Source organism: Chlorocebus sabaeus, chromosome 11 (assembly GCF_047675955.1).
Source record: "Chlorocebus sabaeus isolate Y175 chromosome 11, mChlSab1.0.hap1, whole genome shotgun sequence".
NCBI lineage: Eukaryota > Metazoa > Chordata > Mammalia > Primates > Cercopithecidae > Chlorocebus > Chlorocebus sabaeus.
This window is the reverse complement of record NC_132914.1, coordinates 23,009,410-23,261,781: the sequence shown is the minus strand read 5'-3', so window position 1 is coordinate 23,261,781 and position 252,372 is coordinate 23,009,410. Positions and strand designations below refer to the sequence as shown.

The following is a 252,372-nucleotide window of genomic DNA, read 5'->3' as shown; positions in this document are numbered from 1 at the left end:
AACAAAAGTTCTTCCTCTCATAGAGCTTAAAGTCAGTGTTTACACAGGTAAGTAATTTGTAAGATGTGGTAGTGCAGTATTTTAATAATTGCTAATATTTATTGAATGCTTACTATGGGCAGCCAGTCTAATAAAGATGTTTTCGTATTAACTCTTTTAATCCTTATGGAAACCTTATTGTTAAGCACCAGTTTATAGTTGAGGAAGCAGAATTGAGAGTTTATGTGAGTTGCCCCAAAGACACAGTAAATAGTGGAGCCAAGATTCAAGCACAGGCAACTTGGCTCTAAAACCTACACTAGTAAGTGAGAAAATGTGAGTGTAGCTTGAAATAGAGGTACTTCCCAAAGGAGACAGTATTTCAGGAAAAGTAGCTCACTGGAATTTGGTATTCCCAGTTTATTCATCCATCCATCCATTCGTCCAGCCATTTGTCCGTCGAGCAGCTGTTCAGTGATTGCATAGTGTGCTCCAGAGTCTTTTCTAGGCAAAGGAATAATAACACAGCCATTGCTAATTGGCTGTTTTGTGCCATGTCCTGTGTACGATAATTCATAAAACAAGCCAGGTGGGATTATCTCTATTTTAGTATGAACAATTGTATACTCATGGTGAGACCCACACTGATTTCTGTCAAAGCTGGAGTTTCCTTAACAACCCAGACTTGCTGCGTATTTGCTCACATGGGCCTGTTTGCTCCTGTGGGCCACCTTTGAAGCACAATCATCTGGACCAAGATTGGTTCCTTCCAGAAAGGCTAATGTTACCCAACACCCCAAGAGCTACTGCTCTTTCACTATGTGTAGATTATCCCTGAAACATGAGCATCTGTAATGGACATGCTAGGACTTACTCTTTTGGAAATAGGCCAGTTTACAGCATTTACAGCAGGTTTAACATGCCCTTCATCTTTCATCGCTGCTCCAAGGGGAAATGACTCAATTTAAAGGAACTCATTGTCCCACTTCCTCCACCTCCTTCTCTCCCATGATCCATTATCATCTGGCTTTTATCACCTGTTCCGCCCCTGAATTTGAACATGCCAAAGATAGAAGCATTGGATTGCAGTATTATTTGGCAAAAGTTTTTTTTTATGCATACAGCTTTTTCATAAGTGCATAAATGGGATTATATAAACAATGTTTAGTTTTATTTTTTACCTTTTTGCCTGGTTTTCTCCTCTTCCCTATCACATCCCTTCCAATCCATGTTAATAACCGAGTGTGTATCCTTACATATTTTGAAAAATCTGTTAGATATAATTTAAATTCAACAAAATTCATCTATTTTAAGTGTATAGTTTGAGCTTGGCAAATATGCATCATGTAACCAAGTATGGAACGTTTCCATCACCAATAAAGTTCCCTGGTGTCCCTCCGCAGTCAGTCTACTCCCTCTTCCATGTCAATGGGATCTTGTGCTTGGCAACTTTCATTTGGATAATGCTTTTGAGATGCATCTGTGCATGGACAACGGTTTTGGCCAGTGGGAATAATCGAGCTGTTTTGCATTTGAGTTTGCACTTTTTTTGTGAAAATCAAAATTTCTGTCATATGGAGTTGACTTTTTCTTGTTAATACTTAATCTGCTGTGTGCGACAATTTCCCCCCATTTTGTTGTCTATCTTTACAGTAACTTTTTACAATATCTATACTTTTTATTATGGACAGTGTGACCATCTTTCCTTCTTTCAGCTTCTTAGTGAAATTGACCTCTATGGGGGCTGTCCTTAAGCTTCATCAATTTTCATACATCTTGAATTGCTCCTATGTCAGTATGTCTCCATCAGTAAAAATTTACTATGTCTTATTTCCATAAATGTCATTACTACTTAGCCAGTTTAGCTTGAGTCAGAAGTCTGGAAGATCAAAACCTATCCTCTTTCCAATACGCCACCGAATCTCATGGCACCAGGTGCATAAAGACGTGGAAGCAACACATCTATTTACAAACTGTCTTTTTTTCCTTTTTCCTTCAGAGGAGGGTCTTTTTCAGAGTACTTTTGATAATCTGATCTAAGCTCTGGACCTTTTTTGTCCCCCAAAATAAGCATACACATGAACTTTTGCATACTACTTTAGGAGGTTTATTGAAACCACTTCTTTGACCCCAGGCTGAATAAGGAACCACGCTGAAGAAAATGTTAGGAATGGTTGAATAAATATTATCCTAAAAAGTTTGGTTTCTTTCTAATAGAAAAGTCAAGGCGCTATAAAGTCTCAATTGCTCTCTCTCTCTCTCTCTCTCTCTCTCTCTCTATATATATATATATATATATAATTAAATATAAATATATTTATATAATTAATATAAATCAACATTTATATTTATATAATTAATATAAATCAACATTTATATTTATATATAAATATATATTTAGTTAACAGATTGTTAATTATTAATATATAACTAATATATAATATATATTTAATATTTATATATAACATAATTATATATATAAATTATATAGTAACATACCTATATTGATATCTGAATTTATATAAATTGGATATATAATTATATAATTTTTTGAAGTTTTTTAATAGCAAAAGATTGCAGATATTAATCTACAACTGTTGTTTTAAATTATGTATACATTGTGGAATGATTAAATTGAGTTAACTAGCTTTTTTTTAAATTAAATTGAGCTAATTCGCACTTTTTTCTTTTGTGGTGGGACCACTGAGAATCTACTTCTCTTAGCAATTTTCAAGAACGCAATACATTATTAACTGTAGTCACTATGTGTATGATAGATCTCTTGAACTTATTCCTCCTATTTAATTGGAATTTTGTATCCTTTGACCAACATCTCCTAATACCCCACCTCTGGCAACCACCATTCTACTATCTACCTCTATGAGTTCAACTTTTTAAAATTTCACATATACTATGTAAGATCATGTGGTATTTGTCATTCTTTCCTGGCTTATTTTACTTAACATTGTGTTTTCCAGGTTCATTCATGTTGTTGAAAATGGCTGAATTTCCTTATTTTTAAAGACTGAATAGTGTCCCATTGTGTATAGATACTATATTTTCTCTATCTACTTATCTGTTTATGGACACTTAGGTTGATTTCATAACTTGGCTATTGTGAAAAACGCTGTTAATGAACATTGGAGTGCAGATACCTCTTTGACATACTGATTTCATATCCCTTGGAAGCATGCAGAGTAGTGGGATTGCTGGATCATATGGTAGTTCTATTTTCAATTTTTTGGGAAGCCTCCAGACTCTTTTCCATAATGGCTATACTAATTTATATTCTTATCAACAGCGTGCAAGTTTCCCTTTTCTCCATGTACTCTCCAACAAAGACTATATTTTTACATACAAAAAATAAAAATATAAAAGTGGTTCCTCTGCTTTTTGAAAGTAAGACTCTTGTCTGTAAAAATCCTTCTAAACAAACATTTGTTCATTGGAGTTTTTTTTTTAAGACTATATTTTTAAATATTAAAAAAACCTCAAAATAAGGAGAATAATGGACTCCCAAAGATGTCCCCAACTTAATCCCCTGTGAATATATTACCTAACATGTCAAAAACTTTGCAAATATGATCAAGGTTAAGGACCTTGAGATGGAGGCATTATCCTGGTTTATGTGGGAGGGTCCTAGAATCTAATCACATGAATCCTTAAAAGTGGAAACAGGGTATAAGAGGTAAGAGAGATTCTATGTGAGTAGGACTTGACGCAACACTGCAACTTTGAGGCAGAGGAAGAAATGTGGGCTGGGTGCCGTAGCTAACTCCTGTGATCCCAGAACTTTGGGAGGCTGAGGCGGGCGGATCACTTGAGGTCAGGAGTTCTAGACCAGCCTGGCCAACATGGTGAAACCTTGTCTCCACTAAAAATACAAAAATTAGCCGGGCATGGTGGTAGGCGCCTGTAATTTGGGAGGCTGAGGCACGAGAATCGCTGAGGCGGAGATTGCAGTGAACCGAGATTGTGCCACTGCACTCTAGCCTGGGCGATGGAGACTCAGTCTCAAAAATAAAATAAAAAATATAAAAATGTGTGTGACCTCTAGACTCTGGGAATAACTCTCAGCCGACGGCCAGAAACCATCTCAGTTCAACAATACAAGAAACTGAATTATGCCAGAAATTCAAATGAACAAGGAAGTGTGTTCTCCACTAGGGTTTCCAGAAAGGAACAGTCCCGCCAATGATTTTAGCCTGGTGAGACCCATGTCAGCTCTGACGTACCGAACTGTAAGGTAATAAATTTGTGTTGTTGAAACCACTAAGGTTGCGGTAGCAACAGAAAACGAATACAAATCCCATACAAGTTCGACTATAGAGATATATGAAGTGTAAAATTACCGTACAGCTGTGCTATTTGTGATAATAACATCTAATAGAAAATGCTTCACAAATTCAAGGTACACGCACTGTTCTCTCTCTTATTTTTCCTAACAATTTTGTGTATACCCATATGAATAATTAGCAGAAGTCCAGAATCTCCTGCCTGTAAGCTCTTCCCTACTTCTGGAATCGTCCAACAACTTTAAGGCTCAATGCAGTCCCCAAAGGGTTAACGGCTTCCACACCCAAGCGGCCATAGCGCAGGAACCTTCTCGGTTCACTCTTGCGTCTGCTTCTTGCAATCACACGGTGGCGCTGTTGGAATGAGTTCCACACAGAACAGGGCAGTAGCTCTTCAGGTGATGATGCAATACTAACCAAGACTCCCGCACGGGCTTCCCAGGGGTCTTCAGGCCATGCCTAATCTAGCCAAGAAAGTCCGCCCAGGTTCAGCTCCCAGTGCTCAACCCGCTAGTTCTCATTCACAGCTGCCTCTCAATGGACCAGGAAGCCCCAGGGGCTCCTTATCATAATTGGTTCTGGGGTTTGTCACTTCATAGCGATATCCTCAAGTGCTTCCAGGGACCTTTCTCTTATTCCCCAAAGAGAATCATGTCAGGAAATTCCAAAGTATTCGTACACATCCTTCTAAAGGGAGTTTAGCAATGTCAGGATGATTTTCTGGTAATAGAGGACTTGCCGATACTTCTCATTACAGTTAATCTTTTAGACCATAATTCAACTTTTAAAATGATCTTTATATGGTAAAATTGATAATTTTTTCATGTTTATTTATTTGATTTTGGTGCACCCATCACCTGAGCAGTATACACTGCACCATATTTGTTGTCTTTTATCCCTCGCCCCCCTCCCACTCTTCCCCGAGTCTCCAAAGTCCATTGTATCATTTTGATGCCTTTGTGTTCTCATAGCTTAGCTCCCACATATCAGTGAGAACGTATGATGTTTGGGTTTCCAATCCTCAGTTACTTCACTTAGAATAATAGTCTCCAATCTCATCCAGGTCACTGCAAGTGCTGTTAATTCATTTCTTTTTATGGCTGAGTAGTATTCCATCATATATATATATATATATATATATATATATATATATATATATATAACAGTTTCTTTATCCACTCGATTGATGGACATTTGGGTTGGTTCTACGATTTTGCAATTGTGAATTGTGCTGCCACAAGCATGCATGTGCAAGTATATTTTTCAAATAGTGACCTCTTTTCCTCTGGGTAGATACCCAGTAGTGGGACTGCTGGATCAAATGGTAGTTCTACTTTTAGTTCATTAAGGAATCTCCACACTGTTTTTCATAGTGGCTGTACTAGTTTACATTCCCACCAGCAGTGTAGAAGTGTTCCCTGATCCACATCCATGCTAACATCTACTGTTTTTTGATTTTTTGATTATGGCCATTCCCCTGGGAGTAAGGTGATACCATATTGTGATTTTGATTTGTAATTCCCTGATCATGAGTGATGTTGAGCATTTTTTCATATGTTTGTTGGCCATTTGTATATCTTCTTTTGAGAATTGTCTATTCATGTCCTTAGCCCACTTTTTGATGGGATTGTTTGTTTTTTTCTTACTGATTTGTTTGAGTTTGTTGTAGATTCTGGATATTAGTCCTTTGTCAGATGTATAGATTGTGAAGATTTTCTCCCACTCTGTGGATTGTCTGTTTACTCTGCTGACTGTTCCTTTTGCCATGTAAAAGCTCTTTAGTTAGGTACCAGCTATTTATCTTTGTTTTTATTGCATTTGCTTCTGAGTTTTTGGTCATGAAATCCTTGCCTAAGCCAATGTCTAGAAGGGTTTTTCCAATGTTATCTTCTAGAATTTTTACAGTTTCAGGTCTTAGGTTTAAGTCCTTAATCCATCTTAAGTTGATTTTTGTATGAGGTGAGAGATGAGGATCCAGTTTCATTCTCCTACATGTGGCTAGCCAATTACCCTAGCACCATTTGTTGAAAAGGGTGTCCTGTCCCCACTTTATGGTTTTGTTGAAGATCAGTTGGCTATAAGTATTTGGGTTTACTTCTGGGTTCTCTACTCAGTTCTATTGGTCTATGTGCCTATTTTTATACCAGCACCACACTCTTTTAGTGACTGTGGTCTTATAATATAGTTTGAAATCAGGTAGTGTGATGCCTCCAGACTTGTTCTTTTTGCTTAGTCTTGCTTTGGCTATGCAGGCTCTTTTTTGGTTCCATATGAATTTTAGAATTATTTTTTCTAACTCTGTGAAGAATGATGGTGGTATTTCGATGGGGATTGCATTTAATTTGTGGATTGCTTTGGCAGAATGGTCATTTTTACAATATTGATTCTACCCATCCATGAGCATGGGATGCATTTCCATTTGTTTATGTCGGCTGTGATTTCTTTCAGTGATATTTTGTAGTTTTTCTTGTAGAGGTCTTTTGACTCCTTTGTTAAGTATATTCCTAAGTATCTTATTTGTGGCTACTGTAAAAGGGGTTGAGTTCTTGATTTGATTCTCTGCTTGGTTGCTGTTGTTGTGTAGAAGAGCTATTGATTTGCGTACAGTAATCTTGTATCTGGGAACTTTGTTGAATGCCTTTATCAGTTCTAGGAGCTTTCTGGAAGAGTCCTTGGGATTTTCAAGGTAAACGATCATATCATCAGCAAACGGGGACAGTTTGACTTTCCTCTTTACTGATTTGGATGCCCCTTATTTATTTGTCTGATTTCTCTGGCTAGGACTTCCAATACTATGTTGAAGAGGAGTGGTGAGAGTGGGCATCCTTTGTCTCATTCCTGTTCTCAGAGGGAATGCTTTCAATTTTTCCCCATTCAGTATTATGTTGGTTGTGGGTTTGTCATAGATGGATTTTATTACATTAAGGCATGTCCCTTGTATGTTGATTTTGCTGAGAATTTTAATCATAAAGGGATGCTGAATTTTGTCTAATGCTTTTTCTGCATCTATTGAGATGATCATGTGATTTTTGTTTTTACTTCTGTTTAGGTAGTATATCATATTTATTGACTTGTGTATGTTAAACCGTCCCTGCATCCCTGGTATGAAACCCAGTTGATCATGGTGGATTATCTTTTTGATATGTTGTTGGATTTTGTTAGGTAGTATTTTATTAAGGATTTTAGCATCTAACTTAATCAAGGATATCGGTCTGTAGTTTTATTTTGTGGTTGTGTCCTTTCCTGGTTTTGGTATTAGGGTGGTGCTGGCTTCATAGAATGAATTAGGGAGGGTTCCTTCTTTATCTTGTGGAATAGTGTCAAAAGGATTGGTACAAATTCTTCTTTGAATGTCTGGTAGAATTCTGCTGTGAATCCATCTGGTCCTGGATTTTTTTTGTTGGTAATTTTTAAATTACCATTTCAATCTCACTGCTTGTTATTGGTCTGCTCAGGGTATCTAATTCTTCCTGATTTAAGCTAGGAGAGTTGTATTTTTTCAGGAATTTATCCATCTCTTCTAGGTTTTCTAGTTTATGTGCGTAAAGTTGTTCATAGTAGCCTTGAATGATCTTTTGTATTTCAGTGGCGTCAGTGGTGTCAGTTGTAATATCTCCTGTTTTGTTTCTTAGTGAGGTTATTTGAATTTTCTCTCTTCTTTTTTTGGTTAATCTTGCTAATGATCTATCAATTTTATTTATCTTTTCAAAGAACCAGCTTTTTGTTTCATTTATTGTTTGTATTTTTTGTTTGTTTCAGTTTCACTTGGTTCTGCTCTGATCTTGGTTATTTCCTTTATTCTGCTGGGTTTGGGTTTGGTTTGTTCTTGTTTCTCTAGTTCCTTGAGGTGTGACCTTAGATTGTCTGTTTGTGCTCTTTCAGACATTTTGATGTAGGCATTTAGGGCTGGGAACCTCTTATCACTGCCTTAACTGTATCCCAGAGGTTTTGATAGGTTGTGTCATTTTTGTCATTCAGTTTGAATCATTTTTTAATTTCTATCTTGATTTCGTTTTTGACCCAATGCTCATTCAGGAGCAGGTTATTTAATTTCTATGTATTTGTGTGGTTTTGAAGGTTCCTTTTGGACTTGATTTCCAGTTTTATTCCACTGTAGTCTAAGAGAGTACTTGATATAATTCAGTTTTCTGAAATGTATTGAGGCTCATTGTATGGCCTATCATATGGTCTGTCTTGGAGAAAGTTCCAGGTGCTGTTGAATAAAATGTGTGTTCTGAGGTTGTTGGATGGAATGTTCTGTATATACCTGTTAAGTCCATTTGTTCCATGGTATAGTTTAAATCCTTTGTTTCTTTGTGAACTGTCTGTCTTGATGACCTGTCTAGTGCTGTCAGTGAAGTATTGAAGTCCCCCACTATTATTTTATTACTATTTATCTCATTTCTTAGGTCTATTAGTAATTGTTTCATAAATTTGGGATCTCAGGTGTTCGATGCATATATGTTTAGTATTGTGATATTTTCCTGTTGGACAAGGCCTTTTATCCATATATAGTGTTCCTCTTTGTCTCCTTTAACTGCTGTTGCTTTAAAGTTTGTTTTATCTGATATAAGAATAGCTACCCCTGCTCACTTTTGGTGTCTATTTGCATGAACTGCCTTTTCCCACCCTTTTACTTTAAGTTTATGTGAGTCCTTATCTGTTAGGTGAGTTTTCTGAAGGCAGCACATAGTTGGTTGGTGAGTTCTTATCCATTCTGCGGTTCTGTATCTTTTAAGTCGAGCACTTAGGCATTTACATTCAGTGTTAATATTGAAATGTTACTTACCGTTGCATTGATCGTGCTCTTTGTTGCCTATGTACTTTGTTTTGTTTTCTGCTTTTGCTTTTTTAACTTATACTTTTGTTTTATAGGTCCTGTGTGATTTATGCTTTAAAGAGGTTCTGTTTTGATGTTTTTCTAGGATTTGTTTCAGGATTTAGAGCTCCTTTTAGCAGTTCTTACAGTGTTTGCTTGGTAATGGCAAATTCTCTCAGCATTTGTTTATCTGAAAATGACTGTATCTTTCCTTCATATCATGCTTAGTTTCACTGGATTCAAAGTTTTTGGCTGATAATTGTTTCTTTTGAGTAGGCTGAAGATAGGGACTCAATCCCTTCTAGCTTGTAGGGTTTCTGCTGAGAAATCTGCTGTTAATCTCATAAGTTTTCCTCCATAGGTTACCTAGTGCTTCTGTCTCACAGCTCTTAAGATTCTTTCCTTCATTTTAACTTTGTATAACCTGATGACAATGTGCCTAGGTGAAGATCTTTTTGCGGTGAATTTCCCAGGTGTTCTTTGTGCTTCTTATATTTGCATGTCTAGGTCTCTAGCAAGGCTGGGGAAGTTTTCCTTAATTATTCCCCCAAATATTGTTTTCCAAGCTTTTAGAATTGTCTTCTTCCTGAGGAACACTGATCATTCTTAGGTTTTGTCATTTAACACAATCCCAGATTTCTTGGAGGCTTTGTTTGTATTTTCTAATTCTTTTATCTTTGTCTTTGTTGAAGTGGGTTAATTTGAAGACCTTGTCTTCGAGCTCCGAATTCTTTTCCCACGTGTTCAATTCTATTGCCAAGACTTTCCAGAGCATTTTGCATTCCTAAAGTGTGTCCAAAGTTTCCTGAATTTTTGATTTTTTCTTTAAGTTACCTATTTCCTTGAATATTTCTCCCTTCACTTCTTGTGTCATTTTTTGCATTTCATTGCATTGGCCTTCACCTTTCTCTGGCCCCTCCCTGATTACCTCAATAACAAACCTCTTGAATTGTTTTTCAGATAAATAAGGGATTTCTTCTTGGTTTGGATCTATTGCTGGTGAACTATTGTGATTATGGGGGGGGCATTGGTGAGCCTTGTTTTGTCATATTACCAGGATTGGTTTTCTGGCTCCTTCTCATTTAGGTAGGTTCTGTCAGAGTCTAGGGCTGAAAGATGTTGTTTGGATTTTTTGTCCCATGGGGTGTTCTGTTGATGTAGTACTCTCCCACTTTTCCTGTGGTTGTGGCTCCCTGTGAGGTGAACTGCAGTGATTGTTGTCTCTCTTCTGGGTCTAGGCACCCAGAGAGTCTACCCAGCTCTAGGCTGGTACTAGGGGTTGTCTGCACAGAGTCCTGTGATGTGAGGAGGGTCTCCTTTTCCAACTTCCACAGTTGGGGCACTCACAGTATTTAGGGTGTCTCCCGGGTCCTGCAGGAGCAATCTGCTTCCTTCAGAGGGTCTGTGGGTCCTCTCAGGATTGCTGGTTTGTTCTTGCAGCCGATCTGGAGCTAAAATTCACAATGCAAGTCTCTGTATGCTGCTGTCTCCACAGCTGCAATCCAGTCCATCCTCCCATCTGCCATGATCCCTACATGCTAAAATTTATTAATCTTTTAAGTATTTAATTTTGTATGTCTGTTGGCTTCTGTTTTAACAAATTCTTCCTTGCTACAAAGTCAAAATTTATTGGAGTAATTGAGGTCTAGTTATATGAGAAAAATTTTACCTGTTTTGTATGTGGAATTCCACAAATTTTGAAAAGTACTTGTAGTTGTGTAACCATCATTGTAATCAAGATCTAGAACATTTCCATCACCCAAAAAAGTTTCTTCCTGCCCCTAAGTAATGAATCCCCTCTACCAGCACCCAGCCCCTGAAACTGGTGATCTGTTTTTTGTTCCCAAGTTTACCTTTTCAAGAATGTTATATAAATGGAAAAATACAGAATGTTTCCTTTTGAGCCCAGCTTCTCTCACTTAGCATGATATATTTGAGATTTGTCTGTATTGTTGCATGTATTAGCACTTCATTCCTCCCTTTATTTCTGAGTAGTGTTCTATCATATGGATGCAGCACAATATGTTTATCCACTCACCAACTGGTGTACACTGGGTTGTTTCTAGTATTTGGAGATTATTGATAAAACCCTACAAACTTTCATGTACAGGTCTTTTTGTGAGCATAAGTTTCCATTTCTTTTGGATCAATACCTAAGGGAAGGATTGCTTATCGTACGTGTCATATGATAAGTATATGTTTAATGATATGAAATTGCCAAACTGCTTTCCAAAGTAGCTGTACCATTTTACATTCCCACTCACAATGTATGAGGGTTCTTTTTGCTTTGCATCCTCACCAGTGCTTGATATTCTCAGTTTGGTTTTAGCTATTCTAGTAGGTGTATCTCACTGTGGTTTAAATTTGCATTTTCCTAATGACTAATAATATTATGAGTAATTTTTCACATGCTCATTTGCTATCCACATTTCTTCCTTGGTGATATGTCTGTTCAAGTCTTTTGATTATTTTTGTATTTTAAATTGGTTTGAGTTTTGATTGAGTTCCTTGTATATTCTGTATATCAGTGGTTCCTTTTTTAAATAAGATATGTGTTTTGTGGACATTTTCTTTCAATCTGTGACTTGTCTTTGCATTCTTTTAACATTATCTTTTAAGGAACAGAAGTTTTTAATTTTGATGAAGTGATGAAGTCCAATTTATCATTTTTTAATTTTGTGGTTCATACTTTTTGTGTTCCACCTAAGAAATGTTTGCCTAATGCAGATCACAAAGATTATCTGGAAGTTTCAGAGTTTTTAGCTCTACATTTAGGTGTGTGATCATTTCAAATTATATTTGTATATAGTGTCAGGTTTGGTCAAGGTTGATTTGTTTGTTTCTGCATATAATGTTCAGTTGCTCCAGCACTATTTGTTGAAATGACCAGCTTTTCTTCGTTGAACTGATTTGACATCTTTGTTGAAAATTGTTTGGTCACATAGATATGAATTTATTTCTGGAGTCTGTCATGTGTTCTGCTGATCTACATGTCTACCCCTTTTCCAATACTGCACTGTCTTGATTCCTGAAACTTAGAGTTACTCTGCAAATAAAGGAGTGTAAATCCTCCGACTTTGTTCACATTTTTCAAATAAATTTTTTGGCTATTCTAACTTTTTTTGTGTGTTTTTTTTTCCTCCATAAAATTAGAGCAGGCCTTACAATTTTTATTTTAAAAAAGCCCCAAGCTGATATTTTTGATTGAAATTGTGTTGAATCTATAGACCAGTTGAGAGAGCATTGACAACTTAACAATATTGAGTCTTCCAATTCATAATCACTGTGTTACCTTCTGTTTATTTGATTCTGTCATCAATGTTTTAGAGTTTTTAGCACGCAAATCTTATTCATCTTTGGGGGCATTATACCTATTTCAAATTTATTTTGGTCTTCTTGTAAATGGTACTGTTTTAGTTTTAATTTTAATTTCCAGAAATTATTTATTTTTAGTATATACTAATATAATTGATTTTTACATCCATCTTATATCCTGCAGCCATTTATTAATTTTAGTATCTTTTTGTAGAATCATTTCTGAGTTTCTATCAGTGGAATTACCCATTGTCATGATTACAAATAGTAACAGTTTTATTTCTTTCTTTTCAATCTGGATGATTTTTGCTACTTTTTCTTGTTTCTTATTAAATTGGCCATATTAATAATTATTTTAGTAAATTATTAAGTACAATGTATAGTGGTAAGAGTGGACATCCTAGCCTTGTTCCAGCTCTTAGGGGGAAGGCATTTAGTATTTCACCATTAACTGTGATGTTATCTGCGGGGTTTCCAAGAATAAACATTTTGTGAAATGTTTATTCTGCATCTATCAATGTGATTACATGGATTTTCTTCTTTAGTTTTCTTCTTTAGTTTGTTGATATCATGATTACACTTATTGATTTTTAAAAACTAAACAAAATGTTCCCTCTTCTTCTACTTTACAGAGGAGTTTATCTACAATTGACGCTGTTTGATCCATAAATGTGTGATAGTATTTGCCAGTAAAGGCATCCAACACTTGAGTTCTCTTTGTTGGCAAGTCTTTATGAATTAAATCTATTAATACATATAGGGCTATTTAGGTTATTCTTTTGTTTTTGTATAGGCTTTGGCAGTTTGTGTCTTCCAAGAAATTTGTCCCTTTTTCCCTAAATTGTTGAATTTATTGGCATAGAGTTATTCATAATATTATCTTCTTATTTTTTAAAATATCTGTAGAATCTGTAGTGATATGTCTGCTATTATTCCAGATGCTGGTAATTTGTGTCTTCCTTTGTTTTTTTCCTCAATCAGGTCAGTTTGGATAGAAGTTCTTTTCATCTATTGATCTTTTCAAAGTACTGACTTTTGATGTCACTGATTTTTTCCCTATTTTTCTCTGTTTTGGTTTTGTTTCTGCTCTTTCTTTTAAAAATTAAAAATATATTTAGGAGGTACAAGTGCAGACTTCTTACATGTGTCTATTGCATAGTAGTGAAGTCTGGGCTTTTAGTGTACCAGTTACCCAAACAGTGAACATTGTACCCGACAGGTAATTTTTCACCCCTCACTCCTCTTCCTACCTCCCACATTTTGTAGTTCCCAATGTCTATTATTCCACTTTCTATGTCCATGTATACCCATCGTCTAGCTCCTATTTATAAGTGAGAGTATTCAATATTTGACTTTCAGTTTCTGAATTATTTCACTTAGGACAATGGCCTCCAGTTCCATCCATGTTGCTGCAAAAGACATGATTTCATTCTTTTTTATTGCTGAGTAGTATTCCATGGTGTGTGTGTATGTGTATGTGTGTGTGTATATGTGTGTGTGTGTATGTATATATATGTGTATATACATACACACACACACATATACACACACATACACATATATATACACATATATATATACACACATACACATATATATACACACACATACACACACACCCTGGAGATATATACACACACACACACACACACACACACCATGGAATACTACTCAGCAATAAAAAAGATGTATATATATCATATATATCTATATATATCACATTTACTTTATCCAGTCCTCCACTGATGGACACTAAGGTTGATTCCATATCTTTGGTATTGTGAATAACTGCTGTGATAAACATGAGTGCGGTGTCTTTTTGAATAATGGTTTATTTCCCTTTGGGTATATACCCAGTAGTGGGATTGCTGGATTGAATGGTAATTCTATTTTAAATTATTTGAGAAATCTCCATATCACTTTCCATAAAGATTGTACTAATTTACATTACCACCAACAGCGTGCAAGCATTTTTTTTTTCTCCACATCCTCACCAACATCTGTTGTTTTTAGACTTTTTATAGTAGCCATTCTGAGTAGTGTAGGATGATATCTCATTGCCGTTTTAATTTGTATTTCTCTGATGATTAGTGAGGTTGAGCAGTTTCATATGTTTGTTGGCTGAGTAATATCGGCCTTATAGCATGAATTAGGGAGAATTCCCTTCTCAATTTTTTGGAATAGTTTCAGGAAGGTTGGTATTAGTTCTTCTTTGTATGTTTTGTGGAATTTAGCTGTGAATCCCTCTGGTCCTGGGATTTATTTGGTTGGGAGTTTTTTTGTTTTTTTTTTTACTGATTCAATTTTGCTACTCATTATTGGTCTGTTTAGGAGTTTCATTTCTTCATGGTAAAATCTTAGGAGGTTGTGTGTTTTCAGGGATTTACCCATTTCTATTAAGTTTTCTAGAGTATGCCTACTCTTATCTTTATTAATTCAATTTCCTAAATGCCTTTAGTTTAATTTGCTCTTTTTTTAAAGTTTCTTAAAGTGGAAGTTTAGAGCATTTATTTAAGGCTTTTCTTCTTCTCTAATGTAAGCATTTAATGTAATACATTCCCCTTTATATACTACCTTAACTAGAGCCACACATTTTGATACTGTGTTTTCTTTTATAATTAATTCAAATATTTTATATTTTCCCTTTTAACTTTTGCTTTGACACATGGATATTTAAAAGGGTGATGTTTAATTTCCAAATATTTAGGTACTTTTCAGATATATTTCTGTTGTTGATTTTTAGTTTCATTTTTGTTCAAAGGACATATGTTTTATGACTTCAACTCTTTTAAATTTATTAAGACTTATTTTATGGCCTGGAATATAACCTATCTTATTGGATTTTCCATATTTTAGAAAAATGTTTATAGTCCTTTTGTTGGATGGCGTTTTCTGTAAGTGGCAATTAGGTTAAATTAGTTGATAGTGTTGTTTAAGTCTTCCATAGTCTTACTAATTTTTTTTGTTGTTGTTGAGATGGAGTCTTGCTCTGTCACCCAGGCTGGAGTGCAGTGGTATGATCTTGGCTCACTGCAAACTCTGCCTCCTGAGTTCAAGTGATTCTCATGCCTCAGCCTCCCGAGTAGCTGAGACTGCAGGTATGGGCAACCACATTTGGCTAATTCTTGTATTTTTAGTAGAGCAGGGTTTTGCCACATTGCCCGGGTTGGCCTCAAACTCCTGGGCTCAAGCCATCTGCCCGCCTCGGCCTCCCAAAGTGCTGAGATTACAGGAGTGAGCCACCGCGCCTGCCCAGTCTTACTAATTTTGTTTCTACTTGTTCTCTTGACACTGAGAGAGGAGTATAGAAGTCTGGAGAATAGTGGTAGTTTATCCTATTTCACTTTTCTGTTCTATTAATTTTTTGCTTCATTTATTTAGAAGCTCTGTTGTTAGATGCATATACATTTAGAATTATGATATCTTCTTGGGGAATTGAACCTTCTTTTATTATGCTGTGTCCCTCTTTATCCCTGTTAATGTTCATTTTATAGAGGTCTACTTTTTGTGAAATTAGAATAGCCACTTTAGCTTTTTTTTAGAAAAAATAATTTATCTTTTTTTTTTTTTTTAAATCTTTCTTTTTTTTAAGCCAATCTGTATTTTTATATTTAAACTTGGATTTCTTATAGACTGTGTATGGTTGGTTTCTTTTGTTTTTTCTAATCTGACAATCTTTGTTTTATAAATACCCTAAAACAAAGGTTTTAAGTAACCTAAAACAAAGATTTTAAGATTAGAAAAATATTTATTTTAGTGTAATTATTGATAGAATTATATTAAACCTATATTTTAATGTAATTTAAACCATTTATTTTAATGTAGTTATTAATAGGATTATATTAAAACCTACCATCTTGCTAGTTATTTGCTATTTGTTCCATATGTTCTTAGTTTCTTTTTATCCATTCTTTCTGTCTGCTTTCAAATCAATTGCATATTTTTTTTCTGATTTTATTTTATCTCCACTATTGGCTTATAAGTTATGTCTCTTCTTAAGTAAGTTTTAACGGTTGTTCTAAGCTTTTCAACATATGCTTTTAATTTATCACGGTCTACCTTAAAATAATATTACAGTACTTTGTACTTAAGCTAGCAGAATTAGTTTGTGTTTGTAGAATATTCTCTGAACGATTTCAATCAACTTTATTATTTACTTTTTACATTCTTCTTCCTTTAGATTTTATCAGTGTTTTTTGATTCTAGCTTCATGGGATGAATGCTTAGTGTATTTATTTTCAGTCTTAGTTTCTAATAAGTGTATTTGAAGTTATAAATTCACCTACAATTTCCCTACTAGCATTCCAAAAGTTGTTTTTTAAACTTTTATTTTAAGTTCAGGGGTACAAGTGAAGGTTTGTTACATAGGTAAACTTGTGTCATGGGTGTTGCTGTACAGATTATTTCATCACCGAGGTATTAAGCCTAGTACCCATTCATTGTTTTTCCTGATCTGCTCTCTCCTCCCCTTCTCCATCCACTGAAAGGCCCCAGTGTGTGTTGTTTCCCTCTATGTGTCCATGCTGTTCTCATCATTTAGGTTCTACTTGTAAGTGAGAACTTGCAGTATTTGGTTTTCTGTTCCTGTGTTAGTTTGCTGAGGATAATGACCTACAGTTTCATCCATGTCCCTGCAAAGGACATAATCTTGTTCTTTTTTGTGGCTGCATTGTATTCCATGGTGTATATGTACCACATTTTCTTTATTCAGTCTATTATTGATGGGCATTTAGATTTATTTCATGTCTTTCCTATTGTGAATCATGCTGAAATAAACATATGTGTGCATTTGTCTTTATAACAGAATAATTTATAATCCTTTGGGTATATACCAAGTAATGGGATTGCTGGGTCAAATGATCTTTCTGTCTTTAGGTGACTGGGGAATTACCACACTGTCTTCCACAATGACTGAGCTAATTTACACTCCCACCAACAGTGTATAATTGTTCCTTTTTCTCCACAACCTCATCAGCATCTGTTATTTTTTGACTTTTTAATAGTAGCCATTCTGACTGGTATGAGATGGTATTTCATTGTGGTTTTAATTTCCATTTCTCTAATAACCAGTGATGTTGAGCTTTTTTTCATATGATTGTTGGTCACATGTATAACTTCTTTTGAAAAGCATCTGTTCATGTCCTTTGCTGACTTTTTAATGGGGTTTTTTCTTGTAAATTTGTTTAAATTTCTTATAGATGCTGGATATTAGACCTTTGTTGGATGCATAGTTTGCAAAATTTTTCTCCCATTCTGTAGGCTGTCTTTTGGCTCTGTTGATAGTTTCTTTTGCTGTGCAGAAGCTCTTTAGTTTAATTAGATCCCATTTGTCAATTTTTGCTTTTGTTGAAATTGCTTTTGGCATCTTTGTCATGACATCTTTGCCTATGCCTATGTCCTGAGCGATATTGCCTATGTTGTCTTTCAGGGTTTTTGTAGTTTTGGGTTTTACATTTAAGTCTTTAATCCATCTTGGATTAATTTTTGTATATGGTGTGAAAGGGGTCCAGTTTCAATCTCCTGCATATGGCTAGCCAGTTATTCCACTTATTGAATAGGAAGTCCTTTCCTCATTGCTTGTTTTTGTCAGACTTGCCAAAGATCAGATAGTTGTAGTATGCAGTTTTATTTCTGGGTTCTCCATTCTGTTCCATTGGTCTATGTGTCTGTTCTTGTACCAGTACTATGCTGTTTTGGTTACTGTAGCCCTGTAGTGTAGTTTGAAGTCATGTGGCATGACACTTCTAGCTTTATTCTTCTTGCTTAGGATTGACTTGGCTATTCAGGCTCTTTTTTGGTTCCATATGAATTTTAAAATAGTTTTTTCTATTTCTGTGAAGAATGTCAATGTCAATGGTAGTTTAATGGAAATAGCATTGAATCTATAAATTTCTTTGGGCAGTATGGCCCTTTTTTTTTTTTTTTTTTTTTTTTTTGAGACAGAGTCTCGCTCTGTCACCCAGGCTGGAGTGCAGTGGCCGATCTCAGCTCACTGCAAGCTCCGCCTCCCGGGTTTAGGCCATTCTCCTGCCTCAGCCTCCAGAGTAGCTGGGACTATAGGAGCCTGCCACCACGCCTGGCTAGTTTTTTTTTTTTTTTTTTTTGTATTTTTTAGTAGAGACAGGGGTTTCACCATGTTAGCCAGGATGGTCTCGATCTCCTGACTTCATGATCCGCCCGTCTCAGCTTCCCAAAGTGCTGGGATTACAGGCTTGAGCCACCGCACCCGGCCCAGTATGGCCATTTTAATGATGTTGATTCTTCCTATCCATGAGCATGGAATGATTTTCCATTTGTCTGTGTCCTCTCTGATTTCTTTGAGCAGTGTTTTGTAGTTCTCCTTGTAGAGATCTTTCACCTTCCTAGTTAGCGTATTCTTAGGTATTTCATTTTTTGTGTGTGTGACAATTGTTTATGAGAGTTCATTCGTGATTTTGTTCTCCGCTTGACTGTTGTTGGTGTAGAGGAATAGCATTCCAAAAGTTTTATGCAGTGCTTTTATTTTTTTTACTCTGAATACTTATAATTATCACTATGATTTCTTGATTAACCTATGAGTTGTTTAGAAGTGTATTTTCAGTCTCCAAATGTATAGTTTATTTTTTCCACTTAGTTGTTTTTCTAATTAATTTGCATAATGATAGATATTGTTATCTAAATAACAATTTTTTTTGAAAATTGTTGAAAATTTACTGGTTGTTTGCCTTTTTACTTTGTAATTTCATGTATGCTTGAAAAGAAAAGGCATTATTTGTTGCATGCAAAGTTATATATCTTTATCATCTATCATCTATCATCATGTATCTATATAATCAAGCTTGTTAACTATAATTAAATCTTCTATATTTTATCAATATTTTTGTCAACATGCTCTACTGATTTCTGAGAAATGTCAATGTAGTATATTAATTACATTGATGGTGTGGGGAAGGGGAAAAAACTTTTTCTTTGGGTTCGGTGGCTGGGGCCCTCCAAATTAGACTGGCAAACAGTATAATTTTCTGTTGTTAAATGCGTTAAAAGCAGAAAAAGTTTGTTATTGCATATGCATATAGAGGCCATTATAGAAAATTAAAGACACCAAAGAAGTGATAGGACTGAGGGCTTATATACTTTTTTTAACAAAGAATGATAAATTGTGGAAATGTGACAAGAGAAAGGAAAAGGAAGTTTGTGCTAGGAGAGGTAAACTGTGGGAAAGTGATTTGGAAATACATGGGGAAAGTAGTGGAAGACAAAGGTTATTTTAGTGAGATTTGTTTCAGCCTGATCTTGGTGTTGACTTTCTGCCTTCTTCATGACTGTAAAACTCTCTCAAGAGAGGAGATATATGGTAGTCCTGGGTTTCTCAAAGTTGCTGCTTTAGTCAGATAAGAAAAGCCTTGAAAGGGTTTCTATCTGTATCTGTTGGTTCTCATTTGCCTCCAACCCAAAATATTCCTTATACCGAAGTGGCATATTTTGGGGTGGCATATTCTAATTCTCTTCAGTGGCCCCAATTAAATGCCTCTGTAAAACCACGTGTTTAGCAATGTTACATTGCAGCTCCTGCTGTCAAGATGTGACATCAGTTTCCCCGCGCGTTGAGTTTGGGCTGGCCTTCTATCTTGCATTAAACAATAGAATACAGAGAAGTGATGATGTGCCCACTCTGAGCCTGGATCACAGAGGTATTGTGGGTGCTTTTGCTTTCTCTCTGGAACATCTATTATCTCATGCCAATCAGCCTTATCTAGTCTGCTCGAAGGGAAGAAACTTTGTGGAGCAGAGATAAGACATCTCAGTTGTGCCTATCTTACATTTGAATTAGCTAACTGATGACTAGGTGCTATGAACAAGAATAAATGATAATTATCTTCAGACAGTGAGTTTGGGGGTGATTTTTTTTCAATGAAGCAATAACTAATTGATATATTGCATAAAGATTTTCCGCTCTAGTTATGCAGTTGTCAATTTGTCTTTATAATTCTGGCATGTTTACTTTTTATATTTTGAGACCATGACTTTAGATGCATGTAACTTTATAATTTTGATATCATCTTTGTTGTTTATATCCTTTAGCAATGTAAATGTGTATTTCACTAATGTTAAATGTGTTCCCATTAATGCATTTAAAAGATCACCCTTTTTTTCTTTTCTTTTTTTTTTTTGAGACAGAGTCTCGCTCTGTCTCTCAGGTTGGAGTGCAGTGGCGCAATCTCGGCTCACAGCAAGCTCCGCCTCCCGGGTTCACGCCATTCTCCTGCCTCAGCCTCCTGAGTAGCTGGGACTACAGGCGTCCACCACCACGCCCGGCTAATCTTTTTTGTATTTTTAGTAGAGGCGGGGTTTCACCATGTACGCCAGGATGGTCTTGATCTCCTGACCTCATGATCTGCCCGCCTCGGCCTCCCAAAGTGCTGGGATTACAGGCGTGAGCCACCACGCCTGGCCAAAAAAATCACATTTTTATTTTGAGCAGTTCTATTGTAAGCATTAATATACCAGTTTCCTTTGGAATAATTTTTTGCCTGGTACACTTTTTCTCCAACCAATTATATTTAAATTCTCTGTGGTTTTTTGTTCCAATTATATTTTATATTTGCCTCTTATATTTTGTCCACCATTTCTTTTTGTCTTTTTTTTTCTTTCTCTGTTTTCTGTTGAACTGATCAAGTTCTACCTTTGTTTTTCTCTTTTATCGTTTGACAATTTAGGTTTCAAGAAAAGAATATGTAATATCATGCTTTTCCACCTGCGTGTTCTGAAGCAACTGAGAGATGAATAAGAGGGTAAGGCAGATAAAAATATCAAATGCCACCTTTATTATTAACAAAGACTTGGAGAATATGACTTTAAGTCTATTATCCCTGAGTTTGGCAGACTTACCTAGTCACTAGCAGTGGTGAGAAATTGCAGGACTCCTTAGGGAGGAGCAGAGCAGAGCAGAATCTACATTCTCTGTTGGCAAGCAGATGCCAAGAAGAGAAAGGAGATCAGAAGAGTGTGGGTTCAGTGTTCAGCCACTTCTCCCAAACCGCCATGTAGAGAAGCCATTTTGTCTCCCTCAGGGAAGAGTGAGAAGGGGTGGCCTGAGAGCCCAGAAGTACTACTTTAATAAAAATCCCACCTAGTGGGGGCATAAGTGTTCCATGAAAATATGTCATGTATTCTATATCTATTCTTTCAGTGATTACTCCACATTTTAAATATATTGTATTAGGTTCCTGTGGTTGCTGTAACAAATGACTACAAATTTGGTCCTTTTAATCAAAGCACATTTATGCTTTTATATTCTGGATGCCAGAAATCTGAAAGCAATTCCACTGGACCAAGATTAGATGTCAGCAGGTTTGTGGTCTTTCCAGATGCTCTAGGGGATGTAAATCTATTTCCTTTCCAGTCTCTAGAGCATCATTCCTTGCATGCCTTGGCTCGCTGTCCTTCCCTCCATCTTCAAAACCAGAAGCTTAGCATCTTGCCTCAGATGCGTAATCACATCACCGTCTTTACTGTAATCAAATCTCCTTCTTCCTCCCTCTCATATGGATACTTGTTATTACATTTAGGGTCCACCTAGATAATCTAGAGTAATCCCTCCATCTCAAGATCCTTAATTTAATCACAGCTGCAAAATCCTTTGCCATATAAATGTAAAATTCACAGTTTCTGAAGATTAGAACATAGATATCTCAGGGGGTCATTATTCAATTTATCTCGCATATAAAATTGTACATTTTTAAGGTGTACAGTTTGATACTTCTGTATACATATCTTGATATATACATACATGGTGAAATGATAACTACAGTCAAGCAGACTAACATACCCATCATCTCATATAATCATCTTTTTTCCTCCTGTGGTAAATGTATCTAAACTCCACTCTTTTGGCAAATTACTGGTATACAATACATTATTACTAACTATAGTTCTCATGTTGTGTATTAGATCTCTAGCCTTATTCATCCTACTAACTACAATTTTGCTCCTTTTGACCCACATCTTCCCATTTATTTTTAATATTTTGTTTAACAAGTTTTGTCTCTCTAACAACTTAGACTGTCTCTGTCTTCTCGATAGACAAACCCTTAATATTAAGTAAATACAAAATAACTACTATCAATTAAGAAACATTTCCACAATCCTAATTTAAATCTATATCCACTTCTTGAATTTGATAATGTGTTTGTCAAATGATTCAGAATATTTGATAAGGTTGGCTATGTATTTCTCCTTGCTAAACACTGGAATCATTTTATTATGTTTCATCAACTCTTATCTGGGGAATTTAATTAGAGAAATTAAAAAAAGTGTACTAAAAAAAGTGTACTGTCACAGTAAAAATAGATATTGTATATTTGAAGACTTGCCTGCAGTACCAATACAGTGCTTTTATTGTGATGGCTTTTGAAGTAGATTCAAGTATAAATGGTTAACTGGAAAACTTGAAATTTCCAGTAGTGACATTTTCTTGACAGGAAATTATTTATTTGAGATTGTTCAAGGAAATTGATGAAATCCCTAGAGAAGATGACATGTGAAGTTCAGAATGAATAATGTCCCAGCATCTATAATGATTAGAAAAGTTTTTCTCTTCCTTTTGTATTGCAGTCAGTCACAAGCAATATTTTATTCTCATGGATAAGATTTTCAAAGAAACTGCTAGAAGGCAGGTTGAGGGAACAGGATAAATTCTTTTTGGCATAAGGCTGCAGGTAACTATTCCATATTCTATGAGAAATAAGCACACACACATATGTTTTGACAGCAGAGTAGCCTCATTTAGTTATTCTTGTCTGCCTTAGGTGATCATTTTCTAGGCTTTTTTAGAGAAACTGCCCTATTTACAGATGTTGTTCCTATCTTCTTACCACTGTCTGAAATTGAGGAAAAAAAAATTTCTACTTTTACCTCTTCACACTCAGTTATGCTGGATGGACCTCCTCAGAATTTAAACTGGTCAGTGTCTTAATTCTCCACTTTGAAATAAAGTACTCAGTCATTATTGACTCCCAGCATAGATATTAGAAATATTTAGTGGTCTATGAGATTTTACTCCACACATGGGCACAAATACCTCATTTACAGAAGTGGTTAGAATGAGGGAAATAACAGCTGAAGCTTCAATTTGTAATGGGTGGAAGAAGATGAGGAGGGACTGGGCTCAGTAGATTGATTGCTATTTGTCCCCTTGGACATTTTTCAGAAAAACCTTTCATATTTATCCTTACCATGTTCCAGAGGCACAAATAAAGGATCTCCGCTTAATGGGTTCCAAGTACAGACCAATTTTCCTTCACTAGAGACTCACTGGAATGGACACAGGCACCACTTTACCCTCAGATTTTAGTCAGTCAACAATTAATAACCTGTTCATAGTTGGTTTTATATATTGTCTCAGTTGACCTTGGTGTATTAAGAAGAATTCGACCACTACCAGCACAGAGACTGGTATGTAATAAGGGTGCTGTAAATATTTATAACATGTTATAAATAAAAGTTTTTCTTTTCTAAAAAAATTAAAATTCTTTATTTAGGGTTCAAGATAGACTTTTAAGCATAAAGCCTTTTAAGCTAAAAATCAGTTAATTCTCTTAATGTTTGTTTGTCTCTAATGGCCTGTTACCATTTTAAGATCATCCTATTTGAGTTTGCATTACATTGTTTGTGTGTATGTGTTGGGGAGGGTGTTTTGACATTTTATTATTCTTTGCTCCCAATGTTTTAGAATCGTTTAAAATTATATCATTTCTTTTTTAAATATTATTTCTTCTGGAATCTTGTTTTTTGGAATTACAACCTGATATTTTGAAACTAAGGTCACTGGCCATGAATCTTTTAACTAATCCCTTCACAAACTTTCTAGTTTTAAATACCTGCTATTTAAACAGCAATCAACCAGAAAAAAAATTCCAATGAGGTCAATTATCCCTTGGCCCAAATCCCAAATTGATACATTCTTCAATTCTAATGTAGGCTTTGTCTAATTATTTAATACTTTGGCAAAAGTTTTGAAGAGTAAGAAGGTTGACATTAAGCATTTATGGGTTTTTTTGTTTGCATTTCACAAGAATTTTTGATTCGTTCTCCCTGTCATTTATCAGATCAGAAGTTGGATGTGTTTTGTTGTATAAAATACTACCCACGTACGACAGTTACATTTCCATTTCAGATGACCAGATGAAAGAGTAGTTTCCTTCAAAGCCCACAGTCATTTTGGAATGGGAATTATACCACGAGTGAAATAAGAAACTGTAAATAGGCTTTGGCACAACGATTGTACTCTCAGGCGCCAAGTTTTGTTAGCAAGAATTCTGGTAAGCAGGAGACTCTTGTAGTTCTGGCTCTTCCACTCATCTGGTATTATGACTTCTTCAGTTTAAAGTCACCTTTTCCAGAAAATGAGAACCTTGATAATGCAAGTAGCCACCCAGTCACTCTCTTTCACATCTCCTAATTTTAATTCTCTACATAGCCCTTATTGCTCGTTACTGGGTATTTTTCTTGTTTGTTTCTTTTGATTATCTTCGTAGAATCTAAACTTCAGGGACTTTACAAAGGAATATACTATGTCTCATTGAATCTAAGGTGACATCAATGGTGAGATGCATCATTATGTTGGGGATGTAAGACTGCAGTCACAGCTCATTGCAGCCTTGTTATCCCAAGCTCAAGCAATCCTTCCTCCTTAGCCTCCTGAGTAGCTGGGACTACAGGTGCACACTACAACACCTGCACCCAGCTAAATTTTGTATTTTTGTAGAGATGAGGTTTGGCCATGTTGCCCAGGCTGGTCTTGAACTCTTATGCTCAAGCGATCTGCTCACCTTGGTTTACCAAAGTGCCGGGATTATAGGCATGAAACACTATGCCCAGCCTCTTCAGCATTTTCAATGAAAAGTTGCCAATATATGGTATTTTCGACATGATATCATTGTTTGTGGCATCAAGAGTATTGGTGAAGCTGAATTTCTGAAAATATTACTCCATTATTGTCTTTGACATTTTCTTCCCAGATGGTGACATTCCTTCTTTTAAGTTTTGATGCTTATGGGCCATCAATGTCTGGCAGACAGCAACTGTAAGACTCACCCTAATTTGAGATGTGGAAATGTGAAAAATTGAACATCTCAAAATTGAAAAAATAAGTGTTATAGGTACTGATATGGTTTGGCTCCATGTCCCCACTTAAACCTCATGTCCAATTGTAATCCCCACATATTGAATGAGGGGCCTGTTGGGAGTTATTGAATCATGGAGGCAGACTTTCCCCTTGCTATTCTCGTGATAGTAAGTTCTCAGGAGACCTGGTTGTTTGAAAGTGGGTAGCACCTCCCCCTTCCCTCTCTTGCTCCTGTTCCACCCATGTAGGATGTGCCAGCTTCCCCTTTGCCTTCTGTCATGATTGTAAGTTTCCTGAGGCCTCCCCCAGCCATGCTTTCTGTACAACCTGTGAACCCTGAGGCAATTAAACCTCTTTTCTTTATAAATTACCCAGACTCAGCTAGTTCTTTTTTTTTTTTTTTTTTTTTGAGACGGAGTTTCACCCTGTCGACCAGGCTGGAGTACAATGGCGCGATCTCGGCTCAGTGCAGCCTCTGCCTGGCAGATTCAAGCTATTCTCCTGCCTCAGCCTCCTGAGTAGCTGGGATTACAGGCACCTGCCACCATGCCTGGCTAATTTTGTAATTTTAGTAGATACGGGGTTTCACTATGTTGGCCAGGCTGGTCTCGAACTCCTGACCTCAGGTAATCCACCCTCTTCAGCCTCCCAAAGTGCTGGGATTACTGGTGTGAGCCACTGCACCTGGCCTCAGGTAGTTCTTTACAGCAATGTGAGAATGGACTAATACAGGTACTCAATAAATAAGTAATTTTCAAATACTTGAATATATGACTTTTGTCAAATCTATGTGTCCTTGGGCAAGCCAGTTTATTCCTTAAGCTATATTTTTCCCATTCAGAAAAGTAAGATGTTGGCCTAGAAGTCCTCTAAGAGCCCTTTTGGCTAAAAAAAAAAAAAAAAAAAAAGTACATGCTTTGTAAATGGCTGGAGTTCATACATGTGAGGATGTATAATTTTAGTGAACTATTAAAAGTATTCTGTCCAGTCTGGTCTTCAAGGATTTAAAATTCCCGGTCAAACAAATGAGAATGCCACCCAGCTGTTCTATTAAACAGTTGATGAGGTGACAATTGAAGGGTGAGGATTCTTGCCACACTTAGCTGACCCCTTTCTCTTTCCCTAGCTGCAGCTGGTTAGTATACAGTGCGCAGAGCACTGCCATTAGAGAGAGAGAAAAACAATGAGAGGCTTTACACGTGGGAAGAAAGGTATTCTTAGCCTCAGTATGGCCCAGTTCCCAGGATGTGGGGAAAAGATAACCTCTGGACTCTTTGCCAATGTGAGGCTCCAATTAGAGAGCAGGCCTCTGGTCGCAGCCATGGTGGACTCTCAGGCCAATCGAGGAAGAGCTGGCCTGGCAGCAGGTGACCCAATGGGCAGATGTTGAAAAACCTTGTTTGCCAACTGCCATCTATCTGTGCTCAGCCACAGGGTCCTATATCTCCAAAAGTGACTGAATGGTCACTTTCTAAGTGACTAGTCATAGAATTGCTCCTTTATTTTTATTTCTTTATTTTTTGAGATGGACTCTCGCCCTGTAGCCCAGGCTGGAATGCAGTGGCATGATCTCAGCTCACTGCAACCTCCCCCTACCAGGCTCAAACAAGCCTCCCACCTCTGCCTCCAGAGTAGCTGGGACTACAGACGCTTATCATCATGCTTGGCTAATTTTTGTATTTTTAGTAGAGATGGGGTTTCACCATGTTGGCCAGGTTAGTCTCAAACTGCTGACCTCAAGTGATCTGCCTGCCTTGGCCTCCCAGAAAGCTAGGATTACAGGCATAAGTAACCACCCCTGGCCAGAATTGCTCCTTTATAAAGCCTTGAGTAAATGTCAAAAAACTGGGGGGGGGGGGGGGGGGGGGGCGATTCCATGATTCACCAGATAACTCATATAAATGCATACCATCTAACTAAAAATACGCATTTTTAAGCCAGTTAATCTTCATGGCCTTCAATTTGCTATTCCATGGACCTGCACTGTGTTTTAGGAGGCTCTATCTTGGATACAGTGACCTTCTGCACATCAGTGAAAGGACTGAAACTTGAAGAAGGAAAATTGGGATCCATGTCTACTTTGTTTCCCACATGTTATTCTGTTACCTCAGGTATCTGACTCCATTGTAATTCATTGCTTCTTGTCTGTTTCTTTCCCTAGGTTATGAGATGGTCCACAGAGAACTGAGTAAGAACAATGGTATACCTTATTAACTAAAATGATCACATCTTGCTTTATTATTTATTTGTTTTTTTTAACTATCCTAGAACAGATAATGTATTGTAGTTTGTTGCCTCGGGAAAGATTTCATTCTGCTTACGTGACACAGAGAGAAGCTGGCTTAAACTTCCCTTGGATCCTTCCTATACTTGGCTTTGTGCTAAAGAGTCACACAGTTGTGGGAATCTTGCAAGCATAATTTCAATTTCTACTTTCAGATCAGAATCAAAGAAGGATTAGAAAGGAGTCAATTTCAAAATTTATAGACCACGTCAGAAATACTTATTCTATCCTACCTGTTCTGAATGTATTAAATTTATTAAAAACTGCTAAGTACCCTGCCAAATTTTTTGTTAATATTATAATCAAATGTACTTAGTTATTGGTGTCTCTGCAACCACTGAAAATGCCATGCAATTATAAACAGAATATGTTTTCTCATTTGAAATGGCAAAGCCCTAGAGGTTCTAATAGCCACCCTCTTACAGATACATTACTCATTGTAAACTAGCTTTCTAGAATCCTAGATTATGGAGAACTAAGTATCTTCTATATTTTAAACCACGTGTATGTTAATGTATATAATGAGCATTTCAAACAATCTTTTTGCTCCTGGTCCACTTTTTATTTTTATTTTTTTAATAATAAAGGCGGCCGGGCGTGGAGGGTCACGCCTATTATCCCAGCACTTTGGGAGGCCAAGGAGGGTGGATCAACTGAGGTCAGTAGTTCGAGACCAGCCTGGCCAATATGGCGAAACCCCATCTCTACTAAAAATACAAAAATTAGCTGGATGTGGTGGCACACGCCTGTAATCCCAGCTACTCGGGAGGCAGAGGCATGAGAATCGCTTGAACCTGGGAGGTGGAGGCTGCAGCGAGCCGAGATTGCCCCACTGCACTCCAGTCAGGGTGACAGAGTGAGACTCCATCTCAAAATAATAATAATAACAATAATAATAATAATAATATAGGCACTGAACATTTTGGAAAAAACTTAAGAAATAAGAAAAACAACAAGTTAGGGAAGTTTAACTGACAAAGCATTTAACACAATTCATTATAAGATGAATGACAAACAAGTAAAATGGAAGATGAATAAGAGGTTTATTTAGTGCATCAACTGTTAAAATGCAGGTCTTTATGGCTTATGCTTCTGTATAGATGCTAGGCCCAAAATGGAGGTCTATTTCTCAATTAAAAACATTAAAAACACCACTCATCAACTGCAGGGAATACTTTCGAGATTAGATGCTAGGCATTGCACAAATGGAAGCTTTCCAAAAGACAACATACAGAATGACATGTTGGGAGGGGGTTCAGGAGGTCACCCAGATCAGTCGTCCTTTGTTACAATTTTTAGGGAAGGATATTCCAAAACTGGTCTGATGTTTAAGTGCCCAAAGACCATGAGAAATGTTAAAATTTGGCCGGGCGCGGTGGCTCAAGCCTGTAATTCCAGCACTTTGGGAGGCCGAGTCGGGTGGATCACGAGGTCAGGAGATCGAGACCATCCTGGTTAACACCGTGAAACCCTGTCTCTACCAAAAAATACAAAAAACTAGCCAGGCGAGGTGGCGGGCGATATAGAGAAAAGTTTTTTAAAAGTCCACAACAAAGTAGATACAATTGTATAGAAACATCTAGATCATAGAGCTCCCCAGATCAAGCCCCCTCTGTTAACCCCACCACCCTGTGTTTTCTCATTACGTTTAGACTGAAATTAAAATCCTGCAAGATCCTGTATGAATTAGCCCCTGACTCCTCTGACATCAGCGTCTTCCACTTTCTCCCAGTGTCCCAGTTTCCTCTGTTTCAAACACTGTGTGGTAGCAATAATGTATCTCTTGTTCATCACTGCACATCTACAAAATATCTTCACAGCAACACCTACACTGGTATTTGATTGGATATACCTCATGTTTTAACTGTTTGATAACTATTTCTACAAATTTACAAAAGATTAAAAAGTTATATATATATATTTGAGTGGATATATATGTATATAATTATTGTAATAGTGATGTTTTATGTGCTTCAAAGTTCCTTTATATGTTTTTTTCCCCTTTCAGTTCTATCTTGTTTCCTAGTTTCTTGAAACTCCCACATTCCTTTTTTTTTTTTTTTTTTTTTTTTGAGACGGAGTCTTGCTCTGTCGCCCAGGCTGGAGTGCAGTGGCCGGATCTCAGCTCACTGCAAGCTCCGCCTCCCGGGTTTACGCCATTCTCCTGCCTCAGCCTCCCGAGTAGCTGGGACTACAGGCGCCCGCCATCTCGCCCGGCTAGTTTTTTTTGTATTTTTTAGTAGAGACGGGGTTTCACCGTGTTAACCAGGATGGTCTCGATCTCCTGACCTCGTGATCCGCCCGTCTCGGCCTCCCAAAGTGCTGGGATTACAGGCTTGAGCGACCGCGCCCGGCCTCCCACATTCTTGGTATTAGATTACTAGAACACTAGCAGCAGATAGAAGTCATTGACAAAATAGATGAATCACTCAATGTGGCTTGGTACTGGCACTGAAAAAATAGATTGACACAGCAATAGAAGGGAAGAATGTGTTTATTGCTGTCAGAAAATACCTGGAAATATCAGTTTCTCCAGTCAGAGAAGTCAGACTCCAAGTGAGTATTGCAGCACAGTCTTTCTGAAAGCAAGGTAATACAAGCATACAGATGCAAAATGGAATGACTCAGCTAGCCAAGATTCAATCAGCCTAAGGCACAGAAGCGGCATTTAGGGGAAACTGTGAATGACAGACACTAGCTCCAAATCAGAGCAAAATGATATGTCCTTAGACTGAAAAGTTTCTTGTCTTTTTTTTTTTTTTTTTTTTGAGATGGAGTCTTGCTCTGTCTCTCAGGCTGGAGTGCAATGGCGCGATCTCTGCTCACTGCAAGCTCCGTCGCCTCCCAGGTTCACGCCATTCTCCCGCCTCAGCCTCCCGAGAAGCTGGGACTACAGGCGCCCGCCACCACGCCCTGCTAATTTTTTTGTATTTTTAGTAGAGACAGGGTTCACCGTGTTCGCCAGGATGGTCTCGATCTCCTGACCTCGTGATCTGCCCGCCTCGGCCTCCCAAAGTGCTGGGATTACAGGCGTGAGCCACCGCGCCCGGCCAATTTCTTGTCTTGTTAAGCCTCATTTGAGCCAAGGTAGTGATAGCACTTTCCATCATGGCACCACCTAAGGAGAGCAGAAACTCTGGGCTAATGTGCCATGGACAGGAAGGATAGTCAACATGTGCATTCAAATTCTGTTCACGCTTCTGCTTTGAACCAAAGTCATTTTCTAGGTTGTGTGAAAACGACCTTACCTGATTCGTCCTAGCTCTGATTCCAGCAAATGCCACAAGCTGAGTATTCTCCACCCAGGCTGAGCTCACTCACTCAGCTCTGAGCATTCTCTCCCCAACTTGTGATAGAACAAAACACAGAGAGTGTCTATACGCATTTTACATATCTCTGAGGTTTAGGTGTGAAATGCAACGGTTTGGTTTCAAAGCCCAGATGACTGTTTGCAGAGTGTGACGGAACTGTGAGCAGCTGGAGGGTGATACATCCTTCTCCCCACCAAATTTCTATCAGCAAGCATTTAAAGGAGATATTGGCCTAGCTCACAACGGACTAACCTCCCATGATTTATTGTGCAGCAGACTGTTTTCTCCAAAATTGACAACACGGTATTTTCAGCCCCACATAGTTTTCAAGAACCTCACCTTTGCCTACCAAGAAGTGGCATAGGGCTCTTCCACTTGAAACTGAAAATAGAACGGAAAATAAAGGAAAGAAATGTTGCACAAGTTCTGAGGCTAGGTCCTAGTAGATGATAGAGTCAGTTTCTCTCTCTCTCTCTCTCTCTCTCTCTCTCTCTCCACATTCACCTTGGAAAGCTATCCATCATGTTTTCAAGAAGCTCAAGCTGGCTTATGTGAAGAGAACACACAAAGCAGCCGTCAGCCCCAGCTAGAGTCTCAGCACACAGCAGCCTTGCTGCCAGACATGAGAGAGTGAATTCAGCTGAATCCAGCCCTCAGTCGGCTATGCAGCTATTGGGAACTAATACAGATTTCATGCTTTTTGCTCATTAACTTTCATTCTGGCAGGTTGCCATAGCCAAATTCTACAGAATTTGCTTTGGGCTTTTGCCTGTGTCATGCACTCCGCTGGAGATGCTCTTTTCCTTTTCTTCTAAGCAAATACAAATTCTTCATTTTTACTTCTTAACAGAACTCGCAAATCTCTTCTGTAAGGACTGGTGCTGTTCTCTATATTCTTTATATCCCTACACACAGTGAACTCTTTTATACTGGACTTATTTGCATTCATATGTGTTTTGTTTTTCTTTCTCTTTGCTTTTTCCCACAGGGCCACATCTTAAATTTTTAATTAGACTGCTAATGACTGGAATTTATAGGAGGGGTAGTGTGGAGGTTGTGGGGTAAGTCTTTGGTTCAAGGCCCAGCCTGCTCAGGTCCTTGTACTGGTTCTACCACTTTACTGGCAGCGTGCCTGGAAACAAGCTACTTGGCAGATACTTCATGTCTCTAGGGGTCAGGGTTCTATCAGAGAAACAGAAAGGTAGGATATGTGTGTGTAGTCCAAAATCTGCAGGACAGCCTGACAGGCCTGTAATGCAACGCACAGGCAGAACATCTTCTTCCACAGGAAAATCTCAACTGATTGGATAAGGCCTGCTCACATTATGGAGAATAATTTTTTAACATCAACAGGTTACAGATGTTTAAGCACATCTACAAAATACCTTCTCAGCAACACCTAGACCAGCATTTGATTGAATAGCTGGGTACTATAGCCTAGCTTACCTGACTCGTAAAACTCATAAAAGTCCATCACAGTATCTCTGTGACTAAATTTCCTCACTTGTAAAATGGGACAATTATAGTACAGGGTGACTATCCCTTCCCTGAAATGCTTGGGACCAGATGTGTTTCAGATTTTGGATTATTTTTGGATTTTGAGATATTTACATATACATTATGAAATATTTTGGGTATGGAACCCAAGTCTAAACATGAAATTCATGTATGTTTCATATACACCTTATAGGTACAGGCTGAAGGTAATTTTATGCAATATTTTAAAATAATTTTGTGCACAAAAACAAAGTTTTATTTTTATTTTTTAATTTTTATTCTTTGTTTTTCAGACAGGGTCTCAGTCTGCCACCCAGGCTGGAGTTGCAGTGGTGCGATCATGGCTCACTGCAGCCTCAACTTCCCTAGCTCCAGCAATCCTCTCACCTCAGTCTCCTGAGTTTGGGACTACAGGCATGCACCACCATGCTTCACCGATTTTATTGTGTTTTTGGTAGAGACAGGATTTTGCCATGTTGCCCAGACTGGTCTCAAGCTCCTGAGCTCGAGCAGTCCACCCACCTCAGCCTCCCAAAGTGCTGGGATTACAGGTGTGAACTACCATGCCCGGTCAAAACACAGTTTTGTTTTGACCCATCACATGAAGTCAGGTGTAGAATTTTTCACTTGTAGTGTCATGTCAGTTTTCAGAAAGTTTCAGATTTTAGAGCATTTTAGATTTTGGATTTTCAGATTAGGGATGCTCAACCTGTAACACTTTATAAAGTGTACTGGCCATATATGACAGTGACTGCCACCTATTAAGTGCTATGTAAGTGTTGGTTATTACTATTACTTCTTTGTATGAGTAGTTAGTACCCTAAAATACTTGCAGTTTTCCTAATTCAGTCTGATTAGTACTATTTCTTTAAAGAATGCTACTTCTGTTTTGCTGTGAGAATCTTGACAGACGAGTGCATAGAATTAACCCAACCCTGGTTTCCAAAAGTCATAACACATTTTTCTTTTATGACATATGTTTACAAGAACTTTTTACAGAAAGACTTCTTGAGAGCAGCTGAACCTGTATTGCCATAATAAGGGGATTAGCCATAAAGGATATAAAGAGATGTATGTTTCTAGCCAATCCTCGTTAAGAAGCTGTTGGTAACCCTTGATCAATGAGCGAGGAAACTGGTTCTGCTCTGGTCTAGATTTTTCTTCCTATTTCTAGGTTTCCTCTCAGGGGCCCCACAGAATATTGAGATGGCTCCCTCTTGAATCCAAAGGCCTTATTACCAAGCCCTAATCCTTATTAATGTAAATATTTAAGTACAAATATAAACACTAAGTCTTTGTCAGTTGATTTCTATGGAAGACTTTGCTTCACCCCAACTTGCGCTAATAAATCTAGGCTTCTTGCTTTCCAGAGAAGTCGAGATGGCAGCATGATGTCAATACTGTAGTTTAGTGCTTCTCTCTGGCACTTGGGCAATTTGTCTTATGTTTCTGTTCTTCCCAGCAGCTACTGTCTCCTTAGATGCAAGAATGAGATGAAGGCTTATAGCCCAACTGTCGGCAGAAATAAGAACTTCCTCATTGTGGTACACACTGAAATGAATCCTTTATTGACTTTACCACACCACATTCTCTGTTCTGTACTCACACCACTGTTGACATCTTAAATGGAGCCTCATGGTATATTACTGTTTACTGGATCATCTTCAATGATGAAACCAAAAGCAAAAAATGAGAAAAACACAAGATATGTCTTCAGTGCTTCTGTATTAAATATAATACAGACATGCAACTTTTTCTACCTGTGTTTACGAGTAAAATAAACTCATACTGTTCCTATTAAAAATTTGCCAGTAAGAAAAATAACTTATATGATGGCTAGCTGTTTAATGTCTCATAAATATTAAGCAAGGATAGTTGTCAAAAACAAATAAATTAAATAGATGTAAGTAAACTAAAAGTATATAAATAACATTTTCAACAGTAATTATATCTACTTAAAAATAGTTACCCAAATATTTTCGTAACTTATACCTCTAAAGTTATATTAAGTGAAATGATGGATATTCATTCTTGGGCTAGATCATTTCCAAATAAGATAAAATATAAAAACATTAATTGCTAAACATACTTTATTTGCTTTTCGCTTTGAAGGAGTTCAGAATACACCATCCCCAAAATATGCTAAACTGGCATATTAACCATTTTGAATTAAAGGTACATGAAAAATAGCATATGTAAAATCAAAAACAAAAACACTCTGGTTCACCTTCTATTTCTTTTTTTTTATACTTTAAGTTCTAGGGTACATGTGCACAATGTGCAGGTTTGTTACATATGTACACATGTGCCATGTTGGTGTGCTGCACCCATTAACTTGTCATTTACATTAGGTATATCTCCTAATGCTATCCCTCCCCCTTCCTCCCACCCCATGACAGGCCCCAGTGTGTGATGTTCCCCACCCTGTGTCCAAGTGTTCTCATTGTTCAATTCCCACTTGTGAGTGAGAACATGCAGTGTTTGGTTTTCTGTCCTTGTGATAGTTTGCTGAGAATGATGGTTTCCAGCTTCATGCATGTCCCTACAAAGGACATGAATTCATCCTTTTTTATGGCTGCATAGTATCCCATAGTGTATATGTGCCACATTTTCCTTATCCAGTCTATCATTGATGGGCATTTGGGTTGGTTCCAAGTCTTTGCTGTTGTGACTAGTGCCACAATAAATATACGTGAATATATGTGTGCATGTGTCTTTATAGCAGCATGATTTACAATCCTTTGGGTGTGTACCCAGTAATAGGATGACTGGGTCAAATGGTATTTCTAGTCCTAGATCCTTGATGAATCGCCACACTGTCTTCCACAATGGTTGAAGTAGTTTACAGTCCCATCGAAAGTGTTCCTATTTTTCCACATCCTCTCCAGCACCTGTTGTTTCCTGACTTTTTAATGATAGTCATTCTAACTGGTGTGAGACAGTATCTCATTGTGGTTTTGATTTGCATTTCTCTGATGGCCAGTGATGATGAGCATTTTTTGTCATGTGTCTGTTGGCTGCACAAATGTCTTCTTTTGAGAAGTGTCTGTTCATATCCTTTGCCCACTTTTTGATAGGGTTGTTTGATTTTTTCTTGTAAATTTGTTTAAGTTCTTTGTAGATTCTGGATATTAGCCCTTTATCAGATGTATAGATTGTAAAAATTTTCTCCCATTCTGTAGGTTGCCTGTTCACTCTGATAGTAGTTTCTTTTGCTGTGCAGAAACTCTTTAGTTTAATTAGATCCCATTTGTCAATTTTAGCTTTTGTTGCCATTGCTTTTGGTGTTTTAGACATGAAGTCCTTGCCCATGCCTATGTCCTGAATGGTATTGCCTAGGTTTTCTTCTGGGGTTTGTATGGTTTTAGGTCTAACATTTAAGTCTTTAATCCATCTTGAATTAATTTTTGTATAAAGTGTAAGGAAGGGATCTAGTTTCAGCTTTCTACATATGGCTATCCAGTTTTCCCAGCATCATTTATTAAATAGGGAATCCTTTCCCCATTTCTTGTTTTTCTCAGATTTGTCAAAGATCAGATGGTTGTAGATGTGTGGTATTATTTCTGAGGGCTCTGTTCTGTTCCATTGGGCTATATCTCTGTTTTGGTACTAGTACCATGCTGTTTTGGTTACTGTAGCCTTGTAGTATAGTTTGAAGCCAGGTACCATGATACCTCCAGCTTTGTTCTTTTGGCTTAGGATTGTCTTGGCAATGCGGGCTCTTTTTTGGTTCCATATGAACTTTAAAGTAGTTTTTTCCAATTCTGTGAAGAAAGTCATTGGTAGCTTGATAGGGATGGCATTGAATCTGTAAATTACTTTGGGCAGTATGGCCATTTTCACAATATTGATTCTTCCTATCCATGAGCATGGAATGTTCTTCCATTTGTTTGTGTTCTCTTTTATTTTGTTGAGCAGTGGTTTGTAGTTCTTGAAGAGGTCCTTCACATCTCTTGTAAGTTGGATTCCTAGGTATTTAATTCTCTTTGTAGCAATTGTGAATGGGAATTCATTCATGATTTGGCTCTCTGTTTGTCTGTTATTAGCATATAGGAATGCTTGTGATTTTTGCACATTGATTTTTGTATCCTGAGACTTTGCTGAAGTTGCTTATCAGCTTAAGGAGATTTTGGGCTGAGACGATGGGGTTTTCTAAATATACAATCATGTCATCTGCAAGCAGAGACGATTCGACTTCCTCTTTTCCTAATTGAATCCCCTTTATTTCTTTCTCCTGCCTGATTGCCCTGACCAGAACTTCCAACACTATGTTGAATAGGAGTGGTGAAAGAGGGCATCCCTGTCTTGTGCCAGTTTTCAAAGGGAATGCTTCCATTTTTTGCCCATTCAGTATGATATTGGTTGTGGGTTTGTCATAAATAGCTCTTATTATTTTGAGATATGTCCCATCAATACCTAGTTTATTGAAAATTTTTAGCATGAAGCGCTGTTGAATTTTGTCAAAGGCCTTTTCTGCATCTATTGAGATAATCATGTGGTGGTTTTTGTCTTTGTTTCTGTTTCTAAGATGGATTACATTTATTAATTTGCATATGTTGAACCAGCCTTGCATCCCAGGGATGAAGCCAACTTGATCATGGTGGATAAGCTTTTTGATGTGCTGCTGGATCTGGTTTGCCAGTATTTTATTGAGGATTTTTGCATCAATGTTCATCGGGGATATTGGTCTAAAATTCTCTTTTTTTTGTTGTGTCTCTGCCAGGCTTTGGTATCAGGATGATGTTGGCCTCATAAAATGAGTTAGGGAGGATTCTTTTTCTATTGATTGGAATAGTTTCAGAAAGAATGGTACCAGCTCCTCTTTGTACCTCTGGTAGGATTCAGCTGTCAATTCATTTGGTCCTGGACTTTTTTTGGTTGGTAGGCTATTAATTATTGCCTCAATTTCTGAGCCTGTTATTGATCTATTCAGGGATTCAGCTTCTTCCTGGTTTAGTCTTGGGAGGGTGTATGTGTTCAGGAATTTATCCATTTCTTCTAGATTTTCTAGTTTATTTGCATAGAGGTGTTTATCGTATTCTCTGATGGTAGTTTGTATTTCTGTGGGATCGGGGGTGATATCCCCTTTATCATTTTTTATTGCATCTATTTGATTCTTCTCTCTTTTCTTCTTTATTAGTGTTGCTAGCAGTCTATCAATTTTGTTAATCTTTTCAAAAAACCAGCTCCTAGATTATTGGTTTTTTGAAGGTTTTCTTGTGTCTGTATCTCCTTTAGTTCTGCTCTGATCTTAGTTATTTCTTGCCTTCTGCTAGCTTTTGAATGTGTTTGCTCTTGCTTCTCTAGTTGTTTTAATTGTGATGTTAGGGTATCAATTTTAGATCTTTCCTGCTTTCTCTTGTGGGCATTTAGTGCTATAAATTTCCCTCTACACACTGCTTTAAATATGTCCCAGAGATTCTGGTATGTTGTGTCTTTGTTCTTACTGGTTTCAAAGAACATCTTTATTTCTGCATTCATTTCGTTATGTACCCAGTAGTCATTCAGGAGCACGTTGTTCAGTTTCCATGTAGTTGAGAGGTTCTGAGTGAGTTTCTTTATCCTGAGTTCTAGTTTGATTGCACTGTGGTCTGAGAGACAGTTTGTTATTATTTCTGTTCTTTTACATTTGCAGAGGAGTACTTTACTTCCAACTATGTGGTCAGTTTTGGAATAAATGTGATGTAGTACTGAGAAGAATGTATATTCTGTTGCTTTGGGGTGGAGAGTTCTGTGGATATCTCTTAGGTCTGCTTGGTGCAGAGCTGAGTTCAATTCCTAGATGTCCTTATTAACTTTCTGTGTTGTTAATCTGTCTAATATTTACAGTGGGGTGTTAAAGTCTCCCATTATTATTGTGTGGGAGTCTAAGTCTGTTTCTAGGTCTCTACAGACTTGCTTTATGAATCTGGGTGCTCCTGTATTGGGTGCATATATATTTAGGATAGTTAGCTCTTCTTATGGAATTGATCCCTTTACCATTATGTAATGGCCTTCTTTGTCTCTTTTGATCTTTGTTGGCTTAAAGTCTGTTTTATCAGATACTGGGAGTGAAACTCTTGCTTTTTTTTTGTTTTCCATTTGCTTGGTAGATCTTCTTCCATCCCTTTATTTTGAGCCTATATGTGTCTCTGTATGTGAGATGTGTCTCCTGAATACAGCACACTGATGGGTCTTGACTCTTTATCCAATTTGCCAGTCTGTGTCTTTTAATTGGAGAATTTAGCCCATTTACATTTAAGGTTAATATTGTTATGTGTGAATTTGATCCTGTCATTATGATGTTAGCTGGTTATTTTGTTCATTAGCTGATGCAGCTTCTTCCTAGCATTAATGGTCTGTACAATTTGGCATTTTTTTGCAGTGGCTGGTACTGTTTTTTCTTTTCCATGTTTAGTGCTTCCTTCAGGAGCTCTTCTAAGGCAGGCTTGGTGGTGACAAAATCTCTCAGCATTTGCTTGTCTGTAAAGGATTTTATTTCTCCTTCACTTATGAAGCTTAATTTGGCTTGATATGAAATTCTGGGTTGAAAATTCTTTTCTTTAAGACTATTGAATATTGGCCCCCACTCTCTTCTGACTTGTAGAGTTTCTGCTGAGAGATCCACTGTTAGTCTGATGGGCTTCCTTTGTGGATAACCCGACCTTTCTCTCTGGCTGCCCTTAACATTTTTTCCTTCATTTCAACTTTGGTGAATCTGGCAGTTATGTGTCTTGGAGATGCTCTTCTCGAGGAGTATCTTTGTGGCTTTCTCTGTATTTCCTGAATTTGAATGTTGGCCTGCTTTACTAGGTTGGGGAAGTTCTCCTGGATAATACCCTGAAGTGTGTTTCCCAACTTGGTTCCATTCTCCCCGTCACTTTCAGGTACACCAATCTGATGTAGATTTGGTCTTTTCACATAGTCCCATATTTCCTGGAGGCTTTGTTTGTTTCTTTTTACTCTTTTTTCTCTAAATTTCTCTTCTCACTTCATTTCATTCATTTGATATTCAATCACTGATACCCTTTCTTCCACTTGATCAAATCAGTTACTGAAGCTTGTGCATGTGTCACGTAGTTCTCATGCCATGGTTTTCAGCTCCATCATGTCATTTAAGGTCTTCTCTACACTGTTTATTCTAGTTAGCCATTCATCTAATCATTTTTCAAGGTTTTTAGCTTCTTTGTGATGGATTTGAACATCCTCCTTTAGCATGGAAAAGTTTGTTATTATTGATCATCTGATGCCTTCTTCTCTTAACTCGTCAAAGTCATTCTCCATCCAGCTTTGTTCCATTGCTGGTGAGGAGCTGCATTCATTTGAAGAAGAAGAGGTGCTCTGATTTTTAGAATTTTCAGCTTTTCTGCTCTGGTTTCTCCCCATCTTGTGGTTTTATCTACCTTTGGTCTTTCATGATGGTGACATACAGATGGGGTTTTGGTGTGGATGTCCTTTCTGTTTGTCAGTTTCCTTCTAACAATCAGGACCCTCAGCTGCAGGTCTGTTGGAGTTTGCTGGAGGCCCACTCCAGACGCTGTTTGCCTGGGTATCACCAGCAGAGGCGGCAGAACGGCAAATATTGCAGAACAACAAATGTTGCTGCCTGATTCATCCTCTGGAAACTTTGTCTCAGAGGGGCACCTGGCTGTATGAGGTGTTAGTTGCCCCTACTGGGGGGTGTCTCCCAGTTAGGCTGCTTGGGGGTCAGGGACCCACTTGAGGAGGCAGTCTGTCTGTTTTCAGATCTCAAACTCTGTGCTAGGAGAACCACTACTGTCTTCAAAGCTGTCAGACAGGGATATTTAAGTCTGCAGAAGTTTCCGCTGCCTTTTGTTCAGCTATGCCCTGCCCCCAAAGGTGGAGTCTACAGAGGCAGGCAGGCCTCCTTGAGCTGCAGTGGACTCCACCCTGTTTGAGCTTCCTGGCTACTTTGTTTACCTACTCAAGCCTCAGCAATGGTGGACACCCATCCCCCAGCCTCGCTGCGGCCTTGCAGTTTGATCTCAGACTGCTGTGCTAGCAGTGAATGAGGCTCTGTGGACGTGGGACCCTCTGAGCCAGGCGCAGGATATAATCTCCTGGTGTGCTGTTTGCTAAGACGATTGGAAAAGCGCAGTATTAAGGTGGGAGTGTCCTGATTTTTCAGGTACCGTCTGTCACAGCTTCCTGTGGCTAGGAAAGGGAATTCCCTGACCCCTTGCACTTCCCAGGTGGGGTGATACACTGCCCTGCTTTGGCTCATGCTCTGTGGGCGACACCCACAGTCTGACAAGCCCCAGTGAGATGAACCCAGTACCTCAGTTGGAAATGTAGAAATCACCCTTCTTCTGCATCACTCACACTGAGAGCTGTAGACTGGAGCTGTTCTTATTTGGCCATCTTGGAAACTCCCCCTTCCATTCTTAAAAGCAGAAGATAAAATTCCCACATGAAAGATGTTCTCCCCTTATAAAAAGGGAAGTGACATTCGTGTCAAGGATGCAAAGTTGAGGCAAGGGAAATCTGTACAAACAACAGTTTGATTCTCAGGCTCAGTTGAAAACTCTAAGAGGATAGAAATAAAATTTTGCTTCCTCTGCAGCTTCTTATTACAGAGACACTAAAGATATTTGAATTTGTAAGTAAACATGTGCCACATTTAAAAATTGTACTGTGCTTTCTCATAGTTATGAAATGGCATACTTCCTCATTTTTGCTGAAAATTAAGGTTACTAAGAGCTAAGAATTAATTAATATATGTAATTAAGGCCACTAGAAATAATAAGAAAATCAAATTTATATAAAGGAAAGTAAGCTTTATTTTTGGTAAGATAAGTTATAAAGTACAAGGATGTGTTTTTTGCTGAGAAAAAGAAAATTATTTTGTTCTATTTTAGAGGTTAAAGGTTGTTTCAAATGAAAAAGAGGAAAATGAAGGACAAAAACTAATGGACATAGAAATTGGTGTGGCGGGGAGAGAGAGAAAGAGAGAGAGATAATATGAAGAGAGATAATCTTATGTAGTTAAGCTGGCTAAAATGAAATGAATTTATAATAAGGGTTTAAAAATAGGGCTTAATATCAAAAGTATGTTGAGACAAAGTTAGATTTTGGTCTTATTTTTGTTAAAAGAACAAAGATTTCTTAGGTTATTGGTGTATTCGTGGTAAGTGACTATGAAAGATTTCTCTATACCTCCTAAGTGATTTGCCTAAAAACAAAAGGTTTTTGGTCTTATCAAAATAATTTCCTTTGCTTCATGTTGTCTCGATCATGTCTGATAACTTAAGAAAACAGACTTCTCTGTTAAAAGAGCTGAGGTTTTTGTCAACTCTATAACTTTCTGTTTTTGTCTTTGAAATCATTAATTCTTATTTTGGTTACATGAATAACTAAGTATTGTTTCAAGTGTCTTATGATCCTATTTAATTAAGTGTTTAAAACCTTTTGACATTTTTGACAATTTCACCTTCCCCAACCAAATCTTAAATAAAATCTGCTTGACCTCAACTTAACTTGGAGATTTTCCAGAGGGCTGCTGGAGAAACACAAAGGATTCATATCTAATCTTATCAAAAAGAGATGTTAAAATAATTAGGTTTATTTGGTATGTTAAATTGTGTGGGAAGCATTGTTAAATAAGAAACGATGATAAACATTCTGTAGATTACATTTATGTGGATGTAGATATTCCAGAAATTATATAAAGTTGTTAGAAATTTTTTATTTTTCTTATTATCTGTATAATCAGTTATAATCCTGGTTATCACCTTAAAATGCTATCTGTCACAGAAATAACCATATTTCCTCATCAATTTCATTTACATAAACACTTATCATCTTTAACTGTGGTCACTTTAAGTCTTTTGTCATTCAAAGATAGTTATTTTATTACTCTGATGCTTTTTCTAGAAGTTTTTGCAAGTAGCTATGTTATAAAATTGCAAGGGATTTATAGAAAAAATTCTGACAGGTTTCTGATAGCTTTAAAATCATACTACTAGGGTTGTTCCTACCCTGCAGGTCCACAAGCTGGATCTAGCTGACTTGATATGCATTTGAGAGAAATCACCACAGCAGCTCATATGTGGACAACTTTCCTGCCTGCTGTGTGGGCCATGCAGAAAGTTAACCAGAATACCCAAAAGCATCACCGGAGACATTCAAACTGCAAACCAGGAAAATCTATTATATTGAAACTGCCATATTAGAAAAAAATATGCTGTTTACACATTAATAAGCCAGGAATTGTAGCCCAAAATCTTAGAGATCTGAAAGATCAGATCTAGATATTCACCAGATTGGGGAAGGACAATCAACTGATCTATTTAATTTGTTAAATCTTGGCTATTGGGGGCCTTGGATTTGGGACATTTTTAAAGGCTTGCCATTATCCTCCTATGACTTATAGTCATAATATCCCTCTGTGCTGTAATCTTTCAAGAGTTTTAAATGATTGTCAGTAGCCAGTGACTCAGCAGATGATCTCCATGAAGACTGAACGAAAACACTACAAGAACAAGAATCATCAAAAGAACCTATCAAGATTCTAGTTTGTAACCAACAGATGTCTACCGAAAGAAAACATGTAGAGACTGAGGATAATTGGTCACACTCAACTCAACTGAGAGAATGACCAAAAGGAAGAATTGTTAAAGAAAAGTAAAAATGGAGACCATGGTTTTGATACACTTCAAGGTCAACCATAACCACATAGCCAAAACTTGAACCATTCTGAAATGACCTAAGTTTTCACTGAAATGCCAGCTCTAATCATAAGGAAAACACAAAGTGTACGCTTTTGTCTTTGTCAGCATGATTCAATAAAATTAAGCCAACCAGCTACAGACAAATCAGCTTAAATAGCTCTACTTGCCTGAAAAACAGAATGTTAGTATATAACAGCCAATCATGAAAAAGACCAAAATACTCTCTCATCTGTGCTTCATAAGCTGCACTATAATTGTGTGTGGGAGGGGGCTTCATACCACTTTCAGTTTGATGTGTCCCGATTGCATTCTGTACTTTCTCTTATTGTATGACAATATGCTTTCAACTTTTTCCTAACTTGTCTGGGCATGGTGACTCACACCTAGTGGATTGCCCCAGCACTTTGAGAGGCTGAGGTGGGCAGTTCACTTGAGGCCAGGAGTTCGAGACCAGCCTGGCCAACATGGTGAATCCCCATCTCTACTAAAAATACAAAAATTAGCCAGGTGTGGTGGCATGCGTCTTTAGTCCCAACTATTTGGGAGGCTGAGACAGGAGATTCTCTTGGACCCGAGAGGTGGAAGTTGCAGTGAGCCGAGATTGCACCACTACACTCCATCACAAAACAAAACAAAACAAAATGAAACAAAACACAACACCTTTTTCCTAACTCGATCTGTTTTTAATTTTTTGACACTACTATATATCCCAAAAAACAGTAAGCGCTAGATATTAATGATGGCACTCCAGGGGTATGCAAGACAAGTGGCTGCCTGAGAGCTGAGGGAGGCACATGGATGAGGTTGGAGGGTCCAAGAGCACCTGAAATTCCCTTGAGTCAATAGCATTTAGGACATCTGTAATTCTTTTAAAAGGAAGATGCACATGGGTTTCTACCTTCCTTTACATCATTAGAAACTGCTAAAATAGAAATTACTGTAACTGTTCAGCAGATGTGGGAAAAAATCTTCTGACTGCCTTTTACTGGCCAAATACAAAGTAATGTCTTACTGATACTCCTTGTGGAAGCTGATGTACTTTGATATACACATTTTTGAAGTTATAAAAATGAGGAAGTGAAAAAATATAAGTGAAACAAGGTAACTTCCTGACTATCGAAAATATTTCCATTCTTAAAAGCAACACTTTTTTTTTTTTTTAATGATATGACTTTTCTTCCCAAATTCCAAGGGATTTCTTTTGTCTTTTGCTTTTTTGGGTTGACTTTCCACAGGACAGTAGATCTCAGAAAATGTAAATTAAAAAGGAATCCATTTTCATGTTTCAATAATATGCCTTAACAGCCTCTATGTGAATACTTCCTGTGACAAGAAACTTCGTACTCACAAGGCAGCTTATCCTCTTTTAAAAACTGCAACTCTTAAGTATCAGAATAATGATATTAGGTAATTTCCAGAAAATGTTTTCATACTAATCGTAAAATATTTGTTATGGTTTAAAACATTCATCTGATAGAGGTATAGGCAGGATGTTATTTCAGATCTTTAAGTTGATATTAAACTCTGAGTTTAAAGAAGTCCTCATTTCCTTCCTCTCTCCCTACTCTTATGGCTAGCCCTGGTGGTTGCTGACTCCCTAACTGCTCCTTCTCCATGCCCACCTAAGATTGGACCTGAATTCTAGGGATGTACTTTAATGAGTCATGTACACAGTGAAACTACACTACCAAGTCATTGCATAAAGAAATTCTTCATGTAGAATGTTTAGAATAGCAAACCTCTATAATTGTATGTCATACTTTTCTATTTGACACTGTTAGTATTTCTGATCTTCAGAGCCAGACTTCTAGTACAGAGTAGGCTTCTTCCAGAAATCCCATGGTAAAATTGTACTGCTAAACAAGAAAATGTGTCATTGTTATTGTAATAGTAGAAAAAGCAAGTTAAAATTCTAAGAAGAGAAAAGATTTTTTTTGAAACCATAACATAGCTTCACTGAAGATCTCAGGGTGGCTATAAGACAATGGATACTATTCAACACTTACCTGTGAAAAAAGTGCCAGAGAAGTAATTACTGGAAGTTGATTGCATAATATTGGATTTGAATGTCATCCAAAGTGTTAGCACTTGCCTAGAAGGAAAGTCATTATAGTCTCTCAAAGCACAAGGTAATATTTGACACAAGTAGCATTCAAAGAATGTATGTGAAAAGGAAACTTAATATATTTAGCAGTTTTTCTTCAAGGTGGAATGTGTAAAAAATATGCATGTAAAATAGTAAAGTGATATGTCTTCCCTTTCTTTAAATCATGATGTCTTGGGATTTTCAACCCAATGAACTAAAGAGTTTCAGTGTTCAAAGAAATCTCAGAACAAGCTATGTACTGCACAAATGCATTTAGGACTCTTGTCAAAGTGGACTTTTGAGAGGCAAGGTTTTTTGAGAGGAAAAGATTTGTACATTTTCAAGCTCCTATAAGATTGAAGGTCTGAACTTCAGTTATTCTAGAGATCACAGGAAGAAGGAGAATACGGGCTGTTACATAGGGAGTCTCCTGTTTATTAGGGAAGAAGAACAGATCATGGGGGAATAAAAAGGAAAGAAAAAAGACATGGTCAGGTCTGTGACTTCTTTCCTCTTTATTTCAGGTTGAGCCTTGAGGATAAGCTGTTAAAAACTATTGGAAATGCAAAGGACACAAGCAGCAGAGTGAAAAAGCAACCTACAGAATGGGAAAGAACATTTGCAAATCATATATGTGATAGGGCGTTAATATCAAGAATATGTAAAATTCTGCAACTCAACAAAAACAAAGTTCTGGAGATTGGTTACGCAATATTGTGAATACAGTTTACACTACTGGACTGTAAAATGGTTAAGATGTTAAACTTTATATTGTGCATATTTAATCACAATTTTTTAAAAAGTCAGCACCACAATAATAAGTCAAAATATGATTTAGTTGTATGGGAGAAGTGTAAAAGCAATTGCAAGAAAAGCAAAAATTAACAGGTGGGACCTAATTAAACTAAAGAGATTCTTCACAGCAAAAGAAACTATCAACAGAGCCAAAAGACAATCTACAGAATGGAAGCTATTCACAAACTATACATGTGACAAAGCTCTCACATTCAGACTCTATCAGGAGCTTAAACAATTCAACGAGCAAAAAAACAAGTAACCCTATCAAAAAGCAGGCAAAGGACATGAACAGACACTTCTCAAAAGAAACATACAAGCAGTCGACAAACATATGAAAAAAAGTTCAACATCACTAATCATCAGAGAAACACAAATCAAAACCATAATGAGATACCATCTTATACCAGTCAGAATGCCTATTATTAAAAAGTAAAGGAAAACAGATGTTGGTGAGGCTGCAGAGAAAAGGGAATGCTTGTAACTATTAGTGGTAATGTACGGTAGTTCAGCCACTATGAAAAACAGTTTGGAGATTTGTCAAAAAAATTAAAATAGAACCACCATTTGACCCAGCAATGTCATTACTGGGTATATACCCAAAGTAAAATAAATTGTTTTACCCAAAAGACACATGCACTTGTATGTTCATCACAGTCCTGTTAGCAAAGACATGGAATCAACCTTAGTGCCCATTAATGGTGGACTGGATTACGAAAATGTGGTACATATGCATTACAGAATACTATACAACCATTTAAAAGAAGGAAATCATGTCCTTTGCAGCAACATAGATGCAGCCGGAGGCCATTATCCTAAGAAAATTAATGCAGAAACAGAAAACCAAATACCTTTTATTGTTTTAAATTAAAATAAATCTTGTTTAAGAACAAATTGCATAACGTAGCCTGTATTGAACACACAACTTTGACCTCGTTAGTGGTCCATTAGCACCATTCTTTACTCAAAAGTGAAATGCCGTTACAGATTCTAGGTCCCTGTCACCGTAAGTATGTTCTTAATCAATTTTCTGCTTTCGTGGCTTCTGTAAGGGGTGCATTCTAACTGCATCACACTGAGTTGTATTTCTGTTCAAATAAAAAGGCTTAATTTATTCTCTTTCTCCTAGAATTTAGCATTCCAGGATTCTGTGTTTTCTAAAAATAGGAATTTCCTATTTGGATTTCTGGATAATTTAATTTACAACTATGCAACCAACTTCAAAGACTGATACCTGCTGTGGCAAAACTAATGACTATCCATGATATATGGATAGATGTTATTTCCTAAATTCATTTGTTGGTGTTTTCCAAACAGACTTATTGCCTAATAAGTCTTCCATCACCATCTGGTATAATTAAGAATGACAAAACATGCCTCTTGCAGCACAAAATTCATTTCATGGCAAACAATGAAGATGAGCAATCCATGGTATGAGCCAAGATTCTGAACATAAAGGCTTCTTCAGCTAGCTAAGAGCAGGTAAGTGAAGAGCCCCTGCCATCTGTACTTGATTCTCCTTCCCCACTCACTCATTCCCCCAGAACGTAGGGCAACAGCTGGCATTGGCTACAACTGAAACTGAAGCATCAGTTAGCAACAGTATCGACCCAGCCTATAACTATGTCAACTTCCAGATACTGACTTCAGACTTCATTCTTAATTTGCCAGAATTTTTGTTTCCTTGTTTTTTATTCATGCTTGTTTTTCTCAGTAACTCTGTTCTCCCTTTTATCTCTCCCTGGCATCTGACAAATCACCATTTTCTATTTTTTTTTTTTTTTTTTTTTTACCCAGTTTAATGCAACACACGATTAGGATAAAATACATTTAAACATTTAAAAATTATAAAGTATATAAAGCAAAAGTTTGAAATTATACAACAAAAGTAAAAACTGTTAATAGTTTCTTTTGTTTTCTTGGATATACATGTTCTATGCATATTACAAGTGTAAATAATACATATAAATCTTTGTTTTACACAAATGAAATCATATTCTACGTACTATTTTGGATATTTTTCCTACTTAAAATGTGTTTCAACATATTTCCATAGCAGTATATACAGTCTCCCTCCATTAAAACAATTATTTTAATAGGTTTTTGGGGAACAGGTGGTGTTTGGTTACATGAATTGTTGGAACCTAGTTTTTAGATTCCTTCCTGGGCAGGGGTCACCGCAAGAGACCACTCGACACGGAAGTCACAGCGGAGAGATTTATTGCTAGCGCGCTAGGGTCCTATGTCCGAAGTTGGCCACAGGACCCCGAATGCTTGTTACAGACAGTTTATAAAGGCAAAAACCACAAAAATTCACAAAGCTTGAGGCGCAAGATGATTGGAGCAGGTTATGGCCTGAGCAAGGTGTCTTACTCTGATTGGTTGGTTTGAACCTGGTTTGAACCCGCGCGGGGTATTTCCCGGACTTGTTCTTCTGTTTGAGTTCCAGGAATTTGGGTGGGTGTTTTAGATAGCCACACGGACATCGGGCGGGTGCTTTAGATGGCCACCTGGTCATTGGGTGGGTGCTTTAGATGGCCACCTGGTCATTGGGCGGGGGCTTTTCTAAGCTTCTAAGTTTCTAAGTCTCTAAGTCTAAAAGTCTAAAGGTTTCTAAGTTTCTAAGTCTATAGGTCTCTAAGTCTCTAAAGGTTTCTAAGTTTCTAAGTCTATAGGTCTCTAAGTCTCTAAAGGTTTCTAAGTTTCTAAATCTATTTTCAGAATAAGTTTTTTAGTGGGATTTCTGATATTTTGGTGCACCCATCGCCCAAGCAGTGTACACTATACCCAATGTGTAGTCTTTTATCCCTCCCCCTCCCCCGCACTTTCAAGTCCCCAAAATCCATTGTATCATTCTTATGCCTTTGCGTCCTCATAGCTTAGCTCTCACTTATGTGTGAGAACATATGATGTTTGGTTTTCCATTCCTGAGTCACTTCACTTAGAATAATGGTCCCCAATTCCATCCAAATTGCTGCAAATGCCATTATTTTCTTCCTTTTTATGGTTGTCACTTCATTTTTTTTATACACAACAACGAAGGACCATTTATTATGCTGTGAACAAGAAGTCCAGAGCAGGTTAACTCAAAGGTGCAACAATATCATCAAATATCCCACTCTTTCCCACTGAGTATGGCTGTCATCGACATATTAGCTTTCTCCTTCTGGTTACAAAATGGCTGCAGGGGCTGGGAGCGGTGGCTCAAGCCTGTAATCCCAGCACTTTGGGAGGCCCAGACGGGCGGATCACGAGGTCAGGAGATGGAGACCATCCTGACAAACACGATGAAACCCCGTCTCTACTAAAAAAATACAAAAAACTAGCTGGGCGTGGTGGCGGGCCCCTGTAGTCCCAGCTACTCAGGAGGCTGAGGCAGAAGAATGGCGTGAACCGGGGAGGCGGAGCTTGCAGAAAAAAAAAAAATGGCTGCAGGATAGCAGGGATCATATTCTGACAGGCCAAAGCACAATATTAAAAGAGGGGCTGTCTTTACTCGTCTCTTTAAGAGTTGACGAAACCTTTGCAGAGGGCCTCCAATAGGCTTCCCTTCACACACCATTGGCCAGATCACACACATGCCCATATCTAACCCAACTAAGAGGCAAAGAGATCAGGTCCACAATAATTACCTAAGACCACTTAGGATGTACGCTAGGGAGGACCTGGCGCTAGGGAGGACATTCCTTCAGTTGCATGGGAGGAGAGGAACAAAATAAGACCTCTGCTAATAATAAAGAATGGGAATATGGTGGTTGCATAGGCAGCTACCTGTGTTAGTTATGTTTTTAATCTTCTTTTCCAAGATCATCTCAGTTAGCCTTCATTTATTTTCTTCATCTAAATTTGAGAATATCTTTATCATTCTCTTTTATAGTCCATTGAAATAATGAAGACTCTATAGGCTATTTGTATGTATCTGTGTATGAGGGAAAATATTTTTACAGTCTTACGTTTTTCAACCAGGTACATGGTTAAATCGGCATTATTAAGTTTTATTTAAGTCCTCAATAGAGTTTAAAATAGTTCTTCATAAAAGTCTACATATTCTTTGTTAGGTTAGTTCCTAGAAATTTTATAGTTTTATGGTTGTTGTTAAGGGGATCACTTTTTTTCTCCAGTTTGTCCTCTTTTTTTTTTTTTTTTTTTTTGAGACAGAGTCTCGCTCTGTACCCAGGCTGGAGTGCAGTGGTGTGATCTTGGCTCACTGCAACCTCCACCTCCCAGGTTTCAAGCGATTCTCCTGCCTCAGCCTCCTGAGTAGCTGGGACTACAGGCACAAGCCACCACTCCTGGTTAATTTTTGTATTTTTCGTACAGATGGGTTTTCACAATTTTGGTCAGGCTGGTCTTGAACTCTTGACCTCAAGTGATCCACCCACCTCGGCCTCCCGAAGTGCTGGGATTACAGGCATGAGCCACCGCACCCAGCCTAACTTTCTTCTTAAGAAAATATCTTTTTTCCTTCAATCAAAACCTGTTTTCCTTTATTTTGTTTTTATTTTTCTTCTGTTTCTGTTCTGATAGTAAGTCAGACTGTTTCAAATCTGTGTGTTGTTTTTGTGTGTGTTTTGAATGTCCATGTATTACTATTTTACTGAGTTTTAAAAACCAAGATAGTAAATGTTATACACTCTGCTTTGCTTTCTAAAATTTCTCGGTTCTTATTTTGTGCTTACTTCTGTTGTTTCTAAATATATTCCCAATTTCCCCCTTGTAGCATCTTCTTTTCCTAAGTCTTTTTTATAATTTCAAGTGATCATTTACTGTCCTTCTTCCTCTTTTATTATGTTATCATATACTCCCTCCTCTCCATTTTCAGTAGAGTGTTTTATTTTCTTATAATTTATTTCTATTATGATTTATTTATTGGACCATAATTCAGTTAGAAACATATTTTTTATTTCTAAACATGAAATATCTTCTGTTATATTTTTGTAACTGACTTCTGGGTTAACTGAATTATAGTCACAGTATGTCATCTGTATGACCTTAAATCTCTGAAATTATCTGAGCGTTGTTTTGAGGCCAAGTCATGATCACTTTTTGTGATTGGTTTATGTGTATTTCAAAGAATGTGATTTGAAGTTTGTAGCGTATGCTGCTTAAATATCTTATAGTCTTTTTTTGCTTTATTTTATTAGGTACTGAGGTAGATTTGTTAAAAAATGTTTCATTCTTATTGTGAATATGTTAACTTTCCCTTATAGTTATGTAAAATTTTGCTTTACATATTTTGTGTTAATGTAAATAGGAATAAATACACTTAAAATTGTTATATTTTCTGATAAATTAAACTTTTTATTTTTTTTTACCTTTTTTTTTTTAAGAGTTGGGGGTCTCACAGTGTCACCCAGGCTGAGTGTAGTGGTGTGATCTTAGCTTACTGGAGCCTCTAAGTCCTGGGCTTAAGCGATCCTCCTGACTCAGTCTCCTGAGCGCTGGAACTACAGGGACATTCCACCACACCACGCAAATTTTTTATTTTTTATTTTTATAGAGACATTTGCCCATTTTTTTCTCTAGGTCTTTCAGGAGAAAATTATACAGAAGCGGTGAGAATGGACATTCTTTTCTTGTTCATGATCTTAGGGGGAAGGCATTTAGTCTTTCAATATTAATTATGATATTAACTATGCAATTTTTATACATGGCCTTTATCAGGCTGATAACTTTTTTAATATTCCTGGTTTACTGAGTGTTTTTGTTAGGAAGAGTGTTGGATTTTTTCAAATGATTTTTCTGTGTCTATTGAAATGATTATCTGGTTTTTGTAATAGGATATTATACATTGATTGATTTTCAGATGTTAACCATCTTGCATTATTTCTCAGATAAATGCCACTTGATCATGTTGTGTAATCTTTTTAAAAATCAGCTTTATTGAGGTATAGTTATATATAAAGAACTGCACATATTTAATGTGTACAATTTGATGAGTTTGAACATATGCACACCCATAGTATCCTCACCACAATCAAGGTTATAGACATATTTAACACTTCCCAAAGTTTCTTGTTTTCCTTTGTTTTTTTCTGAGGAGGGGTGCACCATACCATTTTATTAACTATAGGCACTGTGTTATAAGCAGATCTCTAGAATTTATTCATCTAATGTAACTGAAACTATACCCTTTGAATAACAACTCCAAATTTCTCCTGTCTCCAGCCTCTGGCAACCACCATTGTATTCTCTGCTTCTATAAGTTTGACTAGTTTAGGTACTTAATGCAAGTGAAATCATGCAGTATTTGTCCTGTTCTATTTAGCATAGTCTCCTCCAGGTTCATTATGTTGTTGCAAATGGCAGAATTTCCTTACTTTTTAAGGCTGACTAATATTCCATTGTATGTATATGCCACATTTTCTTTATCCATTCATCTGTTGATGGATACTTAGGCTGTTTCCGTGTCTTGGTTATTATGAATTGTGCTGAAGTGAACATGAGAAGTGAAGACATCTCTTTGAGATTCTGATTTCCTTCTTTTGTATATATTCCCAGAAGTGAGATTATTGGATCATATGGTAGTTCTATTTTTAGTTTTTTGAGGAATCTTCATACTGTTTTCCATAGCTGCCACACTCATTTATATTCCAACCAACACTTATATTCCAGTTTCTGCACAACTTTGCCAACACCTTTTTTTTTTTTTCAAGTAATAACCATCCTAACAGGTGTGAAGTGATAACTCATTGTAGTTTTGATTTGCATTTTATATAATGCTTTTTATATGTTGCTCAATTCAATTTGGTAGTATTTTATTGAGGATTTTTGCATCTGTATTCATAATGACTTTTGTTTTTTTGAGACAGGGTCTCATTCTGTTAAGGCTGCAGTGCAATGGCACTATCTTGGCTCACTGCAACCTCCGCCTCCCAGGTTGAAGCAATTCTTGTGCCTCAGCCTCCCAAGTAGCTGGGACTGCAGGCATGTGCCACCACACCCAGCTAATTTTTGTATTTTTAGTAGAGACAGGGTTTCACCATGTTTGCCAACCTGCTCTTGAACTGCTGGCTTCAAGTGATTGGCCTGCCTCAGCCTCCGAAAATGCTAGGATTACAGGCAGGAGCCACTGGGCCTGGCCCATAAAGACATATTGTTCTGTGGTTTTCTTTTCTTGTGATGTATTTGTCTGGTTGTGTTAATATGGTAATCTTGGCCTCATAGAAGGAGTTGGGAAGTGTTCTTTCCTGTTCTATTTTTTTGAATGAGTTTGTGAAGAATTGGTGTTAATTCTTCTTTAGTTGTTTGGTAGAATTCATCACTGAATCTATTTGGTACTTGACTTGTGTGTGTATGTTGGGGGTGGGGAGATTTTTGATCACTAATAAAATCTTTTTACATGTGATATGCTTATCAGGTGGTTTTTGCTCCTTGAATCTGTTTTAGTGGTTTGTGTCTTTCTAGGAATTTGTCTGTTTCATCAAGGCTATCTAATTTGTTGGCATATAATTATTTACAGTATCCTTTTTGGAATCATTTTTATTTCTGTGAGATCGGTAATGATGTCTCTGTTTCCTTTCCTAATTTTATTAAGTTAAATCTTTCTTTCTTTCTTTCTTTCTTTCTTTCTTTCTTTCTTTCTTTCTTTCTTTCTTTCTTTCTTTCTCTCTCTCTCTCTCTCTTTCTTTCTTTCTCTTTCTTTCTTTCTCTCTCTCTTTGTTTCTTTCTTTGTGTCAGTTTACCTAAAGTTGTGTCCATTTTGTTAAGCTTTTAAAAAAAATCCCAACTTTTGGTTTTCTTGATTTTTTTTTCTGTTCTCTATTTCATTTATTTCTGCTTTAATCTTTATTATTTTCTTCCATATGCTTGTTTTCAGTTTAGTTAGCCCTTCTTTTTCTAGTCTGAAGGTCTGCGGTTAAGCTATTGATTTAAGATTTTTCTTTTTTTTTTTTTCTGACTGAGTCTCACTCTGTCGCCCAGGCTGGAGTGCAGTGGTGCGATCTGGGCTCACTGCAAGCTCCGCCTCCTGGGTTTATGCCATTCTCCTGCCTCAGCCTCCCCAGCAGCTGAGACAACAGGCACCCACCACCATGCCTGGCTAATTTTTTGTATTTTTAGTAGAGACAGGGTTTCACCATGTTAGCCAGGGTGGTCTCGATCTCCTGACCTTGTGATCTGCCTGCCCCGGCCTCCCAAAGTGCTGGAATTGCAGGTGTGAGTCACTGGGCCCGGCCAAGATTTTTCTTCATTTTTTAATGTAGGTGTTTATAGCTAGTAATTTCCCTCTGAGCACTGCTTTCATTGCATCCCATAGTTTTTGGAATATTTTTGTTTTTATTTATTTAGCAACATTTTTTAGTTTTCCTTTCAGTTTACATTTATTTTTGGAACCACTGGTTACTTAGTAGTGTGTTTAATATACACTTTCCTGTGTGAATTCTCCAAATTTCTTTCTGTTATTGATTCCTAGTTTCATTTCACTGTGGCCAGAGAATATACTTTGTATGGTTTAAACTTTTTAAAATGTACTGAAGCTTGTTTTATGATCTAACAGATGGTTTAAGGTGGAGAATGTTCCACATACTCTTGAAACAATGTGTGTTCTTCTGTTGTTGAGTAGAATGCTCTATAGATGTTCAGTTAGGGCTAGTTGGTGTATAGTGTTCAAATCTTGTATTTCCTTGTTTGTCTGCTGCCTTGGTCTGTCTAGTATGGAGAATGGCATACTAAAGCTTCTAATTATTGTTATTGAATTGTGTATTTTTTTTCTTCAATTCTGTCACATTTTGTTTCATGTACTTTGGGGATCTGGTGTTAGCTGCATATATATTTCTAAACATTTTCCAAAATGTTGAAATATATGTATTTGTTCATTTCATGAATGAATAATGAATCTTGCTGATGGTTTAGTTCCTTTATCATTATAAAATATCCTTTGTTTCAAGTAATAATTTGCTTAAAGTTTTTTTGTCAGAAATTAGTGCAGCCACTTTAGCTTTCCTTTACTTGCTATTAGCATACTGTATCTTTCTCTATTTTTTTACTCTCAACCTATTGTATCTTGAATCTCAAATGTGTTTGGTAGACAGCTTATGACAAGATTATGCTTTTTAAATTTATTCTGCCAATCTGTCTTTTGATTGGTTGGTTTAATCTATTTACATTTAATGCAATTATTGATGATGTATGATTTACATATGGAATTTTGCCATTTGTTTTCTTTTTTTATTATACTTTTAAGTTCTGGGATACATGTGCAGAACATGCAGGTTTGTTACATAGGTATACACGTGCCATGGTGATTTATTGCACACATCAACCCATCATCTACATTAGGTATTTCTCCTAATGCTTTCCCTCCCGTAGCCCCCCAGACCCCAACAGGCCTCAGTGTGTGATGTTCCCCTCCCTGTGCCCATGTGAGATCTCATTGTTCAACTCCCACTTATGAGTGAGAACATGCGGTGTTTGGTTTTCTGTTCTTTTGTTAGTTTGCTGAGAATGATGGTTTCCAGCTTCATCCATGTCCCTGCAAAAGAATGAACCCATCTTTTTTATGGCTGCATAGTATTCCATGACATATATGTGCCACATTTTCTTTATCCAATCTGTCATTGATGGGCATTTGGGTTGGTTTTGAGTCTTTGCTATTGTGAATAGTACCACAATAAACATATGTGTGCATGTGTTTTTATAGTAGAATTATTTATAATCCTTTGGGTATATACCCAGTAATGGGACTACTGGGTCAAATGGTATTTCTGATTCTAGATCCTTGAGGAATTGCCACACTGTCTTCCACAATGGTTGAACTAATTTACACTCCCACCAACAGTGTAAAAGCATTCCTATTTCTCCATATCCTCTCCAGCATCTGTTTTGTCTTTTTAGTGATCACCGTTCTAACTGATGTTGAGATGGTATTTCATTGTTGTTGTGATTTGCCGTTCTCTAATGACCAGTGATGATGAGCTGTTTTTCGTTTGTTTGTTGGCTGCATAAGTGTCTTCTGTTGAGAAGTGTCTGCTTATATCCTTTGCCCACTTTTTCATGGGGTTGCTTGTTTTTTTTCTTGTAAATTCAAGTTCTATGTACATTCTGGATATTAGCCCTTTGTCAGGTGGAGAGATTTCAAAAATTTTCTCCCATTCTGTGGGTTGCCTGTTCACTCATCAGAGTGAACAGCCATTTGTTTTCTATACATCTTTTGTCTTTGTCTATTTCTCCATTTTCCCTTTATTTTGAGTTAAACTGATATCTTGTAGTATAAAGTTTTAATTCTCCTCTTTCTTTTAATATGTTAAAAACTAAATGATTCAAATATTTATGTTTATACATGTAATACATATTATAGATAAGTATAATTATATATGTATCCATTTAAATTATTTTCTTAGTGGTTTTCCTGGAAAGTACAAGTAACACCTTCATTTAAAACAATCTAGTTTATATTAGTAACAACTTAATTTCAATTGTATATAAAAACTTTCTGGGTCAACTTCCAATGTAGTTCTCTTTCCTCACTGACCTTTTGTGCTATGATTGTCATATAAATTACATCTTGTTCCTTATAAATCCTTCAACACAGTTTTATAACTAGCACCTTATGCAGTTGTCTTTGAAATCAGTGAGAGAAGAAAAGGGTTATGATCAATAATATACTTATGATGTCTTTTATATTATCAAATATAGTTACTTTTACTAATGCTTTTTATTTTTTCACATGGAGTTACTACTATCTAGTGTCCTTTCATTTCAGCTGGAAAGATTCCTTTTTGTATTTCTTTTTTTTTTTTTTAGAGATGGAGTCTAACTCTGTTGCCTAGGCTGGAGTGCAGTGGTGTGATCTCCACTCACTGCAAGTTCTGCCTTCCAGGTGTTCACGCCATTCTCCTGCCTCAGCCTCCCAAGTAGCTGGGACTACAGGGGCCCGACACCACACCTGGCTAATTTTTTGTATTTTTAGTAGAGACGGGGTTTCACCGTGTTAGCCAGGATGGTCTCGGTCTCCCGACTTTGTGATCCGCCTGCCTCGGCCTCCCAAAGTGCTGAGATTACAGGCCTGAACCATGTGCCTGGCCCCTACTTTTTGTATTTCTTGCAGGGTGGGTTTGCCAGTAATGGATTGTCTCCATTTTTGTTTATCTGTGAATATCTTAATTTCTTATTTGTTTTGATAGATAGTTTTGGAAAATATAGAATTCTTAGTCGAAAGTCTATTTCTTCAGCACTTTGAATAAATTGTCTCACTGCGTCCTGGCTTCATGATTTCTGATGAGACATCATCAGATGTGTGAATTTGTAGAACATTATTTAAAAAATTATTTCTTCCCCCTTTTCTTTCGTTCTGATATCTCCATTATGTGTATGTTGCTGTGCCTGATGGTTTCCCACAGTTCTCTGAGGTTTTGTTCATTTTTCTTTATTATTTTTTCTTTTGGTTTCTAAGATTAGAGACTTGCAGTCAACCTAGGTTTAAGTTTTGGTGGCCCTTCTGTCATTTCAAATCAGCTGTTGTGTTCCTCCAGTGAATTGTCATTTCAATTAATTTTTTTAACTCCAAAATTTCCCTGTGATTTTTAAAAAAATAATTTCTGTCTCTTAAATGATATTCTGTACTTGGTGGTACATTTTATCATAATTCTCTTTAATTCTTTAGACATGGTTACTGCGATTTCTTTGATAATATTTATAATAGTTGATTGAAAGTCTTTCTCTAGTTTAATTTCTGGGCATACTGAGGGAATATTTCTATTGCCTTCCCTCCAGCACTCCCCCCGCCGCCATGTATGGGCCTTAATTTTCGGTTTTGTTGCATGCCTCATAGTTTTTTGTATAAAACTGGATATTTAAAATAATACCATGTTACAACCCTGGAAATTGCATCTCCCCTTTGTACCACCCCAGGGTCAGTTGTTGTAGCTGTTTGTTGATACCGTTATTGCTATTGTTTGTTTGGTCATATAGTGACTTTCCTGGATCAGTTTTGTGAACTCTGTATTCTTTGTAGTGTGTAGTCACTAAAATCTCTTTTCTGTTAACTTACCAATCAGGTAATAATTCAACAGTATTTCCTTAAATGCCTTAAACCAGTAAGTACACCAGTCTTTGCTAAGAATCTCTCAGAGTGTGTTGGAACCTGTTTTCAATCCTCGGCAAGTAGTTCACAACTCTGCCTTAACCTTCTCTTCTTGCTTGCACAGAGCCTTAAGATCTGCCAGAGGTTAAGAGATCAGGGCCTTGTCAGGTCTTCCTTGGAACATGCATGTTGTCTTCTAGATTTCTAGAAATTTGTCATAGCTTTTCAGTAGCCCCTATGGACATCTCATTCCCCACTCTTCCTTTTGAATTTCTTGGTCAGCTTCTTGGTATTATCCCCAACTTTTATCACAGATTTATGCAACTGTGGTGTTAAATAACTAGTGTTGATTGTTTTTAAGACAACAGCCTAAGATAGTTACACAGACCAAGCTCTGGGAAAGAAACTTTTTAGGGAGCTTACAGACTGGTCAAATACTGACAATTCTCTGAGTATGAAGTTTTTGGGGTGGCCCAAACCTGTTCTGTCCCCTCCAGCGATGCTAGGTTGTGGTTTTCACAGCTATGACATTTGTGAGTCTGTTGGCTTTTGAGGCTACTGGAGAACTAGAGAAGGCAAATGAGACGAGAGCAAGTTAAAACACCACAGGCCTCACTATAATATTATTACTAAAATTCAGCTGTTTTTCTTGAATAAATGCTCATGGGTTGTTGCAAGTCATCAATTTCCAGCATTCTTGAAAAGTCGACTTTGACAATATTTGTTCTTATGGAGGAGCTAGTTTTTATAGATCTTTATTCCATAATTTTGGAAGTGCTTTCTCCTCCATGTTTCAAAAATTTTTAAAAACACATTTTTCATTTATTTTTCTCATTGTGCATCTTTCTGGATGGTTCCCTCTGACTCATTTTACATCTCACCAATTGTCCCTTTAACTTTGTCTCATGTGCTATTAAAACTTTCCAATGACTTTTTATTTCGATGACCATGTTTCTTTGAATCACTATTGCCATAGATTGTAAGCCTTTCAACTGAAAGGAAGTAATAGTCAGGAAATAAATGCATCTTATATTTATGAAATTTGGTATTACATTCTTTAATAAGATATGTTTTATTTGCACCCTTTTCAAATCTGCTGGTCATTCTTTATAGTTTTCTGATTCCTATAGATACTTCCAAATTAGTCTTTTATTTTTTAGGCATAGCAAGTATAGAATTATATTTCTGTCAATTCCAATATATCATCTCTTTTCATGTCTGTTCCTGCTGCCTGCTATTTCTCCTGTTTTTGCTCATGCTGCTTTGTTTCCTGCTGTATTCAGTGGTTTGGGGTTGTGATCCATGCATTTTTCCTTTAAAATTATTTGTGAAAGTTCTTTGATGGCTGGGTTAAAGATGAATCCCTACAAAAACGATTTGTGTTTGCATTTGCTGGACTCTAGGCTATACTATAATCAGAAACAATTTTAAACTGAATTCTCAACTTGAATTTTTTTTTACACATTCCAGCAAATGTGATCATGATTTAGTCATCCATGTGTTCACTTACTTCTGTTTATGGTTTTTCAAGTGTCTCTCCGCTTCTTCCCTTTTCTGTTCAACTAAGATAACATTCATTGTGGTCTGTGGTTGGGTCTCTCGAGTGGGTTGCTATTATTTTTTACATTTGTGAGGCTGAGGGCCTCTTTGCAGTCTCCTGAACTTGTCAGCATAATCCTCACCAGCTGAGCCAAAATCTTGGTGGCTGAAAAGAATAAAAATGTATTATTTCATTCATGTCATAATCAGACATAAGTCAGTTGGCTCTCTTAGGTTTGTCCCCTCCAAGGCATCTGTCAAGAAGTTGTTAATATTTGGCAAAGGAAACTGCGCTCTTGAGGATGACTTTAAGGGCTGGGTGTGGAAGTGACATTCATAAGTTCTGTACTTATTCTACTGACTAAGCTAGACATGTGTCCCCAACAGAACTATAAGAAGCAATAGGAAATACAATCTTCCTGTGGGCCTAGAATAAAGAAACAGTATCTGCACGCACAGAGCCAGTCTCTGTCTTACCTGTCTGTGGTGGTCCCACAGCCCTTGAGCAGTGAAAACAAAATCACAAGTCCTTAGGGTTCAGCAAACACTCTCAGAGCAAAATTAGCTTCAGAGTTTTGTTTTCCCCTCTGGGTTTCTGCCTTCTCCTAGATTTATGCCCGGCAATTGCTTGTCATCTCTTCTCTTCAAGGCTTTAAAATGATACAACAACATTTAAATGTGTTCAGCATTTATGGTTGTTCTCAGCTGGAGTGATGGTCCAGAAATGCAGCCAGACTGAGTTCCAGAAATGAAAATCCAAAAAACTTTTCCAGCTGGGCATGGTGACTCACCCCTGTAATCCCAGCGCTTTGGGAGGCTGAGTCAGGTGGATCATGAGGTCAAGAGATCGAGACTATCCTGGCCAACATGGTGAAACCCCGTCTCTACTAAAAATACAAAAATTAGCTGGGTGTTGGTGGGTGCCTGTAGTCCTAGCTACTTGGGAGACTGAGGCAGGAGAATCACTTGAATCCGGGAAGGCGAGGTTGTAGTGAGCCGGGATCATGCCACTGCACTCCAGTCTGGTGACAGAGTGATACTCTGTCTAAAAAAAAAAAAAAAAAAAAAAAATTTATGTTACCTGGGCTTTGTAGGGCTATCGCTATGCATATGATTCCCTAGAGCTTAACTCCCCTAAATAGCTTAACTATTTGTTTGGAGCTGGTAGGTAATAGATTCTTATTTTGCAAGTCTAAACAGCACATATATGCACTATATAATACTACATAAGATAATACTACATAAGGTTTAAGTGATCTCACATCTAGGTTTCATACCATCAGTTTCCAGAAGGGCCACTTTATCTTTCTAGGTGAGAGGGTAATGTCTGTGGCTTTACCCTTTATCTATATGGGGCAGAGATTATCTACTTTTCCATGAAGCTAATCACGATTACTCATTCAAGCCTGTTCCTGCCTCTCCCACTCTTGGGCATTGGTTTGCTTCTCCAGTTTTTCTCCGACATTCTGTTTTTAAATTGGCTTTCTCTGCTTGGCTGTGCTCAGGTTCTGCATGTGCAGGGTAGGTATGGGGAAATTCTGTCAGCTTGCTGAAGGTCAGGGACCTCACATCAGCTCTTAGTTTGAGAACCAACCTCTCGCCTCTCACTTGTTTTTCTGGGCTCCTGGAATCCGAGCCTGTGATGCCTGCTGACCAAATCTGATAACAGATTTTTTTAATTTTATTAATTTCGTCCCTTGGACATCTCTCTCCTTTTATGAAAGAATGTAAAAAAGGAACAACCAAACCTCAGCTTATTTCTTAAACAATTCAGAAGCCACAGAAGCTGTGGGCTCCAGCCAAGGTCTCAAACTATCCTAAGCCGTGTTATTTTTTTCCCATTGCTTAAAATGTTGGTGACATCTAGGAAGACCATCTATACCTAAACAGATTTATGTCTGAAATAGGAAAGTAAGTTATTTAACACTTAGTTGCTTTGTCTCAGTGACATTTTTTAATTTAGTAAAATAGACCTCCCTGCAAATAGTGAGCCTTATAAATGTCTCAAAGACATTTAATCCAAATAAAATTCTATTTTACTTGGCATAGATAATATAGAGGCAGAACACTTAAAAATAAATGTTTTGAATGCTTTGGCAATGAAAGTTTTATGAATCTATTGAATATCTAGTTCAACTAGAGAAACATTTTTAAGGTCCTGTCTTTAAACACAGATTTTTCTTTGAGTGTAATTTGTTTGTATAAATTTCAGTGATTCAGACCAGGATTGTCACTAAGGAGGATTTTGGTACGCATTTTAACAACATTAGTTAGAAATAAGAATTTATGAACCAGTATTGGCACTAAACTATTTATTGGCACGAAACTATTTTTTCATAATTAACCCTTTTCTATAATTTTCACATATACGATATGTAGTTTCCATTTAATATTTTAAAGTGGAGAGACTATTTTTTCATTGTAAGAGGAAGTATGCCTTTTTGATCCAGATTGTCTGGTGTGACCTGATCCATTTTCCTACCCCTCCAGCACGTAGACACCTTGGGCAATTTACTTCCTGTGTTTTGGTTTCCTCAGCTACAAATTGGGTTTAATAACAATAATTCAAGTCATAGAGTTGTTGTGATATTAAGAGAGTCAATAGATGTAAAGCATTTAAAAGAGCTCCTGGCACATCATAAGCACTAAGAGTTACCAGTTAATATTAACATAAATGGCATTTTATTAACCTTTTTGTTTTGTATAAGCAAGTTATTATTACTGTAATAAAATAATTTTAAAAAATAAGTTGTGTTCCCAGAATCACAGGTCTTAACCATTTTGTTGTAATGATTCATCAGTCACCACCCATTCAAACCTATAAAAGCTACTCAACCTCAGTGTGTCACCTTCTTTATTCACAAAAATGGATATCACAGTAGTGCCCACTCGTGAGGATGGTCTGAGGAGCAATTTGAGCCATCGTCGTATGTCAGGTACTCAGAGGAGCGTGTGGTGTACGGCAAGCATCCCAGCAAATGTCAACCATCCCCGCACCTTTGTCACTATCCCCGTGAAGGTCTGTATGTCTCCTTTATTTTAAATGTTATCTCAGTCTGATTTGTTGAGTATTAAACGGAACTCAATGATATATCTTAGGTTTTATTTTTAACCCTGTACGGTTTTTTTTTTTTTTTTTTTTTTTTTGTATTCGTGACATGAGTGAACAGAATGCTTTAGTAAAAGTAACTTTATATTTCTGTCACAGTTTGTCGAAGTCAAGGATAAATTTTGAAAGCTTTTTGCTAGTTTCCATTCTGACTTTCAGGATTGGATATCTAAAAGTTAAAAAAGTAGCAGCCCTGCCTATCACAGGGAATAGGGAGAATGGTTTCAGTGCTAAGAGAGTAATAGATAATAACGCTACCCATCTTCCATTCATTACGCCAAATTCTTTAAAAATGTTACCTCATTCAATCCTCATAGCAACCCTATAGGGCAGGTTCTATTGCTATTATCATTTATAAATGAATAAACTGAGTCAGAGAATGGTTCAACAGATTAAATAACTTGCCTAAGATGATACCACTATTAAGTGGTAGAGCCACAGAAATTAAACCCAGGAAGTCTGGTTCTCAAATATGGACTCTTAAACATGAGCTTTGACGCAGGTGGAGAAGGATTTTATGATGGAGCAATGTGGTCTTCTCTGACCAAGGCTTTCTCTCTGTGGGCTTGCTTTTTTCTTATGACATTATAATTAGAGCGACCTAAATCAGGGGCAGACACCAGGTGATATTGTTGTAGGAAAAAACCGGGCTCTTGTTACACCACCAGGAAAGGTGAGGCTCTTGGACACATAGAAGGGCTAGGAGTGGAGTTTATTGGGTGAAAAGGAAAAAAAAAAAAAATCAGCAAAGCGAGAGGCGTTCCTGTTAACAGGCCCTCATCTCACAGATTGAATCCCAGGGACAGGATAGGCCGGGATCCTCTCCGCTGCAAACAGCGCGAACTTCCCGAGGCCCCGCTCCGTCCTCCCACTATGCAGGTCGGTGAGAGATTCTTCCAGAAACCCTTTTTGCTTGGCTGTCTCAATATTTTGTAAAACTTACAGTTTTATGGAGGACTTTATCCCCTTACTTTTATTTATATGTCAAGTAATGTCTGTTTAACCTTTAATCTAGCTATTTCCAAATATTCACAAACTCTTTATGCAACTATAAATAAAAACTTATTATGAGCCAATTAAATTTTTGAAATATTTAAACATAGATTTTAATCTTAATATTTCTATAACTCCAATATAGTGAATTTTCTTGTGTTGAGAAGACTCTTAAATATGTCCACTTTATTGGATTTATTTTATATTATAAGTTATCTATTCACTTACCAGGGTGAACTTGTTTTGTACTTCCAGTGCCTTTTAGAGACGAACGATATTACTTGAGCCTAAGGCTCCATTTAAGGGTAAATTCAGTTTACTATTATGCTATTAATGTACTATAATGCCAGGTAAAGAAGTAGTAATTACCCAACTATTTGCAAGTATAATTATGCTGGCATTTCATGCGTAAAGCTTGTTTCCTTTTTTTCTCTCGCTTTTTGGTATTATTTTTTAATAAGTTTCACAAGAATATTATTATTCCCCTTGTGAAGGCAGGGAGTGCAAACGTCAGAATTGTGGAAGTTTCTACTCTGAAAGACAGATAGTCTGTTCCTTTTCAGAGTTTATGTGGCTACATAAACCAGGGTTCTGCAGCTTGAGTCAGAAACAAACTCCCAATGCTCACTATTACTGAAGACATTATTCGAGGTCTCCAGTGAGTCTGCTAGTAAATCTGGGTGGTCTCTTAACCAACCAAACATGCTTACCTGAAAACTCCAAACATCCCTAATTACAAAAACTACCAGAAACCCCAAAACACTGCTTGGCTTAAAAATAGATACAAATAAGGAGGTAGATGTTGAAACACATATATAGATCTGTGTTTCCCAACCTTGGCACTACTGATACTTTGAATAGATTAATTCTTTGTTGCGGAAGGCCTTTGTCCCATGTGTTGTAGAATTTAGCAGCATTCCTGGCCTCCGCCTATTAGATGCCAGTAACATCCTTCCCCCAGTAACCATGGCCAAAAATGTCTTTGGACATTGCCAGACCTTGAGAACAACATCTCCTTGGTTGAAAATCACCGATACACATGTCGTAATTCAAATATATGCTGTGGTATGGAGAATCAGACCCAAGTAGAAACATTTAAAAATACTTCCCTGACCTTGATATTGTTGATGGAGAGGGAGGAGAGGGGTCCTGCTTCTCACCACAAAGCTGAAGGCCATGAGAGAGACCAAAATGGCACCAAGTGTAGCAGAAAACAGAAAAGCAGACTGAACTCCAATTTGCAGACAGGTTGTTCTCTGGTTGTTTGGGATGGATAGGGATTGCTAACTTTTAGAGAGAGGTTCCAGAGAATTGCATATATAAACCTTTTATGTTAAATGTCTTCAGCAGCAGCATGAGGTGAGTGCACTTTTGTGGGAACTTTATGGTAGTCTTTATCTACCTTATAAATTGATTTCAATGTTGTTTGCAACTTAATATTTATGGAGAAAGTAGTTTTTCTACATTTAAAGGACGCGAGAGCCAGCATCAGAGATACTCTTAAAAGGACATTTAGACAATTTCATTTTCTGAGATAGTGATATTTTATAAGCTAGAACTAACGGGAAATAATGGGCAATATTTTTGCAATGAGGGAGACCTTTAGTAATTTGTTTCATTGTGTGAGAAACTTAATTTAACGTACCAAAACAAAGTAACACATAGTTCCCCACTGACTTCATTTTTGCTTTATAGCTACAACGATGAAAAATTATTCTTTATAAGAAAGATATAAAAATTTCATACACTCCCTATTTTTTCATATTTTTATTTCCCATTTATCTTATCTTCCCTTTCTAATCCTATCTCTCCTCTCTGTTTACACTGTATTCTTCTCTTTTACCCTGCCTTGTACTTTCATTTTTTCCTCTGTCTATTCCCTTGCAGTTGTTTTTCTCATCTCTTTACAATTTATCAAACAGTCTGCAATGGTTTTACCAAGTTTCTACAAAGAGGACAGAATTGATTCAATGTTTTTGTTCTGCAACATGCAAATTTTTAATCTTCACATCGTTTTACTTGTGGATCTATATAGAAAAGGTTTGCACTAGAGAGTATTTCCATGCAGAATTAAACTTTATATGGTGGACGCTACTGATTATCCATAAAAGTCTGTTTTCCACTTGAACTATAGTCATAGAATTGTGGCTAGATATGAGGTAAAAGCACACTGGGTTGGTAAAAACTACATGGAGAGAGATTCTAAGAAGATTAAAATTTAATTGATTTAAAAATGTGTGTCTGATTATATTTTAATTTTACGTGTAGTAAAATTTACTATTTAGTGTACAGTTCTTTGAATTGTGAAACATGCATAGAGTCATAGGATCACCACCACCCAATCAAGATACATAACAGTTTCATCATCAAAAGAACATTTCTCAATATCCCTTTGTCATCAATCACTCTCCAGTCCCAACCCCTGACAACCACTGATCTGTCCTCTCTGCCTGTAGTTCTGCCTTTTCCACAATGTTGTATAATTGGAATCATACAGTATGTAGACTATGGCTTTTTTCACCTAACATGATGTATTTGAGATTTACTTTTGTTTGGTATCAAGTTGGGTATTTAAAACAATTGCTGAATCATATTCCTTTTTATGGATGGAGCAGAGTTTGTTTATCATCCACAAGCTAAAGAGCATTTGTGCTGTTTCCAGTTTTTGGCAGTTATAAATTAAGCTGCTATAAACATCTACATACAGGTTTTTGTGTGAATATAAATTTGGATTTGTCTTGGATAAATAACTGGGAATGGAATTGCTGAGTCATATAGTAATTAATGTGTAGCTATAGAGAAACTGTCAAACTGTTGTCTTAAATAGCTGTGCCAGTTTGCATTTCCATCAGTCATGTATGAGAGTTTTAGTTGTTTTGCATCGTTATCAGCATTCGGTATTGTTAATGACTTTTAATAAATGAGTAAGTAAATAAATGAATAAATAAAGCTATTCTAGTAGGTGTTTAATGATAACTTCCTGTAGTTTTAAATAATTATTCAAAATGAATAATGATAATGTGCATTTGTTCATGTGCTTATTTTCCATTTGTATAATTATTTTACTAAACTGTCTTGAAATCTTTTGTGAATTTTTTAAACTGTTTTTAATTTTCTTATTGCTGAATTTTGAGACTTCTTTACTCTTTTTTTTAACATTTTAAAAATTATACTTTAAGTTCTGGGGTACATATGCAGAATGTGCAGGTTTGTTACATAGGTATACACATGCCATGGTGGTTTGCTGCACCCATCAACCTGTCATCTACATTAGGTACTTCTACTAAAGCTATCCCTCCCCTAGCCCCCACACCCCCCGACAGGCCCTGGTATGTGATGTTCCCTTCTCTGTGTCCATGTGTTCTCATTGTGCAATTCCCACTTATGAGTGAGAACATGTGGTGTTTGGTTTTCTGCCTCTGTGTTAGTTTGCTGATAATGATGGTTTCCAGTTTGACCCATGTCCCTGCAAAGAACATGAACTCATCTTTTTTATGCTGCATAGTATTCCACTGTGTGTATGTGCCACATTTTCTTTATCCAGTCTATCATTGATGGGCATTTGGGTTGGTTCCAAGTCTTTGCTATTGTGAACAGTGCTGCAGTAAACATATGTGTGTGCATGTGTCTTTCTTTATAGTAGAATGATTTATAATACTTTGGGTATATACCCAGAAATGGAATTGCTGGATCAAATGGTATTTCTGGATCTAGATCCTTGAGGAATCGTCATAGTCTTCCACAATGATTGAACTAATTTACACTCCCACCAACAGTGTAAAAGCATTCCTATTTCTCCACATCCTGTTCAGCATCTGTTGTTTCCTGACTTTTTAATGATCACCATTAAAACTGGCATGAGATGGTATCTCATTGTGGTTGTGATTTGCATTTCTCTAATGACCAGTGATGATGAGCTTTTTTTCATAAGTTTGTTGGCCGCATAAATGTCTTCTTTTGAGAAGTGTCTGTACATATCCTTTGCACACTTTTTGATGGGGTTTTTTCCTTGTAGGTTTGTTTAAGTTCTTTATAGATTCTGGATATTAGCCCTTTGTCAGATGGATAGATTGCAAAAGTTTTCCCATTCTGTAGGTTGTCTGTTAACTCTGATGATAGTTTCTTTTGCTGTGAAGAAACTCTTTCATTTAATTAGATCCCATTTGTTAATTTTAGCATTTGTTGCCAATGCTTTTGGTGTTTTAGACATGAAGTCTTTGCCCATGCCTATGTCCTGAATGGTATTGCCTAGGTTTTCTTCTAGGGTTTTAAGGTTTTACATCTAATATTTAAGTCTTTAATCCATCTTGAATTGATTTTTGTATAAGGTGTAAGGAAGGGATCCAGTTTCAGCTTTCTACATACGGCTATCCAGTTTTCCCAGCACCATTTATTAAATAGGAATCCTTTTCCCATTTCTTGTTTTTGTCAGGTTTATCAAAGATCAGATGGTTGTAAATGTGTGGCAATATTTCTGAGGCCTCTGTTCTGTTCCATTGGTATATATATCTGTTTTGGTACCAATACCATGCTGTTTTGGTTACTGTAGCCTTGTAGTATAGTTTGAAGTCAGGTAGCGTGATGCCTCCAGCTTTGTTCTTTTTGCTTAGGATTGTCTTGGCTATATGGGCTCTTTTTTGGTTTCATATGAAATTTAAAGTAGTTTTTTTCTAATTATGTGAAGAAAGTCAATGGTAGCTTGATGGGGATAGTATTGAATCTATAAATTACTTTAGGCAGTATGGCCTTTTCACCATATTGATTCTTCCCATCCATGAGCATGGAATGTTTTTTCATTTGCTTGTGTCCTCTTTTATTTTGTTGAGCAGTGGTTTGTAGCTCTCCTTGAAGAGGTCTTTCACATCCCTTGTAAGCTGGATTCCTAGGTATTTAATTCTCTTTGTAGCAATTGTGAATGGGAATTCACTCATGATTTGGCTCTCTGTTTGTCTATTATTGGTGTATAGGAATGCTTATGATTTTTGCACATTGAATTTTGTATCCTGAGACTTTGCTGAAGTTGCTTATTAGCTTAAGGAGATTTTGGGCTGAGACGATGGGATTTTCTCAATATACAATCATGTCATTTGCAAACAGAGACAATTTGAATTCTTCTGTTCCTATATGAATACTCTATTTCATTCTCTTGCCTGATTGCCCTGGCCAGAACTTCCAATACTATGTTGAATAGGAGTGGTGAGAGAAGACATCCTTGTCTTGTGCCAGTTTTCAAAGGGAATGTTTCCAGCTTTTGCCCATTCAGTATGATATTGGCTGTGGGTTTGTCATGAATAACTCTTATTATTTTGAGATATGTTCCATCAATACCTAGTTTATTGAGAGTTTTTAGCATGAAAGTGTGTTGAATTTTGTCTAAGTCCTTTTCTGCATCTATTGAGATAACCATGTGGTTTTTGTCATTGTTTCTGTTTATGTGATGGATTATGATTATTGATTTGCATATGTTGAACGAGCCTTACATCCCAGGGATGAAGCCAACTTGATCATGGTAGATAAGCTTTTTGATGTGCTGCTGGATTTGGTTTGCCAGTATTTTACAGTGACTTTTTGCCTCGATGTTCATCTGGGATATTGTACTGAAATTTTCTTTTTTTGTTGTGTCTTTGCCAGGTTTTGGTTTTGGTATCAGGATGATGCTGGTCTCATAAAATGAGTTATGGAGGAGTTCCTCTTTTTCTATTGTCTGGAATAGTTTCAGAAGGAATAGTACCAGCTCCTCTTTATGCCTCTGGTAGAATTCGGCTGTGAATCCATCTGGTCCTGAGTTGTTTTTGGTTGGTATGCTATTAATTACTGCCTCAATTTCAGAACTTGTTATTAGTCTATTCAGGGATTCAACTTTTTCCTGGTTTAGTCTTGGGAGGGTGTATGTGTCCAGGAATTTATCCATTTCTTCTAGATTTTCTATTTTATTTGCATAGAAGTGTTTAAAATATTCTCTTGATGGTGTTTTGTATTTCTGTGAGATCAGTGGTGACTGACATCCCCTTTATCAGTTTTTATTGCATCTATTTGATTATTCTGTCTTTTCTTTATTAGTCTGGCTAATGGTCTGTTTTGTTAATCTTTTCGAAAATCCGGCTCTTGGATTCATTGATTTTTGGAAGGGTTTTTCGTGTCTCGTATCTACTTCAGTTCTGCTCTGATCTTAATTATTTCTTGTCTTCTGCTAGCTTTTGAATGTGTTTGCTCTTGCTTCTCTAGTTGTTTTAATTGTGATGTTAGGGAGTCGATTTTAGATCTTTCCCACTTTCTCCTGTGTGCATTCATTGCTATAAATTTCCCTCTAAACACTGCTTTAGCTGTGTCCCAGAGATTCTGGTATGTTGTGTCTTTGTACTCACTGGTTTCAAATACCTTCTTCATTATTGCCTTCATTTTGTTATGTACCCAGTAGTCATTCAGGATCAGGTTGTTCAGTTTCCATGTAGTTGTGTGGTTTTGAGTGACTTTCTTAATACTGAGTTCTAATTTGATTGTACTGTGGTCTGAAAGACTGTTTTTTTTTGTTGTTGTTGTTGTTTTTTTTTGAGACGGAGTCTTGCTCTGTGGCCCAGGCTGGAGTGCAGTGGCCGGATCTCAGCTCACTGCAAGCTCCGCCTCCGGGTTCACGCCTTTCTCCTGCCTCAGCCTCCCGAGTAGCTGGGACTACAGGCGCCCGCCACCTCGCCCAGCTAGTTTTTTGTATTTTTTAGTAGAGACGGGGTTTCACCGTGTTAGCCAGGATGGTCTCGATCTCCTGACCTCGTGATCCACCTGTTTCGGCCTCCCAAAGTGCTGGGATTACAGGCTTGAGCCACCGCGCCCGGCCCCCTGAAAGACTGTTTGTTATGATTTCTGTTCTTTTGCATTTACTGAGGAGTGTTTTACTTCCAATTATGTGGTCAATTGTATAATTAGTGCAATTTGGTGTTGAGAAGAATGTATATTCTGCTGATTTGGGGTGAAGAGTTCTGAAGATGTCTATTAGGTCTGCTTGGTCCAGAGCTAAGTTCAAGTTCTAAATAATTTCTGTCTTGTTGATCTGTCTAATATGGACAGTGGGGTGTTAATGTCTTTCACTATTATTGTGTGGGAGTCTAAGTTTCTTTGTAGGTATCTAAGACTTGCTATATGAATATATATCCTGTATTGGGTGGATATATATTTAGGATAGTTAGCTCTTCTTGTTGCATAGATCCCTTTACCATTATGTAATGCCCTTTTTTGTCTTTTTTGATCTTTGTTGGTTTAAAGTCTGTTTTATCAGAAACTAGGATTGCAACACTTGCTTTTTTTTTTTTCTTTCCATTTCCTTGGTAAATATTCCTTCACCCCTTTTTTTTAAGCCTATGTGTGTCTTTGCATGTGAGATGGGTCTCCTGAATACAGCACACCGATGGGTCTTGACTCTTTATCCAGTTTGCCAGCCTGTGTCTTTTAATTGGGGAATTTAACCCATTTACATTTAAAGTTAATGTTGTTATGAGTGAATTTGATCTTGTCATTATGATGCCAGCTGCTTATTTTGCCCATTAGTTGATTCAGTTTCTTCATAGTGTCAATGGTCTTTATAATTTGGTATGTTTCTGCAGTGGCTGGTACCAGTTTTTCCTTTCCATATTTAGTGTTTCCTTCAGGAGCTCTTGTAAGGCAGGCCTGATGGTGACAAAATCTCTCCATATTTGCTTGTCTGTAAAGGATTTTCTTTCTCCTTCGCCTATGAAGCTTAGCTTGGCTGGATATGAAATTCTGGGTTGAAAATTCTTTTTAAAAATGTTGAATATTGGCCCCCACTCTCATCTGGCTTGTAGGGTTTCTGCAGAGAGATCCACTGTTAGTCTGATGGGCTTCCTTCTGTGGGTAACCTGACCTTTCTCTCTGGCTGCCCTTAACATTTTTTTCTTCATTTCAACCCTGGTGAATCTGATAATTATGTGTCTTGGGGCGGCTCTTCTTGAGGAGCACCTTTGTAGTGTTCTTTGTGTTTCCTGAATTTGACTGTTGGTCTGTCTTGCTAGGCTGGGCAAGTTTTCCTGGATGATATCCTGAAGAGCATTTTCCAACTTAGTTCCATTCTGCCCGTCACTTTCAGGTACACCAATTAAACGTAGGTTTGGTCTTTTCACATAGTCCCATATTTCTTGGAGGCTTTGTTTGTTCCTTTTCATTCTTTTTTCTCTAATCTTGTCTTCATGCTTTATTTCATTAAGTTGATCTTCAATCTCTCGTATCCTTTCTTCTGCTTGATTAATTCAGCTATTGATACTTGTGTATGCTTCGCGAAGTTCTTGTGCTGTGTTTTTCAGCTCCATCAGGTCATTTATGTTCTTCCTTAAACTGGTTATTCTAGTTGGCAATTCCTCTAGCCTTTTTCTTCAAGATTCTTAGCTTCCTTGGATTGGGTTAGAACATGCTCCTTTAGCTCAAAGGAGTTTGTTGTTACCCACCTTCTGAAGCCTACTGCTGACAATTCATCAAACTTATTCTCTGTCCAGTTTTGTTCCCTTGCTGGCGAGGACTTGTGATCTTTTGGAGGAGAAGAGGTGTTCTGCTTTTTGGAATTTTCAGCCTTTTTGCACTAGTTTCTCCTCATCTTCGTGGATTTATCTACCTTTGGTCTTTGATATTGGTGGCCTTCAGATGGGGTTTCTGTGTGGACATCCTTTTTGTTGATGTTGATGCTATTCCTTTCTGTTTGTTAGTTTTCCTTCTGACAGTGAGGCCCCTCAGCTGCAGGTCTGCTGGAGTTTGCTAGAGGTCCACTCCAGACCCTGTTTGCCTGGGTATCACCAGCAGAGGCTGCAGAACAGCAACGATTGCTGCCTGTTCCTTCCTCTGAAAGCTTTGTCAAGAGGGACACCCACCAGATGCCAGCTGGAGCTCTCTAGTATGCAGTGTCTGTTGACCCCTGCTGGGAGGTGTCTCCCAGTCAGGAGGCATGGGGGTCAGGGACCCACTTGAGGAAGCAATCTGCCCCTTAGCAGAGCTCGAGCACTGTGCTGGGAGAGACATACTGCTCTCTTCAGGGCCGGGAAGGTAGGAATGTTTAAGTTTTCTGAAACTGTGCCCACAGCTGCCCTTTCCCCAACGTTCTCTGTCCTGGGGAGATGGTAGTTTTATCTATAAGCCCCTGACTGGGGCTGCTGCCTTACTTTCAGAGATGCCTTGCCCAGAGAGGAGAAATCTAGAGAGGCAGTTTGGCTACACTGGCTCTGTGGAACTTCGGTGAGCTCCACCCAGTTTGAACTTCTTGGTGGCTTTGTTTACACTATGAGGGGCAAACCACCTACTCAAGCCTCAGTAACGGTAGATGCCCCTTCCCCCACCAAGCTTGAGTGTCCCAGGTCAACTTCAGACTGCTGTGCTGCCAGTGAGAATTTCAGGCCTGTGGATCTTGGCTTGCTGTGCTCTGTGGGCATGGGATCCACTGTGCTGGACCACTTGACTCTCTGGCTTCAGCTTCCTTTCCAGGGGAGTGAGTGGTTTTGTCTTGCTGGCATTCCAGGTGCCTCTGGGGTATGAAAAAAAACTCCTGCAGCTAGCTCAATGTCTGCCCAAATGGCCACCCAGTTTTGTGCTTGAAACCCAGGGCCCTGGTGGCGTAGGCACCCGAGGGAATCTCCTGGTCTGCGGGTTGTGAAGACCATGGGAAAAGTGTGGTATCTGGGCCAGAATGCACCATTCCTCATGGCACAGTCCCTCATGGCTTCCCTTGGCTAGGGGAGGGAGTTCCCCAACCCCTTGTGCTTCCTGGGTAAGGCAATGCCTCACACTTCTTCGGCCTGCCCTCCATGGGCTGCACCCGCTGTCTAACCAGTCCCAGTGAGATAAGCTGGGTACCTCAGTTGGAAATGCAGAAATCACCCACCTTCTGCATTGATCTCACTGGGAGATGCAGAACGAAGATGTTCCTATTCGGCCATCTTGCCTGTGACCCTTCTTTACTCTTTATACAAGTCCTTTGTCAGTAATAAAATTTGTTGTAAACATTTTTTCCCAGTTTGTGGCTTTCAGTTCATTTTAAAAGTGTTTTTTAGAGGCAGAAATAATTTAATTTTGCTGGTACTGATTTCATCAGCTTTTTAAAAAAATGGCTTGTGCTTTTGGTGTCTTATCTAAGGAATCTTTGCCTAACTCAAGGTCACAAAAATTTTCTCCTTTGTTTTCCTCTTAAAGTTGTATATTTTACATTTAGGCTTATGATCCATTTGAGTTAATCTTTTTAAATCAGGTATGAGATATGTGTTGAGGATTTTTTTTTTTTATGTCGATGTTTTAGCACCATTTGTTGAAATGACTATTTTTGCTCCATTAAACTTTCATTGTGTTTTTGTAAAAAAAACATTGCCTATATTTTTGTGAATCTATTTATGGGTTCTCTATTCTGCATCATTATTATATTTGTCCTTTCACCAACACCACACAGTTTTCACCATGTAGCTTTATTTTTGGTCTTGAAATTATGTAATTGTAATATGAATCCTCCAACTTTGTTCTTCTTTTTCAAAATTGTTTTGGCTATTCTAGGTCCTTTTCCTTTCCATATAAATTTTAGAATAAGTTTGCTAATATCTCTACAAAGTCCTGCTGGGATTTTGTTTAGAACTGCCTTAAATCTATAGATAAATTTTAAGACAAGTGGCACTCAACAATATTAATTAACACAATCTGTGAACACATTATCTCTCTTCATTTGTTTTGGTCTCTGGCTTTTTTCATCAGTGTCTGATATTTTTCAGCATACTTATCTTGCACTTATCTTGTTAAATGTGTACATATTTCATTTATTTGAATTTCTGATGCTATTTTAAATGGTACTCCCCATCTCCAAATTTTGATTTCCACTTTTTTGTTACTAGAATGTAGAAATATAACTAATTTTTATATATTGACCTTGTATCTTGGAACCTTGCTAAATTCATTTATTAGTTTTAGGAGCTTCTTACTGGATTACTTTAGACTTTCTATGTAGATGGTCATTAATCTGTAAATAGAGATAATTTTATTTGCTCCTTTCCAATCTGTAGGCCATTTATTCTTTTCTTGCTTTATTGCAGTGGCTAGGACTATCAATAGGATATTAAATAGGAGAGGTGAAAACAGACATCCTTGCCTCATCAATGACTTTAGGGGAAAGGCTTAGATCTTTAATTGGTAAGTACAATGTAGTTTATAGGTTATTTTGTTTGTTTGTTTGTTTTTTGTTTCTTTGTAGCTGCCCATTATCAGAGCCAAGGCATTTATTCTTTCATCATTAAGTCTGATGTAGAATGTAGAGATTTTTTAGATGTCCTTGATTAGGCTAATGAAGTTTATATTCCTAGTCCATATCAACCGCTATTAAATTTTATAACATGCTTTTTTGCATCTATTGAGATGATTATGTAATATTTTCTATTGATATTGTAAACCATATTGATTGATATTTTAATGTTGAATCAGCTTTGAACTACTGGGAAAATCTAATGCCCCTGCTGGCCTGACAGGAGGCAGAGCTCAGGCTGTAATGCTCGCTCAGCTCACCTCCTGCTGTGAGCCTGGTTCCTAACAGGCCACCAGTCTGTGGCCGGGGTTGAGGACCCCTGTCTTAACCTATCTTCTAAGTGTCTCTTCCCTTTTCACTTCCATTCTGCTATTGAACCCATACACTATTTTTATTCCCAATATTATATTTTTCAATTGTAAGGTTTTGATATCATTTGTTTTTAGTTTCTAGCTGAAAGCTTGTTTTTATTCGTTTTAAGAATTTTCACCTTTGCCTCACAGGATAGTTAATAATAGCTGCTCTAATGTATTTTTCTGATAATTCCAATATCTAAGTCATCTCAGGGTTGTCATCTCTTGATTGTCTTTTCCCTTGGTAATTGCGCACATTTTCCTAGATTTTGATATTTTGAGTAATTTTAGATTGCATACTGAACATTTTGAATATTATGTCATAAAACACCAAGTCCTGTTAAAATTTTCTGGAGGAAGTTGATTATTCTGTTTTAAAAGACAATTCCGCTTTCTCTGGTTATATGATAAGATGAATTAGACAAAATTCTTCCTAGTTCTCCCACCAATTACACTTAAAAATCCTAAACATTATTTATGAAGCAAACACAGAAGACTTTTGAAGGTAGAGAGATGACAAGCTAGAGACCTGGAACTTGTAGAAACTTTAGCAGAGTTTCTTGTTTCTGTTTTGTTATTGTTGCTGTTGATTTACATACCCTGGACTGGGCACTGAAGAATGGGGCAGTCTGGAAATACCAATGGGCATAGACAAAAAAAAATCCCAAAGAAAAGCAATTCTCTCTAGCTAAGGGACCATGACAATGGCAGTCTAGAAAGAATGAAATATTTTAGATACTAACTACCCTAATGCAATTATTACAACCCAGAGTAAATGGGCTACTTCCCCTTCAACAAAGGCTGAGTGAGGAAACTGGACTTCCACCCTCATCTGGCTATAATGAGCCCTTTCCTTCCCCTGTGCTGTCAGCAGAGACCACAGTGGGAGCTTGGACTTCCATCCCCATCGGGCAGTAATGAAAAGGTTCCTCCTTTCTCCTCTCCCACACTGGCCTGGTGTCAGAAAAAAAAAAAAATGTTTGACAGGAGATTTAAATAAGTCCTAGAGTCTCACAGGAATACCTGAAATGCCTGGAATACAATAAAAATAACTTATTATAAGAATCAGAAAAATCTTAACATGAATGAGAAGAGAAAATTCACCAGTGCCATCGCTGACTTGATAGAGACGTTGGAACTATCCAACAGGAAATTTAAAGCAGTCATCATAAAAAGGTTTCAATAATCAGTTACAAGCATGCTTGAAACAAATGGAAAAAAAAATAGTGTTAAAGAAATACAACACTTTGGGAGGCCGAGACGGGCGGATCACGAGGCCAGGAGATCGAGACCATCCTGGAGAACACGGTGTAACCCTGTCTCTACTAAATATACAAAAAATTAGCTGGGCATGGTGGCGGGCACCTGTAGTCCCAGCTACTTGGGAGGCTGAGGCAGGAGAATGGCGTGAACCCGGGAGGAGGAGCTTGCAGTGAGCTGAGATCATGCCACCGCACTCCAGCCTGGGCGACAGAGCAAGACTCAGTCTCAAAAAAGAAAACAAAACAAACAAACAAACAAAAAAAGTGAAAAAGAAACAAAACAACAACAAAAACCCAACACACATAATGTGCACCTGAGTGCATCTTTGGAAGAAGTGTAATTAAGGCTTTGTTGTTGCTGGGATTTCTTCTACCCTTTGCCTGATTTTAATTGAGTACGTTAATTAAGAAATCTTAGAATTGTCCAAACCCTCCTCCATAGTGAATATTAAGCAATACCCAAATCCCAGAAGGATAAAAAGAAATTTCAGCTTTAATTTAAATATATAACAGAGTCGTTTAATCCTATAGTATGAATGTAGATTGGTGTAGCCTTTATGGATATATGGATACACCTTTATGGTGTAGCCTTTATGGATAAACACTATAATCTCTATAGAGGATAGTGGATAAACACTATAGTAGATATTCCCAAAGAAATTAAAAATAAAACAACCATATGACCCAGCAATCCCTTTTCTGGGTACATACCCAAAAGAGACGAAATCACTAACTCATAAAGATATATGCATTCTCATGTTTATTACAGCATTAGTCACAATGCCCATGATAGGGAAACAGTGTAAGTGTCTGCTGATGGGCAGATGGATGTACGATACTATACTATATATGACACTATACTATACTATTCCACCTTAAAAAAGGAGATCCTGCCAATTTGTCACAGCATGGATGGAGCTGGAGGACATTATGCTAAGTGAAATAAGCCAGACACAGAAAGAAATGTATCTAATGATCTCACTTACATATGGAATCTTTTTAAAAATGTCAAATACATAGAGACAGAGAATAAAACAGTGGTTACTGGGGTGGGGAGATGTGAAGGAAATGGGGTGATATAGGTCAAAAGATACAAAGTAGCAGATATGTAGGATGAACAAGTCTAGAGATCTAATGTACATGAGGACTACAGTTAATGAAATTAGATTTTATTAGGGATTTCATTAAATAAGCACATTTTAGCTGCTCTTGCCACAAAAAGAAAGTGACCATGTGAGATGATAGATATGTTAATCTGCTTCACCATTTTACTGTTTAAACATATCCCATAACATCATATTGTAAACCCCAAATATACACAATAACATTTATTTAAAAAATAATAAAAATTAAAATATAGTAGAACGACACTAATTTCCAACAGCTTGCTTGACAACCGTTCCTCTCTCGCTTGTGGGAAGAAAAATGGGTGATTCTTGTAAAGTAACTAGTTTACGGTGGCTTAAACCAAGTAGCTCCATTGGTAACCCCCATTGTGTTAGACATGGGTGAACCTATTCAGGAAATCCAATAGGGTAATATGACTGGGATGCTGTGAGAGTCTTAGTGATTTTTTTTCTTCTCTGTCCTAGTCTTAGAAGAAATCTGGCAAAATGTCCCTTTTCAGGGCAATGATTGATCTACATTCACCATTTTCTACCACAGGTAGTTGAATTCTCCAGTATATTTTGACGAGTTGGTGACGTAAGGTTTAGTCAAATGCAAGTTGGTATATGCATTAATGATAACAGGAGTTTCCCTGTCAGAGGGGAAAGCCCAGGAGGATCTGAGAACAGTACTGGCATCTATGACTAGATGAAGATGGCTAATCTGTGTGGTTAAAATACAGCTCAATCAGTTAAACACTTGAGAGTGACTTGGACTGGAGGCCACGAGAGACAGTCCACAGAAGGCAGAGAATAAACGAATGTGTTTGCTAGGCTCTGCTAGTAAGAAAGGAGACACAAAAATCTGTGGGGCATTCTGGACTTGGGGGACACCATACGCTGTTCCTGGGCATCTTGCTAGCTAAAATGTATCGAGTGACAAGAAAGAAAAATATGAATTTGAAAGGTATCCAAAATAAAAACAGGCTTTGAAGACTTACAGAGAGCTGTAACCCAAAACAGCACTATTTGGGTTGGCCTACTGTACAAATTATTTTGGAGTGTTTTACTATCTAGATAGATATGTGCAGACTGTAGTCTCTTGCCAAAGTTATTAACACTGTTCTCCTTGCCCTAAGCAGTGACTGCTGGAAGAATATTGAATTTGAGGATACCTGATGTCAAGACAAGATATAGCCCCTTCAAAAGACAATTACTGCCCTTTTACTGGACTTTAGTGGTGATTGTTCCCACCACTCAGGGATTTCAAATAATTCTGAGACCTAAAGTATCTTGATGTCCTAAGTAATGTCAGATTCATTCTGATAAGGAAGGAGCACCTCAACAGAGTTCAGTGTTAAAATAGAAATGGTATATTTATAGGAATGCTCCACTTGCTATGGCCCTGAAGACACTGTATCCATAAATACATTGTTACTTTGCTCTTAGGACCAACAACAGGAGCCCCCAAAACCGCCAGCCCTTGGTGCTGGATGGTTTTAATCATAGGTTTCTCTCCTTGTTAAAGTAAAGTGAGTTTCCTGGTTTACTTATAGAAGCCCTCAAATCAAGGATGTGCTGCAGTCTAGATGTTTGAGCCCATTTGATCAGTAGGTCATAAAACCTTGGCTGAAGAAGCAAGGGTAATGAGTAATGCTCAAAATTGAGGGCAGTATACCCATAGAACAGTAAGAGCTTGGACTTGCCAAGGCCTTAAGGCATAGTCAGGCAACACATTCTCCCTCCCTCCTTCCCTCCTTCCCTCCCTCCCTCCCTGCCTTCCCTCCCTCCCTTCTTTCCTTCCTAGATTGTAATTATGAAATCCCTGTAGGAACTCCAAGGATGAATTAAAATGGCCTATGTATATGCCAACCAGAAAAATGCAGTTGGTGGCTCAGAGGAGGACTGAGATGTAGAGGCTGTCCTGTTCAGCCTCTGAAAATAGCTACTTAGGTACATAACCCAAGCAGCATTTCAAATTATGAAATGTTGGATGGAAAAATGATATATTTCTTTGCCTCTCATTGAAGCTGGTAATAAGGTAAATGTCAAGAATGAAAGAATCATCTAAAGATGGCTTTAGGTAAGATTCCCTGAGTTTAGGAGCTGGCATTTAGCTAGCAAATGGATACCTAGGACCCTCACTAGTAGTCCCAGCTGGCTTGAGATGGGTCCTGCCTGAAGTAGACATGTAATCTGCTTTGGTCTTTTCTTACTTAGTCATCCAAGCAATGGCTAAGAATGTCATTTAAGGTATGCAGCACCAAGTTTGGTCCCTCAAACCACATTTCATTGGACCAAGGTATGCATTTAGCTGCTGGCAATGTAAAAAACTGAACTAAAAAAATAATAATGCATGGACCAATATCCCTGATCACACACAGAGTAACAGTTTGGATGAGAACTGGGATGAGCAATTAGAATACCTATTAATAAACCTAAGGGGTGATGAGGCATGAAAAGATTGCTGACTCACTTGGGTGAACATGTGTTTCATCCAAGTATATAGGCAGCAAAGGGGAGGAACATCTTTTGGACAAGTTTTTGGAATGTGGCATTGGGGAAAAAAGGAATAGGGTTCGATGCCATCACAGTGATTCTGTATTCCTCCTTTGCCACAAAATTTTTTGGTTTTCCTGTATCCAAATGTCTCGGGTCTGGATTGCCCCTGTGTGTATGGAAGAGAGAGACAGTATTCAGGACATTCTTTTAATTACTCCTAATTTGACTCAGTGTATTCTTAGCATGGAGTGAGCTGCATAGTGACTTTCTGTCATATGGCTAACTGAGGCCTGACCATATGTGCTACTTTATTGTTTAGTAGTAGAAGCCCCATTATCCCTAACTTTTTTTTTTTTTTTTTAACGCTACTTTCTTGGACAGGGGCAAAAGAGGAACCTCTTACAAGGCTATGTCTGCTACCTGCCTTGTGATTGGGCAGAAACTCCCACCCATGGAAGCTGAAACTAGGTAATAAATGCAAACAAGTGGAAACTGGGAGATGGGAATGGGATATTTAACTGGTAACAATGCTAGGAAAGGGAACCCTCATTCTTTTCTGAGACAACATCTCACAGCAGGAAAATAATATTTTTAGCTGTCTCAGATGTGGTGTGGAACCATGGCCAATGCTAGGCAAAGCCCCCAGATTTGTTTTTCCCTGAAAAAAAAAGATTGGATTGAATCCATGCTATAAAATTCACTCAAAGAATGTACTTGGGAAGTTTTGAGAAAATACATTAATTAGCATCCCTTGATGATTCTTGAATATGAGCAGGTTGCAGTTGCCATTTGGGTTGTGTTATGTTGGTTGTATTTATTGTATTTATTCTTTTGTAGTTTTTAGAGAAAACTTTTCTTTGAACTGGAGGATACATTGTGATTTTGGCATCTGTAGCTGATACTCTGCATTGCCGTGAACCAAGATGACAGCCTGTTAAGGCAACTGTGCATGATGAGAGATGACTTGCCACATCGCTGCCTGCCTTGTACATCAAGGTCTACTTTGCTTATTTGACAATACCAGATGTGAATGCAGACAGTGCTAGACAAGTTCATCTTGATAGGGTTGGGATTGTGCTCCAGACAGTGAATATTGGCTTGACATGCTTATCATATATCACAGATAATTCATTCCTGGAACTTCAAAAAGGATAATTATGGAAATTTTATGACTTACTCAGAACTGTATCTAAGAGTTGCATAGGCTCAAATAGCACAATTCTTGAATTTCACCCACACCACAAATACACAGTGGCAACATTTGTTGTCCCTTAACAAGTAGTGGCTGCAATGTGCTAAAAGGGGCTTTTGGGTCTTAGTAATTGGGCTTGGTATGTGGAGACAAGTGGAGATGACAGTCCTTTTGAAGCTTCACAGTTGTGATAGACCTGTTAAGTCAGATAAGTACAACTAGAAGGACAGCCATGGGCTTGACAGTTGGTCTGGAAAGATGATAAAGAAATATGCAGGCCGGGCGCGGTGGCTCAAGCCTGTAATCCCAGCACTTTGGGAGGCCGAGACGGGCGGATCACGAGTTCAGGAGATCGAGACCATCCTGGCTAACCCGGTGAAACCCCGTCTCTACTAAAAAATACAAAAAAACTAGCCGGGCGAGGCGGCGGGCGCCTGTAGTCCCAGCTACTTGGGAGGCTGAGGCAGGAGAATGGCGTGAGCCCGGGAGGCAGAGCTTGCAGTGAGCTGAGATCCGGCCACTGCACTCCGGCCTGGGCGACAGAGTGAGACTCCGTCTCAAAAAAAAAAAAAAAAAAAGAAATATGCAAATGGATATTGCCCATTACCAAATTGATTGAGAATTAGGCTTGCTAACATCTTTGAATGACATGAACCTTGGCATGTTGCTTACAATAGAATGTGATGTACTCGCAGGGAAGTGCCCAGGTATAGTGAAGCACCAGGCTGGAAGGATACATTTGGGGGTGGGGAACTGTGGCAAGCCTAAACTATGGTGAGATGTCACTAGTCATTAGATGCCTTCTATCAGTTTCATCACACGCACAGTGCCACAAATTAAAAAGGCATTTATATTCTGTGTGGTACAAATTGGTTGACTTTTGACAAATTAAGGATCGTGACTTATTGTTCAGAATGACAGGCCCTCACTCCAAACTTTCTGAATCAGAATCTGAATTTTAACCATATTCCCCAGGTGAATCATATGCACATCAAAGTTTGAGAAACACTAGAATAGGCTTTATCTATCCTTCTCATAATGCAGGATTGCCTCTATGTCTGTCAGTAGAGCTGAAGGAATTATTAGGGATTTTATCTGGTTTTGATATTGTCAAATATACTATATTGTATAAAAGAGATTTTCCAAAAGCCAACTGTCTTAGTCCATTCGTGTTGTTATAAAAGAATACCTGAGACTGGGAGATTTATAAAGAAAAGAGGTTGGTTCATGACTGACAGACTGTACAAGAGGCACAGCACCAGCAGATGATTCTTGTGAGGGCTAGAGGCTGCTTCTACTCAAGGTGGAAGGTGAAGGGAAGCCAACTGCGTGGAGATCACATGGTGAGAGAGAGGAGTGACAGAGAGAGAGAGAAGAAGAAGGAGGAGGAAGTCATGCTCTTTTAACAATCAGTTCTCCAGACAATGAATATTGGCTCCAGAATATTACCCATATATATATGAGTATATGTGTATAAAAATAGAATTATGTATATGTATAATTATATACAATATGTAATTATATAGATATAATTATATGCAATATAGATATATTATAGATATGTTATATGTAATTATATAGATATATGCATACTTATATATTATTATTATACATATATGTATATATAATAATAGAATTCTATAACTGGAGGAATCTTCAAGATTATCAACTATAATTGTCTGATTTTAGAAGAGAGAAAATGTAGCACAGAAAGATTGGGTGGCTTTGTAATCCACCTAGAATTTGATATAGTGTATATACTGACATTTAGAAAAAAGGGAATATCTCATGCCAGAGGGAGTGGGCATTTAGTCTCCACTGGGTCTCATGAAACAGATGACCTTACAAAGTATACAAAGAATTTATCTGAACATGGTCCCCATAATAAATATTTGTCTACTCTAAAGTTCATGTTGAAATTTAATCCCCCATGTGGCAGTATTAAGATGTGGAGCCTTTAAGAGGTGATTGGGTCATGAGGAACCTGCCCTCCTGAATGGGTTAATTCATTAATGGATTAATGGGTTACTGGTTTAATGGGTTATCATGGGAGTGGGACTGGTGGCTTTATAAGAAGAAGAGAAACCTAAGCCAGCATGCTCAGTCCCTTACCATGTGATACCCTGATCCACGTTGGGAAGAGTCTCCACCAACAAGAAGTCCTTCACCAAGGTAGCACCTCAACCTTAGACTTCTCAGCCCTTACAACTGTAAGAAATAAATTTATTTACTATATAAATTGCCCAGTTTCTGGTATTCTGTTATAGGAAAATGGACTAAGACAGCAACTGGAACAAGAGTCAATACAAATTTTCTTATGAATATTTTTACTGATAGGAGAAAAGATATTTGGGTATGGAGAAGGAGGGAATTTATTTGCTTTGTTGGGAAGATAGACTTCTTTTGATAATTTTTTCATGTTCCATGGACATTTTATGTAACATAAAAAGTCTGATTTATGATATGCTAGCAGGAGTTATGGGTAAGCATAGTCACTGAATACAGTTTTAGCTCCATTAACACAGAAAAGACTGGCTGGTGCTAGAAAGGGTGGAGACAATACGCTTTGTGTGAACTGGGACTCTGTCTGACTTGTTCATAGCTGTATCTTTACCCCTATGGTAGTGACTTGGATTAAAATAGTGGCTTTTTAGTTGTATGCGATTGGTGTCTACTCTCAAGTAGCTCAAAATAAAATTGAGAAATCAAATCATATAATTCTAATATGCTGGTAAGAAAATAAAATTAAAATTCAAACCATGTTACAATAGTTTTTGATGCACTGCTGAAAGAGGTTTACAAACGATTGGCATAAAATCATAAGGGGAGAGATGATCAGGACCTGGAATGTTGCAGGAGAAAATAAACATTCATGAAAAGAATGGGATATTGAAAATGGTTAAGAGCTGAATAAGCAGAGAAAGTGAAACAGAATTTCAAATGAAGGACCTTACATGCATGAAGTAAGTCCAAGAAAGCTGAGATGAAGTATAGAATGACTCAGATGCAGGCAATTGGGTGTATGAGGATATAAGGATGAGAATAAGGGTTGTTGAGATTGTGGTTCATCCTGCCTGCTAGGCTATGGATTTTGACACGTATTTGTAGGCAACTGGTGGTTCTTGTTTAAGTGCAGGATGGCGTGACTAAAGGTGTCTTAGAAAGATAAATATGTCAGTGGTACACAAGATGGATGAGTTGAAGAACTGCTGGAAAAGATAATGTTAGGAGATAAAAGAAAAACCAGAAGCAGAATTGGGATGGTAGCAAATGGACTAAAAAGGGAAGATTGTCTTCTAAAAACATAACAAAGAAAGAATTGGAAGAACTTGGCACTGATCAGCTGGGGGACATTCACCATTGCTTTCCTCTTTCTACCCATAACCTAGGGACTTAGGATTTTCTTAAGGTTAAGACAAATATTTATCATACATAAAGTTAATAATATATTCTTTTCCATGCAAAAAGGTCAACACACTTTCATTAAGTAATCTCTGAATGTATGTGGGAAGAATAACACCCCAAGCCAACGATTTTAGGATGGATGGTTTCAGGGTGGCATTGTTCTACCTCAGATCATCAGGCATTGGATTCTCAAAAGAAACACGCAACCTAGATCCCTCACATCTGCAGTTAACAACAGGGTTCGTCCTCCTGTGAGAATCTAATGCCACAGCTCATCTGACAGGAGTCAGAGCTCAGGCAGTAATGCTCACTGCCTGGCGCTCACCTTCTGCTGTGCTGCCCGGTTGCTAACAGGCCATGCATGAACTGGTACTGGTTCACAACCTGGGGGTTGGGGAACCCTGAAGCCCTTTCAATTCTGTTGCTTAGGGTTACTCCATAAGGAAGCTACCCATTTATAAAAAGTTTTCTCAAGATATTTCTAGGTAGACCTTAAAAAAGAATAAAATGATGTAAATTGTTTGACCTCTATATGCCTCAATTGCTCCTTTCAAAAATAGGAATAACAATAAATAGTACATCCCAGGACTTTGTGAGGATTGAATGAGTTTATACATGTGAAGTGTCAACTTAGTGTCTCAGTGGTAGCTCCTCATTCTCTTCTTCCTCTTTTCTTATTTTTAATGCATCTGAAATAGCCTTTTTTGAAATACTAGAACAGTTGTTGTACACTAAAATGGTTGTTTTTCTCCTCAAACTATAGTTTGCTAAAACTACTTTTGAAATGATTAAATATCAGTACACAAAATTGTCCTTTGATATTCCAACCAGACTCTGACCTTGGATCACCTAAAAAAATGGACCATATGAAAGGAAATATATTCTTTCTTTGTATACCATTTATCATGTCTTCTGGCACTCAATACTCCCTTGCTTTCTATGACACCATACTCTCTGGGTTTTCTTTCCCTCTTGGGCCAGTCCTTTTCTAACTCTTTTACACACTTATTCTTTTCCATGGGTCCACCTTTATGTTGGGTATTTATAGCTCAATCTTAGGTAGTCTTCTTTCTGCCCTGTGTTTTCCTCCACTAATTCAACAATTTTATCGATGTCATTATCTACAGATATGTAATTTCCAAATATATATCATACCCAAATCTCTTCTCTGAGTTCCAGGTACAAATACTTCCCTGCCCAGAAGATATTTCTACCTGGATGTCTTAAAGGCACCTCACATTCACTTGTCCAAAACCAAATTCAAGTCCTGAGACCCAACTTGCTCCCCTTCTGGTGTTTGCTGTCTTTAAGAATAGCATATTTTATTATTTTGCCAGAAATCTATGAATTACTCTCAACACCTACGTTTCCCTCATGTCTGTTTTCAAATTTATCTTCAACTCCCATCAATTTTATTTCCTAAATGATTCTCTAATCCACCCTCTTTTCTTCATCTTTACTGCAAACATCTCAAGACTCTAAATAATCTCCCTGAATATCCTTTGGCTCTCTTCCTGCTTGTTTTTTTTTTTTTTTTTTTTCTATTTAAAGTTTATATATATATTTTTTTATGGAATGAATAAAAGCACATGTTTTAAAAGCCATATAGTAATACCAGAACTACTAGGCTTAGAATAGTAAATAAATAGACAAATACACAAACAAACAAACAAACAAATAGTACTACCTGTCCCATCCCTAATTCACTATTCCACAGAGGCTATCCTTTTTTAGCTGTTTTAGTTATTTCTTAGGCAGTTACTTCAATTTTTGAAATAATGTTCTTACATTGCCTTTCCTAGATCTTTTTTAAAAATGTGATCTATTATATTCTTTCTAAGGAAGATAGAATTTTGTTGTGTTATACCCTCATATTACCCTACTCTCACCCAATATTATTATATCACATTTTTTGTTAAATTAGTATTTATTGTTTATGTTATTAAGATTAGGGATTAAATATATTGAAATATTTCTTTTCTTTTACAACTTTTCATTTTATCTGGAGTTAATTATTGCCTTGTTTTTACATTGGCTTAGTTAGTATATAGAAAACTAGCTAACACAAAGTTCATTCTAAACACACTCAAATTTACCAGGTGGTCTCTCAGCTTAATTTTTTCTTCTGGAAGAACTTCTTTTTCAGGGTCTCTATTTTTCCACTTCAATAAAGTTTGCTTGCTCTTTTTCCCCTGCTTTTCCTCTTCTTCTTTTTCAACCCTCTCTGGTTTTAACTGAGCATTCTATATGACTCCATTTAATCTTTTGTCTTAGTTTCTCTTCCTGAAAACCTGCTGATGAAAAAACAGAGTTCCCTTATTCTCCTCACAGGACATGCAACAGGGATGTGGCTTGCTCCTTTGATGGCCCTGCTACTCAAACTCTTAGGGGGAGCATGCAGATGGGCAGGTGCAGAGGCTCTGGGGAGCGCTTTTGAGCTTTGGCCCCATGGCAGCATCTAGGGATGGGTATCTGTGACTCCCGAAGCCCAAGTGGGCATGTGTTACAGTGTGCTTTTTCAGCTTTGCTGTCTGCAGATGGCTTGTGTTAATCAGCTCAGTAGACCCTCAGCCTTATCAGTTGTATGATATGAGATTGCAATATTTATTTTTTGAGTTTTTCTAAACTCTTATTTTCAACATATGTTGTTAATTCTTCTAAGTCTATCTTCAAATAACACTATACATCTTCAAGTGTAGTACAGGTATCTTATAACAAAGTATTTCCAATTCCTCTCTCCTGATTCTTACGATACCACTATCATTCACTTCGCTTATCTGTATGCTATGATCATTCTATACATTGTTATTACTATCACTCTTACAATTATTTTTAGTTGAATTAAAAATAAGAAAAATAAACTATTTTATTAGGCCGTAATTAATTTAATTTAATTTAATTTAATTTAATTTAATTCTTTTGAGACAGGCTCTTGCTCTGTCACCCAGGCTAGAGTTCAATGGCATGATGATGGCTTACTGCAGCCTTGACCTCCTGGGCTCAAGCAATTCTCCTGCCTTAGTCTCCTGAGTGGCTGGGACTACAGGCACATGCCACAAGGCCCAGCCAATTTTTAAAAACTTTTTTAGTAGAGATGAGGTCTCACTATGTTGCTCAGGCTGGTCTTGAACTCCTGAGCTCAAGCAATCCTCTCACATTGGCCTCTTAAAGTGCTGGGATCACAGGCATGAGCCACTGAACCTGGCTTATACCTCAATGTATTACTTCTCTAATGCTCTTTGTTTTTTTATGTGGCTCTGAGTTTCTCACCTGTATCATTTCTTTCTTTCTGAAGAACTTCTTTCAATATTTTTTTCAGGGTCAATCTGTTGGTAATGAATCAGTTCAGTTTTTGTTGAAGAAAGTATTTATTTATCTTTCACTTTCGAAAGATAGTCTCACTCAATTTAGAATCTTATTGGTTGTGATTTTTCCCCTCAACAGTTCAAGTATTTCACTCCATTATCTGCTTATTTATATGGTTTTTGATGAAAAGTCAGTTGTAATCTTAACTTTTTCATCTATGGGTAAGGTGTTTTTTTCCACTCTGGCTTCTTTCAAGATTTTTTTCTTTGTATTTGGTTTTATGTGGTTTGAATAGGATGTACCCATGTATTTTGTGTGTGTGTGTGTGTGTGTGTGAGTGATTTATCATGCTTGGTGTTCTCTGAGGTTCCTGAATTTGTGGTTTGGTGTCTGTCATTACTTTTGGAAATTTCTCAGCTATTACTGCTTTGGATATTTCTTCTGTTCCTTTTTCTTTCTTTTTTTCCCCTGGTATTCCAACTACTTTTATGTTACACCCTTTGAAATTGTCCTGTGGTTCATATTGGCAAATTTTTATTGAACTGTCTTCAGGCTTACTGATTCTCTCCGCAGCCAGATCCAATCACTGATGAGCCCATTAAAGGCATTCTTCATTTGTGTTATAGTGGGTTTGATTTCTAGCGTTTTTGTTTGATTCTTTCTTAGAGTTTCCATGTCTCTGCTTACATCAGCCATCCATTCTTGCATGTTGTCTACTTTTTTATTAAAGCCTTTAACATCTTAATCATAGTGATTTTAAATTCTCTGTCCAATAATTCCAACATGTATGCCTTATGTTTTGTGCTGTGACTGGTTCTAATGCTTGTTTTATATCTTCAGAATTTTTTTTCTTGCCTTGTAATTATTTGTTAGCCAGATATGATGTATTGGGTAATACAAGTAAAGGTAAACAGGCCCTCAAGTGTGAAGTTTTATGTTAATGTGGCTAAGATTTGGACTGTGTTTAATGTTTGCTATAGCTGTGAGTATCAGAGTCTTCAAATTTCTCCAATGTTCTAGTTTTCATTTCTCCTGTCTGGGCTTGTCTAAGTACTTCTCCTCAGAGAGAATCTGTGTCTTGTATCTTTTTGAGCTGTAATCCGTTGATATTATATCAGAGCCACACTGGTGTGGTGATAAGGTGTAGGGGAGGAGAAATGTTCTATAATCTTATTATTACATTTTAGTGTTTAGTGGCCCTGTGTCCTTGGACAATGAACTTGGCAAGTGTTTCTTAGCTTTATTTTCCCAGCTTAGGAGAGACAGAAAGCCTAGAGGGGATTGGAGTGGAAGAAATGCCCTTCCCTGAGATGAGATAATGATATGGTAAGGTTTTCTGCCCCGAAGAGTAGGGCTTTGTTGTGGATAATCTTCTGGGTATATTTCACAGTGGTTACTCTTCCCTACCCATGTAAGAATCCTAAGATGACCTTTCTTATTTTCTCTTCCTGAAAACCTGCTGATGAAACAGGAGAGTTCCCTTATTCTCCTCACAGAACATGCAACAGGGGTGTGGCTTGCTCCTTTGATGGCCCTGCTACTCAAACTCCTAGGGGGAGCATGCAGATGGGCAGGTGCAGAGGCTCTGGGGAGCGCTTTTGAGCTTTGGCCCCATGGCAGCATCAAGGGATGAGTATCTGTGACTCCCGAAGCCCAAGTGGGCATGTGTTACAGTGTGCTTTTTCAGCTTTGCTGTCTGCAGACGGCTTGTGTTAATCAGCTCAATAGATCCTCTGCCTTACTGCAAGAGCAGAGAGCCAGTGTGACAGCTTTCTGTATCCTGAGCTCTTGCCCAGTATATCGGAAAAATCGGAGATCACATGTGGGCTGGAAGGATCAGTGCAAAGTTTTATTGAGTGGTGGGGGTGGCTTTCATTGCGATAGATGGGGAGCTGGATGAGGGGGATGGAGTGGAAATGTGGTCTTCCCCAGGAGTTGGGCCGCCCAGCAGCCAGACTCTTCTCTAACTGCCCCCAGCCGAACTCCTCTTGGCATCCAGATGTCCCTCCCCTTCTCTCTTTCTCTGCCATGTTGTTCCGCCATCGCTGGTCTGCCAGTCTCCTGGTGTCTGCTGGTGTGTTCCTCTGCTCTGCTTGACATTCAGTTGCTTGCGTCTGTGCCTGCTAAGGCTGCGGGTTTATATGAAAACAGGATGGGGGGGCATGGTGGGCCAGAGTGGTCTTGGAAAATGCAACATCTGGGCACAAAAACAGGAGTGCCTGTTCTCACTTAGGTCTGTGGGCACAGGCCTGAGGGTGGAGCCCTCTCCAGGGACACTGCCCTTCTTTACCCAATACTTCCCTGGCCCCCATCCTGTATCAGTGAGATTCTTGGAGGTAAAACTCATAAAAGTGTGGACGCCCACTTGACCATGATCTCCAGGAGTTCCTGATTGTGATCCCCAGTAGTTTCTCCCTTTCACTCTAGTCCACACTCAGCCTCCAGCAATTCCACTATGCCAGTTCCAAATGACCACTTAAGGTTTCCTACCAGTTTATAGCTTCAACATCTTTTGCTCCAGATAAACATACCTTAACTCTGGCTCTGGATTTGCTCATCTCTCCATTTGGAGGAGGGGGGAATAGACTTGTAACTTTAGTTCTTTGATGAGCCCAAGTAAAGTTGATTTTCAGCTTTTTTGCTTTAAATAAATCCAATTCCAACATAATTTCCAATCTTTTGAATGCATTTTTCTTTTTTAATCTTTCATGATTTTCTCTTTCTTATTTTGTAAAATTTCACTGTTATATACCTTTGGTGTGGGTTTAAAAAATTCATTATACTGAGTCCTTAATGAACCCTTAAATTTTAGGATTTCTTTTTAGTATGTCTTTGAAAATCTTCTCCTTTTTTTTTCTTGTTGTTTAGATATTGATTTTTTGTTTGAGTCTATAACTTATTATCTTGTTTACCCTCTTTTATATTTTTGGCCTGCTTTCTGGGATATTTCTTCAACTTTGTAATTCAACTTTTCTATGAATTCTGTTATATATTTTGTTACCATATTTTCAGTTTCAAAGGACTTTATTTTTTGTCATCTGAACATTCCTCTTGTTCTTGCTTTATTGGATTGTGTCTTAGCCCATGTGAGAATATTAATTATGGTTTTTATTGAAGATTTCTTATGTTTCCTGCATTAGCATTTTTTCTTAGGGCTGATTTCTGTGTGTGATTATTTGCTTGTTTTGTCTCTACTTTCATGTTGGAGACTCTCTTCAAATGTCTAGGGATCCTTGACTCTCCCCTCATATTTAAGAAGGAGGCCTTAAAAAGAGGCCATGAAACTCTGTGTAGGCAGAGCTTATCCACTGGTGGGTCTCGCTAGAGGGTGTTAGACAGGGATTTGGCCATTTGATTGGAGATCTCTTGCACATATCAGAATCTGTAGGTCTTCTCTTTTGTGCTGGTCAGTCTCTAGAGAGTTAACTTCCTATTTCAAGCCAGGTTGGGGAATAAGATCTAGATGTTTCAACTGCTCCTTTTTAAAGATTTCCAACAAACCTCTTACTTCGTTTAATTCATTACCTCCATCTCCAGAGGTCCTAGGTGCTTTTATTTCTGAGCCTTTCAAGAACCCTGTAGTACAAATTAGTTTGATTCTTGTTGGATTCTCTCTACGCTCCCCTAGTTTTTGTGCACACACACACACACACACACACACACACACACACAAACACACACTGTTACTTGAAGGCCCAGACCTTTCTCTTTCCTGATAAGGCAGTTAACACCTGTTTAATTGCTTTCCTCCTTGTGAACTTTTTGACATCCTTTGTCTGCTTTTGTATTCCTTCTTTTTCTCCTGTTCTTCTGAATTTTTTTTCTCTTTTAATCCTTTACTGTTCTTTTAGTGAGGTCACAATAGGGAGTAGAGATAAATAAATGCATTTATTCAGATAAACTATGTTTATAACCTTTCTCAATCTACAACCTTATTTACCTTGGTATAGTAATTGGTTGTGAAACAGGCATCATTTTATGCTTTTGACTGGCCATTCCAAGCCATTCTGACAAGAAGAACTTGAGCAGAGACTGAAGAATGGCCTTTTAAAATTTTTATTTCAAATCACTGACAATTCTGCTTAATCTGGACTCCTGCCTTTACGTTTTTCTACTCCACATTTATAGTTTTAAAAGTTGTTTAGTCCCCGAGGAAATCCTGTTTGTGTCCGCTAAGCATACTTAGATGCAGAAGTATAAAAGAATACCTAAGCTACTTACTGTAAGTCATACAAACAAGATGGCTAAATATCAGTTAAAATATTTTATTTAAAACATTAAAACTTGGGTGTTCATACTTTTCCTTAAACAATGATGCCTTGGCAATAGACTGAATAAGTTTGAGGATCTCACTGTAAAACCAAGCAACAATTATTTGTTGAAGTGCCTGAGTTTGTACCTAGAGGAACATGAAGAAAATGTGAAATATTGTTCTTTCTCTTCTCCTAGACACTTAGCCATGCCATGTGGAGTCCTAATTTGATCAAAAGCACAGGCTTGTCATTTGATACATAAGACTAAATACCCTTCCTGCCTAGTTGGTGAGACATAGTTATATATGAAAAATGCTAGCAGTACAACACAACACAACACGGCACAACACAACACAACTAAGTGTTTAATCATCTGTCAGAGCCAGCAAATACTATGAAATCAGAGCAGGAGGTCAAAGAGAATAGAAGCAGAAACCACAAATATTTTTTGAATTCCCATAAAGTCTGTGTTTTAGGTGGCCTGGGAATACATTATTGAATGAGAACTTTCTAGCTACTTGGCTTGGTCTTGAATAATGCACTGGATTTATACATGGGGGGAAAAAAAACCAAACACACATCCCATGCGTGGATCACAACACTGTGACAAAACTGAGACCTGTGTGTGATATGGTTTGACTCCGTGTCCCCACCCAAATCTTATCTTGAATTGTTTTCCCAATAATCCCCCCATGTCCAGGGTGGGACCTGGTGGGAGGTGATTGGATCATGGGGGCTGTTTCCCCCAGGCTGTTCTCATGATAGTGAGTTCTCACGAGATCTGATGGTTTTATAAGTGTTTGACAGTTCATCCTATACACGCATTCTCTCTCTTGCCTACCACCATGTAAGACATGCTTGCTTTGCCTTCCACCATGATTGTAAGTTTCCTGAGGCCTCTCCAGCCATGTGGCACAATTAAACCTCTTTCCTTTACAAATTACCCGGTCTCAGTGGTATTCTTTGTAGTAATGGGAGAACAGACCAATGTAGTATGACTTGGAAGGGTGAGAGCGATGGCCTGATTAGATTTGGGGCTCACGTTAAGAAAAAGCAGGGAATAAGTTTGGATTGTTGGGTGGGCAAAAGCCCACCAGGGTAAGAGAATTCTTAGTTTGCAGAAGAAAGAAAAACAGTACATTGTGTTACACAGATCTTTTGATATAAAGTATGACTTTAATGCATTATTATGATATTAAATGGAGAAACATTTACATAGCCCCTTCATAACTGTAATATGCCTTAGTTTTGTTTGCCAGTTTATTTCTTTGTTATTTACTCTACAAATATCCCTTGAACTTGAGGAAGAAAAGAGAAATGGGAATGGTTTGTGTTTTACTTAAATTATAAGATCAGAGATGGCAGATGATTTATCCAAAGCCCAGGCAAGTAGGAAAAGCTCCTTCCTCCCTTCCCCTTTTCCAGAATAGAAGAGAGTTGACTGGTTAACTTTGCAGGACTTACGATGATCTTCATTTTAAAGAATCTGTATTAGCCTCCACTGTGGTAAGATGTGACTGGGATTTCAAGGTTTCCCCTGTCTCTACTGATTTACCTAAGTAGAACAGAGATTTCTGGGGCGCGTCTGCCGGTGGAGGGCAGTAGGTCACTCAACTAAGAGAGCGCAGTATTGTTGAGAAAATGACACCAAAGTGGTCATCTGGGATGCTACATCGCTTTTGGTAAATAACTTTGCATCAACTTCTCAAGTTCTACCTCTCAGTGGAGAAGGATGCTAGAGAAAGATACCAGGCACCGCAGCCTAGTTGGCTGAACAAATGGAGTTATAGCCTTAGATTTTGTTTTCGTGATGACTAAGCTGACCAGGTTTCTTCTTTGTCCTTGCACACTTTATGCTTGACGAGATGTTTAAGCAAATAGAATAGGCGACCGCTAGGAGGTACCCAAGCTATGCGTCGCCGCCGAGGAGAGCAGAAATGGCTAACAGCGACTCCCTCAGCTCGGTGGGTCCAGGCGGGTGGCGCTTTTCCAAGGTCGGGGTTGCGATAAGCTTATCGCTTATCACAAGCAAGAAGAGCAAGAGGGACGTCTAAGAACCAATGATCCTTTAATCCAAAAGGCCGCGCGCCTCCAAGGCAATGTGACATCTTGAGGTCTGGCGTTTGGGCACCAGCTGCCTGCACATCTGGATGCAGCAGTGCCTTTCCTTGCAGGGAGGAGGCGAGGCGGAGGACCCCGGAGTGCACGCACCTCCTCGTGAGCGCGCTTGCTTGCGCCCGTGAACGTGTGTGTGTGTGTGTGTGTGTGTGTGTGTGTGTGTGTACGCGCGCGCGCACACGGGCCGCGGCTACGGGACCGGCTAATGGGGGTGGGGGCCCAGGAAGGAATAAATCTCCGCCAGCCTCCTCGCGCCTGGCTGCGGGTTAATATCCAACCAGTTAGAGAAAGACAAGGGTGACGGCAGCAGGGTGACAGCCCGGGCACACCGGCCGCGTTTCGAAGGGTCAGGCTATTAGCCAGTCTCCGCCGCACTCAGGGACTGATAATATTTCTACTGGCGGGGGCTGTTGTTTTTTATTGTCTGCCGTTATCTTCAGGGCACGAGTGAGGGGTGCGCGCTCTGGGCGAGTGTCGCGGCTCGGATCGGGTCGAAAGAGGCAATTTTGCGGGTGGGGGAGGGAGGGGGAGACCTTGATTTCCACCAATCCCCGGGCGTTTGTCTGCGAAGTCCAGGGCGCAGCGGAAGGCTGCGGCGCGCCGCTGAATTAACTGATGAGAGCGAGTTCTTTTCTTCTCCGGGAGGGGTGGAGAGCGAGGGTCCTGGCGGGCGAGGCGGAGGAGCCCGGGGCAGGATAGCGGTCCCGGGCCGCCGTGGAAATTTCCAAGGACTTGGCGCGGCGCAGAGAGCGAGTCTGGGGGGGTTGCCTGGCGGCGCAGTAGCGCGGGAGGTGGCGAAGGGCGCAGGAGCATCGCTTGGAAGGGGACAAGGGGACGCCACGGGCCAAATGTCTGGGAGAGAGCCGAGCCTTTTCCCGGACCCTCGCCGAGGGCGACCGTGATGCGGCAGAACCGGCCGGAGCGACTCGCCGCCACCGCTGTCTGCGCTCTCGGAGACCCCAGCGCCCGCCTTCTGCAGGGGAAGCGACCATGGCCATAGATCGTGACTTGCCCCCCAGCCACTTCCCCTAGAAAGAAATCCTTGGAAAAGTTGCATTTAAAAAAATCCTTGCGCTGACCTTTGGGGCCGACGGGGCAGAAGAAGCGTGCGTGCGTTTGCAAGCAAGAGAACGAAAGGTGTGTGTGCATGGGGGGCCGGCGGTGGGAGACTCTCCGCTGCCACTTCGCCTAGCTTTGTGCTGAGGCCCCGGCCCCCGCCCCTGGGACGCCGGGGCTGCGATGAGCCCCTGCGGGCGGGCCCGGCGACAAACGTCCAGAGGGGCCATGGCTGTACTGGCGTGGAAGTTCCCGCGGACCCGGCTGCCCATGGGAGCCAGTGCCCTCTGTGTCGTGGTCCTCTGTTGGCTCTACATCTTTCCAGTCTACCGGCTGCCCAACGAGAAGGAGATCGTGCAGGGTGTGCTGCAACAGGGCACGGCGTGGAGGAGGAACCAGACCGCGGCCAGAGCGTTCAGGTACTCCTGCCCTCGCGGCTCATCCCCTCTAGCGTCCTTTCCTCCCCTAGTGCAGAGGACAGGGTCACCGGCGAGGACCGCCTTGCACCGCCTCGCAGAGGCATCCCTTTCATCCGCTCTTCCGTGTCCTTTCCCTCCATTTGTGCCATTCCCAACCTGGAGACTTTAGTTAGGGTCCCTTCCCCACCCCTGACCCCCAGAGATGTGCAGACACTTGCTTTGCGCAGGTAAAGACTCGACGCATTTCTTCAGAAAGCGGAGTTTTATTTAACAATTTACGGATAAACAGAGGGAAGGAGAACCCAGGATAACTTAGTCTCTTGCACTTAATGAGAATCTATCTCTTGGGCTCTGCAGACATTTGAAGCTGTAGGGAACAAGAAGCAGGTAAAAGGCATCTCCCCGAGGTGAGGTGCACGGTTGGTAACATAAATCCCCAACGTCGGAGCAATGGGCAGTGGACACATGGACGGATCCCGCAGCTTTGCGCAGTGTGCCCACAGCAAATACATAGTACTGACTGACGTCCTACTAAGAGATGATACTGTGCAATTTTTGTGTTGAAACGTCAAACAACTTTCTAGTATTATTATCTCATCTTGTTGACCACAAATTGATTCTTCAGAAGGATGAGTAACTTCCCCAAGGTCATTACTTTTGACCTGTGGGTGCTGGATTTTTCATCACTTAAAGCTTCAAAGCTCCCAGCTCTTTTTATTGGCTTAGACTGTGGATGCCTCCGGAAGATGGGAGATGTACTTTAAGTAGGCACCTGAAGTCAGAAAACAAACGAAATCCCCAAGCCAGGTTGGAAATCAGAACTCTGAGGATCACTCAGAGGTTGTAGATCCGCTTCCTTTCCGGGAATTTTAGATTGAATGTCTAAAAATAAGTTACGGCAGCAGGGGTTGTGTAGTTAGATTGGAGGGAAGGCAGAGCTGCTTCCCCTTCCTCTCCACCTCCCCGGGCATGTTGAGGGAACATACGGGTGCTTCCACCACTGCGAGGTGCCCCTTTCACCTTTAGTCTCTGGGGCTGAAGATGCTGCCGTTGGCTTCTTCCTGTGATTGTAGTGGTCTGGGTGGTTGGAAATGCTTTCCTCTGCTCTGCAGGGGATCTTTCTAATCAGTGCGGGGGCAGGTGAGTTCTCATGTAAACATTTTTCACTACAGTTATTTACAAATATTCAGGAGCATCTATACATTTTTAAAAACTTTTTAAACATATGGTTTCCTTCTCCTTCTGAGGCCTCCTCCTGGAAAGAGAGTTAAAAAGATAACAGAGCCAATTTGTTTAGAGGAAGGCAACTGCATTCTCCTTGGAAGGCAGGATTTTCCTTCTGTTTTTTTTAGAACTCTACCATCATTGAATTTAAAAATAACTCCACTCTTTCTAAAAGTATATAAGGGTTAATTTTTTCTTTCCTTCACAGTATAGATTGTGGGACTCAAAAGCAGGCACAGGCATCACATCCAGCAATTATTTTCCCTAAAGACAGAAAGCACTTTCATTTCAAGTGATCTAAGGAAATGAGTTAAGAACTTCCCATTGGTTTGCAATGAAAGAGTCTATTTTTTTAATATAGGAGGAGGAATAATGAAGCCCTGTTAGAGGATAGATTTCTTGTTAGAGGACACAATCAAGTGGAAAATGCTTCATATTCTGAGAAACACAGGCTGATAGTTTCTGAGACACATTTGTTCCTTGCTTTCTGTAGCCTGGAGTAATCTTCAGTGTGTTTGGATGTTATTTGGTCTGGTCTTTATGTGCAGGGAATTACTTATTAAAATCCATACACTATAAAAACGACCTAAACACATATCCCTCAAAGTTAGTGGCTGTAAAACGATGTAAAAGGCACCATTGCTTATTGAAATAAGTTTGAGCTTCAGAGTAGAATTCTGAATTTGTACACTGAGTATGCTGTGACTAGATGAACAGCAGAGAATCTTTGGCAAGTTACTATATTTTTCGAGTCCTGGCTTTCTTGTTTATCTATATTGCAGAGTTGTTAGAAGGCTTAAATTTTTAATAAAAACTGATGCCAAGGATCTGGTACACTGTGTACCCAGAAAATAGTTGCTTTATAATTGTTATAAATTATAATTTCTAGTATATGTTACAACATAAATAAGGAAATCTGGTCAGCCCATGAGAATTTGGAATGTTTCTCCTGCCAGATTTACAGGTAAACATTATTGGTCCTTACCCCTCTCCCCAACCACGTACACTTATGCTAATGAACAGGGACAAGGCATTTTGAAAGGTAGGAGAAGTTTCATAGCTTGAGTTAATTATTTTTTTTACATGCGCATTTAATGTTCTTTCACATTTGGATTGTTAGTATATGGCAGTCGTGTTTATTTGTGAAATATTAGACCGGTCAGTCAGAAGCCATGATCATGTTAAGGAGACACAACTTTGACAAACAAGCATCTGTTTTTCTCCAGTCTGAAACATCTTCTGCATAAATACGAATATATGCACACAAATGTACAAGGTGCACTTATATGTAGAGTTTTATTTGAATTTATTCACAAATCATGGAATGGTGTCATATATGTGTAAAAATATATATGTATATACATATGTAAATACAAACATTTGCAATCAGTCAATTGACCAATATTTCATGAGTGACTACTCTGCATCAGATACGTGTTAGGCCTTAGGGGATTGCAGTGAATAGAATGGATAGATCGCCTCCTCTAACAACTTGCCTCCTAGTAGAGGATGACTGACACACAATTAAATAAATACGATGACAACATATGGTTAAATTGTACGAAGAGAAAAGAGAGTGTTTCCCTGTTTATAAACACCAAAATTTAAGATTTTATTTTGCCCTCTGTGCTTCCATTTACTTTCGTAATTTTCTTCTTCTTCTAGCTCAGTACTTGATATGTACTGAATTCTCAGAGGAGAACCTTGTCAAACTGCATAGGAGATGGCAGGAAGAAAGTAAGAAAGCTGTAAAAGTTTTGAACAGAACAGGAAGTTTTCGTAATATTTATGTGGTGATAGAAAGATAAAGGAATCAATAGAACTTATTATAGAAACTTTCTTAATTCTTGTTGCTTTTGATTAAGTGATATTGTGGGAAATGCCAAGCCAAAGTAGTGTTTGTTTCTTCCTTCAGATCCTCATCCATTTCATTTGCTCCTCAGAAATGAACCCGAACTCAGAATTTATGTGCAAGGCTTTATTCTTGGCACTTGACATGATAACAATAATAGTAACAATTAAACTAGCAAGTTATTAGGTGCTTATTATCTGCCTGACACTATGCTAGTATGTATTGTCTCATTTAATCCTCATAAGTATCTTGTAGAAATGGATATATCATTATCCACTTTTATGAAAATGAACATGCCCTGGTCTTCAAGGGAGTTGCTATAATCCCATGGAAGAGACAGATAATGTATATAATTAACTAACTGGAAACAGAGCCATCAAAGAGAGGAAACATAGCAGAGTGAAAACGTTACGGATTTGGGAGCTGTCAGAACATGGTTGGAATTCTGGCTGTATCCCTTTCCAGTTGTGCAATCATTGGTAAGTCCAACTCTCAGAGCTTTAGTTCCTCGATTTGTAAATTGGGGCTTGTAAGGATGTCTTACACGTTTCCGGTGAAAACTACATGAAGCATATAGACGGCACCTGGAATGATGCTTGCCACCTATCTCTGTTTAATACGTGATTGTTGTAACAACAGAAACACCAGTGAATGCTGGGGACGTTCCCACAACATGACATTTAATTCTACTGAAGGGAGGGAAATCGGGTTTCAGAGAGGAGGTGGTGTTTGGAGTAAGCCTCCAAGGAGGGTAGGGTGGCATCGTGGTAAGAGGTGAGCATAGAAGTATATGCCAGGCAGAGAGAACAGCAAAGATCAAGGCGGAGAGAGTTAGAAGTGCCTGGTGTGTTTACTGTATGGAAAGTTATTAAGTCACCCATGGAGACCACCATAGAAAAGTGGGCTGGATGGTAAGACGAAGCCTGGAATCTTTGAATGTATTTAAGGTGTGGCTCATTAGAAATGGACAAACATCAAGGATCTAATGGTACTGGCTGCATGTTAGCTATTGGCAGAGATGGCACATCACTGTTACCAGTGGGTTTGGGGAATAGAATAGAGGTTGATATAGTGAAGTGGTTGTTTTGAAAATTCTGTCGACTCATTGGGTGGTAACCATTACTCAAAGCAGTCAAGTTCTTTCTTTTTCAAAATTCTGAATAAACGACTACTTTCAGCAGTTCCACCTTTATGTGGCCTCTTTTATTTCCCTATTTTTGAATAGGGATGTTAAAAGCTCAGCAATTTCCATAATTGTCCTGGTGGCAGGAGAAGGGCATTGGGAGAGGAGGGGATAAGCGTAGGTGCAGCCATCTGTACAGATAAAATGTAAGTTTGGTGTTTGTAAGTTGGAGATTTATGGAATTCACTTTGAAAAGGTAGTTTAGGAAAAAGAGGGTTTAAAAAGTTTTGGTGCTCAAGAAAATATGCTACAGTTATGTTGCAAATTTACAAATGTGGAAAAAAGTCTCATCAGCAATAATCACAATAGCAAAAATCAATCCCTAACATTTATTGGATACGTAAAATATACTAGGCCCAGTTCTTAGCATTTATATATGTTTTTTCCCCCAAAGCAACCTTATAAAGTAGGTTTGTGTATGTTCCTGGTTTTACAGATGAGGATATGGAGGTTTAGAGAGATCCATGAACAAAATGATGGAGTTTGATTTCCAACCTGGAGCTATTTAATTCTAAACCTCATGCTTGTTCCCTGCTAATTTTGGATAAATGAAGCAGTGCTGTATACATCTCTCTCATGATTTGGCTCTGATTACTTCTCCAATGTCATCTTTCATCCGTTTTTCTTTTTATTCTTTGCTAATATTGGAATAATTATGGTTCCTGAAATAGGCCAAGCTATATTGGGTTTGCTCGAGCCATCCCCTCCACCTGGAATGACTTGACTTTAGGCCACATCTTCCTGCCTTTCACCTGGCCAGTTCTTTCTCATCTATTGACAGTGCATTACAGTGCTTCACAGCAAAGGTTCTGAAGTCAGCTGTGTTCAAATCCTGATTCCATCACTTGCTGTGTTGTTGAGCAAATCAGCCTTCAGTGCTCATTTCTCTATCCGTAAAATGAGGCTTCTTAAAGGATTGTTCTAAGAATTAGAATAGATAATGTGTTTAAAATGCTTAGAACTATTTCCAGCATATAATTAACGCTCAGACTTAGTTCTCCTCAAGGTGGCTTCCCTTACTCCTTCCTCCCTTCCCAGGCTGTGCTTAGAAGCTTCTCCGCTCTGTTGTCTTTATACCATGCACATATGATTGTAATCCTTTCAATTATTCTAAATACCTACTACTCTGTGTCTACCACTATTACTAGAGGATAGGAGATGCTGGGTCTGTAGCTGTGAACGGAACAAAATTTTTGCTTTCTTGGAATTTATAGGATAATGATGAGAGACAGAAAATAAACAGAGAAATATACAAATGACCGGTAGCGACAGGTGCATTAATCATGATATATTAAAAATATGAGTGCACTTGCCTGCCTTCCCTGCTAAATTTTAAGTTTCTCACAGACAGGAACTGTGCCTCATTCATAGTTGCATTCCCAGAGCCCAGCATGGTCCCTGGTACACTACATTTTGCTTAGATATTATGTGAATGAATGTTTAGGAAGGTGTGGAACCAGACAGCCACCCAATCGGTCAACAGATATTTAATGAGACCTACTGTGTGTCCAGCGCACTGTTCGGCAGTGTAGCGGATCAGAGGAGTAAGCATCCTTTATATTCTCAAAGAGCTCTTACTCTAGAGCAGAGGTTCTTAGTTTCAACCCTCCTGACATTTTAGGCTGCACACTGCTTTGTTGTGGAGTGCCGTCTGGGCACATTGTAGAATGTTGAGCAGCATCCCTGGCCTCTGTCCACTAAATGAGACAACCAACTATGTCTCCAGAGTTGGCAAAATACCCCCTGGGGGGAAAAGTGCCCCTGACTGAGAACCACTGATTTGCAGGAACAAAATCTGCCCAATCGACAGGATTTAAGAAACCTTGAAAGTATGCGTAATTAAGAACTAAATTTGGAAACTACAGTATAAATGCTTTGACTGTTTAGAGAAAGGAGCTGTCTCTGTGGGCTCAAGTTGTTGGAGAAGGCCTCCTGGAAGAGGACCGAATGAACTGTACTTGACAGATAGGTCTTGGTTAGGGAAGGGTCAGGAGAGGGGAGGCGTTTTAGGATATTTATATAAGCAACCGTCTCTGTTGAAAGTATATGTAAGAGCTGTTTAAGATTTTCATGAATGTTCCCCTTAATCCCTGGTGAGAGGGGTCCATCCTCTGTGTGCTATACGTTAAGGGGCCACATCCTTTTTCTCTGGTTCCACCCTTTCTCAATGAGGCAGGGTGTTAATGGGATCCTTCTAGACTCTGAAATTTCCTGCCCAAATGACCCCAGTCTACTTCCACAGCCTGCCTGCCTGCGTGGGGCATTTTCCCCAATCTTCTTCCTGAGACTGGCTTGCCCCCTGGTGTGTACAATCCTAGGCCACACATCAGAGAGGGCAAGGGACGGCTAAGGGACAGCTCTTTGAGGGAGACGTTGTGGAAGGAACTTTGATATGGGGCTGTGGAGCCGACATATGCACGTAGTATAGGTTTGCCCTGTGTCCCCAGGTTGCAGGACCAAACTTCCTGGAGTTTCAGGAGTCTAAATGTGAATCTGGCATTCCAGATTGTTTTGCAGGTTTATTTTTCCAGGGAGGAGAACAGAACGTGTTTTATCGGTTTGTTGGTTTGATGATAACTTCTCAATATTAGATACAGTTGTACTTTTGTTCTCTGCTTTGCAAATGGAGGTGGTTGGAGAGTTTTGGTCTGTACTGTATAATCAATACTCAAGTGAAAAATTATAGTGGGTTTTTTGTAACTTGGGAGTCTATCAGTCTTCATTTGAGAGCAGAGTGTTTTAGGAAACTAGTTGGATCAATTGAATAATTATGTAAGTTAGTATAGAGTGTGGTCAGTTAGTCTTTTGACAAAGTTGTGAGTCATCTTGGAAATAATGATACTATGTATCATTAATGCAGTCTCTCATGATGGATTTGATAGACTTCTGGCAAAATAATCTATTTTAGCTTCTCATTCTGACCCGGCTCTATCAGGAGCTGTGTGACCTTGGGCACGTTACTAACCTCTCTGTACCTTTGTTGTGTCATCTGAAAAATGAGTATAATGTGCTAATCTACTTCATAGGTTTGTGATGATAATTAAATCAGATAACAAACGTAGAATCCATAGCCATCCTCACCTGGCTGGGTGGGATGACAGGAAGCTTATTCTCACCTGGAAAATGTCTGGACTTTCGAGTCCCAGAGATAGGATCCAATCTTGGTTCTGTCATTTATCAACCTTGTGACATTGGAAAATTTACTCGGTCTTGCTGAGCCTTAGCTGCAGATGGCAATAGTTACCTTGAGAGGATTAGTTGTTGGATAATTGCTAATTATTAGTCCATAATGAGGAGAAAGTCCATGCCTTTGGACACATTCTGTGCCTATTAATTGCACTTCCTATAAAAGAATATCTGACAATGAAATGTGACCTTGTGACACACCCTCTTTTTTCACAGAATTAGTGCTGAGGGTGCTGTACTGTGGCCTGAACAATTTTATGGAAGACAGCAGAGCCCAGCAATCAATCAACTGATTTCAATCATTCATTCAACCACGTTTGCTGAATGTCCACCATGTACCAGTTAGGTGCTGGCAATACAGTGATGAATACAAGAATGTGGTCCCGGACTTTATAAAATTTATAATCTAATTAACAGCAGTTCTTCCATATCTGTGGGTTTGTCTTTTATGGCTTCAGTTGTCCATGGTTAATTTGGTCCAAAAATATTAAATGGAAATTCCAGAAATAATTCATAAGTCTTAAGTTGTGCTCTGTTTTGAGTAGTGTGATGAGATCTCGCTTTGTCCCACTGCATCTTGCCTGGGATGTGAATCTTCCCTTTGGTCAGCGTCTCCACACTATTGACACTTGCTGCCCATGAGTCATTTAATATCCATCTTGGTTGTGAGATCACCATGCTTGTGTTCAAGGAACACCTATTTTACTTTACCAATGGCCCCAAAATGCAAGAGTGATGATGCAGGTATATTGTTATAATTGTTCTATTTTATTATTGCTATTATTGTTAATCTCTTACTGTGCCTAATTTATAAATCAAATTTTATCCTAGGCATGTATGTAAAGGAAAAATAGGAAAAAACGGTATACAGGGCTTGGTACCATCTGAAGTTTCAGACATCCACTGGGGGTCTTGGAATGTGTCCTCCACAGATAAGAGGAGATTCCTAGTTTCATTCTTTAAATCAGTAAGAAACTGAGTAATGTGGGGTTCCAAGTCTTACAGTTTGGCTGTTTTGGATAATGATAATGAGCTCTGAAGGAATCGATTTTTTCCCCTTTCTGTTGAACTGTGTTCTATCTATGGCATTGCATGAGAAGGAAGCAGCCAAGACCGTAAGAGCTGTGTCACTCTAATTAGGTGCCAGGAGGAAGTGGAAATGAATTCAGAGCCACACATTCTCCATTTTTCAGATCTTAAACACAGAAGACACTACCAGAGATTTCCAGGTGACCACAATGAGAAAAGGGCCTTTTGTCCCACTATGTCTTGCCTGGGATGGGAAATCTTTAGTTTGTTTCCATTATTGATAAAATAAACATATATAGTACATGATTTTATGTTCCCCATGTTCATTTAAACAATTCATAGTATTTATTATTTGTCTGATTTTGGAAAGAATACATATTTACTATAGAAAATTTTTAAATGTAATAAAAAGAAGAAAAAGCCTGCTCAAATTCCCTCACTTAGAAGTACTCATTGTAAACAGTCTCTTTTATGTATGTTTGTTTGTATGTGTGTGTTACTAAATTGTTATGTATTTTGTATATTTAATTTTATATCCTCTTTTATTCACTCAAAATTATACCTTTAGTATTTTCTCATATAATTAATTTTTAATTTACAAACTTGTGAAAAAATAGCTTTATAATTTTTTATTTTGGAAAAATATTTATTTTCCAAGTATTACCATAAAAAATACTTTTAAAAAGATTGTTTATGCTGCTGACAAATTTACGTTACACTTTTTTTCTTCAATGATTTCTTCATATGTATTTGTTGTATAGCTGAGCATAGGAAATTAAAAAGCCTCTTTAAAGATATGTACTTTCTCAAGGTTGATATTTAAAGGATAAAAGCAACACTATTTTCATTTGTAAAAGTAATTGACATTTAACAAACATCGCTAATATTTTGGTTTATATTCTTCTGGATCATTCAATCCCAGTGTGTGTATAAATGAAACAAAAATATAATGAATTCGACGGTACATTGCAAATATTTTTCTAGTGGTAGTATATGCAGTCTACATTATCTCTTCTAATGACTCTAAGATTTTCTATTGTTAGGATAGATACAAATTTATTTAATTAATCTACTGTTATTGGATAGTTATGTTGCAATTTCTCACTTTTATGAATAATGATGTGGTGACCATCTTTTTGTGTATATCATAAACACGTGCTTATAAATTTCTAGAATTAATGTTTTCACACTTTTTAGTTTGAAGTACCAATTCTTTTTTTTAAATCTTTTTAAAATTTTTGTTCCTTGAGTTTATTCACTACAAGCATTTATGCTACTACAAGCATTTCTTCCATGCCATTAAACATTAACCCAGACATACATTTCAAAGTTTGCATAATTTTCTGTCATATGAACATCATTAAATGTATTTAACCAATGATCTTTGTTGGAAATTTAGTTTATTTACTACGTTATGATCATGAATAACACTGTCATTTGATGACTTTAAGTTGGCTTAATTATATGTTGTTATTTTTATTTCTTTTTTTTTCAACTTTTAGTTTAAGTTCAGGGGTACATGTGCAGGAAATGCAGGTTTGTTTCATAGGTAAACATGTGCCATAGTGGTTTACTCCACATATCGTCCCATTACCCAGGTATTAAGCCCAGTATTCATTAGCTATTCTTCCTGATGCTCCTCCTTCCCTCACCCAACCCCCGACAGGTGTGTTGCTGTTCCTGCCTATGTGTCCATGTGTTCTTATCGATCAGCTCTCACTTATAAGTGAGAACATGCAGTGTTTGGTTTTCTGTTCCTGGGTTAGTTTGCTGAGAATAATGGCTTCCAACTTCATCCATGTCCCTACAAAGGATATGATCTCATTCCTTTTTATGGCTGCATAGTGTATATGTACCATGGTGTATATGTACCACATTTTCTTTATCCAGTCTACCATTGATGGGCATTTGGGTTAATTCCACGTCTTTGCTATTGTGAATAGTGCTGCAGTGAACATATGCGTGCATGTATCTTTATAATAGAATGATTTATATTTCTTTGGGTTTATACCCAGTAATGGGATTACTGGGTCAATTGGTATTTCTGCCTCTAGGTCTTTGAGGAATTGTCACACTGTCTGCCACAATGGTTGAACTAATTTACACTCCCACCATCAGTAAACATCAATTCTTATATCTGGCATCTTTGGTTGTTCATAGAAAATCTTTGGCTTTTGCTAAGTGCAGAATTGGGGTTTTCCCTCTTTCAGTGTGCATAGTGATCACATAAATAGCAGACATCCTGTGATTGTTAACTTAAATGATAAAATTTTCCTTAGGTGGATTTACAATAGGTCAGGCAATGAAAAAAGATCCCCATACAACTGGATATGTACAGTGGCAGGTAAATCCTTCGTTCGGGATTGCAGAGACCCAGCTATGAGGAATTTATGTAGCGCAGTGGTATATGTGCTTTTATTTTTCATGGTTACCCTCTCCATTACAGTACAGTTGATAATTAGCATGGTGTTTTATCTCCATTTAAAAAGCAATAGATTTCTTTCTTCTAGGACTTCAGCAATTAAATAAAACTGTGATTTAAAAAGGAAAATGAACTTTTACTTCATGATAAGGTAGAGATTTCAAGGTAAAAGAAAAGTGTCCTAGATAAAATGGAAATATTATGTTTAACAACTCTAATTTTAAGAGTCATTTTCCTATTTACTAAAATAAAACGTCCTCAGCATGAATCTGGAGCAGATCGTACCCACCTGGTGAAGGGTGGCGGTGTTGTAAAAAGGCACAAAAATGCCATGATGATATTTTGTTGCGTCAATATTTTGGAGGTCAGGTGTTGGTGATTGCGACGACATTGCCAGATATCGTCTGTATTGTGTCCTTCTGCTCGCTTGCACCTGTGTGAAATGGCTCTACATACTGTTGCTTTGGTGCTTTGGGGCTAGAAACGAAGTCTTGTTGATATTTATCTGTCTCAAGTCCCTGGTCACAGCCTTACTAAATGACTAATGAGTATTGGATGAATAAAAACTTCAGATTGTCTGGAAGACTGGTAGACAGCTGTCTGAATACCTTTTAGGGGCAGTTTCATTTATTGTCTATTATTAAGACTCTAGGCTCTAAATATTCACTACTAATTCATTTATTCACTCCTTCATTCCTTTATTCAACAAATATGTATTCGATGCCTTCTATGTGCCATGCACAGTGCTAGGTACTGAGAACAGAGTGATAAACGAAGAGGATGCGGGCCTTTCCCCATACAGCAAACAAGCACGTGGCACACGTTGGGAAAGAAGAAGCAACATTCTCCAGTCTCTCCACTTCTTTATATGGAAGGAAAAACAAACACAGGTTTGCCTTAGCTTTTCAGAACTTAGCTGTGTCTGTCTGTGTTTGATTCAGTCCAGAAAGGGCCCAAATCGCCACTCTGGTCCATTCAGTGTGGTGCCTGAATCATGACTGCGATGCCAGAGGTTTCCATCTAGTTCAGTGGTATATCATCTCTGGACTCTTGCTAACCTATGCAACATGTGAAATGCCGGAGAGGAAAAGCACTTTAAAACCTTGCTGAAAGATACATGAGCCCATGGGGGAACACAAAGCTCATTACTGGTAGAATCAAAGAGGCAGAGGCAGGCTGGCTTGGATGGGCATTGCTCACTTTTGTAAGCAGCTGTTCTCAACTCAACCTGCCACCCTGCAATAGCCAAGAAGAGGAAGTGGAGGGGCCGGCAGAAAGGCTCTCTGGTGAGCTGAGTCAGTAGGCAGTGAGCTGAGTCTCAATTTGGGGTAAAAACACAGTCGCTTTATTGTTTCCTAATAACTGCTCCAACTACGGCATGTCAAATCTACCCCCTGACCCCCACCCCACACCCCAATTAGCTGGCTCTAATGGGTCTCTGAACAACTTGGCCAGGTTTTACTGATTTTTTATCCACTTTGATTCTTGGGACAGTCTCACTCTGGTATTTAGCTCAGTTTTGTTTATTTTAAAGCACAATGAATATTCTGGCGTCTACCACCTCCGCCTGCTCAGGCTCTAGAACCTCTAGGCGCTTACGGTGGAAGGCAAGAAGAGCATTCTCTGAGGTGGCGCCCACTCCACCCTCCTCTAGGGGCTGCTTCTTCAATTTGGGCAGGGAGGAGGGGAATATTCATAGTCCCTTTCTCTGTGGGGGGTGGCTGCTTCCATGTGAACCCTGCCTGGCTGCCCAGTCTTCTAATGGCAAAGTGTTCTGGTTCTTTCCCCTGGCGGGCAGCCTTCTTAGGTGTGGTCCTGATAAACACTCCATCCACAGAGAGATCCCCTATCCTTGCCACGCCAAAGGGCTCTTTCTTGCCCACCCCTCTCAGCCTCACCATCTGGCTTTCCATTTCCGTTTCTGCTTTCTCCATGGCTCAGGGACAGCCCTAGAAAAGATCCAGGAGTGCAGTGCCTGGTGTGTCTGGTGTCTGGTTGGTTCTGCTGACTTCCTTCCTTCCTTCCTTCCTTCCTTCCTTCCTTCCTTCCTTCCTTCCTTCCTTCCTTCCTTCCTTCTTCCCTCCCTCCCTCCCTCCCTCCCTCCCTCCCTCCCTCTCTCTCTCTCTCTCTTTCTTTCTTTCTTTCTTTCTTTCTTTCTTTCTTTCTTTCTTTCTTTCTTTCTTTCTTTCTTTCTTTCTTCTTTCTGTCTGTCTTCTTTTCTTTTCTTTTCTTTCTTTTCGGGTCTTTCTTTGCACACAGGCTGGAGTGCAGTGGTGCAATCATAGCTCACTGCAGCCCTGCAGGGCTCAAGCAATCCTCCTGCCTCAGCCTCCCAAGTACCTGGGACTGTAGGCCCGGCAAATTTTTAATTTTTATCCTTGTAGAGAAGGGATCTCCCTATGTTGCCCGGGCTGGTCTCGAATTCCTGGGCTCGAGTTATCCTCCGTCCTCAGCCTCACAAAGTGCTAGGATTACAGGCATGAGCCACCGCAGTCGGCCCCGCTTCTTTACAGGTGATTTGTTTGGAGTTTCCTCTATCCTCTGTGTTGGAAAGCCCTTGTCTCCCCTCTCCGTGGGGGTGGAAAGGCTGTGGCCTCACCGCAAAGGTATGCTCCCAAGGCAGCTCCTTCCCCAGTATAAATCAGCAGGGTGGTACCAGGACTGGTCCTCTTAGAAAACCTGTGGAGTGGTAAACATAAAAGATGGGGTACTTAGCCTATTTTGGCCTCAGGGTGGGGCCTTGACTGTCATTCCCAGATAACAGGGAAAAATCCTCACACTTCGTTATATTTATCCCCTGGACAAGTCTTTGAACCTTCATGAAGCTAAGTTATTGTACACTAACTAAGTTCCTTTTCTTTCTTTAAATAGATGCATTATAGATGTACATAGCTTTGGAGTACATGTGGTAATTTAATACATTCATATACTTTGTAAAGATCCAATCTGTTGTATACTGTTTCTTAAAGGATCTCTGAAAGGTCTATGTGGTACGGAAATGCTCAACTGAGTCCATTCTGTTTCATCTTGAGCAAGGAATCAAGGTTTCCCATTACAAATGAGATGCCCAAGCCCCTCACCTCCTCTTTAGGGGGCTTACCGTGAATGTCTTGAACTGTCTCTTCACCATTTAGAATCACTCTTAACTGCCTTTTAAAAAATTTCCTTTTCTTCTTGCTTAGGAAGGTCATGGTCAGATCAACATACCTTCTAGCTAAGCTAGGAGTCTTCTAGATGGGGAATGATGAATGATGCCTCTTTGGCCAGGTAGCCCCAATCTTGATTCTCTTAGGGCCTCCCTCTTCTTCAGGGGAGGGAAGAATCCCCATTCTCAACAGATTCTTCTTGCTCCCAATTTTCCCCCGAACGCCAAGGTGAGGGGCAATTATAGTGGTGGTGTTGGACTGCCAATCAGACTCTTCCTCCAGCCCTGCTGATGGACATATGTCCAGGGGCTCTCCCAACTCGTGCAGGATACTCAGCAGCTGCGTCTCCAGCCTTGGACTTCAACCATAATTCCAGTGTAAAATCCCACTGAGCATTCTGTTACAAAAGGGAAGAACCAATAAAGAAGCCAGAAGATTGCTCCTTGTGTATCAGATGTTAAGGTTTATAACTTATAAGTAGTCCAAAAAATCCTCTTTGGACTTTTAAAATAGAGATGCAATATGGAAAATTAAGTTCAGATTTAATGAACATTTATTGAGTACCAACTGTGTGCAAGCACTGTGCTAGATGCTTTAATGCAGATTTTATCAGTCAATTTAACCCTAGATCAGCTCCATTTTTAAGGCAATAATGATGATATTTTCAGTAATAGAGTTGCTATTTATTTATTTTGTGTCTGCCATATGCCAGGCACTATTTTCAGCACCCTACACAGTGTTATCATTTAACACTTGCAAATGCAAAGTGAAGAAGATATTATTATACTTATTTTACAAAGAAACAGGCTGTGAACAATGATTTACCTAAGGGCAGTTAGACAGTCAGCGGTGCGCAGAGCTAGCATTTAATGAACACTTACTATGCGTCAACTCCTCTTTTAAGGATGTTTGTGGTTGTTAAGATCATCCTTTTCTTGATGGAGAAACTGAGCCACAAAGAGCTGAAGGACCTTGATTAGGGTTACACAGTTAGAAAATGGTCTGTCTGGCTCCAGGACTCACAAACTTCCTTACTGTGCTGAACCTTTGCAGTAAGATCCACATTCACATTCAGGGGTTCAAGTCAAAGCCTGATAGCTCCTTATATTGCAGTGTCTTCCCGCAAGGGAATGAATCGCAAATGATAAAACTTCATTCCATATAGGTGAATTAACAATTTATTCTATTTTGCTATTGTTAGAATCAAAGGCTGTTTATGTCACCCATTCCTCAAGAGCCCTACAAATAAAGCAGTGAGGAAGGAAGATGTCTCTTTTTTTCCTCTCTCTGCCTGACATCTCTGATTCATCCCAGTGGCTTAGCTTGGGAAGGAGGTGGGGAAAAAAGGGGGAAGGAGGATGTGTGTGTTTTTTCCCCTTTCTGCCTAACATCTCTGATTCATCCTAGTGGCTTAGCTTTAGGATTGTTTGCTCTCTTAACTATCCAGCTCTCACAGCCCACTTGCTTAATTCCCCCTTTTATCTGTAAGGTGGAAGCCTAGAAAAGATGCCAGCCATACTACAGTCAGGGAAACTATGGCCTGTACAACTGAGAAACAGGAGAGGAGCAATGAATCTTGTGGAGACTTCTTCTGCACACCCAAAAAGGGCAGTGATTCTTTCATTTCTCTCCATTGCTCAAATCTCCATGGACTTTCCTTTTGGCTACACTCACTGTCTCTGAAGTGGAATCTATGTGATAATGTTTTGAGTTATTCAGAAAGATAATCCAATGTGTATTTTTTAATTAAAATAATGTACTTGTATTATGCAAGTGTATTAATCAAACATAAAAGTCTTATCAGGCTTATTTCCTAAACAATGTGACTATTTTGATGTCTATTCTTCCAGATGTTTTCCTATTTAAAGTATAATTCATTATTTAAACTGGGATACCTGAGATAAAATGCTATAATTATGCCAGAACAACAGGCACAAGCTAAGACTATTTTCAACAAACTGAGGTATATAATCTCCTTACTGTGCATGAATTTTTTACAGCTATATCTACAGAAATATCTAGATACACTCAACATGTGTTATATGTGGTGATGCACAACCTCTAAGATGGCTCCCAGTGATCTCCACACCTGGTATTCATGCCCTTGTGTCATCCTCTGCTTCCGAGTGGAGGCTGCGTTTAGTGACTCACTACTGGAATAGAATAGGCTGCTGTGGAAGAGATGGCATGGCACTTCAGAGATTAGGTTATGAAAAGACCATGACTTCCATGTTGAGTGCCCTCGTTCTCTCCCTGTTGGATCACTCGCTCTGGGGGAAGCCAGCTGCCATGCTATGAGGCCACTCAGGCAGTCTGTGGAGAGACCCTTGTGCCAAAAAACTGTGGTTCTGGTTGATAACTAGTGAGGAACTGAGGCCACCGACAACCACGTAAATGAACTAGGAAGCCGGTCCTTTAGCTTCTGATGACTGCAATCCCAGCAGACAGCTTGACTGTAACTTCATGAGAGACCTTGAGCTAGAGCCCTCCAGCTGAGATACTCCTGGCCCTCATAAACTGTGTGAGAAAGTAAGTCTTAGCTGTTTTAAGCTGCTACGTTTGTGGTAATTTGTTATATCATAACAGATAACTCATCCACATTTATTAAATAAAAAATCAAATCACATAATAAATTGTTTTTAACAATATCCTCCTTTCCACCCACAACGTCTATCAGTAGATACGTCACTTAGTATGTGTAGTACAAAGCAATACTATTTTATTTTTTAAAATAGATAAAATGTAAAATTATTTTAGGGTTGACCATAATGTTTCTCCTTTCCTTTTCATTAAATTTAAAAAATGCCTTAAAAATCCTTGGAAATATGTTTTGTGCTCCTGCAATTATCGCCACAGGGTAGCTTCTTAAAGGAAAGATTTCCGGGTCATGAGACAGCACATTTAAGATTTCCGGGTCATGAGACAGCACATTTAGATTTACACTGATATTTATGAATTATGTTCCAATTGAAGTCATCTGTTTTGTGGCCAAGAGTGTATGAGAAAGCCCGTTTGTTTTTCCAATACTAAATGTTATCAACTTTAAACAATTTTGCCAATATATAGGTGAAAAAGTATAATTGTACTGATGAGTGAGACTGAGCTCTCTTTTACCTATGCATTATTATCTCTGTGAATTTTGTCTTCTGTGAGGGGCACATTCATGTCTCTTAGACACTTTCTTCTTGGGTGGCTCATCTTTTCTTTTTTGATACTAAGTGTTCCTTATTTGTTAAGGGACTGTAGCAGATGTTTTCGTCACATCTGTTGCAAATATTTTTCTCAGTTTGTCTTATGACTGCTTACGTTTATGTTTGAATTTTTTTTCCATAACGACTTTAAAAATTATCAGGCAATCAACCTCATCAGTTTTTTCTTTTATAGCTTTTGAGCCTTCATGTCATGAATCGTGCAGCCCAAAACATTTTCATCTGGTATTTTTATGATTTAACTTTTTGCATCTAAATTTGAGATCTATCTGTGATTTGTTTTAGTATAGTGAGGTAGAGATCCAACTTCTTCCACCAGATGTTCTAGCATCATTACTGAAACACAAACAAAAACAAAAATTCACCTCTCCCCACTAATTTGTAATGCCAAGTTCTTCCATTCTAGATAATCCGATATGTGTGGGTCTATTTCAGAAGTCCCACTTTTCTTCCATAGTTGTGTCTCACTTGTTCTTTTCTAAAGTCATACCATAGCTTTATAGTACATTTTAATGTATGCTGGGCCAATCACTGTTTCTTTGTCAGAATTTTCTTTGCTATTGTGTCATATTTTTCTCTCAGATACAATTAAGATTGTTTTACAAGTTCAAATGATTCCTGTTGAGATTTTTTATTTGAATTTCACTCATTTATAAATGATTATTAAGAACTGAAACTTCTTGTTTATGAATATTTACTTGTATATTTAATTCTTATTTTATTTTCCTAAACAGAGTATTTAGTTTTTTAAAAATTCTATCTTTTTAAAATATTTAATTTAATTTTATTTTAAGTTCTGGGCTACATGTGCAGGATATGCCGGTTTGTTACATAGGTAAACGTGTGCCATAGTGGTTTGCTGTACCTATGAACCCATCATCTAGGTTTGAAGCCCCACAGGCATTAGCTATTTATCCTGGTGGACTTTTGACTCCAATTTTTTCACCACACAGCATTGCCTCTCTGTGAGGGAATTTTTTTTTTGTTTGTTTGTTTTTTTACATTAAGGGGTTTGTGAATGTATTTATTTGCTTGCCCTAACTACTCTTATCTCTTCTGGATTGTTCAGAGGTGTTTAGTTCCCTCATTACTCCAAGGTTTGCTGCTGCGTATCCTCCTCTTGCCCTTCAGTATAGGCCCTTGGTTTGAAAGGAAACACAGCTCACTGTGAGATGCTTAAATCAAAAGAATCCGGTGTCTGGAAATGTCATTATTTTAGGAGGGAGCACGGGAGGTAGAGAAGGAAAATAGTTTAGATTCTTGTGGGGAAATGGAAAGCAAGAGGCAAAATAGATGTTCTGTTCAGAAAGGAAGTTTCTCTAGGTTTTAAAAATCAGTATGTGTTAATTTTGCTATATTTTCTCTAGCAGTGGGATTATTGCATGAATCTTACTGGTAGAAAGAGTGGTTGCTCTAAACCAAGTCCCCCTGTCAGTAAAGCACAGGTCTGTGATGGGTGGTTGGGATGGGGATGAATAAGGAGTAGGAAAAATGACAGAAATAGATGCTTCTTATTTGCAAGTGATAGAATTTACAACTCTGTTTAGCACTTTTTTTTTTTTTTTAATTCAACGAGTCATTATTGAGTTTCTACCATGAGGACAGCTTCAAGGGAGGATATAAAGAAAGCATAAGGCATAGTCTCTGATCTCCAGGTAATTGTAACTAGTGGATCAGACAATTAAATGCTGGTACTCGGTAGCAGAGAGGAGTGCTGAACTTAATCTTGAGGGTGAGTGGGATTTGAATTGGCAGAGAAACAGTCATGCATATTCTGAGCCTGAGAAAAATCTGAGAAATGGTTTTTGGTTGAGAGTGAATGGTTGGTTTGAGCAGCATTATGTGAGTGGGAGAAATGAAAGAAAACCTTGGGCAGTTAGGATGAGCTTCAGTTGGAGTTTGAGAGCTATTGTCAGCTCTGGAGTATGCAAGTAACATGGTAACTGTGATTAGGAGCATGAATCTGGGAGAGGCAGGCCGGGAGCCAGGGATGTGAGTTAAGAAACAGTCATGCCAAGAGCCCAGTCTAGAGTGCAAACAATGGGAATGGCATAGAATGGGCAGATCTAACAGACACAACAGAAAATCCTCCAGAATAAGGAAATGATTTTGTAAAGTTCATGGAAGAGAAGGAAGATACACAATTCAAAACCAGACAGGTTTGACACTACCTGGGTACTCTTGCTCTATATCATGGAATCTGGACTGGAATTGAGTTTTCTTCTGCTAATTGAGCCAGTTACTGCATTGTTTTCTTTAAATTTTTCTTTAAATTGTTAGATAGCATTCTTGATGTGTTCCCATAGGTTTTACAGTTACACTGAATTGTCTTCAGGTGATCTTCCCAGTAGATGCTCTGGTGACTGAAAAGTTAAAGCTATCACTATGATGGCATAAATTGAGCAGGAGGTTAGACACTGTGTTAAGAGGCTTACCGGCTGGCCTTCTTCTCTCTGGGTTAACATATTTTGGCCTTGTGGGATAATCATGTTTGAGAGTTCTTTGATTGCTAAAGATGTGCCATGAAGGGTAGTACTAGTGAGCATGGAGGAAGGAGGGGGAGAGTGCAGGGTTTCATGTAGCCATGTTGTCATTTTCTCTGTCCTGTCCCATTTTGCAGCAGCTCTTTGTACACGTGGTGGGACTAAGCTAGCAGGAGTCTAGATGGATGGGGGAAACAGCCTCCTGACATCCTAATTTGCCTCCTTTATCCCTCCTCAGACAAACCACCTCATGGCTTTAAGGACCACAAAACGCTTATTCCAAATGCACCCCTTACCCTATAACAAACCCAAACATAGACACACACATACGTGGAACACATGCAACCAAAATATTTTTTAAAGAGATAGACATTTTAAAGAATGAAAATTTCTAAATTTGCATTATGAGCAAATGCCAGGGCATAAGTTGAGCATATCTGCTAGTGTCAGGTATCTGGCCACTGATTGGTCAGTCCATATGGCCTGGGGCACCTTCCTGCTGGCAACACATGCTCTTGGCTCCATAGACATTCCTGGCACATTCCAGATACAGCAGTACCTATGTGAAAGTTAAAATCATTAGCGTAAAAATTGGTAAATTGGCTTTATGCATAAATTCATCAATATGAGTGCAACTAAAGGTACATTCCAGTGATTCCTTTTTGATGATGAACATTGAGGGTATCCAGCTTAGTTATCTAGATTCACTGAAATAGGTGACATTTGTGGACAAATGTTTACCCAGGCCCTTTGGCATAGGCTAGAATCCTCTTGCTTCTCATTTTCAGTGTATTTGGCCATTATCCCATTTTCTATGCCTCATGGTTTCTGTGTGGAAGTAACTCCTCCAACATTTGTTCTGTTCCTTTCCTATTTTCTTCATTGGCAGAACTCAAGTGTGTTTATTTGGTAGCTTGACGGCGCTGAGCTTTCTTGCCCTTTTAACTTATCTATTTTTACTGTTGTTGAAAAAAATGAACTTAAATAATACTACTGCTGCTAATGCCTAACTGGTTGAGAAATGTGACAGTTTCCATGCAAAGGGGTTTATACGTATGAGCTTTATTAGCTCTCTCTTCTAATGTATGAGGGAAGTACTATTTAATTTCTACTGTCCAGTTGAGAAAACTAAGGCTTAGAGAGGCTATGGAACATACTCAAGGTCTCATATGTAGTAGGAGATAGGGCCAGAATTTAGATTTGGTATGGCCTGCCTCCATGAGCTCAGACTCTACCAGCGCTTTTATAGATGATTCATATTTAAACAGTAAATTATACAGATATGTCTCAAATTTAAAAGTTATTCCAAAATTATAGCATAAAATATCAATGTAAATTCTCATCTCTGTATACCAAAGGGTTAGACCAGTAATTCACAAGAAATGAACGTTTTTTGCTAAGCTAACTAAAAGTTCTGATTAAAACTTTTAGAGGACTTCAGCATTGAAAAGAATATGGTATACTCAGTTTAGTAAAGTTTTGCTTGTGTCCATCAGGACCACTTTAATGCCTTTAGGAATTTACATACCAAATTCTTTTTACAATTTTTTTTTTTCCATTTCCGTGACACCCCTATTTGGTTGGCACACCAAATACAAACAGTCTGCTTTTGGTTAATCCAGCAATGACTAAAGTAATTTATATTTACCAACAAGAGCAATAGCAATTGAAAATCATAGCCAAGTCCCCATAACACTAATGATGCACTGATAAAACATGTCTTTTCCAACAATTGTGGGAATTTCCAAACCGTGCATGTGTCTGTGCACAAAGGAAGCATTGTTCTATTGCCAACTGCTGCTCGGCAGCCAGGCTTCTTTGGAGAATGTTGAATGAGAATCCTTGGTAAACTCTCACATGTGGCAATTCTAGTGTTTGAATACTGAATTTTAATAACTCTTAAAATTAACTTAGTAGATTGTTAGTAGGTAGTCCTCCATCACAGATAAAAATCCAAGTCTGGGGAAAGATGTGCCATTCATTTATTAGAACCCAAGAAGTGTCTTTTGGTTTTCTTCACTTCATGTCCTATTCTAGGACCCTGGTAGGCAGTATCCCGGCCAAAGGTGATCCAGGAGAAAGAGCTAGGAGGGGAGATTTTAACAGCTGGTTAGTTTATACATTTATTTAGCAGAGAGGGAGGGTCTTATTAATGTTAACCCTCTACCTTTGGGGCAACACACTAGAATTTATGGGGAACATCATCAGCTCATCTCAATTGTGGTTTACGCACCCACGAAGCTTGGTAGGTTGGGTGCTTATCAGCATCAACAGTTTAGAAAGGAGTACCAGAGAAAAAGAGTGGGGGACTTGCCCAGCATTGTACTGACTAATTCCTCAATTTTGACAGTCACCCTTATCTTTTGTGACTATGGGATGAAGCCTAAATTTCCTAGCCAGCCATTTAAAGTCCTTTGTAATGGAGGTCCTGCCTACTTTAGGCATTTAATCTCTTACATAAACTATTATTGTTTATTTGCTTGCTGTGTGTACTCTGCTGATTGATCATGCCAAGTACTGGTGGTTCTGTTGATGCATCACGCACAGAGTTTCCCAAATTTAGGATTTAATGGGCTAGAGAATTGCCAAATAAATAAAAACATGAATAGTGTTGATGATTTCGTATTACAGCAAGTAAGGACATTATAAAATACCACCATTTCACTAAAGCCTTTATATGTTGACATTTTAAAAAGGAGACAGGACATCATCTCAGAATAAAGATCACTAATTAAAATAAACTATGAAAACCTCACACATTGCCTGTATTTTCCTCATTTTGCCAGAGACATTTGAAGAAATAGTTGTGGACTGGCACTGGCCTGTGATGTTTGGGAATGATGTTGCTTAGCCTTTTGCCTGTCTGAATAAATCCTCCTAGTCCTTCGATTCTCAGTTTACACCTTGACCTTAGAAATTCTTCTGTCCCCCTCCACCTGCTGTCTTGCGCCCCACCCACCCTTCCAATTATCTTTCTTGGTAGCAGTCTGTGTGTCCTCTTCCAAGTACTGATAAGATGTGCTGGGGTAATTTGCTGCTGTCTCTTGCCACAAGACCATGAGATTCTTGTGGACAGAAACTGCATCTTATTCACCTTCATTCCCAAAGTTTAGCACGTAGTCTTTGACACACACTCAGTGCATAATAAGTAGTAGGTGAATGAATGAATGAGTGATTACCTGGATGCCCTGCCTGTTCTTTGTGTTTTGCACATCTTCTGTGACCTGCAGTTTTGAGCACATGGGATTTATTCAAACAAACACTAATATTCATTAAATTGAATTAATTTATGGGTTTTGACCTCATCAGTTCTTCTATTTTGCTTTGCTGAAGAAAACTAATTATGTTCTCCATTATCAGAGTGTCTGGGAACAGTCTGCAGCTGCTGTCTGAAACACAGGGGCTATAATGCGTCTCTCAGCTCTTCTGGCCAGCTTGTGTTTTTCTTTAGTCAATTCATTTTGGGTTGCCATGTTGATTATCATATTTTTATTTATTTTTATAGGAAAAGGAAAGTACAACATTGTAAGACATGCTATCTAGTGAGTGTAGAGAAAAGTCAGCATTTTTGTAGACTGATTTTTCTAAATCCACCGAGGCGTATATGCTTTGCTTTTATGTTGTTATTGTTTCTTTTTCAAAAAACACACTTGTATTTGCCTTAAACATTTTTTGAAATCAAAACAACATATCCAGAAAGCATAGATGCAGCTTCTCTTAAGATTCAGTGGTGATCTGAGCTGTCTCATTTGGGGACATATGGTCTCTAGGCAATCGAGTTACTGGGTTGAGCATTTTCCCAGCTCACAAGATGACTGTGACGAGTTATTGCACTGACTCTTGCTCAGTCACAGGGGGGACCTGCCCCTTTGTCTTTCTCACAGACAAGCCCCTTATAGATGCAAAGTTGTGCAGCCACTAGAGAACTGGGCTTCAGCAGGGCTTCGATCTGTGCCTTGAAAGAAACATTCGATCTTCTTTCTGAAACTCTCTCGCCTTCCTTCTCCTAGTATTACATTCTTTTATTAATGACAATAACCCATATTCATAGAGTCAGAATAACAATTATTGATGGGCACTTCCTGTGTACTAGGTACTTTATACAACTTATTTATAAGCCTTTCATTTGTAATCAACTAATTTTGCCCTTATTTTATAAATGAGAAAACCGAAGACCAGAAAGTTGTATTTGACCAACGCCATAGAGCAGTAAGTAGTAGCATTAAGGCTGTATAATATCCAAGCCTCTGTTTCTTCCATCACATCAGTCTGGTTTCCTTTTTTTATAACCTGGAACATATCTGTGTCGTTTTGTGTGGCTGCTTAACTCTTGTAAAGAGAAATAAAAGTACCTAACTCACAGGATTGTTTTGAGAATGAAATGAAGGTAATATATATGAAAGGACACGGCATAGCATCTGTGCATAGTAAGAACCAAATATATTTTTAAAATTTCTTCTTCTTTTTCCTGTAGGCCCTCCTTTCTTCACTGATCCAGCCCTACCTTTCTACTGCCAACTAAAGAATGATGAGGTTCAAAAATTTGGAAAGGAGAGCTTTATTTCTCATAAAGTGTTGCAGCCTGCAAGTGACCATTCTGCTAGGCTTAGAAGCATAGCCTCCCACCAGAAGCCAGAAACAGATACTTTGAGAGAGGGACAAAGGGAACAAGAATTTATACTGAGCAGAGTGGCCAAATCTACACATTCAATAAGCTATAGAAAGACTTATGAATATTAATGAAAGGAGAAACGTGTACATGTGCAATTGAGCTTCATGCCCCTTCTTGGGTATCATGTGCAAAAGGTAGTGGTGTTAGCATGATCTGAGGGTGGAGTGTTTGGCCCTCTGATGTCAAAAGGTGAAGCAGAGGACTCAAAGACCCTTACTGTGCATTTTCCACAGACTGGCCAAAACCACTCTGTAGTCGGTGTTGTCTTAACAGGCAAAAAGGAAGGGCAGTGTCAGATGGATGGTGGACATCAGTGGAGGAGTTCTTTGAAAGGACCAGTTTGTCTTTAGTCTTTAGGGAAGAAAAGCTAATGGTAATTAGCGAGGGAGGAGGCATAGCAACGCGTGTCCGACTTCCTATCCCACGTCATGGCCAAAAATTTAGTTTTCAAGATTATCTTGGGGTCCCCTTGGCTGGGAGGGTGTCCATTCAGTTGCTAGGGGATCTTAGAATTTCATTTTTAGTTCACAATACTTTAGATATCTCCTGATGGTCCATCCTAGGTCTTTTCTCTTTTGTATCCCTTTTAGAGATATTAGTTTTCTTGGGATGCATATAAGGAATGTGGCTGTGACTCAATCCTTCATTATGATTAGAATAATAAACGCTGAGGATCAAGGTGTAAGCCTTGGGACAATAATATTTAGGTGATGGGAGGAAAAAGTACTGTTTTATCAGGGGAGAGAGAAAAAGCCCTTAGAGAGGAGTTGATATCTAGGATGTGAGACTGCCATGGATATCAGGGGAAGGAGAAATTTGGTCAACTGTGTCAAATGCTAGAGGGATCAGGATGAGTAATGAGGAAGGGTCACTTGATTTGATTTGATCATTCAGATATCTTTAAAGACCTTGAAGAGGGCAGTTTCAGTAGAGGTAGTGGACTGGAGGAAAGTAATAAGGATGGTGAGGAAATAGAGGCAATAATTATTCTGAGATATTTGTTTTGTAAAAATCAGAGAGATTTTATCACATCTTGAAGAGATGTCATATTTGAAAGAATTTTTCTTTTAGTTCAGAAATAAGTATTTTTATGGGCAAAAGTTAAAGATCTAGTTAAGAAGGAGATTTTGAAGATGTCAGAGAGCAGAGATAATTGATAGGTAAGTGTGTGCCGATTTTGAAGAAAGCCTGAGAATCTAATGTCAAGATCACGCTGAGAAAATTGTTAATAGTGTTTTTCTTTGTATGATTGTGTTCTTTTTTAACTTTCAATTTCTTCTTTGTTCTCTTTTACATTTTCGAGATTTTCTATAACAAGCATCTATAACTTTAAAATTTTTAATAGCTCTTAAAAGTTAAGCAGATTTAAAATGATAAAACATGTTCATGACACTAAGAAATTATAGAAACATATAAGATGAAAATTATAACTTCCCACATGCCCTAATATTTTATTTCCATTTCTTTAAAGCAACCACCATCAAAAACTTACTTGGTAAGCTGGGTGTGGTGGCACGTGCCTGTAGTCCCAGTTACTCAGGAGGCTGAGGCGGGAGGATCGCTTGAGCCCAGGAGTTTGAGACAAGCCTGGGCAGCATACTGCGACCTCTCATCTCAAAATAAAATTGTTTTTCTTGGTAGCTCTTCAGTAATTTTTTATACACATATGTTTTAAAATCTGAAAACAGTATTGAAAACTCATTAGTAAAGCAGTTAAGCTTGAAAAGGATAATACCACCTGACTTATGATTTTCTGATCCCTCTTGAAAGACTAATAACATGAGAAGAGAAAAATGTAAATAGTCGTAAACGTGTAAGAATGAAGACAATGGAAGAGAAGAAAATAGCAGACAAAAGACCTCAACAAAATATTAGGAGATGAAAAACAGATGGGCTAGTGATATCTGACTAGGAGAGTACAGAAGTCTACAACTTTAGTACTCACAACACGGGAAGCAGTAAAAGGTAGTCAGTTCTGTTACAAATTCCCAAAAGACTCAGGAATTAGAGATGAGAGTGCTGATGTCACTAAAACCTGGAAGATTGGCTGGAAGTGTGTCTGCTCGCCCCCTACCCACAGGTGCAAGGAGTTGCCCTTTGCCATCTATTAGAAGACTGGAGATGAAACAGGGAGGCACTGGACTTGGGACATTAGCTGAAAACAGGAAAGGTCGTATCCTGAAGAGAGAGACCTCAGCCCATCTTATCACCTGGCTGGCAGAATGTTAGCAACTAGGCTTAGACCATACCAAGAGACTGGAGGGTTTCTTTCTGGGGAGACTGACTAGGCCAAGAGAAAAGACTGCTGTTATGTGGAGACTGACATTTGTGAAATGACTGAGTCCCCGTGGATCAACCTCTGATGAAGCCCAGCGCTTGGCAATTACCACCCAAGCATAAAGAGCTTTCAGTCAGCTGTGCCTCATTCTCAAATGTAAATGACAGCTATGGATCAGTAAATATTTCTAGAAAGCTTCTCACATAAAAAAAGAGAGACCAAACAAAGCAATAGAAAAAACATAGAAAACAGACAAGCAGGAGGCAGAAGAATATATAACAAATGATATAGTTATGATCATTTCAAAGAAAATATACTGCATTCACAAAGGGTAGGAATCTATGCAAATAGAACCTTTTGAAGCTAAGAAAGACTTTTTGTTCTTAAAAAATGTGATAGTAGAAATTAAAATGTCAATAAATGGATTAGCAAAATAATGTTTAGGAAATCACTCCTGAAAGGACAGAAAGGAAAAAAGATATAAAAAGGTTAGAAGTATGGATAATAGGAGTTCCAGGAAGAGAAATATAAAAGAGAGGGCAGAAGTTATTAAACAAACAATAAAAAACTGTTTCCAGACCTGAAGGACCTGTTTTCTGGTTGCGAGGGAACACCAAGTGTCCAGCACAATGAATATAAAAAGACATATCCAAGGCATATTAGTGACATTTCGGAATCCCTAAATTAACATCTTACAAACATTTAAAGAAAAATCATTGTAATAAAATAATTACTTCTAAGAATGATGTCAGATTACTCAATAGAAACACTGAAAGTCAGAAAACAATGAATAATGCCTTCAAAATCTAAGGGAAATTATTTCTAAACGTTCTGGAATTTTGTTACCCAGCCAAACTAGGAAGTGTTTTCAACATGCAAAGCCTCAAAAAGTGTACTTTGCTTGTACCCTTTCTCAAGAAAGAAATAGATTGTATGCTATTCCAAAATGAGGGCGTACTAAAAAAAAGAAAGAAAGAATAAGGTGTGAACCCTGAATATATAAGACAGGTTTCAGTTAACTTAGAAAGTTTATTTTGCCAAGGTTGGGGACGCGCCTATGACACAGCCTCAGGAGGTCCTCACAACATGTGCCCAAGGTGGCCAGAGCGCAACTTGGTTTTATACATTTTAGGGAGACATAAGACATCAATCAATATACGTAAGATGTACATTGGTTCCACCCAGAAAGGCAGGAGAACTCAAGCATGGAAGGGACTTCCAGGTCACAGGTAGGTGAAAGACAGTGAAAAAGATACAATCTAACTGATTCCATCTTGCTTCTAACCTCCAAGCTGTCTTTGTTCATTCCTGGACTTTGGGAGGAACTTAGTTTATAGTTTACCTTTGAAACAAAGATGATGACAGTCCTTTCCCAAAACAAACCTTCTTACTGCCTGTGGACTAGACTGCCCAAAACCACAAGATTAGAAGTTATGATAATTTTAATAAATAATTCAAGGTGTAGCTGTTTTCATTAAACCAATATCAATGTCTTATTTATTTAAAAAAAAAAAATTACACAAGCAAAGATCATTCTGTTTTGGGCTGGGTTTAGAGTAATGTAACCCCAATGCCAAATTTTGACACTTTATAGTATTTGCCAGGGATAAGTATGAGATTGCTTGGTCAATAAATGCAAACAAAAATGTATGCTGGGCTGGGTGTGGTGGCTCACGCCTGTAATCCCAGCACGTTGGGAGGCTGAGGCAGGTGGGTCACCTGAGGTCAGGAGCTCGAGGCCAGCCTGACCAACATGGTGAAACCTCATCTCTACTGAAAATACAAAAATTGTCTGGGCATAGTAGCGGGCACCTGTGAACCCAGCTACTTGGGAGGCTGAGGAAGGAGAATAGCTTGAAGCCGGGAGATGGAGGTTGCAGTGAGCCAAGATTGTGCCATTGCACTCCAGCCTGGGCAACACAGCAAGACTCCATCTCCAAAAAAAAAAAAAAAAAGTATACTGGAAATTCTTAAGACATTTCTAATATTACTTTACCAGTAATATTAAAGCTAACTTATTTATTAAAGATTCAACTTAAGTCACATACACTTGAAAAAGCATTTGACTAGTCGTTCCTTTTTTCTGATAAAGTATTTGATTTAAGCATTTTTATTTTTCTTTAAGCCCATTCATTAGAGCTCTTTTATATATTTTTAGCGGTGAAACATTGTGTACACAACACATAAATAAATAGATGTATTAGGCATACTGATAGAAGTACATTTATAGATTCCTAAGACCTCCTTTTTTGTTTTTCCTATCTTAGACTTGCAAACTCTTGATAACCTGTTTCATCACCCTGGCAGCTGTCAGCTAAATAGCCCTAAATCTGCATATTGAAGGAAACAACTCTTAGTGAAAAATCAGATAGCAAAATTTACATCTCAAGGTACTGAAAGGAAAAGTCTGGTAGTGCTGGAGGGAGATTAAAGATGGATGTCAAACACAAAATTATACAAATCTACCATATGATTTTAAGAGGAGACCAATTTTATTTAGATAGGGACTACTTGTCTTTTAACTGGATCTGAGCTCTGGGTAGAGCCTACATTGAATCCTGGGTCTCCAAAAAGGGAGAATTATTATGAGGCTAGACCACTGATGCTTTTACAGTGCACTTTAAAAAAAGTTTTTTTAAACAAAGACTTTTCTGAGTGTCTAAACTACACTCTCCCTAAAAACCCAAGAGTAGCCTCTGTTGCAATAACCATTTTAGTCAATAAATCAAATAACAAAATACAAAAGCAAGTAGTTTAAGGGTTGATATGAACTGGTCTGTTTATGCTCTTGGGGTTCCATAAGGAAAAGCAGATTTCTCCCCCAAAGGTAGTCTGGCACTTTCTCTGTTTTCTTTAAGGCTGTTATAAACTATTTTAGGTTCCTCATTCAGCAGAGGGTGCAAGAGAAAGGAGAGGCAGAAGAAGTAAATGGAGAAAACAGAATTCAGTCAACTGAGAAGAAGAGAAAAAAAAAAAAAAAGAGAGAAAAAGACAGGGTCCTAGGAGAGAAAAAAAAAAAAAAAAAAGCCAACATGAAGGCCTTTTAAATACAAACACATAGACACACACATACATTTTGGATGTTAGCTTTTAATTAAGCTGACTTTTAACCATTGAGCTCCTTAGAAAAAATCTTTTTAAATCTTATGACCATAGTTCAGCTGGAACAAATTGCTGCTATTTTAGAAATACCAAGTGTCAAACCAGAAAGGGCTTGATTTAGGAAACAAACTTAGGCTGTTGCGGTGGAAAAAAAGATGGCAGAACCCTTAGCTAAAGCAGCGTGAGGCGACAGCCATTGCTCTTTTGGTTGGCCTGACTAGCAAAAAGGTGGCCTTGTTATGTAAAGCCTTTTAAGTAGTCAGAAATGAAAGTCTTTCCTGTTTTTTTGCTTTTCATTTTTCTCCCTGTACCACACCACCTTGTGTGTGTGTGTGTGTGTGTGTGTGTGTGTGTGTGTGTGTGTGTGTGTGTATGTGTGGTGGGGTGGTGGTGGTGGTGGGATTTAGCCACTTCAGAGGCCTTTTTCCCCATAATTTGGAACTTTCCTTCTAATTTGATTAAGTCAGGTAGAGTTGATCAAACCCAACGGGAAAAAGACCAAAAGAACCACAAAAACAAAAACAAACAAAAACAACAACAACAGAAAGTTAGGCAAAACAAACAAACAAAAACAGTTAAGCAAAACAAACAAAACAAAACAAACAGTTAAACAAAACAACCTATACAATTACTGAGCATTCTAATGATAAGGAGCAATTAAAACCAGCTGGTTGTTAATCTTAACTTTAGCCAAAAAAAAAAACCCCAATTGATTTACTTACCTAGGAATGGGTCTCAGGTTGAAGACTGCTGTCTACCATCCTAGAAGCAGGACAAATCTCAAATTCGTCTTCCCTGTTGGAAGAGAGTTCAGACTTCATAAAATAGTTACCTGCCTTCCACTGTCGTGGAAGCAGGAAAAACCTGCATTCCTTGTGTGGGAAGCAAGAAAAATTCCAAAAACAAGGAGTTGTATGGCAATATAAACTTTAGATTTTGACCAAATTTTGGGAGATCAGGGATTCTCTGTAGGGGATGCTTTCAGGCTTCAGCAAATTGTCCTAATGGTCTGAGCCATAAAGATATCTCAAGCTGGTACCAAGCACCAACAGGAGATTTGTCAAAGGTCAGGGGCACCTCCACTCAGAATCTCTTTGCAGTTATCAAAATGTGAACCCTGAATATCCGATACAGGTTTCATTTAATTTAGAAAGTTTATTTCGTCAAGGTTGAGGATGCATACCCATGACACAGCCTCAGGAAGTCCTGACAACATGTGCCCAAGGTGTTCTGGGCACAGCTTGGTTTTATGCACATTTTAGGGAGACACGAGACATCAATTGATATATGTAAGATGTACATTGGTTCCATCAAGAAAGGTGGGACAGCTCAAGCAGGGAGGGGGCTTCAAGTCATAGGTAGGTGAGAGACAAATGGTTGCACTCTTTTGAGTTCTGATAAGCCTTTCCAAGAGTGTCAATCAGACATGCATTTATCTCAGTGAGGGGAGGGATGACTTTGAGTAGAATGGGAGGCAGCTTTGCCCTAAGCAGTTCCCAGCCTGACTTTTCCCTTTAGCTTAGTAATTTTTGGGGCCCCAAGATTTAGTTTCCTTTGACATTTCCCCCCTTTTCTTTTCTAAAGTTTTTGGAGAAAGCATTTTACAAGAAAACGAGCCTTTGGTCTCAGGTTTTATCTGATCTCTCAGGTCTGGGATGGTTTATTCCTATATAGGTAGGTCCTGAGTTATTAGGAAAGCTCATTTTTAGCAGGTTGAGAAGTCTCAAGTTCTATGAAGAGAAAATAGGGGGAGGAAGGGAGAAAAACAATAACAAACAAAAGAGCAATCCTGGAAAATTGGTATAGGCCACATTTCTCTGAAGTCCGTACATCAGTAGGCAGGTATGAAAGTGGCTTATGTGTGTAAATAGGTTGCTGTTATTTTCTTCTGAGGTTTATTTAAGTTGTCTAAATTCAGTTAGCAGGGCTTTAAGAAAGCAAAGGTTAGTTTTTAGTGATTTCAAATTAGAAAAGTTTGTGGGGGGGGAAGGAAAAGAGAGAAGAAAAAAATGAAAACATTAATTTTGGATACTTGCAGCCAGGAAAAATTAGAATTCAGTCTAAACTGTAGAAAATAATAAAAATTGAAAAACCTTAGGCAGGACTGGAATCTAACATCAGGTGTACTATAGTTTTTTTTGTTTGTTTGTTTTTGGTTTTGGTTTTTTGTTTTTATTTGAGATGGAGTCTTGCTCTGTCACCCAGGCTGGAGTGCAGTGGCATGGTCTCGGCTCACTGCAAGCTCTGCCTCCTGGGTTCATGCCATTCTCCTGCCTCAGCCTCCCGAGTAGCTGGGACTACAGGCACCCACTACCATGCCCAGCTAATTTTTTGTATTTTTAGTAGAGATGGGGTTTCACCATTTTAGCCAGGATGGTCTTGATCTCCTGACCTTGTGAGCCACCTGCCTCAGCCTCCCAAAATGCTGGGATTACAGACTGTGCCCGGCCTAGTTTTTGAAACATAATTTTTCTCTCTCCAGTTTCCTATTTTTACTAAGGACAAATCATGGTAGGACTGATTTGCTTTATTATAGTTAGCCAGATCATTTGTATAAAGTATAGCAAGAATAATCATCTTTCACATAGGCTTTTTATATTGGCTTTGATGGAACTTTGTTCCATAAAAGGAATCTCAGATAAGATTTTTTTAAAAGCTGAGCCCAGCCATGGATTTGTACCATCAAATACCTATGAGTTGGATGAATTACTCTCCTCTTGAGGTTCCAAGGTATTAATAGGTTGGGGCTCTGGGCCTATCAGAAAGTGACATTCTTTACTTGCTACAGGTCAGGAACCCTGTACAGGAACCACATAGACAAGGTATGAGGCCAGTTTTCCCAAGAGGCTTTTATTGGCTTTCTAAGCCAACTTTGATTCCTTAAAGGAAAGCACACCATGCCAGTCAAAGCCTTAGTAAAATAACCAGTTTCTCTAATTGTGTCCTGTTACAAATGAAAACAGATTCTTATTGAATTTATGCAAATAACTATATTGCCATAAGTTAAGAATATTCACAAATAGTTTCTGAATTCTGGAGAAATCAGGTAGAGAAAAATAAATATGCTTCAAATTTTGTTTATAGGAGTATACTTAATTGTTAAAAGCTGTCAATAGCTCAAAAGAAAAGTTTCCTTTACTCTGAAAAACAAAACAAAGGATCAGCAACATTTTAAGCAAAAACTCAACAAGATTATTCCAGTCTTCTATTAGTTTAGTCTGTGCAGTTAATACCTATTCAACTTGATATTCATAAACATTTCACCTCTCCATTAGTCCTGAAAATTTTACCACTATTCTGATGTCACAATCTCCAGAGTTATCAGACACCTTCATTCAAGAGCACCTGTTAGAGTTTTATAGCTGATTATAAAACCACCATCTAAAGAGGATCAAAACAAGACAATAATTGTCCATGGATGACAAAAAGTTTTAGGGCAGCCATAGTCAAAGACACAATTGACAAGGAAATTTGTTACCTCTGTGGCACACAGTAATTTATTATAACAATTATAATTATTACTGAAAATGTACACTAAGTCATATCAGAATGATAGGAGTTTCTCATAATTTTGGAGCATATACCAATAACATATTTATACAAATACAACCCAAAGAAAACCAAACACCATTTCAGATTTGACAATGCTTCCTATATAATTTTTATACCAAATAAGTCAAATATGTCAACTTTGAACTTTAGGAAGCCTAATATCTTAAAGGATTAATGAAGTCAGAGAAAGACATAATTTATGATTTAATTTTGAGAAGTTTGTCAAATATCAAAGGTTAAGACACTTGATATCACAAAATCGGACCACAAGTCATTGTAAAACAAGTTACTTAAACAAAATGGTAACTCAAGGATTTCAAAAAAAGGCAAAAACCTTCAGTCTTTGAGAGGGGAGACTTAGAAGCCCTAATAAAAACAGCACAAAGCCAATTAAACTTGTTTTTCAAAATTTTATAAATGATCTATAAAATTGTAATCTTGATTGTAAGATATAACTTCCATAAACCTTTTATAACCTTTATAAGCTTTATTAAAGAGTCAGTTAATGCTTCAAGAAAACCTTGCTAATCTGATACAGGGGCCTATATGTTGGTCTTGCATTAGTGTGCCTTTGACGTTAATGGTTAATTTATTGAGGAATTGAACTTATTTCATCTCTCAACATCAGCCCTTACAATCACACATACCTACCTCTTCTGCAATAGTCCCTGGACCTTGAGGAGTTGAATAGCTTTAATTTCTGGCCCTGTGTCAGAATGCAGTTTATTTTGATTGCCATTTTATAGTGGGACTGGAGATGAGGCTTTAATTGGTTTCAGTTTTTAAGATTTAGCAGGACTTGGTGTCCTTTTTAGATCCAGGAGCAAAGGCCCTGTAACTCAATATCACGAGGACTTTAAAAGCACATAAAGTAGGATATACAGATGTAATAACCTTAATTAAAAAATAATTTTAAATCTTAGGTTTTTTTTTCTAAGCAAACCAAAACTTAAAAATAATGGCATAGGAATAATTTTGATAAAATGTAAAATCTGTTAGGCCTGTTACCAAAAGGCAAAAGAAAAGACTTTCTGTAGCGCACAGAATATATTATGTTGGAAGAAATCATTTCCTTTAGACCTTTAAGAAAACATTGTGGCCAGGCGCGGTGGCTCAAGCCTGTAATCCCAGCACTTTGGGAGGCTGAGATGGGTGGATCATGAGGTCAGGAGCTTGAGACCATCCTGGCTAACCCAGTGAAGCCCCGTCTCTACTAAAAAATACAAAAAACTAGCCAGGTGAGGTGGCGGGCACCTGTAGTCCCAGCTACTCCGGAGGCTGAGGCAGGAGAATGGCGTAAACCCAGGAGTTGGAGCTTGCAGTGAGCTGAGATCTGGCCACTGCACTCCAGCCTGGGCGATAGAGTGAGACTCTGTCTCAAAAAAAAAAAAAAAAAAAGAAAACATTGTTAGCATCAGGCCACAACAAACAGAACTTGAGGGGAAAAAATCTTGTATGAGCTGAAAATGAGTTGAAGGAGGGTGTTACTATTTTGTGACTTTTAAAAGGGGAGAGAAAACTGATAATGGTGAGATGCAATAAAAGTTGAACTTTGGGTTAAAAAATTAAAATCTCTTATAATTTATTAAGAGTAAATCAATCCCTGAAGAAAATTGTATTGTTCTAATCAATTTTTTAGTGTATTAGTGTTCTTTTACATCAAACCCAATCTCTAGAAAGACCATTATAATTTCCCTTTAATTATAGACAACTGGATCATATAAAAGTTTTTATTAATAAATCACCTTATTGGATTTATACTCTATACATTTTTTAATACAGCCTCTTATTGGACTTACACAGACTCTTCATGACATGCTTGGACTTTCTGGTTTGTCCGAACATCCCTCTTTCATAAACAACCAGTAATTTTATTCTAGGACTAAATTTACTATATAAGATTCCTTGTCATACAAAACGATTTCTTTTTAAGCTTTCTTACCAAAAAATACCTCCTTATTTCTATAACTTTCTTTACATCTGTCTTATTTCCTGGTTCTTTTCACCTTGTTTTATATATAAAAGGTAAATAAGCTTTGGATTAGACAAAAATTGTTCACCTCTTTAAAAAGGACACTTTTTTTAGAAAGAATATTTTCCTACAACATATTTTTATTGGAAAATACCCAAATAATGAAATACACATTATTTAATTTAATATACCTTTAGATTCTAAATTATGACAAGTTTGTCTACAAGTATTTATCCCATTACATTTACCTAATTATCTTCTCAGCAAACTAAAAAAAAAAAAACTCCATTTCATTTCTCATTTTCCTTCCCTTTTGCCAGTTGTTGCTTCTTTATTCACTCCTTGTCAAATGATTCGTTCCATCTACATTTGTAATATCCTTTATTTTCTCAATGCTTCCAAGTTTAAAAAAAATCTCTACTTTTGTTTTCATTACTAAGCCTATGCTTCTCCTTAACTGTTGCTTTCAACTCTTTCAATACCTCTGCACTTTTCTATCAAGATGGCCAGTGATATTCACAAAACAATATTAAGTACAAATGCAGTGAACACAGTGAACAGGTGAGGGATGATGGGTGGATGAGGTGGCAGTGCCTGCCTGACTGTTTTCACAATATGTTGGTGAGGAGCTGAGTTGACCTACTGGAGCTAGAAAATAGCTTTGTTTATGTCTATGATCATGTATAGGGTGGATGCTTAAAAAGAGTTACCTTTATGTGATATAAATAGCTTACTTCCTTATGATTTGACTTGATATAGAGAAATAATATTGAGAGTAGGAAAAAACCATGCACAAACTCAAAGTGCTTTTTCTATTCTTTCACTCAACACAATCAACACAGGCTTCTGTGACCAAATGCATGGGGATTTCTCCCTACCAACAAGCAAGCAATCAATTCTGTGGTGGACCCAGCTGGGTGTCTTCCAATTCAGTTTCAACACTGTCTACCTAGATATAGAGTCATATCCCACAGGATGAGGGTTTAGTCCCTGAGACTGCCCTCGATTTTAGATGCCAGTGGCAAGCCCCAGGTTGTTTTACCAGTGCATCTGACTGACTTGCTATAAATTGGGGATTCCACAACCTCCTCCTTGGGTTCAATTAATTTGCTAGAGCAGTTCACAGAACTCAGGGAAACACATTTACTGTTTATTATACAGGATATTACGAAGGATGCAGATGAAGAGATGCATGCAATGAGATATGGAGGAAGGGGTGCAGAACTTCCATGCCCTCACGAGGCACATCACCCTCCAGAAACCTCCAGGTATTCAGCTATACAAAAGCTATTCAAATCCTGTCAATTTTGGTTTGATTAAACCATTGGTCACTGGTTTCAGCCACCCTTTCCTCCTCAGAGTTTGGGGGATGTGGCTTAAAGTTCTAATCCTGTAATCATGCTTTGGCCTTTTAAATGATCAGCCCCCATCCTGAATCTACCTAGAGGTCTCTAGCCACCAGTCTACTAATTAGCATACAAAAAGACATCATTTTGGAGTTTCTAAGGATTTTAAGACTTGTATGCCAGGAAAAGGGGTCAAAGAGCAAATTTATGTTTCATAATTTCACAAATATAAAGACTCCAGCTCCCAGAATAAAATTCAGCTAGCACATTCCTTAATGGAAACTGGATGACAGTCAGTTAAAGGTTGTTGACAACCTGAAATGCTGATATTCTGTGCTGAGTAGAGAGACCCATATGTTTTAGACAAGCAGGTGGCACAGTTAATATTCTGTAAAGAAAATTGAGAATCTTTGACTTGTGTTTACACAGAATTCCATTCTGTGAAAATGGTTCATAGCACAAAGCCAAATTTTTTCTCAGAAAATAATTTTGAATCTTACTCACAGAAATACCAGAAGTGTATGCCATGAATCATGAAAGAGATAATTAAGATCTGCAAAAATTTCAGGACAGATGCTACTGTCCAGTACTGTATCTAGTAGGCAGTGCAGCTGGGATGAGTCCACAGAGCTGACGCCAGGATCTTACCCTCTGAAATATGTCACTTCCCTGATCATCTTAATGTTTGCTGGTTTAGTTCCCTGACTTGAAAAATCTGCATAATTTAGAAATTCATAATGCTGTTTCTATATCTTTTTTCTCTTCCTTTCATTTGCTTTGCCTTTCACAAACTTCTCCCCATCTTTCACAGACATAATCTCAGATCTAGGTGTCATTACAACAAGAAAGAAAAAGTGTTTCTGAATGGAGTTCTTATATCTATTATATAATGTCTGGCCTCCCCAGTGCTATTCAGGAGCACCATGGGCCATGATTGGATAAAGACATCCTTGCTGCATCCCACCCTGCTGTGTAAACATGTATATTCGAGAAGCGGCTCAATTATAAGTCACTGCCTGCAGTTTGGAGCATCTGCTACTTGCATACATGTCTAAAAGCCCAGTGGAGTATACGGGCTCATGTGGGGACTGGTGCTCCTGATATGGACCGTATTTTCAGCTGTTCTCACAATGACTGCCCAACTACTGCATCTCTCTGAGTGGATAGACCTGCCCACCCCTATGCTCCTGCTCAAGCCTCCAGAAGTGAATTCATTGCATCTCTCCAAACATGTGTTTTAAACTTCAGAGCACCGAAACACACTCTTCAGATGTGGTAGATATCCATTTCCCTGTTTTTCTGTGATGCCATTAACAGACGAACAGAATTTTATTCATAAAGATATGAATTCATGTAAAACAGGAGTATTTTCTTGGGTGGGCTTTCTCATATCTAAGCATGGTATTAAATGCTTATGAGGGGAATCAAAATTGGAGAGTCTAATGGAGGGATACCTTGCTGTGGATAGGACAGAGATAAGAGCGAGAGAGGGTGGGCTTCATGGGGCTGGTTAGAGAAAATGTTAGAAATATGTCTAGGAGAGAAACAGGCATCCACTGGAAGATTTTATGAAGTTTCTGCTGTGCAGTGGCCCCACATCCTCCATTGCAACTTCTACTCAAATTCAAATGTCTTGCTGTGCTTATGGAGTAGGGTTTATTCTTTAGGATCTGTAAGGGAGGGCAGATTCTTCTCCTTTTCACTCAGAGTAAGTGCTGTATGCACCCAACCCTGTGTGAGCCTCTCCCACAACACACCAGTCTGTCCCATGCTCACTTTATTCTAGCTTCACTGGTTTCCTTGATGGCCTTTCAGCATATGAGGCATGCTCCTCCTTAAGACCTCTGCATTTGGTGTTTGCTATACCTGGAATGCTTTTGAAGGACATTAGATTATGCCCCCGCAAAACATACCAGTACCACACGGGGATTACTTCAAGCTAAAGACACTCGAAGAACAGCAGATGCAAGAAGGACATTCTTATCTTCCCTTTTTCTAACTGAAGGCAGGAGATTAAAAACTCCCAGGTGAAAGCTGCCCTCCATATGCTAGGAAGAAAGAAACATTCTTTGATGGGGAGGCATAGCCAAGAGAATTCTGTACAAGCAGACTTAGTTAAAATAAATCTTGTCTTCCTTTAGCCTCCCCATAGTTTAGTTACTTTTCCACAATTGCATCTCTTTGTTCAACCAATGCAAAATCAAGTAAGTTCTTTTTGTTGGTTTGTTCTGAAACAGGGTCTCACTTTGTTGCCCAGGCTGGAGTGCAGTAGTATGATCATGACTTACTGCAACCTTAAACTCCTGGGCTCAAGCAATCCTCCAGGCAGCGTCTCAAGTAGCTGGGACCACAGGCATGCACCGCCACATCAGGCTAATTAAAAAAATTTTTTTTGTAGAAACAAGGTCTCACCATGTTGCCCAGGCTGGTCTCAAACTCCTGGGCTCAAGCTGTCTTCCAGCCTTGGCCTCCTAAAGTGCTGAGATTACAGGTGTGAGCCATAGTGCATGGCCTGCATGTATGTTTTGCCACATCTTTGAGTCCTACTTTTCTTATGAGGGCTCCCATATCCTGTAAAACTTACACTAAATAAATTTTAAAACTTTTCTCCAGTTAATCTCTCATGTGTCAATTTAATTTTCAGACCCAGCCAGGACCCTATGAGGGAACAGATAGAGTTTTGACTCCACTATACTCTTCTTTCAGATATTCATATGGCTTTCTTCTTCACCTCCTTCAGGTCCTTACTCAAATGTCACCTGGTGAGGACTGACTTAGTCACTCTGTTAAAAATTGCATCTTTCTCAGCTCACCCAAGTAAATTATTTATTTTGTTTTTCTGATTCCTCCATTAGAATTAGGAGGGCAAGGTGTCCCCTGTACCTCTGCCCCTGGTTTATTCACGGCCTTATCCTCAGTGCCTAGAACAGCACTAGGCACATAGACGTTGCTCAGCAAATGTTTGTCGATTGATTGAATGAGTGCAGCCTGAATAGGCCCAGTCACTTCCAGCTACTAAAATAACAAATAAGTGGTTCTCAAAAGATAATACTAGAATCTTTCTAGCTGTATAGACCAGTAAGCCTGGGTAGGAAGACAGAAAATAAGCATTCATTGAAATCCTTCCTGGAAACATTGATATTCTTCAATCCAAATAATTCTGTGTACCTTGTTCAATAAATTATAAAACAAATGTGTATTAGAAAAAACAGATCCTCCTTGAAATATTTATGTTTCAAAAGTTCCTTCTTTCAATTTTCTCTGCCTGTACTAGAGAAACACAAATTACACGTGGCACTAATCTGCCTTTCTTTGGAACACATTTCCTTTATCATGCAGTCATTTCAAATATGAAAAATAAAATACTGCTAAATACAAGACTACTTGCTGGCTTAAACAGTGGATAAGAGTTGTTTTTCTCTGTGTTTGTAGTTCTGGCAAATTATCCAGAAGATTAATCTTTGAAAAGACTTTTTTATTGTTTCTGTAGAAAACATTATTTTAAAGCAATCATGTAATGAAAGTACTTCTCCTTCATACAATTTAAGAGATTTGATTGAAAAATAACATGAATACAAATCTCGATATGGAGTGTGTATTTCGCCCTGTTCGATCAATGATGTAAGCTACTGCAGGGAACCAATACAGTTGCCCCAATACCTGGGGCAAAAGTATTGTCTGCCCCAGAGGCAGTTTTATCACCACTTGCCTCCATTCCTCCTCCGTGAGCAAGACCCTACTGCTTGATTCTGAAAACACAATATTAGAATCTTTCTAGCTACATAGACCAGTAGATATAAACAGGGAGACTGAAAATAAATATTCACTGAAATTCTTCAGAGCAGCTTCTGCCACTTCTTGTTCTAGATCATATAGAAAATATGTCTGGGCCCTCAGCCAACAGTGACCCTTTAAAAAAAAAAAAAAACACCTGCTTTGAAATTGATTATTTCAGACAGATTTCTTTAAGTCAGGGGAAAAAATAAACATATACTGGCCCAGACTCTACTTTTTCATGTGAAATCTGCCACTTAGTTTTTAGAATAAGAAACTTCTCTGATTCCTATCTAGGCTACCAGATTCTTCACTTAAAGAGAAGCCCCCTTTTGTGAGATGCTTAACTTTTCAGCTTCCACTCTTTATATGGTGAACATACAACTTATTATTCAAATAGGGACGTGTTTGAGAATAGAAGGGGTAACTATTAAAAATTATGGCCAGAAAAAGTTACAAACTGATATTATGTGAAGCAAACAAAGTTGTATTCTCTCTAACTATTAAGAAGGAGAATGAAATTACTTACTAAGGTCATATAATGTGCTAAGTGATTTATATCTATTACCTCAATTTCAAAACCATCCTCTGATATTGAGGCTTGGGAACATTTTCAGTCATGAATCTCAGGCTCTGTGACATTAACCCAAAGAGTCAACATGTCGTAGTCTAAAAGGAATTTTAGGAACTCAGCTCAGGACAGTTTACAATAAGGACTATTGATTTAGCTGTCTGGAGGAAGTGCATTAGATACACATTTTGGCTGAAAGCCAAATGTTAAAATCAATAATTGACAAGTCAGATATCACTAGAATAGGAAGAACTTTGGGGAGACAAGATTACATTTGAAACCTTACCAAACATTTTCAATGTCAACATTTGGAAGTTTGACAATATAGTGAAGGAAAAGTAATTTCTCAGCACCATCCACTGGTGGATTATTCCTGTGGTCTCCATCTGTGTGTCTGCAGTCCTACAGACATGCCTACTTTAACAAGACTAACATTTAGCACATAGTGGCAGGAACTGGAATTCACTGCTCAGCAAATGCCCCAAATCCTGGATCTTCTACTACTGACAATGTTTGCCAGTCTAAAGCAATTATTTTGACAAGTGTTTGTTTCTTAGTCCCAAAACAGACAACACAGAAGAAAACTATAAGGAATTGACTTCTTAAATTTGAATTTTGACTATGGAAGCAAAATGCACATTGCAATTCTCTGCTTTCTCTAACACTGTCTTTTTTCTTCCTGTTTGTTATTTATTCATTCAATCGGTATTTATTTATTTATTTATTATAATTACAACTTTTAGATTTAGAGGGTACATGTGCAGGTTTGGATATATTGTGTGATGCTGAGATTTGGGGTACAAATGATTCCATTATTCAGGTAGTGACCATAGTACCCAACAGGTCGTTTTCCAGTTCTTTTCTCCCCTTCTCTCTCCCCCTTCTAGTACTCCCCAATGTGTATTGTTCTCATCTTTATGTCCTTGTGTACTCAGTGTTTAGCTTCCACTTATAAGTGAGAACATGTAGTATTTGGTTTTCTGTTCCTCCATTAACTCACCTGGGATAATGGCCTCCAGCTGCATCCATGTTGCAAAGGACATGATTTCCTTCTTTGTATGGCTGCATAATATTTCATCCATATATATGTCACATTTTGTTTATCCAATCCACTGTTGATGAGCATCTAGGTTGTCAATAAATATTAAGCACCTTTTTAATGTCTCAGCCAGCATTTCAGGAAACGGGGATACAACAGTGAACAGAAGACAGAAGTCTCTGCCTTCATGGATTCTATATTCTGGGCCTTAGGGATATAGAAAATAAACAAGACTATAAATTAAATATATAGCATATAAATAGTTTTAAGTGCTAGAGAGAAGAATAAAGCAGGGAAGAGGGATACGAGGAATTCTGTATTGTGATTGGATCAAAGATGATTTCTCATGATATTGTTTTTGGAGTATTTATTCCTCATGGAACTTTTTGAGGGCAGATTTAATATTTAACGTTCAGTTCTTTATAACAAGATGTGAAGAGTTCCGATTTAGGACTTTTTTTTTCCTTGAAAATCTCATTGTCTTAATGGAATTAAATAATGTAAAATTAAATATAGTTCTTCAAGGTTATTTTGTCTAACGTTTTGAGTGTCAGTATGTAAAATAATTCTGTGAAGACCTGACTTATTTAAGCTCAACTCTGTTATTCTGCTTTATATTATTTAAAATTTTATAAATATTAGTTGGCAGAATAATGATGTGGTATTTTTCCTAAGGTTATATTCCAGACATGCTCTGACTTAATATTTCCTTTAACTGACAATTTACTCTCCTAGGTAGTAAATAATTCCTCATAATTTTTTTGTATATAAAACTAACAACTTTCATAATAAATTTATTCCCTTGCAGCATTTTCTTCTTGCAATATTAAATATTCACTTACACTTCACTTGACTGATAGAATTTCAACATAGAAAGCTCATAAAGAGATGGTCACTGTTTACCCCTATGTTGCGTATAAAAATTGTAGATTGCATGTTCGCTTACAAACAATAAACTCTGATGACACTCCCTGTTTGTGCTGCTCACATTGATACCCTGATTAGATATGAAGGGGACATACATGGTCACTTGATCATTTGTCACATGCATGTTCAGGGATGCCAGCACTGGCATTGATTTGGATGTTTGTCTATCTGACTATTTAACCTTCCAAAAGCTAAGTCTAAATAGCTACAGTGTAACAGTAGATGCTGGCCACATGCTGAGACTGAGGTAGAATTCTTGCCCACCCCTCCTGTCTCAAATTCAGTTATCCCTTGGAAGGGGCACAAAAGTATCAGTCATTGGAGTGGCAGCCTCCCAACCTTGTTCCTGTCTGGTGACCAAAGCATGGAACATGGCATCTCAAAGGGTCATAACAAAGTTCATTCTGATCCTAGGCATTGTTAATTGAGTGGTTGGATTTTCACCGTTATTTGCCTGTTAAGTTTCCTCAGAATCTGACTTCCTAGTCAGTAGGCGCAGTCAACAGATGAGGGCTTCTTGGCTTAACTGATCTTATGAATTCCATCAGGAGGGATGAGAACCTGAGTTAGGTTCTAGCAAGTGGTTCCCAGGCTTCATAAGTATTTACCCTTATGCTGCAGTTATAGCGTCATTAGCTACGACTGTTGCTGAAGCTTGAATTCAAATAAAAAGCAATTACATGTTAATTCCAGTTCTCAACTCACCTGCAACTGAAACTTAATGATCTGGCAGTTTGAACTTGAATATGAAAAAGGAATTGCTTTAGCTTTTTTGATCCTCTGATTTTATTGTCTGCCACAAAAGAAAAGCAAATAATACACAGCATCAGTGCAAAGCATGAAAAAGGAGGTAGGAGTCAAATTCGCTAAAAATTCTAAAAGCTGATCTATAGCTCTGCTCCAGAATTACCTGAAGGTTGGATGGCGGTGAAGTCCATTATTTAATCCGACAATTTCCTAGACATCACAAACAACAGGCTGCAAATCTCAGATCAGGAAACCCTTCCTGGAACCCTGGATGTGATTTAATGTCCTCTTTTTTCCAAACAACCACAGACATCTGTGCACACCTCTGCTGTGACTTTGGTCACATCTCCCTGCATACACAGGAAGTCACTTGCTTGTTGGTTGCCCCTTTTCTTGATTATGTTTTCAGAAGGAAGATCTGATTTTAAATTCAATTTTATATCCCAAGAACTTAGCACAGTTTTAGGTAAGAACTCCATAAAAATCGCTACTACGACTTCTAAAATGACTACTGCTATCAGTACTGCTGCTGGTAGTACTAGAGTGCTAGTACTATTCCTGATTTTGCTGCTGCTACCATATCCAGTGTAGCTGATGAGCTAATGAGGACCCCACTCAGGCACATGGGATATGCATACACATTTCCACATCGTGGTTTCTTTTCAGTCACCCCCTAGAGATGGTCATGGCAGAGGGAAGATGTGGAGGTATTCTGGATGAAGGGAAAAGTTTAAGAGTTTATGATAGAAAAACCACTCATATTGCAAAGAGTGGTATGATCACTGTGAATTTGCTATACCTCTTGGATTTTACAATATTTCTATCGTTTGTGAAATTGTGTATTTTCTATAGCATATTTGGTTTCCCCTACAAAAGGTATGATTGCCCTAGCATGGCGATGCTGTAGAAGGAGATGAGAATTTGATTCAACATCATCTAATACATATTTTATCAATAATTAAGAAAACATTTGCTAACCTAATGAACTTAAACAAGTCTCTGAGTCTCAGCGTCAGTTTCACTGTCCATAAATTCAGAATAATGTAACCTGTCTTCTCAGGCTATTTTGAGGATGCAAAGAGGAAACAAATATGCAAGTGATTTGCAAGCTGCCAGGTACTAGGCAATGTAAAGTGTTACATGGCTGTGACAGATTTTCCTTCTGAACCTCCTGTAGCACTTTGTACTGAATGGCACGTTCAGCTGGTTGGAGGCCAGAGCCATGGACTTGTTGGAAATAAGTACCTGATATGAGGTACAAAGACCTGGGAGCAAAGCTCTTTCCCACCGTTTCACTAGTTATGTGACCTGAGATAAATTACTTGAGAAAAGAATCTTAAAGTCATCCAGCTCATGGGTTACTGTGAGAATTAAATAGAAAAATATCTGTGAAGGCACCTGGTGTACTGCAGGCAGTTGGCCAGTGTTTACACAGCATTTCTTTTAGGGCAGAGAAAGATACAAATGAATCAAAATGCTTCGGAGTAGGTAACCTGCAAAGAGGAGAAAGCTTGGACGCTGCAGACCTGACTTCCTACTCTGCCCTTTGTTACCTGAGCAAGTCCTAGAACCGCTCTAAGCCTGTTTCCTCAGATGAGAATTGGGAGGAATAATGATGATAATAATAATAAAAAAGCATTTCCTTAATTATCTCTTAGGGTTGCTCTGAGGACTAAAAAATCTAAGATATCAGCAGACATGGGATAGGAACTAAGCATTTAGCCTATCCTCCCCCAAAGTTTAGCATCATGCTCATGATAATTATCCTTATTTTTAAAGATAGTCTTAAACCATGTCCACGTGTTTTCTGTTGACTCAAGAAGAGCCTAGGATGCACTTTTGACAAAATGTTTGCAGTCCAGTATAAAACTTTACCTTAGCCAGGCGTGGTGGCACGTGCCTGTTGTCCCAGTCATTTGGGAGACTGAAGCAGGAGGATCGCTTGAGCCCAGGAGTTTGAGGTTGCAGTGACGGCACTCCAGCCTGTGAAACAGTGTGAGACCCTGTTTCAAAAAACAAGGACAACAACAACAACGAAGAACAACAACAAAAAACCTTTACCATCTCTGGAAGCCACCTTTTGAGTGGCAAAACACCAGTAAAAATGAATGACGGTGGAGAAGAAGAGGAAAGAGAGAGGCAGCTGATAAGAAACGGAGGGCTAGTGTAGGAGCAAGAAGAGACACTCGGTCTAGCAACTTTGATAAGATGAAAACTTTCTTCCCGAGTTCTTCTCCCCTTGTCTGCCTTGAGCCCTTCTCTCCTGTCCTTCTTTCCATTGAAACCTTCGTGAAGGCAAAGCCAACGAAGATCTCGAGAGTGCAAGGGGAGGCAAAGTGTGGTGGGAAGAGTACCTCCCCGGTAGGCTGAGGAAGCCTGCCCTGCAGGGGCAGCCTTACTGACTAGGCTGATTCCTGGCAACAATGAGGCTGGGACAGTGTAACAATAAGAAGGAGAACACCCACCACGTATTGAACTTTCACTGTGTGCTCTACCAGTACCTTCTCAGTGGACTCTCAACGAAAGTCTCATAGGGCAATTCTGCAGCCCTGTCTCTTTGCCCAGTCATGGAGTTAGTAAGCTGCAAAGGCAGGACTTGAAGTCAGGTCCCCCACTCCACTGTCCCCTTTCAGCTAAAGATGTCGAGCGAGCATTTCTGCATGAGGTCATTCAGAAATGGTTTATGCCAGCAATTTTATTCATCTTCCTAGAGGTGGAAGTGGTGAATAAGCTCTTTCACTCATGAGTAAGTGGAATTTATTTCTGGTAGATTATTAAGTGGAGGGTCATATAAAGATTTCCCCATAGAACAAACATGGCTTAGACTTGAGGGGCTACCTGGGAAGTAGCCTGCAAGCCAGCCCGGAAGGGTGAGTTTATCCCAGTGATGCTGGGGCTTCAGACACTGAGGGAGCTGGGAGACACTTCTGTCAAAGACACAGAGCTCATCATGGTGTCAAACATTCTGAGAGGCCAAACACTTCTGAGAGGCTAAACCAAAAAGGCCTATGAGGTTTAGCAGTGAGAAGGTAGGTTGCGCTCCAGTGTCTGAGAGCTCATCATTCATTTCATTCTATTTCTACTCAAAAGGTTTCCAAGGGGTTGTTCTCTATCTTGTCACCAGTTTGGGGGAGTGCACTCTCTTTAGGGTCACTCTGTGTATTCCCTTGCCATATAGCTCACAGGAAGTCTCTTTTCACTGAATTTAACCACCTGATTGTTAATGGAGGTACAGATGCACCTCTGCTGTAGCTGAATAGCTCAACAGTCTCCAAAGTTAGCTATCCGAGTCTTTTCTGGACCTGGATATTTGAATTGATCAGTATATCTGCAGCTGTAATGATTATTTTTGTCTTTTGACATATCTCACCTGAATCTGAGAGCTGATGTATTTTTCTTAAACATTTTTTTTTTTTAAACTGTGAAATATTCTAGTCACGCACTTTGGTGGCTAGAAGAGTGAATTAATAGTAGTCTAATCACCCTGGAGATGCTATGCTTCTGTGAGCTGGCACTGAGGTAAGGCGGCACATCTCTGTGGGAATGACAAGTGAATGAATCTGCTCCTCATTTAACCAGCTGTTCTCTTCTCTCTCTCTGTTTTCTCTCCTAGGAAACAAATGGAAGACTGTTGCGACCCTGCCCATCTCTTTGCTATGACTAAAATGAATTCCCCTATGGGGAAGAGCATGTGGTATGATGGGGAGTTTTTATACTCTTTCACCATTGACAATTCAACTTATTCTCTCTTCCCTCAGGTTAGTATAGAGTTGGTTGCCTTCAATATAATTTCTTAAATTTCTTGCTGTCATAGAAAAGGGATAAATGAGTTTGCCTAACTCATCAGATCGACTTTTTGTTTTCTTTCTTCTCTCTTAACTTTAAATGCTTTTCTTTATATCTGTCATTTGTGTGTGTGAATAAATCACATAGTCTTTTATGCAAGGGTGGAAGCAGGTTATTATAGAGTTACAGTTTTCCTAGCCTTTCTGATTTGAGTCCTATGAGACTGAAGGAAGCAAGAAATGAATGATCAGGCACTTGTGGAATTCTAGTGTTCTGAGATTGGCTGTGGAATGCCCGTAAGGATTTGTGTGATACTGGAATGTTTTCTTAGGACTGATGTTGCTCAAGGAGTGGGGACCATATGATGAGAAGTTTGCTTCTTAGAGCACTTGAATGTGGTTAGATTACTCCTGTGAAATGGAGGAGTGGTGGATATGGAGAGGAATAATTCAACTTGACCACTTTTGAAGTGGTCTAAATCAAGCTTTGCTTACTTAATATCTCTTCTTGGTTTTCTGAGCATTGAAATAAAATGTTTTTCTAACATACATGTAGGCAGCAAGTGGGGGGAAAAGGGAAATTTTATTTTAGGGAAGGAACCCTAGCTGTGGGGAGGGGAGATCTTAGGCAAAATTGCAATTAGGGAAAAATTCAGAAATGAATTGTGGCCTCCCCCAGACCTCTTTTAGCCTCCCTTGGTTTGCTCAGATGATTGTACAGAAAGAGAATTTTGAGCCTTGGAAGGTGGGACTGAATCTTTCATGTATCTCTGTTAATAGTCGATGAGACTTTAAAGGAGGAATCCCACAAAGTTGAGACACAGGTTCTGCCAGATCCAAAGTCACACTCTCTATGAAATAGCCATGCTGACTAGCTCATCCTTAGCTATTTTAGTCTAGTTTAATGGTTTTAAAATGTAGTGATAAGGTTTTTCTTTTAATTTTTGAAATAGGAAATAGAAGCTTTAGTTTATTGCCAGTATCTACGTGTTTTCTCTCTCCTCTTCATCTGCTCTTGGGAGGCTTCGAAGTGTCAAAGGAAATAACTAAGAGTCATAATATATGGAACTGAATTTTGTCTCCATCTCTCACTAACTAATTTCCTTGGGTAATTACCTAAGTCGTCTGAGATTCAGCTGTTTTGTTTCTATGATGGCTAGAGCAGCACTTGTCCTATTTACCTTACAGACCTGTGGAAAAGATCAACTTAGATAATGCATGGAAATATTCTTTTTTTTTTTTTTTTTTTTTTGACAGAGTCCCACTCACTGTGTTGCCTGGGCTTGAGTGCAGTAGCATGATCTCGGCTCACTGCAACCTCCACCTTTCAGGTTCAAGCAATCCTCCTGCCTCAGCCTCCTGAGTAGCTGGGATCACAGACATGTACCACCAAACCCAGCTAAGTTTTGTATTTTTAGTAGAGAGCATGTTTCGCCATGCTGGCCAAGCTGGTCTCGAACTCCTGACCTCAAGTGATCTGCCCATCTCGGCCTCCCAAAGTGCTAGGATTACAGGCGTGAGCCACCGCACCCGACTGTAATGCATAATAAATGTACTTTATAAACTACAAAGCATTATATGTTTGGTGTTAATGTGCTGATTCATACTTAGTATCTTGAGGCTGAGTCATGAAGAATAGAATTGTATTGGTGAGGGTTTTGGTAAGGTACAGCAATCTCTGTAGGTACTTTTAGCAGAAAGATATTTCATATAGGGCATATGTCATTTAAAAAAATCATTGAAAGAATGGAGAAATGGGAGCCAAAGGTGGTTCCTAGAATTACTGAGTTCAAGAGCCTACTGCTATAACTGTGGTCTAGGGACTGGGAAGCCCTAACTTGCATTGCTGTTAGCATGGCCACAACTGCTTCTATTAGAAATAGGGAAAGAAGATGAGTTCCAATTCTCCTCATCGTTTCAAATCTTCTTCAAATGCTTCTAATGGAGAAATGATTTGCATCCAGAACACTAGTTGTGAAGAAGTCCAGGAAAGGCCATTTTTAACTATCACGCTTCATCAGGAAACTGGAAAGAGAGTGGCATAGAGGTTAAGCAAGCCAATCCACAAGATATTCTATGTACAAAAACTGCTACCAACTAGTTGTGGCATGAGGAAGAGATAAGGAAGCAATCTCCTTTAACAGTTCCTCACGCAGAAACATTTTAAATGAAATCCAAAGTAGCTTTTTTTATAGATGAGGACTTTTAGTTATACCAACTGAATTCTAACTTTGCATTAGAAAATACATTTAAAAGGACGATTAAAAAGTATACACTAGCCTCCTATGTTAGCTGTCGGTTGCAGCAATAGGGTTGTAAGAAATATTTACTTTGTAAAGTGTGTGCAAATGAATTCTGTGCCTCTTTGTGCCAGTTGCAAGACCAAGGAAACATCCTTGAATAATAAAGGAAGAATGCTTTTTTCTTGGGAATTGGAAGTCATTACATCATTGTGTATGGGCACAACCATCGCAAAAGGCAGAACCAATTCAATGAGTAGATATTTTTTTTTTAATTGCATATGTATGTATTTTTCCTGCTAAGAATCTGAAATGACTAATTAATTCATAGAAATCTTGGTAAACCAGTTTGTATCACTGGAAAAGTGGTGTTTTCCCTCTGCTCTCATCCATTATTATTTCTTAGCAAAATGTTTCTAGTTTGTTATTAGCCAACAAGGTTGCCAGTTAATTGATATGCTTCATTCATGTTCCCGGCAGGAAGATAATAGTGTGTGCAGATGAGGTAGAAATGCAGGTGAGTGGGCCAGGCTCAGTGTTTTCAGCATAAACAAAGCTTCACTCCTTTCCCTGAGTTTCAGTGAAATAATGCTAAGTCACTCATTTCCAATCTCGATTCTACATCTGTACCTTTACACTTGCCCCTTAAATGCTCCGTATATGTTAGCCATCATTATCAATGTTATTTGTTTGCCTACTTTTAACTATTGTTTTTTTGTTGTTGGTACCAAGATGCAATGTAAGAAGGGAGATGCTCTGGTACATTAGGGAATATCAACAGGTCCTGTAGGGGCTGGGGCGGTGAATCCGCAGGAGGTAACTATCGAAATATCTGTACATTGAGATTCCACATCAAACTCCTTTTAGTTAGTTCTTTGTTATTTGAACCTTCCACAACTTTCTGTAACTTTGTGTTCAGATTTATTCAATTCTGCCACATAATGCTGCGTACGTAACTTCATACCTCCATGTGACAGTGTTTTGTGTTCTAAAAGTCCTTATCTGCTGTCTTAGTAGCATCTTGTGAGCTCTTGAGAACAAGAGGGTTTTCCCTTTTGCGCCCACTGCATTGCTTCCCACTCAGTATAAATATTCATTTCCAACCACTCATGTCTGTCAAGGGCGTTCCTGTCTGTGTCTCACTTGGGCTGGACCCCTGCAGTGCCCTTGCTTGAACTGTAGGAAACTAAGCAGGACATTCAGAAGTAGCTGTTTCCAAAGGGCTCTATAAGTGCATTTTGGTGAAATATTTGTTGAAGATTATTAGGCATGAAGGGCAGAATTTTTAACCTTCACACAGGATTTTTAAAACACGTGATGTGTGTGTGCGTGTTTGTATTTGGGGAGGACAGTGCGATGGTATTAGCATTCCCACTTTGAGAATAGCTGCTCCCAATCCCCTGTGTTGGGACCAGCTCTTTTCTGCTTAGCCAGGAACTGCCCCTTTTAAGCCTGCATGGTCCAGTGTTTGCAGGAATTATTGAATGAACCCTATTTTGGCCTAAGATATATTGCCCAGGAAGAACACAAATTTCCATGGAAATGAGTGAGGGAGTAGCAGGAATGTTAGAAACCACAACTGTGCTGATACCATCTGAAAAATATTTCCTTTTGGTGTTATAAAAACACGGTTGGCTCTCCATTCTCTTACATTGTGATATAAATTACAAACGACTATTCATTTCTCGTCAGCATGTTCACCCAAGGCCATACGTAAAGCATCACAAAACATCATTAATGCACCCCACGCAGACACTCATTTCCAGCTTCCTAGATTGACCGTAGGCTCCTGTCATGTTCCACTGAGCCTGGACCTGCAGCGTCCTTGGCCTGTGGGAAACCCAGCAGGACATTTTGGAGTAGTTTGTCAAAATAGCCTTGTTAAAATGAAAATATACATTTTTTTTTTCCTTCACAGTAATGTGCTTAATAGAATTCTCTGAGCTCCTGGATATCCCTGAGTCTCACAGCAATTTTTTTTCTTTTGATAAAATTTGGATCATACTATATAATCTACAGAATTTGGTAGGTTTTTTTTTTCAACTTATTCATATTATTGTAATCATTTCCCCTGATATATATCTTTTTGGCTGGAAGGAAACTAAGGGGTCTAATGTCTGGTGGGGATTGATCTTTGCTGGACTTTTGTTAGGCTCTGTTGTTAGGCTTGCATCTGGCTGCTTTATAACAGAAACCTGATTGGGGGCAGAACCAAATAGGTGCTTATTTATCTCAAGCAATAAGGAATTAAGGGTGGGTAGTTTAAGGCTCAGTGATGGCTACATAGTGTGCCATCAAACTCCCAGACCCCTGTCTTGCTATTCAAACTTCCTTAGCTGATGGCCAAGGAACTTCACAGTTTTGGTTCAGGATCCCAGCAAAAAGAAGGAGTAAGCAGAAGAGGAAAGTTGGACAGATTCCTGCTCCCATATCATTAATCAGGACTGAGTCACATGGACGTGTCTGACTGCAAGAAAGCCTGGGAAGTTCAGTGTTCCAGTTTTAGGCAAATGCCTTGCATTTGTCAACTGTATGGGCTGCCTCAGTTTCTTCACATGTTCTCTCTCTCAGCCCTTACAGTGACTCTGTGTGGCTGTTATTATTGTCTCCATTTCATGGATGAAGTTAAGACTGAGAGGGGTTAATTACCTTATTCAGGGTCCCGGAGCTGGTAGGTGGAAGGGCTGGGATGTGAAACCTGGCCTGTCTGATTTCAAAGGTTTTAGTGTTTACTCTCTGGTTTATTTCCTTAGAAGATGTGGGTTCTAGTGGATTAGTTCATTCTTATCACTCAGTCATCTTGAAACCATTTTAAGGTTTTTCACTTCTTTTATAAGAATACCCTTATAAGAAATGGAGAAATTTCATTTTTAAAATTTATTTTTATTTTATTTTATTTAGAGACCGGGTCTTGCTCTGTTTGGTAAACTAAAAGCACAGTGGCATGATCATGGCTCAATGCAAGCCTCCACCTCCTGGGCTCAAGTGATCCTCCCACCTCCATCTCCCATGTAGCTGGGATAACAGGCATGTGCTACCACACCTGGCTAATTTTTGTATTTTTGTTTTTGTTTTTGTTTTTTGTTTTTTTTGGAGAGACAAGGTTTTGCTACATTGACCAGGCTGGTCTAGGACTGCTGGGTTCAAATAATCCACCCATCTTGGCCTCCCCAAATGCTGGAATTGCAGGCGTGAACCTCTACACCTGGCCAAGAAATTTCTTTTGCAGCTTTTTGGGAGAAAAAAATAGAGTGTAGATATACAGGATGTGGAATCCTATACAATATCATAGTTTCCCATACAATACTCTAGTCTCTTTTTGGCTTTGAGCTTCCCGGTGTCCCCTGTTGAAAGGAGAAATAAGAGCATTTGCATTATTTTGAGTTTTATAAAGGGGAAACCTTGTATTGCTTCTTTGTTAAAGGAATCTAGAACATGGTTCCACTACTATTGAATAATTAAGGTAATTCGCCCTGCCATTCTCTTGGCCTAATGCTAACACTGGAGTACTATTTAGGGCTTGCAGTCTTAAAATCTGGATCCTAAGCCTGGCCTTTCTATGATGACGCTTATGATCCTAGACAAGTCATGGAACCATTCTCAGCCTGAATTTTATAATTTGCACATTGGGACAAATAATACCTGGCCTTTATATTTCAATATTATTATCATGAGTAACAAAGTTAAAATGAGATAATGGGTTTAAAAGTGCTTTGTAGGCTGGGCACGGTGGCTCACGCCTGTAATCCCAGTACTTTGGGAGGCCGAGGCGGGCGGATCACGAGGTCAAGAGATCGAGACCATCTTGGCTAACACGTTGAAACCCCGTCTCTACTTAAAATATATTTAAAAAAATGAGCCGGGCGTGGTGGTGGGCGCCTGTAGTCCCAGCTACATGGGAGGCTGAGGCAGGAGAATGGTGTGAACCCGGGAAGCGGAGCTTGCAGTGAGTGGAGATCGCTCCACTGCACTCCAGCCTGGGCAACAGAGCAAGACTCTGTCTCAAAAAAAAAAAAAAAAAAAGTGCTTTGTAATGAATGCACTGTAAAAACATATGATAATATTATTACTGTTATTTTCTTTTTTTTTCTGATTCCAAGTCTAGTTTTCTTTTTGCTTTTTACTTTAATTTTTTTATTATTATACTTTATGTTATAGGGTACAATCATGCTGCTATAAAGACACATGCACACGTATGTTTATTGCGGCACTATTCACAATAGCAAAGACTTGGAACCAACCCAAATGTCCGTCAATGACAGACTGGATTAAGAAAATGTGGTACTGTTATTTTCTCTCAAAATGTGTATGGATTTTAGCATTGCTTTGGCATTTGGGTGATGCCAGGAACCTATGGAGCAAAACAAAAACTAAAACACCACTAAAAAGGGGTGAAATCCATCTTCCAGGACAGTGAAAAGAAATAAAGATGTTGAAGCTGGGATTTTGGAAAACATAAAGTAGTAATGGAAAATGCTATAGTCTTTGTTTCATTATATTTGGATAATAATTGCAGTAAAGTAAAAGAGCAAGGTGAAATAAATCATTAACTTCCAGTGAATTAAGATTGTGATCTGAACAATGAATTGATATCCACTGTTCTTCAAATGACTCTGTAACTGAGAAGAGCAGGAAAATGGATCATCACTGGATGTCCAAAGATCTGTTATCTTCACAGGGAAAGGAAAACAATTGATTAGAAGTGAGGTAGTGCAATGGAGTTGCTCAGAAGAATAGCTGACGGGAACTTTAAGATGTCTTGTTTTTCAAATTGAGAAATAATTAAAAATTAAGACATTTCTTTAATGAAAATTTGCAGGTTGTCTGTGGTTGAGAACAAAATGGAAAATAAAGGAATGCTCTATCTTGCCATGGTGTAGATCTTTCTAAATTATTGACAGTGTGTAAAATTTCGTACAAAGGCTGATTATGGCTCAGGATTCTAGCTTCCTGGGAATAATTGAAAAGAATTTGTGACACCAGTTACCACTGAGTCACATTTCATCCCGTAGGCCTGATGGGAGTGATAGCTTTTCTTAGGAGGTGTTACTGTTCCATGTAACATTTTCTTGTTAGGTTTGCTGACATGACAGGGTGTTTCCCTGCAGAAAAACCTGGTATACCTTTATTTATTTTTTTTTTTATTTGATTAGTTTCTTAATCTTGGTTGCCCTTACAGACAAAGGTCCAAGTGTAGGAAGGAATTTGCATCCTATTTTAATTTAGTTTTGAGCATTTGTTTGGATACTAGGAAGCCTCTGTTTCATTTCTATTAATATGCTCACTTGTACTTTTAAACTCTATTAGGAGTCGCTTAAATGCATAAACATATTTGATTAACTTACAGAGAGGTATCATTTCAACCCTGAATTTTCTCTGGCTTAATTAATTCAGTCAAATATTCAAGATGTATGAATAGGTACAGAGAACGTTTTCAGAGTGTTTGTCTATGTTCAGATCAGTTCACTATCTTCCTTCTAATTCATTGTCTTCCTTCCATTGATGGTCAAAAATTCTTAGATCACAGGTGAACTAGCAGAACATTTTTTTAATCACTCACAGCCTGACTAGCTCTACTGTGTTATCTTCAGGGTTCAGAACTTCTGAGTACATTGAAGAGACTGACCCTAAAGCTAGACTTGCCCAACACAATGGGGAAAGGGGTTGGCTACGGATAGGATAGGGAGTGAACATAGCTTTGGGGGCTAAAAGGAAGTCCAGCCAGTAGCCAGAAAGGGGTATTGCAGTTCTTACTGTGGGACACCGTTGGCAATAACCAGAAGATAATAAGGAGTAACATGATGTGCTGCTAATATGCAGGATGCAGAGATGAAAATGGGGGTGGATGGAGCTATATCCAGAGATCCGGTTAAAATAATTGACTTCAAGTTCCCAGTCTCTACGCTGGAGGTTTTGGCAACTGGCAGCTTCCAAGGGTACTGGTCAGAAGAAGGCAGAGCCTCTGACTTCTAGAGGTTTGGGAACTGCTTCTTTTCCTCTATTTCTGATCTCAGGTAATGACACTATTGTCTACTCAGTCATTTGAGCTGGACGGTAGGATCTTATGTTTGAATTTCACTGTCCAAATCCAAGTTTATTTCTTAAGTATTTCCTGAATCATTCCCCTCTTTTCTTACCTCACTGCCACTAGGTTAGGTCAAGGTTTATCATCTGTTATCTAGACTAATTCAAGAACTTTCAAAAATGTCTCACAGACTGGCATGGTGGCTCATGCCTGTAATCCCAGCACTTTAGGAGACTGAGGCGGGCAGATCGTTTGAGGTTAGGAGTTTGAGACTAGCCTGGCCAACATGATGAAACCATGTCTCTACTAAAAATACAAAAAATTAGCTGGGCGTGGTGGCAGGCACCTGTAATCCCTGCTATTCAGGAGGCTGGAGCAGGAGAATTGCTTGAACCCAGGAGGCAGAGGTTGTAGTGAGCCAAAATCACACCACTGCACTCTAGCCTGGGCAATAGAGTGAGACTCCGTCTCAAAAAAAAAAAAAAAAAAGTTCACTATTATGAATTTGCCTTCCTATGACATCCTCCACCCTCTGCCAATTTTGTTGTTATAAAGTGTAAACTGGTGTGTGTGACATTTCTTAAGTCACTCTTAACTACTTGCCATGCAGATGAGCAAGTGGCTAAATGGCACACTCACCAAGTCGGCTGAAGCAGCATTCACAGAGACAACTCCTGAAGGACAAGGAGCAGCTAGTAGATATGCTGTTGCATTTTATTATTCAAAATAAGGAAATTCTACCCTCTAAGAAAGGGAACCTGAAACTACACTGGGCTCTGTAGTTCTGTAATCAGGGATGCACCAACCCTTCCCCGGGGGCGATTCAGAGACTGAGCTATCACATACTTACTAAGATAGGGCAGAACTGTGGCTTTGGCCTGTTTTATCAACTTAGTGTTTGTAGGGAATGGAAAGCCAGTGTAGCTATGATGGGTGACTCAGGTACAAGTCTTGCAGATACAGTTGAACGACATAGATGGCCAGAAACGGTGGGCTTTTTTTTTTTTTTTTTTTTTTTTCATTTTATTTTATTTTGTCATGAGCTCAACAGCATCTCTCTTTCTCTCTCTCTCCCCTCTCCCTGGCAGGTCACAGACATAAATTAAAAATAAAATCTACAAGGAAAAGAACTTATAAAAGCACTCCCAGGCTCACACCTTCTATCCCTACTGCTCAGTTAGGAACACCCCAACTGAAAATCAGTGCTTGCCCCCCTCCACTTCTCTCCTGCTTGTCTGGGGCAGACAGTACTCCAGAGCCGGGGGCAGTGGCAAACAGTTAAAAATAAAGACATTGTGATCCTGGAACCATCTGGTCACCTTGGCACTTCCACGTCTGCCTCCCCCAGGCAGCCCTCCAGGAGCTTGCGCTCAGCTGGGGCTGTGGAGACGCTGCTCGTGGCTGAGAGCTTGTGTGTTTGATGGGTGCTCTCAGCCCCTGTCACATGCACTTCATCTTCTAGAAAGACACCCAAAAAAAGAAAGCAAACAACCACCTCGGGACAGAGGAGAAAAATCCCGAGTGTTCACACAGTTACATGGAGTCTTTATGGCAAAGAGGACATTTAGCTGCTTTGAGTGTTGGAGCATCTCCTTTTTACTCAACACAAGCACTCTAGACTCTACAAGAGAAACAGGGCACAAGCCCTAAAAAAATCAAAGCGCATGAAATTCTAAGAGGACCAGTTTTACTGTTGTTGCTGGGTTGTGCAATGTTTTGTGTTTTCCCAGTAACAAACCCAGTTGTTGGTAGGCAGAGGCCCGAGGCAAGGATCACTCCCCAGTGTTGTGCTGAATCCTGCCTGGAGGCTGCTGCACCAGATCCTCTCTCCATATCATTTCCCTGACTCACAGCAGTACTGGAAGAGGAAGGCTGCAGGCCCAGTTCCCAGAGCACTGCCAGCACCTCACCCCAGCTACAGAAGAGCTCAGGCAGCCGGTGAGGGGTGGGGAACACAAACGGGATTTATTGCATCAGCTTATGGTTGCAGAAGAGCTAGTCTCTTCTATGGCTTGCTGAGAATAGTGAGAATCCAAGCCTTGCTACTGACCAGGATTGAGGGCCTCGGGTGCTGAGCCCCATCTGGTTTCCAAGCAGCTCTATAGGAGGCCACTTCTTTTTCCTGTCGACAGTGGATCAGTCTTGAGCGGGTTCATCCTTCCTGGTTACAACCTGTATGATAAAGTTCAAACCCCTTAGAGTGGCACACAAGGTCTTCATGATATGAACTCTCTGAGAATGTCAGCGAATATAGGCTTACCAATTGCCATCCATCTGCTTCCTCCAGCTCCTCATTACTTTTTTTTTTTTTTTTTTTTAAGACGGAGTCTCACTCTGTCATTCAGGCTGGAGTGCGGTGGTGTGACCTCCGCTCATTGCAACCTCTGCCCCTCAGGCTCAAGTGATTCTCCTGCCTCAGCCTCCAAGTAGCTGGGACTACAGGCATGCACCACCATGCCAGGCTAATTTTTGTATTTCTGGTAGAGATGGGGTTTCACCATGTTGGCCAGGCTGGTCTCAAACTCCTAACCTCAAGTGATTCGTCCCCCATGGCCTTTCAAATTGCTGGGATTACAGGCGTGAGCCACCGTGCCTGGCCCCTAGCCCCTCATTACCTTTTACTTTTACTAAGTGACTTGCATTTCCCAGAACAATTCGTGTTTCTCGTTTTGTCTTCACATTTGTACATGTTGTTCCTTCTGCCCAAAATGCCCTTCCTATCCTTGTCCAATGAATTCTTGTGTATTTTTCAAGATCCAACCAAAGCATCATTTCTGCAAACCTTCCCAGTTTCCTCTCCCAAGTCTCAACCACCCAGCAATGTTGATTAAAAATCTATTTTCTGCCCCCCAAATTTGTATATATCTCTCTTAATATAATTGAATAAGAGTTATTGTATAACAATTCAATAATTGTTATTGAATAACAATTACTGGCTCATATGCTCTCTGCCGACCACACTGTGAGCCCTGTGAAGTCAGCACATAGTCAGGGTCTGGCACATAACATAGCAGGTGGTAAATTAAAATGTACTGAATGAATGATGAAATGGATGGCTGCTTTTTCCAAAGCCTTTGCACCCACATGGCATCAAGTTACGTCAACCTAGGTCAGTCTAGGCAACAGCGATGGAAGAAGGAAAGGTCCTGGATGTTCACGATAGAGCGTGGCGTGTGTGATGGTGTGTGGACAGTCACCCTCTAAGTGTGCAGGACTTCATCCTAATCCTGAAATAAAAAGATGGTACGATTTAAAAGTCAAGCCACAATATTGGTTCTGGGCATGTAGTTATTTTGTTTTTGTTTCTTTGGCTATTCTTATTCTCTTTTAAGACATACATTTTTGTTAAGAAATTGTTATTGGATGGAGCTGAAGGACATTTTGATACTTGTGAAGATAATTTCTTTTTCTCACATCCACCTCTTATTTTCTCCCATTGTCTTTATCATCTTATTTCAAATGATAATGGCCTCTTGCCTAGAATTCTACAAAAGTTATCTTTGGGATTTTTGTATCTAATCTGACCTCTTCTCCTGTGCATTACCACGCTGTAGCCTGAGTTAGCTTTTTAAAATGCAAATCAGATCATGCCATCATTTTGCTTAAAACCCTTGATTGTCTTCCCATTGATTTTTTAGGATAAAGATAAACTCCTTAAGGCTTGATCTCTGCCTGTGACTCCAGCATCAATTTCCACAATGTTCCCTCTCATCCTCATACCTTGCTTTACTGGTCTTTCATATCCTCACAAACACTGTGCTCTCTTCTTCTGTAGAGGTTTTCAACACACTATCCATTTTCCTGGAAGACTGTTGCCTCCTCTTACCTAATTAACTTACATTGATCCCTTACATCTTGTTTGAGAACCATTTCCTGGGGAGGAGGGGGCTGGTTCCCAGAGCACCTGGTACCTTTCATTTGCAGCTTCATATTCAATTGTATAAGTATTTGATTCAAATTGCCTTCTCTCACGAGCTGGGAACCTCTCCACAGACAGTGTTTAATTCTGGACCACAGGGAGTTGTGCATCTCAGTTTGTAGCATAGTGCTTGGGACATGGTAGAGATTCAATAAATTTTAGTGGAATGTTGAATGAATGAGTTCAGCTGCTTGGTTTTGGTGGATACAATCACCAAATATATCCTGGTGTACCTAGAGCCTATGTTTTGGTATAAATATAAAGAGACTTGGAGTTCATTAATAGAGAGTGGAGGGGAAAATCCTCACATTGGAAGCAGTCAGCATAATGATGAGGGATTTTTTGCTTGTTAGGTCAACTAGGTCTGGGTTCTTGTCTCAGGACCAGGAAGAAGTAGGCACACAGACACTCGAAGAGTGAGCAAGGTGGGAGTTTCATTGAATGGTGAAACAGCCTTTAGCAGGGGTTGTCCCTCTACTCAAAGGCAGTAAAGTTCTCAATATGGCTGAGTCTGGGGCTCTTTGTGGGCTCAGAAGAGGTAGTTTGTGTTGATTGGTTTGTGAGTATGCAGAAAGGTCAAAGCAAAGATGCCACTCAAAGGTGGACATGGCAGTGTAGAAAGCCAATTAGGAAAAGGCAGGTATATGAAAAATAGGTGAAGGGTGGGGATCAATCAGAGGCAAATGTGTCAAACGGGCAGGTGGGGTCTCAATCCAGTCTGAAGATTTAACTTGAGGCTTGGTTTTCAGGGTTTAAACTGTCTGCAACTTGGAGGTGGGGTTTCGCCAGGACTTGCCACAATCTATCTAGGCATTTGTCTGCCTCCTGTTACTATCAGTAAGAAACTCAGAAATTGTCCCAGACTGAAGCCTTTAGGGCTAACTGTGAAGATAGTCAAACAGCGTGACTGCGAGCCCTTTTGTTACCATGTCACCCTTGTGTCATGAGATAATACAAGTCTCAGGTGTTGCAATGACATCAATCTTAAAGGACACCATAATGGAGAAATTGCTGTTCTTTTTGAAGATGTGAAAATCACAGTGAGAGATGTCAGCTCAGGCAGTCTCTGCCTTCTCCCCAACCAGAACTAAATGGCAGAGTGCAGTGACAGAGCTAAAAGCTGAACTGGCTCCAAGGTCTCTTCCCTGCCAGGAGCTGGCATCTCCAGACTCTCGGCTCCTGTGTTGGGGCCTTGGTACTCTTCAGTCTTTCAGCCATCAAATATTCTTGTACCAATTTTCCCACAAAGCAAATGAGTAGGATTTGTGTTTTAAAACCACAGCTATTATAATACCTGTATCTTTGAAACTGACATACTGTCTCCCTGTTGGTTTTCAATTTTTCTTGGCCCAGCTGCTGGAGGAAAACACTTTTTAGTCTTTGTAGCACTGTGGAGCCAATATGTTTAGGAAACAAGCCAGTCGATATAGCTCCCAAGCAACCTCTTGCTAGAGACAGTAATAATTTTTTAATCCCTTGAACTCTAAACAAGAAAATGGTTTCATCCAGATTATGAACACTAAACCTTGGTTGGTGTGGGCAGTTTGAATAATCATCCTTTGAGTTGAAAACTTTTTGACTGTCCTTGGAATTAGTAAAGGACGTACATTAAGTAATCCCCTAGGACTTCTCTTTCAGCTTGTAATCACATTTCAAGGAAATGGCCCTGTAAAACAAGCAGCAAAGTGCTCTCTGCAATATTCAAAAGTGAGACCATAACAGGTCAAAAATTAAAAAGTAAATTATAGTCATTCACTTAAAACATTCACTTAAGGCATTTTGTAATTTCATTGCTGACCTTTTATTGCATCATGAACAAATAGGGGCAAGAAAGGACTTAGAAGATAAAGATTTGGGCTTAGGAAAATAAGCATTCAGTGGTAAGGATTTATAAGATGTAAGATAGATGAAGTAAGGTCCAGGAAACCTTTGGGGGAAAAGGCAAAGTGTTATCATATGAATAAAAATAATGGTAATAAAATGTCATAGATTATGTCATGTCTTTAAAAAGAGAATACCTGAAGGAAATATAAATTTCATATTTTAGGTTATGTCATACCATGGGGATCTTGGTATATAGAAATTTCGTTTCACTTTTGCACATGATTGAGAGATCTAAGAACAGTGGAGAGATGCAGAGAACAAGGGGACAGGAAGGGCTGGTGTAGGGCACAGAACATCAGAATAATTACGTGGAGCAGGGAAGCCACAGAGCAATGTAATGATTGGCGCTCTCATATTTTACAGCTGTTAATAGCTCATATTGACTGAATGATTTCTAAGTTCCAGACCTGGCACTTTTTATAATTATCATTTTATTTAATTCTTTCAATAAAGAGGTAATTTCTTACGTTTCCCTTCACCCCATTTTATAGGTGAGGAAGCTGAGGCTAAGAAAGGTTCAGTACCCATCACAAAGTACACTGGAAGTGGCAGAATCCTCTGATGCTGTAATTGTGTATATAACCATTTTATTCTCCATGACCTGGACACTTAGAAGATGACTGAGGAATGATTTAGATATGTTATGTATATTCATATAGAGTTTATATATGCTGTTGTTCCATCTGTCTGTGAAGTTTTCCTCAATTAAGTTGTGCCTGAGAAGCACTGAGGATTAAATTGGCCAACCCCGAACTTTGTATTGCCAGTGCTTCCTGTGGGCTTGGCATTCTGTTTAGTACACTTACAAGAAAGTCATTCCAGTCTTGAAAATCGTCCTGTTAATGCAGATGTTTTCTTACTGAGTCAGTTAATGGATATGTGAGCCAAAAGTTTCATCAAAGCCACTGCTGATGAAACAACCAAAGCTTCATTTTCTTGAGGCGCCTATTGGAAAGAAAAAGGAAATCTATGTGCCTGTGGGAACTGTAGACATAAACTACCTACCTCATGTGAAAGGCTGCCACGATTGAAAGTGACGTGGTAGATGCAAGCATGGCCAAATACATAGGGGAAAAAAGGCATATTTTGATGAACTTTTAAGTATATTTCCATTTACTAATTATGAATCTGTGACCACCTGTACAAATAAAGCAATTAATGTCAACTGTTTACGACTCCTGCAAAAATTCTTCTTTTCAAATTTCAATTTTCTTTTTGTTCCTATTTTTAAAATTTGTGTACATTTAGGGGTACAAGTATGATTTTGTTTCATGGATATATTGCATAGCGGTGAAGTCAGGGCTTTTAGTGTATCCATCACCAGAATCACATACAGGGTCCTCATTAAATAATTTCTCATTATCCAGGCCCCTCTCACCCCTTTACCTTTCTAAGTCTCCACTGTCTATCATTCCACACTCTAGATCCACGTAAAAGTTGCTTATTTGAAATAGATTATATCTATTTAGAGGAAAAAATTATATTGAACATATTTTTGTTTTAATTCAGTATTTTAATTTTAAATTGGAAATAATAAGTAAGTTAATTTAAACAAATTAACTCAATTCCCCAAAATGTGACACCTTAAGGAAAGTGCGTAGGAAACGTTAATGAAACTCAAATGTATTAGAGAAAACCTACCAAAGGGTAGGTTGGTTATAGTTTCACAATTTGATTCAATTTTGTGGATACACTCTACAACTATAGTCTGTTGAAGACTATGTGCTAGTCTCTTTGCTAAATGTTTTGCATGCATTATCTGATAACCCCAACATATGATGCTGATATTATTGTCTGCATTTTACATGCAGAAATTGAGGCTGAGCCAAAAGTGTCCTGCCTGGGATTTCCCAGCTAGACACTGGTTCCATGCTGTGATTTCAAGTCAAGATTCAAACTGAGGCCTGTTGAAGCTAAGCTAACATCTGCAAATTTAGCCCTTTAAACTGCATCGCATTTCCTTTCAAGTTAAGTAATATGCTACAAAATGATTACAACTTAATGAAGTCTCTCTTCTGATATGTCTGAAATACCTATAATAGTGTATAAGGAGATTCCCGTTTTGTTTTTCTTATGGAAACAGATGGACACTTACTCAGTTGCTAATTTCTGTAATGCAGTCCAAATTGTTTAAACCTAGCAATTCCATATTTAAGCATTTATCTTAAAGAATTAACTGTATAACTGCTCTAGGCTATACGTATCAGATAAGTAACAGCAGGAGGACCTCTATGTGGAATGGGTCAGTGATGGTGAACATGTTAAAAGGGGGTTCTGTCTCTTCAAGACTCCTTTTATGTGAGGTGTTTTACATACAATTAAGCAAACTTTATTGTCCATATAAAAGAAGAGAATACAGTGGGCTGATACTCCCCTTTCTCAGCTAGCTTCTTAGCTCTGCTACAATTCAAGGATGTTTATAACAGAATTGTTTACCACAGTGAAAAATTGGGAAAGACCTAAAATATTCAACATTAAGGAACTGGTTAAAGTATGAACCACCTCTACAGTTAAATACCCTGTTGATATTAAAATCATGATGGAGTTATCCGTAATATCTTGTTAAATAAACATACACATTACAATAGTATTCATATGGGATCATCTGATCCCATTTTGGTTAGAAAATAAGCCATTTAGGATGGGAAGTCCAGGCTGGGCACAGTGGCTCAAGCCTGTAATCCCAGCACTTTGGGAGGCCGAGGCGGGCAGATCATGAGGTCAGGAGATCGAGACCATCCTGGCTAACACGATGAAACCCCGTTTCTATAAAAATACAAAAAACTAGCCGGGCGTGGTGGCGGGCGCCTGTAGTCCCAGCTACTCGGGAGAATGGCGTGAACCCGGGAGGCGGAGCTTGCAGTGAGCCAAGATCGCACCACTGCACTCCAGCCTGGGCGACAAAGCGAGACTCAGTCTAAAAAAAAAAAGGGTGGGAAGTCCAAGCAACAGAGGGCTGAGAAATCACTGCAGGTAATATAAAAATATTACTTAATGTTATTTTGAAAAGAAGCAAGGGAGACTTTTAGAAACTTTTGGACTTCTCTTTGACAGTTAGAATCCTGAATTTTTCAGTAACTGCCTTATAAAAGAAGAAAGAAAAAAAAAAACCCTGTATTTCATTTAAATCTGGCACGGAGAAAGGAGTCTTTCCCAATCTTTGGCTAAAATTCCCTAAAGCATGTATTTTCCTACTGCATCTTTTAAAATAATTTAAGATATGCACTCTTCTCTAACTGCCTACTCTTGGAATAAATATATTTATTAAGTATGCTAGGGCCCTGCCTGGGTCTATAGTAGGATATGAAAATTGGCTACCAGTTAAGACAAATCTGGCCTTCAAATTTTGGCTTTACTTTAAAAAAACTCATTTGAACTATATGCCAACTTTTAAAAAACTAGGAGCTTTTACATTAACACCTGGATTTTTAGTATCACTTGGAAAAAAATCCGAATATCTGGCAGTCCTGGCTCCCAAGCCCATGAGTAGAGCATGAGCAGCTCCTTATCCTGTTGCTTTGGTGATATGGTTTTGGGTTGGCTGTGTCCCCACCCAACTCCCATCTTCAACTGTAGTTCCCATAATCCCCACATGTAAGGGAGGGAGCAGGTGGGATGTAATTTAATCATGGGGGCGGTTACCCTCATGCTGTTCTCATCATAGTGAGTTCTCACGAGATTGGATGAGTTTATGACGGGCTTCCCCCCTTCCCTTGACTTCGCTCTGCACTTCTCCTTGCTGCTGCCACATGAGAAAGGATGTGTTTGCTTCCCCTTCTGCCACGATTATTTCCTAAGGCTTCCCCCGCCATGCTGAACTGTTAGTCAATTAAACCTCTTTCTTTATAAATTACCCACTCTCAGGTATGTCTTTATTGGTAGTGTGAAAACAGACTAATACATTTGGCCATGTGCCCTTTGTTTGCCACAGTCTCTAGCACTTCCTACTGCCTTCTTTCCACTCGTTTATGTCACCTGCTTGAATTGTGTAGGCATTTCATTTTGCACCTCTGGTGTGCTAGACTTTAAAATAATCTAAAAATCTCATCTGTGTATCATTTAGCAATTTCCTTAACCTTTCTGTCAGTGGTCTGAAAAGGGGAACAAATTTGCTCAATTTGCTTAGATTCTTGGCATTTCTCCAGAAAGTCTGGGGCTGGATTAAATCAATTAATCAATGATAACATCTGTATACTTATGTGGTAGGCTCTGGAGAGACTAAGAGTTACAAAGTTGTGGTTTATATCCTTGAGGGGCTTATTCTCTGTTGTGGAAGATGGGTGTACACAACGGTAGCTAGTCAAGTGTTACCCAGTGCCAAGGGCCTAGAATGTCTGCTTAGTGAGACTGACAGTAAGTGCAGTAGGTGTTTCTGTGGGAGTGGGCAGGATGTGCATGCCAATCCTAGAAGATGACGTAGGTCAGGGAAGGTTCTAGGGAAGGAAGACCTCAGGTCATATCTGAGAGTTGGCAGATCCGGTGGGTCACAAACATCACTGTGCATGTGAATTGTATCGTGTAGGGCAACTTCAGATTCCTAAGCTCTACCCAGAGATCCTATTTCTAGAGGGCTGAAGTGGACCAAGAACATGCATCTATAATATGAATTCCATGTGACTCTGAAATATGCGAGTTACACTGTGAAAAAAGGGTGGAAGATAAGCCAAGCAAGTCAGGAGAAATAAGGAAAGGTAGGAATGTGGGAAGGCAATTTAGAGGCTGCCCAACTCAGCTGATTGGATGCTTGTATGCACAGTCCTGCGAGATAATTAAGGGAGGAATACTGGGAAGAGAGGGATGCTCTGGAAATCACTTCTCTTCCTTTTTACCAGTAAGAAAGGATGGCAGATACATTTTATTAAATTGGGGAAATAAAACATCAGCAGCAGCCAGTTATTCCCAAAAAGAATATTCTCTGCTTGGTTTATTTATCTTTTAATGGAATAAGATAGTTATATATGAGACAATCAATCATGGACATGCTTTTTTTAAAAAATGCAAATAATAGTTAATTAGCAGGCAAATTGATCCTGGTCCTGCTAGTTCAGGTGCCTAATCAGTTAAATTGGATTAACAGTTTAGCAGTCGGCTGCATTACTGAGTAACTGCACACTATTTATAGTTGAAAACAACATGGATGCCCTAATTTATACCACCTTTTAGTGTAGCAAATACTGAACTGAAGCTCACAGTTGCTGACCCAGCATCTCACACAGTGACTGGTGTATGGTTAGCTGGCACTCAATAAATACTTACCAAAGGTTCTTAACTGAAACTTGCTTGGTATTTGTAGTTCTTCATTTCTGAAAAAATGGAGTTGGATTGTACTCATGGTTTTCTACACCATCAAATTCCTTGGGGTGTCTAAGTGTCACTTCCAGAAATAGACCAAGAAATTAGGGAAGAGTGCCCACTTTACCTCATCTTCTCTTTTGTGTATATGTGTGTGTGTGTGAGTGTGTGTGTGTGTGTGTATATATACACACACACTTTTGTGTGTGTGTGGGTGTGCATATGTGTGCACACATTTTTTCAAGAGACAGGGTCTGACTCTGTCACCCAGGCTGGAATGCACAATCATAGCTCACTGCAGCCTTCAACTCCCAGGTTCAAGAGATCCTCCCGCCTCAGCCTCCCAAGTAGCTGGGACTACATGTCCATGCCACGATGCTGGGCTAATTAAAAAATATATTATTTTTTAGTAGAGACAGAGTCTTACTATGTTGCCCAGGCTGGTCTCAAACTCCTGGCCTCAAGCAATCCTCATGCCTCAGCCTTCTGAAGTTCTGGAATTACAGATGTGAGCCACCGTGCCTAGCCTATATTTTGTTCTTTTTTTTTTTTTTTTTTTTTTAATAGGGGTTTTCTGGTATAACCTTGTCTGAGAAACAATAAAGGCTTCCATTTTGAAGCAAAGAAAATAACCGTAGCAACAGTAATAAGTTTGGAAGTCTCTGAAGTATTGAATAAATGATTTGTTTCAATTCCATGTGTATTTGCCGGCCACTGTGCACAGCTTTAATACATAATCTCATGACTCACGGCGCATAAATGAATTCCAGTGTGCCTCTTGTCTGCTTGAGTTTATTTAGCATTCCTTGCACTTGCAGGGAATTTTATTGGACCCTATACTTGCAGTCCCTTCATAGGTCTTAAGGTTGAAAAATAATTTGGAAGGCAAGTAATAGAGTAGAGAAAGCAAGGAGAAGGGGTGAGGGCGAGCCATTGAAGCAGCTTTAAGAGAGGTAGGGAGACAGGAAATTCAGGCTGTGTCTGAGGAAACACAGGTGCGTAAAATGGTGTGGAGGGAATACTGGGTGTATGCATAGATAACGAGGTGGTAGAAAAGAATGAACAGGAAGTTTAGGGTGTTGAGAGGTCCTGGGTGGGTGCTTCAATGAAGATCCCAAATGTTTTTGTCTGTGAGCAAGGGAAAACATGGTACATTTTTTTTTTAATTAGAAAAGTGATTTGCACTAGCTTTTGTTTTAGAAGAATTAGGATATGAGAATGAAGGACTGATGATAGGCAAGAACTAGAGGCCGATTTATAGCATTAAGCCATTTTAAACAATAGTTACAATGAGGGTGGAAAGAGAAGAACAGAAGAGCCTCTGCGGAGGGAGGTGTTAGGTAGATATCAAGAGAGAGGTGAGCAAAAATGCCTCTGAGATTTGTAGCCTGTGTTGCTGAGAAAATGTTGATCTCTTAAAGATAAAAATAACAATTATTGATCATTTACCTTGTGCCAGACATAAGTCATTTAATCCTCACAACAAGTGTAAGAAGTCAGTACAATTATTACAAGTGAGACAACGAAGGCACTAAGTTTAAATAACTTGCCAGTGGTCATAGAGGAACATTAAACCAGGGACTGGATGCAGGCAGGCAGGCTACAAGATGATGTTCATCAACATGAAGATGTGCTTTCTGTATTTGGAGAAAATGAATCTTTCTGTGGTATTTCCAATGAGGGGATTACAAATATGATGTCTAGCAATGGCATGAGGCTTAGTTCTTCCTGCTGCTGCTTCTTCCATTTTCTGCTCCACTACTAAGATGATTGGCACTACCTTTGAAATGTTGGGCATGCCCTTCATTATTTCCTTCCCTTTCCATTATGAAAAGAAAACAGTTTTGAGGACTTTCAAAATGTGGTCAACCTCTGCCCTAAAGTGTAGGCACAGTTTTTATCACCTTATGGTTCCAGAAACAACATCAGTAAGAAATTTCAATTCATTGGGACTTGACTATGAAATGTTTAATAAATCTGCTGCATGGGCACATGAACTGATTGATGCCATACGAGTTGTATCCAGAATAACAGATCATATGTGAAACATACAAAACACTTTTTGGAATGCTTTCGTGTTATTTTTTTATAACGGATTGAGTAAGAAATTTTAATAGGCAAATAACACCCACTACATAAATATTCACATCATTCAATTTCCAAAGAAGCATCCTGTGTAGAGAGCATAACACTGAAGTTATCCTTTTGAAATCACAGTTTTGTCCGGGCGCGGTGGCTCAAGCCTGTAATCCCAGCACTTTGGGAGGCCGAGACGGGCGGATCCCGAGGTCAGGAGATCGAGACCATCCTGGTTAACATGGTGAAACCCCGTCTCTACTAAAAAATACAAAAAACTAGCTGGGCGCGGAGGCGGGCGCCTGTAGTCGCAGCTACTCGGGAGGCTGAGGCGGGAGAATGGCATGAACCTGGGAGGCGGAGCTTGCAATGAGCTGAGATCCGGCCATTGCACTCCAGCCTGGGTGACAGAGTGAGACTCCGTCTCAAAAAAAATAAACAAAATCAAAATTTTATTAATAGAATGGGGAATACAAATCTTAGCAGCAGCTTTCTGGAAATTTGTTTTCATAGAAGAACTGTTAAAAGTCCTTGAGTGGTAGGCAACTGTAAATATTCTATAACTAGCATGTACAAATATATACCTTCAGGGAAAATTTTGTGTAATTTTTTTCAAGGGTTTAATAATTAAATATCTATAATGAGACGTATTTTTTTCTCTGAAATAAGTGAAATAATTTCCAGATATTTTCATCATAAAATGCTTACGTATGCAAAGTAAGAAAACAGCTGAAATTTTAATTTCGACTTCTAAGGGGCTAGTTAAATGACTGAAAAAGCCAATACGTGTTCATTTACTTGGTGGAAAGAACCAAAGCTGCTTTTGATTCGGCTGCATCTTGTTATTATTTTGTTTGTTTAGCTGGGCACCATGCTCGCTAGGAATTCGCTTGTGGGAAGTTGCCAGTCCTTAGTTGAGGTAATAAAGTGACTGGGGTACAGGAATAAAGAGATGTTCGTATGAGGAATATTGTTGGAGAGTTGGGTGCACTGGTTAGAATGCAATTAGGTGCTGAAGCAGGGCAGTGCAATTAAATATGTTAAGGAGGGATAATTAGGTGGGAGGCCGAATGATGTAATTACATTTATAAGAGGGGGGCTATAATTAAATGTGAGGCAGGGGTGTGTATTTAGATGCCTAAGTTGAGGATATAATTAACATATGGGCAAGAAATTAAATTATGTGTGTGGGTGAAGAATAATTATGTATGGGAGTTCAGGAGGATACGTGGGTGAGGGTATATAGAAAGAAATGGGTCGGAGTGCAATTAGATGTGTGAGTTGATGTTCTTATGGTCGAAAACTTGAGATTTTCATTAAGAAGGGCAAACATATGTTTTGACATCATGATTGATAGCAGGTGGCATGTAGTGACAGCCTTTCAGACCACTCTGAAGGCTTGCAAAGCAAACTCTGTGCTTTTCCAATATGGTTTGAGACCTGCAGCTAACACTGCTGTTGATTCTTCTTAATTGTGGCACTCAGTGCCACAATTCTAAATACTGAGTGGCTGGATAATTTTTCTAGCTTTAAAACACAATTACATGACAAGGAATACCTGCTCCCCCTTCCTGTCAAAGAGAAAAGAGTTTGGCGGGGATTACTATGGCAAATAAACACACAAACAAGAACAACAAAACCCTCTTACCACCACCAACCAAAAAACCGATTTTTCTTTATATTGCCAAATGTGAAAGTAAGCATCACTCTTTTAGCTAAAAGGGTATCACATAAACATAAATGTGTAACAAAATCAACAAAACTTAGTTATGGTAGCATCATTATTTTAAATTTCTAAAACAATATGTTTTCGTCAATAATTGTAGCATCCTCCCCACATATAAAAGTAACAAAGCAACAAATGTAGGCTGCAGATAACAGAGGAACTAGGGAGTGGCAGAAGGGAGCCAGGGGAAGAATGATCACAAGGAAATAGGTGAAAAATTACTCAGGGAATCTCAGAAACTTACATTGAAGCAGTGGAGTATGGTAAGAGTGATCATAATAATCTGATATATGCTATATTAAACTTAAAACATGGAGACTCCTGTTGTCATCTTCAAAAGCTAGAGAACATTTCGAGTATTTGTTCGTTGCTTAGATAATTGTTGAAATTAAAGATATTTGGCCGGGCGCGGTGGCTCAAGCCTGTAATCTCAGCACTTTGGGAGGCCGAGACGGGCGAATCACGAGGTCAGGAGATCGAGACCATCCTGGCTAACACGGTGAAACCCCGTCTCTACTAAAAAAAACAAACAAAAGAAAACTAGCCAGGCAAGGTGGCGGGCGCCTGTAGTCCCAGCTACTCGGGAGGCTGAGGCAGGAGAATGGCGTGAACCTGGGAGGCGGAGCTTGCAGTGAGCTGAGATCTGGCCACTGCACTCCAGCCTGGGCAACAGAGCGAGATTCTGTCTCAAAAAAAAAAAAAAAAAAAAAAGGAAATTAAAGATATTTAATTGACCACTAGTCACCTTAAACTGATTCAATCTAACACTCAATTTTCATAAACGGCAGAGCCTCGGAGCCTCCTCATATCCGCTCAGGCCTTAGGTCAGTTCTGACAGAACACCACTATTGGTAGAATCCTGGTGAGCTGGTTGCTTCAGGGATTCTGAAGTTTTTAGATTCAAAAAGACTCCAAAAAGGATTCAAGAAATCTATATTTAAGGTTAGTTATTTTTTATAACGTGGATGTAAGGGCATTGCAGCCTGCCCGCAATCTCTTGTTCTGCCCTTTAGTGGTTTTAAAGAACTTCTTTTTAATTCTTAGATGTTGATTTCACATCAATGCATGATGCTGATTTTTAAAATTACAGACGTGCCTCAAAAGCAGCCTCTCACAAAGGCTATTGTTACTTAATTTGTAATCGGAAGTGCTCTTAGTAAAATGTTGTGCATTCCTGTGAAAATTACTGTTGCATCCAATTCTCTATCCACTAAGTGGTTTACATTTTCTTTTTCTCCATGCACTTGCTACTTTTTGCCCTGCCTCCCAGACCAGCTCAGACTCTGCAACAATTAATGATTTATGGTGGTTAACTCATGTGCTTTGAGAGGTCACACAATTATCTTTCAAGACATCTAATTATGTCTGTGGGTTGGAAGATGAGTAGGTGTAAAGTCTCCTTGTGCCAGTGGTTGAGGTCAGTGCTGGCTCTGCTGTTTGGGGTTGCGGGTGGAGTCCCAGCTCGCCAGCTCTTTGTTGCTTTGTGTGGATTGCACGAGGAGAGGAGGAAGAGGTGAGATTCGGGCTTTGGAAATGACTCTGGTAAATGATGCTTTGTTTACTTAATTATAAAAACCATTCTGAGATGCTCCAGTACTATTTACATAAGGCACAAAAAACAGGGTTTAAATTCTTCAGATTTGAATAGCATTTTTCCAGAATTCATATTGTGAGCCAGGACTTAACAAGTCTTTTCACTCTCATGCATACTACAAAACACCAAAGATCCTAATTTTTGTTTGTCTTTTTTTTCACCTTCCTAATATTATCTAATAGACCAGAAATCTCAACTACTTTCATATGCCTAAAGCTGTAGATCTCAGCTTAAATGTTAATTCCTCAGAGAAATTTTTCCTAACCTTATAGCACTCTGCACTTTGCTGTCATGTTTGTTAAATTCTGTTTTTCTATTTAGCGTGTAAGCTGCATGAGCGGGGTATGTGTCTGTTTTGTTCACCATCACATTTTCAGCATCCATCACAGCTCCTGGCCCATACTAGGTGCTCAATGAAAAGTTGATGAATGAACAGGGAAGTTAGGTATTAGGGCTATTTGAGAAGAGGCACGAGTGATGCAGACTGTGGAAAATGAGGATAACGGATATCTCAGAAGCAACGCACTGAATGGCCTTACTGATGGGTTCATATTTAGAGTGATGGGTCTCACACTTGTTCTTCAAATTTGGAGATTTATTTATATATTCATTACAACATAAGGAAATGCCACTTTAGGTCCAGAAACTGCTGAGAATGGATTAGATGCTCCAGGAAAATTTTGTGATTAAATAACTAATTATTGAACAATTTGTTGATCATCTCATCTGTACTTAGCCCAGATATGACGTGTTGAAAAAAAAGATATATACCTGCAATGATTTCTACAAACATATATGTCATTAAAACTCATGACTTGATAGAGGTTGTATTAACAAATACACCCTTGGCTGGGCACGTTAGCTCACGCCTGTAATCTCAGTACTTTGGGAGGCTGAGGCAGGCAGATCACCTGAGGTCTGGCCAACATGGTGAAACCCCGTCTTTACCAAAAATACAAAAATAAAGATCCGAGTGTGGTGGTGTGCACCTGCAATCCCAGCTACTAAGGAGGCTGAGGCAGGAGAATTGCTTGAACCCAGGAGGCCGAGGTTGCTGTGAGCCAAGATTGCACCATTGCACTCCAGCCTGGGTGACAGAATGAGACTCTGTCTCAAAACAAACAAACAAACAAACAAACAAATACACCCTCAAAGGACCAATGACCAAAAAGATTAATTTGTTCAAAATCTATATAAATTAGCCTGGGTAACGTGGTGAAACCTCGTGTCTACCAAAAAACACCAAAAAACAAAAAATAAAAATTAGCCAAGCATGGTGGTATGCGCCTATAGCCCCAGCTATTTGGGTGGCTGAGGCAGGAGGATTGTTTGAGCCCAGGAGGTTGAAGCTGCTGTGAGCCGTGATTGGACCACTGCACTCCAGCCTTGGGGACAGAGTGAAACCCTGTCTCAAAACAAACAACAAGCAAACAAACAAAAAACACAATATATAAAATTGAAAATAAATTTGAAATTGAAAATATCTCACACAAATATAGACTAAATATCACAGTGCTCTAGCAAAATACTAACTTTCCCCTAAGGAATGCAATTTTATTAGTACATAATAATGAATTAATATAATATATTTATATGGGACTTCAAAGGTTCCTGATAATGATCAATGCCTCACCTTATTTTAAGTCTCATAATAGTCCTGGAAGATGGAACAGATGTTTTTTTATCATGTCTTGTTTCCAATGAGGCGCTGAAAGGTTGAGGGGCCTGACAAATCTGAATCTCAATCCAGATGATTAATATAATATGGTCACTAATAAGATGGCCATTAACAGATGAAACAGTTACAGATAAAAAAAAAACTTTGGACAAAGATCCATAGGATGGTTAGTGGCTGAGAAAGAATAGGAAATCTTTGAGGCTGGGCGCAGTGGCTCATGCCTTATCTCAATACTTTGAGAGGCTGAGACGAGCAGACTGCTTCACCCTGAGTTCGAGACCAGCCTGGGCAGCATGGTGAAATCTTGTCTCTACAAAAAATACAAAAAATAGCCGTGTGTGGTGGCATGCACCTATAGTTCCAGCTACTTGGAAGGCTGAGGCAGGAGGATTACTTGGGCCTGAGAGATCAAGGCCGCAGTGAGCAGTGATGGCACCATTGTATTCTAGCATGGGTGACATAGAACTAGATCCTGTCTCAAAAAAAAAAAAAAAAAAAAAGGGAAGAAAAAAGAAAGAAAAGAAAAAAGAAAAAAATGCTTGAACTCATTACTATAGTTAACCTGTCTAATTTATCCTTGTGTTTAGAATAGATTTTTTTAAAGGTAGCAAGAGTGTTATAGTATGTTATAGTCTCAAATCCAGTAGATTATTTTCTTGCATAGGTACAAGGAGACACATTTGAAAAGACAGCATGCAATGCCTTAATAAAAATATTCTCTGTTAAAATAATAATATTCATGTGGCAATGGATGACCAAACTTCTTTCTATATAAGTAGACTCAAAAAGGAAAATGTCTTGTTCATACATCATTCTGGAAAACATGGACCATTGCCAAGCTGAGAAATTGAGGAGGTATTCTGTGAGTGTTAATGAGAGTATTATCTCAATTACTTTAAAAAAATCCATAGTATTTTCTCAGTTAAGGTTTTTGTCTGTAAATGGGCTTTGGTGTGCTGTTATTGTTCACTGATGTATTATAAGTGCCCAGAGAGTGCACTCAGGTACTCAAGAAATATTTATTGAAATGAAATGAAATTGCTTGTCAATAAAAAGTCAACATGGCTTTGTTTTTAAACCCCTGGACTTCTGTTTGAGGGCTTTAGGGGGATGATATTTTACTAATGCATGGATATAATAGCTAAGTTTTCTGTTAATAAAATTATTACTAATTTTTAAGGTAGTGTGATAAATTACTATTTTACCGTGTTCTACAGAAACCACGAAATCTAGGCACTTCATGGCTTGAGCAAGCCAAGGAGACTCTGCTAGGAGGAGGAAAGAAATGAAAAAGGGAAGGAAGATGAGTGGACTTCTGTGTCAGTAGCTTGGTTAGATGCTTGACATCCACAAACTCATATAATTTCATGAAAATCTGTATGAGGTTAGACCCCTTCCAGGACGGGAAGCAGAATACAGAGGGGTTTGACAGCCTATCTTCCAATTCCATAGTTCCACAGTTTGGAAGTTAGGAGGTACTGTTTATATGTAGGACTATGTTGCTGCTTTCAAGATCTGTTTGTTTTGGGGACAGATTCCTGACAGAAAACCTGGAATTCCCAGTCTAATAGGTTCAAGCAAGAACCACTCTTTAACAACAATTAAAGGGATTTTTAGTTGGCTTTTATAAAGCAAACTAAATATTAGTTGAGGATGAGTGAACCCAGATTTTTCAAATAAGCTATATGAAAATAAATATGCAAATGTACATGTATAGCTTACTCAGATCAGGTTTTTGTTCTTATCGCTCAACTAAATTTACCTTTTTCAAGGTCACCAGTGACCTTCCTGTTGCTAAGTCCAGTGGCAATTTTCAGCTCTTGTCTTACTTAATCTATCAGTAGCATTTGATGTATTTTTTTTTCCTTTCTTCTTGAGACACTATTTTTTTTAAACTTGGACAATTCTTAGACCTCTTCTCTTTTCCATCTGCACTCATTCACCATCCAGTCTCCTGACTTAAATACCCATGCTGATCACTCTCCATTTTCTATCTCCAGGAAGGACCAACTCCCTGACTGCATAGTCATATATTCACTTGCCTACTTGACATTGCCACCTGGGTATCTAAAGGACATCATGCACTTGACATATTTAAGATTGAACTCCAAATCGTTCCCCAGAAACCTGCTCCTCCTGTAATCTTCCGTATGCCAGAACTCTTGGCATCATCCTTGATTTCTCTCTTTTTCTCTTGCTCTGTTTTCATTGTATCAGCAAATCCAGTTAGCTCTGTCTTCAGAATATGTCCAGAACCTGGCTACTTCTCACTATTCCTAGTGACAGTGACAGGGTAGTGTGAGAAGCAGCCAGATTCTGGACATATTCTGGTTCAACAGTTACCAAAATCTCTTACAAAAGACTCCTATCTGGTCTCTCTCTTTCTGCCCATGACATTCTATAGCCTGTTCGCATAGCAGTATAGTGATTGCTCCAAAATATGTCATAATGTCACTCCTTTGCACACCCAACGTTGACTTGATTCTCATCGTAGAATAAAAACCTACGTCTTTACAATACCCTACAAGGCCCTTCAGAATGTATTCCCCAACCTCTCTACTAGTCTACTCTCCGATATCCTTCCTACTTCTCCCTCCCTTGCTTCTTCATCTCCAGACACAACAGGCTCTTTGCTCCCCCTTTCCCATCCCAGGAATGTTTTCTCCTTAGGGTTTCTGCCCCAGGGGTTCCCACAGAGATCTGTGAGGCTCACTACCTTGTCTCCTACAGGAATTTGCTCACTGATCACCCTATTAAAATTGTAGTTCCTGGGGCCAGGTGTGGTGGCTCACTCCTGTAATCCCAGCACTTTGGGAGGAAGAGGTGAGCCGATCACCTGAGGTCAGGAATTTGAGATTAGCCTAGCCAACCTGGTGAAACCCCATTTCTACTAAAAAAAAAATAAAAAATACAAAAATTAGATGGGCATGGTGACGTGTGCCCGTAATCCTAGCTACTCAAGAGGCTGAGGCAGGAGAATCACTTGAACCCCGGAGGTGTGGGTTGCAATGAGCCAAGATCGTGCCACTGTACTCCAGCCTGGGTGACAGAGCAAGACTCTGTCTCAAAAGAAAATAATAATAATAATGATAATAATAATAATAATAATTGCAGTTGCTCTCCGAAAGCATCTCCTAATCCTTTCATGGCAATGCTTTCTTTCTTTCCAAAGCTTATGTCACCATCTGACCCACTGTTCATTTTACTCATTTATCTTTACTTATCGTCTGTTTTCCACAGTAGAATATAACCTCTGTGGGAACAGGAAGTTTTACTTATGTCCCTGTCACCCAGGGCAGTGCCTGATGCATAGTAGGCACTTTGTAAATACCTGTGGAATAAACAAATAGCTACTTTGAATATAAATATTTAAATCTTCATCTAACAAATTATAGCTCTAACTGATGTTTTTCTAGTGTTGATTCCAAGCCCTCCTCTCTTTCTTGCCCGTCCCTCCTCTCTGGATCTGCTGTGATGTTTGTTGGGCTGGTCTCTGGTGTAGTAATGCGGGAAATTCTTAACTCTGCTGGCAAATGCTTAGACATTACACTTTAAATACTGTATTTTTATCAACAATATTTCCATAGCTCTGGCTGTTCCTTTGACAACTAGAAATCAGAGGATTAAAATCCTCTTCTTGTGTTGCATTAAGTTGCCACCTCAGCTACCAATGAATACAGAAACACCTGGAATTTTATTTTTGGTTTAACTACTTCCTGTCTGTATGAGGCCCTTACAGTGTATATTCATATACTTATGGAATTTATTCTTTTGGAATAACCCATATTATTTGCCTGAGATTCATCTAGGGTGGTTATTTTTGATGCCAGCTGTATATTTGTAAGGTCTTTCCCTAAAGAACTCCAGCCGCTCTGCGTTGTTTCAGCAAGCAGGAAATTCTGTACCTGGCAGTTCTTGCTGACCCAGCTAGAAGTGACGGAATGACGCATTTCACTTTCAGGGGCTATTGCTGGGTTTTCATATTCATTCTATAAATAGCACTTCAGGGAACACTCAGATACACTGAACATTTTCTTTGCAGTCCAGTTCAGTGTTGGCAGAAGGAAGGTCACATGCTATCTGGTTCTGCACAAGCCACTTGCCCCTTAGTGGATCCGAAGTTCTAGACAGACCCACCCAGAGTGTTCATTAGCTCATAAACACAGCATTACTCTCAGCAAATACTTCTGTGCCATTGTTTGTGCTGCATTCCGTGCCTGGAGGAATCCTACGTATTCTTTATTATTATTATTAATATTATTATTATTATACTTTAGGTTCTAGGGTACATGTGCACAACGTGCGGTTTGTTACATATGTATACATGTGCCATGTTGGTGTGCTGCACCCATTAACTCGTCATTTACGTTAGGTATATCTCTTAATGCTATTCCTCTCCACTTCCCCCTCCCCCCAATAGGTCCCAGTGTGTGATGTTCCCCTTCCTGTGTCCAGGTAAACCATGCTGCTATAAAGACACAGGCACACATATGTTTATTGCAACACTGTTCACAATAGTAAAGACTTGGAATCAACTCAAATGTCCATCAGTGACAGACTGGATTAAGAAAATGTGGCACATATACACCATGGAATACTATGCAGCCATAAAAAAGGATGACTTCGTTTCCTTTGTAGAGACATGGATGCTGCTGGAAACCATCATTCTACGTATTCTTTAAGGTTCAGCTCAGGTGAGAAAGCTTTCCCTGAGTTGGCTCAGCAGAAACACCTTCTTCTTCCTTGTGGATTGCCCCATAACATTCGGTCTGTATCTCTTTGGCAGCAACTTCAGCATTATAATAGAGTTTGTCACCTAGGTATATATTTTCACACTCTCATCATCCCTTTCTCTCCTCACATCCCAAACTGTGAACCCTCAGGCCTGTGACTTCTGTAGCATGTATCTCTCCCCAACAGTTAGCAAAGGAAATATTCAGAAACATTTGTTGAGTGAATGGCCAATTGTATGAATGAATGAGTTGGCAATCACAGAGGAGAAAGGAGCTCATTTGTTTCCAGCTTAATGGCTTTAAAAATAATCCTGTGTTTAGTTTTTTTTTTTTTTTTTAATTTTCCCTAGCAAACACCTTCTACTATGTGCATGGCCAATTGGAGAAGAAAAAAAAAATAAATGTTGTTATATTTAAATACACTTCAGGGAGGCTTTTTAAAATTTTGCTTTTTAAATTCCAAGGCAACAGACAAGTTTGTTCCTTACAGACTTCTTGGCATCTTTCTTTTCACATGCTCTTTTTTGCTCGACCCAGTCTTCAGTCAAATTCCTCCAAAGGGTCTGCTGTAAACAATGATTTTGTGAGCAGTTGTGTGTTCTTTGCAGTGAAAACCCGCCTTGTTTTCTGTTGCTAGGCAACCCCATTCCAGCTGCCATTGAAGAAATGCGCGGTGGTGGGAAATGGTGGGATTCTGAAGAAGAGTGGCTGTGGCCGTCAAATAGATGAAGCAAATTTTGTCATGCGGTAAGAGAGAGCACCCACAGCGCGGCCTCTGCCTTCTCTCCTTTTTCCCCACCCCTCCCATAAGCCCTGGGGCTTTTCAAAACTAGTCACTTGTGATTAATCAGTTGTAGCACGCTCCTTAGCTTCACTTCCAGCTCATAGACAAGCGAGTTTAGGAGAGAGGTAAGGGGAATGAGGGAACATGCCCCGAGAAAGTACAAAGCCGAGAAGGCTCAGGCAGAACAGAGATACCCACTCTGCTGTGAATAAAGGGAACAGGGGAAAGTGGAAAATCTCACATCTCATTTTAGATTGTACAGCCAGGTGATTCTGACTTTTTAAATTGTTCTTTTCCTTAAGGGCAACTCTCTGTGAATAAATGTTTTCATGGATTCATTTTATTCTATACTATATTCTTAGTTTTTCACCAAAGCATGTGTAAGTAGCAAGTGGGATCTGAAGACAGATTAAATCTTTGAGGGAGTGGGAAAACTGGAACAAAGGAGCAGGGGTAAATTTCAAACAAGGAGGATGCTTGGTAAAGGGACTGAGCCGATTGGTGATGTGCACATCTGTTCCAGGAAAAACAGGAGGCCCCTGCAGGAGATGAAAAGGAATTGCTGAGACAGATTCAGCCAGGGGCAGAGACTGCCAAACTGTAGTGGCAGCAGCCTGCACTGCTGGGTGATTCTGCCCAGACATGCTTACCAGCCAGGCATAGAAGGAAAGACAGCAAGTGATTCGATAAAGACAGGTTTGGGATTATCTGGGTGAGAGGGAAGAAGGACAGGGAGTGACAACTTGGAGGGCTCTGGCTAGAGAGAGTGTAAAGTAACACACCTTGAAATCTGGGCTGGGCAGGAAGAGAGCTCTGAGATGAGTGAAGGAGAAAAAGGGAAAAATGATGGGGTCATTCAGAGCAGGGGTGAGGTAAGCTGTGGCTCCTGACTGTGAATGAAGGAGACGTGGAATAAGAAGAAGAAGCTAAAGTCAAAGAATGGCTTTCTGGAGGGCAAGATTTCAGAGCTCAGGGTATCTGGGGGATGAGTGGCCGTGTTGTAGAAAAAGAAAACATTTGTTATTGAGAAAATAAAGGAACCTTGAGGAGAGACTCTGAGAGGCCTTTCAGGTGGACCCTCAAGCCTCATTGAGGTGGAAATGACTATGAACCAAGTGCCAGCAGACTCTGTGGCCAGGAAGGGTGAAGACCACAGCAACACCAAGGACAGAAAGCTGAGCGAGATTTTGTATTCCTGTTTATTTTTAGGTATAAATGAGTAACAGTCTAGCAGTGGAAAAAAGGTAGCCGAGAGAATGCTAAGCCACCTCTGAGCCCTGAGCTAAATGGGAGAGGGAAGAGTAAAGACTTTATTTGAGAGGGTTTCAAGAGAAGCCATGTACTTGTGGGGGCTAAGTTCTCTCTCGGAATTAGTCTCCTTGAAAGACATTTTTTCTCACTTGTTGAAGCCTGCAGGAGAGTCTAGATCCCTGTCTACCCACCTTTCCTTCATACAGGTACCCCCAGCATAGTTTTCCTCTATATTGCAGTTTTTCTTTTCAATATATACAAATAATAGAAAAATGGAAAAAGTACAAATGTAATTCTTTTAGTTCCAGTCAATGCAACACCTGCTCACTGAACACCTATAACCTATGGGCCTTGAGCTGGCTCTGGGAATGGTGTGTTGAACAATTCTGTAATGGATTTATGTCCTAGAGATGTGCTTGCTACCGTGGGGGAATTCAGACACAGGGGAGCTTCTCAGGAGAAGTGGTGTCTGAGCTGAGTCTTCTCTTCATTTCACCCTAAGCAGAGAAACAACCCTTCCCAAGGGTCCAAGGTGGGAAAGACAGCAGGTGCTGTTGCAGTGTCATGAACAGTGGGGAAAATGGCTTGAGATGGAGCCAGAGAGGTATTTAAGGTATTGGAGTGGAGAAAATCACCCAGAGAGCATGAACAGGTGAGAGCAGAGCCCTGAGCCACCTTCAGGCACCCTCTTCAGTATTTTGGCCTTAGGTGAGGCTGAGGAGCCAGCAAAGAACACAGAGAGGTAGGAGACAAATCCTTGCTGTTGTTGACTAGGTCTGTGACCTACAGTGCATTATTTTACCCTTGCTGGGGCCCGGCTTTCTAATTTGTAGGAGGAACCAGAGTAGTCAATTCCTCAGGCCATTCCCACTATGGCAACTCTTACTCTATCTATGACTGTATGAATACTGTATAATTGTAACACCGTTTATGTAGTTTAGTTTATATTTTCATATTGCTCTTGAGTATTATTAGTTTATGTGCTCTTTCCAAAAATTATGTAAGAAAGAAGGAATACATAGTATTCAACTCACAGATTCAAAGTTAAGTGATTTCAAATGGCCTTGATACACGTGGAAGTGTAAATACACTTTGTGCAGTATAATAAATGTATTTTTGTATTATTCATGAGTGTGTATGTGTGTGTGTCATCCATTTGTGAAGATGGACATTTACTAACATGTAGAAGACTAGGCTTAGGCACCATAGAGTGTTATCTATTATTTCCAGTGGGCCATATTTATCACAAGTAAACAACACTTTGTTGGCCTTATATGCAATCTGATGTTGATATATTCAAGTTCAGAATTAAAGGGTGCTTCTGATTAGAGTGCCTGGCACAATATTGAGCATAATGTTTCTAAAATATGAGGAGATGAGGGTTGAAAGAATTCAAAGAAGGTAGCACCATAACGAGAACTATGTATGCATATGCCTTTGATTTAATTTCAAGAATAGTACTGTTTTATGACACATTTTAATTTTTAAAAGCCTTATGTATAGTTTAAATTATAGGAGTAATAAAAGTTGATAAATTATTTTAAAATTATTTGACCATTTGCAGATCTATTAATAAATCATTGCTTAATACGCATTTTGGGGCATGCTTAATATATTGAGATATTATATATTCAAAATTAAACATTTAATGAATAAATGTAGATTAGAAAGCATGTTGTATGTCTGGTCCTAGACTGTAGGGTGTGTGATGGACAGATGTACTGAGAGACAATATCCAAAAATAGTGCTGCCTGTACATAGTGATATACCAGATTACAGTTCAAAGTGTCTTCTAGGAGTAGGATACAACGATTTCATGATTTTCTCTGCTTAAATGTTTTCAAACACATCTTCTAGTGCTGAAAATCAATTTCCCATTTCTCAAAGTAAACATTTGCTCTGTAGCCCAAAGCAATACTTTAAAAAATAATATTGTTGAATTCAATTTATTGGGAAGGTTTGCCAGACAAAAGTTAACAGGGATTGCATCCTCAAAAGGAACTGGTTAACTTGGGGACATGAATGAGGGAACATAATTTTGGTGCCTTTTGAATTATGCTCCAATGTATGTTTTGTATACTCACATATATATAAAAAATGTAAAGTGATTTCGTGATTTTTCTACTTTAAGATTTCTTTCTATCAAGCCCATTTCCCACTTACTTCCACATCCCAATTCAAAGAATATTCATTTCTTGTTAATTCTCTGATCAGATCTCTTTTAAGATCATGAGTACAGTTGCTAAGACACTTCAGTCATTAATATTTGTTAATTGTGCCAACAGCGATAATGCAAACTTTGAAACATTTTACACCACAAATATGCCTTATTAAAACAATTTGACTTTATTAAATGTGCCTTTTGTGTACATCTTTGTAATTATCAATTTATGAGTTGAGGAACTAAAATTATGGTGTGCTTTTTCTGAGAGAAGAGATACAGGAAAGTGTCACAGATATTTGCACTTAAAGAAAAGTTTACCCAGAACTTACACCAAAATGTATTGTCATAATTTTCTGGAAATACATCAAAATTCATATAAAATGTTATCTTTATGATTTTAAGCATTCCCCTCTGTTCTAGGCGATAATAAATAACTGCAAGTTTTTCTTGAGCTATTACTCTGTGGCAGTAGATATGAAAAGACCCAGACACATGAGCCATGGAACACACAGGAAAACAAAGTGTTTACTCATGAAAACCAGTTTGTTTAATAATGACAAAACACGTGGACAGCACTCTCCAGCAATACTCAGAATTTACAGTTTTAGCATAACATAGCTGATTCTCACATGCTTCCAAGGGCAATTAAGATCAAAGCTTCTTTAAGAGACAAGTGTCCAAATTTTAGTCTGTGTTTTATCCTGGAAGTCATCTTCCTCTTTGGAAAGATCAATTAAATCACAAGACCACAATCAGTTACCGCAACCGGATGAGCCTGGCTGTTGATGCATAAACTCACTCCCTCATGAGAATCCTCAGGAAACACCACATGGGATATGGGGCAACCACTCTATCTACTCTTGTACATACCTCAAGAGTAGGTTCTCTGACTTGGGCTCCACCCCCAAGCACTGTGTGCTTTCAGTGGGCACTCAGCAAAAGCCACTGACTGGTTAACTGACCTGTTGGCAGCTACCAGAAAAACCAGTATCTTATCACCAAAGAGCAGATAAAAAGAAGCTTCTAAATCAACTGAGACAAGTTTCTGCCTAGGATGCCTTGATGTGGTGACACTCACAGGGTAAATAAGAGACAAAATCAGAGAACCTGAGCTGATCAGCTGAGTAGGTGCCTGGATACTGGGGGTAATTTGTAGGGAAAATTTAGTTGTTGGGGAACTAGTAGAGACTGCAATATTTGTAAGATATCTTTACCTACAAGTAAGTGATGCTTTGGTTTACTGAAGTGATAAAAAGTTACAGATGCCCTAATGTGGTAGGAATCAAATTAGACATATGGTTGGAGAGGAGAAATGAGGACTCAGTAATAAAAGAAAGCTTAATGGAAACTACAGGCCCAATTGGCGTTTTCATAGATAATAAATGTATATTTAATTATTTTTGTATGCTATATCTGATTTGTGATATTTTAAAATATTTACTAAGTGTACACATCAAGGTTAGGGAATTTTTTTATTACATACCGTTTTTAATCCTTACAACAATTCAATAAAAGGGGAAAAATCATTATCCTCATTTTGTGTAATGGAGAAACTGAAGTCAGGCAAATAAATTAACTTGCCTAATGTTGCACAGGCAGAAATGGGATTTGAATTTGGGGTAGTCATATTTCCCATTGTAAGCATTTATGAGACATGGTGGCCAAGGAAAGCAACTGGGGCAGGGTGGTGTTTTGGGAATGGGAGTGGAGTGGCTATTCCCATCACCAGGGAAACATCACCTGTACTCTTTCCTTTGGCTGAACTGGGATGGTGGATCACTGCATTTATTTGCATGATGAGCCATTATGCCTTCACCAGTAATCAGCCTATGCACTGGCCAGATACTCACAAGTCAGACTTGCTATGATTTAAGTGAATAGCACATGGCCCTGAATGCACTCTTATAATTTAGATTTTGGAAAAAGAAAGAAAAACACCAGAAAATATATTAATTCTTCCCTGTCTTTTGAGGTTTATGGGTGTGCAGAGGTACTGTAGGTCCCATGTCCTCTAGTGTACCACACTGTCCTGAGCTCTAATTCAGGTCTAAGAATGTCTGTCCTACCCTCTCAAAAATATTTTGAACGGAATAAATACCTCCTAGTTACTGTCTCTTTCTTTTTGTAGATCATTTACCCCTTTGGCTGACATTATCTTTCTTCCTAAACAGGAGTGGTTTTTATGACAGCATTTGGAAGATGCTGATAGTTAATTATTCATCTAATGTCTATTGAAAGGGAGAGGTGGTTAAAAAAAGAAACAGTTACTTGTGAATTGAGCTAGAATTAATAAAATTTCTATTTGTATTATTCTAACTGATGATTTAAAATATGCGAATCATTCCAAAATGTTTGTTCTTGTTTCTCTAGATGCAATCTCCCTCCTTTGTCAAGTGAATACACTAAAGATGTTGGATCCAAAAGTCATTTAGTGACAGCTAACCCCAGCATAATTCGGCAAAGGTAAGAGTTTATGACTTCTGTTTGTGACGAATGAAGATGAAGTCTTCTCAAGTACTTAGCATCTCAAAGGCAGTGAGCATAGTTCAGTTTGGGAAATCAAGAGGAAAACCATCTGGACAGGCAGGAAGGATGAAGAAGGGAATCGTAAATAAAGAAAGCAGGATTATGGGAATCCAAACAATATTTTATGCTTCCTCTGGGATTCTGTTTCTTGCCTTTAGAGATGGTAGAAATAACAAGAAGATCAATTGTTTTGCTGAAAGAACAGCACAATATTCTGCTTACTCATTACTGCTACTTTTCAATTTGTTGACTTCAGTCCCAATTTATTGATTGGCAACTGTGAACTGAATTAATATCAAGAATAAAAACAAAGCAATGGCCAATCCATTACATTGCTTTGGCCAATCCATGCATGTGTTAAAATAGCAATATTGACAGAATGTACAAGAATGTGTGGTTATAGTATACTATATCACATTACATTGTATTATATTCAATCATATTTGGGAGAACAGTTGTAAAATTCTTGTTCTAGTATCAATTCCAGAAATCTTGAAATTCCCTGGAATCGGAAGCTGCTGTGGGAGCTTCGGCGGGGGCGGGGTCAGCCTCTAATTGATGAAGTGCATCAGCGAGCTATCAGCTGTTCCTCCAAGGACTGTTCATTGTAGAGAAGGAGGAATCAAGCATTGCTTTAGGTCCTTCTGTGTCCCTAGCAATTAGGGGTGAAATATCCTGGGCCCAGGCGCTTGTCATCTAAATAAGTCCCATCCAAGTGAACGGCATGTGTGTTCACTTATTCACAGTGTGGCACTACTTGTTTTGGTTCATAAGTATTCCCATAAAATACATATCTAGAAATGCAATCAGCTTTTAATTTTGGGAGATATCGTTAAATTACCCTCCCCAAAATGTACCATTTATCTTCAATAATGGATAAGACTGATTGTTACCCATATGGAAAAACAACACTATTTGTGGAAAAAAAGGACACATTATATTTGACTTAATTTGCATTTTTCTGAATATAAGAAGAGCTGAGTGGGTATTGACTCTTAGTATTTTTTCTCCTGTTTCTTTGTATTTTTTGCCTACTTTCAACTTGCTTTTAAAAATATTTTTCTATTGATTTATAGGAACTCTATATTATGTATATTAAGTCTTTGTATCAAATATTTTATTCTAGCCTGTTACATATATTTTGATTTATATTCTATTGCAATTTAAAAATTTTTATGCAATGAGACTTTTTAGTATTTTCCTTTATGGTTTCTTTTAAAAAACAATCTTTCTTTGGATGATCTTTCTTACTCTGATGCTCCTCCCTTCCACGAAAAAAAATCCTGAATTTTTCTAATGCATTTATAGTTTATATTTAGAAATGTAATCCATATAAATGTATTTATTTTTATTCTTGTAAGAGTAATTTTATTGTTTTTCAACGCAAATATATATTCATTATAAGAAATCAAACAGAAAAGTACAAAGAAGAAATGAGAACACTTACAAGAAATTTTTTTATTAAAACAATTTATTTTTATATACCTATAGATTCACAGAAAATTGCAAAAAACAATTTACAAGAAGGTTCTACGTAAACCTTCTCCCAGTTTCCCCCAAGGGTGACATCTTTGACTATTATTTTGATTTGGGAATAAAATAACTTTTAAGCAGGAACACATGTTCCTTTGGAGGGAAATGAAACATTTAATATATTGTATCCAAGACCAGAAGATTCTGTTTTTCTACCTGAATATGTGGAGTTGTTGTAAGATTTAAAAAGGAATGTGAAAAAGAATGTTCAGAGCAAGATTTAGAACAAGCTGAGGGAGAGAGGAAGGGAGGAAACGAGGGAGGGAGGGAGAGGGAGAGATTGTTTTTTGGGGAAAAAATATAAATACAAATGGAGGAAGGACAGTCAAAAATTAAATTTTGAAGAGGAAAGTAGAACTGTTTTTTAAGACTTAAGCTCACTGTGAAGAAAACATGCATGGACAAGCAAGAATCATTATCACTAACATTGGTAAATATTTAGTTCACATTTCTGTGTGCCAGGTTCTGTGCTCTTTATAGGTAGTGCCTCACTTCATCCTTAAAACAATCCTAATAGACAGGAGCTATTTTAATTTATGCATTTGACAGAAGAATCTTGTGATGTGGTGAATCTAGGAATCTGTTCATACACACAGCTGCTAATAATCACCTGGGACTTCACCCAGGCCTCTCTTATTCCAAAGCCCATGCTCTCAACCAGGGACCATCTCTGGTCACTGCTGACCAACTGCTTTTTCTCTGTTCTCACACTACAACACAGAAGACTGTGAAAAGAACCAAGGTTGCGGGGTGTCTGGCTGTTTCCAGTGACCAGCCCCCACCCTGAAGCTGCATAGGGCCTCAGTCAACTCATTAACATGCAAAAAGATAACACCGTGGAGTTTCTAAAGATTTTAGGCGTTGTATGCCACAAAATGAGATCAAAGATCTCAACTATGTATTTCAGAATATTACACCATCACACCCTCTCATCTTTTTCCGAAATCCATATGTTGCCCAAGGAGACAATAGAGTTTTCCCAGAATAATCAACATAGAAAACTTCTGCCACCAAATGTGTTTGTGTTTTTCCCCCACACACCAAGCAAGCAAGCAGTTCTGCAGCAGACACCAGCAGGGTATCTCCAATTCAATTCCAACACTATCTACATATAGTGTCAGATCCCACAGACTGAGGGCTCAGTCCTACAAGACTACCCCCAACCCCTACCAGTCACACATCTAGGCCTCTGGAACTTTTGACTGACTGGCTTCAAGTTGGGGTTCCCCCAACTCTCTTTTTGGATTTGGTTAATTTGCTAGGGCAGCTCACAGAACTCAAGGAAACACTTACTTACGTTTACTGGTTTATTATGTTACAAAGGATTCAGATGAAGGAGTGCATAGGATGAGGTATGGGGGAAGGGACGCGGAGCTTCTGTGCCCTCCGTGGTGGGCACATCACCCTCCAGAAACCCCCACCTTCTTATCTGGAAGCTCTCCAAGCCCTGTCCTTTTGGAGTTTTATGGAGGCTTCATTAGCAGGCATGATTGATGAAACCATTAACCACTGGTGATCAACTTAACCTGTAACCCTTTTCTCCTCCCCAGAGGTCAGGGAGTGGGCCTGAAAATCCCAACCCTAGAATCCTGCCTTGATTCTTTCCAGTGAACAGCCCCCACCTGGAAGGGCTGGTCAGCTGTCAGTCAACTCATTAAGATGCAAAGAGGTATCACTGTGGAGTTGCTAAAGATTTTAGGAGTTACAAGGTCAAAGATCAAATATATACTTCATAACATTACACCATCACACCCTCTGATCTTTCTCTGTGATTCATGTGTTGCACAAGGGGACAGTAGCATTTTCACAGGTTATACATAATTTTGTAAAAGTGAAAGTTTCTTTATTTTAAAAAATGTATTCAGGCCGGGCGCGGTGGCTCAAGCCTGTAATCCCAACACTTTGGGAGGCCGAGACGGGTGGATCACGAGGTCAGGAGATCGAGACCATCCTGGCTAACACGGTGAAACCCCGTCTGTACTAAAAAATACAAAAAACTAGCCGGGCGTAGTGGCGGGCGCCTGTAGTCCCAGCTACTCGGGAGGCTGAGGCAGGAGAATGGCGTGAACCTGGGAGGCGGAGCTTGCGGTGAGCGGAGATCCGGCCACTGCACTCCAGCCGGGGGGACAGAGCAAGACTCCGTCTCAAAAAAAAAAAAAAAAAAGTATTCAATGTAACAACATTTCTGTTCAAATCAACATGCATACACCAATTCCATTTTGTAACATAAGAAAAAATTGCATTTACAATAGCATCAAATAATATGATACATTTAATTAAACAAGAAAGCAAGTCCTCTTTGGAAAAAATATGAAATTTTATTGAGAGACACTTTAGACAACCTGATTAGATGTACTGATAATACCATGTGCATGATTGAAAGACTCAGTATTGTAAAGGCACCAGGTCTACCCAAATCTATCTACAGATTCATTGAAATTCCAATGGAAATCTTCATGATGCATGCCTGTGTATATGTGTGTTAAACTTCAAAAGTTATGTAGAAATATGAAGAGCCGAGAATAACAAAGAAGTTCTTGAAGAAAAAATGATTGGCAGCATTGCTTTATAAGATGTTAAGACTTGTTAAAAAGCTATTATAATTAAGACAATGTGGCTCTGGTGCAGGGACAAACCAACTGAGCAGTGAAACAGAATAGAATACTCCCAAATATTTCCACATAGATATAAACCATATATATGACAGATGTCATATTTATATCAGTGATATAAATATGAAGAGTCGAGAATAGCGAAGAAGTATAAATTTTTCAAAACATGTTGGGATAATTAGATTACATATGGGAAAAAAATAAAGTAAATTAAACCTCTACCTCATCATAACTTATACCAAAAATTATTTTCAGGTGGTTAAGACTTAAAAATAAAGCTGCTGGGCCCAGTGGCTCACGCCTGTAATCTCAGCACTTTGGGAGGCCGAGGCTGGTGGACTGGCTGAGGAGTTGAGACCAGTCTGGGCAACATGGCAACACCTCATCTCTACCAAAAAATACAAAAGTTAGCCAGGTATGGTGGCATGCAGCTGTAGTCCTAGCTACTTGGGAGGCTGAGGCAGCAGAATTGCTTGAGTCCAGGAGGTCAAGGCTGCAGTGAGCCAAGTTTGTGCCACTGCACCAAAGTCTGTCGAGTGAGACCTTGTCTCTAAAATGAAGAAGAAGAAGAAGAAGAAGAAGAAGAAGAAGAAGAAGAAGAAGAAGAAGAAGAAGAAGAAGAAGAAGAAGAAGAAGAAAATTTAAAATAAAAATAAAAGCAACTAACAATACAGCTAGGGACAAAGATGTAGCAAGTAAAACTGTAAGGAATAATAAGTAATCACTTATCAGTGTAGGAAGAGTATTGGGTTCAGGTGTGGAATAATGGGACTTCTGGATTGCTAGAAGTGTTCTTTTTCTTGGCCAGGCTGGTGTATGTAACATGGATATAAACTTCATAATGATTCCTTAGGCTGCACATGTATGTTAGATGCACTCTTCAGTATATATACTTTACTAAAAACGTAAGAAAAAGATATGCTAAGTGATGGAGGACTATACAACTTAGAGTTAATTTTAAAGGTTCTCAGTTTGCTTTTTTGACAAAATTGAGTTCCAGAGAAGTATACTAGAGTGTAAGTTCTATATAAAAGGGATCTCAGTGTCTTGAACATAAGGATTGATAAAAACATTTTTTTTTTTTTGAGACGATTTTTCACTCTTGTTGCCCAGGCTGGAGGGCAGTGGAGCGATCTTGGCTCATTGCAACCTCTGCCTCCCCGGTTCAAAAGATTCTTCTGCTTCAACCTCCCAAATAGCTGGGATTACAGGCATGCGCCACCATGCCCAGCTAATTTTGTATTTTTTGTAGAGACAGGGTTTCACCATGTTGGCCAGGCTGGTCTTGAACTCCTGACCTCAGGTGATCCACCTGCCTTTTCCTCCTAAAGTACTGGCATTCCAGGCATGAGCCACTGCACCTGGCCAATAAAAATATGTGAATAGAAATATAGTTAAAGCCTTATCAGCACCACTGTCAGTGTTGTGAAGCTCTGTGCTCAAATTGGAATACAATGTTTTAAGTCATCAATTATCAACTTTTCAATGTATAGAAGGGATCAAACAGGTAGCAAGTGCTGGAAACTTTTGGTTAAATACATCTGAGACTGCATTCATAGCATCTTCTTCACGTGGCCAGCAGTATATGCAAACAGGGTGGTATACAAAGTGCAAACACTTGTATGTAGGGATTAAAATATAGATGATGCTATACTATCATCGCCCAGTAAAATGGAAGAAATGATATTAAAGTGAGAAAGGCAGTATGTATTTCTGTATTAGATTATCCTATTTATATTAGATATTTTATTCATATCTCGTAGTCTTCCCTCAAAGCTGTGCAAATTCAAGACATCAGTGGTTACCTTGTACTTTCATGTGATGAAAAATTAAACTCATTGGGCAGAGATGTGCAGTGGAAATGCTAATTTTCATAGCTGTCTCCAAAACCTTGATTCTGCTAAAAAATATTCTATCAGAAGTTATAAGCATTAAGAGTTTTCACTACAAAATTCTGTCAGAAAATATCAGTAACAAGATAAAACAGGTTTTAGAAAAATTAAGTACACATATATGAGAGGCACACAGAATTATAGTGACAAAAAGAAAGTTAGAGAAGGTCATACTTATTGCTCTATCTGAAAGAAATTCTCAGTAAGAAGGAGATTTGCTACAGTAAGAAGGAGCTTTGCTACAGCCTTTGTTAGGATATCTTGTTTGGAGTGCAGTCTTCTTGACAGTCCCCAGAACAAAAAGATTAGTTAGGGTGCCTGAGACATAAGATTAGGAAGGGCTTTGCAGTCGCATTCATCCTCTGATTGAATTTTTATGGTCGAAGAGAGGAGAGAGGTGGTTTTAATCTGGCAGCTAGATCTTTCAACTCCTTACTATTATCCTTTTTCTTCCTTTGCTGGCCTTTGCAGGTGGAAGGCAGAGGATTCATACATATCATTACCCTTCATCAATGCACCCTCTGTAGCCTTTCATCTTAAAACATTTTTGTTCAAATACTCTTTATTTTATTTGTATGAATTTCAGGGATATAGTGCCATTTTGTTACATGGTTATATTGTGTGGTGGTCAAGTTAGTGTCCAATTATCCTTTAAAAGATTTTTAAAATCCACAATTCCCTTGATTATTTTAATTAACCTAATTTTTGTGGCATAGGTTAAATTGTTGCCAAGTATGGACTTTTGAGGGCATTACATACATATGCTTTAAATATGTATTGTCAGAATTTCAGAAGTGCGGATCTAGTTCTTCCGATGTTACATGTCCTCATGGCAAAGTCAGTCTCTTTGTCAAATTAATTTATTAAGTTAACTTTTTGTCAGAAAACATGGACTACCTTTTTAATTCAAATAAGTGTTACACTATAATGTTACCCACTATAATCATCTTACTTCTGAGGTTTAATTATTCAACATATACAGTACAGGAAACTATCAAGAGTTTGTCCCTTGGACAAAATAAGGCACAGCTCCTTTCTATTTCTTCTAAATAAATGTTTGCTTTTGTTCAGGGGATATTCTTTCAGAAGCTGTGTATTTTGGAAATGTTTCTTTGTTTGGTGGCCTAGTGGCTTTTATCCTTTGGGGCAATGCATCATTCTAGCATTTGGGATAATAGGAGGCATGACTTTTATGAAGTAGGAAAAGAAAAATTATGGAAATAGAATTTGGAAAAGAGAGTTCTTTAGACTGTCAGATTGGTCTTGAGCAAATATATTTTAGAAAAGTATACATATGGAATTTGAAGGTCTGGAAATTTATGGGGAGGTGGAGGAGTAAAAGGAGAGCCAACAAATATTTCTTGAAATCTACTCTGGGACGTGACATACAAAGTTGAATGAGATGACCTCAAACCCTGCAGTTGCTCACAGAAGCAGACATGCCCATGGTTGTAGTGTCCATTGAAGGGATTTTATAAATTTGAGGGGACCCTTCTGTATTAGTCCATTCTCATATTGCTTGCAGTGAGCAGAGATCGCGCCGCTGCACTCCAGCCTGGGTGGCAGAGCGAGACTCCGTCTCAAAAAAAGAAATGCCGGAGACTGGGTAATTCGTAAAGAAAAGAGGTTCAGTTGGCTCATGGTTCTGCAGACTTTACAGGAAGCATGATGTTGGCATCTGCTCAGCATCTGGGGAGGCCTCATAAACTCACAATCATGGCAGAAGGCAAAGGGGGATCAGGCATGTCACATGGCCGGAGCAGGAGCAAGAGGGAGTGAGCGAGCTGCCACACTTTTAAACAGTCAGGTCTTATGATAAGTCACTTACTATTGCAAGGACAGCACCAAGGGGATAGTACTAAGCCATTGATGAGAAATTGTCGCCATAATCCAATCACCTACCATCAGGCCCCACCTCCAACACTGGGGATTACAATTCAATATGAGATGTGGGTATGGACACATATACAAAACATATTACCTTCTGAAATTATAAAAAAAATGTTCTCTACAAAAAATAATAAAAACCTGGCTGGGTAGGGAGGCATGTTCTTGTAGTGCCAGCTACTCAGGAGGCTGAGGTGAGAGGATTGCTTGAGCCCAGAAGGCTGGGTTAGGGTTAGGGTTAGGTTAGCCATAATTGCACTCTAGCCTGGGCAACAGAACAAGACCCTGTCTCAAAAAAAAAAAAAAAAAAAAAAAAAAAAAGAGTTGGCACGAACTAGGAAACAGAAAGGTATTTAGAACAATTGTAGAAAAAATCATGGTGGAGTTAAACTTTTAAAATTTGTAAATGCATTACTTTTAATTCAATAAGGGGACTTGATATGAGACCTCAATATTTATTTTGAGGTATAATCTGCATACAAGTGGAAGGGATTTTATCCAATGGTTAGTGCCTCTAAGTTTAATAAAGGGAATTGAGAACATAGAGATAATAACAGGGGGAACAATTGTTTATGTTATTTATGTGCTTTTTAAATAATAACTTGAGCTTTGAGGAAAATAACTTGGGTCCAAGAAGGTTATAGCAATTTATCTTTAAAATTGCATACAACTCAATGTACACGTAATATACATGCACGTTTCAAACTGCCTTCCTAAAACTTCCATATCTCTTTCGCTGTCTGACTTCTTTTTTTTTTTTCCTTCAAACTCAGAGCAGCTTATCAGTGTTTGTATCCAGGCCTCGGAGTCATTGATAGCTATTTATTCTAACATCTGTTCTGAAATAAGGGAATTAGAAGGCAGATAATAAAACTGAGACTAGAGATAGCAAGTAGGAGATAGAAAAGAAAAAGCCCCTAAAAATATGAACACATGGAGGTGGTGTCTGAGAGGCAATATTACACAGCAGTGAAGAACACAAGTTTTGACTAGAACAGATTTGTTTTCAAATTCTACTGCTAGTACTAGTAAGTGCTCCTACCTACTAGCTATGTAACCTTAGTTACTTAATGTACCATATGCCAATTGAGTATAAAATTATTTACCTTGAGGACTGTTGAGAGATATAAACGAGATAATATAACTGCATCTAGTAGAAGCTATTCTGACTGATATCCAAATTAGCTACTCAAGAGGACTCTCCTGTTGCAATACATTTTGTTCTTGGATAAAACATATTATTTAATGCATTTTTGTACTCATCAGATTTAGAGAAATCTCCAAGCATATCTGCATTCCCACCTTCCCACCAAAAAAAAACAAAAACAGAAAATGAGGGAACAAAAACCAGACCAAATGCTGAGAATTATAAAAGTCAGATATCAAAACTTAGAAAAGAGACCAATCTCTGGGCTCACCATGTTAATGGGTGTCCCACATTAAGCCCTGAGAAGGAGCCTATTGTGGTTCCGGGTCAGTAGCAGCCCTTGGCTTCCAACAGAAGCAAACAAATTTCTTCTGGAAGAAAGCTCATGGAATTCTTATATGCTATGTTCAAACAAATGATAGCTCATAAGCAAACCCTCAAAATGCACACAAGCCATCAATAGTGTAAATTCTCAGAGACAAAAATCAAACAAAAAGTAACAGATGAATTTATTGCCTGAGAACTTATTAGAATTGTCAGATGCAGTAGATTACTAAATATGTAATCTTTATAGAAAATAAAAAGAATGAGGAAGTCAGTAAGAGAATATCCAAATTAAGTAGGTAGACTTGAAAAAGAACTAAACTGAACTTTTAGAAATGAAAACTATAATTGTTGAAATGGAAAGACATCAAATTAGACATAACTGAAGAGAGAATTGGTGAACTGGAAGATAAAGCAAATAATTTTCCAGATAATGAGGCTATGGAAAATATAAAGGCAAGACAAAGAAACATGGAGAATAGAATGAGAAAGAATATGCTAAAGTGGAATTGTGGAACTATAAAATAGAGATAAGAATTCTTTTTCAGAATTCATGATTAATGTGATCCATAAGTAAAGAAAACACAAAGTATCAACCAGATCAATTAAAATTTTTTTAAATGCAAACAGACAATTTTAGTGAAACAGAACTAAAGATAATAAGAAGCTTATAAAAGCAGCCAGAAAGAAAAGACAGATCACCTGCAAAAGAATAATTATACTAAAAACAAACTTCTAACAGTAAAAATGGACATCAGGAAACAGTGGAAGAGTATCTTCAAAGTGCTGAGAGAAACTACCAACATCGAATGCATATTCAGCAATCTATTTCTTCAATAGTTGTTTCAATAGAAAATGTTTTCTGAAAAACAGACACAGATTTTTTACCTCCAAAGATCCTTCACTGAGAGGAAATCTGAAGAATATATCTCAGAAAAACAGTATGTTACTCCAGAAAAAAATCTGGGATGCAAATGAGTTGCTAAGCATATCAATAAATCCAAACCATTTTATCTGTATAAAATAATAATTATTATCATACATTATTTTTGCAGATGATTTGTGTGATCAAAACAAAAGACAACTAAAATACTGGAAAATGACATTGCATAAGTTGGGAGGGGGAGATCGAAATGTTATTAGCTCTTCTTTCAGTTTTTTACTTCTTAGTGACAAGTCATCCTTTTGTCCTAAGCAGCAACAGCAATAATTTTAGTATCTTTCACTGTTTCTCTGGGTCAGGAATTCAGGAAGAACTAGGCTGAACAGATCTGTCTCATGATCTCTCACATGGTGGCTGGAGTTGAAATGGCAAATACTTGGAGTAGCCGGGGCTGGTCAAGCATCTCCCTTCCTGTAGTCTCAGGGCTTTCCGTGTGGTTTCTCCTTGTGAATTAGTGTGGGCACCCTCAGCATGATCGAATCCAGGAAGTTGGACTGTTTACATGGCAGCTGGCTTCCCCCAAAGCTAGTGTCCATACAGAACAATTTGAAGTGCATGATGTTTCAATAGCCTTACATGGGAAGTGCGCTAGCATCACTTTCATTGTACTCTATTGGTTGAAGCAATCACAAAGTCCCACCCAGGTACAAGAAAGAAGAGTTCTAGCACAGATCCACCTCTTGTTGGGGGAAGTTTTCAAGTAACATTATTAGAAGAGTATGCATGGTAGGAGATTTTTTGTGTCCATTTCTGGAAAATATCATCTGCCACAGTCTGCCCTTGAGTGACAACAATTTATATCCCTCACATATTCAAAATAAACTCATTGCCTTCCTGAAGACCCTCAAGACCTATTACAGCATCAGTTTAAAATCCAGGATCTCCAAAAGGTTGAAAGAGGAACAGCAACAACAACAAAAACCAGAAAAGAATAAACTAAAAACAAAAATACGACAGAGTGGGTCCAAAAAGCCAAAGTTGATACTTTGAAAAGTCTACCACAATTAACAAACCTTTAGTAAAGTTGACAGATAAATAAATAATAATTATTTTAAAATAGACTTTTCATGAATTTTCTACAAATCTATCATAAAAAACAAGAAAAAACTCTACTGTACACAAATGTATTATGTACATCATAAATGGATAATGAGAACAAAATGATATCTCCAAACCTAAAAAAAACCAGTGATTTTGTAACTTATGATATATCCATATTGATGGTATGTTATGCAAAGATATTATGGATTAATGTACATAAGTGGTTTTAATAAATGGTGAAATGCTCATGTTCTAATATTAAGTGAAAAAATAAATATATAAATGTGTAAATATATAAAATTATATATACATAGTTATATTCAGAGAAAATCTCTAAGGAAAAAAAATCAACATTTTCCAAAGTTGCAAAACTTTATACTGGGGAAAAAAAAATATTTAAAAAGCAGACCTTAGCTGGGCACAGTGGCTCACACCTGTAATCCCAACTCTTTGGGAGGTAGGAGGCTGAGGTGGGAGGATTGCTTGAGGCCAGGGGTTTGAGAACAGCCTGGGCCATACAGTGAGACCTTATCACTACAAAAATAAAAAATAAAAAATTAGCCAGACATGGTGCCTACTGTCCTAGTTGCTTAGGAAGCTGAGATAGGAAGATTACTTGAACCTAGGAGTTCAAGGCTGCAGTGAGCTGTGATCATGCCACTGTACTCCAGCCTCGATGACAGAGTGAGCCCCCATGTCTTTAAAAAAGGGCCTTGTTATTTTATAATTTCTCCTAATATTAACTCATTTTGACAATACCACAGCCCTGTGAATTGGAGGGGCAAACAATATGAATAAAGCCCTGATTTTGTGTGTGGGTTCCTGCCCTTCCAGATTTAAATGAGATTAACTTGAACTCCAAATTTTATGCACTTAATTCAGAGTCAGAACATTCTCCACATCTTTCCGGTAACCTTGTCCTGAGAGTAGCAGAGGTGAGCATAGAACCAAGAACCCAGGACCTGACACACAGGAGTTACTGCGTAAATGTCCGTTTATCTTCTTCCTTTCTTTCCCTCTGTGAAGCTCTAGTCTTCAGTGTTAAATAGCAGATAAGATCAAACATTACTCTAAAAGCAAAATTAGTACATAATTAGTAAATAAATATTAGAATAGCCCAAGTTCTCGTGGCACTTCCATGCAGGCCCACTGAGAGTGGGTTGCACCCCGTGGAAAAACATTAGGGGAGGACCCAGCAAGGGTACCAGGTGGAGGATCTTTACCCAGGATTTATATTGATATGCCACTGGGCCAACAGTTTGTACCAGCTTTCTCTCATCCACCCCTCCTCAGCCCTCTTTTTAATGTGTGCTTCAGTTGAATATTTTTTTGAATCAGCAAAATATCAGTGAGTTGCAATTTCAGTGAAAGAAAATGTGCGGAGGGGTTTCTGTCAGCTAATGGGACAGCATTGCCTGTGTGATCAAAGATGAGTTGTTCAACCACTCTCTGCATGGAATGAGGCAGAAAACATTTAACAGTCAGCACCAGAATTTTGTTTTGAAGGTGTGCTGTCTGTATATGGGGCTATTTCTTGCTGACTTCTAGGGATCAGGGAGAAACTCAAGGGCCTGTGTTGGTTCGGGAGTTGAATCTGAGTAATAGGTGAGTGTGGAATTGTTGGGATGAGCAAAAGAGAGGGGTTGGGGAAGAAAGAAGGTCTAGAGAAGGGAGACGTGGTGAAGGAGCAGGAGAGAAATCTTTGGGAAACTTAGGCATGTTGACTAGAAACAAACTGAAATGTCTGAAATCAATTGTAAGTTGTTTTTCAGAAAGTGTGTGTCCTGAGATGATTTTCCCTTAATTCTCTCTTAACTTCTATGACTCTTCAGATTTCTAATGTAGCTATGCATTTTTGTCAGTTTTGTATATGATATTAGCATGTGTATGGGTGTGTGTGTGTGTGTGTGTGTGTGTGGTGAAGGGAATGTGCTTCATTCGTCTGGCATCAACATGGTTTGTTCTCCTGGATAATGGCACTGAGGAGACAGAGAGGACCTGGAAAATGTAACCCTCCTAGGGATGTTCAGATGCAAATCCTGGGAAACGCCACTTTAGGAGTTGACTGCGTGCCCCTTTTGGAATGTAGAGTCAACCTTTTGATTTACAAAATAGCTTTGTAGCTATTTCGTTACAGCCAAGGCATTTGTGCCCCTGCTGAACTGTGGGAGGCAAACTTAAGTGTAAAGTGTGAAACTGGCTAATTATCTTATCTCCATATATGCCAAGAGCCTCTTTGAGCAAGATGGTAGGGGTCCATCTGTGAACAATTATTGCACAGAGTTGATTTCGTATTCAATGATTTCAGATCGTTCAGCTATAAATGAACTTTCTTCATTATCCTCATGAAAATGGATAAGACAGTAATATTTATTAGTATGTGAATATTTCTATTTATTAAAACAAAAATGACTTCATTGCTAAATTTATATTTGTAATTCATTTTACTGGAGACTAGAAACCATGTAGATTAAATAGAATATAGTCTCAATGATTACTAATTGTATTGCATTGGATTATATATTGTTTAAAACAATATTTTTCTTTTAAAAAAGTTTTCTTTCCAACTGGAATTATAAGAACATATCTCTATAAGTTTCTGTTCCTAAGTTGCTTTAATTTGTTTAATAGAATTTTAGAAATCAGAGCTTTAGAACTTTAGTATTACTGGATTTATAAATCATGATACGCATTTTTAACGGAAGTTTCTACCGTAGCTTTTATATCTGAATCTCCGTGGACACACACACAATACACGTGCTCACACACATGCACATACACACGGTAATGAGACAGGAGAATCAGAATCACCGTGCAAATTATTGACAAGGGCAGAATATAAATTAGTGGGACAGATATCATATTTGATAAATATTATTGCAAATACAAATGAAGGGAAAGGCAGAAAAAGGAAGTGCTACCCGCATGATTAAATTGACACATTTTATTGATTGTGAGCTGCACAGTTTTTAATATTTTAACATCTGTGAAACAGCTGCTGCGTACAGCCTGTGATGTCCAGTTGGAAGCTGAGGCATAGCTGGCACTGGGAGTACATAGTTGTCACCTTGCTCATAGCTGCTCCTGTGCTGTCCTCCTGATTAAATTATGCACACTGTTGGTACTGTGCATGTTGAGTTTGACTGGCATTTAAAATATCTCCAAAAAGATAGAATATCTATTGTGTATAAAGATGGAAACAAAGCCTAGGATGTAAATTTGATTTGTAAGCAAATTACTTCAGAGGAATAATGGAAGCAATTTTATATTTTCTTGCAAAGCAACATAAAAAAGGAAGAAAAAAATAACCACTAGCAAATGATGGTTTATGTTAAGTAGTTACTAAGCTCTGTGCAAAATGATTGTCTAGACAATGCAGATGAAAGTAGGAAAAATTGTTGTGTTCCTTAGAATGGATGAAAAATGCCAAAGCAAGAAGAGACTAGTACAAGACTATTCACAATACTATTATAAAAACACTGAGGCATGGTTTTATTGGCAGTGCTTTTTTCTTTATAGTTAGTAAATAATATCTTTTTTTTTTTTTTTTTGGACGGAGTCTCAATCTGTTGCTCAGGTTGGAGTACAGTGATCTCAGCTCACTGTAACCTCCGCCTCCCAGGTTCAAGTGATTCTCCTGCCTTAGCCTCCCGAGTAGCTGGAATTACAGGCACCCACCACCACACCCAGCTAATTTTTGTGGTTTTAGTAGAGACAGGTTTTCACCATGTTGGCCAGGCTGGTCTCAAACTCCTGACCTCAAGTGATCCGCCCACCTTGGCCTCTCAAAGTGTTGAGATTACAGGTGTGAGCCACTGCACCCAGCCAAATAATATATTATATTTGATAAAATATAATTTGTTTTAAATAAACAATATCTGCCAATTCCTCTGAAATACAAATGATTAGATAGAAAACAAAACAGGGAATATTTGGAGGAAGCATGGCACATAAAAGAAAATACTAAGCACTGCACAACCATGAGGCACATAGAACTGATATGTTGAGAGGTGAGTAATGCATGTATTAGCATTATCCTGATTTTTCAGTGAAAACTTTTGTGACGGACAAGTGAGGTGAATTGCTTCAATCAGCTATTAAGTGGCAGATTAGGCACTTGAACCTAGGTCTTTGGACCCTTTGTTTTTTTTTTTGAGAAGTAGTTCCAGAGATATTGTGGAGGGGTTTATGGTTGGGATCACAGCTTACTCGTGTTTTACTGGGAGAGAAGAGAAAACAAGAGAATTCCAAGAGGTCAATAATGAGTTTACCATTTAAAAGAGAAAGGGAGGATTTATTGACTTGAGATACTTGAGTGAAACTCCTGGGGAGACAAAAAAGGGTGATTTATGACTCTGTGCTCTGTATTTCAAAGATTCTGACAGTAACAGAATATATGAAAAGGTGAAAGAATGCATGCTCAGTAAATGTTAAAAACAAAACAAAACAAACAAACAAACAAAACACCATCACAGTACTCTACTCTTACACTTGATTGACATTTTTGCTGGGATTTTATTTCTACTTTGGAAATCCTTTTAGCATTTTGAAGATGTTCCTCCAATATTTCTTCCTAGAGTCAGTGTTGCTTCTGAGAAACTGATGTCATTGTGATTCCTGATCTTTTGTGTGTGACCTGTATGTCTGCTTACTCCTGCATTCTAATCTGGTCTTCTTCCTCGCCTCATATTTTGAAATTTCACAGTGATACACCCAGTGATTGGCTTAATTTCATTCATTGTGCTGGCATGCAGTGAAGCTTTTCAAATCTGCAAGGTTATGTCCTTTCATTTTGGAAATTTTTCTTGAGTTATTTCCTTAATTCTGCTTTGCTGATTGGAGTAGTCAGTTTTTAGTTCTCTTATTTGACCTACCCGGAACATGTGACACATTGATTTTTCTCTCCTTAAACCACTTACTTCACTTAGTTTCCAAGTCAATGCTCTTTAGATTCTCTTGTTATTTTATTTTTTATTTATTTTTATTTTAGTATTTTATTTTTGAGGCAGAGTCTCTCTCTGTCACCTGGCTAGAGTGCAGTGGCGCGATCTTGGCTCACCGCAACCGCTGCCTCCCAGGTTCAAACCATTCTCCTGCCTCAACCTCCCGAGTAGCTGGGATTCCAGGCATGCACCACCACGCCCGGCCTATTTTATTCACTTTCTACAGGATTTTATCCAGTCTCAGGGCTTAAATACTATATGTATATCCTCTGATGACTCTTAAATTTGTACTCTGAGACCTGTCTTTTATCTCCAGACTCATATACCTAACTCCCAGCTTGGCTCATCTATTTGGATATATAATACGAATATCAAACTTAAAATAACCAGTACACAACTCCTAATTCCCCCTTTTCTGCGAACCTGTGTATTCTGTCATTTCCCCCATCTCAAAGAAGTGGAAACTCCATTTTTCATTTGCTCAGCTCAAAAACCTTGAATTGGAGTCCCCCTTGGCTGATTTTACTAAATCCACTGCTAAATTATGGTGGCTCTACTTTTATATTTTATGACCATTATTCACCTCGCACTGTCACCTTGGTCCATGTGTCTCCTGAATAATTGCAGTCATCTTCCAACAAGTTTTTATGCTTCCAGCCTTACCACTGTGCTATTTAGTAGCTTATTGCCTCTCAGCTGCAAAACCACTTTCATGTACCCTGGTTTGTGTTGCTGAAACCATGATTTTACAAATCATGTTTCCCCCTTGCCAGCTAGTTTCCAACTGGGGGCACTAGAGGGACACTATGGGAGGCTGAAAGGGGAAAGGGATTTATTCCTTCCTGCTGGTGTCCTGTGTGTTTCCTGTCTCCTTGTGGTTCCTATGAGAATAACCCTAGCAACCATTCCTTTCCATAGCAGTGGCTAAATTCAATTGGCAGTATTTCTCAGCACTTTAAACCTAGTCAACACACATGTAGGAGATTCTTATTCTTGTCTTTCAAACTTTGACATTTGTAAAACCACAACAACCCAGTCTAAGAATAAACCTAATACTTTGGGAGGCCGAGGCAGGCGGATCACGAGGCCAGGAGATTGAGACCATCCTGGCTAACATGGTGAAACCCCACCTCTAATCAAATATACAAAAAATTCGACGGGCGTGGTGGCAGGTGCCTGTAGTCCCAGCTACTCGAGAGACTGAGGCAGGAGAATGGCATGAACCTGGGAGGCGGAGCTTGCAGTGAGCTGAGATCCTACAATTGCACTCTAGCCTGGGTGACAGAGCAAGACTCCATCTCAAAAAAAAAAAAAAAAAAAAAAAAAAAAAAAAAATAGAATAAAGCTTATTGCATAAGCACAAAGTGGAAGAATTAGTTTATCCTTGGTCATCCCAAACTCATGCTTCTTTATTCTAGCTAAGCATTTTCTTCCCACATGGGCTGGTTTTTCTGCTTTAAATGATCATTTCATCTTACAGTTGTTTCCTGTGGTACTCTTCAGCTCAGAAAAAAAAGTATATTCTAATTAATTTGACAAAACTATTTGTCTCTTACTTGTTTTGGAGTGAAGGTGTTAGTGATAGGGTGGTGATCGTGGAACAACTGGAATGTCAAGTCAGGATTTCCAGCAGGGCACGGGTCTTTGGAAAATCACATGCAACATTATTCATTTAATTCATTTGGAAATTCATTAAATTTTCCAAATATTAGTATTTAAATATATAATCTTATGTACATATTATTATGTCTATTACATATTTATATATAATTAAGTATAATTATATCTACAAAGTACATAATTACATATTTAAATACCATACTCACCTATTTTCACAACTCAACTTACAAAACATCAAGTTCACCCACATATTTTTAGTTGTTTGGAATATGCGGAGATGTGATTCTTAGAAGAGGCCATACTTTCCCTGGGAAGTGGATCAGAATCGGCAGAGGCGTGGCCCAAGAGATCTTAATGTTTATTAAAGACAAATGTGGGTTAAAAACAACAGTCTGGGGAATACGGCTTTCCATTACCCCCTCCCCAGTTGTGGTATCCTTGCTCCCATTCCCAGTGACGTGGTGTTCCTTGGTTCCAAGAGCCCTGTCCCCTAGCAAGGCCCTGTGGTTCAAATCTTCTAAACTCAATGTCTAGTCTCTGGTCTATTCAACATGATAGTGAGTCATTTGATAAACATATCTTTGTTGAACTGTTAGTAGTTTGTAAAGGGTAATGTTTTACTTCTCTCTGTGGTTTTACATTTTAACTGGAGTCACCTCGAGGAAATGAAATGCTTTAAAAAAATAGAATAATTCTTTAACTGGAGAAACTGCAGACACTTTGACAGTCTTGGGAGTGGGGGCTGGGCAGGGGATTTTAGTCGGGGGATTGGAAAGCAATCCTTCATGTTCTTTACATCATTCCATTTATACAGCTAGTTATTCCTAGGGCTGACCTCGCTACCGCAAGATTAATGATGGCTTTTGGAGAACTAATGGGAAACAGACTCTACTCTTTTGTATTGCAAAGCCCCAGAGAGGGCAGGATTCAGAGAGTTTATAGCTGTCCTCTAAGACTAGAGGCTCTTAGAAGGTTGCCTTTTTCATGGTTTACATCTCACAGCAACAAATTCTGTGAAAAAAGAGATTTCATTTCTCAAATATATGCTAGATCATAACATGTGCCTGATGTCGCTAAAACCCCAGAAGGCAACGGTTTCATAACACAGATTCTCATTAGTCGGAAAAGTTTTCTGATTTTTGTGTAAGAGTATTATTTTGTAAGAGCTTGACATTATTTGTTTGAACAGTTGTTAAATAAATATTTTGAAACAGAGATTTAAAGTCCTGGACGAGTGAAACTAGTGGTTACCGGTACTTACATTTCTTCATCTCTGCCGCACTCAACACATGTTTCTGCATTCTTGATATTCTTTTCACCCTATGTCCCAATACGGCTCTCTTTACTGTTTCTTGTTAGCTTCCTTTGTTGGTTTTCCCTTCATCTGCTACCTTAATGTTGGTGTTCCCTAGTGTTAAACTACCACTAGTTCAGACCTGTCCCAGGCCCTGATTCTCTTCTGTGCTTCAGACAGCTATGTGTCTACTGGCCAACTCCACTTAGAAATCCTCAGGTACTTCATGTTTCATATGTCCTTAAGGTGAATAATTTTTCTCCCATCTAACTATCCTCGCTCCTGTAGTCCTCATCACAGTTATTGGCACTATCTGTCAAGCCACCATGGTGAGTAACTTTGAAGTTTTGAAGTTATTCTTTTTTTTTTTTTTTTTTTTTTTTTGAGACCCTGTCTTGCTCTGTCTCTCAGGCTGGAGTGCAGTGGTGCCATCACAGCTCACTGTAGACCTGACTGCGTGGACTCAAGCAATCCTCCCACTTCGGCCTCTCAAGTAGCTGAGAAAACAGGAGCATGCCACCATGTCCAGCTGATTTTTAAATTTTTGTAGAGACAAGTTCTCCCTATGTTGTCCATTGTGGTCTCCAATCCCTGGCCTGGAGCAATCCTCCCACCTCAGCCTCCCAAAGTATTGGGATTACAGGCATGAGCCACCATGCGCAGCCCTTGAAGTCATTCTTGTACATCCTCGCTGTCATCATCCCTATATTAATCTACAAAACACTGTTAATATCACTTTTACATCATCTATGAACTCTGTTACTGTCTCAGTATTTCCACTGCCATTATCTTTGTTCAGGCAATTCTAATCCCTTGCTGAAAATAGTGTCCTAAGATCTTCCTTCAACATCCCTCCCCATTTTTTTCACAGTATAGATTTGTCTTGTAAAATCCAGAGTCAATATTCTTCACTGGCTCCCCATTACTTTTTCTTTTTTGGAGATGGAGTCTTGCTGTGTGGCCCAGGTTGGAGTGTAGTGGTGCGATCTTAGCTTACTGCAGCCTCCGCCTCCTGGGTTCAAGCTGCCTCAGCCTCTCAAGTAGCTGGAATTACAAACGCCCACCACCACGCCCAGCTGATTTTTGTATTTTTAAATAAGACAGGGTTTCACCATGTTGGCCAGGCTGGTCTTGAACTCCTGACCTCATTATATACCCGCCTTGGCCTCCCAAAGTGCCAAGATTACAGGTGTGAGCCACTGCGCCCAGTCCCCATTACTTTTTAAATGGAATCTCGGGTCATCATCTCCACCACTGTCTCCTGCTTTCCTGAGATACTGGTATTGCTTGTCACTCTCCAGGGACCACACTCACCAGTAGCTCTGCACACATGCAATGTCCTCTGCCTAGACAGTCTTTCTTTGTATTGTCCCTTAGAAGGATTAGCTCTCCAATGGCAATGCTCTGTCTCTTTTTATCTTTTTATTCTCAGTATCTAGCAGAGTGTTTAACACAGTGAGTCATTAGCAAGTATCTGGGTTAGTATGTGCCATTCTGGTGAAATGTTATATTCCAACTTTTAAATTAAATTATCATAAATAAACACATAGACAAAAAAAATCTACAAGAGAACTGAAAAATAGGGACAAGAGAAAAATAAAATGCTAGAATCTGCAGGGAATTTCCACTAACTGCAGCAAGGAGGGGGTTGGGTTGAGAGTCATAATCCTAAACTAAGCCTGCTGAACCAGAATAGCACAGAAATCTGGGAAGAAGATGGGAAAAGACTGTGACTCAACCCCACTCTATCCACTGGCAAAGAAACACAGAAAATCCCAAAGCTGTGTGAATTCTTTTCTTAGCTGGCTAGGGCCATGCCCTTTCTTCTCTTAATCAGTTCTTCTCTTTCGTCATCCACTTGACAGCCATACTTCACGATACACAAAACTGCCATGGGTATGAAAAGTAGAGGCAGTATCACTTTGCAGGCTGAGCTGTGTAAAGATTTTAGGAAACCATTCAAGGAGGGAAGATGAGAAGAAGAGCCCTTAGAACAGTGCAGCTGGAGGTGCAATTTTTATCTCTATCACTAAAGGAAGAATTAAATTCTGCGTGTGACTCCCTCACCATCATCAGACAACCTGTCAGTTGGAGTAGAAGATCTTCCCTCAGTTTAGCAAACATTTTAGATGACCATTTGCTAGACATGAGAAACCAGGCTCAGGACTTTGCACTGTGGCATTCTTTGTAAGTCTAGGTCTAAGAAAGAAAATGCACGACTACTCAAATGATTAGTGCCTGAAGATGAAAGGATACTATACACACCTTTTTGAAGCCAAATATGGTTCTGGAACAAGTTTCTTGCTTTATGTTTGTTTTTCTACTATTTAAGAGAAATAATAGAAAAAAATATTTGGTATAGAACATCTTGAAACATTTGTTTTTGTTTTTGTTTTTGTTTTTGTTTTTTTGAGATGGAGTCTTGCTCTGTCGCCAAGGCTGGAGTGCAGTGACACAATCTTAGCTCACTGCAACCTCTGCCTCCCAGGTTCAGCGATTCTGCTGCCTCAGCCTCCCGAGTAGCTGGGATTGCAGGCACCCACCACCATGCCTGGCTGATTTTTATATTTTTAGTAGAGACAGGATTTCACCATGTTGGCCAGGCTGGTCGCTAACTGCTGACCTTGTGATCTACCTGCCTTGGCCTCCCAATAGTGCTGGGATTACAGGTGTGAGCCACTGTGCCTGGCCTCAAAACATTTTGTGACACAGAAAATGTGACTTAAAGACTTAGAGGAAAGGTCAGGTGCAGTGGCTCACACCAGTAATCCCAGCACTCTGAGAGGCCGAGGTGGGTACATCATGAGGTCAAGAGATCGACACCATTCTGGCCAACATGGTGAAACCCCCTCTCTACTAAAAATACAAAAATTAGCCAGATGTGGTGGTGGGTGCCTGTAATCCCAGCAACTCGGGAGGCTGAGGCAGGAGAATCATTGAACCCGGGAGGTGGAGGTTGCAGTGAGCCAAGATCATGCCACTGCATTCCAGCCTGGCAACAAAGTGAGACTCCATCTCAAAAAACAAAAACAAACAAACAAACAAAAAAGACACAGAGGGAAAACACGCATATAAACATGCTTTCGCAGAGGGAATAGAAAAAATTTCAAAGCCTTAGCTTGATAACATAATAAGAATTGACCCCTTAGGTGCACAGAGTGGTTAGGAGAACAAAGGATGAGCTGAAAGTTCAGATGAAAAAAGAGATGGCTGAGAGCAGGCAGAATTGCAAAGAAAGCAATAAAGTTCATGTTGGGTGATGCAAAGAGCAGAGCTATAGTGCAGAAAGTAAACCCCATAATATTTCCATTTTAAGAATGTCGAGGAAAAAAACTCAGAGAGATGAATATAATGAGAAAAAACAGATGAAGGAAAAGGAAAGGAGATTCATCCTAAAGATGACAAGTTTTCTGAAGAAGAATCAAGAAAGAATTTTAAAAAGTAATCATTAGTCCCAATAAGAAAATAAAAAAGTTTTAATAGCCTAAAGGCTTTCCAGAGCTAAGACAGGACTGGGTCCACAGACAGAAGTACTTAGTTACATTCCAGATAAAATTAATGCAAAAAGATTCACATTTAGACATATTGTGATGAATTTTTACACTTCAAAGATAAAGAGAAAAACTCTACAAGCATCCAATCAGAAAAACGTGATTTACCTACAGTGGAGTAAGGATCAAGGTAGCTTCAGACTTTTCCCTATCACTAAATTTCAGGACAGATGTCATAGTAAATACCAAGATGTGAAAAGTATGATTCTTTAAAAAGTCTAGCCAAGTTGTCATATATATAAAATACAAGGACTCAGAAAGGTTATTTCTTGCATATTCTTCTTGAATTTTTTGAATATAAAATATGTACTATATGCATATGTATTATGAATATGCACTACAGCTGAAAGCCAAATATTCAAGAATAAGAAATTTGCAGTATAAGATACTGATAGTAATTCAAAAGCAATTAAAAGTATACCGATTGAAACAGTGTGCTGGTAACTGTTTCAAAACCAGCTCTGGGGTGGGGAGGAAAGCCTTCATTTTTAGTGTTTGCTGATATGCGTGGTGTAAGTACTGCCCCCACGGCCAATTCAAGCTACGTTGTGATGGTAATGTGGAGTTGGGGAGTGATAAAAAGTAAACTGAGGTACACTAAAATTTTAAAGAGTTTATTTGAGCAAACAGTGGTTCTTGTTTCACAAAGCACCAAACCAAAGGTGGTTTCAGGCTCTGCAGAGGGAATGCAAAGAGAAGACTTTTTTATGGGGTGAACGCTGAAAGAAAGCAAGAAAACATTTGATTGGTAACGGTTATAGAGTTGCCTTATTTGGTCTGTCCTGCGGAAAAGTATTTAGTTACATAACCGTAAGTTTGTTAATTGGTGGCTTCTGATAAATTGAGCTTAAAAGTTTCATTTTTCTTTAACGTAGGTGTTTACAAGGAATATTAATAGCTCAAGTTTTGTTTCATTTATGTTATCAAGCCAGTTTCATTTTTTTAAAATAGGCGTTTACAAGAAATATTAATAACTCAAGTTTTGTTTCACTTATGTTTGCAAATCAAGCAAGGTTGAGGCCACTTATGAGCTCTGACTGGCTTTGTCTGCTCAGGAATTCCTCAGCCCTGGTCTCCATTTTAATTTAACGGGAGAAATGTGAGCAATTGGTCCTCACATGCCTACTAGGATCCAGCTATTAGTAGGATCCAGATCCTAATAATTAGAATCTGGATCTATTAGTTCACTCTTTGAGCACAAAATAACTTAAATCTTCATCTCAGGCCATATATCAAAATTAACTCTATAATCATTTTATTAGTTTCTTAGGGCTGCTACCACAAATGACCACAAACCGCATGACTCAACGGAAATTTATTTTCTCAGAATTTTGGAGGCTAGAATTTTGAAATCAAGGTGTCAGCAAGGTCAGGCTCTCTGTGAAGTTTCCAGGGCTCTAGAGGAGGATCCTTCCTTACATCATCCTAGCTTCTGGTGGTGTCTAACAATCTATAGCTTTCCTGGCTGATAGACTCAGCACTCCATCTCTGCCTCTGTCCTCACAGAGCATTCTTCCTATGTATGATCTGTGTCGCTGTTTTTCCTTTTTATAAGGCTGCCAGTCATTGGATCAGGGCTCACCCTAATGTGCTGTGGCCTCATTTTGACTTAACTATTACATCTACAAAGATCCTGTTTCTAAATAAAGTCACATTCTGAAGTTCTGAGTGGATGTGAACTTTGTGGGGATCAGTACAAGCATTTGACCCAGGAGAAGGATTCACACATTAAATGTAAGAAACAGACTACAAAAATTAAAAGCATTAGTGTGAATACTTACTGGTCTCGAGGATTGAGTACTTTCTGCTGGCAGAAATCAGAGAAAAATGATTTATACATTTGACTCCAAAAATTTAAAATTTGTTCTTGTCTCTAAAACATCAACGAAATCTAAAAGCCAACAATTATTTGGGAAAAAATTGCATCAGAGATACCAAGATAAAGTATAAATAGGCCAGGTATGGTGGCTCATGCTTGTAATCCCAGCACTTTGGGAGGCCGAGGTGGGCGAAACCCTGTCTCTACTAAAAAATACAAAAATTAGCCAGGAGTGGTGGTGTGCATCTATAATCCCAGCTACTCAGGAGGCTGAGGCAGGAGAATCGCTTGAACCCAGGAGGAGGAAGTTGCAGTGAGCAGAGATTGTGCCATTGCACTCCAGCCTGGGTGACAGAGTAAGACTGCATCTCAAAAAAAGTATACATATATTTTTATATATTTATAAAGATGATATGTAAACAGGTATGAAAAATATTGTAGTCTTAGGAGACAATTGGATGTAGAGGGGGAAAAGTCACAAAGGAGTAAATACAGATGGCTTGTAAAGTAAGTATTCAGTCATATTAATAATTAAATATACTCACATTAGAACTGGAAGCAAATTACCTATTTTTAACTACCAAAATGGCAAAAATAAAGAGAAATGATAACAATGCTGCTGTATATTCTCATGCACTGCTAAAGGGAGTATAAAAGATCTAGAGGAGGACACACACTTTCTTTTAGGAAAACAAAAGAATTGACATGTATCAAGAATCTTGAAAATGTTCCTACCTTTTGAATTCATAATAACACTTCTAAAAAAGTCAGAAAGTAATAATCTAGCAATGTATAAAGGATAAAGATGTAGAAAGCAAAAGAAGATATAACAGAATTAAGTATTATTTTGCACAATTAGAAACATTCTATTGTTAAGGATATTGCAGAGAATGTAATTCATTCTAACTAGCCTAAGCATAAAGGGATTTATTTAAAGGGATTTTACAGCTGTCGAGAGGGTGAAGAAATAGATTCTTGATTAAGGAAATGGAAAACAGCTCCAAAAGCCAAACGACAGAACGTCTCCAGCAATCAATAATCTGCAGAATCAGTCAGAATCAGAATCCCTGCCATGCTGGGAAGCCACAACTTCAGCTGCTCACTCCAAACTCATGCTGCTTGAATCAGAATCTGGCTTGAAAAATGGGTCCCTGTCTCCTCATTTAACCCAGTTCAGAAGTCAGGACTCACACAGGTACATCACACTGGCTGAGCCAGCATCACAGTTGGAATCCCAGCTATAAAGAAGTCTGATAAAGGCAGTTCTTAGCTTTCCCACTTTGGACTACAGGAAGATAGAGAAGGAGGTTGAAATGATTATTTTGTGATCTAGTCCATATATGCACCATATTCTAAACATTCAAATTATAAGAAATGTATTCAATGGCTTTAAATGACTCTGAAATACTTTTGATTAAACATTTTTTTAAAAGCATGAAATAGAAGCATATATAATGCATGATCTCATCTATGTAAAATATAGAGGACAAAACACCTGAGAAATATGTCAGTGCGTTAAACACTTGCATGAAACTATAGGAGTTGTTCTTTTTCTTAATTATACCTTTTCCATTTCCTGGAATGAACATAAATTAATTTTATAATTCTCATTTCCCATCAAAACAAGCAAACATATGTTTGTTAAATAAATGAAGGAAGTATTGAGGACATGAATGAAAAGAAAATAAATGTATCCATGACTGTTTCTTTTGCTGTTTTAGGGTTTGAAGAGATCCCAAAAAGCCTTGTTAATTTCCCTCTAAATTTGACTTTTTCACATCAGGCATGAGTTGTAGCTGCTGATGAAATACTAGAGTTAGCACAGGCTAATCATTTAGACTTCAGTTTAGGGGTATTTGTATATGTACGGGTTTCTCTTGGGTAATATATAATATATATGTGTGTATATTTAATATTTGGGTTAAAGTATATGACTATTTAGAATCTTATTTAATATTAAAATGTAAAGAAACTAATTTTATTTATCAATCATAAATAAATCAATGAGTACAGTGATTGCTTCCAAAGAAAACAAAAACCCAGAGATACCGTATATATACATGTGTATACATATATATATATATGATCTTTTTCTAGTTAACTGTCAGTAAGATTACTTACACTTCTTTCACATAGAGTGCTACTTTTAATTAAAATATTATTGATATTTTGAATGAGTACTTTATACTGCTTGTTAACTGTGATAAAAGTAAGTTCTTCAACGTCTTTTCTCTCACTTGTTTAAGTATTAGAGATTTTCTTTTTGGAAAATTGGAGATTTTCTAATGTAAATCCATTACCAAAATAAAAATACTCAAGCACAGCAAAAAGTTACTGTCTACAATTCTTCCCTCGTGAGGCAGCTTCTCTCGCTGAACGTGTTTGGACCAAGCTTTCCAACTTAGCATATGATGCAGCACAACAATTCCCTTGGAGATTCTGAGGGATGATTCAACTGCCCTACCTCATGACAAGAAATTCCTTCAGGGTGATGTTAAAAGGTGTGAACTAACGTGTTAAAATTAACCCAATAATAAAACAAGTTAAATAAGTTTGTTTACTTACGTTTGTTAAATGTTAATACACTTTTTTTTTGAAATTTATTCAAATTTCAAATTGAAAAATGGAAAAATGGAAATATATTTCGTTTCTTATCCTATTGCAATTACAGGACATACTCTTAAGAAGATTCCAATGTGCACTGCATTGTGCAGGTTTTTTTTTTTTAACTTTCTTTTCCATTTTTGAAAATAAGTGAAGAATGGTGGTATTAGCCATATTTTAGAGAGATAGGAGAATGATTGCTGTATATACATGTAACATATGAAATTCAGTATTCAAAATACTTCTTAGGCTAGGCAGACAGTAACTGAGGACATGTAGAAATGGAAGAAATTACTATTTGCCCCACATCTAATACAGGTATAAGCAAGGAAAAGGTTTACTTTAAAAGCTGATGTCATCCACTACGACTTCAATCACAATGTGAAATGAAAATAGATGTTCTGTTTTCAACAACTGTAATATAATTAGCTCTCAGGCTCTGTTTTTGCTTAGCCACTGAATCAACTGTTTTGCAGCCTACTGTGGTTTGTTTGGGGCTGTTTGCAGCACGTGATTTAAAGAATTGGAGGTGAAGTGAAATGAGTGTATAATTTAGGCCTTGAAATTGAAGAGAGCAAGTGAGACATTTCGTCTCACCTCCTCTTCTTTGTTATTTTCTGCACTTTGCTATTTCTCTCTTCATCTTTGTTCATTGTGGCAGATAAATAATGGGATGAGTGATAGGAAGGAAAATGATTTTTGTTCTTTTTCTCTTTTTGCATTTCAGCCTCTTTATCATACAAGTTTTTGATTGCCTACTTTATCTTTGCTATTGTTTTTGGTAATACCTTTTTATTTACCTCCTCTTCCTCTTGTCCTTTTGCTTCACATTCTTCTGTTCTCTTTTTTTTCCCTTTCTTCTCCATCTGTCTTCACTCATCATTTTTTTTCTTTCCAGGTGATGGTGTAAATTGGAAAGTTAGAGTAGTGTTATTTTTGGGGGGCATTGTGGGTGTCTGAAATAACTACACGCTTCTCCAAGGAGACTGGCGGCCTAGGAGGGAGCCATCTTGGTGCTAGGAGAGAATGAAAAATGGCTGAAGGGAATGCCCAGGGATGGATTTGAGATGCTACCTCCAGTTCTCCATAGCATGCATGTGATATTTTGGGAATCATGACATTTCCACACTTCCAATATGTAGAAAAGCACTAAAAGTACTGATGGAGCAAAAAGGGCCCAAGGCAGAGAAAAGGCAGGCACGGATTACTGGGACGACAGAGAAGGTTACAGACTTGAGTTCTGATTGTCAACTTGGTGTCCAGAAAAACCAGACCTACCAGCCATGCAGACACCACCAGTGCTAGGTCCCAAGGACAAGCTCAGATCAACTTTACCACACTGGAGACAGGATGAGGATCTATTACTTCCGTGAGGATCCTGAAGGGAGAGGACCGGGAGAGACCACCTGGGAGGGAAAAACCAGCTCTGAAGGAGTTTTGCATTTCAAATGAATGGAATATTTGCCCCCAACACTATTTTTACTTTGAAAGATACTTAATTGCTTTTAATTGGCAAATTTAAGGGTTTTTCTTCTGCCATCAGTGAAGATGGGAACATCAGAGTAAGATGAAGGCAATTGCAGGGGGGAAGAAGTTAGACTTTTGCACATGCGAGTTGTGTGTAAATTTTCAATTCTGCTATTGGGGTGTGTATATGAAAGACAAAATCGGTATGTTAATGGAGGTCAACTCTGAATGGTAGAACTGTCAGTTGGTTATTGTTTTACTTTTCCTTCTCTTTCTCTCTCTTATTCAATATACATTTATTAAACACTGTCCCTCTGCCAAACATACTCCTTTGTGCTTCTCTTTATTTCTAAATTTCTCTACAAATAAAATATTTCTGTTTTACTTTTGTGAAGAGGAAGACATAATTCACTGTTATTTAAAAATAAATCTATCCTATTCACTCACTGTAGTATTTGAGTGACCATGTCTCACGATGTGAATTGAAAACAAGGCCTTGGAGTTGACTCTTCTGTTCCTCAGCATAGGTTTTTGAGGTTACTTAAATATAAGTTCCAAGGTTTTCAGGAATCATTTTGCTGAGCTTATATAGAGCTTAATTCCCATGCAAGCCTTTTCATTCACTATTTTAGGCTATGTTGTGGTTACATATAAACTAGAACTCTCTTTTGATCTTCAGTAGTGGAGAATGTTTGTAGAGTATTATGATACTCTGATACTCAAGTGATCATACTGAAAATAGATTAGAAAAGTTCACGTGAAAGTCAAAGTCAAATCTGGTAGTTGTTTCTTTTTCAAATATAATGATTTCTCTATGTGGGTCAAATTTGTATCACATCAAATACAATGGAAATTCATTGCAGATGAGTCATAGGCACCCTGGCATGATGTCTTATAGCAGCCTCCTAATGTAGTCATTGCAAGGTATAGATGGCAGGCACGTACCAGTGAGAAATTTCCTTTTGCTTTCCCAGAACTAGCAAATACACTCTCTACCAGCTATAAAGATCCTGTAAATGATTAGTTCATGATAATTTCATTTTTAAAAATCCTCCACAACAAGGTTCCCCACATTAATTATCTTGTGGCTTGTAGTAGACAATAATCAATCTGCCAGGTCACCTAACCATAGGCAAGGTGAGTGAAATATTAAGTCCTCTCTTGTTTCTTCAGATGTAGTCTGAGGCCTGAGAAATGGTTTCCAGTGCTCTCGCCTCCACCCTGTCGGGGCTCTGAAGTGCAGCTGATGCTCCCTTCCACTGCTGCATCCCAAGAGAAGGATCCCTGTCTTCACACCCTTCCCAGATTTTCAGTTTGAGTTTATGGCATAAAGAAAAATTCCAGATTACTTCTCTTCTGAACTTTTAAATTGAAGGATAATCAAAGAGATTATAGCTATATCCTATCCATATAACTATAGAAATATAATAAAATTAAAACACGATGTAATTTACATTTGTGGTATGTTATTGGCAAGAACTTTTAATAAAATAAAAATTGAATAATGAAATTCATCATTAATTAAATAAATGTGATCCCTATAATAAATGTGCAATATATTAAAACTTTCACTGCTAATGCAAATAGTTCTGTCAGTTGTTTTAAATTAGAGTATATAGAGAGGGCATAGCTAAGGTCTTTGTCATAAAATAAAGATGATACATTTTATAATATTTTGGTGGGATTCCATTCTCTTATAAAACTTTGCTTACATTTAGCTTGTTTCTTTTGGATTATAGAAAAGAGATTCTTTGATATTCCCTTTCTGCACTGAGTCTCTGACAAAGAACATGAAATTCACCATTTTCACTGATCCTTGCACTTATTATTCCTTGTTATTTCTTTTTTTAAAATTTTATTTATTTATTATTTTTGAGACCGAGTCTCACTCTGTTGCCCAGGCTAGAGTGCAGTGGCTCAATCTCGGCTCACTGCAACCTCCGCCTCCCAGGTTCAAGTGATTCTCCTGCCTCGGCCTCCTGAGTAGCTGGGATTACAGGCACCTGCTACCACGCCTGGCTACTTTTTGTATTTAGTTATTTATTCATTTTTTTGAAACCGAGTACTGCTGTGTTGCCCAGACTGGAGTGCAATGGCATGATCTCGGCCTACTGCAACCTCTGTCTCCCAGGTTCGAGTGATTCTTGTGTCTCAGCCTCCTGAGTAGCTGGGATTATGGGCGCCTGCCACCACACCTGGCTAATTTTTGTATTTTTTTGTAGAGACGGGGTTTTGCCATGTTGGTCAGGCTGGTCTGGAGCTCCTGACCTCAAGAGATCCTCCCATCTTGGCCTCCCAAAGTGCTGGGTTTACAGGCGTAAGCCATCATGCCTAGTCTATTTTATTTTTTTGAGAGAGTTTCACTCTGTCACCCAGACTGGGGTGCAATGGCATGACCTCAGCCCACTGCAACCTCTGCCTCCCAGGTCCAAGTGATTCTTGTGTCTCAGCCTCCCAAGTAGGTGGGATTACAGACGCTCGCCACCAAGCCTGGCTAATTTTTATATTTTTTGTAGAGACGGGGTTTTGCCATGTTGATAAGGCTGGTCTCAAACTCCTGGCCTCAAGTGATCCTCCTGCCTCAGACTCCCAAAGTCCTGGGATTATAGGCATGAGTCACCAGGCCTATTTCTTATTTCTAAGTATTCACTGACAGTTTGGAATGTCAGTCATATGTTTAAATTTTATTTCACAAAACAATGAGAAAGGAACAGTTATTTACATTCATCTCACTATTCTGATAATGCCTATATAAACAAATGCACAGCCATACCAAGACTAGGAAGTGGTTTCCTATTAATTTATAACTTGTGTCCTTGGAGATAATGATTATTTCTTTGGAAGAGTTCTTTTAAGATTCAAATTTTCATATCTTGCTCTTGCAAAGAGGAGATTAACGATGATGATGATAATGATGATGTGATGATGATGATGAAAGCTAGTAGTTGTAAGACTTATGTGCCAGGTACTATTCTAAGTGTGTTATACATATGAACTCATGTAGTCCTCACAACAGCCCTATGAACTACATGCTATTATTATTTTTTTTCGGATGAGAAAATTGAGGCATAAAGAAATGAAGTAACCAGCTTAAGGTTGCGCAGTTTGCCTGTGGAAAAGGCGGAACATACAGGCTTCTCAAAATACCTTCCTTAAAATTTGAAACCACATTTGAAACCATCATCTATATTAGATGCAGATACGAACATGGCAAAAATCAATGGGTTTTCCAAGACACAGCCTATTTTTAAAATATAAGTGTTGCTTTATGCCATCATCTCCATTTTTTTACTTAAAGGGGGACAGTCTATAGATTAGAATATACTTCACTTAATTTTATGTCTTGAAATAAATTAATATCTGTTTTTAAAGTTTAGTATGGCCTTAATTTCATATAAAGAAACTTAAACAAATAAATTGCTATTCTGAGAACTTCAAAAGGGAGAGACCATAAGAGATGAACACCTATGGTCAAAACAACAGCAAGTACAATTTTATTTGTCCTGGAAAAAAATGAGATTTTTCTAAATGATTTCTAATATTAAAAATAGTGGTGTGATTTGTGGAAAGTTTAATGTTTCTCAGAAATTACCATATTCTGTTTACAAGAAAATGAACTAGTGTCTAATGAGAGATTTGTATTTAAGGGTGCTATTCAGTTGCTAATTACCCATTTTCTGGCTTCAGTCAGGAAAATAGCTTGCATAAAAGCCAGTGATAGAAAATGTTGCATGACAAATGTGAAGGCAATCAAAGTATCTCTTATGTTATCTTGGTATTCCTTAAAAAAGAAATAGCATATTTTGCTTTTCCTATAGCATATTTTGGTAAGAATTAAATGCACTTTGTGACAAAGATACAAAAGTGCTTAGAAATTCACTCATTTCATTATGCCTTTATTTGTTCAACAAATATTTATTAGATGCTGCATGTCAGACATAGCATTGGCCTTAGGGGACACCAAGATAAAGGACATTAGTCTTTTCTGAAGGAATTCAGTAAAGGAGATCTAAAAATTAAGACATGGCAAGGTGACAAGTACCTTGATAAAAATAAAGTGCTAAGAGAACACAAAGTTAGATACCTAATCCAGGCTCAGGGTCATGGAAAACTTTTTATAGTAGTTGCCATGATTTGAGTCCTGAAAGATTAGTAGGAATTAGCCGGGCAAAGGGGGCATTCACTTTAAACAGAACGAGTAGCATGTGCCACAGCTTAGAGGCTTCAGTGAGCATGACCCTTTTGATGAACACCAAGCAATTGGGCAGGGTAAGGGTAGGGAGTGCTGATGAGCAGCGGCAAGAAAAGAGGCTGAAGGTGTAGGCAGGGATTATATCACCAAAGCCCTTTCAATATCCAGATTGCTTGGACTTAATCTGAAGATGAGGAGAAGCCCTTGAAGAATGCCCCCTTGACAGGAAGTGACATGGTCAAATTGGGACTTGGGACAATTACTTGGGGAGCATTGAGAATTATGTGTTGGAGACTGAGCCGTTAAAATAATGTGAAGGAGGCTTGAAGGTAACCTGAAATTAAATTGTGGTACTGAGGATATGCTTTAGTTGGGGTTGGCCAACTGCCATGATAAACTACCCCAAACCTTCATGACTTAATGCAGTAAAGCATTCTTTCTCATTGAGATACAATTTGAAGGTGCACAGAAAAGGGGAATGATTCTATTCTACACTGTCATTTATGGACCCCAAATTCTTCCATCTCTGGTTCCACCATTCCCTTAGGGCTACAGAGTCCTTGAATAGATCCTGTTGTTGCTGAAAGGATTCTGTTGTTGCTGACAGAGGAAACAACTGTCTTTGACCTGCATAATGGCCATTTCATGTGGCTCAGTCTGTAACACTGTAATAGGTAGAGAGAAAGAAAGGTAAACTTAAGAGATGCTATGAAAATGGAACGTAGTGACCAACTGAATGTAGAAGTTGCAGAAAAGGGAAGAATATATGTTTTTACTTTGGTTGAGTCACTGGTGGATGGTTGTGCAGTCTTTTCATGCAAGGAATATGGTTGTCCCAATGGATACTGGGGGAAAGATGTGAGTTTGAGATCCTTCCCACAGATCTCCGCAGGGCTGACTCCCTAACTTTCTTTGAACCTGTGTTAAAATGTCAGCCTAAACAAAATAGCAACACTCTTGCTCTCTATTTTCTTATTATCCCACTTTATTCTCTTCATAGCACTTCCCACATGTTCTTCATTTTTTGGTTTACTGGTTGTCTCTTCTTACTTGAATGAAAGCTCCATGACAGCAGAGACTTTGTCAGTATTGTTCATTGCTACATCCCTCAGTGCATAGAACAGCATCTGGTACATGATAGGTACTTAATAAATAATTGTGAAGAGTGCGAATGAATCCATATGGAAATGGTCAGTGGAATGAGGCTTTCCAGAGAGTATGGGTGACACGAGAGGAATCAGTCACTGAAAGAAGGAAAGAGATTGGGAAGTAACTAGGGAAAGATGTACTTTTGAGCACATTTTTGTTTGTTGTGCTAGTTTTCAGTCTGGGGAGACTTGGGAAAGAGCCTATATGGAGGAAGGGGCCAATGACATGGAGTAGGCAAAGAAAATGATGTGGACCAGGTCCTGTAGAAGGTGAGAAGGAACCCAGACTACCGGGGAATGAACTCATAGGACAGGAGGGATGTGTCTTCTACTCAGGGAAAAGTTACACAGTATAATTCAGAGCATTGAATCAAGTATCAGGCTGATCCGAGTTGGAAGCCAGAGTCTACTACATTCTTGTTATGAAATTTTGCTAGAATGCTTAACTGCCCTGATCCTTAATTTTCTCAACAGCAGAAAAGCGATAATGCTTTCCTCACAGAGTTACTGCAAGGCTTAAATGACATAACATCCATTAAGCAAGAATCTTGTGATGGAATTTGTTGATTATTTCTCTAATTTAATTACATATTTTTAATTATCACTGGTGTCATAAATAAACAAGAGACCCTATTGTATGTTTTTTTTGTTTCATTTGCTCCGAAGGGATTTGGGATTTCATGGTTTCATGTCCTTTGGAAATCTGAATAAGTTTTGAGGGTTGACATCAAACTTGTTGCCAACAGGCCAAATCTGGCCTGCAGAATTATTTCACTTGGCTATAACTTTTCTTTTTTCTTTTTAACCTGAAATCCTTAAATGGGACATGCAATATTCCATTTCCAAGTCTACTCCCTCTTGTCTTTTGCCTCATCTCTTCACATATTTTCCTAATCTGCTTGGCCCTTGTAAACGACCCATGATCTAGACTGATTTCTACTATGAGATGAATTTTATAGTAAATTTCTACTATTGATTTCTACTATAAAATATCTCATACCTTTAATAACTCTCATGTTGCAAAATCCCCACAGACCATTTTCTGTCTCTCAGCATTTGCCACTGTTGATAAACTTTTGAAACTCCTTTTTTCCTCTATTTCCTGTCACCTTCCTTTTTCGTCTACTCTTTGCGGCAGCTCTGCCTCCTTTGCCCACCATTTCAATGCGATAATTTGTCAGTGTTTTTATTTTAACTCACTGTTCTTCTGGTTGGCTCATGTCTGTGGCTCAACATGTCCAAATTTAGATAATAGTCTTTCTCTTCAAACCATTTTCTTCTATTGTGTTATATATCACAATGAAAGCAGTCACCGGAAATCCAAGCCATTCAATCCCCCAAACCGAAACCACTTTCACATCTAAAAATAATAAATATTCAATAACTGGCACAGTACAGGCATTAAATAAGACTGGACAGTGCCCTGTATACCTCACCGTTGCTTCCCAGCTAAAGATCAGCTCTCTACATTCAGTTACCAAAGCCAGCTCCTACTGCCCCTGTGATAACATCATTTTACCATGGACTATTCACATTCTAATGTGTTTTCATTTTCCTTGTAGGTAAAATCTCAACCTTGAGTGGCATAGATCCTTCGTTTATTCTGTCCTGTGCATCCAGCTAGCTACATCTCTAACTGCTCCCAAGGCTCTAAACTTTACCATATTAAATTGTTTGCATTTCCCCAGGTACTACCTGCTCTTACCACATGCCCTTGCCCATGCTGGTCTTTCAGCAGAGTGCTCTTCTCCTTCAACTCCATTTGCATAGCTACCTTTTACTCATTCTTCAAAATTCATTTCACATATATGCATATCTGAAAGGCCTGCCCTAACTTTCTTCTGTCTTAGCAACCAACATCCCCAGGTTTGGAACCCCCATGCTGCAAGTATTTTAAAAGTTTGCATTTGTAAGTCATATTTTATTATTGTTATAGCCCAACAAATTATTCTTGCCTGCTGCACAGAAAAAGCAAATACACGGAAACATCAGGTATTATAGTAGAGAAAGAATGTAATCATTATAGGGTGTCAAGCAAGTAGAATGGGAGATATTTCTCAAATTCACCTCCTTGAGAACTCAGAGGCTAGGGTTTTTAAGGATAATTTGGTGGGCAGGGGACTAGGGAATGGCTGATTGGTTGGGAACGAAATCATAGGGATGTTGAAACTATCTTCATGTCCTGAGTCAGTTTCTGGCCGGCAGGGGTGGGCAACAGGACCTGTGGACCTGTCGAGTCAGTTCTTTGGTGTAGGTCGTGGATTCAGGTGGCAAGAGTTGGTCTGCCAGAATGCAAGAGTCTGAAAACGATCTCAAAGACCAGTCTTAGGTTTTACAATAGAGATGAATATACAGGAGCAATTGGGAAAGTTACAAATCTTTTGCCTTCTGGCTATATGATTCCTGAGCACTGAGCAGTTATAGAAAAGCAATCTAGGGAACAATGGCTGGTTATTGTTTAACTATGCCTACCTCTTAGCAGAATCAGGCCCCACTACAGTCTTACAAAGATGGTGTCAGTCCCCAGGGATCAGTTTGGGAAAGGGACTATTATCCTCCTTGCTTCAAAGTTAAACTGTAAGCTAAATTCTTCCTATAGTTAGTTTAACCTGTGCTCAGGCATGAGCAAGGGCAGTTAGCTTGTGAGGTGAAGAGCAAGATGGAGCCAGTTTATGTTAGATTTCTCTCACTGTTACAAATTTTTTTAAAGGCAGTTCGTGTCTTGTCTATCAATGGAATAGCTTGACATAGAATGTTCATTGCAATCTGGTAAAATACTTTCCTGTGGAAGAAACACACCCATAAAATGAGAAGGTACGGAGGAGGAAAGTATTGTAAATCAACATAAAATTAACATTCATTGACAGAAGGAAAGGAAGTAACAGCTGGGTAAACAAACAGCTGCTCAAAGAGACAGAAAAATGACAGTAAGCAGCCGTGAACATGGAAAATGGTCCCCAAATATTAGAAAAGCAAGTAAATAATATGAGGAAATGAATTAACCCATTGGAAAATTGCTGAAGCATTTGAATTAGAAGTAAATAAAGGAAGTGTTCAAATTAAAGTTATTATACAGAAAAAAGTAGAATAAATATTCTGTGTAAAAAAAGTGGACTTTTAAAATGCAATATGCTTAGTAGATAATTAACTTGAAAATTTATATGACTTATTTTTTATAAATGTGTTTTATACTGCACAGACATTATAATAATATTTAAAAATCAAAAGAATAAAAGTACTCCATTATCCTCATTTATCATTGTGTTAAAAATAGTAAATTAGGGCCAGGTGCAGTGGCTCATGCCTGTAATCCCAGCACTTTGGGAGGCCGAGGTGTGTGGATCACCTGCGGTCAGGAGTTCGAGATCAGCCTGGCCAACTTGGCAAAACCCCGTCTCTACTAAAAATACAAAATTAGCTGGGCATGGTGGCAGGCGCCTGAAGTCCCAGCTACTCGGGAGGCTGATGCAGGAGAAGCACTTGGACCCGGGAGGTGGAGGTTGCAGGGCACTAAGATCGCACCACTGCACTCCAGTCTGGGTGACAGAGCGAGCAAGACACCATCTCAAAAAAAAGAAAAAAGTAAATTAGAAAATCACAATTGGTTTACTTTGCATTTATAGGATTACTAAAGAGCCTAAGCTTTTAAAAGGATGTATTTAATAACACAAGTAATATACATATATTCACCTTCTAAAAAATTAAAATCATTACAGATAAGGCTTTGGCCCTGTGAAATACGTATTTGATCTTCAACCTATTTCATCACATACAACCCCTAAAATCCTTAGAATCTCCACAAGGTGATGTATTTTGTATGCAGTCATGGTTGACAGCCCCTAGGTAGCTTCAGGCTGGGAGCTGATCACAGGAAAGACCAAGGTATGATTAGAGGATTGAGACTTTTAGCCCATTCCCCAGTCTCTAGGGAGGCGAGAGAGGCCGAAGGTTGAGGTGATCACCAATGGCCAGTGGTTCAATCAATCGTGGTTATGTAATGAAGCCTCCATAAAAACCTAGTGGGACAGGGTTTGAAGAGTTTCTGGATAGCTGAACATGTGAAAGTTCCTGGAGGGGTTGCACACTCCTTCCTCCATACATTGCCGTATGCATCTCTCTCCCTCTCTATCCTTTGTAATGTCAAAAGGAAAACTTTAGACAAATTAAATTTAACAGCGTGTAATTGAGCAAAGACTCATGAATCAGGCAGCCCCTAGAATCAGAAATGGTTCAGAGCAACTCCATGCTGCTGTGTTTTCTGAGAGAATTTATGGTCAGAAAAAGGAAAGTGACATGCAGAAAGTGAAACTGAGGTACAGAAACAGCACGATTGGCTACAGCTTGGTGTTTGTCTTACTCGAACACAGCTGGAACGGTTGGCCACCTTTGGCTGAAACTTGGTGATTGCTACAAGAGTAGGTTATGGTCTGTTTACACATCCTGTTAAGTTACAGTTCAATGTGTATAGAGAAATCTTTAGGCTGAACCTAAAATATGTAAAGAGGCAGCTTTAGACTAAACTTCATTTAGTAGTAATACTCTTTATAATAAACTAGTAAATGTGAATGTTTGCCTGAGATTTGTGAGTTACTTTAGCAAACTGATCCAACATAAAGAAGAGATTGCAGGAACCTCAACGTGAAGCCGGCTGGAGGCCCAGACTTGCAACTGACGTCAAAGGGGTTGAGGGGTGTCTTGTGGGATCTGACTCTATCTCTAGGTAGATAGTGTTGGAATTGAATTGGAGGACCCCCAGTTGGTGTCCGCTGTAAATTGCTTGTTCGATGAGTGGGGGAAGAAACCCACACATAGGTCACAGAAGTTTTCTGTGTTGATTGGTGTTGAGTGATAGAACAGAAAAACCACTTTGAATTTGTTTTTTCTACACAAAGACCCTTAGCACTACCGCCATACCACTGCTCTCCCTGGAGGTAACCATTGTTTTCAGTTTTATGTGTATCTCCAACATTCTCCCATGCACTTACATATGTATATGTAACTATAGAACATTTTTATCTTTATCTTTTATGATATGTATATATGATAATCCACTATACAAATTGCAGTAGTAATTCTGCAACTTCTTCATGTTTCTATATAACATTTGTCTTGGAAATATTTCCATTTCAATGTAAATTAGAGTTGTGTCATTTAAAAAAATTGTCATGTATCATAATATGGATATAATGTAATTTATTTGGCATTCTACTAGTGATGGCATTTAGGTGATTTCTAATCTGCATCCTCCAGCAAACATTCGTGGATATTTACTTAGTGCCATGTGCCAGGCACCTTTCTTGGTTGAGAGGATTTAATAGTAAACAAAATAATCCTTCTTGTGACCATGTAAGAGGAGACAAACATAAATGAAGACATGTATATGTAATAAAACATTATGTATGATAAAAGAAATACAACAGAGACAGTAAAGATGTATATGTAAAATACATCTAAGAAAGAAAATACAAAAAAATACAATAAAGATGTTGTAAAAAACATAGAGAAAGAAAACAAAGATGAGAGAGTAGGTGTCAGTAAAGGCTTCTATGAAGAGCTCTCATTTGAGCCAAGACCTAAAAGAAGTGATGGATGGTGCCCTGCAAATATGAAAGGCACCAGCTGAGACCTGGAAATGCAGGGTCAGTAGGTGTGCATATTTGAAATGCAAAATCACTTTCCCAGCTGTCAGTAGCAACTCATACTCCCATTTGAAGCATAAAAGTGTACTGTGTCTCACAGGTTTCTTTGTTATTATCAATTTCCTTAATTTGTACCAGTCAGATGTGTGGAAAACTGTTAATTTGCTATATGGTTTTGTCATAACTTGAATGCTAGTGAGGTTGTGCTTATTTTAATATGCATATTGGCCCTTTGAATTTCCTCATCTCGGACTTGGCAGTTCCACGTCGTTGTTCATTTATCCATTGTGATATTTGCATGTTTGTTATTAATTTTTATGGTTTGTGTTCTGGATACTACTGTCTTGTTATATTGTGCTATTTGCCGTATTTGTTACTGATTTTTATCACTTGTATCCTGGATACTAATCCCTTGTCATGTGTGTTGTAGATATTTTCAACCCAATCTGCTGCTTGTCTCTTTAAAAATATGTTTGTGGAAGACTTTCATTATAAAGCTGTCATGTTTAACAATCTTTTATGGATTTTGCTAAGGAATTGCCTCATGTTTACCTTGTCTTTTGTGTCCTAAAGGTCTTTAAAGACATTTTCTTATATTTTCTTCTAATTTTATGGTATATGATTATTCCATCTGGAGCTTAATTTTCGGGACAGTGTGAGGTAGGAATTTATCTTATTTTCTATTATTGGCTAGCCAGTAGACCCAGTACAATGTATGGAATAGTAGATTTTTATGAATTGGTTTGAAATGTTACTTTTAGCATAAAGGAAATCTCCAAAAATGCTTAGGTACATTTTAAGACTCATTCTCCTGTTTCATCATACATGGTTTATTTTTGCGTGAGTTCCATAGTGTTTTTATTATTACAGTTTTATAATCAGTTTTGACATTGGTAAGTTAAGTTTTCTTTGTTATTCTTTTGTCCAAAATTATTGTCAGTATACATACTAATTTATACCTCCCATATGATGTTTAGAATTATCTTAACGATAAGTTAAATCTGAAGTATAATCAAATTTTACTTCAAAATAATGTTGGGATTTTTGTTGAGATTGCGTTTGAACCTACAAATTTATATGGGGAGACATCTTTCAATATTCATTATTGTCCCCATAAAAATGTTGAATTTATTTTTAGGCTTGTTTCAAAGTGTTTGGGGGCTTTGTTGCTATTAACAATGAAATTTTTGTTTTGTTGTATTATTTTAATATATGATTCATGCTGTATAGGGAAGCTAAGACTCTATTGGTTCCAATAAATATTTTTTTTCAGTTGATTCTTTTGTATATTCTAGATAGGTAATTATAGCATCTTCAACTAGTGACAGATTTCCCCTTATATACATAATTGAAATATGTTTGTAAAAATTTTTTCTAGTGCAGTGTGTGTGTGTATTTTTATGTCGTTGACTTCTGTTTTGTTTTTTTTTTCCGAAACGGAGTCTCGCTCTGTCGCCCAGGCTGGAGTGTAGTGGAGCGATCTCGGTTCACTAAAAGCTCCGCCTCCCGGGTACACGCCATTCTCCTGCCTCTGTCTCCCGAGTAGCTGGGACTACAGGCATCCACCAGCATGCCTGGCTAATTTTTTTTTTTTTTTTTTTTTTTTGGTATTTTTAGTAGAGAGAGGGTTTCACCATGGTCTCGATCTCTTGACCTTGTGATCTGCCCACCTCGGCCTCCCAAAGTGCTGGGATTACAGGCGTGAGCCACCGTGCCCAGCAGACTTCTCATTTTTTTTACATTTTTGATCAGACAGTGTGACCCATATGATGATAATTGTTTTATTATTGCTTTTTCTTTTGTAACATGATGTTTGGTTTTTTTTTTTTTTTTTTTTTTTTTTTTGAGACAGAGCCTTGCTCTGTCGTGGAAGCTGGAGTGCAGTGGCGCGATCTTGGTTCACTGCAACCTCCCCCGCTGGGTTCAAGCGATTCTTCTGCCTCAGTCTCCTGAGCTGGGACTACAGGCACCTGCCACCACACCCGGCTAATTTTTGTATTTTTAGTAAAGATGGGATTTCACCATATTGGCCAGGCTGGTCTCGAACTCCTGACCTCATGATCTGCCCACATTGGCCTCTCAAAGTGCTGGGATTGTAGGCATGAGGCACTGTGCCTGGCTAGAAATTTTCTGTTTTATGTGTTTAAAATAATATATTTTAAAATTGAAAACTCACTATGATTGTGGACTTGTGAATTTCTATCTGTAGTTTTTATTGGTTTATGCTATATATATTTTTAAAAGCTATCATGCTAGGTATTTAAAGTTTCTTGACTATTATTATTTTGGTAGTCTTGTGAACTTGGTCAATAAAAATTGTCTTATCTTTTTTATAATTTTAAACCAAAATAATACACATACGTGGAAAAATTAACTCATATGACAAAGCTCAAAATGAAAACCAGCAATCTCCTGTCTCAGACCCCCACCCCACTTCTCCAAGTTATGTTCCAAGAATGTATACCTTTCAACTTCTTCAGCTGATTTTTTTCTTGTCACATGTGAAAACAACATGCTTAATTCCAATTCTTAAAATTTCAGCTTGTCTATTGATCTCTTATGGAAAAATAGACTGAGTTCTCTTCATGTGCTCCTCACAGCACGGCTATCTACCTTATACACTTATACCTTCTTGACCTCTCAATCCAGATATATCACTATCAAATCAATAGTCAGTGTCTACCTAAGTGTCGTTCACATCTGAGATAAAAAGTTTATTACAGGAATTGATAGCCTGTCCACATTTAAATTTTCTCCAAGAGCGCATAAAGCCCTTCCATGCAGCAGTCGTGAATCCATCTCTGGAATCCTTTGAAAGTGCAGCTCTTCCATCCGTGCTGCACATTGGTTTATCTGGGGCACTGTTTATTTCTGTTGAGACGTTCATCTGGAGCTGTATTTTTCTCTTACTTGAACCTGACTGATGGCTTTCTAGGCCTACTCTATAGCTATTTTTCTGGAGCTTTCCTTTACCCAAATCCACCTTTTGTTATATTTTTTAAATTGCCAGCAGCACTTTCTTATTACCTAAATGCTTTTTCTTTTTATATCATCCTAGTCCAGATGTGGTAGCCATGAGCATGAGTAAACAAACTAATTATAGATGTTTAAGAGTTTTCCTCTGCCCCTTCAATGTGAGTCCCTCTGCTCTGACTCTTGTGTTGGACACTATCCATCAGTGTCTTCTGAGCTTGCCTGTGTGTTCTTGTTTGGTGACTGGAAGCTCTATGCAGAGACTGTACCTACCAACAGGTGGGTTTTACTCTGGGTTGAGAAGGTGGCAATGTTGCTTTCTCTTGGGCGGTTCCCAAATGTTACTGCTTGTAGGTCTTCTCCTTGGGCTACTCAGTGTCAGTATTCCACTTGGGAACTATAGGCCTGACTGCTGATATTGTATGAGTTGAGAATTCCATTTCCCTGGGATAAGCCAGCTTTCTGGACACATACCCACTTTTCCTGCCTGGAAACTGACACCTCCTTCCACATACACGGTGATAATTGATCAGTGCAGGATTTTAGAGTTCAGCCCACCTGGGTGTCTCTACTACCCCATAATCCGAAAAATAACCTTGCTGATTGCTGTTAGACACCACTTTCGCTAGTATCTCCTGCCTCCAGGCATAGGGCACTGCTACTGCTGCCTTTTAGAGGAATGCTCAACAAGTTACTTCATGCTCTGGTTTCCTTTGGTAAGCTGTCTGTTTTTTTGAGGTAACCTAGATTCAGGATCCACTGAGGTTTGCTTTCTTTTTCATTTTCAGAATGGAGATGGACTTTTAAAAACTGATTTTCCCCTATTTCTAGAGATTTGTCATAGGAGGTGAGAGCTGGACCCTCACTCTTTATTGTGTTTCTTTCTATTCTATTAATATTCCCTTTTGTATTCAGTTTGCATCTTGTAACTGTAACCAAATGCTTTAACATTTTTAATTGAAATTCCTTCTAGATTGTCTATTTTCATATCAATGTATCAATATATTCAGACACTACAGTTTATTGATACCGATTTATGTTTGTCATATTTGCTGTAAATATTTCTTGGAGTAATTCCCTTTTTACTTTAGTTATCTTATTCTTCATGGTAATGAAATTTTACATCATGACATAATCAATGTTGTCAATATTTTCCTTTGTTGAAATATATTTTGCAAATGTCTGATAAGTTCAATTTTTTTTTAGATTTTTTTGTAGCATAGATTTTACTGAATATTTACTCATAATTTATTGAGATGGTTGCCCAGGCTGGTCTCGAATTCCTGGCCTCAAGTGATCCTCCCACCTCAGCTGCCTAAAGTGCTAGGATTGTAGACCTGAGTCGCTTTGCCGGCTAGATTTTAAATATCTATCTTACTTATCTTAAAATTATTTAGTAATTGTCTCGTGAAGTATGAATCTGTTCCCTCTCAGATTTCCAAATTGTTAGCTAACTATCTCAATATTGTTTATTAAGTAATTCGAAAAATCTTATTGGTTTTGCCCCCATTATCACATATTCAATTCCTTTGTAAAATGTGGTACACTTTTGTGTTTTCTACTCTATTTTTGTTTTTCCTTTTATGCTCATATTGATTATAAATTAATCATTTCTATTTTAATAATATTTGGGCTGATCTTACTTCATTTTTATTCTTAATTCATAGGCTGGTCTGATTTCTTTTTTATGTTTAAAAATTATTGTTTAGTAGTTTTCTATTCATATAGTACACAAATATTCTGAGCTAGGTTATAAAAATTAAAGGATGAATAGGACTCATCCTTTGTTTTCAAGGAGTACATAGTCTTAGAGAGTATGAGCAATTATTATTCAGGAATTCAAAGAAGACTTTTGAAAGCTTAAGTTGGAAGGAAGGAATAAGCCTAATAAAGGAAAGCTTAAGTTGGGTCTTGATTTATAGACACAACTTCACCAGGGCAGTGACTAGATCAGCAAAAATGAATCTATATATGCAATAAAAATTGTGGACAGGTACACACACAGGGATGGCTGAGGCATAGGGTGAGGACATGAGGAGTAGCTGAGTATGAGGCTGGAGAGACAAACTGGAGCACCCCTCTTTTCTTATTCCAGCTGAATTTTGTGATAATGTAATAAAATTCAATACCAACCCCATTAAACTCTTGATCAGGATATTATTAAACATATTCAGTATACCATAACAATTATTGAATTGAATCGAATTCTTAAATACTAATGTCATTTGTCACAGAATGGGAGATGTAAAAATAATAAGTGTCAATAAAATTAGGACTGTAGTAAATTCAAGCTGTGTGTTCATTTCAAAGTGAAAACTCAGAGAGAGAAAGCTCCTCCCTTCGAGACTAATCAGTTGGCTTTAAGACAGGAAACACAAAATCAATCATCCTGACTTTATTGAAGCAGCATGTAATTCTCCACTAGTATGTAGTCCACTACAGAGACAGGGATCAGTTCCATCAGCCAGCAGGGCCCTGTGAAATGGGAGCCGTTCTGTACAGGAATAAGGAGGGAATGGAAGCAAGCAAGGAAAGCAATAGAGGTATCCTAACTGCTCTAGAAGGTTGATGGTGAAATGACAGAACGAGAATGTAGCACTGGGAACAGTGTGAGCATATTAAGAAGAGTGTTTTTAAGTTCTAACCTGCTTTTGTAATCATTTCACAGTGTATGTGTATATCAAAACACCACATTGCACACCTTAAATATACACGATTTTTATTTGTAAAATATACCTTAGTAAAGTTGAAGGGGAAAGTTCTAACCATATGTGGAAGACAGAGGAAATAATTCAGTCGAGATGGAGAGATTGAATTTTTTTTTAAAGAGGAGAGACCCACTTTGGAACATGAGTTCTTCAGGATATGTGAAACAGCTTGTCTCAAGATACAGAGGCGAAGATGGAGCACTTCTTAGAATGGCAGTAAGGATGTCATTAGAAGATATAAAGAAAAAGGTGGTGAGGGATGGATGCAGAAAGCCAGACAGCTTACACTGATGCTTTGATCTTCTAAATAAGTAGTATGTCCCACCTGTGTCAGATTACTCAGGAGTACTGGGCAAAAATTCAGCCCCTGGATCACTCTCATCAGAACCCAGGAAGCTGTGATATTAGTGAACTTTCTGGGATATTCTAACTAAAGTGTGAGAACCAATGGCTCAAAAGGAGTAGGAGGTTATCTGCATGGTGTGTCTATATGATTGGGAAAGCACTAGTATTTCAGGAAGAGAGTGGAAGACATTAGTGGGCAATGGAAGGGAGCAAAGAATTGCTGAGCAGAGCCCATCTGGAAGTTGGGAAGCAGGAATTTGTATTCCTGGGAGAGAGGCTGGCCCAGCTCCAGATATGGTTGAATGTGCTTCCGTGGCTCCTTCTAAGTTAAAGTGACTCTAACTAAAGATCCTGTTATTACTTCTGTATCAGGGCCCAGGGAAAATTGATAAAGCAGGCTACTGGATCAAGAAAGCAGGCTACTGGATCAAGGATATGAAGACAACTTGAGAGATTTCCCTTCCTTCTGGCCTTAAGAACCATACCTTTCTGGGCAGGCAGAGTAAATGACACTGATTTCTACATACAATCCTGTGGATTTGTGTATTCAGAACTTTAATTTCACCTAATTATGATGAGCCTGCCAATATGTCAGACCAGACTTTCCTCTGCTAGTTGTGGCTCAGTTCATTCTTTGATGTTGCTGCTCCACCTGTACATAACCCAAGATGGGCAGCTCCCGTGGTCAAAGGAATTAAAAGTTGCAAGGCCCTAGTCTACTTTGTTGCTTTTCTCTCCCTCTACCCTTCGCACTTCCTCTCTTTCTCTCCCTCTCTCTTTCTTTCTTTCTTTCTTTTTTTTTTAACTTGAGTACATTAGCAACCTCTTACCTGCTTTCCAGGCTACCAGCCACTTCCTTCCAAGGTAATCTTCTAGTCTATTAGAGTACCTTTTTTTTACACAGACTGACAGTTGTCATAAGTGCTGTAAGCAGTAACTGCTGTGAAGATTTCCCATCACCACATGTGACGTTCAAGCAAACAAAACAGACATAAGAGGTTTTTTGAAGAGTGCCTTGTCTTCAGCCACTGCCCCTGCCATTAGCACCTCCCACATTCTAGGGACAGGGAATCCTTGTCATTGCCTCAGTCTATTGTGCACTCTTGCCTATAACCAAAGTGTCTCTTCGAGTATAGTTGCTGTTCTTTCTGTTGCTTCCCTATAAGAAGTGTATTTAAATGTTATTCCGGCTCTGTAGCTTTCTTGGACCACACACCCTCTTTCAAGTCAGAATTATTTTTTTTCATCTGTATTCCATAGTACTTTATACAAATATGAACATTGTATTTAGAACATTATATTGTACTTATTTGTATCTTTGTTTCTACAACTGCATTAGAATTTCATGTAATCCAAACTGAAAGAACATAGGAAAGTAGAGTTCTTTGGAGCAAGCAATATGGGCAACTCCCTGCATTATTTTGTGATAGTAACAAGCTTTTCTTTTTCCATGTAATATTATAGTTGTAGCATTGAAGAATCTGAATATTTATAGAATCATAGAATTTCAATGGGAAGAGTCATCTTAGAAGTGATTCCTTTGATATGCAGATGAAGGAACCACTCCTGTGCTTACGTTAGACCGCCTAAGTACCTTTCATCAAAATTCCAGCCAACAACCTTTAGGAATTTATGAGAATTAAACCATTTTACATTTCAGGCAGAAACATTCTGGAAGAGAACAAATGTGTAATGCATTTTAGTTCAGAGGGAGCCCCATTAACGAATGTTAACTGTGTTTAAGAAGTTGGGGTCGGGGAAAAGCCAGGCTATTTGATGAGAGATAATTGATAAGTTCAAGGATGATTTTAAATACGAATAAAGTGTTTTTTATGTGTTTCATTGAGATGATTTGAGGTATCACGGTCACCAAAAGACAGCAGAGTGGGTTTTAGTGAGTTTCTTTTTCTCTAGGTTTAATTGAACCAATTTTTTTTTTTTTCCTTAATAGGTTTCAGAACCTTCTGTGGTCCAGAAAGACATTTGTGGACAACATGAAAATCTATAACCACAGTTACATCTACATGCCTGCCTTTTCTATGAAGACAGGAACAGAGCCATCTTTGCGGGTTTATTATACACTGTCAGATGTTGGTGCCAATCAAACAGTGCTGTTTGCCAACCCCAACTTTCTGCGTAGCATTGGAAAGTTCTGGAAAAGTAGAGGAATCCATGCCAAGCGCCTGTCCACAGGACTTTTTCTGGTGAGCGCAGCTCTGGGTCTTTGTGAAGAGGTGGCCATCTATGGCTTCTGGCCCTTCTCTGTGAATATGCATGAGCAGCCCATCAGCCACCACTACTATGATAACGTCTTACCCTTTTCTGGCTTCCATGCCATGCCCGAGGAATTTCTCCAACTCTGGTATCTTCATAAAATCGGTGCACTGAGAATGCAGTTGGACCCATGTGAAGATGCCTCACTCCAGCCCACTTCCTAGGGACAATGGAAGAAGAAAGGACTGAACCAGGGTATTTTTGTTAGGTTTTCTACATGACTCCAAGAGGGAATGGTCAAGTTGTTTCATGGGTTTGCATGGGCCCTTGGAAAAACAGGAAAGGAACGATGAAGATCCAAGCAAAACTTTACTTTCAGTGTTGGCTTGGAGGACAAATAAGAAATGAAACATCCTGTGAAATACTTTATAGCACATGGCAGATTTGCGACTAGTAAAATGCTGGTGAAATGCTGTTGGTAAAGCACATGGTTCAAATCTAGAAGATGCAGTTCAAAAACAAGACAGACTTGAGTTGTTAGGGCTGAGGAACCAATCAATATAGAATAAAGAAAATGTTGGGGTAAAAGTGTTGCTGATTGTCAACACAAACTGGCTTAATATTAATAAGAACCTGTCTTATTAAGACTGGCTTTAGAATTGTAGGTTTTTAAAAAAATTATTATTTATTTTTGCCCTCTTTAGGGGAAGTGGGTGGGTAGATTTAAAAAATCCCTTCCTGAGTAATAAAGATACAAAATGTTACTGCTGATAATTGTGATTTGTTGAGCCACGTCTATATTAACTATAGCTCCCCTCTATTTTTAAAATTTTACATAAGAATTGCTTCTTCCTCTTTTGTCAACTCTACAGAGACAATGTGAAGCATTATTGAATTTAGACTGTGTTGATTCATAGTCTAGATAACAGGAGCCACTTTCCTTCCTCAGAATTTAGGACATAAACCCAATTTTAGGTCTGCATTATGTAAGCCTGTTTGCATTGTCATTTTTATTTTAGTGCAAAAGACTACCAATATGAGTGCATTATTTATTTGTAAATTGGCATAATTGTCTTCATAATTCAATATTCAGAAATACAGTAAAGCACAATGATGGAAAGCTTAGTCTCTGTGGAAGACAGACCAGAAGACAAATCCCTTTTCTATCTACTGTGGCATATTCACTGCAAGATAAAGGACATGTGTGCATACATGCAAGAATGCATATATACAAACATGTAGACACACATACACATACACACACACAAAGTTAAAGTTCATTTCTGTGCAACTATGAAAGCTGAACTCGTATGACCTGGTATGGCAAAAATTTGTAACCAGTGTTGGAGAATCACAAATGTGTTATGCACTATCCATTACATGTTGATATAAGACAACCAAGCTCACTGGTTACTGCACCATAATACCCACAGCAGCACGAGATGCAAGTCTTACCCCCAAATGCTTACCCGGAATGAGCAGAATTATCTTACTCATCCTGATTTTACCCAAAATCTCATGAATGGGCTTGGTGTTGAGCATGGTCACACAAGGTATAGTTTGTACAAGTAAAAAGATGTGAATTAGTAGCTATTTATTTCCTTAGTAGCAGGTAGGACTACTTAGCTTTTTACACTAGCTTTGATACACAGCAAGAAAACTCTACTGACAGATTACAAGCATACAAATGTGTTTACATTTCAGAGAAGGGTAAAGGAAGCCTCTCGTTGTCTTCATACTTTGGAATGTCTTAAGCTAAAATGAGATACTAGAACTCAATTTCTTATTTTAAATGCCACCAAATTTTAGGTAAATTGTACCAAAAAGTTCTAGTTTAATTTTAACAGTAAAAACTTAGCATACCATGTTACTATGTAAACAATAATGGCTGGTATTTTTTGATGGGTTAATTTAACATGACATCAACGTAAGAAAGCCCTTGGCAAAATTCTACATCATTGAAGTAGACCATTTCTAAATGCAATTAAATATTGAAGTTATTATAAAAATTAGCATTTAAAATATGACTTGTTGATAGTGCAGATTATACTGTTACTTAGAAAGTTAAGAATTTGAGAGTATTGATTCTATTGGAGAACTGGTTTGCTATACAGCAACAAAAACGTGAGAATGTACCATGAGGAAACTGTGTTAAATATTCACTTTGAGTGAAACTTTGAATATGTTTCCTCTTTTGAGCTATTATTATGTAGTAGTTACCTAAAAAAGAACACATTTTCACTAGTATACCATTAAAAATGTAAAAGCCTTAACAAAAACACATATAAAAGTTAATAAAGTATGTGTTACTCAGATTAGCACTTTAATTGTTAAAATGTAATTAATGAGCTCCATAAAGCCCATACATCACAGTTCCACTGAAAATATTATCTGAACTATAATATCTTAAACTCGGGAAGTGGAGGTTGCAGTGAGCCAAGATCATGCACTGCACTCCAGCCTGGGTGACAGGGCAAGATCTCACCTCAAAAAAAAAAAAAAAAAAGGAGAAGGAAGGAAGGAAGGAAGGAAGGAAGGAAGGAAGGAAGGAAGGAAGGAAGGAAGGAAGGAAAAGAAAAAATATTGTGTGGAAATTTTTCATCTTGTTATGATGCCTGGGATAGATTTATGTAGTAGATTTATATGTAATTTTTAGTTTACAAATTTGTGAAACTATTTCATGTGGATTCTGAAGGGCAAAACAGAAATGGCCAATGCTGGTGATGTTTGATTAGGCCAGTTCTTCTCAGCTGGGATGATTCCTTATCCCTCTCTGGTGACATTTGGCAATGTCTGGAGACCAGAGACATTTTTTATTTTCATGACTCGAGGGTGCTGATAGCATGTAATTAGTAGAGGTTAGGGATCCTGCTAAAGATCTTACAATGCACAAGTCAGCCTCTCACAACAAAATAATTATCCAGGCTGAGATGTCAGTAGTACCAAGGTTGAGACACCCTGGATTAGACCAAAATGAAATTTTCGTTGTTCCACTTTGTCTTCACTTAAAGATAGACATACACCCTCACAGCATTCAAACTATGACTACAATTTAATGAAAATATTTTCTTAGTGTAGATTACAACTCACTAGATATGCCATACATATGCCTTTTGGCCATAATAGGTTAGATAGAAGTGTGTGTGTGTGTGTGTATGTGTGTGTGTGCTTGTGTCATGAAGTTAGGCATCTCTATCCTTACTGTGTTATGTGTTCCTAAGTAAGGACCTTGCTAGAATCATCCTGTAGAGTGCTCTGGAATACTCTATTATTATTAAGATCTTCAATTCTAAGCTCCCACTATCTTTCTTTGTTTATCTGAAATTAAGACCTTCAGAATTGGGCCTGGTACTTTTCCAGATTTGATCAATTACATTTTGAAATCACTGACCCTTAAAATTCAGCTCCGAAGACACTCAATAAGAAAATCTTTAATCACTTTTGATGATGCACCTGCCAAGAAGGGGCATCTCTTTGTACCATCAGACTAATTTAAAAAATAGTTGTGTGGTCATAAAAATTTGGCTGCTCCATGGGGGCAAAAGGAAGGGTGAAGAGGCTAAAAACTAGTATCCTGATAGGATTTTAGATTTTGTTAGCCTTGATTTGAGAATTGCATTGATTCCAAAGATCATGACTAAGGATGGCCTCTTTAATTTTAATCACACTTCAGTAAAATTAAGATAGGTGAAGGATTAAGTCATTCCATAATTAAGAAAAGTAATGTTTATATGAAAGATTTTTATATGGACAATGACTCACAGACACATATGCTTTGTATAGAGTATTGTGCCAAAAGTTTATACAAAATTGTGCATCTAAACTGCATAATTCTCATGTAAGAAGTTAAGGAAGTGCTCACTGGATTTTGCTTCTGTACAATTCACTTTTATCTGTCTTCACAAGGGTAGGAAGTAAATGATCCCAAATGGCACATGTTCAGACAATACTGTGTTTGGCTTTGTGATGTCTCATGTCTTTCTCTTGGCTAAAAAAATTGCTTAGGCTATATATAACTTGTACCTGAAGCAATCTGGATAACATGGCTTGAAATGGAAAATAACTGAAAAAATCCTGGGATTTTAAATTTGCCAAAAATATCCTTGGATTAGTCAAGGGCTTTACAAGAGTGTTATAGATGATTCAAAATGGAAACAATATTGATACCATTTCTTTTCGTCAGCAGTTATATATTCCAGTTTTGTAACCTTATTGTATACAGTTTTTGATTTCTTTATTAATAGAAAGTCAGCCATCCAGAGTTTTAATTTCTTTGTTTGAAATATCGACTTTGTGAAATTTTTCACAGACAAATCCTTGTCAGGAGGGACCTAAGGGGGAGGGGAACGTTACCAGTCCGCTGAAAACTTTAGGAAATGTTCAATGTGTCGTGTAAATACTTTCCCACCAGCACCAGGTAATATATATTCTCTATGTTTGTAGAATTCCAAAGATCAAGAGCTGTTAAGGACGTTTATATGAACTTGAGGACAAGCTTGTGGAGGAATAAGGACTGAGACTAATATTGTGCTTTTTCTTTCTTTATCTTCCCATCATATAGGTTGACTCTCAGGTTATATGAATTTTGTTGGGCACACATCAGGGCTGGAAGTGGTAGAAGTGGGTTAACAATTTGAAGGTACTTGCAACCTAGGTCAAAGCCTCTAATAAAGTCAGCGGTACATATAACTAGCAACTTCATTCCACTATGTGCTAGGAGGAGGGTGAGGCAAGTTGAAAGGAGGAGATGACCCTAGCCCCACGCTCTCAGGATGTAAAAGGGCAGAGTGGTCTCTACCCTTAACCTTGGCTTTTTAGCACCATCGGTCTCTGTCCTTTCCCAGGAGAGCTGCCTTGGCTCCAAAGTTGAGCTAGTAGCATTGTGACTAGAGAGGTAGTGTGGAAATTCGCTGAGGACCTCAAAATTTTACACTGCCTTAAACTGTTTTGTTTTTGCTTAAACTTGTGCTGTCTAAATTTGGGTGTCTTGTGGCAGAGTCTGATCACCCCGACCTAGTTATAGCCCTGCCAGCCCTGCCAGCAATTCTAAAGTGGAGCTTTTCCCCCTCATTCATATGGATAGTCTGGGTCCTTGAAGCTAGGGAGATATCAAATATTCCACCAGTTTCTACATAGCTTCTTTAAAAGTCCTAGAGACTAACTCACAGGAAGTCTGAAGCCCAGAGCATCTGTTTATAAACTCCTAAATATGAGGCCACAATATTTAGATTGAGCACTACAAAATTTCTATTTTGCAAGTGGAAAGAGACTTGCATCTATAATTGTTGTAGGTTTTTTTCCTTCTATCATAAGAAAATGGATACCATCTGCTTTACCCTCAGCCCAGACTTGTCTTTTGAATTTTTTACATACATCTTAGGGGTGAGAGATTGAAGCAAGAGCATGAATGAAAAGATTATTCAAACATAACACAGCCTCTGCTCACCATTTCAATAAGGGAAAATACATGTTTCTGTTTCCCTCTAATTTGCTTTCTCTGGTGCCAACATTTCTGATTTCTTCTGTCTCTAAAACGTAAGGAATAACTACCATATTATAAATTGACTTACCTTATTATAAATTGACATACCTGTGAGCATTTGCCAGACAGTCAAAGCCCATGACTATAACCTTTTAAAGCACAGAAGAGGAATTATATTTTATGGTCACTCTTCTGTGTTTCTATTGATCTCTATATTGTGCTACAATTCTTTCACATAATTTTTTTCTTGTTGAAGCTGTGGGATATAAGCAATGATGCCAAGCTGTCTGAGAATTTTATAGAATAATACCCAAATATATTGATCCTGCCTCTTTCTGCTTCTATGTAATTAAACTTTCTCTTAATGTTTATTTTTAAAATATATGCTTTGCACAATACCGATAAACATCTAAGAGATGTGATTTAATCCAAGGCAGAGAAAACTAAGAATCAGTTAATGTCTATTTTATCTGCAGAGTAAGAAAAACAGAAAATTGTAATAAAAAAAGGTTTAACCAAACTGAAAAAAAAGGAGGGAGATCTTGTTTTAATTTGAAAGGATGATTGGGAGTGATCTCAGAAGAGAGTTCAGCAGGAAGCAAGAAAGAGGCTGTTGACCTTGAGCGGAGCCTCAAGAATGGAACTTTTTTGAAATATTTTAAAGGGAATGTCTTGTCATCCAGCTGTTATGGTTAATAATGGATAGTTTTCTCTCTCTGGGTGAGGCTTATCCATTGCACACCTGATATGCTGACCCCTGCGATTTCCCCAAATGTGGGAAAGTTGCCCGCCTAATTTGTGGTAATGGGGGACTGTGAGTTCCTGCTTTCCCCTGGTTACAAAAAACAAAAAAACGAGAGAGAGAAAGAGAGAGAGAAGATGCTAGAGGAAGCAGTGTGACAGCCAGATTGTGAGAAGCTGACGGAGAGAACAGAGTGGTACCTGCTTACCCACTCGGACCATGATAGTCTCAAGGCTCCACCCTTTGCTGTCCATTTCCGAGTGGTGCTCTCCCGGGAGTTTGATCTCAGTGAAACAACACTCCTGTTTTCTTTTTCTTTTTTTGTTGAGACGGAGTTTTTTGCTCTTGTTGCCCAGGCTGGAGTGCAATGGCGTGATCTCGGCTCACCGCAACCTTCGCCTCCCAGGTTCAAGCGATTCTCCTGCCTCAGCCTCTGGAGTAGTTGGGATTACAGGCATGCGCCGCCTCGCCCGGATAATTTCGTATTTGTAGCAGAGACGGAGTTTCTCCATGTTGGTCAGGATGGTCTCAAACTCCTGACCTCAGGTGATCCGCCCGCCTCAGCCTCCCAAAGTGCTGGGATTATAGGCGTGAGCCACCGCGCCCAGCCCCACGCTCCTGTTTTCATAGCCTTTTTTTGTCTGTACTTTGGCACATATTCCCCAAATAAGATTATTATTTAGATCTCCTGTCATGTTGAGGCAGTGATAGCAGGAAGTGTCAGGCTGACCCTCACCCTTGGAAAGTGGGCTATGCATAGCTAGAGTTAGAACAGGGGGTTCTAACTTTGCCTCCACAATTACTTCAGTAACAGGCTTTTGTATCCAAGATTACTTAAGCTGACTTAGATGCAATTTCTAGTGTATACAACATACACACATAAGCCCTTTACCCGTGGAGAAGAGGGAGATGACTGATTCAGTGGGAGTGGGAAGCGGCAGAGGGTGCCTTAACTTTTTCTGGCTTGACCCCTACTTCCTTATGTGTTTCCTTCGTGTACCTCTGTCACTTTAGAGATGTAACCATGTCTGTTCCAAGTTGTATCATTATTATCAAGAAGTCCTATAAATGTAGCAAATGTGACTATTTTATAGAAATGAACAATAGTATATAGGCCTTGGAGAAGTCTGATAATAGTATGTAAATATCCTTTATTGAAGTTGTAGAACCTTCTAGAAGGAAGCTCTTTAGGTGATAACTGCAAGAGGATTAATGTTTGTTTCTCCAGCAAACACCAGAAGCAAGGAATCAAACTCACTGCTTTTCATTCAGTCTTCAGCACCGCTGGGCTCTCTTGTTGATAGGTTCCTATAGACACTCCCCTTATAACTAATATTCAGGATTCACAATTTAGGATGACTGATGGCCACTAGGGTACATCTTAGAGACACTAGAGAGAAGAGAACAAATACAGTTCCATCAAAAAGGCTGCTTAATCTTTAACAAGTCTGAAATATTACTAGAATTCCAGTTACCGTGCAGCATAGTTGGTCTAAAAGCACTGGGGAAGAAAGATGTCTTTTTGGTCTTTTTAACTCTATTATGGCATATTTTAATATTATTCCACATGTGTGCAAATTGTTTCTCAAGAGCAAAGTTTGAGGCTGGAGATAAGAAAAATTTAAACATCATTTTTTCTCATATAATATAATCTGACTACTAATTCATGGATATAATAATTCTGGGAAAAAAATTTAGATTAGACTATAAAATTGAAATCACCTTTGAAGAGTATATGGAATTGCTTCTTTCTATTAAAGCCAATCTCCATTGGCAGAAAGTGTGGAGAAAATCAGTGTGCTTCAATTCTTTTTGTAGAATTTCATATAAAATGTTGCAGGTAAAAAAGAAAACTTTAATTGGTACTTTCTACAGTGTGACTAGAAAAATTAGTATCTATCTCTGTTGGTTCTGCTGACTTGCTTCTTTCCACCCAATCTAAATGCAATGTCATAGGAGGAGGTTTGCTGTAAAAACATGTCTTTTTCTTTGGTGTGTTCATTGTAATTATGGCTGGCAGTGAGAAGGTTCAGTAAGTCTCAATTTCTCTACCTCCCTTACTTGGAGAAAATTTGTAAATGTATCCTGTGAATAAAATGATTTTTTTTATAGCTTGTGAAGTCTTTTTATTTTCCAGAATTAAATGGGTGATGCTCTTTCATTTTCTATTCCTGCTTTATTTTGCATCCATATCAGCTACACTGATATTTTTTCTTACAGATTAAAAGTCATGAGACTTAGTGAGGAAATCATTTTAGAAATACTGGATTATAATTGCTAGAATATAAGAACACCATTGGTACTTCTTATGTGGATGAAAGGACTATCTATAGGGCAAACTAGAAAGAAAACTGAGCATTTATTTAATATGATTAATGTAGATGAGGCTAGTTTTTCCAGTGATAAAACTTCTCCTTTTTGTCAATATCAGTATGTGTGTCCAAGAGATACTTTAATACATTCCTAACAAGATGCAATACATTTAGATTCCCCTTCTCCACATATGGGTGACTTTCAAAGCCCAAGTGTGCCTTTTTGTCTGAATTATTTAGATAATTGCTTCAAACTCCCATTTCCCTTGGGCGCTGTTGGCCCAGTTCTGCCAGACTCTTCCTCAAAGGGAGTGACATCAGGAAATGTGACCTTGATCCATCCTTTATTATACATTTCTCCTCAGAAATTGATCAAGGTACTCTGTACAGATCTCCTTATTAATTCTCTGACTTCATTCTCACACGACACAGCTTTTTGGGCTACAGCTATTTTAAGAAAGGACATTCTATTACCTAATGGAAAATCTACATGGTGTTTAGCTGAATCACTTGGAAACAAATGCAAAGCTCCAGTATAAATGTTGGTTACCCTAACCTATCCTCAGACCATATGAGGAAAACAGACTCAACTTGTTTTCACCAACTATCATTAAGTCCCCAAATCTAGATTTGACTGAGTCCTGCTCTTCTACTTTGTTTCGATTTGAGCATTCCAAAACAGATATGAAGACTCCAAAGGCATTAATTACTCAAGAATTCCCCCTAAACCTAAAAGGAGGATAATTATAAATCACAGACTATATTTTTGCTTGAAAACTTATTATTTGGGATATACAGTTAGATTCCTGATGATATGAACAATTATAGATGTAGAAGGATTGACTTCATTTATAATTTATATTATTCCATTTTATGAGCATTTAGAAGTATAAGAAAACAAGTTCTTTGTTTCTTTTATATAGATAGAGTAAAAGTTATTTCTTTCCTTCTCAATAGTCATGAATTCTGCGCAGGAATTAAAAAGTCACCCTCAATACTTGGGAACATTTTCATGGTTAACAGTGCAATCAAATGTTAGGTTAAAAGGCAATCAAGAATTTGTGGGTCTCAAGATAGATGTCAGTCAAGGAGATTCCAACCTTTGCATATGGGGGCAAGGGAGACAGTAGGAATAAGCTACAAGTGTTCATTGGGTGGGAGCACTGTGATCAATTTCCTACCAGGCAGATTACTGATCTCTAGAAAGAGAATGCTTCTCTACCAAGGGTTTAACATTAGCTTTTGCTATTGTTCATTGGGCACTTGGCAGTGGTGGAAGCCAGATTATCATTAGTCTTTGATGTGGATTCCATGCATAACCTCCATACCTGTTACCAAAACCACTTTGTATAGAAGTCCATTGAGAAAGTAGTGAAGTAATTGAGAAAAGAGACCAGCTGATAGCCCCTCAACACACTGTTTAGTCTGGGCCTCTTATAAACGTTATGACTGCAGTAGTGAGGTTAATTTCTGGAGTGGTTTTCAATGCGTTCTATCCTGGAGCACATAATAATTTATTAGAACTGAACTAGATATGTATTCCAGATTTGCCTTTCCGGTTCTCAGTGCTTCTGCCAGCATGGCTATCTATGAACTTACAGAGTGACTCATTTACCATATTGACATCATGTACAACATATAATATCCTTCTGACCAAGGAACACACATTTTATGGCTAAAGAAATGTACCAAGGAACTAATTCCCATGGAACTAGCTTGCATTAGTATTATTCTTTTTCTTTTTTTTTTTTTTTTTTTTTTTTTTGAGACGGAGTCAGTGGCCCAGGCTGGAGTGCAGTGGCCGGATCTCGGCTCACTGCAAACTCCGCCTCCCGAGTTCACGCCATTCTCCTGCCTCAGCCTCCAGAGTAGCTGGGACTACAGGCGCCCGCCACCACGCCCGGGTAGTCGGCTAGTTTTTGTATTTTTTTTTTTTTTTAGTAGAGATGGGGTTTCACCGTGTTAGCCAGGATGATCTCGATCTTCTGACCTCTTGATCCGCCCGTCTCGGCCTCCCAAAGTGCTGAGATTACAGGCTTGAGCCACCGCGCCCGGCCTAGTATTATTCTTTACCGTATCATATAGAACATACATTATCAACAGGAGAGATACTGCCCCCTAAAAAGGCAAAAATTGGTTTTAGGGAGTGTGATCTGAGAGACCAAGTTAGGTGCCTTTTTATCAATCCGGACAGACCTAAAGATTAAGGAAACAAAGTGAACCTATGGGAGGAGGATTCAGGGTCTGACTGGCATGACACATTTCTAAATTCCTACAAGAATAACCACACTCTCACCACTCACCAACCTCCTTAACAATAAGAACTTTCAGGCAAGTTATCCTAACTCTGATTTACAACCCAGACCACTGCAACTCTGATTGGACAGGGGATCAGCCTTATAAACAGTCTCTTCTGATAAGCTACTGCAGACCTTAAGCCAGGTTCAGCAGCTTATAAAGGCTACGCACAAACTCTTTGCATCCTATACTTCACCTTTTGATGTAAAGAGCCAAATTCCACCTCATTTTAATGCTAAAACTCAGCCCCAAAGTGAACACGGCTGTATGTTATGTGGATGTTTGCCCATCATGCATGTACTCTGCTCCCCTCATAAATATGTGTAGCTTTCCCTTCAAACCCGCTGAATATTTGTGACTGTACAAACCTTGCCAGGCATATAACCCAACCTGTCTTTTCCCTCTGCAAAGACAGAGCACCTTTGGTCTATGCTGGAGACTTTCTCTTCCTGGCTTGCAAACCAATATTGCTAATAAAACTCTCCTTTCTACTATCTAGCCATCCGGGTATCTTTTGAATGACAGAGGTTTAAAAAAAATTAGATACTATAATGGTTAGGAAAAAATATCTTAAAAGTTTATTTGGGTGATAATTTTAAAAAGTTTGAGGAACACTGATCTAGAAGTGTCTGCCTTACACAAAGTTATCATGGCCTAATAGGGACTCATTTTTAAGGACCATCTGAGAGACAATGTTGGGAGTATGGGGTGCCATCTTATAGGATGTGGTGTATGTTTTGCTCAGTGACTAGTTTCTCCCATTATATGTTTGGGTTGTATTTAGAATATCTGGATCTGGGAATCAAGGGATGGAAGTAGAAGAGGCTCCACAAGTTGTGATACATTGTGCTTTTACCATTTTTTAAATCAGAATATTATCTAATTATCTTGTGATTTTTCTTTTAATCAATTGTTACTTAGTATATTTTAAATTTCCAAATATATGGAAGATTTTCTGGTATCTTTTTGTTATCTCTTTCTCATTTAATTCTGGCATGACCAGAGACTATATTATGTGTGATTTTATTTTCTAAAATTTATTAAGAATTATTTTATGGCACAGGTTCCAGGAGTACTTTAAAGGAACATCCATTCTGTAGTTCTTGGCAATAGTGTACTGAAAGTGTTTATTAGGTCAAGTAGGGATGATCCTTGAACAATGTAAAGGTTAGGGGTGCCGACCCCGATGCATTTGAAAATCGACATGTATCTTTTGATTCCCCCAAAACTTAACTACTGATAGCCTACTGTTGACCAGAGACCGTACCAATAACATAAACAGTTGATTAACAAATATTTTGCATATGTATATAAAAAATATACTGTATTCTTACAATAAAGTAAGCTAGAGAATAGGAAATGTTATTAAGAAAATTATAAAAAACAGAAAGCATATTTACTATTCATTAAGTGGATCATCAAAAAGGTCTTCCTCCTCATCCCCTTAATGTTGGGCAGACTGAGGAGGACAAGGAACAGGAGGGATTGATCTTGCTATTTCAGGCTGGCAAAGATGGAAGAAAATCCTCATATAAGTAGATCTGCGCTGTTCAAACTTACGCTGTTCAAGGGTCAACTGTACACCCTTACTGATATATTTTATCTATTTGCTCCATTAACTATAGAAAAAAAGTAAAGTCTCTAAGTATGATATGCCAATTTCTCCTTTTAGTTCTATACATTTTAGTTTTATTGAATTTACTTTGAAATTTATTATAAGTTTCATTCATTGAGGAGTCTGACTTCCAGATCAAACTCCTATCTGCAATTCTTCCTGTCTGATCACAGACAATTATAAGGCTTTGTCTAGCAGGCCTAATGGAGAGAAGCTGCTCTCCTGTATTATTTTGTTTTTGAATTACTATAAAGAAATATCTGAGGTTGGGTCATTTATTAAGAAAAGAAGTTTAATTGGCTCATGGTTCTGCAGGCTGTACAAGCATGGCACCAACATCTGCTTGGCTTCTGGTGAGGGCCTCAGGAAGCTTATAATCATGTCGAAAGGCAAAGCACAAAGCAGGAGCAAGCCCATCACATGGGAAGAGTGGGAGCAGGGTGGGAGGTACCACACACTTTTAAACAACCAGATCTGGTGTGAACTTGGAGTGAGAACTCAGTTATTACCAAGGGGACGGTGCTAAATCATTCACATGAGTTTTGTCCCCATCAAACAAACACCACCCACCAGGCCCCACCTCCAATACTGGGAGTCACATTTCAACATGAGATTTGGAGATGACAAACATCCAAACCATATCACCTCCTCACACCTTGGTGCATAGCCAATTCATCAGTTTTCTAGAGTGAGTTGCAGTCAAGGACTTAGGACTCTTAGGAGAGCCATGCTTATATGCATATTGGTATTCCTAACCCAACGCCTTCATGTAGAGGCCTTTTTTCAGGGGACATTGTTGAGACACTTCTCCACTTTGACTCAGTATCTTTCCACTGCTAGAAGACTTGCCCTCTCTTCTTCCCCCTGGCCCATAGGTCCACAAAGAGAGAAAGAGCCTTTTGTTTAGGATTCCTTGGCATTGAGACAATTCCCCCATCTACACTGCATTCAGTTAACTCTCGCCCAGTACCATTCCATGAGGAAAAACTACACCCCAGTAAACTGGTACCTCCTGCTTGCAGGGTCATAGTAAGTAAATAAAGGCTGGATTGTCGCTTTCAGTTGGCTTATTGTCCTGATTGACCAACACTTGATGGCTCGAAATACACGTTGAAGATTGTTATATTTTCCTTATGAATTGGCCCTTTTATTCTTAACTTTTATAACAATATAAGTATTATCATATGAATAAGTATCAAAATAATTACATGTATTTTTATTTTTTACTTTTTTTGTAATACTCTGTTTTGAAGTCTACATCAACATTAATGAAAACTTACAAAAATTTTTACGGTTAATATTTACCTGGTGTATCTTTTTCTATCCTTTTACTTTGAGCTTACTGTAGTTATTCTATTTTTGCAATGTATCTCTTGTATGCAGCATAGTTAGGTCTTGTTTTTCTTTTTTATCTCTTTCAACAATCTTTGCCCTTTAAATGAGGCATTTATCACTATTATATTTAATGCAATTGTTGATATTGATGGATTTAAGTCTATCATTTTATTACAGTCATGTTTAGTGGTGGGATACATTATGAGAAATGAGTTATGTGATTTCATCATTGTGCAAACATCATAGCGTGTACTTATGCAAACCTAGATGCTACAGCCGACTACACACCTGTGCTATATGTGTGTAGCTGATTGCCCCTAGACTAGAAACCTGTACAGAATGATACTCTATTAAATACTGTAGGCAATGGGAAGATAATGGTAAGTATTTGTGTATCTAAACACAGAAAAGATACAGTAAATATATGGTATAAAAGATTTAAAAATGGTATATCTATATAGAGCATTTACCATGTGAAACTTACAGTACTGGAAGTTGCTCTGGGTCCGTCAATGAGTGAATGTGAAGGCCTAGGACATTACTGTCCACTACTGTAGACTTTACAAACAATGTACACTTAGGCTGTACTAAATTTACAATCTTATGGGACCAATGTCATATATGCAGTTCATCACTGACAGAAATAATGTTGTATGGTGCATAACTTTGTTTTTTATTGGTTTTCCTCTGTTCTTTTTGCCTTTCATGATGCTTTCTTGCCTTTTTTTAGATTAATCTTTTTTTTTAAACTATATTTTTATCTGTTGCTCTAGGGATTATAATATGCATCTTTAATCATAGATAACATGAATTAATATTATACTACTTCTCAAATAAGGTTATATTAGTATGTCACATTACTCTGTCTCCCGATCCTTTTTCCTATTGCCATGTGTATTATTCCTATATATTTGATTAATTCCATAATATAACATTGTTGTTTTTTGTTTTAAAAATATAGATGCCTTTCAAAGAAATTAGAATATGAAAATACACTTTTGTTTATATACCCCTTTATGTATAGATCTATTGCTTTTAATCCTTTCTGTAGAAATGATACGATTTCTCAACAGCCTAAGAACTTCCTTTAGCTTTTCTTGTAGTGCTGGTAACAAGTTCTCTCTACTTTTTTTGTTTTCTTTTCTTTTCTGTTTTTTTCCTTTGAGACACGTACTCCCTATGTTGTTTATGCTAGTCTCAAACTCCTGGGTGCAAGTGATCCTCCCACCTTAGCCTCCCACAGTGCAAGGATTACAGGCATGAGCTCCCACACATGGCCTCTCTCAGCTTTTGTTTACCTGAAAATGTCTATAGTTCACTTTCATTTTTGAAGTATATTTTATTTGCTATAGAATTCTAGCTTGACAGGTTTTCTTTCAGCTTATTAAATATATTATCCCATTGTCTTCCAGTTTACCATGTTTCTGAAGATTTTGCTGGAATTATCACCATTGTATTATAGGTGACGTTTGCTTTTGCTTTCACCCTCTAACTTCTTTTAAGGTTTTCTTTTTCCCCCCAGCAGACTAGAGCCTCTGCTTTATTGAGGTAAATACAAAATAGTTAAAGCATGGTATTTTTCAAGTGGATTAACTGCAGCCACCAATAATGTCATTTTGTTTCTTTCTCTTTTCTTTTGGTAGAAGGGCAAGAGTCCTAAAATGCTCAATGAGCCAACTAATGCTGCTGATGTATTCAATTAGATTCGAAGTAAGGACAAAACACCAGAAACATAAAATCTATGATTCTTTGCAAATTCATAGAGATTCAAAGGAAAAGAAACACTACGATTTCGGTTTTGAACAAAACGAGAGATTATTTCAGAGATGATCTGATCAAAATACTCTACATTACAGATGAGTCAATTTCAAGTTACAGAGGCACAAGCGACTTCTGAAGTACAGTCACCAGACACATATTTTAAAAAGAAAAAGTTTAGTTTTGCAGATGAATAATGTGTGCATAGATAATTTAATAAAAGAAAATTTATAAATCATTAGAGGAAACTGCTTTACTATTATTATTCCTAGTTTATTAATAATTTTTTGTAGTACTGAACTATACAGATAGAGGCCTTGTATTTTAGGGTGCTTTTTTTCATTTAGGTTTCAGCATTTTGATAGAGATTTAACAGTAGTATCTGCAGTTCCAGGTATCACTAGAATGTGCAAAAACCATGTAATTCCTTTGTGTGTGTGGGTGGGCAGGAGGAGGTGATACCCTATTTTTTAGATTCACAGAAAAATTGAGGAGAAAGTACAGAGATTTCCCAAATACTCTCTGTCCCCACACATGCAGACCTTCCCCCGTTATCAACATCTCCCACCAGAGTTGTACATTTTTTACAAGTAGTGAGCCCTACATTGACCAAGTTATCACCCAACATCCATAGTTTACATTATGGTTCACTCTTAGTGTTATAAAATTCTTTGGGTTTGGACAAATGTATAAGGACATGTTTCCACCATTGTCATGCCCTTTATCGTATGTTACTCTGTATCATAAAGGGTAGGTTCACTGCCCTATAGGTTTTTCATGCTCTGTCTATTCTTTCCTCCCTCCCACCTACTCTCTGGTAACCACTGGTCTTTTTACTATCTCAGTAGTTTTGACTCCTCCAGAATGTCATATAGTTGAATCATAGTGTATACCCTTTTCAGACTGGCTTCCGTCACTCAGCAATATGCATTTAAGGTTTCCTTTGTGTCTTTTAATGGCTTGATCACCATTTCTTTTTAGCACTTAATAGTATTCTATTGTCTGAATATACCACAGTTTATTTATTCATTTACCTACTGAAGGACATCTTTGTTGGTTCTAAGTTTTTATAATGAATTAAGAATAAACATTTAAATATAAATAAAGCTGGTAAAAACATCTGAGTTCAGGTTTTTGTGTAGACATAAGTTTTCAACTATTTTGGATAAACATCAAGGAGCACAATTACTGTATTATATGGTTAGAGTACATTTAATTTTGCAAGAAACTGGCAAATTGTATTCCAAAGTGGCTGTACTATTTTATAGTCATTTCCACCAGCATTGAATGAAAGTTTCTGTTGCTCCACATCCTCACCAGCATTAATGTTACTGCTTTAGATTTTGACCATTCCATAAGTGTGTAGTGATATCTCACTGTTATTTTAATTTGCACTTGTCGGATGAAAAATGATGTGGAGCATCTTTTCATATGCTGTTTGTCATCTGTATAGTCTATTTGGTGAGGTGTCTGTTAAGGTCTTTGGTCCATTTTTAACTGGGTTATTGGTGTTATTGTTGAGTTTTAAGATTTTGTACGTTTTGAATAATACTCTTTTATTGGTTTTGTCTTTTTGCAATTATTTTCTCTCAAGCTCTTTCTAGTTTCCTATGGGGGAAGCTTAACTCATTGATTTTTAGATCTTTCTTCTTTTCTTTTCCTTTCCTTTCCTTACCATATATATATATATATATATATTTTTTTTTTTTTTTTTTTTTTTTTTTTTTTTGAGACAGGGTTTCCCTTTGTCACTCAGTTTGGAGGACAGTGGTGCAATCTTGGCTCACTGCAACCTCTGCTTCCCAAGCTCAAATGATCCTCCCACGTCAGCCTCCCAAGCAGCTGGGAATACAGGTTTGCGCCACTGTGCCGGGCTAATTTTTGTATTTTTTGTAGAGATGAAGTTTCGCCATGTTGCTCAAGATGGTCTCAAACTCCTGAGCTCAAGCAATCTGCTCACCTTGGTCTCCCAAAGTGCTAGGATTATGGGCGTGAGCCACTGCACCTGGCCCTTCTTTTCTAATGTATGTATTCAGTGCTATAAATATCATTCTAAGCAGTTCTTTTACTTCATCCCATAAATTTTGATACATTGTGTTTTCATTTTCATTTAGCTTAAAATATTTTTAAATTTCCCCTTGCAATTTCTTCTTTGACCCATGTGTTATTTAAAAGTATGAACCTAACAATATAGCATCAAAATAAATGAGGCAAAAACTAATAGAGCAGTCCAGACATTTTAATCTGCAAGCATTTGGGGGATTTTTCAGCTAGCTTTCTATTATTGATTTCTAGTTTAATTCCACTGTGGTCTGAGAGAAGACATTGTATAATTTCTGTGCTTTTAAAATGTGTTAAGGTGTGATTTATGGTCCAAAATGTAGTATATCTTGGTGAGTGTTCCAGAGGAGTTTGAGAGAATGTGTATTTTGCTGTTGTTAGATGAAGCAATCTATAAATACCTAGATATCCAGGTGATTCATTGTGTTGGGTTCAACTGTGTTCTTACTGGCTTTCTGTCTGCTAGATCTGCCATTTCTGATACAGGAATATTGAAATCTTTAACTATCATAACAGATTCATCTATTTTTCCTTTCTGTTTGATTAGCTTTTTAAAAATTATTTATTTATCTCTTTAGAGACACAGTCTTGCTCTGTCACCCAGGCTGGCGTGCAGTGGTACAATCATAGTTCACTGCAGCCTCTATCTCTTGGGCTCCAGTGATCCTCGTACCTGAACCTCCTGAGTAGCTGGTACTACAGGCACACACTACCATGCCCAACTAATTAAAAATTTTTTTTTGTATAGATGGGGTCTTATTATGCTTGCCCAGCCTGTCCTCAAAGTGAGAGACCTCAAGTAATCCTCCTGCCTTGGCCTCCCAAAGTACTAGGATTAGAGGCATGAGCCACCATATCTGGACTGCTCTATTACTTTTTGCCTCACTTATTTTGATGCCTTGTTGTTAGGTGCATACACATCAAAGATTACCATGTCTTCTTCAATAATTGACCTCTTTTTTCATTATGTAATGCTCTTCTTTATCCAGATAACTTTCCTTGCACTGAACTCTGCCTTGTCTGAAATTAATATTGTTATAGAATATAGTTATTTCTGCTTTCTTTTGATTAGTTTTAGGATAATATATCTTTCTCCACCCATTTACTTTTATCTATATGTCTTTAAAGTAAATTTCTTATAGACAACACACAATTGGGTTTTATTTTTGATGCTTTCTTACATTCTCTGTATTTTAGTTGGTGGACTGTCATTCAAAGAGATTACTGATATGGGTCAGATTAGTATATACCACATTTTTTAGTGTTTTCCATTGTTGTCCCTGTTCTTTGTTCCTATTTTTGTCTTCCATTACTTTTCTGCCTTTTGTGGCTTTGATTGAACATTTTACATTATTCCATTTTCTCTTTCCTTCTTAGTATATCAGTTGTACTTTTTAATATTTTTAATAGTTGCTCTAGAGTTTGCAATATACAGTTACAACTAATTCAACTCCACTTTCTTTGTTTTTTTTTTTTTTTTTTTTTTGAGACGGAGTCTTGCTCTGTTGCCTAGGCTGGAGTGCAGTGGCCGGATCTCAGCTCACTGCAAGCTCCGCCACCCGGGTTTACGCCATTCTCCTGCCTCAGCCTCCCGAGCAGCTGGGACTACAGGCGCCCGCCACCTCGCCCGGCTAGGTTTTTTGTGTGTGTGTGTATTTTTTAGTAAAGACGGGGTTTCACCGGGTTAGCCAGGATGGTCTCGAACTCCTGACCTTGTGATCCGCCCGTCTCGGCCTCCCAAAGTGCTGGGATTACAGGCTTGAGCCACCGCGCCTGGCCTAACTCCACTTTCAAATAAAACTATACTTACTTCACAAATAGTGCCTTATAATAAAATATTCCTAATTCCTTCCTCCCATCACTTGTATTATTTCTGCCATGTATTTCACATATACATAGCATATATATATGTAAATAATAAAATACATTGTTGCTATCGTAATTTTGAACAAACTCTTCTTTATTAGGTCAATTAAGAATAAGAAAGAAGATAATTTTTATTTTACTTTCATCTATTTCTTCTTTGATGTTTTTCCTTTCTTTACGTAGGTCTGAGTTTCTGACTGACATGGTTTGGCTGCCTACCCACCCAAATCTCGTCTTGAATTGTAGTTCCCATAATCCCCACGTACCATGGGAGGGACCTGGTGGGAGGTAATTGAATCATGAGGGCAGTTACCTCCATGCTGTTCTCGTGATAGTGAATTCTCACGAGATCCGATGGTTTTATAAGGGGCTTTTCCCCCTTTACTGGGCAGTTCTTCCTGCCTTAATGTGAAGAAGGTGCGTCCTTCTCCTTGCCCGTCTTCCATGATTGTAAGTTTCCTGAGGCCTCCTCAGCCCTGAGGAACCATGGGTCAATTAAACCTCTTTCTTTTATAGAGGCCAGCCTTGGGTATTTCTTCATAGCAGAGTGCAAATGGACTATCACACTGACCTATATAATCCTTATCTCTAAATAGCTTATTTTAATTTTTATTATGAAATAGGTCTACTAGCAACAGATACCCTCAATTTTTATTTGTCTGGGAAAGTCTTTATTTCTTCTTAACTTTTGAGGAATAATTTTGCAGAAAACAGAATTCCAGGTTGGTGGGTTGTTTTCCTCTCAACATTTCAAATATTTCATTTCACTTTCCTTGCTTGCGTAGTTTGTGAGAAAACAAACGTAATTGCTTCTCTATAGATAAGGATTTTTTTTCTCTCTAGCTTTTTTCAAACTTTTTTTATCTTTGATTTTCTGCAGTTTGAATATTATATGTCTAGATATAGTCTTTTTCTGGCATTTATTCTGCTTATTGGTTTATGAGTTTCCTGAGTCTGTAGTTCGTTATTAGACATTCATTTGGGGGAAATTTTCAGTCATTATTGTTTTAAATATTTCTCTGTCCCTTTCTCTCCTTTCTACTTCTGATATTTCCATTATGTATTATGTATATGTTACAACTTTTGTAGTCACCCCACAGTTCTTGGATATTCTATTCTGGTTTTTTTTCCCGTCTCTTTTCTGTTTGCTTTTTTGGTTTTGGAGGTTTGCACTGACATATCCTCAAGCTCAGAGATTCTTTGTCAGCTGTATCCTGTGTACTTAAAACCACATCAAAGACGTTCTGCATTTCTACTGCAGTGTTTTGATCTCTAGCACTTCTTTTTGATTCTTTCTTAGTATTTTCATATATATGCCTTCATGGCCCATTTATTATTGCACACTGTCTGTTTTATCCATTATTCATGTCTACTTTAGCATATTAGTTATCGTTTGTTTTAAATTCCTGGTCTGATAATCTCAACATCTCTGCCATATCTGAATCTGGTTCTGATGCTTGCTTTGTCTCCTCAATCTGTTGTTTTTTGCCCCTAGTACACCTTGTAATTTTTTTCTTAATAACCAGACTGAGTAAATTATTTTACTCAGTCTAATGTAAATTAGTGTATTATTTTCTTGAGAATGTACTGAGTAAAAGGAACTTCTGTAAATAATCCTTTACTCAGGTGGTTGTAAGGTGGTAGGGGAGGGGAATGTCCTATAGTTCTATGATTAGGTCTCAGTCCTCAGAAACCCTGTGCCTCTGGACTGTCACAAATGCTTCTCATTTTTTCTCCCTAAAAACAACAACAACAACAACAACAAAAGCAACTAGAACAGAATTGGTTTAAGTGGGTTAGAGTTAGGCATTTCTCTTCTCCCACGTGGAAGACTACAGCTGGCTAGAGTTAAGATTTCTCTTCCCCCAGGTCATTAAGGCTCAGATAAAGCCCCAGTAGGTTAGGCTCTGGTTAGTTTCTCCTGAGGGCAGACCTTGTTAAGAATGAAGTGCTCTGGTGTATTTCAGAATGGTTCCTTTTTCCCTTTCCTTGCCAGAAACACATGAGGATTATTCTCTGATAGTCACCGTGAGGACCCAGTTGATTTCCTGGAGGTAAAACTCACAAAAGTGTTGGGGACTCTCCTATGACTCGGTCTCTCTGAAGTTTTTAACTCTCAGAATTCGCCACACTGAACTCCCTGCAATTCATTCATTACCATTTAAAGAGTTGTTGAATGTTCACTTTGTTTAGATTTTTACTTATTGTTAGAAGAGAGTGGTGATTTCCAAGTTTCTTATGAGCCAGACTAGAAACCATTCTTCTCTGTGTTTTTCAGGTCTAACTCAACTAACCTTTTCATATCAAAATGGTTTGGTAGAGGAGATGTCAGGTCAAGGCAATCATTGTTGCATCTGAGGATTTTTCCAGACTCCAGTCAGCCCTTTCTGCTCCAAGTACCAATAGCTTGATTGGTTTATGATTGTTATTATTTAACAGACAAGCTACCCAAGATCTGTGTGAAAGATGAATATTATATTTTACTTAAAACTAAATTGGGTTTCTGATAAATTTTTAACAACTTTATTTAGGGATAGTTTATATACCATACAATTTACATTATAAGTGTACAGTTTGATTATTTTTAGTAACATTTATAGTTGTTCAAACATTCCTAGAGTTCAGTTTTATAACACTTCTGCCACCTCCAAAAGTTTTCTAGTTACAGTTTGGATCAATCCCTGCTCCCAGCTCTGACCCCAGATAACCATGGATCTTCTTTTGGTCTCTACATCTTTGTCTTTTCTGGAAACTTCATATATGTGGAATAAGACAATATGTATTATGTATGTAGTCATCTGTGTCTGACTTCTTAGCATAATGTTTTCAAGGTTTATGTTGTATATATCAATAGTGTGTTCCTTCTGATTGCAGAATAATATTTCATTGTATGCATTTACCACATTTTGTTCATCCACTCATTGGTTGATGTACATTTGGATTGTTTTTAGTCTCTAGCTGTTTTGAATAATGCTGGTGCAAACGTTTGTGCACAGATTGCTGGTTCTCATGGTAAAATTTTCATTTTAAGACACTTCTAAACTGTTTTCCAAAGTAGCTATACCATTTTACACCAGCCAACATCAACCTATGATTGTTTTGATTTCCTCACATACTCAACAACATTTGTTATTGGTGATCTGTTTAAAAATAACCACTCTTGGAGATTGTGTGATGATATCATTTGTAATTTCAACTTTCATTTCCCTAATGACTAATGATGTTGAGCAAGTATTTATAAAAACAAACAAATGAAAACATAGAAAAACCCTCTAATAAAGCTATTTGTATATCTGCTTTGTTGAAGTATGTATTAAAATCTTTTACATTGCACATTTGGGGGAAATGGTTGTAAGATTATAAAAAATATAATCTGCATACAAGTCCTTTTTCAGATATAACATTTGCATTTTTTTCTTGTCTATAAATTATTCATTTTCTTAATTGTGTCTCTTAAGATCAGAGGGGTTTCTTTTAAAAAAGTCACTTTTAATTTTTGTGGGTACATAGGTGTATATATTTATGGGGTACATGAGACGTTTTGATACAAGCATGCAAT

General features: G+C 38.3%; 1 protein-coding gene across 2 annotated transcripts; it reads left to right on the top strand.

Annotated features, from left to right (window-relative positions):
• The first annotated feature begins 94,738 nt into the window (after positions 1-94,738).
• ST8SIA1 (ST8 alpha-N-acetyl-neuraminide alpha-2,8-sialyltransferase 1) lies at positions 94,739-237,679 on the top strand. 2 transcript variants are annotated; one of them, XM_007967886.3, is made up of 5 exons: positions 94,741-96,057; positions 143,385-143,529; positions 175,361-175,470; positions 181,293-181,385; positions 229,082-237,679. In XM_007967886.3, the coding sequence occupies exons 1-5, from the start codon at positions 95,822-95,824 to the stop codon at positions 229,566-229,568; spliced, it is 1,071 nt and encodes a 356-aa protein (XP_007966077.1). In that variant the 5' UTR covers positions 94,741-95,821; the 3' UTR covers positions 229,569-237,679. The 2 variants fall into 2 exon arrangements, with proteins under 2 accessions (XP_037846197.1, XP_007966077.1); XM_037990269.2 differs by lacking the exons at positions 143,385-143,529; positions 175,361-175,470 and having other exon boundaries at positions 94,739-96,057.
• The last annotated feature ends 14,693 nt before the right edge of the window (positions 237,680-252,372 follow it).

What these genes read in the sequence shown, in the direction of transcription:
- ST8SIA1 (XM_007967886.3), top strand. Translation starts at nt 95,822, where the DNA reads ATGAGCCCCTGCGGGCGGGCCCGGCGACAAACGTCCAGAGGGGCCATG. An exon ending in CTTATTCTCTCTTCCCTCAG is followed by an intron (nt 143,530 to 175,360) that starts GTTAGTATAGAG and finishes TTCTGTTGCTAG; the next exon opens with GCAACCCCATTCCAGCTGCC. An exon ending in GAAGCAAATTTTGTCATGCG is followed by an intron (nt 175,471 to 181,292) that starts GTAAGAGAGAGC and finishes TTGTTTCTCTAG; the next exon opens with ATGCAATCTCCCTCCTTTGT.